The 270,782-nt window shown below is 40.3% G+C and overlaps 24 protein-coding genes, 2 long non-coding RNA genes and 2 pseudogenes across 34 annotated transcripts in view; 9 read left to right on the top strand and 19 right to left on the bottom strand.

Moving 5' to 3' along the window:
- Positions 1–9,945: 9,945 nt before the first annotated feature.
- Positions 9,946–23,419, bottom strand: agtrap (angiotensin II receptor-associated protein). Of its 2 annotated transcripts, none has more exons than XM_030421615.1 (5): positions 23,254–23,409; positions 21,726–21,760; positions 21,451–21,559; positions 17,404–17,614; positions 9,946–11,389 (listed from the first exon to the last, which is right to left on the bottom strand). In XM_030421615.1, the coding sequence occupies exons 1-5, from the start codon at positions 23,278–23,280 to the stop codon at positions 11,265–11,267; spliced, it is 507 nt and encodes a 168-aa protein (XP_030277475.1). In that variant the 5' UTR covers positions 23,281–23,409; the 3' UTR covers positions 9,946–11,264. The 2 variants fall into 2 exon arrangements, with proteins under 2 accessions (XP_030277475.1, XP_030277476.1); XM_030421616.1 differs by lacking the exon at positions 9,946–11,389 and adding an exon at positions 13,410–14,012 and having other exon boundaries at positions 23,254–23,419.
- Positions 23,420–31,164: 7,745 nt separating this feature from the next.
- draxina (dorsal inhibitory axon guidance protein a) lies at positions 31,165–55,315 on the bottom strand. 2 transcript variants are annotated; one of them, XM_030421291.1, is made up of 7 exons: positions 55,080–55,315; positions 42,971–43,479; positions 41,585–41,808; positions 35,833–35,953; positions 35,619–35,711; positions 34,871–34,960; positions 31,165–32,930 (listed from the first exon to the last, which is right to left on the bottom strand). In XM_030421291.1, the coding sequence occupies exons 2-7, from the start codon at positions 43,455–43,457 to the stop codon at positions 32,818–32,820; spliced, it is 1,128 nt and encodes a 375-aa protein (XP_030277151.1). In that variant the 5' UTR covers positions 43,458–43,479; positions 55,080–55,315; the 3' UTR covers positions 31,165–32,817. The 2 variants fall into 2 exon arrangements, with proteins under 2 accessions (XP_030277151.1, XP_030277150.1); XM_030421290.1 differs by having other exon boundaries at positions 42,971–43,482; positions 55,080–55,314.
- Positions 55,316–62,057: 6,742 nt separating this feature from the next.
- On the bottom strand, positions 62,058–74,594 carry pank4 (pantothenate kinase 4 (inactive)). 2 transcript variants are annotated; one of them, XM_030421408.1, is made up of 20 exons: positions 74,434–74,594; positions 73,884–73,966; positions 73,474–73,682; positions 72,670–72,853; positions 71,603–71,695; positions 71,332–71,485; positions 70,818–70,999; positions 70,578–70,659; positions 69,594–69,694; positions 69,273–69,278; positions 68,360–68,515; positions 67,147–67,259; positions 66,696–66,783; positions 66,256–66,407; positions 65,659–65,714; positions 64,912–64,961; positions 64,686–64,790; positions 64,503–64,603; positions 64,257–64,325; positions 62,058–63,802 (listed from the first exon to the last, which is right to left on the bottom strand). In XM_030421408.1, the coding sequence occupies exons 1-20, from the start codon at positions 74,555–74,557 to the stop codon at positions 63,553–63,555; spliced, it is 2,358 nt and encodes a 785-aa protein (XP_030277268.1). In that variant the 5' UTR covers positions 74,558–74,594; the 3' UTR covers positions 62,058–63,552. The 2 variants fall into 2 exon arrangements, with proteins under 2 accessions (XP_030277268.1, XP_030277269.1); XM_030421409.1 differs by lacking the exon at positions 69,273–69,278.
- Positions 74,595–76,256: 1,662 nt separating this feature from the next.
- Positions 76,257–77,787, bottom strand: LOC115583801 (protein hairy-like). The gene is made up of 2 exons (XM_030420993.1): positions 77,637–77,787; positions 76,257–77,521 (listed from the first exon to the last, which is right to left on the bottom strand). The coding sequence occupies exons 1-2, from the start codon at positions 77,757–77,759 to the stop codon at positions 77,189–77,191; spliced, it is 456 nt and encodes a 151-aa protein (XP_030276853.1). The 5' UTR covers positions 77,760–77,787; the 3' UTR covers positions 76,257–77,188.
- Positions 77,788–82,894: 5,107 nt separating this feature from the next.
- LOC115583797 (transcription factor HES-5-like) lies at positions 82,895–84,146 on the top strand. Its single transcript, XM_030420988.1, has 2 exons — positions 82,895–83,032; positions 83,148–84,146. Exons 1-2 carry the CDS (start codon positions 82,910–82,912, stop codon positions 83,562–83,564), a joined length of 540 nt encoding a protein of 179 aa, XP_030276848.1. The 5' UTR covers positions 82,895–82,909; the 3' UTR covers positions 83,565–84,146.
- Positions 84,147–89,392: 5,246 nt separating this feature from the next.
- On the bottom strand, positions 89,393–91,050 carry LOC115583800 (transcription factor HES-5-like). Its single transcript, XM_030420992.1, has 2 exons — positions 90,913–91,050; positions 89,393–90,799 (listed from the first exon to the last, which is right to left on the bottom strand). The coding sequence occupies exons 1-2, from the start codon at positions 91,033–91,035 to the stop codon at positions 90,467–90,469; spliced, it is 456 nt and encodes a 151-aa protein (XP_030276852.1). The 5' UTR covers positions 91,036–91,050; the 3' UTR covers positions 89,393–90,466.
- A 1,721-nt stretch (positions 91,051–92,771) lies between these two features.
- On the top strand, positions 92,772–167,364 carry LOC115583812 (uncharacterized). Of its 4 annotated transcripts, XR_003984427.1 has the most exons (6): positions 92,772–93,158; positions 93,263–93,370; positions 159,667–159,986; positions 160,960–161,022; positions 161,198–161,385; positions 167,214–167,364. It is a non-coding gene; the product is annotated as an uncharacterized LOC115583812 (long non-coding RNA). The 4 variants fall into 4 exon arrangements; XR_003984426.1 differs by lacking the exon at positions 159,667–159,986; XR_003984428.1 differs by lacking the exons at positions 159,667–159,986; positions 160,960–161,022.
- Positions 94,509–96,061, bottom strand: LOC115583803 (transcription factor HES-2-like). The gene is made up of 2 exons (XM_030420995.1): positions 95,934–96,061; positions 94,509–95,818 (listed from the first exon to the last, which is right to left on the bottom strand). The coding sequence occupies exons 1-2, from the start codon at positions 96,054–96,056 to the stop codon at positions 95,486–95,488; spliced, it is 456 nt and encodes a 151-aa protein (XP_030276855.1). The 5' UTR covers positions 96,057–96,061; the 3' UTR covers positions 94,509–95,485.
- LOC115583795 (transcription factor HES-5-like) lies at positions 98,611–100,749 on the bottom strand. The gene is made up of 2 exons (XM_030420987.1): positions 100,624–100,749; positions 98,611–100,510 (listed from the first exon to the last, which is right to left on the bottom strand). The coding sequence occupies exons 1-2, from the start codon at positions 100,744–100,746 to the stop codon at positions 100,094–100,096; spliced, it is 540 nt and encodes a 179-aa protein (XP_030276847.1). The 5' UTR covers positions 100,747–100,749; the 3' UTR covers positions 98,611–100,093.
- LOC115583804 (protein hairy-like) lies at positions 104,727–106,339 on the bottom strand. Its single transcript, XM_030420996.1, has 2 exons — positions 106,217–106,339; positions 104,727–106,103 (listed from the first exon to the last, which is right to left on the bottom strand). The coding sequence occupies exons 1-2, from the start codon at positions 106,337–106,339 to the stop codon at positions 105,771–105,773; spliced, it is 456 nt and encodes a 151-aa protein (XP_030276856.1). The 3' UTR covers positions 104,727–105,770.
- Positions 109,161–110,763, bottom strand: LOC115583799 (transcription factor HES-2-like). Its single transcript, XM_030420990.1, has 2 exons — positions 110,613–110,763; positions 109,161–110,505 (listed from the first exon to the last, which is right to left on the bottom strand). The coding sequence occupies exons 1-2, from the start codon at positions 110,733–110,735 to the stop codon at positions 110,173–110,175; spliced, it is 456 nt and encodes a 151-aa protein (XP_030276850.1). The 5' UTR covers positions 110,736–110,763; the 3' UTR covers positions 109,161–110,172.
- Positions 113,173–114,743, bottom strand: LOC115583811 (transcription factor HES-5-like; annotated as a pseudogene).
- LOC115583806 (protein hairy-like) lies at positions 117,316–118,953 on the bottom strand. The gene is made up of 2 exons (XM_030420997.1): positions 118,831–118,953; positions 117,316–118,716 (listed from the first exon to the last, which is right to left on the bottom strand). Exons 1-2 carry the CDS (start codon positions 118,951–118,953, stop codon positions 118,384–118,386), a joined length of 456 nt encoding a protein of 151 aa, XP_030276857.1. The 3' UTR covers positions 117,316–118,383.
- LOC115583809 (transcription factor HES-5-like) lies at positions 121,713–123,582 on the bottom strand. Its single transcript, XM_030420999.1, has 2 exons — positions 123,460–123,582; positions 121,713–123,346 (listed from the first exon to the last, which is right to left on the bottom strand). Exons 1-2 carry the CDS (start codon positions 123,580–123,582, stop codon positions 123,014–123,016), a joined length of 456 nt encoding a protein of 151 aa, XP_030276859.1. The 3' UTR covers positions 121,713–123,013.
- On the bottom strand, positions 126,411–128,278 carry LOC115583802 (transcription factor HES-2-like). Its single transcript, XM_030420994.1, has 2 exons — positions 128,156–128,278; positions 126,411–128,041 (listed from the first exon to the last, which is right to left on the bottom strand). Exons 1-2 carry the CDS (start codon positions 128,276–128,278, stop codon positions 127,709–127,711), a joined length of 456 nt encoding a protein of 151 aa, XP_030276854.1. The 3' UTR covers positions 126,411–127,708.
- On the bottom strand, positions 131,101–132,970 carry LOC115583805 (enhancer of split mbeta protein-like; annotated as a pseudogene).
- Positions 135,728–137,598, bottom strand: LOC115583808 (protein hairy-like). Its single transcript, XM_030420998.1, has 2 exons — positions 137,476–137,598; positions 135,728–137,361 (listed from the first exon to the last, which is right to left on the bottom strand). The coding sequence occupies exons 1-2, from the start codon at positions 137,596–137,598 to the stop codon at positions 137,029–137,031; spliced, it is 456 nt and encodes a 151-aa protein (XP_030276858.1). The 3' UTR covers positions 135,728–137,028.
- On the bottom strand, positions 140,369–142,014 carry LOC115583798 (transcription factor HES-5-like). Its single transcript, XM_030420989.1, has 2 exons — positions 141,877–142,014; positions 140,369–141,763 (listed from the first exon to the last, which is right to left on the bottom strand). Exons 1-2 carry the CDS (start codon positions 141,997–141,999, stop codon positions 141,431–141,433), a joined length of 456 nt encoding a protein of 151 aa, XP_030276849.1. The 5' UTR covers positions 142,000–142,014; the 3' UTR covers positions 140,369–141,430.
- On the bottom strand, positions 148,299–150,147 carry LOC115583810 (enhancer of split mbeta protein-like). The gene is made up of 2 exons (XM_030421000.1): positions 150,010–150,147; positions 148,299–149,896 (listed from the first exon to the last, which is right to left on the bottom strand). The coding sequence occupies exons 1-2, from the start codon at positions 150,130–150,132 to the stop codon at positions 149,564–149,566; spliced, it is 456 nt and encodes a 151-aa protein (XP_030276860.1). The 5' UTR covers positions 150,133–150,147; the 3' UTR covers positions 148,299–149,563.
- LOC115583794 (uncharacterized) lies at positions 152,625–171,261 on the bottom strand. 2 transcript variants are annotated; one of them, XM_030420985.1, is made up of 7 exons: positions 171,113–171,261; positions 163,527–164,269; positions 161,186–161,409; positions 160,763–160,865; positions 160,457–160,552; positions 159,446–159,957; positions 152,625–158,969 (listed from the first exon to the last, which is right to left on the bottom strand). In XM_030420985.1, exons 2-7 carry the CDS (start codon positions 163,566–163,568, stop codon positions 157,523–157,525), a joined length of 2,424 nt encoding a protein of 807 aa, XP_030276845.1. In that variant the 5' UTR covers positions 163,569–164,269; positions 171,113–171,261; the 3' UTR covers positions 152,625–157,522. The 2 variants fall into 2 exon arrangements, with proteins under 2 accessions (XP_030276845.1, XP_030276846.1); XM_030420986.1 differs by lacking the exon at positions 171,113–171,261 and having other exon boundaries at positions 163,527–164,419.
- Positions 168,368–172,923, top strand: LOC115583813 (uncharacterized). Its single transcript, XR_003984430.1, has 3 exons — positions 168,368–170,446; positions 172,123–172,255; positions 172,419–172,923. It is a non-coding gene; the product is annotated as an uncharacterized LOC115583813 (long non-coding RNA).
- Positions 172,924–173,224: 301 nt separating this feature from the next.
- On the top strand, positions 173,225–184,842 carry atrip (ATR interacting protein). Its single transcript, XM_030421002.1, has 17 exons — positions 173,225–173,485; positions 174,357–174,700; positions 175,965–176,047; positions 176,209–176,379; positions 176,474–176,586; positions 176,791–177,038; positions 177,200–177,305; positions 178,228–178,392; positions 178,974–179,232; positions 180,282–180,335; positions 180,484–180,662; positions 182,388–182,524; positions 182,731–182,822; positions 183,401–183,487; positions 183,575–183,653; positions 183,773–183,994; positions 184,543–184,842. Exons 2-17 carry the CDS (start codon positions 174,358–174,360, stop codon positions 184,614–184,616), a joined length of 2,412 nt encoding a protein of 803 aa, XP_030276862.1. The 5' UTR covers positions 173,225–173,485; position 174,357; the 3' UTR covers positions 184,617–184,842.
- A 680-nt stretch (positions 184,843–185,522) lies between these two features.
- trib3 (tribbles pseudokinase 3) lies at positions 185,523–191,613 on the bottom strand. The gene is made up of 4 exons (XM_030421003.1): positions 190,988–191,613; positions 187,726–188,004; positions 187,310–187,602; positions 185,523–187,197 (listed from the first exon to the last, which is right to left on the bottom strand). The coding sequence occupies exons 2-4, from the start codon at positions 188,002–188,004 to the stop codon at positions 186,708–186,710; spliced, it is 1,062 nt and encodes a 353-aa protein (XP_030276863.1). The 5' UTR covers positions 190,988–191,613; the 3' UTR covers positions 185,523–186,707.
- Positions 191,614–216,985: 25,372 nt separating this feature from the next.
- Positions 216,986–222,626, top strand: pnp4a (purine nucleoside phosphorylase 4a). Its single transcript, XM_030419015.1, has 7 exons — positions 216,986–217,085; positions 219,347–219,510; positions 219,851–219,954; positions 220,590–220,765; positions 221,020–221,210; positions 221,865–221,944; positions 222,067–222,626. The coding sequence occupies exons 1-7, from the start codon at positions 217,063–217,065 to the stop codon at positions 222,214–222,216; spliced, it is 888 nt and encodes a 295-aa protein (XP_030274875.1). The 5' UTR covers positions 216,986–217,062; the 3' UTR covers positions 222,217–222,626.
- A 1,948-nt stretch (positions 222,627–224,574) lies between these two features.
- On the top strand, positions 224,575–225,960 carry LOC115582809 (uncharacterized protein DDB_G0284459-like). 2 transcript variants are annotated; one of them, XM_030419016.1, is made up of 5 exons: positions 224,575–224,671; positions 224,789–224,939; positions 225,046–225,290; positions 225,486–225,545; positions 225,772–225,960. In XM_030419016.1, exons 2-5 carry the CDS (start codon positions 224,824–224,826, stop codon positions 225,918–225,920), a joined length of 570 nt encoding a protein of 189 aa, XP_030274876.1. In that variant the 5' UTR covers positions 224,575–224,671; positions 224,789–224,823; the 3' UTR covers positions 225,921–225,960. The 2 variants fall into 2 exon arrangements, with proteins under 2 accessions (XP_030274876.1, XP_030274878.1); XM_030419018.1 differs by lacking the exon at positions 224,575–224,671 and having other exon boundaries at positions 224,797–224,939; positions 225,023–225,290.
- A 1,559-nt stretch (positions 225,961–227,519) lies between these two features.
- rem1 (RAS (RAD and GEM)-like GTP-binding 1) lies at positions 227,520–235,355 on the top strand. The gene is made up of 6 exons (XM_030418854.1): positions 227,520–227,644; positions 228,708–228,824; positions 230,882–231,281; positions 234,001–234,083; positions 234,347–234,554; positions 234,642–235,355. The coding sequence occupies exons 3-6, from the start codon at positions 230,915–230,917 to the stop codon at positions 234,917–234,919; spliced, it is 936 nt and encodes a 311-aa protein (XP_030274714.1). The 5' UTR covers positions 227,520–227,644; positions 228,708–228,824; positions 230,882–230,914; the 3' UTR covers positions 234,920–235,355.
- An 8,329-nt stretch (positions 235,356–243,684) lies between these two features.
- On the top strand, positions 243,685–257,931 carry LOC115583952 (protein SSUH2 homolog). The gene is made up of 12 exons (XM_030421236.1): positions 243,685–243,791; positions 246,272–246,352; positions 246,432–246,507; positions 246,645–246,774; positions 249,736–249,796; positions 250,676–250,797; positions 251,647–251,712; positions 251,985–252,064; positions 252,743–252,835; positions 254,054–254,159; positions 254,272–254,379; positions 254,465–257,931. The coding sequence occupies exons 1-12, from the start codon at positions 243,779–243,781 to the stop codon at positions 254,603–254,605; spliced, it is 1,077 nt and encodes a 358-aa protein (XP_030277096.1). The 5' UTR covers positions 243,685–243,778; the 3' UTR covers positions 254,606–257,931.
- A 4,802-nt stretch (positions 257,932–262,733) lies between these two features.
- st3gal8 (ST3 beta-galactoside alpha-2,3-sialyltransferase 8) overlaps positions 262,734–270,782 on the top strand; it is a 23,680-nt gene continuing 15,631 nt past the window's right edge. The window contains exon 1 of the mRNA XM_030419234.1: positions 262,734–262,827. The gene's annotated coding sequence lies outside the window, so the exon portion shown is untranslated. The remainder of the gene's footprint in view (positions 262,828–270,782) is intronic.

Below are 270,782 nucleotides of genomic sequence, written 5' to 3'. Positions count from 1 at the left end.
TCTCCAAATCACTCCTGTTAAACTGATAAGAAGTGGAACATAAAGGTATTTACCCTTCAGCTGCGACGGTAGCGGGATCTAACCGAGCTGCCGTATATCACCTGGAATACATTTGAATTGGAAACGATTCCAGGAGATAGTGTCGCTGACTCTTAAGGCTTCTTTCGAAGGACTTTTCGCCCAGAAAAAACAACATGTTTGAGAGGAGCTCAGCACACAGTGGAGCAACTCAAGGTGAAACCTCCCCACCTGCTACCCGCACGGAGACGGGAGCGGCCCATATTCTTGGCACAGGTAGGGATGATAATGAGGAGTGAGACTGATGGCTCGAGCGCTCAGAAGGAGAAGGTTATTTACATTACCCAGTCAGAGCTAAAGTGGGTTTGTTCAGAACCGCTGCCGTACTGGAAATATTGGGGTCACGGCGGCCTTAAGGAACAGCCGCGCTCTGCAGAGGAGTCAGAGGTGCAGATTCATTAAAAATACATTTGTGACAGCAGAGTAACAAATGGCCGTGCCTCTGCTCTGGTCCTGTACTCCCTCCCCGCGGTCGTTCATCATCTGCACTCATCGAACTACCTGCTCCGTGTTCACTGTTCATTATTCTCCCTCAGTCTCCGTTGGGCTCCCTCACCTCCTGCACGAGGGGGGGAAGGAACCCGAAGGTTATTTCAGTCTGAGAAACCAAAAAAAAAAAAGATTGTAGAGGCATTCACGGAACATTTGGAGGTAAAAAATTCATAGAGAGCCAGTTTCTCATTTGTTGAACAATTAAGACAGGACACACCTTCGCTCCCTTCCCTTTACAGCCCACAGTGGGAACATTTAACAGAGGATGTGTTGCAGGAGGACGTCCGCCTCCGAGGCTTCGATTTCTGAATTCTTAAGTCTTAAACATACAGTTGAGGAAGAAACATTAAAGATGGAGGAGTAAAGATAAGATGAAAATGAAAGTTTAATTATCTCTATGGAAAATTGGGTCACCGAAGAAATGAAAGAGTGTGACATAAAGAAGAATACAATTAGAGCAAATAGAGCAGATTTAGAAACGGCAAATGGTTCTTTAATGAGTGTGGAAACACAGTCAGGAGTCTTAATTATGCTGCACCAAGAGCTGAGAACTGGTTCCACACAGATTCCACTGACCAAAGACAGATTTATAGGTGAATATATCTTTATAGATTATTAGGTTTGGTTTATGGATTTTATGGCTTTCAGATAAAATGAAAGCATAAGTGGGATTAGAGACGGGACGAGTGATGACTTCACTGGATTTGTGGAAGTGAAATTCGAATTATTTTGTGTTACGAGAAAAGAATATCCAAAGGTTTATAGGCCCAGACAGCAGATTACCTTGATATATAGGGCTAATAATAAATGTTTTATTCAACACCAATTAATCTGCCTATTATATTCACAGTTAATTAAATTGTTTGGTCTATTAGATATCAGAAAATTGTGAAAAAATGCTTATTACATCTTCAAATTCCAACTAACAGAACAAAACCCAAAGATTCTTCAAAATAATCTGTCAAAATAATTGCAGAATAACTACAAAAAAGTCTGATTATTTGTATTTCAACAGTAACACAAAAATAATAGACATATACATAGAATTACAAAAATAGACTGAATTTAAATATTCATGATATTCATATAAATATAAAATATAAAATCACATAAAACATCTGCATCGGTATAATTATAAAATTCCATTTTGTTTTACTGAAACGTATTACTTTTCCCCATAAAAATACTTTGACAGTTTCTTTTTTTATTGAAAATATTATATTTTAATTTGGATAATAAAATAGATTAAAGTTGTGATGATAAAAGAAGCATGGGAATTAAACATTTTCACAAAATAAACTAATAACAGTGCGCTTTTGACATTTTAAGCCTGATTATTGGTATCGTTGTTACAATTTGTGAAATGATGTGGACCCAGACGCAGAAACATGTGGGAGATAGGCAGGATTGGAAACTGACTACAAGCTTTATTAACCAAGAAGAGCAAACACCAAAACACAAAGTACCAACTAAGAAGAACAAAGTACAACTAAGTAAAAACAAGAGGAACAAAGGAGGAATACACAAAGAAGAGCACAGGACGAACTGACAAAGACAAGACACAACTGAGGAGGGGATGCGGTGCAGGTGGAGACAGGTGGAGCAACACAGGTGGAGACAGGTGGAGCAACACAGGTGAGGGGAATAAACGGAAAAAGCTGAAGACACTGGAAGAAGGGGAAAGAGGCTAAAGAGGGAGATGGAGAACAGGTGAGGACCTCAAGAAAAACAGTAGGGAAAATCACCCAATAGGAGGAAATGTAAAGCAACAGAGGAAACAACTTCAAAATAAAACAGGAAATCACAGAAGCACAACCAGAAATATGACAACTGTAACAGTTTTTCAACATATTTAAAGATGTTTTATATGTGTGAATGTCTTTTATCAAAAAGGTCAAACTGAAGCCAAAAAATATATATTTTTTTAATTATTTTTACATCATTTTCCAGCATTTTACTGTTTGTTTTTTTTTAACTTTTATTTTGACAGTGGGGGAAAGTTAGCGTGGCTGTCAGGACATAAGAAAATCCACTGACCAGCACCTCTAGATATCTATAAGTAACATTATAAACTGTTTAGTAGAACTTAAGAAAAGCTTTTCAAAGTCAGTCCGGCTCTTTCTCAGCCTCCTCACAGGGAAAAAAAAAAACCCTGGGAGAAAACAAGCAAAATTTTCTACAATGTTTACTTTCTTTTATTTAACATCAAATATAAAAAAAAAACACTCACTCCGTTTTCTTAATGGCGAGGGATTTGCTGACCCCCTTCCCTGCCGGCTGCTGTGGACTGGAGGGTAATTGGAATCAATTTTGATGCTGTTATCGGCGGTGACAGATGCACGAGGCCGAAGTGTGAAAAGGTCAAGGGGTTGGGAGAGCCCTGCCTGGGGGACTCGAGGTGCTCGAGGCATAAAAATGTCATCCCTGAATCAATTTCACATGCGAACGCTGGTGTAACCTTTGAGGCTGTTTTCTTGTAGCTCTGTCGACCGCCGAGCAGCTCCGGGCAGCAGGTGGAGGTTACGTGAGATGTTGATGATACGGAGGATGATTACTTCATCACTTTTTCTTTGTTGAGATCTTTATTATTTTTTCTGTACACCTAAACTCAATTTAGAGACACGTGAGTTAAAGCGTGTCAATATTCTTTATCGCTCACTGCCCCCAGGCTGTATAATTAACCCAGGAGTCAGAGCCACGGGTGTTTCACTTGACCCCGGCAGCTCCGAGGGGTCGTATCTTTTATCCCCGTCCTCTTGGCCCACATGTGGAAGTGTGTCAAGGAGAGAACATGCTGTTTGCATTTTTCCTTTATATTTGTTTTGCTAAAGGTGACTGAAAGACGCAGGAGGAGTCTAGTTGACGGTGAGTTCTTGTTTTCTGAGAATCAAAAATTGAAACCGAGAGGATCAGTGAGAGGGAACAAGAGAGAATATCAAAAATATAACATAATAGAGATATTTAAAGAAAGACTAATGAAACACAACTGTCCTGTCTTCTCTCTTGATACCATTAATGTTGCATTTTTGTTGATGTTTTTGAGAACTGGTTCTTACACTCTGACCGCTGCAGAAAATCCCACAGAACAAAGTACAACGCCATCTTTAAAGTCACAGTATGTGATTTCTGCTGCCTGGATAACAACAACAACAAATTTGGAGTGATGTAACCTAAAGTAAATGTAAAGATACATTACATACATACGTTTTGTGAAAGAAATTGACCTCTAGTTGTAAATATTCCATAACAATGAGTATTATAGTCCGTCTTTAATAAAAAATGGTTAACAAACTGATTATTTATTTTGAAGTTTGAACAGATAACAAAGTAAAACACGATAATAAACCTGCTGCAAACCTGCACAGTGTCGATGTAATTATCCTTGTTTACCTCAGGCCGCTCAGTCAGTTGTCATATGTTCAGAGTATTATTATTTTTTTCATATTACAGTAATAAAAGAGCAAAAGTTGTTATTTTCATAAACAACACGGATTCCTTTAAAAACAATCTCTTGGCCAATTTGATTTGAGAAGTATTGTTCACGTCGGGATACTGTGAATAAGACGTTTCTCGTTGTGTTGGAAGTCTGCAGTCCTGAAAACCACACATTCATTCTTTCAAAGCTCTCTCAGGGACTGTGGCTAATGTAATAACGGGGCTGACAAATCGAGTTCCTTTTATTGCATCGACCAACAATGGCGGCGCGCGGGCCCCGTCCTTGACTAGCAGGAATCACAGGTGTGAGCCTGAGGACGTGTCGAACCTGCGTGCATGCAGGACTCAGGAGAGGCCGCCCGGCAGCTCCTGATTAATCAACAGCTTGTTGGGCTGCTGGCCATACCTCCTCCTCCTCCTCCCCCCTCCTCCATCTTCACCTCCTCCCCCCGACGCCTTCCTCCTCCGCCCCCACCATCCTCTTCCTCCATCTATCCTCCTCCTCCTCCTCCTCCTTCACAGCCTCTCAGTCTGGTCAGGAGCTCAGCACAAATGAGCCATTAACACATGTTAGTCATTAATAAAGATGATGCTGTCATGAGAGGAAGGAAGGAAGGAAGGAAGGAAGGAAGGAAGGAAGAAAGAAAGAAAGAAAGAAAGAAACTAACTGTTTATTTTGATCATTTGAACGGAGAATTCAGTTACTTCGGGGATAATTTGGACAAACGACTCCAACATCTTGCCGATGGTTTGAATAACCAGATTAACTCGAAATTCCTGGCCGACGACCGCAACAGATAAACTAGTTTCTTTTGCAATCTGTGCTCCGTCTGATTCGCTTGCTTTTATGTTCGGCTATTGGCTGACACTCCTTTTGGCTGACCTGCAGTCTGGAGAAAAGAAATCAATACACTGCAGATGAAAAGACTGAGCTCTGATGTCCTTCTCTTTGGTTCAGTTTTGTTATCTTCAGAGAAACTTTGTATTTCTTTGATCCTTATGTAGTTTTTGAGAGTTTTCTGTCAGTTGGGTGATTCAGGACTCGATCAACAATCAATATCGTGTTTGTTTGTTCATAAGACAGCTGATTAATACAGTTATTTACCACGATGTTGAAATGCTACAGGTCCAAATAGTTTTCCAAAATAATATCCTAGTAAGTTTAATGGATAACCTGATGTAATATGCAGCTAATTATAGAGAAACCTGATGAAAATTGTTGATTGATGATGACTGATGATTGTTTTCAAGACTCTCTAAGTTCAGCTCCGATTTAATTGATTACAGCGCCTATATTCAGAACCACATCTTTAAAGGCCTCTTTATCGAAAAGTATGAGGAAAATAATCAGAAATTATCGACCGATGACATAAAACATTACATTTGATGAGGGAAAGACCAGATGACTGCCTGACTGATCAGTGGATCTTCAGCATTTTTCCATTTATCAAAATATGTGAAGTGTGATTGCTAATAAATTTAATTAATTAAAGAATGTGCTTCTTTGTTACAGTACTGCAACATTATCTGATGGGTAAATGCCTGTCATAGCTAAACAATCTACAATCCAAAGTTTTAAAAAAAAATGTTGTCGAGATAAAAAGGACAAAATTTGCCCTTACATTCATCAGAATGGAAAAATAAGGTAGCACAAATGAAAATACTCAAGTAAAGTACAAGTACCTCGAACCAGTATTTATTGGTTATTCTAAATTTTGACACAAAGATTTTTTACTTCAGATATATATCCAACCCAAACAGCAGAATAAATGTTAGCAATGTACATTTCCATAAAAGGTGATTATGTCAAAACTTTGCATTAGTTATGTTGCTGTTTTAAGTTTCTTTAAAAATCATGCTTTGGCTTGAAATCACTGCCCCGAACATGGTTGGAAATGTCCCGAGGTCTCATTGAAAACACTTGGTTTTGTCGCCACAACACACCTTGACATGTCCAGAGGTCTTTTAAAATGATAACCCGTCTTACGAATGTCGTCACACTGCGGTAACTCATCAAAAATATCCACCGGCTCCACTGAAATGTTGAAACGAAGTCTTGAACTCTGGTCACTGGCTTGGCTGCCTTCTTATCTGTAACATGACTCGTCCTGTTGAAATGTTAATGTGGTAAGTAGCCCAATCCTGTTGACTTGGCAGATATATCGGCTCCAAATATCTCTCATCCGTCTCCTTGATTACCAATAACAGGGATCTGTATCAGCCCTCGCCTTTTGCTCAAAGTATACCGAGTCAGTTATCTACACCACATACTCCTCTCCACTAAGAAATACATGAATATGCATTTTCTTTAGAATGATTACGGCAACATTTCATCACTCTCCCTCGAGGACGAGCCGACACTTGTTGCTTTAAGAGAAAATGGATGTTTTTTATGGAGCTACTTTTAGCGGTGACGTCGCTCCTCCTGTCTCTCAGCGCAACATGGCCGCTCTGGTGTTTGTTTATTTTGTTTTGGCTCCAGATGGACCGACATAGAAATGTTGTGTTTACTGCCTCACATTTAGAATTTATATTTTTTCTTTGTGAGGGCTGCGCTCTCCGCTCTGAGATGTTGCACCATGCAGCTGTCGGCGGCGGTTCGGGGGGGGGATGCTAGCGCGTGTTTTGTGCTTATGGATTCCGCCATCGCTGCAGCAGTAGTAGAATTTCCATTCATGCTTTCTTAGGAGTCACTGCGATATACAGACAGATGACTCTGAAGGATCTTCCCTCAAGGGCTCTCGTCCCCGTCGCCCACACACTTGAGGAGAATAGACCATTCAAGCTGAGTTCAGTTGCCGCCTCGCCGTAATGAAAGCCATCAGGGACAGAAGCCTTGACTACAACTTTACATCACTACTCGTGTAACGTATTGAGGAACACTAGTTTTCACCCGGAGTTGTGGGTGAAATATGAAAATCAGGTGTTTTTACATTCCAGGTGCATCCGAGCATTATCACCGTAATTACTCTTGTTGTGTTTGCAGTGCTAGAGGCAGCGCGCAGAAGGCAAACCTCTTTCACGCTCGCAAAGCTTTTTCCATATTTTCGATATGTCTGTGTAATTTTGAGTCAAGTGCCGCCATGCTGTGTGTTTTTATCTAGTGGTTGAGGTGAGTTTTAACTTTTTTTTATTTTTTTATTTTTGTTTTGGCTCTGGGAATATGCACACAAGCGATGAAACAGGAAGAGCAGGAAAGATAAATGTGTTGTCTGGTCGGATAAATAAAAGCAGGGCGATAAAGAGATCTCTGAGAGGAGGAGCAGGGAGAGTAAACACAGCAGTGTGGTGATAAAGAAGAAGAAGAAGAAGAAGAGGAAGAAGAAGAAGAAATACATGAGAGGAAAAAGAAACATCTGAAAGCTTGTGTGCTTCATGTTGCTGTGCATACAGATGAAAATGTAGCGTAAATGCTCAGTGCGTGCGGTTCATGCGTGATACAACCCATCATTCAACAGATGTCGACAGTGATTTTTCTTTATTCTTAAGAAAAAACACACAGCTCGCCACATCCAATTTCAAATCAGAGGAAACCTTGAAATAAAAAAATGGCCGGTCATAAAACGACCATTTGGAAAAAAAATCAGGGAAAAACATTCGAGCAGAGCTGCAGGATTCTCACGAAAACATTCATCTCACATGTTTCATCATAAAGAAAACTCTCAGTCTCACTAACAGTCCTCTTTAATCTCTAAAGTGATCGAGCCACGAGAGACGAGCTGAAGCAACCGCAGCCGCCTTACTTTAGAATACGCCCACCTTTTCAGCCTTGTCCTTAAATCGAACGAAACAGCACGAGATAAGATAATTGAATTTATTTAAACTCTGTGCAATTATCTTTCCGCCATAACATATGATTGGGGATGTGATAAATCATATTTAGCTTAATTAAAAACCTCTCAATTGCTGATTCATGCCTACAGTGTCCCTGAGGCAAAAAAAAAAAAATCCTTTTCATTATAAACAGAAAAAGTGTTGTTTGCTTTCTGCAGGTGTTTCAGTCCGTTACCATCTGCAAGCAGCGGGGAAAAACATGTTTATTGATTGTCTAACGTCAAAGACAAGTGCAACACAGTGCCGTTAGCGTCTGACCTCTTGTCCGTTGGGGTGATGTTCTGTCAGGTTAGCAGACAAAGCTGAACGTCATTGCAGTGATATTGATTCACTCTGGGGGGCTGAGGCTGGTGTGTTTCAGTCACTAAATTAAAGGATACGTTCACCCAAAAATGAAAATTCAGTCGTTATCTAGTCACCCGCATGCTGATGGAAAGGTGGTACGCTAAAGTTTTGTCGTCCAGTGTTGCAGCATTCTCTTCAGCTGAAGTCGATGAAAACAAACATAAAATGGCTCCACGCGGCTTGACTTGTGTTATCCAAGTTTCCAGAAGTCCTGAGATCCTCGAATGATTTGCAAAGACGTTATTTGCAATTTGCACCACCCTCGACTTAAAGGAGAACTTAGGTCAATTTAAACATGCAGCTTCATTGCTCAAGCTACCCTTGACTTGCCAGTACCGAAGACGCGAACAAATTTGGTCCAGCCATTACAGAGCTCCTTGAACGGAGACTTAGCATTGAACGCTAACAGCATGGGGTCAGAACTTTACACTGTGTTTTAAGCGTCTTAACATGCTCCACATCTCACACCAAAAGTTATGCAACATCAGCAGACACCTTAGCACACAGCACTGTAGCGTGTATGACTCAAACTGAATAAAAAAGTAGTTAAGACAGTGTGTTTGTGCAATCAGCTACTTACCTGTTTGTTGACATCCGTGTGTTCCGGTATCTAGACCAAACTAGCATATCCACCGAGTGTGCACTTAACAGGCTTAACAGGCTATTGTAAGGCTCATGGCTCATGACAGGCTGTAACATGGACATGTACATTATGAACATAAACACGAAAATGCTGGATTACGTTTCCGTCTCCGCCAGTGAGGGAGTAAGTGCATGCTCGACGGATTGACTAGTTTGGTCTAGCTACCGGAAGACGCCGATGTCAACAAACAGGTAAGTAGCTCCTTGCACAAACACACTATTTTAACTACTTTTTTATTCATTTTGAGTCATACACGCTACAGTGCTGTGTGCTAAGGTGTCTGCTGATGTTGCATAACTTTTGGTGTGAAATGTGGAGCATGTTAAGACGCTTAAAACACAGTGTAAAGTTCTGACCCCATGCTGTTAGCTGTCAAGGCTAAGTCTCCGTTCACGGAGCTCTGTAATGGCTGGACCAAATTTTTTGCGTCTTCGGTACTGGCAAGTCAAGGGTAGCTTGAGCAATGAAGCTGCATGTTTAAATCGACCGAAGTTCTCCTTTAAGAGTGGAGCTTGACGGGATGTGTGCCAACGCAAGATTTTCCCTTTCAAAAACAGTCTATATAACTTATTTTCAAATCAGTTTGGGATTTCAGGACTTGTGGAGACTTTGATTACACCAGATGAGCTGTACAGACATTTTATGTTTGTTTTGTTTTTTTTAAAAAAGGCCCAATCTTATCTAGAGAAATGTTTTGTGGACCGAACTTCACCTGACTTTCCATCAGCACGAGGGGGGAGTAGATCATTTCTGAGTTCTCATTTTTTGGTAGAACTGCACCTTTAAGGTATATTTACATGAGGTAAATAAACAAATCTCACGATCCAACTCAAGAGCCGCTGCAGCAGAGATTATTTGATATCTCCATGTGACCAACACGGTCACCACATCTCTGTTCCATCATGTGGGTCATCATTTCAAAACAGGAAGTCACAAACCTAAAATGCCTTCGAAAGAGAACTGACCATAAAAAGAAAAGTCCAAATGATGCAATCACACTCAGCGGTTATCACTGTTATTATGTAATCTGCACACTGAAGCTGTTAAATGTGACGGTTTTAAAACCCTTCATTCAACATGTGTGGTGTTAAAACACTCAACAGCGATCAGAGGCGGCACAGTTTGTGATCTGTGATTTATTCCAACGTGTTTTTATTACAAAAGTGTCTTCATGGCAGTCGACAGGCCGTTCACTCATACAACAAGAACTACACCGATAAAACACTTAAAATGGCTTCAAATGAGAACATTCTGGTCACGTTTTTATGTATTTTTCATAGCTACTTTGAAGACACGTTAGCGCTGTTCATGTTTTCTTGCACAGATCAAATGAACAGTGCTGATCTGTGTGCTGCACTGGGCGGTGAACAAGATGAGCAACGCCTTTAAATTCAGTCTGGTCGTCATGTCTGCAACTCAGTGTAAAAACATTCACAGCTCTTATTAGCTGATAAAGTACAAAAGTACAAAAGGCACAAGGTAGTTGAGCAACACAGTCGCCAGATTAATATTAGCAATGTGTGTTTCTGCACAACAAGGACGCTCAATTTTCTATTCTATGTTCTGCTCAGGCTCTGGTTGGGTTTAGGTGCAAAATTCACTTGGTTAGGGTTAGAAAGAGATTATGTTTTAGCTTAAAACACTTGTCTTTTTTTGTCGCCACAAATCTGTCTGAAAATATCCAGTAGTTCGACTCTTACAACTGTTGAAACGCAGCATGTAGGGTTGTCACTGGTTTGGCAATGTGACGCTCACAAATGCGAATGTTTCAGTGTTTTGCAGAAAAGTTACCGGCCGACGTTTTAACCTGGCGACTGAGCTGCATCGCACATCATCATCATCATCATTATCATCATCATCATCATCATCATCATTTGTGTCCCCTTGAGTAGAAAAAAAACAAAAAAAACAAAACAACAAAACTGTCCTGCGCTTCAAGAACCGCTGTACCTTACAACCAAAGGCTAATTGGAAAATAATTACTGCAGGCAAAGAAATGTAACAGTTTACAGAAAAATGACACACTTGGACAAAAAAGTAAACTTACAAAACTGCTGCAGACACAATAGTTCATTCAACACCTCTCTACTAAAAATAGCAGGCGTAGAAACAACAAGAAAACAACAGGAGCGCAGCGTGGAGGCGGCGGGCCTCCTCTGGATTTATTCAGCAGCGATGTGCCACCTCAGCAAATAACATCACCACCTTTGAAGAAAAAAATTAAAGTTGTTCTTTTTTTTTTTTTATTTGTGCCATTTTCCATCGTTAATGATTTACCAAAATAAAAGTATTCAATTTGTTCCAATAAAGACCAACTGTACAAAACATAAGAATACATTGTGAGAATCGCCCCTCAGCACCGAACTGCTGCATAGCATAATAAAAAATAAAAAAAACCCAGAGGAGAAACACCACGACTGTTCACCGCCTGGTCCGCTCAGTATGTGCGACCTGGTTGTTTGGCGTCCTGGGCCTGGTTGAACGGGTTCGCCGGGCTGGTCGACTCGTCCTGCTGGTCGATGGACTGGTAGGCTTCTCTGTTTCTTGATACGGAGGGGAAACCTGCAGGAAACAAGCCGCAAAGTCTTCAACACGCACACACACACGCGCTCGCACACAAAACCCCTGCTATGCAAATGTATTATTCATCATCATATCTGAAACACCGCGACTAATCAAGGACGTTGCAATATACATATTAACACTGTTTGCAGAAGGAAAGAAGCTTCTATGTGACTTATTTTGTCTTGGATCTTAAAGGTTCGGACTCATTTCTCCTCACACACACACACACAGATTCATGACACAGTCGGGCAGATTTGTTATCTTGACTTGAGCATCTGGCCCCCTCTGGATAAATATAGATTGTTGGAAACTGTGCCAACACACAGTATTTAAAGCACACATTGGCTCTGATGGACGCTGGGCCGAGAGAACAGCAAATTAGATTTAAAATAAAGTCGAGTGGTGACATGGACATGGAGAGTAGGGGCGCTGCATGCATTATAGAAACCTGCCATTGATTGATTGTCTACTTTTCTTGATCACAACACCTGATATTACTTAACTATTCCCTGGTTTATCATTCAGGGTGTATGAACTACACTGCAGACTAGAGCCTCTGTTGACAGTGACAAACGGGCAGACCCGTGTGATATTTGCTCCTCTCCTCTGTGAAGCAACAATGTTTTTCATGAAGGGGAAGAAATAAAGTCTTGTATAGCATTTGCCGAATTTACAAGAAGGTCCAAATAATTGAGAATTTGTCAGCATAGACAGCATTTGACAAGGTTTAAGTGTCTCCTGACTCAACAACTCACAGAATTGAGGGATTTTCAAAGGGAGCCTGGGGGGATTTCTCTTCTTCTTCCTCTGCGTGCTGCTGTAGACTCGGTCACTATGGCTGCATGACGTTATAATATGTCGATGTTCAGATTCGCTTAATGCTGTATTGCAAAACATTTTCAAATTGTTGTACATGTTTTATCAATAACTATTTGATACAAGCATTGATTGTCTTTTTACAGTTTTCAGCTGTGAATTCAGCGGTCTGTTTCTTTACTTGTAAATGATAGATAATATTAATTTAAGATAACAAAGATTGATTTTGAGCAACAAAAAAAAACAAAAAAAAAAAAACTTAAAAATGTCAAGCAGGCTGAAATATAGATTCTGTACCAAGTTCCCCAGCAGTAAATCTAATTTTGGACGTATTGTCACATTGCACCACAAACTTTGATCTTAACGCTAACTGAAAAAGACACGTGACTGTCCCACGTGTGCACAGGAAGGTGGAGATGTGTTAACGTTTTCATTCTTACAAGCAGCAACTCCAGTCATTTTAAATCTGAAGACAATCTGCAGAGCTGTCGTCATAATTCCCCGACGGCAGCCTTCGCCTGGGCCTCGATACGAGGCATCCTGGACATTTAAATTCATACAAAAAACATGAATGTCAGTATATTAATCCAAAACAATTGCTGCTGGTTTTAACCTGTTAATTCTACTTATCTCATTATAATTAATATGATCATTATTTTATAGGCTGACCTCTCAGCACTGAGTCCAGCGTCCCTGATACTACTTTCACTGAATTACTCACCTAATTACATCCACTAATCTGATCCGCTGCTTGTAATGTGGCTAAATGACGGTAAAGCCGGCAATGATCCGAGAATGACCCCTTAAAAATCTCCCACAATACGGAATCCACTCAAAACCTGGCTATGTGCTTTATATTTCATGTAAATATGCTTTACTGTTTGTTTTAATGAAGTCCATGAAGCCAGCACACAGGTATAATCCACCTGAGAAGTCTGATAGGAAGTCCCTGTGATGCTCGCAAACAAACATCCCCGACTCCGCTGCGTCCAGAATACCAACAACGTGTTTTTTTGGAAGTTCAAAGACCCGCACACTCTTACCTCTGCACCACCCCGAGTGTTATTACTGTGACAAACATGCACATATTAATGCTCATCAAACAAGCCATTACCTTCAGTGCCAAAAAAAAAAAACGTGACTTTATTATTTTTATTTTATTTAAAAGCATAAAAATACATTAATCATTCGAAAAACTGCTTCATGTCGCTCCGGTAACTTCAATAAAAACCCGTCTTGATCTTAACGTGCACTTCAAACGGGTCACATTCATCGTCTATTACGAGCGAACATTAATCTTGACTTTAATTAGGCCGGCTTGAGATTGTGCACCATCATGCGGCGCTGCTTTAAATGTATGCAAACAGAATACACTAACACAAATGAGGCGTCTGGAGAGTAGAAGTATGAATAAAACATAGATGCAAAGTTGCAGAATCATATGAGCCCGTATAAAAACAAAACAGGCGTGAATACAAACACACTTTACTGACGAATGCCGGGAGTCATGCAGGAATGGGAGAAGACAACAGACAGATAAATTAGATATAAAATAACTCGAAAGACAAAGATGGACACAAAACATCAACAAGGAAACAATATCAAGAGATGGTTCCTGCAGCCTGATTTGTATTCTTACTTCCTGTGTGGGAGAGGATGGAAGAGAGGATGATTGGAGAAGAGAGGTGGTAAAAAATAAAAATTTTAAAAAGGAAGGAAGAGGCCGGGAATCAATAGCGGCGGACAATAAAGGCACTGTCAGCACTGTCCGTGGTGCATCGGCTGTCCACAGAGGTCTCAAAGTCTGAGAGGTCAAAGGTCAGCAGTGGAGAAGAGAAGAGAAGAGAAGAGGACGAGACAAATGGTCAGATCATAACAGAGAAACACGAGACAACACAAGGTTTCACTTAGAAGATAAACGACATGAGTGTGACAGACAGCAAGGAGGACAGTGAGGATAGAAATGATGACATGCGGGAAAGGACAGGGGAATGTAGGCTGTGGCACACTAAGTAACTGTAATCACAGGATAGTTTGCTTCAGACGGGTAATTTGAAGTTGAGATACTCTTGGAACAACAGCAACACTGTGATATCAGGTACACCTCTGATGATACAAACCTGATAGCTGATCACGTGCCGTGTAATGATGCTCGACACTGCAGGGTAGCTAGCTAGCATTAAAGCTAAGTTTGATAGCGGGCAAAAACTTTGGATTGTTGTTTTGTTCCTACGCCGTTTGGAGGCTGATATGAAAACGCCAAAATTTGTGATTCGGGTAATTAGTTTGGCTGGGCTTAGGTTAGTGTGAACGCTAAATAAAATGGCTAACGTTACCCTAAACTCTAATGTAAAGAGTCACCAAACTCTTTATAACGACAACAAAATAATGTAGTTAGCTAATGACAAGCTAACTTGGTGGCAAACATCTCCACTGTAGGTAGCCTAGAAAGCTAACACGGTTTATCCATTCCTCTTAATTTTCGGTATTTTATTTTGAAAAGACTGAGAGGAAGACAACCCTAAAACAGATATACAAACTCAAATCCTAGCTCACAACTGATAGTAGTGCAACAGATCTGACTACATGCAGTTTGATGATTTGATGTTGATGAAGCGATGATTGGACAAAGATCAGGAGAGGTGTTGTTTAGCAAAACTGCATCACTGTATTGTAAAAATAAAACTAAATACACAACCCCGACCGCCAATCAGAATTCAGTGTGCTCCCCCTGTATGCCCGAATCAACAGTTCACTCACATGCACCTGAGGCCCGGTTCACCGAGGGGCTCTGTGCAGCGGGGAACCATGTTAATGCCAGCCACGCAATCAGACTGCAATTAAAACACACATTGTCTGAAACCAACATTTAGCTGCATTCATCAGTCAGGAACGCAGCCAATCACGGCCTAATGGATGTGCCTGCTGTGTGTGTGTGACGTTTAAGCGAAAAAAAAAAAAAAAAACCCACGGAGGGAGCAGATTCATCAGTATTCAATCATCCTCCTCCAAACAGTCGAATCAGGAGAGGTGATGTCAAGTGTTGGTGGCAACGTAGGAGAAGTCATTATTTTCCCTCAGTGTGCAGCGTAAAATATGACTGTTTTAGCTGCTGATGTTGGAGTTAATAATACATCACAGCCTCCTCCTCCCGGTTTATTTTTAACAGCAACAAAAAGCCATCGAACCATCAAACTCCGTCGCCAGTTTTGGTTAATCCAAACAGATGAAGCCATCAGTAACCACTTTTAAGAATTCAAGAGTGCAGCGGTCGTCGCGGCTCAGTGGGAAGTCCCAAAAAACAAACAAAAAAATCAATGGCCACACACGGTTAATCACAGAACACATCTCGAGGATCTCCTGAGCGGTCAATGGAAGAAGAGTACTTTTCATTTGTTGGCCCGCGAGGAGAGAGAGAGAGAGATACTCGACGGTCAATAACATCACAAAATCTTTCACATCAATCCCGCGCTATTTTTTTCTTACCGCGGCAGATTATTAGTTTTTTTTTTTTCAGCACACATGGGTTTAATATGTTCCTGCGTGCAGCCTAAAGCCGAGTCCAGGACGGCACACAACCGTTATAAACAACTCGTGGAGAAGTGATTTCCTTGCCAGGCCGAACCGCTGCTCAGATATTTTGCTGCATTTGAAACGTCTTGTGACTGTAACTAATGAGTTTGACTGCGGGATCATCTGCCAGCGGTTTAGCACGGAGTCTTCACAGTGTGCGCTCGACTTGGTGGGCCTTTCATGACAAACGGCATAAAACAACACAGGGAGGAATCTCAAAGCCTCCCTGGACACATGCATCACACTGTGCCCACAGCTTTGGTCACACTCAGGGCTCGGGAACTTTTTTTTTTTTTTTTTCGGTGGGAAGAAGGATACCTCGCATATTTAGGTCATTTCTCACTGGTTCTGAAATTATACTCGCTCACTGAAAACGTGTTTTGTTATGTGACGAGTCAATTTCTGTGTCATCTGCTTCTCAAAGGGAAATGATCTGATCGTACTGACTTGTGCATGGATTACATTGTGCTTGCAAACAGCATCGGTTTCCACAGTGGGAATTTAATTTTGCCAGTGGAGGTGAGGCAATTCCTCGATGTGGACAGTACAGATTCTGCTCAAGATGTGGTGACGAAGCGTAATCAGACGTTTGCAGCCTAGAGCGCCCCGGTAGCTCCGTTAGTTCAGTAGAGCTCGCACCCCATGCACCGAGGCTTTGTCGTCGCTGCAGCGGCCGAGGGTTCGAGTCCGACCTGCGGCCCTTCGCTGCATGTCACCCTCCTTCTCCTTCATCCCATCTCCTGTCATCTCTCCAGCCATCGTATCAAAAAAGCCATAAAAGGCCCAAAAAAAATAAAGTTTGTAGACTAAACAAAATCACAGCCTACTAAGTTTTTACGATTGCTAACTTTCCGACCTTGGCAGGACAATGCATTCGTTACATTTTATGATGAAATATCACTTACTTTCATTAAATTGCAGACAGATATTCGGCAAACGTTACTTTTATATGCTGAGAGGCAGGCCGGGCTTTGAAGCCAATCGGACATCGTGACCAAACTGCGTAATTGCAACGTTACGTGACGCACCAGCGCTCAAAAAGACCGTTTCAATTACCTACAAAAGACGGGGGATATTAAACTGTGGGAACAAATTTCTGAGCATCATAACCACTGAGAATTGAGTCATTTCACAGTCATAATTAAAAACTATACGGTCCAATAACTTTCAGAAAGTCTACAAGTTTGAATAATTTTACATCTACTCAAGTTAGCTGAGGACTAAAACTACTTTCCGCCTCGTCTGGGAAATTAAGTTGTAAAGTTTCCATGTTTACATTGAAACATCGCTCTCTCTCTGTTATTTAACTGTGCACACACTTCAGGCTAATGCTACTTTTATATGTGTGGCACGTGTCAGTCAGAGGATACAAGTGATAACCTACATTTGGACATATTTTCATGTATATATTTCATTAACTTACTAAAAAGCACAAACTTGACAAAACACACAGTGTTTGTAAAAACTGTTGCACGAAAATTAAACACCTGATTAACACAACACAACAAATTTGAGGAGAAGCGTCGAGAATCTTTGTGGAATCACACCTCACACATGATCGCTTCCTCACAAGTCTGTAAACTCCTCATGTTACCGTCCTCGACTCATCTTGAAGCACTTACCAAAGTTGACGTTGTAATCTCCTCCTCGCTCGCGGTACATTTGGTAGACAAAGAAGCAGGACACCGGCTTGAGCAGCAGGCTGAGGATGGCCATCCCCGCGCTGAAGCGAAACACGTCCCTCCGTGATTCTGTGGCGAAGTCATTTATCGGGTAATAGATCCCAAAATGGATAATGTCGGTCAATATCGTCACGACCATCCCCATCAGAAACTACCGGAGAAAAAACAACAACAGTCACACTTTTGTACTTTAACTGCATGTGTCAGCGAGGAAAAGTGCTTTTCACGCTCTTAATAGTACCAAAACATCTGATAATTATGCCGCGGGGAAACTTCTTCTTTGCGGCGAAAAACGCGTGTGGAAAACAAACTCATTCCCATTCTGAAAAGAGAGCTTTGTGAGGGGAAATGAGATAAAACTGTAAGTGGTGCCTGGAGGTCAGAACGAAAAAAAAAAGCAATCAGTTTAGTAGCAAATAAGTTAGAAAACACCAAATTAAGAAAACTCTCAAATGCCTGAAAGTTATCTGGGTCAGCCGAAGTCATATTTTGGGATGCAAAATAATTCTCCAGAAGCCAGAGTCGTAAAAAAAGTACAGTGAATTAACTTCAGACACCTCAGGGGAAGTACAGCTGACTTTAAATGTATCAAACAGTCTTGTATATTTGCACTTGTTGGGTCTTAATTGCAGCAAACATTTGATCTTTTGTCAAAATGAGTCAAGCCCTTCTGCGTAAACACCAACATTTCCAATGTAACGAATCTTTAAACCTTGTTTCTTTTCACTTTATACCGACACTGACGCATGATGCAGATTAACCCAACTCAACTCTAGATACCAAATTCCTCCATTAAACCCACCTCTGCACGGGACCACATACTTACCATTATATCTTTCTGCAATGCTCGAATTAGCAAAAAGATTATTTGTCCTACAAACAGTTTAAAAAGCTTGTAGAAAGCAGTAATTGTACGTGTAGACACCTGTAGAAACTCTGTTTTAATAAAAGATAAAGCACGTGAACAGGACAATCTCTGTGATCTTGTGACTTTGAAGATGTATGATGATTACACATATATCTATTTATTCTTTAAACTTTCTTGTTTGGTCACCTCCGTCTTTCCGGAGGGACTCTGGATCAGAGCAACAGTGACACAGAGTACAGAAGGTAGAAGGCTCCCCTGTGGTTACTTCACTGACAGTCTGAATCCATTACTGTCAAAACTGTCATTGAAAGAGACGCTGGACAGTTTTTTTTTATTTTTCTTGACGATTTTGTCCTTGACCCTCAACTTTGGGGCCACTTCCACAAAGACAGACGGACAGACTGTGGATTATTAGCTTAAACTGACAGTCAGACTTCTGACAGACGTCTAAATTAATTCATCCCATGAAGCCTGCCAGTTCTTAACTATGTGGAGTAGGACCTGTAGGAATCCTGGTTAAAATAAATCAAATATTCAAAATGAAGAGCAACATATTCTCCCTCTCACCTGTAGTGCTGTTAATCCATCTCCATCTTCTCTCAAATACATCTGAACTAGACGGTCAGAGGGCAAAAAATAGATCTGAAAAACTCCAGAGCCGTGTCTCTTTACAGAAATCATCACCAAGTTACTTGACAATCCTAAAACATTGTTGTGAGCAGACTGACCGGGAACTATTTTCTCAGTTCTATCAAAAGTACCCACAAGTCATATGAAGTGAAACTGTGTTAAAACATGACTTCAGTAAAAGTAAAAGTCGCCCGAAATCTACTGAAATGTACCAAAGTATGAAAAGTAAATCACACATACATATTTACATGTACGTATATATCATAGGTTGAATAAATATTGAGTCAGATATCCATTAATTTGTTGATTATCAGGTTTTTCGTTATCTGACATTTCCTTCTGTGCAGTGATTCGGTTCACAGGAGAGAAAATAGCTCCAACATGAAACTGCTCACAACAAGGTCAGTGGGTTATCTTGAGTAAACACTTCGTTATTCCTGGAAAGAGACATCCTATATATGTATTTTCTGACACCTTAAGCACCACAACCGGGTTCCATTACATTACAAGAGCAGGCTGATATCTCCAAAACTCGGCAACTCACAGCAGAACTATCTGATTGATAAACAGCACCACAGGTAAAAGGGGAAACATGTATGTGCAACATGTGTCTGTATAATAACTGTCCCAAGACGTTTGAAAAACCAGCCTTCACTCCACCTGCTTCTGCACATATTCCTCAGTTACACGGGAATGTTACTGGAAAACTTCTTTAAAAATTCCTGTAATTCCTTCCTGCATCACCAGCGTACAGACCTGCAGCAGAGCCGAGAGGCTGCGGCTTCCTGACGTGACGGAGCTCAGTGCTTCTGCTAACTCATCAGTCAGGCACAAAATGGACTGACTCACCGCTGTATGTTTTCCAACAGCTCACCACACTCTGTAAAAACTATTTTCTGTCTGATTGCTCGCCCCACAGCGCTGTCAGCAAACCATTTGTTGTAATTTGGTGCCAGTGATCAGCAGCTGACATCAGAGGGAGAAGCTTTCTGGGGACACATAAACATGTTCGACATGTTTATTCTGAACTTGATACTGACCATTAATTTAAAAACAGCAAAAAGAGAAGCGTTTTATTTGGTGTTGCCTTTAGTAAAATGGGGCCTGCGTCATGATGAAAATCTCTTTCCTGAAAACTGTATCAGTCATTCCTTTTGTACGCGCGGTCAAAAAGTCAAAAGTTCACAGCGGGAAGCAGCATGACCTGAGAAATGTGCTGATCGAAGTTGATTTGTAAATTATAGGTTAATTAGTTAAAGAGTAAATTATCTTGCCATGTCAGGACCTGCACATAAAAAGCTTTTGACCCGAATAATAATGTAATGACCATATTTTTTCTGCCAGCTCAGAGAGATGATCCCAGCCAGGCTGAAGAAGCGAACGATAGCCTATAAGCTAAAGTAGATGGAGCGTAACAAAGTACAAATACTTCTTTAAATTACTTGATTATTTATTTTTGACTTTCCCTCCCTACATTTGAACACAAATATCTGTACTTTCTTCTCCTTTCATTTTCCAAACAGGCTCGTTACCTCAGTTTCAATGCACTTGAGGGGAATTATGGATTTTCATTTTGCGTCACTGCTCGCCGCCTTCCCATCATCACAAGACTGATTTCAACATATCAGTGCATTTCACACGCTGCAGACATAACGCGATGGAAACAGACAGAGAAAAGGTGTGTTAGTGTGTCTTATCTGCAGAAAACCTGCAGCCCTCTGCCTGGATTTACCTGTTTTCTCCGTTTGTTGCTGCTCGAGACACTTTACAAACCCAGAATGTGGCTATCTGACGTCCTGGGAACGAGACTGGACAATAGACTATCTTTGTGGTGCGTTTAGGAACAGCTCGGACAAATCCTCCTGATTCTACCTTTAAGTTTAACACTCTTTGAATCATACTAAAATGATGTGAGCCTCAGTGAGCTTTGCACAGAAACGGCCGGTAGAAATAACCATCAGAGTGAGAACTTTTACTTTTATTCTCTGAGTACATTTCAGAGCCTGTACTATTACTTTTACTTGAGTTAAGAAGTTGAATCAGTTCTTCCACTACAAGTCTTTTATTTACACAAGTATCTGCACTTCTACTTGAGTAAAGAAGTGCTGGACTTTTGCCACCTCTGGAACGTTATGAGCGAGCATCAGTGAAGGAGCCGCCACCACCTCTGAGATAGAGGATGATGATAATGGTGAAGATACCCCTAAAAAATAAAGTGCATTATACTAATCTAAAAACCAAATTAAGTCTGGCGCCACAGACCAGTGTAAAAACACCTTTATGTAACCGGTCCTGCCTCGGCTACTGTACTCTGTGCTGAATGAAGGGAAGGCCTGCTTCTCAAAGGGACGCTCACAGATTGTCCTAGATTCCACAGACAAATAGGTTAGCACGGATACGCGTTGCTGTGCCTATAGTTAGACTCCTGTACGCGTCACATGATGTGGAGATCGCAGCCTGCATGAAGGAATCAAGGCAAAAACACTCACCATGAGCACGGCGTCGATGGAGTCCCTCTGCGCGATGGCCCAGACGCCGACAGCTAAAACACTGAAGTTCCCCCACGCGAAGGAGGAGGGCAGCCACGCCATGCTGCCCCTGTTCACACAAGACAGAGTCACATTGAAAGCATTAGGTTTGACTGTGCGAGCGCGGGATGTGGAGCTCAAAGCCTCGAACCGAGACTGCGAGACTGTTTGTGCGCCAGAAGAGGAGAGAAATTCCTCAGGTTTGTGAAAAGAGAAAAACCTGTGCTCGCACTCACCATATTGTAAACAGCCAGTGCACCAGGACGATGGCCTGCGAGAGAGGATAACAGACGAGTGTTGAGAGGGAGTACAGGAGTGTCAAAAAGGGGCAGTGCGCAGTTTTGGAGAAGAATTTCAAACCCAGACTTTTCATATTTACAATATTAATGAGGTAATGATACAAACTCAAGAGTATTTATTGCTTCTGTGACTGAATAAACAAGCTGCTCTCAGAGGAAAATAAGGTGCCGGAACACTGTTTGAAGCTAGGAAAGGTGGCAGGGTCCGCCACATATAAACAAAGTAAAACAGCATGAAATTGTGTTGTCCTTTAAAGTTCAGTTTGTTTGTTCAGTCATGAAAACAAAGACATTTCGTTTATTAAGTTTGTTCAGCCATAAAAGAAGAAGGAGAAAAAAAAAAAAAAAAAAAAAAAAAACAGGCAGCAAAGATCTTTCTCCTCCGATTAAAATGTCCTTCCCCGGAACTACCCAGTGCACTTTTAAGGATTATTTTAATACTTTCCCTGCGGTCTGCAGCTGGGAGGATTAGTCACTTGTAGGAAAAATAATCACCAACGATTTAGACAATCCATCAGTCATTTATCAGCCAAAATCCCCAAAACATCCAGAAGCACCAGCGTCCTTGGACAAATTTCACTATTTCCTAACATTTTCTAGACCAAAATATGCCTTGAATGACCAAAATTGATGCTGAAAATAACTTCTGGATGCTTTAATTCAATCTACGTGAGCTCAAGAGAATCAAAGCCAGAAACTCCAGAACCAAAATGTAAAACATGTGATGTGAAGCGGCAGCAGGATGATTGATTTCATGCCGCCACAGATAACTGGTCTGACATATTTGTTCCCAAATTATGAATCATGCTGCCTCCTCGCTCACTCGCAGTGTCACATGTTTTAGTCAAAGTTACTGAGCTTTGAATAAGAGCTGCGTCTGAACCTTCGTAACCTTTAAACAACAGCACAGAAGGGTGATTTAAATAAAACCTTCTTTTTTTTAAAGGTTATAACATGACACACAAATTACAGTTTACTTCAACTCCGACAGCTTCACTGCCAAAACCAATTAAACACAACAATTGAAGGATTCAGAAAATATGCAAGTGCAATTTTCTTCCCATTTATGGTGTTAAATTCACTGTTTATATTTTGCTGAAAGCTGCAGAAGCTGTGCACAAATCTATCTTTCACCACCATGTTTGTGTTTCTAACATACAATTATGCAATATGCTCCATCACTGAAAACATGGCAGTGCATCCTACGATCCTACATCTACTTTAACATATATTTGGAGGTCATACATCTTTAAAAACATTGAGCTTAATCCCCCAAAATTACCAACATTTCACTACTTCCCCGTGATCTGTGGCTCAAGCTGAGGCAGGTTGTTGCCTCACAGAGGATTTACCGAGGAGAATTGAGCAACCCAGTTGACATCATCACATAATTAAACACCAGTCTTTGTTAGGCACTGCACAAAAAGCACATTCAACATCGTAGTTAAGCAAACACTCAACTCACCTTTAGATTGATGGCAGGGATTTCCATGGCAGGCTGTTTGGTGCGAGCTGCTCTTCAACTTGTTGAGGGGGCCACATGAAAGAAGACTTCAAGTTTCCTCTTGCACAAACTTTTCACCAGAACTCCTCCTCCTCCAGTCAGCTCAGCCTGCAAACATGAACCATGTGACAGCAGCCTGACTGCTTCCCATGTGACTCTCCCCCTCCTCACCCATCCCTCCTCCCCCCCCCCTCCTGCCAGCCAGTGTTGTACAGGGGGAAGAAACCACATGAGCGTCAACACTGGTCACAGTTTTGTGATTATTTTAGTTCCACTTTTCAGTGAGCGTGGTGTCGCTTTAGTGGATCACTGTGAACTATCAGGAATGTGGCATGCCGGGACATTTAAGATATAAAAGTAAAACTGCCTGCTTGATTTTTCCTTCAGGCTTACAGACGAGAAATAAATATTTTGAGGGATTGTATTTATCTTGAAAAGCTTCAGCAGAAATGTATATTTGTGTATTTGTGTATTGTATATTGTACTCAACACGTAATTTCAGAGCCAGTGTGGTGGTTTTAGAGGGACAGATAGAAACTTTAACCAATAACATGTACCAATATTTTGAATTATTTATGTGTTTATCTATGCAGTCAAAATCTGGAGAGAAAAAAAAAAGTCAACCTTGTCGCTTTTCGTCATCTGAAATTTACATAAAAGTAAGAAAGAAAGATCAAGCCTTTGAAACTTCTAATTATCATGAAGATATGTTGCACGGAATGTTTTCTCTACAGCGACAGCTTTGATAAGGATAATGTGTGTTCAGACTACCAGTGATGAAGCATCAGGCCACAGGTCATTTTCAAACGAGGCCGTCGATATAAAGATACAAACTGATGCCCGACACTTGTCGCTGCGTGCTGTGCACATTGTCACAAATCCTGCTTCTTTTCTTGTAAAAGACCGGCCCTGCCTCTGATTGGCTGATCCTGAGATTCTTATGATAATTCAGTTTAGATGAGACCACCATGAAATTAAAGTAAATGTTCAATGTTTGAGTTAAAACACTAGGGAGAACGTACAGGCCAGGTTTTCTCGCAGGAAGAAGTCGGTGTGTTTACTGGGGAAACTACATCTCATGATCTGCTGCATCCGTAGCGACTCAGCTTGTTTTTGAGTTCTACAAACTAACCACAAGAAAAATATCAGTCACAACCAGAGTTACATATAAGACAGCCTCTGTGTTTGACTCAAACTTTTAACTAACAGTCATACCCAACCAATGAAGACACCACATTCGAGGCAAACAGTAGGACAACTTGATGACAATTTAGCTGCCCATGCTTTGCCATTTTTGTTTCTCGTAGAATGATTGTAATATAATATTCACTGACCGCCACCCAAGCGGTGAAATGCTAACTAGATAATGAACACAAAGATGTTTTCAACTTTACTTCCTGGTTATGCGACCTACTCAATATTTGTAGTAAACTGGCCCCAAGCGAGAGTTCCTGCTCGACCCATGGCCTTTACATTGTGATAATGTTACAGATTTTTTCTTTTATGGGCTCAAGGAAAGTTTTACAAACAAAAAACCTCCAGGCATCAAAAAGTAATCATACTATGAGTCATCATTAACCTTGTTTGCAGTTCTTGGTGTCCTGTCAATAGTTTTACAGACGTCTCTATGTGGGAATTCAGAGGATTCATGGTAGCACGCTACCTTTCTCAGATTCATATAATATTCACCATGTTCTCCATTTTTTGTTTAGTTTGAGGTTTCACCTGAGGCAGATGGAGTCTAATCAGTTGTTTGGGTCCAGGGTTTAAATTTTTACTTTATGTTCACATTAAATGCATAAAAGTAATTATCCTCTGGGGATCATGAATGTCTGTACTTAATGACAAGGCAATCCATCCACTACTTGATATATTTCAGTGGGCCACCTGACATATAAACATTTCAGCCATTAATCCGTGCTGCTAGCATGCTAAAGTAGATCCGTGTACGCTAATGATGCATGTAAGGTTTTGATGTTTGACCTCTGATATCAGAGTAGTTTGGGGTTTTTTTGCTTCTGTATTTTGCCTTTTAATCAAACAGAAGATAAACAACATTTCTTCAAAGTGGCCTCAACAGACATGAACTATAACCCTGTAAATAACACGAGTGTCAGTAAAAACTGGTGAAGTTCAGTCTCCCAACACAAAGTGTGTGACATGAATGATTAATGTTTAATGTAATCTGTCCCCTTCGGGCCACTGTTGTGAGTAAGAACACTCGCTCACTGTGTCTGGGGTATAAATGGTCACCTCTGAGCAGAAATAAGGTTAGTTCAGGTTAGAGTGAGTGAAGACGTTTATAACACAAACAGATTGAACAGGACTGATTCAGATTAAGCTCGCAGTTGATCCAATTAGACGTTGAGGTAGCCATTGTCAGCCCGACGCTCTGCAGTCCTGCTTGTATCTGTCAGCTCGTCTGCGGCATTTCAAAACGTAGATGGATGTTTGCCCATCCATCCTTCAAACGCTTTGTTCCGCTGAGGATACAGTATCCGTCTTTACAGCTGCTGCTCACTGCAGCATGAAATTAATATAGATTCATAGATTCATGATCCCCAGAGGATGACTGCTATTGATTTCAAGTGACCCCTCTGCTCTGACTTTTTTCTTCTGGTGCCAGAGTCAAGACAAAAATCAACATGTCAAACACAACAACATATTCTTGTTTCACCTTAAACCTTCAGCGTCCTCTGCGATCTTATCTTTTACTATCTCGTGGTCACGCATCTCTTCCTTATGGGAGACACACAAAACTGCAGCTGCACATCACCGACTGCAAGAAAGAGATCAGAGTTTGTGATAAATGCCGATTAAAGAATAAGTCCAATTTATGACCTCTTGGATCTCATTTTCCATACTCTCTATTGGTAAGGATAACATTTCACTCAGATAACGCTGAAGTCTGGAAACGCACCAACAACCCACAAATCATGTCCACATGGGCGAAACACACAAAGCAATTGGATGATCAGATAGATCTCAGGAGTTACTTGGTGAGCACAACGGAAAGCTTTACTGATAATAATGATGAATGAACGAGGAAAATAGGACCCAAAGTGTAGTAATGTATTATATCTGTAATCTTTTATTAAGCTGTGACCAGTTGTTTGGCTTGTTATCTCGTTGCTGCTCCCTGCTGCTGCTTCTGCTGATCCGCAGCGTTAAATTTCTGAGGATGTGCACAACTGAAGCTCCGACCGGTAGAAGGATATGCGAGGCAGCCATCGTGCCTCTGAGCACATTGTTGCAAGAAAGTTTATCTTCAGCCTCAGAGTTCATGACATCTGGCTAAAAGGCTGTGTGACAGTGGGAGTGGCCAGTACAAAAAAATAGCACATAACAGCACCTATTGTTGTTTTACACTGCAAAACCAGTGTTTCAAGATTTGTAAGTGTTACACCGCTGAAGATGTCGGGAGATATTTCAGCCGCATTTGTGACAACTAAAACAGGTATTTTGAGCAAAACGCGATCTTTTCCTCGCACTAACCGAGTGGTGTTTGTGCTCAAACCTGATGTGAGCATAAGCACAGTGTTGTGACCACCTGAAGTTGGCAATTTAACCCAAAGGAAAGTAAAGCTGCAACATGAAGAATTGTAACCAGGGTTTGTGGAAACGAAAATGTATTCCTGGAGATCAGGTTGGCAAATTTCCACACATTGATGAAGACCTTGCATTTTAAACCTTGAGTTATTTCCCAGATCAAGAATAGGGTTGTTCACTCATAGTCCTTTGTTCTTGTGCCCATGAATAATATATACAGTTTAACAGATAAACATATCTTCTTTTCACTTTTGGCCCTTCATCTCTTACTCTTCTAAATTCCACAAATCATGAAATATTTACGTTTGCCCTCCTGGCCGTTGCTTCTCTAAAATGACCTCAGTCTCTGGGTTTAAACGCACCGAACTCACTGTAAACACAGAGGACGAACACAGCGAGCCAAGTCTTTAAAATGCTAATGTGGGACGTCTTCTTTGTGATTTCTTTTCTGCAAGTCTGACTCATTCCTGCGCGCTTCTGTCCTCTTATACCTTGAAGGAGACGAGCCATTGTGTGCCTCAGGCACGGCAGATGGCCCCTGTGATCCCGCATCCAGTGTGAACCCCTGACCTCCTGGTGACCTCTGACCTCCGTGAATGCACACTGCACAAGATTTTTCTCCCTGATTGGAGTATTTATGCTTTCAAACACTTGAGAGCCAAATTTAGGAGTTTAATGCTCTGTGCCGAACGTGTTTTCTTTATGTATGTGCGTGTCAAAATGAGATTTCAGTGAGACAAATGTGTGACACGTTATTTAATTTGAGGGGTAATGCCTTTAACCATCAGAGGAAAAAAGCAATTACCGGTGCAGATAATGTGATTGCAAAGGAGAAGATCCCCCTTTTTATATCCTAACCTGCTGCGACAGACTTGACAGGTGGATGATGGAGTGAATAAATGTGATGCCAGAGCACAGATTGTGTTAAAGGATAAGTTCAACCCCCCCAAAACATTTAAATTCGATCATTATCTCAACCCTCATGTTATTGGAATGTCAGCGGAAGTTTCATCTTCAATAAACATTTCTGGGGCTTAACGGCGAAACTGTACTGCAGCATTTTTCCAAACAATTGAAGAAAAGAGGGGCCTGTTTTTTTTAAAACATGAAGAAATTGCTGGGAAGAGATAAAAGAGAATGGCTCCAAACAGGTCGTCTGGCTTAATCCAAGTCTGCAGAAGCTCTGAGATCCGAAATTGATTTAAAAAGATGTTATTTACACTCTTGACATGCTTTTTAAACATGGTTTTAAGTACATAAAACCACAGATAAGTTAGAACTTTCTTTATGTTGCAACGTTACGTTTCTTCAGGTTGAATTTTCTGTTTCTCTCTCCTCTCGTCACATTGTTGTGCTGAGCTTCAGGCACAAAAACCACTCGGTCAGATTTAGAAAAAATCATAGTTTGTCTTAAAATGCCTGTTTTGGTTGCAACGATCACGGTTGAAGATGATCCATCTTCCCGTGAAAAACACCTGGTTGTGACGGCACGACAACAGCTGGTAACTGCAGGTGTCCTTAAAAATATCCACTGCTGTGATGTTGACTTCTAAAAATGATATCCTGGCCACAAGGTTGCTCTGGACCTGCTTCAGACGTGATGTTCCTGAATGATTTTAGCTCAGCAGCTGCAGTGAAGAAGGTGGAAAAAAACGTCTTTTCACAGCGACACTCTTTTCCTGTGAAGCTGCAGAAATGTTTTGTGGGCTACGAAACTTCACTTTCAGTCAGCATGGGGGTGAGAAGATAATAACTACATTTTCAGTTGTGGGTGAACTTGTCCTTCGCTCCTCAGGCAAAAAATGTCAAACATTTGCCGGTTTTAGCCTCTTGAATTTTTAGAAATGTCGCTTTTCTTCTCCCTTACTGACAGTGAATAAAGAGTCTTTGGGTTTCGGACTGTTGGTTGGATAAAAGAAGCAATTTGAAGCAACACTTTGGACTCTTTAGCACAATTTTTCTGACATTTTATAGCCAATTGTTATTCAGTGACTCGTGCACATTATCATGAGATTAATCAGTGATGTATATGATGAGTATTTGCAGCCCTTCTTATTGTGAAGCACTTCATATTTCTGTTTTATTGTCTGTGACGCTGTGGAGAGACTCCTGCAGACTGTGTTTACTGCTATGTAAATTGCTCTCATTGTCGTAACTGTGTCCTTCTAAGAGTGCCCTGATCTTGGGAAACTTGGGTTCAGACGGAAACTTTGGTAATTAATTACCTGAAGAAAAGCCCTAAGAAAGGTAGAAGTGCCTTTGTGTTTGTGATGTGAAGCTGCAGCTCTGCCGGGATGTGGCTGCGTGTAATCTATCACTCGGCTGGCTGCTGGCCAGGTTTCAACAGGGCACTCCACCAGAGCACTCTGTCAGAGCTAAGTATTAAAAATACATCACTACTGCTTTTATTCCGCGGCCGTAAATCAGGATGGCACAATCACAGTCCGACCGAGCCGGTGGTTAGGAAAGAAAAATGAGTCTCACTTTCTCCATCTAATCAAATATTGATACGGATGGATTTCCGGCGGCCTTGTGTGTTCGGGACAGAGACGCGCTGAATGTTATTGCTTGTACTCGCTCTAATGTGTCGTAAGCTTTTGCATTAAAAGGTTCTGACACAGTTCAGGGCGGTTTGCAGATAATGAGCCTCAAAGATGGCAGATTTCATTTTATCCTATGGAGATAGATGGCGTTGTGTTACTGACTCCCCGAAATCCTCATTTTTCAAGAAACGATTACGTGTTAGGAATAAATTCAAGTGACGAAAGCATTTCTCAGAAAACTGCCACATGGGAGCTCATAAAAGCAAAGTGATGGTTTTTATTCCTCTGAGGCAAAAAAAACAAGACATTCAAGCAGCTGTGGGAAGTAACTTAAGTACATTTACTTAAATACTTTTCCTCAGAACATGTTTAAGGTTTTCATGGTGCATTTGACTTTTTCTATCTGATATCTTTACTTTAAATCTTGTACTTTTACTACATACTTTTATAGATTTACTTAAGATTTCCGAGGCACGTTTGACTCCACTACATTTATTTGACCACTTTAGTTACTAGTTACTTATCAGACTCAAGATTTAACACACAAAACATGAAGACAAGACGTCATGATTCTCATCTTTGGTGCGTGAAATGTACAAATCAGCTCCACATTTTGCAACTACAGCAGCAAAATGTTAATTTCACGGGAACAATAATGAAAAAAGTGAAACACTCTGAAGAGTAATTTCATGATGCCTACACTTACTTAGTAGATATTACTTTTACTTTAGTAATATTTTAAATGCAGACCTTTTACTGAGAGCAGAACACTTGATGCTTATTTACCTCCTGAGTCCAGCCACATGCTCTGATCCAGTGGTAGAGAGAAACCAATTACGGTTACTTCAGAGCTGTACCGACAAAATATAATGCTTCTTTATACTTCTACTCCACTACATTGCACGGGGAAATGTATTACTTTGTACTCAACTACATTAAGAGAGTAGTGTAGTGATGACCTGGAAGAAATCATCGCCCAGGTCCCCTCGACAAAAAGCCTGCAGGATTTATTAATTGGATTTTGGATTATCACTGAAAATAAACTCTGCCGGAAACACAAGTTTATGATAGTTACATGCTTTGGAGCAAAGTTGCATTGTGGGTGATGTAGTCCACTGTTCTAACATTGAACTATAACACTGTTGGACTAATTAAGGACAGATTAAAAACAAATCATCAAAATCAATACCGTAGAACCAGAAAAATCCCCTTTTTTATTCCACGGTCTTTGTTCTTTTTAAAACCTAGTGCCTACATTACCCACAATGCAATTCAGCCACCGAGTAGCTTCACTGGAGGCAATTTTTCAGATTACATGCAGCTTCCTCTGGAGCCACGAGAGCCACATAAAGCAGTACTCTCCAGCATCTGATGAGCAAAATTGATGGAGCGAACCTTTAAATGTACTTCAGGGAACTTTAAACTGTTTAAGAAACAGTCTCGAGACCATCAGTGGTGAGATCACTGAGTCTAGTTATGAATAGTTACTGTAGTTTTTCTTAATGTCGCAAGATTGGATTTCGACTTATCTGGATCGAATAAGTCATAGAATTAAGTTTTTTCAGGAGGGTGAGTTGCTCTGTAGTCTGGTGATACAGCATGAAAAAGGGAGTTTTACTTTGCTTCACCACTGTCGTCTTTTTTCTACAGGGGCCGCCAGAATCAACAAAAAAAATAAAAATGCAAGTTCCTGGCAGCAATTTCAAGCTGAGGATCTCTGAGCACTTTGTCCACCATCACTGTGTCCTGCATCCAATCCAATATGACAGCGGAGACAAAATCCTAGTAAGTGTTTAATCATGAAAACAAAAACAGAAAAACACAATATATAGACAAACGTGTTTTTAAGTACAGTATAAATAAAACATATATTAAGACATGTAACAGGGAGGTCAGACAAGCATCTCTGTTTATCACTCTACTGTTAAATACAAGAGAAGTGGTGTCAATTTAACAAAAAGTCGTTGGCAAAGTAAACACACTCATATTTACAATACAGGACAGCAGACTGGGTTCAAAAAGCATTTACAAATGATTTTTAGGAAGAAAATGTAACTCGCACAGAAACTATTTTAAAGTTCACGTGACTCATTTGTATGATCCTGAAGCCTCCCATCAGGGACGCAGAGCAGTGATTCAAAACTTAAAAATGATTTGTAAACATTGTTTGACTCAGATCGGCAGAGACGGAGACAATCAGATGCAGGAAAAAAAAAACTGTGAGAGACGTCAGAAAGAGGGTTTTTACACAACTCATTAAAAAATGAAACCAAATGTAAATGTAAAAACAATGAGAAGTTTAAAAATGTCACTCAGTCATTTGAGCTATGGAGGACTGAAACCGCCAAAATTAAAAAAGAAGAAAAAAAGGGTCAATAAATAAGCTAATATTGATGAATGCTCCAAAAAACTAACAAAAGTACTTTTTGACATTATTTAGAGTATAAAATGTGACATCAATTATTATCCTGTTTTAATTCAGCAGTGAGGTAAAAGTAAACAAATAAGGAAGCAACTAGAACCTCAGCCAAGGCTAAACAGTGCCCTTTTATATTCATAGATACCTGCCACTGAAATAAACCAGCTTATTCCCCAAGAAATTAGCAAAATGTTAAAAAAACATCCTGTCGCGCAATGTTAAAGACAGTGAGAACAACATCCCTGGATCCGTCCCTTTATCCAGATCCACAACAAAACTTTACGGGGTCTACTATCGGCCGAGACTCATCATCCATCCAAGTTTCTTGGAAATACATTCGGTAGTTTTTTCGAATCCTGCTCACAAACCAACCAACCAATAAACAAGCGAATGGAAGCGGGTGAAAGCATAATCTCCTTGGCGGGTTGAATCAAATAGAAATATAAATGTAGGTAACATTTTATAACTTAATTAATGCGTACATTTATTTTTAATATAGTGTTTGGTGCATTTGAGGGCATATTAATTTATTTACTGAATCTTAATTCATTATTTTTTGATTTTTTGATTTTGGCTCTTTCAGTCCTCCACAGTCGTCGACAAAGTGACAACAAAAAAGCTCTTTTTCTAGAAAATAGGGCATTGTGAACTGACCCCTCGTCATGTTTTCTTTAAAAACGATTCTGTAGTGATGCCGGAGTTACAAAAACGGAATTAAAACGGATGTATGGATTTTAACTGAACCTAGTAAGTGCTTAAAAGATGTTGAGTTGCTGGATTTTGACGATGTGGCTCATCCAACAATGCAACATTCAAACAAGTCACCTAGTAAGTCTGTTGTTTACATCATTGGATCGATTCTAAAACCAACAAGTCTCCACCTTTCAGCACCTGATCTGTTACTGGTGTCATGTGATGTCTTGGCTGATATTATCTACTCTGTCATGGGGTCATTTTTCCTGTTCGTCCTCCTCCATCTTGTCCTCCTCCTCCTCCTCCTCCTCTTCCTCCTTCTCAGATAGTGATGAAGCCTCCCTGGTCACTGCTGACTGACTCAGGTACCACGCAGCGACCCCTCCTCCTGGTCACACGTCGCTTCCGGTGGAATTTTGCGTAACACCGAAACCCTGAAACATCATAAAAACGACCTGTTATCAGAATAGATTCGACAGACAGGTGTGAATGTGCTGTAAGAAACAGGAAGTCGAATAACACAGATAACCTGCGAGTCTTTAGATTTTTACGTGCAGTTTGGATCACACAAACAGCGACATCTGCAGTGTTATAGACGGCAAGAGTAAAAAAAAAAATCAGCTCCAAACCCGTCTGAGGGATTTTTGCCACGTTTGGATATTTTAATAACAAACAGCCCTGAAGTGAAATCTGCCTCTGGAGCTCATGAACAATCTCTCAACTCAGCGTTTATTAACTCAAAACAATTTTACACGAAAATCAACATTTATTAACACTGGGACGTTTTCTGTTTACCACCGTGTCAGCCTGCCACTAATTGGCCGCTCCAGGGACCCTTACCCATCGCCAGTCAATGACTTTTTAAAAAACTTTAATTACAAACACAGAGACTTGTGGGAAATGTTTCTGAAACACGAGCGCAGATGAAAAGACGAACTGCTGCTGAACTCTTCGATGGATGCTGAAAGTGCCACCAAGTGGAGCGGGCGCTGCTTGAAAGGTGACGTTCTGGAGTCTGACGGAGAGTTGGATGAAAAGGTTGATAACACTCTCGTGGTTCAGCGTTAAATGCACTACGCGTGTAAGTAAAACAAGAGCTTAGAGGCTCAGAGGTTGGCTGTTTCTACAGTCATTCTAAATGTCTGGCAGCAGGTTTGAGTCCCTGCAACAATCAGCAAAAACAATTCAGGGTGTGCAAAAAGTTTTGCAGTGAGTAGCCAATTAAAAGGAAGCCAGAGGAGAAGATTTTTTTAAGCAAAGACTTTAACGAAGAACTAAATAAAACGGCTAAAAGGGACAGTGACAGAGCGCCAACAAAAATACAAGTCATCCTCGGTCAGTCATCCGATAAATGGAGAGAATTACTGGATCTGAAAATATTCAAACCCGATCATGAACTGACCGTCTTCCTCCTCGAGGTATTTTGCCTCCAAAACAAATACACGTGGTCACCAAGTCAAGAACCATTGTGCCGGCAATTGCGTGAGATGGGCGGAGTTGTCTATGACCCACAGCCGGGGAGTTTTAAAACCAGGAAACAGCTGATCACAGCAGTCAGTCCATCATTTCATCCACGGACGTCAAGATGAGCAACTGGACAGCTGCTGAGATCCAGGAGATGCTAGCGTCTCCTCGGTCTCTGTAGCTGTCTTCTTCGTTGTCTGCTTGTTGTTGTAGCGGCAAGCTAGGAACGGCCGCTACTTTCAAATTAAAAGCCCCCCGCTAAGAACCCAGTTCTAAACTCCAATGGGGTGTAATGTAAAGTTCTTATTTTGAAGACAAATTCGACCTGCTTCACTCTTCACGCCCATTTCGTGCTTCACGTCACATCACATGTTTACGCGGCCAAGTGGCGGCTTTTTGGAAAAGAGGGAATATTACACCTCCCTTTTAGAAAGACAAGGTGGCACATTGCAGCCTTTACCTTTGCTGCAAAGGTGCCAAGTTTTCTATCTAAAAGGGGCTATGGTCTTTACGACTTGAGGCGATGGAAACACTACCGCCTCTGTCCAGAGGGGGCGCCGAGATCAACTGAAAGTTTGTTGTAGCTACTTTAATATGAAGCTTAGCTCAAAAGCTGGAAACAGAGGGAAACAGCTAGTGTATCTTTGTCAAAAGGCAACAGACTTATTAGCAGCTCATCTTGCTTGTTTTATATATATATATATACATACATAAAACGACAGGGTAACAATGTTTGCTGCGGATAAGAGAGTGGTATCAGTGTGCTCATTTAACTCTCCACCTAAAAGAAAAGAAGTCTACTTTCCCAAATGTTGCACTCGTCCTTTACTTCGTGCCCTCCTGTCATGTGATACTGTGCTGTTAAAGTCGTGACACAGTTTCAACGCTGCAGCTCGGTGTCTTCACTCACCTTCCTCACACATGCAGTCATCGTAGCATTTGTTGTTGAGGCCTCTGTTGTGAGGTTTGCACTCGTGTTGTCTCAGATCACAACAGGAACCTTTAACAGAAGAAACACATGACGTTCACCAGATATTTACAATTAAGAAGATTTATATGAAATACTGAAAACTAGGACGAAAGTAGTAGAAGTGGTCATGTCGTGTCGAATGTCGTGCTCATTGTGATTTTAAAGGCTCTGAAAACTGGTGCTCTGAATCGTTTTTCAACAGTTTCTGGTTATTTCACGTTGAGTTTTTTTCTACTTCTGTCTTTACACTTTGATTTTGTGGGGTTGTTTGATTATGCAGCCTGATAATTCAAATCAAGTTTGATCAAATCAAAACCACAAGGTCCTGATGAAATTTTTTAAAAATCACATCACACTTTTCCATTAAATCACAAAGAGGACTACAAATCTACAATCCCAAGGACAACATGCACTGTTACAAGTCTTTCTGGCGTGTGAGTGTCAAGTGTGAAAACTTTTCTTTCAAACTTTTCTATAAAGAAGAATTAATTGATGCCACATTTTATGACTTCTGAAGCTCAAAGAAACATAGTTTAGTCACCTCGTCCTCCACGTCATCATGAATTATTTCGTTTTTTATTTATACTAATAGTTTCGTTATACAATCTTGCGTTGTGTAATGATAATTGAATCTTATGATGTAAATCTTTTGTATTTTTGCGCCTCACAGCGTCGCATTGTGACCGACCTGGGAGACAGTCCAGGTGGTGGTCGCACGGCTCGATAGCGTCGGCGTCCACGGTCACGTTTCCACTGCTGAGGTTCTTACTCCGCCTCTTGTCTGACGCAGCAGGAAATAAACATTCAAACACACAAAGAAACACATTCAGATGTTTTAATATGATAGGGGTAACTTAATATTAACATCCGTTACACATCAACAATTAAAGCTGATCACCTACCTTTCTTCCTGGACGACGGCCAGGTGTCCACTGGCTTCATGTCCTCGTAGTCTGTCCAATCAAAGAGCGCCATGTCCAACGTTGGCATCACCTCCCCTTGTCCCTTCCCTCTTCCAGACCTCTGAGAACGAAAAATAACATAATTGAAGTGAGTCTGTAGATTTTACGACTAACCCTACATCTTAGCGGGAGCATTTGCACGAGTCCCGTATGAGAAATCCTCACGGAGCAGCTCAAACATGCTGACGTGCAGATCTGTAAACACCTAATCCCGTCTTCAATTAGTCCCAGCACGCTGTGTAAGGTCTGCCTCCGCGATAATATGTGAGATATCTGCTTTATTTATGTATTCAAATACAACTGTGATCAGAATATGAAGCTGTGCATTAAAAACTAATCCTGGATTCGACTCAATCCGGCGTAGAAGCTGCTGTAGAGAGACCAATCCTGTCGCCTAAGACGAATGTTCAGTTACCGCAATTACAACTGCAGCTGCAGCGGGCGACTGTGGTCTGATTTGTCGACTGTGTTTTCTATATCGGTGTTGCGAGTAATCACGTTCAGGGGGTTTCACACGTCGGACTTGCAGAGCAGAGGCAGCGGCAGTCCGAGCTGCTTCATTGATTCATAAAACTGCCCTTGCAGAGTCGACAGAGATAGCAGCACAGCTTTAAAAAAAAGCCCATCGATCGGTGACAGAGAGCATGGCTGCCCGCGGTCTGGAATACAAATATTTGCCACAGCATTTGTCCTGTTAATGCAAACACAACGCACAGACGTATAGATTTAAACAGTTCATTACACACAACCGCAGGCTTTACTCCTCGCCAGTGAGGACGGAAAGCAACTAATACAGTGGACATTTCATTACTCCTGGACTGAATTTTAGTGAATTAATTTAATATATGCAATGTTTATTTCAAGTAAACCAGTGATTTTGATTAAACGTGTTAAATTATTCTAAGGCAGCCGTACTTTTCATATAAACTTCTTACTCTCTTCTGTTTCTGAGATCATTTCTGCCTTCTGTGTTTAATGCAGCACAGCAGTAATGTTTGTTAGCTGTGTTTTTGATCCTGATCAGACCAACAGGTGTTCATATGTGAGCAGCAACACGGCTGTTTGACTTCTAAAACAACGTGACTGTTACCAAAACACTTTGTGAAGCGACTTGTCATTTTCGTCTGATTTTGTTTGTGTTTTCTGTTTTTTTTTGTGGTGTCTTTCTCTCTCCTTTTCCATCCACACCTGCACACCTGCATCACCTTCATTGGCTCAGCCCTTTTGCCATAGCTCCTCCCCTTCTCACGACCCTCACCTGTGCCTCTCCACCTGTCTGTGTTGTGTTGTCCCCTTCCTGATCTTCTGTTCTGTTTATCTGAGTCTGCACCTGTGGTTTATTTTGAACAAACGCCTGCTTTCTCCTGTTTTTCCACCTTGTCTGCTCTCATTGTGACACAACTTAATGTGATTGATTAAAGCGGCCTTGTGTCGTTTTGGAGGAGAAATTCGAACTCAGAATTTTAATATTTGCAATATTAATGAGGTAATAATACAAACTCAGAATTGATTTCCTTCATAACTGAATAAATAAGCTGATCTCAGAGGATAATCAGGTCCACAGAACAGTTTGGAGCTAGAAAGGTGGCAGGGTCTGCCACATACAAACAAATTAAAATAATATGACACTGTCTTGTCCTTTAAAGCCCCTGTATGGAGTTTTTAACTGGATATGCAAAAGTCTCTGGTTTCTGCTGATGTGTCTCTGTTAACTACAACAGCAAATGAGCCCATCAGCGTGAAGATAAGCTTTTTCTAAGTAGTCTAATTCTATACCTCTGAAAGGCCTTGGTCGGGTCGGACCACTGACGAAACGATTTACGGCAGTCAGACCGGAACTGACGACATTCAGGATACGGCATAGCTGTTTTGTTGCTATGCTAGCCAGTGCTAACCGAGCTAAAACTTTTGTCATGGCTGATAATGAGACAAAGAAAAGAAAAAGAATTCGAACCGAAGACCAACGAAAGGCCGAGAGGGAATCCGGTCGAGCTAGGGCTAAAACACGGATAAACATTGGCGATTCCTTCGAGAGATGGAGAGAGTTGCGGGGCTTGAAGGGAGGGTCGGATCCAGAATTCGCCCGATTCCTCCCAGACAGGTTTGTAAATTTTATTTCATTTATGAAATGTAATGCGGGACGTAGTTTACAGCAATACATGAATTTATGTTGTTACAACAAAGCTGGCTAATGTTACCACTAGATTAGCTCTAGAGACTACACTCGTGAAAACGACAACAAACGTCTTAGATCACGCATCCATTTCAGCTGTGTGTATCAGCCCAGCCGACCTGCAACGATGCATCGGTAATATCCTCTGTCATTATAAATGATTCAGTTTCTTACTTAGAACAAAACATCCATCACAATCACTGTGACTTTGCTGTAATGCTAGCTCTGTAGCACCATGGGTAATATTGATAGCTGGGAAATTGCAGCGCAACAGCAGCATTACTTTGTTTCACCGGCGGCATATTATATTAAGTAGAAATACAAATAGACACATTACCTCGTCCATATGCACGCTGCAGATGGCTGCTAAAAAAAAAAAAAAAAAAAGTTTTCAAAGCAAGTCCCGTCGTCTTTCCGACGTTTCCAAAACAAATCTACACGCGCCGGCCAGACAAACATCTTCACAACAGTGGGCGCTAGAGCTCATGGGAAATGCAGTCTTCATTCCGGCAAAACACTACCGCTTTCGTCCAGCAGGGCCGCCAAAATCAACACTAAATGAAAAGTCTGTACAGGGGCTTTAAGGTCCGGTTGTTTTTCCAGTTTCTTCAGTCATGACATGACAAAGAGAGTTTGTTTATTTAGTTTGTAGTTAAAAAAAAAATCCATCAGTGTAGATCTTTCTCTTTTGTTTCAGATTTCATCCCCAAAACTACAGACTGCTCCTTTAATGTTCAACAGCATCTCATCACCTTCATCAGAAAATGTTGTATCTCTTACTTTCTTACTATTACGATACTACTTTGATTAATCGTGCAGCTCTAATGTAAAATCACCATCATCTTCAAATTGCTTCAAACAGTCCAAACCCGAAAGACTCTTTACTGCCATAAATCACAAAGGAAACCGATTCTTCCCTCGGCTGACTGATCAATTAATCAATAAATAGCCCACCTCTAAAACAATCAATGACTGCTGGTGGGATACAGGATGCAAACTGAAGGCTCTGATGTTTGTTCGGAGCCACGTGAGAACAGAGGAGCTTTCTCCTAAGAAATCTAAAACCAATAAAGACGTTTTTTTTGTTCCCTGGAGAATAAACATCTTCAGTTTTAGAAGCTCCTCGACCTTTTCCTGTTCAAACAGACCTTTTGCCAAATTGTCAGCAGCCCGCACTTGATATCACATAATCGAGAAAGCGTACTGTCAAGAGAATTAGCTGAGTACTTTCATGCTCCCAAAGAGATAATCCCCTCTAAACTTCACTGACACTATGATCCGCACTCTCGCACTTCCCTCGAGCATAAAAATGTGTTCTTTTCACCCTGTGGCAGCGATAATACGACTCTAAGAATAGAAAAAATGATCAGTACAGGAGATTGCTCTTTCTTTTTAACGCTTACAAACTGTGGGGTACAATGCACGGCGAGGCGGCTATTTTGAGGTTTAGACTTTAAGTCATTACAAATATATTGCATTGTGATTGCAAGAACTGACTCCTCCGACACTTCACCTCCAGCGCTGATGTGTAATGACTCCGCTTTGTTCGTAGTCGTCACGCTTTACTGTATATTTCCATATTTTCATGTCAGTGTAGTTCCCATAACAACAGCTGAGATGAAAATAAAAACCCGATGAGCAGTTTAAATCTCTGCAGCTCCCTTAACAGTTAAAGTAAGTACCTTTTGACTGATACATACATTCGTATAAAGGTATGAGTATCATGAGCTCAGATATTCCAGCTCAGTTAAATAACGTCTCTTAGATAAGTATGTGATGACACTGCTGTAAAACAAAACTCCCCCGTGGATTCCTCGCCGATAACTTTCCACAATGAAAAGCCATAAAAACGTTGCCACCGTCTCTTTTCCTCGCGCGGAGGAAACAAAACAGAAACGTTAGACGCTCTAATGAAGTCACCAGGACTTTGAAACGTCTCCTGAGGAATATTTGGTCCCTGAAAGACATCTATCAAAAAACTGAGAATCAACATCTTCATGGAAACAGATCCATACTTGCGCTTCCTTTCTCGCCCTCAGGAAACGAGCCAATATGGAAATATCAATCAGATTAATTGCAGGGGGGATACCTGCTCGTGCTCCGCTGCTCATTAAACCATCAGCAGAAGATCGAACATTAATTAAGAAGCCCTGCCACACGGTCGTGCCACTGAACCGAGGATCAGGGAGGGCTATCGCTTTTTTTTTTTTTTTCCTTCTGTGGTGCGATTATATCTGACTGCTCTCAAAGCAAAGACTCACGACTGCTGGACGCTCAGACGTCGACAGTCAGACATACTGACGGTCCAATCTGCATTCATCAAACACAGAGGCAGACCGGGGAAGACAAGAGCAAAGACAAGTTTAACATGTTGAACTGCTTTAATCCTGAACACTTTGTAACAACCTGCAGGGGCGGCTCCACTGGTTTCAAAAAGAAATCCAATTAAATGTAAGCTTATGAGAAAAAAACCCAACTTCTCAGTGGATTTATTCCCTCAGTAAACAGTTTCTTAATGAGTTTATGGTCTCGATTTCAAGTTTCAAGTCATCTTCATTACAACACGATGTTCATTTTGTCCAATTCAAGGTAAAATAGGCGATAAAGCAGCGTATGCTTTAGAGCGTGTTTACCTTGTGTCTGACAAGTCGCTACCGCAGCGTGTAATCAGGATTTCTTTCGAATCGCTTGATGAACCTTTTGAATGGTGTGTTTACAAGCAGCAACCGACAAATCCTGCAGGGACGTCTGTGCCGCGTTGTCTTGAGCTGCACTCCTTCGAACAAAACAACATGTCAGTCAAACAATGTGGGTGATCCCGTGACTTCGGCCTTTATTTCCCACCGACGCCCTACAAGCTGTCGGGTGTTTTGTAGCGGCAGCTGTGACAAAAACGCTCTTACAAAGCGGGCACCGGCTCAACGTCTCCTGATATCAGGTGCCAGTCTTGTCTTAAAGAGTCTCATTTGTAACGGCGCCAACATGAAAGGCGTTTGGGGGAAAACACGTGTGAGCGTCTTTTCTTTCGTGTAAATGCTGTTTATGCATACTGTCGAGGCGTCACGCTGGGGGAGTGTGACAGGTGGCGAGTGGTGCCTCGCGCACTCCTGCAGGTTTTTCGGTGTGTGCTGCCCACGAGCACAAAAAAAGACTCTCCAAGCTCGCATACGTTTTTGCCCTGCCGTGGTTTCTAATAAAGGAAGGCAGTTATAGAAAATGTGAACTGTGTGGTTCTGATCCCGGAGGCGTCGTTTTATTATACAGAACGCGGCCGTATTTATCACACGCACACTGTGACCGAGAGCCAGTGAGTCTGGCCTGCTGGAGGATATTTTTCACGAGCGGCACCTCCAGGTTCACGCCGCAGAGAGTGTCATTTCCAAGATGAGCTATGAGGTTTGTGGCGGCGTAACGGCAGTAATGGGGCCCATTTTCGCTCTACTTCCCCCGCACACTGGGATCACACTGTGCCACAACAGACGCAGCCTTTAATAAGCACTTGGGTTTCGTTGGGGTTACCTGGGGTTTGGTGGAGGCCGGGGGCAGCGTTGGGGGATGCTCGTTCATCACCGTGGTAACCATGGAGGAGCCGGAGCCAAAGACGGCAGCGATGGGGGAGGGGGCTTCACTGGGCGGGGTCACGCTGAAGGAGGGGGAGGCGGAGGAGGAGGAGGAGGAGGAGGGATCGTCGAACAGATCTCTGTCCCTAAACGCAGAGCTGAGCTCGGGTTCAGGAAGAAACCCTGGACAGACAGGACGGACAAAGAGAGAAAATATTATCCCTACGTCTGTGGGAGGCTTACAGACAATTTAACATATTTTCATTATCATATCTGTGTGCAAAAAGTTTGAAAAAACCAGAACAAATAATAATTAATCAGCACCCATGAGGCTTAATGACAACCATCTGTCATTTAGTTAGCTCTGATTCTCTCCAGATTGATTTTTACATTTCATTTGGCACAGGTGGCGCCCAAATTGACTTGGATGTGTTGTGACTACATAATGCACAATTCTCTAACAAACATGGGACCAGTTTATTGATCAAATTTTAACCAAAAACCCCTTTCAGTCTCAGTTTTTTTTTTGCTTTTTTCAACAACAATAACATATTTTCCCAATAAAAGTCTGGTTTATTCTGAATAATCAGCAGATCTCACTGTCAACAGGTGTCACACAGACTATTTATACTGTAAAGACTAGTTACAATTCAATTTAGTTACTCTTCTCACTGAGGATGGTAAATTATCTGCAGACACCAAGCAGGATGTTGTTTATGGATACAGATGTGACCGTGAAAAGTGCTCTGTGGAACTTCTGTGCTGCGCTGGAGGACACTCGTTAGCTTTATGTTACCGGACTCCATTTCTAAACTAATGTTAGCGACTGCTGCTCTCTGTTAGCGGAGCAAAGAGAGTCACATCCTTTGGACTCGCTTCTGTAGAGAGTTGCACGTGCACATTACCGATCGAGCGGCCAGCAATGATCGGTAACTGACAAAGAGGCCGGCGGCGATGTACGGGTGGTTATTTCAAACCCAATTCAGACTAAACGCTCATCGAGTGCTGTTTGAAAAGAGATGAATGTTGAAGTATTTTACACGCCTGCATCCGTAACTTCAATGCATGTCATGAGGGGAAGAGTGTCTCCATCACTGCCAGTCGGCGCTGACACCTGTGACTACTGCAGAGCCATTTGATCTTGGAGTGAATTAAAACTATACCCATTCCCACTGAAGACAAAGCAAGGTGTCTGTAGATCCAGTGTGAAAGGTTAACTGCTGTTATAACTCACAATGTCCTCTGTGAAAAATCCCTTTAGCTCCTTGTTGCTTGGAACAAACTGCAGTGGATAATTAGTAAGAACGAAGGTCTTTATTTTGAGTGTTTGTGTCACAGGACTCACCTTTTCCGTGCCGCCCCTTTTCGTGCCGACTCCCTTGTCTCCTGTGCTCGAAGTGGTGTCCGTGCCCGTTCCCGTGTCCGTGCCCCCTCCCTTTGCGTGTCCCCAGAAGGTCGTTGTCCCGGGCCTGCTGTGGACTTTTCATACTCATTCGAGGTCTGTCTCTGTCCCTGCCCGGGCCCATCTCCAGTCTCACCGGGCTCAAACTCTCCAGGCCCGTCCCGTCGTCCTCAGGCCTGGCCAGGGGGTGCAGGGGCCTGTGGGAGAGCAGCCCGGCTCCTCCTTTGGCGCCGCGGGCACCCTGACCTCCGCGCTCCCTGCTGTAGCGGTGGCCCTGGAGGCCCTGCAGAGGGTGCTGCAGGGTGTTGCCGCCACCTGCTGAGGTCTGCGCCTGTCTCCTCTTGCCGTGAGGGGCTCCGGGCTCGGCGCTGTGCGACAGGACCAGGGTGGCAAACAGGAACGCCAGCAGAAGACTCCAGGAGAGAGCCATTGTCTGTACAGCACAACTCCACCTGCTGGGAGGAGAAAATACATCTCAGTACCGCTCACATTCAGATTCAAATCACCGACGCTGAAACTTAATGTAGATTTAAGCGGCGCTCGTGATTGTTCGCACAGAACAGGCCGAACAATCCGGTGGTTTCGGAGGATTATATCGAGCACACATCATCATAATTGATCAGTCAACTGATGTAAAACCACGAGTCCTCCAGTTTTGTGACGTGTCTGTCCCGCTGTTTTCCTTCTTCCATCACCCGTCTTACGAATTCATGCGGCATCCCTCCTCGGCCTCTTCAGCGGGCCCGTTTGTCTGGACTCGGCGGGTTTGAGGAGGCGATAAAGAGACAGACAGACACTCGTGCTTCTTCTAAGAAATGACTTCCCAGCCTTCATTCCTGCGCCCCTTCAACGCCTCACTCAGTATGAGAAACCGCACCGCACACATCCTCCATCGCCGCCTATTCAGTGGTCTCGAGGGCCCTCCGACCGTACCTTTCATTACAAAAGTCAACATATCTGCGAGGTGTGACTGAACTGAAATATGAGGTTCTGTGTGTCGGCATTAAAGGCCCGGCAGGTTGTCCATACGTGAAGAAAATGCTTCACCTTTTTTTTATTCATATATTAAAGTTTGAAGTCGGGCAAAATTCAAATCGTGATTTAATGTCACTAAAAGTTTGTTTGCTCACTCTAATGACATTCAGCTGCACGTGTATGTTGAGGGATTATAAAGAAAAGGAAGCCACGAGGACATTTTCCTTGAGAACGTGCTATGATTTGATTCATGAGTGCATTTACAGTCTGAAACGAGTCCAGTTGCCTACGATGCAGCACCGAGAGTTACCATGACCCGGATGTTTCGTAGGCAGCTGGACTTGTTTCAGTGTCTTGAAGACATTTCGCCGCTCGTCCAAGAGGCTTCTTCAGTTCTAACTGACTGGAGGGGAGTCGCAGGCTTTTTAACCCTGTGTGGGAGTGTCCTTACAGAGTCGTTAAGGACACGTGTGAGCTCTGATTTGACCCAACCGGCTTCATTTGGGTTACTCGGAGAGCCTTGGTGTGAATGGTTATTCAGCTGTCTGGAGAAGGAACTCAGTGCTGCATTGTAGTTGGGTGATAAGTAATGTTGTAGGTCACCTCCTCTTCCTCTTCCTGACCCAGAAGAGGGCCGGTTGGGTCAACAATGAGGTCAGCAGCCCCCTTGTTTCAACGTTACTTGACGACGGCAATGAAAACAAGTCTAACACCCAAATAACTACATATATTAGATGTTGAAATCATTCACATAGAAATTCAAATATTCAGATTCTGTCCGACACTTGGGGGATTTTAGTGTTGGCAAAGGGAGAAATAGTAAGAAAACAAAGTAAGCAAACATCCAAATAGATACGATACTGTTCCACTTAACCTTTATATATGATACATAATCAATAATGTGTCGTCTTCATTCAGTGCACCACACACCAGATAAGTAAACGCCGGTTGTCCTCATGTCATGTCAGATGACTGGTCGTGCTGTTGCTTCTAAACACGATTTGGTTTTGTTTGGTCGTTCGCATTCAAACACTGCGACAAGCCACACACACACACACACACACACACACACACACACACATTATGGTGCTGTGGCAGGCGACTCCTTTGTGTTAAAAGACAAACGGCGGTGCAGAGCATACAGAAAATCAATGAGGGAGAAGTATTGAGCTGCTGGTGATGGTGTGTGTGTGTGTGTGTGTGTGTGTGTGTGTGTTGTGTTGTGTTTTGTTGAAGGGGGGGGGTTGATAAGATCTCTGCTCTTTCATCACGCTGACACACACCAAGTTTAAAACACACACCCTTGGGTTTACACTGGGTTATTTAGTTGTTTCTAAAAACAGGACCGGGGTTGTGTGTGTGTGTGTGTGTGTGTGCGGGGTGGAGAGGATGCTGCCGATGTCGGGGGAAATTTGCAGTGGGAGCGCAGGCAGCAGCCTCGGGGGATTTAGAGGCAGACTGCGTCGGCTGGCCTCTGGGAGTTCGACCAGCTGTGCAGTTTGCAAACAAGAGTGTGAGGCTGGCTGCTGAGGTGAGACCTTTATCTCCAAACAGGCCCTCAGAGTGTCGGGGGGGGGGGAGGAGGGAAGTCGGCCGTGTCACACACAAACTGTTTAGCTTGGATTACACTCGGTCTGCTTGACACATGAGGTGCTGCTGCTGCTGCAGAGTGGTCTGGACCTTGTACGACCAAAGGGGTCATTTAATAAGAAAACAATCCAAAGTGGACCGTGGGTGAGGCAGTGCAGAAAGAGGGTCACATCATGTCAGCCTTTGATAGATTTCTATTGAACGAACGGTTCAACATTTGGGAAAATACGCTCATTTTTTTTTTTTTTTTTTGCTTGCTTGCTTGCCGAGAGTTGGATAAGAACATTTATGCCACTCTAAAGTTTGTAGAGTAAACATGTCGCTACGGAATTGGTGTGACGGTTTATCAAAACATGGACTCAAATGCAACACGCACAGTGGCGGGTAGGTAAAAGAACAAGAGGTGAGCTTTATTAATAAGGTGTCCAAACGCAAAGGTCCAACTATCCATAATGCAGGCAAAGGAAAGTCCAAGAAAAAAACTAAAGAGTAAAACAAAACTGAGGACAAACCAGATAAACCATGGAGGACGATAAGGGAAGACAGAGGACATACGAGGGAACAGGAACAGGAACACAAGGATGGAAACAGACAAACCAACGCAGAGTAAAGGAAAAACAACAGACTTCAGTCCACAAGGGCTGATGAAGACATGAAACACAGGAGTACACAGAGAAAGGGCAGGGAAACAGACAAAGACAGGAAGTGGAAAGTAAAACACGACACGTGCAGATTAGCTATCAACATGAGACCGAAAACCCAAACCATCAAACTTGTCTTTGCAAAATGCATCACAAAAGACCCTTTACATGAAATTTGCAGACGTTTTGACTTGTCACATCAGGAAAAGCACAGTGTCCAAAATGTCCACCGTGACCAGGCTCTACAGGAGCAAACAGCGAGCCAAGCTCTGCCCTCAGCTCAGTAATAAACCGGGTATATCTCGTCTCTCTTATCTCCAGAAAACAAACAAAAACGAGACTGTGACAGCTTCAGAAAACCTCCTCACCACGACTTTCAGCGATCGTGCTCTGTAGCTTTCTGAAACAGACAAACCAACATTGTCACCCACATTATGCAGCGACGGATGAGGTGTGAGGAGGGGAGAGAGTACGCTGGGTTTGAACTTCCCTCCTCGCTCTCTCTTTGCCATTTGTTCCACGGTTATTTCTGTCACTTCTCATGTGAACAAGCGAGTGCGATGCTGCGAACGCCGTCTAGGAGAGACTGTCTGAGACATGAGCACCGTTATCCCCAAATTTAAACTAATTTGCACGTGTGTGTGTGTGTGTGTGTGCCTGTTATAAACACTTCTAATGCGGTAAGAAAAAAACAAAGTCCTGCACACAACCGACTGTGAAACCACAATGTGTCACTTTCATAGTTCTCGATCGTGTAGAAATTAAACAAACAAGATTAAATGTGTTCATTTGTGAGCTTTTGTTACCGTTGGACAGAGTGAGGCTAGCTGTTTCCACCTGTTTCCTGTCTTTGTGCTAAGCTAAGCTAAACCGCCTCCACCTGTTCTTCTCAACCGATTAGCAAGAAAGCTAATAATTATCCTGAAATCTTGAACTATTACTAATCGAGCTGCGACGATAAGATCAAAATAAAATTAATTAGCAACTATTTTGATACAAGATTAATTGATTTTAGACTGTTGGTTGAACATAAAGCGCAATCTGATGATGTCACTTTGGGCTCTGGTAAATTGTGATTTGCGATTTTTTTTTATTTTGGCATTTTATGACTAAAGGATTCATTGATTTGTGGTGAAAACAATCAGCAGTTTAACTACATTTTGATGATCAAATAGCGAGAAAGGATGTCGGTGGAATATTCCGTGAATGCGAACACGATCCCGAAGATTTTTCCTTTCGTCTCGGGAATCGAGCGATTAAAAAAAAAAAAAAAAAAACAGAGCCAACCAATTTCTTGTTTGTACCTGTTTGTCACAATTAGGATTAACACTCTGAATGTTTTCCGAAATAGAGCCAGAGAAGAATCAGCCGAGGCGGAGATAATAGCAGCAACAGCGCGTCGACGTGACCCTTTGAAAAATTAATTTTCCAGACATAAAAGAAAGATGTGACACCTCCACAGAAACAGAAGGCACCGCGCGTCAACCCCATCAAATCTAAAGCCTGAATAGACCTGTCATGAGAAAGAGGCGGCGGGCGGAGATGGAGGGCGAGCGAGTATCTCGGCACAGCAGTGCCCCGTTTTCCCCTTTTAGACTTTCATGTGCCGCTAACAGGTGGTCCTTTGAGGAGACGCAGGATGGGGACGATAATGGAGCACTCTGGGTGGCATTCCGGGTTTTAAGCACAGTCTCTTGTGTGTGATAAACAACCTCTGCGAACAACACAGCCTCCTGCCAGAGCTCGTATTATACATGGCTGTGTGTTGTCGGCGGGGCACAGCAGGGCGAGCATCTGCTACCGAGGCGATGGGAGGCCAAACAAGTGGCCTGGAACTGACGAGCTGGAGATAATGCAACATTTAAACAGTCACTGGTGCCGTACGGAAAAACAGACAGAAATCAGCCTTTGGACTTTAAGATTTCGTGGCTTTAAAAGAGTCCAAAATATGTTATTCGATCATCTACTTTCAAGGGGGCGTCTTCTACGTGAACATCTGCCAAAGTTCTGCTTGTTTCACTTTGTCAGCCTGTGATCTGCTCACCGTCGAAAACACGATGTCGCGTATTTTTGTGCATGAGTCAGAATTTAACAATATTTAAAATCACAATCTGATGACAGAAACGCGGAGCTGTTTCCACACAGTCCTAAAGAAGCAGCAGATCCGGAGACGTTCTGAATGTTGAACTCGTGATAAATAATCCTCAAGGATACTGAGCTCTAACTTTACATTTTGATTATTCAGTCATAAATATTTACCGTTGCAAAAAAAATAATAAAGATTTGAAACCCGAGCTTTCAAGCGGAGTCACTGTTGTGGCCTCGTAGAAGTAAATATAGAGCCTTTATATGAATGTTTCACTTCAAGGAGAGGGATTTATTATAATTGCAGAGGATTCGACCACGTGACGCACTAAATCGGTGGCTCCCAAAGCCCGGAGGGGGGGGGGCCGCGACCCCAAGGGAGGGTCTGGAGTTATATCAGGACGAGGCTAAATGAATCAAAGCATGGACGAGTTTGTGAAGGGACGACCAAATCAGAGACAAGAATAACATGAGGAGGAACATCTCACCCTCAGTGGTTTAGTGTATTTCTTGCAAAGAAAAATGTGGGAAGTGATTTTGAGAAAATCTTTTGAAAGCAGTGACACTGTAAAAAAAAAAAAGAAAAATAGAGAAGATCCACAGTTCCTTTTGATATCATCCACTATAGAAAAAAGTTTGGGAACCGCTGCACAAAACTATCAACCAACATGAGCTGAGAGTCTCCGGTCGACCCAGCAGATCCTTCAACTCGTGCACGTAGTGAAAAAATCTAGTCAAAAGAGATTGTTGTCGGGTTTCATCCGAGTAAAAACCTGAGAGACGACAAACTCGCATCCACATTAATGAAAAGGTTTTCTTCAATTTGACTACAGATGTATCTTTTTCAATCAATACGATGAAATGTCGATTAAATGTCGGTGTCATGTTTAAAATACTCATCTGATGATATTGTGTAAATAATTCAGCCTCCTAAATCGTTTCTGTTTCTTTCTCTGCTCACTCTGTCGCAGTACGTGGCGGTAAACCATCGGCCATAAGTCGGAAAGAAGTGGAAAAAGTCGCAGTAGCTGCCCGGCTAGCTCCTACCACAGAGTGCCACGACGCTCTGCTCTGATTTTATGGCCGTCTGAATACCATTTTGGCCTCTGGAGTTTGGGTAGCGAATATTCGAAGCCTCTGTTGGAAGGAGGAGGGAGCGCTGAGCATGACATGAGAAGAATCAGCCGGACTTTTCTCTGTCCTTGACTGAGATGGAAGGCAAAGAGTTGCAAAATGTGTCTTTCAGTTTATTAAAAGGCATTATTTTTTAAGGATTCTGCTTTTCTACGGTCTTGTTGTTTGTATTATTATTTGTTATTGAATAAAAGTACATTTCCCAAAAGGTTTGGTGCGTTTTTATGCTTGTTTGTGATCCTGAGTGTTTCGTTAAACAAGGTATTGATCGGCTGCACTTAGAAAACAGACAAACGAAAAAACCCCTTATCTGAATATCCCAAGAAAAAACACAAAACCGATTATCCACCAATCAAACAAATGCGTGAGCAGTGAAATAAACACATCCAGCCCGAGTTGATTTGCATTAAAATAGCACATTATCCCAGTTTATATGTTGTACATTAAAAAATCCATTCACAATTTTATCGCAGCATCAGTAGTCCAGTGACTTTACAGCCAATCAAACATCCTCACAGCCAACAGAGCAACAGCAACATGGAAGTGTTGGTAGAAATGTACACTATCGACAAAAACAACACTCGGTGTGTTATTGCAGTGACACACAACAGCACACACACTCTATGGGCTGCAAAAGGTGTGTGTCGTCTGAGGACATCCTCGGGATAATCGCGGTGTCAGGGGAAATTCACAGCGCCGACGTAATCGAGTGTAAAGCACCACATAAATAAATAAGCGTTTTTCTGAAAGGAACGCGACAGCTGTGGGACGACTTCACGTCTCACTCTGACCTCAAGACAGGATTTAAGATCCGACGCTCAGATCCTGAGGTGGCGATGTCGAGGTTTATTGATGTCTGAGCTCTGGGAAGAGTGCGAAGAGAAAATACGTGCCGCTATATAAACCATAGTGGAATCTCAAAAAAATCAATTCTGCATCTCCAGGAAAGCCTGTGCACGGGAACCACAGAGCAAACTGTTTTATCACCAGGGACACGTGAATCAGAGTGGAGAGAGGAAGTGAGAGCTAATCTTGCTAAAAAAAAAAGGGGGCACCGTTGGAAGCCTGGATGATTAAGCTGTGCTGAGATCGGAGACATCTCTCCAGTCTGCGATCAATCGGTCAGTCCCTAAAGCGTGGCGGCACTTCTGACACACGCGTTATGAAAAATATACTTTGAGAGAGCTGATGAGGAAGGTGAGGGAGGAAAGAGCAGCGAGGTGGAGCAGGAGGCGACCCTCCCCGGTATTAAATTGCTGTACGTGTGCATCTCTTTCTTAGCTTCACCTGCTGGGACACCAAAACCTCCAGGAGCCATCTGCTCCTGTTGTTTTATCTCTCATAGCAACCAGCGGGGCCAGAAGGAGCCAGCAAACAAAGACCCCACAAACAGGCTGTCGGAGCGGAGCTGTCAAGTCAGGCAGAGCAGAGGCCACCTTCAGGATTTCTTCTTTTCTTCTTCTTCCCCTTCTTCTTCTTCTTGGCCACATGCTGAGATTAAAGGTTTAAAGGAATAGTTCAGGGTTTGGGGGAATACGCTCTCTTTTCCAGAGTTCACGGGGTTTCAGCAGGAGAACAGTTCATATATAAAGTATTGAATTCTGACATATCAGCGTTAGAAGAAAATACATATTTTTTGTGTGAGATTATAATTAAGTCTCTTGTTTCGTTCATTGGTTTTCAAAAGCTGCATGTGTTAAATAATGAGCTATAGAAAGAGGCACTTAGCTTAGCTTAGCATAAACAATGAAAATCAAGGGAACTTGCTACAGAAAAGTAACAAAATCTAAAAATCAGCGTTTGAAAAAAAAGCTCAGTCGTCACTTTTAATCTTGTTTGTTTCATCCACACAAAAACAAAAACTGTCACAACAACGATTTGATTCTATGTGCCGACTTCCTCCAGGTGAAGTTTCTGCTCCCAGTTAAAAAAAAACAAAACAACCAGTATTCATGTTGATCTCTTCCCATCACATCCAGAGATTTGTTTAACTGGCTGTAAGTCTCACAGGAGAAAGAGCTCACAGTATTGATTACTGATCGTACAAGACATAGCAACCCTGCTCAGGATCATTTTAACACAACAGACTGATTGTTGATCGTCCTGTTTTGAGATATGATTCTTGGACTGACACGTTTCACCTTCTCTCTCGATGTTTTGTCTCATTTCGCTGATCTACTTTCTTTTCTTGTCACTGCAGACGTTGACCTTAAACTGGCAACAGACAAGCCGTTAGCTTCAATGTACCTTTATGAAGTCAATGTAGATCTCACAATGTGACGACTGTAGAATAATGAGAGTTTAGATTTGAGTTATTCTGCATAAACCTCGCTCTCACTGTGCTATTTTGTCGGCCATTGTCTGGCACGAAGTCTCCTGGGAAAATGTAGCCTGACTTCTGATGCAGACTGGCACCGTTTCTGCTTTCATGTCTCCGTCAGAGACTGAATTAATGAATAAACTCACGTTTTCACCTGTGCTGTTGGCGTGTTGAACTCTGAGAGAGAAACAGAAACACCACTTGGAAAAGCAAGGTGGGCAGAAAATGACTTTCCACTTTAACTTTGATTTGACTTTAACTTTGTACTGTCACGTGTTTGGTTTTGGGGGAAAAAGCCAAAGAAATTATCCAACTAAAAGGGAAAATACAGGATAAAGAAACCACCCGGCACACACAGAGGTCACAAGAACAAAACTAAATATCTCCTTTCAGCTTCTCGGCTCGGCGAGCAAACAGCTTAATTATCTCTTCTGTGACAGATAATGAGAAGAAAGTGCATGATTAAGTGTAATTGACTCTAATAAAAAAAAAGATGTGTCACCAACAAAACTCAGCTGAGCTCCAAACGGAGCCACGCCGAATATCCGATGCGCTAACAAACACTTTTATTTCTCCCGTTTCGGGTGGAAATACGTCCAGTTCGCGCCGACAAATCATCATAAATATCAGCTCAATAACGGGCGCCCAAATTACAGCTCCAGTCAACGCCGCCGCATAATAAACGCCTCTGCCAAGCTGCAGTTGACGCCATAAAACTTCATTTCCTAAAGGGCCAATAGCAGCGACTTCAGCAGTATAAAAGTGCTTTGTCTCCCCCGAAATCCTCCACAAACAATGTCAGGACTGGGATTCACACACGTTGACTGGGAGGGGAGGGGTTGATTTTGCAGCTTTTGAGGTGCGTATTGGATGGCAAAGGCCTCTGGAACCAACACAGGATGGTAAAAAAAACAAAAAAAACAAAAAACAAACAAGAGCCATAAGGAAGGTCCATCTGTCAGCGAGGGAGCCGGAGCAGGAGAGAGCAGAGAGACACCCGATGATTCACCGCTAATGTGGTTTGCAGGTAACGACAGATGTTGGGGCGAGACCAGAACATCGTCGCTGATGCACGGTAACATCCGGCGACGTGGCCCTTATCTCGTGTTCGAGCGCGCACACACATTCACACGTTCACACATTCACACACTACTTTCTCTCCGTGACAATCAGTGCATGCACACACACACACACACACACACACACACACACAGCGGGGGGAACCTCCTCCAGACACCCACATAGAGGCAGGTTCCAAAAATGCTGTGAGACACGAACAGCACCAGAAGCAGAGCAAGAGGCGTCCCACGGAGAGGAGAGAGAATGAGAGAGACAAAAGGGAGGAGGAGGAGGAGGAGGAGGAGGAGGAAGGGGGGAGAAACTGAGAGGAGAGGAGAAAATAAGATGTAACGCGGTGAGGGAGGAGAGAGAGGAGAGAGAGGAGAGAGAGACAGAGGGAGGATTTATTCCGTCTTAATTAGAACAAAGTGTCGGTGGCATCTTTCATTCGGTGGCAGATAAGGACACCAGCTGAATCCCTTCTAACACTCGCACAACAACAAAGCTTTGGCCTCCGAGACCAACAACACAACTTGTTAGATGTGGACACCTGGGTCTGTGTGTGTGTGTGTGTGTGGGAACAGTTTGACCAGTCGGCAGGGGGGAAACACTGGTGTTTAGAGATGATCAAGTGAAGCATGTAAACGCATTATATGAACCCAAAGTTTTCTCTGTCCTCGCTCCTCCGGTGGCAGCGAGCGGCGCAGACCGGCTGCCAGCGTTTGAAAGAGCCTCGATCAAACGGGTGCAGCCACGCTCGGCACTGACGTCCTACACCACCAGCACCACCAGCACCACCATGGTGGAGGAGAGCGGGCGGATGTTCGGTAATGTAGCTCAAACTCAGGACAACAGAAATTAAAAAAAGAAAGGTTTGTGTGTCGACCGAATAGATGGAAAATATGATCTTTAAAGGTGCAACATGTAGATCATTTTAATCAGATGAGAAAGAGCTCCATTAAGAATAAACAAACATCACGATATCATAGTTCACATGGCGGACCCTGCCACCTTTCCGGCCTCAAACAGTGTTCTTGTTTTCTTCTGAGAACAGTGTGCTTATCTGTTATCGCAAAAAAAAAAATAGATATCTATGTTTGTCTTATCAGCTCATTAATGCTGCAAATGTTCAAATTCTGACTTTGCTTTTACAGCGTGCTCCTTTAAAGGTCGTTTGACTCCAAGTCTGTCAGCCGAATTATGTAAAATGTGAATTTTGAGAGAGAGAGAATAAAAAAAAAAACTAAATTAATTTCCGCTCGAACATCAAACGTTAAGCGTCTCCTCTGGGTTATCTCTCCTTTATCAGGTATCAGCGCATCCGAGCCTCGTTGTGGCCCCGAGGTCGACTCGCTGTGGGGTCCCTGATCACGTCTGATGCCTCCCCGCTGATTGACTCGCAATTAATTAACATCAGCTCATTAACGAGAGCCCACAAATATTGGTGCTCTGCAGCATGTTCCACTTTTTAATTGCACGGTGTCACACTGAGACCCCCAACTTTAATCTCTCTCTTTCTCACCTCCCCTCCTCTTTCCTCCCCTCCTTTATCTGTCACACACACACACACACCCACCCACACACACACACACAGACAGACACACAGACACACACACAACTGTTAGTGTGTCTGTGTGTGTGTCTGTGTGTGTGTGTGTGTGCAGGAAGCAACAATGAGCTGTCAGGAAGAGATAATCGCTGCAATCATTTCTGATTCTCCTCACCGTTCATCCCGTGAATTCCTTTGTGATGCTGATCTGAGTTTTAACGCATGACAGCAGGAAACAGCAGCACAAGAGTTCAGCTGATGATCGCTTTAACTCTCACGTCTAATTTCTCCTGAATGCTCTCAGTCCATCTCGTGTTGATCGACTCTCTATGTCTGACAAGTCAAACTGCCTTTGATATGTAATAATCTGTGAAACTGGGAAGGGCAACAATTTGTGCGTTAAATTAAGTTATAAGAGGTGATGCCGGTGCGTTTTTACGCGCGCACGCAGCCCTAAATCATGCGTAATCGTAAATTCTGGTCAGTTATAGCCGCAGATCTGAGGTCTGTTTCACGAGGGGTCCAGAACACGATACACGAAATACCATAAATTAACATAAAGTCATTTGAGCATCAGATAAAAAAAAAAACACAAAACGATCCAAGACACAAAAGGAAAACGCCGCTGACGCCACTTTCGTTACAAAGCGCACTCACACCGGGAATCACGCAATTAGTGTTAAAAACATAATTCCTTACCCGCGTTTGTCGGTTTGTTTGTTTGTTGTTTGTTTGTTTGTTGTTGTTGTTGTTCCTCTGTGGTTGTTCACGGTTTGAACAGCAGCTCGGTCATCAGGCTGCAGGCTGACAGCGGACAGGACCGACACACCTCAGCAGTCCGCCCCGGGATGTGCCGAGCATCCGGACCGACTCCCGCTTCTTAAGAGGAGAGGAGCCACCACCGGCTCCGAGGGGCGCGCTCCCGAGTGCGCGTCCACGTCACGGGCTCGGGCTGACTTGGAGGGGCGCGTGAGAGACAGGAAGTGTGAGTCGGTGTGTGTGTGTGTGTGCGTGATGTCATTAGTCTTTCAGTATGAGTTTGAGGCTTTCAATACTTTATGTCACTTTTTTTTTTGAAGCGAGAGAAGAAGATAACAAAGGCTCAGTTAAAGCCTATCAAAAATTATTTTATTTTATTATTTTTTTTATGTGTGATCCATCATGATTTTATCACATCTGTCAAAACTGTTCCCATCACATCAGACAGCCGCCATGTCTGGATGCACAAAATGTTCTTAGCCAGTTGAGGATTACTTTAGAAAACTTTAGTTTAGACAAAATTATTGTGTGCATGATTCAAGATAATACAGAACCTGGAAGCCTACATTACCCACAATGCAAATCAATCACAGTCGAGGGATTCAGGGGAGGTATGCTAGTAGTGGCTCATGAGTGAGTTATGCTAGTAATGGCTAGTGAGTTAATTGGCTAATGATTTAGTGCTGTTGTGACCTAATGTGTGAGTTATGCTAGCAGCGGCTAATGAATAAGGTATGCTAATAGCGGCTAATGAGTGAGTAATGCTTGTAGCGGCTAGTGAGTTAATTATGCTAATAATGGCTAATGATTAAGTTGTGCTAGCAGCAGCTGATGAGTAAGTTATGCTAGTAGCGGCTAATGAATAAGGTATGCTAATAGCGGCTAATGAGTGAGTTAATTATGCTAATAGTGGCTAATGATTTAGTTGTGCTAGTATCACCTAAAGTGTGAGTTATGCAAGTAGCAGCTAATGAGTGAGTTACACTGATAGTGGCTAATTAGTTGTGCTAATAGCACGTAATGTGTGAGTTACAGTTTAGTAGCAGTAGCTAATAAGTGAGTTTAACTAGTATGAGCTAATGAGTGAGTTAATGGAAGGAATGAGTTACATACTATAAGCATCAGCTAAAGGGTAAATTATGCTAATAGCGGCTAATGAGTGAGTTAATTATGCTAATAGTGGCTAATGATTTAGTTGTGCTAGTATCACCTGAAGTGTGAGTTATGGAAGTAGCGGCTATTGAGTTAATTATGCTAATAGTGGCTAATGATTAAGTTGTGCTAGCAGCGGCTAATGAGTAAGTTATGCTAGTAGCGGCTAATGAATAAAGTATGCTAATAGCTGCTAATGAGTGAGTTCATTATGCTAATAGTGGCTAATGATTTAGTTGTGCTAGTATCACCTGAAGTGTGAGTTATGCAAGTAGCAGCTAATGAGTGAGTTTAGCTGGTAGTGGCTAATTAGTTAGTTGTGCTAATAGCACCTAATGTGTGAGTTACAGTATAGTAGCAGTAGTTAATGAGTGAGTTTAACCAGTATGAGGCAGTGAGTTAATGGAAGGAATGTGTTACATAATATAAGCAGCAGCTAAAGGGTACATTATGCCAGTAATGGCTAATGAATGGGTGCCAGTATGTTAGTAGCGACAAGTGATGCTAGTTATGCTAGTTGTGGCTAATGAGTGAGTTATATTAAGTTAATAAGCCACGTTTTGCTAGCATTAGCTAATGTAGCCGCGAGCCATAAACAGAGCTTAAGATCTACAGACTTTGATGTATAACCTGTAGTTTTTCTTTAATGCAACAGCACACAACTATGTTCTAGATGATATTGCGTTCAGACCTCGTGGTGGCAGTCTCACAATGCCACTTGACTTTTTGAACATGTTGAACAGCACACCTGCATGAGTTGTCCCTCTTAAGAGTGGAAGACATTGATTGGTCACCATAGAGCCCTGACAGTCCAACAAGCACGTTAGAAAGGATTATAGAAATGCTGAGGTCACAAGCTCATTCAGAAATTCAGAAATTCTGGACCGGAAACCAAAAAGAAGGTCACTGAATTACTGCAATGTTTTTATATTTTATAAATTAAGTTAGCTGTTAAGTTATTTCTTTCTGCTGATTTTTGTTTCCCAGCATGAAGGTCTGTGAGACTTCATGAAATAAAAATCAAAGAGCCTCAAACCTCAGAATTCAAATAGATAAATACCTCAGTGTCCTTTAGCAGTTGCTGTGTGTGACTTTAATTCCAATATCTGTGCTCTTGTGGCTGAATGGGAGCAAATCCCTGCAGCTGGCAGCCCAAATCTGGTGACTTTAAGAAAAATAAATGTGACACATTGTTTATTCCTCAGTGTAAACTAAAGAATATGGTTGCACCTGACATAAAACACACTCTCCTTAAAAAGTATACAGCCAGAGAAACCGTCAGAGCAACTTTGGTAGATATCCTCTGCAGTAACACTCTGCAACTCCATTTTTCATGGCCTGTTCTGTCTTGATCTTACAAAGTCAATTGACTGCAGAGCGCCGGCAAGATTAATTCTAAGTCTACACTATGAGCCTGTTGTGTGTGGACAGATTTAATGCTGTATATTTGCGGAGTGATTGTTTGTAAATAACTTGAGGGAATTGGTTGACATTTAGAGTTTTAGTCTTTTAGTGTGTGTGCGTCAGCCTTGAAAAATGGCTCGTTGGCGTTATTGAGACCAACGAACAAGCTTTAAAGTCATTTGGTGTGAATACAAACAATGCTGACAAGCCACTTAGTGAAGTGTGAGTGTTGCTCAGAGGGACCGAGTCTGCTGGAGGAAGATAACAGGCTGAAATTTTTAAAATGCCTTTAGAAAAATGTGTATTGAGCGCTCAGACATCTTCCATTTGAAAAGGGTCCAAGTTTGACTTTGGTGAATTTGTGCATGTTCAAACAAGCAAACTGTGTTGGAATAGTCACACACAGCATATAATACACACTGCATGCATCCATCGATAGCTTTCCCGCTTCGCTAATAAAGCACTTTTTTGGAGGGGGCTTCAATTCCAAGTCGAGATTTCCACATATTGCTTCATGATTACACACTCTGTCGGGCAAATCCGAGCAAGATATCAGCAGCTCTGTGAGGTACGAGATGGCATTTGAATGGGACCCCTGTTGCTCCCGTGTGCCTCCTGTGAGACTGTTGAGATCCTGATGGGGAGGAAGTGTCAGCTGGAATCAAAAACACTGTTTTAACTCACGTATTCTCTCAGGTTCTGGATTCTGCCGAGCTGGATTGAGCCGCGTTCTGCCAGCTGTGAACCGTCGCTGCAGGTAATCTGGTATTCTAGTAGCTGCAGATCAGTGAACTTTCACCCAGAGGTACGTGGAAACATTGTTGGAGTAGCTCAACTTATTAAAAAAAGAAATACTCCAGATTCTGAGTTGGTGAAAAAGTAGATATCCACATGCACACACCAACCATAGATTTCTTGCTACACAGACGAGGAGACACCATCGAACATCCTGTTACTGTTGTACATGTAGAAACATTTATTGGTTTCATCTTAAAGTGAAGATTTGCTGCTATGCTGTGAATTTGTTTGATTATTTTAACTAGAGTAGCATTCAGTAGAGCGCACACCTCCGCCAAGGCCCAACTGTTCGCTTTATCTGCATCGAATTGTACTCACTCACAGAGACCAGCCACCTACATACGCCTGAGGATCCGTCCATTATTCCCTGAAAAATCAAAATGCAATTTTAAAGAGAGTGAGAAATTCCTGGATCTTCCCCTTTTATCCAGATCCAAAAATTAATTGGGTCTATTCTGGGGCTGAGAACCGTCCTCGAGCCAAGTGTCGCGGAAACCCGTTCAGCAGTTTTTATGTAATCCTGCCGACCAGCCAACCGACCAATCAACAGACGCCTTGGTAACAATCTAAAACATTAAAATCCTAATGTGAAAATAATAATATGGTACTGTATGATAATCAAACAGTCATAGGTGACAATGAGGTTTAAAAATGTTCATATCATTTTGATATCATCCAAATAATCAGCAAAATATTCCTCTTCAAACATAGTAGAATCATATTACACTACATTTTATTATGAAACTAATATTTTTGTTGCATCACTGAAACAGCCAATCCAGAATAAATTAAGAAGTTAGCATAAGACTGTTTGACAGCTTTCTCGAGTCACTGATGTGAGGAATATTCACAATTATTCAAATAATGGAAAGTGACGATCAGCTTATTCTGAGAGGTTTTTATTGTGCTTGCAAAGAAATCTTACCAAATATATTCGTCCCATCCCTAATTTTACTTATAATAAGAGTATTTTTACACCTTGGTTTTAGTGCATTTAATAAAAGAAAGCAACTGAATACTTCCTCCAGTAACACCTGAACACCACCTGCTGAGAATGACACAAGAAAACTATTGAAAGCAGAATTAGTTTGCTAAAAGTTCTGGATAAATGGTTGGAACAAGGATGCAGACATGTCTGAACCGAGGACAACAAATCCAGGATCTGTGTGTCTTTTTCTTTTCAAGTTCATGTTGAAGAACAATCAGGTGTGCCAGATGAAAAAGGACGGTATCCGCTGCAATAGCTATTATAGTAAGAGCCAGAGGAATGTTGCTAATTTCAAGGTATTTAAGCCTTTTATGACATACCTGACATTATTTGAACATCCCAGTACTGTAAGCTCCAACCTTCTCACACATTAAGAAGTTTAAATCTCTTGTAAATAATGATGTCAGGATGAAGTTATGACAGATTCCCCCGGAGACACAAGAGGAATTTACTGTATTTACTTTAAAAAAAAAAGGTGTTGCACAATGCACCGTATTGTACATTTAAGGTCACATGTCCAATCAAATTGATGTTTATTGTCAGTCAGAATCCACAAAAGGTTCAGCTTCAGTGTGCTGAATTCAAGGCTGAAGAAAAAAACATCTTTTCAAATCAGTGTTTACTGTAAATACAGTAATTAGTGTTGTGCAAACAGTTGCAGTCAATGCTGCTCTGTTTTCTCAGGCTCTGTGTTATCAGCCCTGCCTGTAATTAGAAACTTAGACAGTGAAAAGCCAGGCGTTAGACGGTTCGTCCCGCTGCAGCTGCACAGACAAGTCTATTGAAACTGCAACTTTGTACGAGGTCCCGTGGTCGGTGCATTCAAGTGTCGGTGTGGTTCTGAAGTTCATGTGCAGCACCTGGGAGTTCTGGTTCGGCTGCACAAACATCACTGACGGACACACAAAACCATTTGCGCCAGGGTGGGTGGCCACTCAGGGTTTAAACATGTATTGACAGTATATTGTGATATAAAACTATTTAAGGGCTTAGATTTAGGATATTTATTAACTTTTGTACTGTTAATTTCTGAACTTACCATACTGTTCTGCCTACTCTAATACTTGTCTTTATCTACTTAGTCATCATATTGACATCAGTGATGATTAGTTATCCAAAATATCCGTGTTAATATTTTGTGAATGTACCAAAAGTCATCCCTACAGTATTGTCACAATATCAGTAGTGTGGCGTTTGGTCACAAATATTGTGATGTATACTTTCTCCACCAAGTCCTAACATTTGTGCAGTGCTTTAAAAATATCAAGACGTAGGCCCGGTCCATAGGTACACAGGTATTCCTAAAAAAGTAGATTTTTTTTATGCTTTTTGGCCTTTTGTAAACAGGTAAACAGAGTTTTGGGTCTCTGAAAAACAGCACTTTTGGAAAACTCCTTCCAGGGAGTGATGATATTCAGACACTCTTACTTTACATCTTAACAGGCAGAAACTTTTTTTTTTTTTTTTAAACAATGACACAAACACATACAGAATGTTTGTCAGTATTTGTAGCATCATTGACAAATGTGAACTCGGACTATGTTAGAATCTTGGAGTATTTGAGTTTGTACATTGACCGAATGGACATTAATAATACAATGATGGAAAAGGGACAAAAATGGCTGCTGGCAATGTTTACAAAGTTATCCAAGAAGATTCTGTGGAGTGCCAACGTGTTTTCCTTGACTTGTTCATAGTATCTTCTGTAACTAAGCAACCGAGTATACAATCTGCTGCCTGTTTACAAACGGCGTGGCGTGTGTCTACTGTACATGAATGGCCTTGTGTTATGTGTTCACGAGAGTGTTTGTATGGATGGAGATTATTTCTGTGCTTAAACGCTCCATAATTTCACTGAAGGTAACTGTGTGTTTCACCTGCTCACCTGTCGCTGTAACTCCTGGAGGACAGAATCAGGAGGGACGACAGCAAATGAGACTAAACATGATGAGAATCAAAGTTTCAAACAATTACTGCATGTGTGAAAATGTCTGCCCCGAGTCATGTCAGAAAGATTTCCATCAGCAATCTAACAATAAAGACAACAACTCCCGTGAGTCCACACTAATGATGTTTTTTAGTTTTGTTGTGATTGAGAGACCCGGCTAGCTGCAGGAATTACATACAGTCCTAAAACCTTTGTATTATAATCTGTCTATGAGTGCACAGATACTGGAGGAAAACAATCCTGCCGCACTGAAAATTATACAGTTAGAAAAAACACAAAGGCAAAACCAGGGCAGACCTTACGTACGTCACACATAGATGTCACGAAATCCACCAGGGTGTCTTGCAGAACGTGTGTGTGTGTGTGTGTGTGTGCGCGCATGTGTTTTGGCAGTCAGAGTGATGAGCGAGGGGGAAAGCAGGGGGACCCCCCGCCAGGCGTCCTCATGCATTATCAACCCGCAGCTCCCCAGCAGGCATCAACCAACCACATACCAGGGTGTCGAGCTTTTATACCGCCGCGGGCAGGTTCGGGTCTTTAATATGGGGCGACTTTCAACTTTCCTTATTCCTCTACGCGACTGCAAACCTGACCTGACACATGAAATGAACACACGCACACACAGAACGAGAATAAAATAAAAGGTTTTCACCATTTAATTAAAATTGATTGTCAGGATAATAATAATAATAATAACAATAATAATAATAATACACAAAAATTGTGCTTGGTGTGCTTAACTGAAGTGAGGCAAATGAAATATATATATATATATGTGTGTACACACATACACACACACACTCACACTTGTATATCACATGTATGTACAAACGACAATTACAATATTGCAATGTGAGTCCACATGTCAAGCAGCTGTAACTCTGGAGAACATTTTAGGCTTTTGAATTCACATCCTGCCTTAGATTCAGATATTACGATGAAGTCACCAATACAGTCAACCGCTTCACAATCACACAGTGTTTGATGTTCGTTACAACTACCTGCTGCAGTATTATTGCCTTCAAACAATTGCATGTATGATTTAGAGATGGATTACAGCTTGTACTTGAACATGCCGGTTAGTTACAATGAATCCCTGGACTGATGCCACGGCCAGCTCAGTGACAGCAAGTTCCAAGCGATGCTTTGATCAGAGACAGAATATTCAACCTGAAATATGCAGTGTTAATTTTGGACACCAAGCACCTTGGGAAAAGATTTTAAGATACCATGAAAAACTACGTCACAGTAGAAGACTGCCACCTTGTGGAGGAACACGACCAAATCTCTTTGTGATAAAGTGCTGCTTCTCTCACTGATCAGACGTTTTCCCTGACGCCACAGCTACACAAGTGACAGTGACAATGATTCATTTCTTAATCTCAGATCATTCACTGGCAGTAATGAAACGAAGGAGTTCCATAGATTCTCACAAGACTATGGCGTGAGGTTGCTGGGAAACAAAAGCAGATATTTGTGCGGTATGATTGCCTTAAATTAAAAGCAGTCTAAGTGAATGATGCTTTCATCACATCAGCCTCAAGGCACATTAAATACACTTCATGTGAAAAGTGTTACCGCTGAAAGCTGTAATTACTGCTGCAGCTCTTGCTCTCTAACACACAAACACACTCCAAACAATTTGCCCATATGGCTGCTCAGTGTTGTGTGTTGGCAGCATGTCAATGGCTGACACAAAATAAACTTTTGTTTTTCCATTCGTTTTTTTTTCTGCAAGCCGAGCGTCTCATCTGTCATAACAGTCTGTTCAAGTTTACTGAACACAGCCATGAAAACAAACTCCAGATGAGATCAATAGGCAGCGATGATGGAAGCAAACTAAGTGACTGAACAGGATGGTGAACAGAGACCTGCGAGAAAGCATTGTAAACCATGTTCATGAAATCAGCAATAAAATCAACAATGTGTCAAAATTAAACATACAGTCTCCCTGTTAATGATCACCTTAAAAAACCTGCCTTAATTTTACAGTCAGCTTTGCAACCAGTCTTTCACTCAGTGGCAGTATACAATCACCATCCTTACATTCAGAGCTCCAGCTGATCCTTCCTGGCTGCTCGACTTCGGCGTTCTGTCCTGCTCAAACTCGAGCTCTGTCGGGCTCACGAGGGCGTCACCGCCGCAGAGCCCTGACTGGGTTTTCCAGCCGGCACCTCGTACTTGAAGACCACGCTAAACAGCTTTCCTCCCAGTCTGTCTGCCAGCCACGAGTTCTTGATGACGGCCATCTTGAGGCTCTCGCAGCTGAGCATGGCGTAGTAGTTGGTGTGAATGGCTCGGCCCATTCCCTCGATGATCACCAGGTCGGTCTGTCGCTCCCGCACCACCTGCGCCAGCACTTTGTCCAGACGGCTAGGCAGAGAATATAACGTGATAACATCTTTTGCTACACTAGATGACAACAATTACAGTATGTCTGATAAATTCTCCATCAGGTTTTTAGAGTCCTGGCTTTTAAAAGTGTAAATGTCCAGCACAAACTTGACCCACCCACTAGGATATCATATATTGCATCTATCGAAAGGGTAAAAGTGTAAGTATCTACAATAAAACATAGAAAACTATAGAACTGAATGCTGGATGTTGAAAAGCTGACGCTAAACTGCATTGCTGGCTCCAAAAGTTGATTTACACCAATATATAAGATGTGGAATCTTTTAAGTTTTTTAAAATTGAAAATTTAACAAATTCAACTCTCCTACGAAGATATATTATCTACAATCAAATACAATATCCTCACTTCACATATTCTTTCTGTTAATCTGTCAAAGCAGATGTCCAGTGAAAAATTTGCCAAGTAACCAACCTCAGATCCAGACAGGGTGAACTGGAACCGCTCTGGACCAGCGTCAACCTGTCCTCCCTCAGACCAGCTCTACAAATCACACAGACCACAGTTCACTGAACATCATCTTCAGCTGTTTTTAAAAGCTTTTTTCAGTGTGAAAGCAGGAGGTCAGACACAGAAAATTATCTTAAAATGGAAAGATAATTATATAATAACGTGAAAAGGGCAGTAACTCCTCATCGGTCTGTTTTTAACATCACTCACTGAATCACTGGATCCATAGCAGCGATTCTTTCGGTCAATATTTGCAGTTCACCATTCGTTACGTCATTCAAAGCTGGACCAGAGTTGCTGGCCAACACAACCTAAAAGCCAGACAGACAGAAGAGTTAGATTAACATTTAACTAATATTCATTAATTGAGAGCGCGCTGTTACAGTTCCTTACCTCTGTTCCTCGAGAGAGAAGCTCTCTGACAAAAGGAATCACCCCTAGAATGATGTCTACTCCACTATTATCTACGAAAAACAAGGCACACTTATGAGGAGGACCCTGCAAGAGAAAACCAGGATGGGTTGTTTTCAAGCACTAATCATCACAAAGACATAACACAGAAACACTGTTGCAGCAAATAACTTGGTTTTGAAATGAAAGAGCAGAGAAAAAAACTGACCCTTAATCTCTCAAGCCACTGGTCATAGGAGTCGACAAGCCATGGTCGCTCTGAGGAGAAAAAAATAAATAAATAAATTAGTCCAAGGTGCCAAATCTGTGGACCTAAAGTCATTCTAAGAGTCTCTCAATATTTCATTTGTTTATTGCTGCTCAAAAAGATATTAAAGGTTCAATATAATGCTCATTTTCAGGTTCATACTTCTATTTTGGGCTTCTACTAGAAGATGTTTACTTGCTTCAGTGTCTCTGTCTGAAGGCTCTGTTTCAGCTCCCGTCTCTTTAACGCCTCGCTACCGTAAACCCACGTCTGCTCTGATTGGTCAGCTCTCACAGGCCTGAGCAGGGACGGCCCAGCGTGTTCCCACATTACCTTTGCCGTCATTTTTGCAACCGTGAGCGACCATTCCTGCATGTCTCGAGACAGCCAATCACCAGCACTATTAGATACTGGCACAACAAGCATGCTGCATGCTTTTTCCCTCAATGACGCTGATGAAATTGAAGTCTTAGGGTCTTGGAATTTGGTTTTGAATGAAGAGACATTTTTTAATACTGGAGAGTATCGCTGCAATTTGGTCAGTGCCATAAAAAGTATCGAAAGACGATACCTGGCCCTTCAACTAGAAGTGCTTTCCAATCGGAAAAGATATGCAACTGTCATTTCCAACAATATGGGACCTTTAAACAAAAAAGAAAAACTAACATGGAAATCTGAGAGAGAGAGAGAAGAGAAATACTTTGCTACCTTCCAGCTGCCGTTTAGCCTGCTCAAAGCCAAACTCAGGATCAGATTCCAGGACACTGCATGACATCAAAAAGAAAATATGCAAAAGTGAGACATTTGGATCACAGGATGAAAATCAAAACATCAAACTTACCAAATATTCAGACTGAAACCTACATTAATCTGCCTCTGCAGCACATCCTGTAATAGATAACGAGCATTTCACGCCATAGCTGACCTTTTAGGCCATCACAAGATAAGATCACTGTGATTCCCTGTCAACAGACTTACTCGAATCTTCAAATGGCAACAGAAACTTAAGATAATCTTAAAGAATCTTCGGGATGCTGTTCCATTCTTTTTTTCTTGATGAATGATAGGCATTCCTGAGGTTCTTTAACAGTTTTTTTTTATTTGGTTTACTTTGAATCCGTGCTGCCTCGTGGTCACTAACTTATCAAACCAATGTAACACTGCCAAACTGGTCACCACAGCAGTGAAATGAAAAACTCCCCAGTTCAAATCTGTTGCAGCACGAAACTACAATATACAACCAGAGCCTCTCCCACTGACCACAATCCGGCAGAGCAGGATACAAAATCCATTAACTCCACTCACTCTGACACGGCCTTGGCTCCCCAGTCGAACACATTTCCGGCCAGGACGCCCCTGACCAGGGCGAACTGTCTCTCTTCCCAGCTCAACTCCTCCAAGGACTTCACTGCCTTCTGGTAGTACTTGAGGGCGATGTCATTCTCATTCTGTTTGATCTAAAAGAGAGAAGTGATATGAAACAGCAAGTTTAAACAGAATTAAAAGACTGGTAATCTTCAGCTTTCAGAGATGTAAAACAAAAAGCTAAACACTGAAAATATGTCAAGAATAATGATTCTAGGTTGAAATCATGAGGTAGAAATAAATTGTCTGTGCAACAACATGAGCCTGTATGAAAACATAAAATTGTAAGAAGCTGGCAAATGTGATCAGTGAGGGCCGCACAGGCTGACACACAAAAGAAGACAAAAAAGACAGAGTAGGTTGATAGATTTCACTCAGACCTTAGAGTAGGGATCAGGAAAGTTGAACTCGTTTAAACAGTGTTCCCTCGTGTCTAACAGACTTCTGACAGTGAGGGATCCATAAGCACTAGGTGAGAAGAGAAGCACTCTACATTAGCCAGAGAGAAAACAGACACACAACGGGGCTGGGGGCAGTGGATGCATAGCACTTGTGGTGCTTGTATTGTGGCTTGACACAGTGTTATGTTTCGTCTAATTTTATCGACAGCTCCGTGTTTATCATTCTGATATCATCACAGTTTTTAAAAAAAAGATGGAAAGCCATAGACATTCAACATCAAGTCTTCGCTTTTTCATTGACAAACACTTTGGCAGTTACAGCAGGTACGAAGACATGAAACTAATGCAGATGTTGAAGAAAAGACTTGAAGTTTAGTCGACTTAAAGCAATCTTTGGGTCAGACAGAGTAAAAACAAGAACAGTCCTTACAAAGGCTGATGGCGGAGCGTCTGAAGCTTGTGTCTGTATTTCTGGCGGAACTTCTCGGCTCGCTCGGCTGCCTCCGGCATGTCGGGCTGGCTCGCGACGGCTCTCTTGACCACCTGCTCAGAGAAAACAAGAACAGTAATCAGCTATGTTCAAAACATCCACAGCATACAAGTACTGAGGGGGAAAAATAAACAAATAAAACCAATATTTACATTAATGCAGATAACAAGTTAAACACAGATGATGTGACATGATATCATACTGTGATTAGTGATGCACAGGTTAGGACTTTATTCAGCGGATACTGATTACCTGTTTCTCATGGCCGATTCTATGAAGATTATTGTTAATTTCACATTTTTGTATTTTAAAAAGAAGTTCCTAACTTGTAGTTTATGCACACCTGAGGGTAAGAACACGAAGATATAGAGAGCCAGATATAATGAGATATTACAGATTTGTTTCCTCCTCTCTCTCTCCCTTTGCAAAACATATATTGCAATCATCAATATCATGTTTCTTACTCTGAAACCATTTTTAATGGTGGATTGCAAACCAACTTTCAAGGTTCAAACTGCTTCCTACTGTAGCCGACGTAATAAATGCTTCAATGTGTTATATTATTGAACAATATAAATATTATCTATTTATCTGGCACGATTTCACTGATAAAAAGGAAGTACCTGCTCTGAACCGTTAGCTGATTGCAAAGCACAGTGTTTACTGCTATTCTACATATTCTGAGCCGTGATTACATTTCCTATTTGTTCAATTGACAAAAGAAAATAGCTGCTGAAAAGGAAATACAACCCCGAATCGCTGACATGTCTAATACTGTTTGGTGGCATGTGGTTGGTAATGTGTTGAAATGTTAATGTATACAAATCACAAACATGGCAGATTCACACAGGATTAAGATCACAGACGCCCCACGATTATTACGACTTAGTTGAGGTCCCCAGGTAATAGTAGTCTCTTGCGAATAAATCCTTAGATGAGCAATATTCTGGCTCTACATGCTGATTTCCCCCGCTGCTTCTCTGATGTCCCTGCTCTCACTCTTGCTCCTCTTTTGATATTTTCACATGTAACTCAGCGGAATAAATGTCTGTAATCCGGTTTTGCAGCTGCCAGCTGCAGCGCTCTCACTCAATGCTGCAGTTACCTGTTAATTTCAGACTCCAGATTCGAAAAGCATGAACTGACATCTTACCCCATCTAGGGCCTCTTCGAAGCAGTACAGCCAGTATTCACGGGCCAGAGCGTCCTCTGTGAGATCCATGGTGTCGGGGATGTAAGATGAAGGGTCCTGCAGCAGAGGCAGGTTCACCAGCTGCCTCTCCAGACGGTCCATCTCCAACATGTCAAACTAGACACAACAAAGACACAGAGAGGACACATGCTGTCTGTCTTTCCACAACTGCACAGTGCTTCTTTCAGCTCCTCAAAACATCAAAGCCAATCCAGCTCTCACTCAGATTATTCTCAAATATATTTAACAGTGTTTGCCTTTTCGCAGCAATACTGTGGTAGATTTCACACGGTTAGTAAGACAACACCGCAGACAGGAAGAAACATTCTTGCAAGATTTCATCCTAAAAGCCAGAGGAAGCAAACAGATTAATTAATTGCGGGACACAATCAATAGTCCATTAGAGGAAGTCAATTGAAGAATATACATCGATAGAGGGTTTCTTGAGTGCCAAGTCCCCAAAGATTAATTAATACTTCATTTGCAGTGCTGCATCACACAGTTTGCACTAATGAAAACTAGTTAATGAAAGCCAGGAAAGAAGCAGGAAATTCAGTGGTGAGAGTGGCAGCTAATGCTAACGGAGGCTAACAGCTCCTGATGCTCTACATTACCGAGGCCTGCCAGCTCAGAGTATCACACCAAAGACCCAAAAACATCAAACACTGTTTTTTTCCCCATCTTCACAGCAGGAACAAAACAGCAGTCAGATCTTCATCAAAATCAAAGCTGAGCTAAAAGGAAACTCTCAGGACTCTCTCATGCCTGACATGACTAAATACTTAATTGGTGCGCCGACATCTAAAGAACGAGGCACTGTGAGCTGCACGTCATCAAACCAGGGCACACAAGTGAAGCAGACTGAGGTACTTACGGGAAACTGAAGTAGAGAGTTAGGAAGACAAGAGGAATGTGTGGAGAGGAGATGAAAAAAAGATTTTCAGATATTAATGAATGTCTTATGGATGTTGAAGGCTTCAGTACGGACAGCAATGATCCCATAAAGGAGATTAGAAGACCACAGATAGATACAGAGTTTATATAGAGTCAAGAAACCAGAAAATATTCACATTTAAAAATTTTTACATCTTTACTCAAGTCGATTAATCAATTATGAAAATAGCTGATGATAATTTAAGAGGTGACAGCTCATCTATTAATCGTTTCAGATTTAAATGCGATCGCTCGGACTCACCGTCCCACTGCGTGCACGCTGCATGGGGTTCATATCTGGAGACACGCTCATCAGACCTGAGCTTCCTGCATAATTCTCCCCCCAACTGTACTGGTTTGGATCTAGAGGAGAAGAAGAAGGTGAATCATGATATGTGTATGTTGTAACATTTGCATTATAGTGCATTTTCTCATTTTTAAGACCAGTATTCATACTTCTTTTTATGTGGTTATTTGGCGTAATTTCAGTCTGTTATTAGTCTTCATGTCGGGGGTGTATGAGGTACAACAGTCAGCGTATTTCCAGTTGATTGTCTGTGTTTTAAAATGTTAGGATAAGGCAACTGGTTGGTGCTGCAGAAGAACAGCAACTCCTCAGTTCCATGAGGCAAAATTACCGTTTTTGCTAAAGGAGTCTGGTGACTTTAGAGAGATATAAAAGCATAGTCTCCCACTGGCATGATCTTTCTGACAGCAAGGTAAAGCAGTGAAAACATTACAGATACAGCGTAAATGTTCACTGATAATGTTTTTTAGGAGGGCCTTTTTAGAGGTGTCTGAGTACAGTTTGGTACGGCCCTCATCCACAGCCGTACATTGCTCTCGACCCTGGAAGCCGCCATCTACTGTAGGTGATATACTGACTTAGGAAAAGTATCTCATACATCTTCTTTTGGTAAAGGAGGTGGTTTCAAAACTGAAGACTGGAGATTTTATTCATACCTGACATTAGCGAAAACATACAGGAACCTGCTTCCTGTAAGACTACAAGTTTCCAGGGAGCTCAATGTGTGAGGGAGGAGTTGCCTAATGTGAGTGAAAGCTACAGCGAATAGTTCCACATAAAAGTCGCACTTTTACAAAAAGAGATATTTTCAAAATACTTTTCCTTTACACACTGTTGAATGACATTCATATGTTTCAGCCTAATATTCATCTATACATACAGTGGCCCTGTTGACATCAAATTGAGCAAAATAATTTGAATTTGTAGCTTTTTCCTTACTGTCCTCCTCTGCTCCTTTAAGAAATGCTCCAATGGCTCCCAGATAACCTTCATGTCTTAGAAACAAGGCCTGAACTTCACCCTGAAAAAACAAAGAACAAAATCTGTGTTGGAGGTCGAACACTGTCAAGTTCAGCACAAAAAACAAAGTTCAAGATTAAACTCAGATTTATTGGTGAGAATGAGAAAAAAACAGACAATTAGGGAGGCTTGTAGAGCACTAAGAGGATGTGTCCTTGCCTTGGTGAAGAAGTTGATGCTGTAGGTGATTGTGTGCATGGTGACGGGGTGTCCTCTGATGAAGAAGCCTCCAAAGTAAACTCTGGACAGGTTGTGGAGCTTCGCATACAGACAGGCCAGCTGTCCGATGTCGTTGCTGATCATATGGAGTAAGCTCTTGGCCATATCTTCTTTAGAGAACTCTGCAATTCGGAAGAGAGTTACAGAGACATGACGACAAAATATCGACATCACAAGATTGACATTTGAATATTTCAGTACTAATATATTGACAGTACAATGGCAGGGACTCTTCAGTAAAACTTCAAATTAGGAAGCTTATAACTTTTCCACCCACCTTTCAAGTACTAAGTAAGTAAGTAAAAAGAAGGGTGGAGGTTTAATGTATGAATTGGTCTGATAAAAAAAATGTAACTGCATATACATCCTACAATACCTAAAGTGTGTACAGTCTTTTATTGACCTGGATCGATAAATATATACAGTAACGGGGAAGTGTGTGTCCATGTGTCACCTTTGTCAGCAGTTGCAGACTTTCCAAAACTACTCGCAATAAGATCTCCAGTCAATCCCAAAGACCCGTAAGATCCTCCGTAGATATCTTTAACCAGCATGTCGACACTGGTGTGCTGCCCTTTTGAGGCCAACTGTAGCAACTCATCAAATCTCTACAGAAGAATAAAGGGTAGAGTTCAGGAGGCTTAAGGGAACAAAATATTACACTTAAAGGACATCTTTAATCGTAACAGCTGTTACAGTCTGACAGTAGAAGTTGTTTACGGTACCTTTGTTTTGGTGAGCAAGGCTCCGAGGCCCCAGAACGTCCCTCCACCTATCGAGCTTCCTCCTATTCGCTCAAATTTGTCCTCTGATTCAACCTGTTCAAGAGGGAGAGACCCTGGTTTATACAAATGCTAGACATCTGGAAAAAGCCACCACTGAACAGTAAACACAAGATGCAGTTTTACTATGTCAGTCATTTTAATAGCCTCTATCCTACACAGCAGCTAAAGACATAACCCTCAGTCAAAACTAGATCATTTCATTTAAAGGGTAAGCGCCTCAAGCCACTACCTACAAAATTAGGTCAAATTGTCTGGAGAGCCAAACTTGTACTGGATTTTTTGAGCAAAAAATATATACCGGAGCCAAGATACTGGAGGGTTAAACCATAAACATATTCTTAAAAGGTTACCACCACTCTTTGTTTCTGCCGACTCGTAGACTCTGTACTGAATGCACTGTTTACAAACTGATGTAACATTTTTGTCTAGAATTTGTAGTAGAATGTGGAGAGTCATCTATAAAATGTCAGAGGATTAAAAAAATATGGTCAAGGTGATGTCCTCAAATTACTATAGGGCTGCAACAAACGATTATTTTGATTATGGATTATTTAAACGATTACTAGATGAATGGTTTTCTTTGTACAATGTGAAAAAATAGCTCTTCCCGATTTCCCAGAGCCCAAAGTAACGTCTTAAAATTGCTCAATAAGTCCATCCAGCAGTTTAAAACCCAAAGACTTGTCGTTATCTACAATAAATGACAGAGAAAAGCAGCAAATGAATCAAAATATAATTTTGTCTTTCGATCAGTTAATCGAATAACTGACTAAACATTGTAGCTCTAGTTTAACATCATGTTAACATAAAAATAGCAACAATTTCTCACACCGGAGAGAATGAAACGAGAGAATTATAAGTGATTTTGCGTCATAATTGGCTTAAACAATGACAGATTTTTTAACTACTAACTAACTACAACTAATGCTCATTTAGTCAACCAAGCTCTACTTTAAATTCTTTATCAGGGAGACCTCCTTTCCTTACTTCAGGTTACCAGTTATTACCTTCACTATGGAGACCCCTGAGCCGATGTTTACGAGCAGGTAAGGGAAGATGTCTGGTTGAGTCGTCTGAAAGCGGAACTCTGAGTCGGCATGCTTGGCATAAACGAACGCCTCGTGGGGTATGTTCCTCAGCACGAAGTTACAGCCCTTGATGAGACAAGTCATCTCATCCTCTTTGTCCACTCTGCCACAATGAAAGAGTCAATTAAGTCTGGCCACAGATGATTTAAACTAAATCTTTTATCCTCATTAAGTTTCCTTTTTTTAAATCAGTATTACTTGATATTTACATTTTACTACAACAAGAAGCTGTGCGTGGAGAACCAACTAGACACGTTAATTCTAAAGAAATACGTAGGGAAATTTTCACTAATATGTTCCCCTTTCTCTGAGTTTAATCACCACCGGGGGATGCAGATGATATAAAGACAACCATTATACGAGTGCTCTGTTGCTTCACAATGTTTGGTTAGCCAGCAAAGTGGCTGCCGCAGTTTGAAAGCCAATAAAAAGTGGATGCTTTCCAGAGCGGTCTTCATAACAGAGTGAAATCAAATCAAATACAATAAGGTCGCCTCAAGGATCAAATTTGTTTTGTGTTTCAATCTGATTCGCAGGAAGAAGGCAGGATATTGCTTTGAGTGCAAAAACAGTTACAGGATGAGGAGAGGCCAATTGTTGTGACAACTTAGTCATCCATAATATGCCCGAAAAGTCCCTTCCTTTCTGTTTGTGTTGTTGCATGCAGCCTCTACGGTACAACAATGTGCAGCATCAGTCCCAAAGCAACAACAAAATACTCACTTGAGTCCCAGTTTCCTCTCAATGAGCTCTTTGAACTTGTGTGCCCCTCCACCTGTGGCTTTGATGACTTTGGTTTCTGTGTTGACCAGATGGTCTTTGATGAAGTCCAGACATGTTTCAATGTAGGCATTTTCAAACTTGATAAAGTGCAGGCGGGCAGTGACCTCTTCCTGCACGGAGATTTCATAGAGCTTGTCACTGGCAGCCTCCTGGGATGGAAACAGAGAATGAATCCTCCATGTAGTGTATGTTGGGTCATCTAGATAACAGCTGTTAGCTGTGGCGTGTTCACATACAGATAGTGCAGGTTAACAGGGGATGTGAGCTTTACCCTGTGCATGCAATTTGGACTGTGTGTGATGCAGGAAAGCTTAGCACAATGACATAACCGTTTTTACAGGAATATTTACCTTCGTAGCTTTGTCGAAAGACCGAACTTTGGCCACTTTGTGTTGTACAGTCGAGTAGTAGGCAAGCTTTGTGAGAGACCCACCTGTTAAAGCAAAACAACATGAAGAAACCAGTTAGATAACAAAATATACAAGGTAGATTAGGATCCAGGCTTCAACCTAACGCCCTGTGGACTGTGGAGCTGTACTGTTAGCTAAACAGTGACGAAAAACACATAAAACATGAGCTAGCTTAGCTAGCAGCTAACGTCAACGCTGCTGCACTTGTCAAAGTTGGCCAGGTTTGTTTGCCACACCTTCGCTTTATCAGGTAAAGATAATCCTGAAATCTCAGCAAGACGTCCGCCGTCACGCTGCACACGCTTGCTGTCAAACGAATCGCAATTAAACACGAATTTAAGCTGCTAACGTTAGCTTTGTCTTGTTTACTCTCACTAAAAAGTCATGTGTTGTCACAGTACAAGGCTGCGGCATAGCTGCTCCAAAAGATTAGCTTCGTTCGAGCGAAAGTGGCCGAAGCAATGAAGAAAACTTGTACATTCTCAGGTACCTATGTCTATCGCGAACCGCTTTGCGTTCTCCAAATTGCGGAATATTTCGTCAGGAGGCAGAGTAATGCTTTTGTCCATGGTATGTCTACTTGTGCTGCTGTCAAGTCGAACAAATTCCGCCATGGTCGACAATGATTTGACGCTCCGTGCGTAGCGTACGAGCGTGCCCCCTCCAGCCGTCCAATCAGCATGCACGTACAGCCTGAGAGGCGGATGTGGTCCGTGGGGTAGATTTGTAAACATTTAAATCAGAGCATGAACTCAGTAAACACCTGTGCCATAAAGACACACCGTCGTTTTATTGTGTTCCCTCTGTCTATATCCGAACACAAAAATATGTTATTGTATTACCTACTCTGACTAAAAGCTGACATGAATTAACTATCGTAGGCGGATTCATATTATTTGTGAAAAATCTGCATTTCTTGTCAATAGAATCCATGTCATGTGACCCATTGATTCAAAATCAGTGCCGAAGTGTCTTCCTACACTGGTTGAGTGAGACACATTTTTTTATATTTAATTCTAGTCTTCGTTATATTTTCTATCAATATTTTCATGAAAAATCATCTTCTCGCACTGGTAAAATGAGAGATACCTCTTTTAACTGGTTTTCAGTGCTTGTGATATTTTTCGTTAACGTTTTTTCTTGCATAAGAAACAGAAGAACCATTAAAATTTAATAAAAAAGAGGAATCTGTCATTTAATTTGAGTAAATGAGTCACATGTCCTTTTTTAAACATAAGGAGCACTAAAATCCAGTAAAAAGACGTGTGTCTCATTCAACCAGTGTAAGAGAACATTTTGGCATTGATTAAGCTTATTAAAAAAAACTTTTTTGCTTTTAAAATCCTTTATCAAGCAGCAGCTCATTGGCGGGTAAGAAAAAATATATACTGTGCAGACACACATTGTTCCAACCTACATAACTTAATTGTTTTAATGCTAGCTGAGATACAAAAGGTTCCAACAAAAAAAAAATATGTCAGTATGAATTCTGGGGGGAGATTTTAAAAAATGAAGCACAATACATGAAGAATATTTCCATCTTATGATGAAAAAAGGTGCAGCAAAAACCGTGGGATCTTGGGTTTTAATATTTCACCAAGTGATGACATCCTGAAGCACCACTGAAGGGTTGAAACAAGCTGCTATAGTTTATGTAAATATGAGATACTGTGGCACAGTGTGGAATAAGATGTTCTGAAGCTACTGAAAGGATCAAAGAGAAAAACTGTCTCAACAGTGTCAATGAGGTTGACAGCTCCATGTACTGTATTTCTTTGTGTTAAAGGGCATGTACATAAACTAACCACTAGATGGTGATGTCCAGCCATAACTGAATTGTTTTGTTGTATGCTTTTTCGAGAAGACTATTGACTGCAAAGGGCTGGAAAATGGTTGTACAAACATGATTTAAATATAATTAAATTTGTAATATGGCTAAGTATAATATCCACATTGTAGAACGTGCTATTTTTGATACAGGTCAAATGTATTGATGATTTACTTTGGTTTCCCAGAGTTAAGAAAACACTTGTCTACAGGCCCCAGGAAACGTCCTATCATAATGATTTTGATATACCTTGTCATGGAAAATGAAAATCTTGATGCAAAATTGACCATTCCCACTAATCATGAATCATTTTGCAATCTTAACAGCTGTCAGAATAATCTCAGTATGATTTTATAACCATATTGTGCAGCCATAGATGGAGACAATATACTATAGCAGCCATGCAAATTGATATAATCCAGTACAGAAGCCCTGTAAATAATGTAAATCTTACTGCATTCAGAATGAAACGACTCAGTTCAAGATTCAGTTGATGTTTTTTATTCAAGAAAGAATAAATTGGCCTCATAATTGAGACACTAGTGGTGATGATCCATCACAGTCAATGCTTGTAGTCCAAGACAATGTACTCAAGTAGAGTAAAGTGAACAACTTCAGTGTCTTTACAAAAGACAGGGAATCGTTTAGCACAACCTAAACAAGGTGAATCAACTCTCTTACATAGAGAAAATAATGTTCAAATATTAATTTGTACTGTTGACACAACAAAACATGTTGATGATCGAACAGAAGACTTCAAGACCCAACATGGATCAATAATCTTTTACAGAGTAAAAAGTTAATCAAGTCCACCAAAAAGGAAATGATGCTACCAGAAAGTAGCTAAGATTTGCAAATCCCTGTTACTGAATCAATCTTGATACAGAAAACGAACAGGACTTAAAGCTGGTCAGTATTGACCAATTTCTAATTCTATTGATAAATCAATAAATCGTGACATTAAGTAAAACTTTTAGAAAAAGTATAAACATTTGGATCTCACAACAGATCAGTTTTGATTAATCAGAGAGATTAAAGTTCATTATGACAATATGTCCATAAAAAGGACAGTTAAGGGTTATGATCAATATGATCAATAACAATCAAAAGATAACAAATGTTATCACAGCATAAACTACCAACACATGAAGTACAGTGAGGTATGATAATAATTGCAGATGCAATCAGATGTTGTTCATGCAACATGCATGACAAGATGTTCTCTTTCTCAACTTGAAAGATATTGTTGCTGTCATTTCCTCAGGAAATATCATCTTGAACAAACTCAATACACAATATACAGCCTTCTGTACATACAGAAGAACAAGTCCATCAAATTTCAAAGGATTCAGTCCAGTAATCTTTGACCAATGTGGTCATGTGAGTTTGTGTGGTAGTAACTCCAGTGAGTTGGTGTCTACCACGGCCTCCAGAGGGCGCTGTTGTCTGGACTCTTGTCTTTGGTGATGCTGGTCTGGACTGTGGAGCTCAGAGGAGAGAAGTCAGCCTCTGTCAGGTTGTTGTCAGAGGAGGACTGCAGCTTGTTGACGTGGTTCAGCAGTCTTCTCTGCTGGTGATGCTGCTGCTGCAGTCGTCTCAGGACACAAACTGTCATCTCCAGGATGTCTGCTTTCTCCAGCTTGGAGTCTGGCTGCTGTTTGAGGAAGTCTGGACCCAGGAGAGACTTGAGATGCTCAATGCTGCTGTTGATTCGCTCTCTGCGTAACTTCTCCACCAGAGGCTTTCTGAGCTGCAGAAAGAAAGAACAAAGTCATTAGACAACTTATTCTGGAGTCAAGTGTGATCATGAACAAAGACAACTTCTCATTAATGATATTTGAAATGTTGTTGGATCTTGAATTTACCTTGTGGGTCAGAGTGAGATGCTCCTGAGAATTGGTCATTGCTGCAGTGATTGTAGGTGCCATGGCTGGATCTCTGTGCTGTAGAGGTCTCTGTAGAGAGAATCTGATCTCTGCTGGCTTCATCCCTCCTATTTATAGTCCCACATCTCCATATGAATGTGTGGGTCTTGGTCTGAGTGGAGTTTCTCACAGTCTAAGCCAATCAGAGAGCTCGGTGACACAAAAAGGCATGTGGAGCAGCAGCACGCTGAATTGCTTCAGGGACAATGGTTAGGTCTCAGGGGAACAGGTGGAGGACTCTGTGTGAATCTGGGAAAGTGGTGACCCTGTAGAGAGAGCAGATCTGCTGCTTGATGCTGGGATCAATGACTTTGACTGAGCACACGCTCATCATCAGATCGCACACGTGGGAGAACGACTGGGCGATTGTCCTCAACATCAAAACACCCTCATTCCTCAGAGGTGCTGATGCATACATTTAAAAGTATCAGTCTGTGAGAAGTTGACCGTGTCTAAAAATGTAGTCATAGTTCAAATTTGCTCAACCTCAAACATGTAATATAACATGTATTTAATACTTGTACACTTTTCTGATAATACTTAAATATTTTAAGGTTTTCAGTGCAGTACTTTTATTTGTAGTTATGTGAGTATTTTCATAGTTTGGTGCTTTTGCTTAAGTAAAGAGTCTGAATAGTTCTTCCACCACGTCACCCGTAGAAACAGTGAAGTCAAACTCATTCAGCTGAAAGTCCTCCAGATGAGACAGATGTGCCTTCTGTCTTTTGACAAGTTGTTCCAGTGAGTAAAGCGTCAGTCAGAGTTTCCCACACTGAATCGTGGGAGCTGTGATCTGTGGACCACAAAAGGGGTTTGAATGCTTTATTGGCGAGTGCACGGAGCAAAGGGGCAGAAGCTGAAGGCGCGAACCATCTGGAGGGAAAAGGAGGGAAAGTTTGGCACGGGTTACTTATCAATTGTTCAAGGAAGACCAAATGACCTTTTCCTGAAAAAGTCCGCCAAAAATGTCTGCGCTCTCTTTTGTCTTTTAGCAGCAGTGAAAGAAGTATTCAGATCCTCTCCTTAAGTAAAAGTACCAATACCACACTGTGAAAATACTTCACTACAAGTAAAAGTCCTGCATTCAGAACTTTAATTAAGTATGTAAAGCAGCAAAATGTCTCTAAAGTACTTTAGTATTATATCCAATGTATTTAGGTTGATATACTACTACATTGATGTTCATGTCATATTTTGCTGCTGTAGATGTTTAACATGTTTATTTTTGCTTTATATGCTGTTGGGTATATTGATATACAGCTATGCTAACACGTGTTTATAGAGTTGTTCTCTAAAATTCTGCTTTTCATGACGTCAGAAAAAAACAGCCTGTTTCCAGCTTTGTGTCAGTGTTATTTCCAGGTATTCCAGGAGCCTTTTTAAAAAGTTTATTTCACCCTAAAATTCAGTGATGGAATGTCACTAAGTACATTTACTGATTGAAAGCGGTCATAATTTAAGATCGGACAAATGGCTTCAGTTCCAAGTGCTGATTGTCGGATCAGAGACTTAAACTTGAGATCCCTTTTTTAAATTCATTTAATGCAGAATAATGGAAAGTGACGCTGTCAGCTGCAGTTACTTCCCAATTGCCTTAAAACTGTTGCCTTGTCTATGCACTTTATTATTTAATGCATTTCTATACTAACTAACTACTAACTTGTTTTGATGTTTTTGTTGTTATTGTGGTTGTTGTCTCGACATGTCCTTCAGCACAGTTTTGATGGACTTCATTACTTTTTTTCCTGCTCTTTACTTTATACATTTTTTCAGCAACTGGATTTAAAAATAAACATGTCTCAGATAAGCTGGTTTATAACCGGTGTATCCATAGTGTACAATTAATAAATTAATATAGATATATATATATAATGTGCTCTAATAGAACTTTGTGCTCTAGTAGTACTTTGAGTAAATTTGATATCAGACACTTTACAAGACTTTCACTCAAGTATAGGTGACTTGAAGTATGTTTTAACACAATATCTTTACTTTTACTCAAGTTTGACTTTTAGGAACTTTTAACAACACTGTAGAAGTGGGAGCATTTACCCATTATCAAACACTTCATCCTGTTTTTTACTGGACAGGAAGGGAAGCTTTCAGACAAATCTAGTGGGGTAAAAAGTACATTATGACCTCTGAGATGTTTAGGAGTAGAAGTATATAGTTGTATTGAGGTAAACTACAAGTTCCTTAAATGTGTGCTTAACTACTGTACTTGAGTAAATGTGTTTAGTTACATTTCCCCCACTGTCTGTTCGCAAACATCAGTCAGCTGATTTAGATGTTTCTCAAACAGAAACAAGATGTAAAACAAAAGTCTTTGCAGCTCTCGTTGTAAGGTCGACATTTCAGTGACAATTTGGCACCCTCCAAAGAAAAAAAATATAAAGGCTCAGATCGAAATGATGACCAGAAAAACGAGAGGGGGAAATGAAGTTGGCAAAAAGTTAGAGAGTCTGGATCAGACGCCAGACAGACAGTGAAAGAAGACGAGAAGAAAGAGAGACAGAAATCTTCCTGTGAAGTGTGCCAACTCCCCTCGGAGAGCAGTCAGGTGCTGGTGGGGCTGAGGATGCTAATCACACTGAACTGTGACTCTGCCTCTCACGGCTTTCCCACACTCAGCGCTCCCACTCAACAATAGACTTGTGCCTTGTTAAATGCTAATTCCTCCCCACACAAGCAGCTCCCGGCGTTCCCCCGAGGGTACGTTTGTTGTTTAGACACTCTCCTCAATTAAGAGACAAGAGCCGGAGAAATAACCACAAATATTTTGACTGGGGATGAGAAACTAACAACTGCATAATTGTAATTATATGTTTTGAACTATTTACTTCTGGTACCACTTTACTTTTAGTCTTTATAAGCGGTATATAAACTACTTTAAAGTAGTTGTGAGCAGATTTATATGATTTTCTTTACCTGTTTGTTAATGTACGGTATTTGCAACAATACTGATTATCCTATGCAGACGAATTCTATGTTATTATAACTATGTTTTTACGTATGAAGGCCCACGGGAAGAGTTATAGTTCTGGTACAAGTACATTAATAAACATTTATATCTGCTATATTCGCCATTTATCAAATGTTTATTTACTTCGCTAAATAGGGCGATTCACGGAAAGTCTTACCATATTTTGTGTATTAAAAGGATCGAGGCCGATGCTTGATTTGTTTGACATCTTTCATCTTTCAAGAAATGTAAATTAAAGGGCTTCACAACACAGATGTTACATGCAGAAATTAAATTAATGAACAGGGACAGAAAATGAACTGGAGATTATATTGAATATAAAAACCCAATAAATACAATAAATGCATAAAAATAAGGTTTAAACTATCAGACAAAAACAAAATAAGAGACAAAATAGTAAAGATAAGATTAAGTAAGGGTGAAAATAGAATAAATCAAAACTTAACATGAAAAATAAAACACTTGAAACCATTAAATCAAAAGGAAATGTAAAAAACGATACTATAGACTACAACTTTAAAATAAAAAAATAGACACTGTAGTACTTTAAGTTAAATAACACACTCAGATTTGATAACTCAGCACAATTGTTTTTTGATGATGTTTAATGATTTTAATTTTCTTTAAACAGACTGCTCTTAATTTACATTTTCATTGAGCGCAAATCTCCAACTTTAAACGTTTAGGCAATAAAATAAAAAACATATCAGCTCTAAATATACAAACTGTCATGTTTAGGGAGTAAAAAATGCACTTTAAAATTCAGGAGTAAAGAATTCCTCCCCCCCTCCTCAGACGTCTTTGTCTCGTCCGCCTCTTTTGTCCCTCTGGGGCTCTGTGAGTGAGTTTTCCCTGCTTTCCCACACTCGGCCCATTCACCGCCTTTCAAGAACAAAAGAAGTGTGTCTGGTTGCACATCACATTAATTATGGAGTCAGTTTACGAGTTTTGTCTCACCGCCCCTGAATGGAAATTCCTGTCATCAAGGCTCGTCATTACCAGGCTTTTGTAAACTGTCTATGAGGAATGCAGACATGCTAAAGGATTAATGAACATTCAAAAGAACTTTTTTTTTTTTTTTTTTTATCTCCCTCCTTTACATTTAGACAGTTCCTCTGCATTCCACGCTGGTTATTTTGACGGGGACGGGGAGGCTATACTTGAATCGATTGGGTGTTGGTTATATGTGGTGCAGTGAGATGATGAATTTGAGGTTAAAGGGGCATTGCGTGGTTTTGGAGAAGAAATTTAAACTCAAGATTTTGATATTCGCAATATCAATGAGGTAATTATAATACAAATTCAGAAATATTAATGTTTTCCGTAAATGAATGAACAAACTGTGCTCAGAGGAAAATAAGGTGGCAGGGTCCGCCACAAATAACAGTACGGAATTGTGTTGTCCTTTAATGTCAATAAAGATCTTTCTCTTCTGTTTAAAATGTCTTCCCCCAAACTACACATTGCACCTTTAAAGCTTCAATGTCATTGCTGCATGAAACTTTATTTAAAGGTGCAGTATGTGACTTTTTAAGAAGCAGTTTTGTTTATATAGTCCTACATTCATGAATGGTGGGACCTCGGTGATGTTTTTGTGATATGTATTGTAACATTTAACTTTAAACTGCAATTTCTTGTATCAAGAGCTTTGATCCAGCTGTGGTAATGAGATTTGTACTAAAAAAAAAACCAATTAGACTGCACCCAGGATGGTGTTACTTTCTACTACAACTGCAGATTCAGCAAAATTACAACACCGCCTAGTTCAAAAATTAACCAGGCAAGCAAAAAGAAATACTTCTAATGTATGTGATAAGATTATACACACAGTAAGATTGATTAATATACACACATATATGCATGTTCAGTTTGAGAGAAATTCAAACGTAAGATGCGCTCATTATCAATTTCCCACGTGTGTGATGTGATAATCAGCGTGTGCTCAGTCAAAGTCATTGATCCCAGCATCAGGCAGCAGATCTGCTCTCTCTACAGGGTCACCACTTTCCCAGATTCACACAGAGCTCTGTGAGTCTCTCTCCATCACCCCCCCAGTCCTCCACCTGTTCCCCTGAGATTTAACCATTGTCCCCCCGGGCAATAACAGCATTCACGGTGCTGTATCTCCTTTTGTCTCGCCGAGCTCTCTGATTGGCTGAGACTGTGAGAAACTAGAGCCAGACCAAGACCCACACATTCATATGGAGATGTGGGACTATAAATAGGAGGGATGAAGCCAGCAGAGATCAGATTCTCTCTACAGAGACCTCTACAGCACAGAGATCCAGCCATGGCACCTACAATCACTGCAGCAACGACCAATTCTCAGGAGCATCTCACTCTGACCCACAAGGTAAATTCAAGATCCAACAACATTTCAAATATTGTTAATAAGAGGTTGTCTTTGTTTATGATCACACTTGACTCCAGAATAAGTTGTCTAATGACTTTGTTCTTTCTTTCTGCAGCTCAGAAAGCCTCTGGTGGAGAAGTTACGCAGAGAGCGAATCAACAGCAGCATTGAGCAGCTCAAGTCTCTCCTGGGTCCAGACTTCCTCAAACAGCAGCCAGACTCCAAGCTGGAGAAAGCAGACATCCTGGAGATGACAGTCTGTGTCCTGAGACGACTGCAGCAGCAGCACCGGGCTGTGGACTCAGCAGCTGTCAATCAGGGCTACTCCAGATGTGTCCAAGAGGTGACACACTTTTTGTCCAGAGAGCCGGTGAAGACACAGTCCCAGAGAAGTCTTCTGCAACACTTCTACAAGCTGCAGCCTTCGTCTCAAAACAACCTGAGAGAGGCTGACTTCTCTCCTCTGAGCTCCACAGTCCAGACCAGCAAAGACAAGAGTCCAGTCAGCAGCGCCGTCTGGAGGCCGTGGTAGACACCTGAGGACTCAGAAAGAGAAGCTCAGGAGTGAAATGAGCAGTTGTACTTTTATTCTCGGATTCCAGCTTCATCCTCTTGTTTGAGGTCTTGTTTGAAGAGTTGCATATGTTACTGCAGCCTTTCACCTGTGTTACCTTTTGTAGAGGTTCTGTGTTTCTGTGATATTTACAGACAACAGTTTGGCATTATTTCGTATTCTAAAGGTTCTCATCTCTGATTCAGATTTTACTCAGTGAAGTAAACATTACAATTCCCAGTGGAAATACCTATATATTGTCAGTGACACTGACAGTGATGTGTGTACCTTAGGAGACGGAGTTAATCATGTTGAACATGTTTCAGATTTCTATGTGATATTCACATATTCATTCTTTCTGATCTATCTTTAGATTTCTTATTTGTCTGCATTTTCAGCAGACTCGTTTTGTGTATGACAAAGTTGATCGAGACAAATGTGCTGCGTTGTAACTCTGTGAGTGACAGCACTCGTTCCTTCAGTGAAGGGGAAATGTGTCACAGTGAATGTATCTCTTCAAGCCAAGTGATGCGCATTAAAACAATCACTAAAACAAGAAAACAGTGTGTTTGTGTCATTCTTGTAAATCACTGAACGTTAAGTACAAATTCTAACTGGCATGTTTCGAAATGTGTTTTTTTAAACAGGTGATATCATGATGAATAGGTATCAACACAGATGCAGAATAAGGAGTATTTATTTATCAGTTCATTTGGCAGGATCAGCACACGTAGGCAACGTTGCATCTAAGTAAATTGCAACCAATGCAGTGCGTATACAGGACTTTTGAGCAATAAAGCACATGATACGACACATAAAAACTAACAATACAGTAGACATAGACAAGCAGCTACTACAGACAGTGACTGTATCAACGGTGACTAAGAACAATTAGGAACAGTGACAGAAAATAACGACTAAAAACAGACAGAAAAGTAAGAAAAAGATGATGAACACGTGATGGATGAGAAACCAGATGAGGTCGACAGTGAGACAGCTGCCTTTTAAACCCTCCGGCTGTGAGCCCAGTGTTTACATTACATCTCCAATCTGTGTGTCTCAGTAAAGCGCTGCCCCCGTCATGAACTAATAGAGCAGCCTAATTAGCTCCGTGTTACTATAATGGTGTAATGGACACCACTCTTCTGAGGGACGCTGCCCCGTCTTGTGTTTTGTTTTCTGACACTTCAGTCTCTCATGTTAAACTGGACTGAGATCATAGTCACCACTTAGTGAAGTGTCATACAAACATCTGGGTTCATTATGTTTCCTTCAGACTGGATCAGATTCAACTTCATTGTTTTTAATTACATGGAAATCTTAAAACAAATTTTATTACATAAGTTCACTGTGTAGTTTTTCTATCATGTTGAGTCAATGTACATACATTTAATAATTTATTTTGATTTGATTAAATTAATGCAGATGTCAAAATGAACTTTTTTTAGTCAGTGGTTAAATATAACATACATTATATACGTTATATATTATATATCAAGTATATCAATTAATATATTAGATATTTAAACTTATAGTAAGTGTTATGCCCAAAACGCTTTTCAAATTGGTTATTCTGTCTCCTGTTATAAATCACACATCATGTTATCTAATTTATAAGTGTTGACTCAACATGATGAAAAATGTAGCATTCAATTTGACACTTTTAATTCAACTTAATTAATAGAATAAGACTGTTAGAAAACACTTAACAGATTTAGTGGGTCAATGTTTTAGGTCAATTATTTCCCTAAGGGTCAAATAATCAGTTTTTATGATGTAATTATGATGAAAAATGATGAAAATCCCAAATCTTAATGATCTGTACTGAATGTTTCACCTTTCTTTACTCCCAACACACCCTCATACCCAAACGACTGAAGAGGTCAAGTTGCCGCTGAACTCCCAACTTGACATCTACGAGCGTTCCCATGAAAGCTGGAACATCTGACCTCTCGGAGAGAACTAAGCTGCTTTCACGTACGACCTTTGCAGCTGGCGACGCCGAATGGAGACGGAGGCTTCACTTTACTTTCAGTGAAACGTGAAGAGCTGTTTGTGATGTAATTCTCCCACGGTTGATTTGAAGAAGAGGACACGGAAAACACTCTTACTGTTAATCTCTTTCGCATTTATTTTTTCTCGAAAACTCCAAAAAAAACATGAAAACAAATCTCAATCCACTTTGGATGAATAAAAAGTAAAAGAGGGCGAAGGAAACAAAATAAGCATACATGGCATACACAATCAGTCGATCGATAACAAATCCCTTTTCAGAAGAAAGGCGTGGTGTTTAAGAATATTACACCTTGAAACAAGGCAGTCAGACACTGTATGCAAACTTAAATCACATAATATTATCATCCTATACAGAATTTAACAGGGACAATAGGTGCTCTGTTGGGCTTTAAACTTCAAGCAGGTTTTACTGCAGTTAATTAAAAACAATGTTGACACATTTCCTAAATAAGTTAAAGTCAGCAACTATTCCCTGCATAGTTAGCAGACCAGCTTCATCTTCTGTGGTCTACAACCCTGACAAATATACATCCCAAAAGTAGCAGCATCACATTTTTTAAAAACTTAGCCGCTGACTCTTCCTCTCTGTCAGCGACCTCTTCAAGAACTGAAAATGTTCTTCCTCTGTTGAAGCCAACGTAAATCACAGAGACAAAGCAGCTGGTTTCACTTAAATCTGTAAGTTCTCAAATCAACAAACTGCTATATCTGGTTTCAAGGCACTTTCATTGATTCCTTAAAGTCAATTTCTCCCTCCTCGTCCTGTCTTTAACAGCACAGTGGAGCCAGGTCTTCCTCTGCGTCAGGAAACAGGCGCAAGATGTCCCGTGAATATTTGGAGTAGCCGTTGTGTGACAGCAGGGCTTTTCTCAGCGTGAGGAAGGCCTTTGTTTTCTCCAGGAGGTCTGAGACGGGGATCCCGTTCTGCAGGTGCTCTCCAATCAGAGCCTTCAGCTTCTCCACCCCGGTGCAGCATTTCCTCTCCAACATGTGGAGTTTACACCTGAGAGAAGGAGAAAAGAAATCATGGCTGTTATTAAGATGTTCCTCAGGGATTGAGTGAGATTAAAAAGAAAACTCCTACAGGAATCAAACAATAAGGCACAAGAAATGTGGCTTCGTCTTACCTGAAGAGCTGTTCCTTCACGGTGTCCTGAAGAGCGAGGTCTGCGTAGAGAGACATTTTGAGGTTTTTCCGTCTTGCGCTGGAAGGTTCTGGTGGTGCCGGTGGAGGTTCAGAGGGCTTCTGTGTTGACATCTGCATCGCTGCCCTGCTTTTATGCTCCTCATCCGGCGCTCTCTTTTGCCTTTCAGCCAATCAGGAGGCTCAGACCTCGGGACAATGGACTTAATTTAATGCCTGTCACAGAGAACAGGTGGGATGCTTTATCTGTATGTCATAGATCAGCGGGGTCAGTGGGAAAATGTTTTTCCTGAGGTGGACACGGGAAGGTTTTTTGACGACTGTGACACGCAGCAAAGACACAGAGACTAGAAACTAGAGATGTGAAATTAAAGAAAAACACCAAATATTACACTTTTCCTGTTAAGTTAAACAATATTGTTTCAATGGCATCAGCAAAACTCTCGTGTGATGAAAATCAGAGGTTCAAAGTGGACAAATAGCCTTTTTTTTGCACTGAAAAGTCTGTGTTATTGTCTTTCCATTAAATGAATGAATGCACTCTCTTCTTTGTTTTTTCTAATTGCCTCTGCAAATAAAACATCCCTTTAACCCTGATAAAACTAAATATATTCTTCTACAAAAAGATCCCAGAAGCCGCTAATAAAGCTTTAAAGTTTTATTTTCTGAGTTGCAGCCCAGCCAGATGGCTCGTCTGTGAAGTGGCTCTCTGCCTGAGAACCGTCCTGAGGCTTTGTGAGAGCAGACACACTTCTATTGTGTGCGCAGCTGAGCAGGCTGCATACAGAAGTGTGGGAAGCCGTGTGTCGCCGCGGCTCCAAGCTCCGGAGAGAGAGGAGGGCGTGTGACCGGGGCACGTTCAGCCCTGTGCAGGGAGCTGTGGGAGCCCAGAGGAGGGACGCTGGGAAACCTGAGACCGCCACTCAGACAGACTGCAGATAGACACACAGACAGATGGAGGGGAGATAAGAAGGAAGGTGAACACACCTGGAGAGTGACGGACAGAAACGACAAGATGTTTACCACGAGTGATGGAAGAAGCATTTAGATACTTTTCTTGAGAAAGAGTACTGCTACTTTTAATTATCAAAACAATACAGATAATGGTAAATTGCATTAAAAACCTTACCTAGGTAAAAGTGTGTTAGTATCATCAGCTTAATTTACCTACAGTATGACAGATAAATGTACTGACGTGGCAAAATCGTCTCTGTAAGTGTTTTATTTCATATCAGATGTTTTTGGATTAATATCACTGCTGCATTAATGTGTGTAGCAGTTTTACAGCTGTTTCAAGTTCGAGCTCATTTAACTACAACTACAACCGCTTCATGTTGTTATGTGTTCGTAGTGTGGCTCTCATGTGAGAATCACATATCTCTAAAAAGGCACATTTTATTTCTTTGGCCGTTTTATGGCTTTATTGATTGTCCTATCAATCAGAGATGACAGGAAACAGGGTGAGAGGGGGTGGGGGGGGGGTGACATGCAGCAAGGTGCTGGCTGTCGAACTCCAACCCTGGGCCGCTGCAGGCCGCTGCACTTCAGCTTTTCATGGTGTCAGAAAAACAGCCAGTTCTAAGCTTTGTGACGATGTGTTTTCGAGATAATCCAAGAGGTTTTTTTTCTATTTAGTCTAGTTTTCTCAACCCATTGTTGAAGGGACACTTCATCCTTCATTGTACCAGAAACAAATCACAAACACCAAATTTGGAGATACATGGTTTCCACTTGTAGGAAAGGAAATGGGAAAACAGCAATCTGTGAAGTAACTAAAGTATCTTAAGATGTCAGATCTCAAATGCAGCAGGGTAAAAAGTGCAATATTTGCCTCTGAGATATGGATTAGAAGTATAAAGTTGCATGAATGGAAACACTAAAGTAAAGCAAGTTCCTCACATTCATAAAGTAGTAAAGTAAACATACATAATAACATAACAAAGAGGAATAAACTAAACTCCATAGGTGTCAAAGACATCATCGTCTTTGGCAAAAATTGATCACAATTCATCAGTCACAGACTTCATTTGTGTGTGTGTGTGTGTGTGTGTGTGCTAATTCTCTCAGACTCTCTTAATCCTGTCTCAGTGATCTCTCTCTCTCTCTCTCTCTCTCTCTCCCTCTCTCCCTCTCTCTGTCTGTCTCTCTCTCTGTCTGTCTCTCTTTCTCTCTCCCACTCTGGTAGTCGGTTAACACACTAATTAACTGGTTAATGGGGTTAGGGTTCGGGCTACTTCTCACTGAAGAGATGACCGAGATGATTGACTGGTATTAAAAGTATTAATCAGGTCAATTGTATCTTATTCAATAAATAACTACAATTTGAAATGCTTTTGCAATGTTTTCTACTATGTTTATGTTCCTATCTTTATGTAAATTAGACAGGGATGCTGAAAAAGATGTTAAAATCATCCTTCCTGTCTGTTTCATTGTATCGTTTTATCCTGAACAAGGTGTTGTGGAAAGAGGAGGCAGCTGATCTTATATGATAAGGGCTTTATTGTAATGGGGTCAGTGCAGCCATAGTAAGGTTCAGAGAGAAAATACTAATGTAATACTGATTACTGATTTGAAATATATCAAATGGGAGCTGAGATAAGGAAATCAAGCACTAAAAGTCTATGAGAAAAAGTGACATGAGATGACATATTTGCAAATTTCATTGTTTGTTTATTCAATAAGGCACAATGAGCCACATCCAGTTTGAAAAGCTCCGATTGGGGATGAACACACATCCCAACAGCTTTCAGATGTTCTCTGTACACAGAGTACTCAGTGAAGAAACAGCTGTCTTTATAAAAGACAAAAAACTTTCTTCATGAACAAAAGGACAGAGTAAAAACTGACCTTCAAACAGATCAGAGGGTTATTATCACAGAGTGATGACAGCAGGTTAACAACTGCTAATTACATGAATTTCATTAAGAGAACACGCAACAGTCACTGGAAAATTGTGACAGAGCGGTATTAACATACCTTTTAGAAAAAAAAAAGTATACACATTTGGATCTTACAACAGATCACTTTGAGTTTTGATCAAACAAACCTTTTACAGTAAAAAGATAAACATACTGATCTTAAAACAGATCATTTTTCAATAATCACATGAAGTGAGGTCAAGTCTAATATGACACAATGTCCATAAATAGGACAAATTAAGAACTTTGATCAATATGATCATAACTAATCAAGAGGTCAAAGATATCACCATTGTATTATATTTTAATAATACTTCTAGCTAATAGCGTCACAGGAAAATTGTGACAGCAAAATAACCTTTTTTAAAAAAGTATAAACATTTGGATCTGACAACAGATCAGTTTTGAGTAATCAAAGAGATTAAAGTTCATTATGACAATATGTCCATAAAAATGACAGTTAAAGTTTTCTGATCAATATGATCAATAACAAAAGATAAGAAATGTTATCACAGCATAAACTACCAACACATGAAGTACAGTGAGGTATGATAATAATTGCAGATGCAATCAGATGTTGTTCATGCAACATGCATGACAAGATGTTCTCTTTCTCAACTTGAAAGATATTGTTGCTGTCATTTCCTCAGGAAATGTCATCTTGAACAAACTCAATACACAAAATACAGCCTTCTGTACATACAGAAGAACAAGTCCATCAAATTTCAAAGGATTCAGTCAAGTAATCATTGACCAATGTGGTCATGTGAGTTTGTGTAGTAGTAACTCCAGTGAGTTGGTGTCTACCACGGCCTCCAGAGGGCGCTGTTGTCTGGACTCTTGTCTTTGGTGATGCTGGTCTGGACTGTGGAGCTCAGAGGAGAGAAGTCAGCCTCTGTCAGGTTGTTGTCAGAGGAAGACTGCGGCTTGTTGACATGGTTCAGCAGTCTTCTCTGCTGGTGATGCTGCTGCTGCAGTCGTCTCAGGACACAGACTGTCATCTCCAGGATGTCTGCTTTCTCCAGCTTGGAGTCTGGCTGCTGTTTGAGGAAGTCTGGACCCAGGAGAGACTTGAGCTGCTCAATGCTGCTGTTGATTCGCTCTCTGCGTAACTTCTCCACCAGAGGCTTTCTGAGCTGCAGAAAGAAAAACAAAGTCATTAGACAACTTATTCTGGAGTCAAGTGTGATCATAAACAAATACAACCTCTCATTAACAATATTTAAATGTTGTTGGATCTTGAATTTACCTTGTGGGTCAGAGTGAGATGCTCCTGAGAATTGGTCATTGCTGCAGTGATTGTAGGTGCCATGGCTGGATCTCTGTGCTGTAGAGGCCTCTGTAGAGAGAATCTGATCTCTTCTGGCTTCATCCCTCCTATTTATAGTCCCACATCTCCATATGAATGTGTGGGTCTTGGTCTGAGTAGAGGTTCTCACAGTCACAGCCAATCAGAGAGCTTGGTGAGACAATTAGGCATGTGGGGCGGCAGCATGTTAAATGCTGTTATAGCCCGGGGGACAATGGTTAACTCTCAGGGGAACAGGTGGAGGACTGGGGGGGGTGATGGAGAGATACTCACAGAGCTCTGTGTGAATCTGGGAAAGTGGTGACCCTGTAGAGAGAGCAGATCTGCTGCTTGATGCTGGGATCAATGACTTTGAGCACACGCTGATGATCACATCAGAGACATGGGAGTATAACATTAATGAGTTTACCAATGAAAATACACACATGATATTAAATAAATCCAACAACTTTATATAACTTTATTTACTTTTGAGCCAAAACCTAAAATAGCAGGTGAAGTCATTCTGCCTCGATTTGACAATTATGTTAGAAATCTAATTTTATTTTACAACTTATAACAAAAAGTGTTCTGTTCTGTTTGATCGGATATACAAGATTTTAGGGAACATTACTATAAGATACTAGAGGACAGTTTGTTGCCTCAAACTCAGCACAATAATCATGCAGCTGTCCAGATGCAGAGTCTTTTGACACGTGCCTTGTCGTCGGTGTGAGTAACAAGTAGACCTCAGTTTCCCACACTGACTCCCTGTATGGTCAATGAACCACAAAGGGACTTAAGTGACAGATGCTGGCTGTGTGTTGTTATAGAAACAGAGGCTGACATCACCAGCCATCTGGAGGGAAAGCACACCATTGGCTGACTATCACAGTTTGTAAAATTTGAAATTTCAGAGAAAAACACGTCATAAAGATTTTACAAAATCATCTCATGTTTTCGGTTTCCAATCATACTGATATATTTTGAAGCTCAAATAATAACCTCCCTCATTACTGACCATTAATTAGATGAAATTTCAGCCTTACACTTGAAGATGGGAGGTTTCCTGAGGGGCAGCTGTTTCCTGAAGTGTGCCAAATCCCTTTGGAGAATTAACTGACTGCTGGTGGGATGGATGCAACCCTGTCCTCCAGAGCTTTCCCACACTCCGTCCATTAGCAGTAAATAAGCATGTTGGCACATGTCTTCTAATGGACTTTTTGAGGATCCTGTGTACATGCAGCGTGCAGCACCGCCAAGGGGAAGAGGGTGGAGCCCCCCCTAAAAATAATCAGATCTCATAAGAGTGAACAATAGATACTGAAGTGATATGTGGAAATTAAAATAAATCACTTCACATTTTAGAAATACAAATAATTTGTGAATACTGTAAAATGCTAAAATCTCATGTTTGTTTACTAGGTCTGAATATGAAAGCGGAGTTTTGCCTCACAAATATACAAAATAAAGGATGTGTCATGTAAGCTTCTACATAAATACTATCTCGTAAAACATGTCCTTGGAAGGTTTAAGAATAAAAAAAATAATGTTACTTGTTGAATTTGTTCTGTTCTTGTCATCCTGAAACTGTTCCTCATTTATTTTCATTCATCAAGAATGTGAACTGTACTTACAATCTAAATACTGTACTTTTTATAAGCGCATTATATGTAATCTCTTTGTTTAACTTCTCTGATTTATTTATGTATAATGTCTTTATTATTTTATATTTCCTGTGTTTTAAATAAAAAAAATAAAGGCGGAACTTTCATTTGACCATTTTTTCCACTCAGGTCATAATTAATGTGACAGGAAGTACAACACTGCACGAGGGAAAATTAAAATAGCTAAGCTAACGAAAATCTGAAATTAGAATTTGAAGATGATATTTGAAAGTTTTTGTGACTCGAAGTTTACACTAGCAGTTCTGTCGGCCGTGCAACACCGTAGGAAATGTTGTGTGACAAGATAAATGTAATAATTTAAGATTTTTGGCGACGGTGGCAGTTGATCCAACATATCATAAGCTAACGTTGAATAGCTAACGGTTGATGTTGAGTAGCTAACGGTTAACGTTGATTAGCTAACGGTTAACGTTGATTAGCTGGCGGTTAACGTCTGTCCTGTAAAGACTGGACCTGTGGCTCTCTGTTGGGACTCCAAAGCTATTACCATGCAGTTAATTTTTGGGCCAACAAACACAAGTAAGTTTACCTCAAACTTCACCCTGTCTTTTTCTTATACAAATGGCTATATGTCCGCAATTAACGTTAATTGATTTAACAAAGATTTTTTCGTAACTAAACAGGCCTGGCAAGTACACATTGACCTCGCTTGCTTCTGCTAGAAACCAAACCAAGTGGACTGAATAGGAGATTACCCTGAGAAGATTCACTGACTTCTACTTTATCAAGTGGTGAGTAACTTTGATAAAGCTATTTATTTATTTTTTTTATTTACCACTATTTGTGACATGACTTATGTCAAAATGTCACTGTCCATGGTGATGAATAATGGACGCAGCTTAACTAATGTGTATTGTAATTTAAAGTACCCAAAATAAATGTAAACGTTAGCATAAAGTAAAAACTGATCAGATTTAAATATTACCGACACACCTACATCATCATTTTACCTACATATACATAAAAAGTACATGTGAGTATCAGAAATACAAGTAGTAGTAAATTACACATATATTTACATGCACTGTATGTATACTCTGTGTAAAGAGTAGTTATTTAGCAGTTTTGTATTTCATCTTAAAGCAGTGAATTATGAGTTTGTAACATTAGCATGAAGTAAAAATGTCACCAGATTTTTAAGTTTGAAGATGTAAAGCAGTGTAATTACTTAACAACTACTTAGAATAAAGTTAACTGACAAAACTTAGGGGAAATTACTTTGATAAAAGTGTCGCTGCTGATTGATGATTTATGTCATCAAGGAGCAGTTACAATCAAAAGCATGATTTACAACAAGTTCCAGTTTCGGGGGGCCCAAGCTCCTTTTTAAGCTGTCCCTTCAGGGCAAAGGTCTGGATCTATTGTCCCACAGGGCTCTGTGAGTGAGTTTCGTCTGGTTTCCCACAGTCCTTTCAAAGAGGGAACAATAGAAGTGTGTCGTATTATGCATCTCATTAGATGTCTGACCTCTTTAAGAGGAAAATGGTTAACTTAAAATGTTAAACATTAAAACACCTCAACTTGACTAACATCAAAATAATGATGCAGCAAAAATCTTTTTGAAATGTACCTTTTCTTCAGTTGGTTTGTTGACTCAACTTTCTGCATATATACAGAATGAATTGATATTAATAATCCCTCCCTGAATATATTGATTGAAATAGGTTACTATGCTTAGTTTTTTGCATGTTATGAATAACAACATATCAATCAAATCACGATTTTTTTCTACTTAGATTTACAGTAGACTGCTATCTGATGGATTGTCCTTTTTATCTTGATAGTAGTAATTCAGATGACTCTACCAAGAAAATCTACTTTTCATTATCATAATGAGGGCAGAAAAGAATTACTCAAATTCACATAACATTTTCAGCTTGCAGTGTTTGTTTATTCAACAAGGCACAATGAGCCACATGAAGTAAGAAAGCCCCATCTAGAGGTGATGATACATCACAGCAACAACTTGTAGATTTCTACAAGACACACTGTACTCAGAGAGAGTAAAGGAACAGTTGTCTTTATAAAAGACAATTTATAATATTTGGGGACACAGTCCTCACTGTCCTTTGAGAGTTTTTCTCAAATGGATCAAAACATTTGTAGTTTATAAACAAAAAATAAAACAGTAAAAACTGACCTCAAAAGAGATCACATCGTTGTTAATAAGCATTGAATTCAGTTCATTATCAAAATGTAACGATTATATTGTCACTGAAAACTGTGACAGTGTTACATTAAAAAAACTTTTACTGTAAAAGGATAAACATACCGATCTTAAAACAGATCATCTTTTCAATAGTTGCGTAGTTTGAGATTGATCAAAAATGGCCATCACCATTGCTTTATATTTTACCAATACAAGTGTCAAAGGAAAATTGTGACATTAAGCAAAACTTTTTTCAAAAAAGTATAAACATTTGGATCTAACAACAGATCAGTTTCAATTAATCAGAGAGATTAAAGTTCATTACGACAATATGTCCATAAAAGGGACAGTTAAGTTAAGTTTTCTGATCAAAATGATCAATAACAAAAGATAACAAATGTTATCATAGCATATACTACCAACATATGAAGTACAGTGAGGTATGATAATAATTGCTGATGCAGTCAGATGTTGTTCATGCAACATGCATGACAAGATCTTCTCTTTCTCAACTTGAAAGATATTGTTGCTGTCATTTCCTCAGGAAATGTCATCTTGAACAAACTCAACACAGTAAATACAGCCTTCTGTACATACAGAAGAACAAGTCCATCAAATTTCAAAGGATTCAGTCAAGTAATCTTTGACCAATGTGGTCATGTGAGTTTGTGTAGTAGTAACTCCAGCGAGTTGGTGTCTACCACGGCCTCCAGAGGGCGCTGTTGTCTGGACTCTTGTCTTTGGTGATGCTGGTCTGGACTGTGGAACTCAGAGGAGAGAAGTCAGCCTCTGTCAGGTTGTTGTCAGAGGAAGACTGCAGCTTGTTGACGTGATTCAGCAGTCTTCTCTGCTGTTGATGCTGCTGCTGCAGTCGTGTCAGGACACAGACTGTCATCTCCAGGATGTCTGCTTTCTCCAGCTTGGAGTCTGGCTGCTGTTTGAGGAAGTCTGGACCCAGGAGAGACTTGAGCTGCTCAATGCTGCTGTTGATTCGCTCTCTGCGTAACTTCTCCACCAGAGGCTTTCTGAGCTGCAGAAAAAAAAAACAAAGTCATTAGACAACTTATTCTGGAGTTAAATGTGAGCATAAACAAAGACAACCTCTTATTAACAATATTTGAAATGTTGTTGGATCTTGAATTTACCTTGTGGGTCAAAGTGAGATGCTCCTGAGTATTGGTCATTGCTGCAGTGATTGTAGGTGCCATGGCTGGATCTCTGTGCTGTAGAGGTCTCTGTAGAGAGAATCTGATCTCTTCTGGCTTCATCCCTCCTATTTATAGTCCCACATCTCCATATGAATGTGTGGGTCTTGGTCTGAGTGGACTTTCTCACAGTCTCAGCCAATCAGAGAGCTCGGTGAGACAATCAGGCATGTGGGGCGGCAGCATGTTAAATGCTGTTATAGCCCCGGGGGACAATGGTTAACTCTCAGGGGAACAGGTGGAGGACTGGGGGGGGGGTGATGGAGAGAGACTCACAGAGCTCTGTGTGGATCTGGGAAAGTGGTGACCCTGTAGAGAGAGCAGATCTGCTGCCTGATTCTGGGATCAATGACTTTGACTGAGCACACGCTCATCATCACATCACACACGTGGGTGTGAGATCGATATTTTACCGCATTGATGGACAAAACTCAATATCACTGAACCGTAACCAAATAAAGGAATCAGTGGAAATAGATTTTAGATGATTTTGTATAAATTGTACAACTGTATCGTAACATAAATCTAGCCATTGTATTTAATGCTATTTATCCTCAATTTTATCTTGAGAAGTTTGTTAGATCTTTCATTCATGCATTTTGTCCTTTTCCCTAAGTTTATTTTTTTAAAGAATTTTTTTAATGTTATTTCAGTTTAAACATTTATATGAGTGTGATGCTCAAGATGTAATTAAGTTATTTTAAAAACCCTGAGAACAAGAATCATCGTTCTGTCCAGATGTTTTACTGTCTTGTCTTCTGACTTATACCTTGTAGTCAGTGTGGGTAGAAAGTTGGTCTCAGTTTCCCACACTGACTCCCTGAATGCTGCGGTCAATGAACAACAAAAGGACTTTGAATGAAGCTTCTGTGACTGACACTAGACGTGTGTTGTAGTAGCAACCATCTGGAGGGAAAGAACACCATTGGCTAGTTCTGAAAGTTTATAAAGTTTCAAATTTTGAATATATTTTTCACATTAGAACCAGCTATATTGATTTTGAAAATGTACTTGTCAGTTTCCAATGCTTGCCATACAGTTTGATGATCCAATCATAGTTGTTCCTTTGTATCAGTAACCAGATAATATTTCAGCTCTGTAGATGAGGGTGGGAGGTTGGAGCAGCTGTTTCCTGAAGTGTGCCAAATCCCTTTAGAGAAAAGTCTGCTGCTGCTGGTGTGGTTTAGGATGCTAATCATGCTAAAGTCTGTTGTCCAGAGGGTTCCCACACTCCGTCCTGTGATAGATTTCAAGGAATGTACCTCAATCCAAATATACCCTTTGAGAACAGTCATTTTAACACATGGAGGTTATTCCATTCTTCTTAATATTTTTAGTGTACAGCTCAACAAATTTCAGTTAACAAATGTTAAGTCTACAATGTGAGAATCTAAAGCCAAGGAGACATCACATTTTTATTTGAATTTTGGAAAATCCTTTCATGTAAATACTATATGACCAGTATACTGTACTACAATGAGGTCATCCTGTGATAATTGGCTGTGCTCATTCTCAGTCCCCAGAAAACTGACCTGACTGGTTTAAATAGAAGACTCAAAATAAGTTGGGATATTGTTTGTTTTTTTAGCGTTTCACTTCAATGTTTATTTAGTGACATATTATGCGTTTTGTGAATATTTTTCATCCTGAAAAATAATGCGAAACATTTCATTTGACTTTTATTGCATAGTCATACACAGGTAAACATACAATAATCCTGACTAACTTTAGTAGTGTACTAAACAGTGACTTTTATTCATTTTCAAAAAATCATTGTGCTGTAATCCTGATATGTATATGAAATAAAACAAATCTGTTATTTAAACGTTTTAAATTGAAATTACCAATCTGCTTTTAAATTTCAGGTATCTGAGAGAGATTCATTAGTGATTTGCTGAGCTCAGTGGCAAAATATAAATAAAATTAATTAAGTTAATTTTTTACTTCAGAATAAATGTTGAAAGTGTATCCATGATTTAAATAGGTAGAGAGGTTTTTATTTTGGGAGCCAGGCTCCTTTTTCATCTCTGTCCCTTCAGGGCAAAGGTCTGGATCTATTGTCGCACAGGGCTCTGTGAGTGAGTTTCTTCTGGTTTCCCACACTCTGTCCTTTCACTGTTTTCACTGGAGGAACAATAGAAGTGTGTCATATTATGCATCTCATTAAACACAATGTCTGACATCTTTAAAGAGGTAAATTCTTATCTTCAAATGTTTTACAATAAAAAAACAAGAAATTGACAAATACACCTTGCAGCAAAGATCTCTTGATAATGTAATTTTTTTTTCTCACTTGTTTTAATGACTTCACTTACTGCATATCAACAGAGTGATTTAATATTTATAATTCTTGTTCTTAATTTTAATAGGTTACTAAGCTTAGTTTTACACATGTATGGATGACTACATATTTATCAAATCACAAGAAGTTTTGCTGTTCTAAGATCTGTAGTAAAGCATTTGTTTAGTATACACAAATAATGCAGGGGCTTAATTTTTATCTTGATAGCAGTCATTTATGGGTTCACCTGACTGGAGAACAAACATGGAGAATCTATTCGTCATCATTATGATAAGCACAGTTATAAAGAAATAATTATTCACCAACAAAAATATCTTCAGCTTGCAGTGTTTGTTTATTCAACAAGGCACAATGAGCCACATGGAGTGAGAAAGCTCCGTCTGTAGGTGATGATACATCACAACAACAACTTGTAGATTTCTACAAGACACACTGTACTCAGAGAGAGTAAAGGAACAGCTGTCTTTATAAAAGACAAACGATTTTCAATATTTGAGGAAACAGTCCTCACTGTCAAAACAAAAGATAATAAAAACTGACCTTACAACAGATTACACTGTTACTAGTGACTATTCAATTGAATGGGTTCTCAAAATGTAAAATTACATTTTCACAAGAAAAGTGTGACAGTGTGATATCATACCTTTTACAGTAAAAGATAAACATATTGATCTTAAAACAGATCATTTTTCAATAATCAAAGTGAGGGAAAGTCCAATATGACACAATGTCCATAAAAACGACCAAATCATAATCAAAATGATAATTTCTACTTAAGACTTATCACTAAGACTAAGACTGTTGTATATCATAACAGCATTATATTTGAACAATACATGACGTGCCGTGAATTATAACATTTTCACAGGAAAATCGTGACTTTAAGCAAAACGTTTAGAAAAAAAGGTATAAACATTTGGATCTTACAAAAGATCAGTTTTGAGTAATCAGCGATTAAAGTTCATTATGAAAATATATCCATAAAAAGGACAGTTTAAGTTCATTGTTAAAATGATCATTACTAATCAAGAGGTTAAAGATATCACCATTGTATTATATTTAAACAATACATGTCGTGAAGTGAATCATAAAAGTGTCACAAGAAAATTGTGACAGTAAAATAACCTTTTAGCAAAAAGTATAAACATTTGGATCTGACAACAGATCAGTTTTGATTAATCAGAGAGATTAAAGATAATTATGACAATTTGTCCATTAAAAGGACCAATTAAGAATTTTGATCAAAATGATCATTACTAATCAAAGTAAGTAGATATCATTCTTGCATTATGTATTAATAATGCCTTTCATGAGGTGAATCATTAAAAGTGTCCCAGAAAAATTGGGACATTCAGCAAAAGCAAAACACTCCTAGAAAAAGTATAAACATGTGGATCTTACAACAGATCAGTTTTGATTAATCTGAGAGATTAAAGTTCATTACGACAGGACAGTTCAAGTTTTCTAATCAAAATGATCAATAACAATCAAAAGATAACAAATGTTATAACAGCATATACTACCAATACATGAAGTACAGTGAGGTATGATAATAATTGCTGATGCAATCAGATGTTCATGCAACATGCATGACAAGATGTTCTCTTTCTCAACTTAAAAGATATTGTTGCTGTCATTTCCTCGGGAAATGTCATCTTGAACAAAGACAAACACACAAATACAGCCTTCTGTACATACAGAAGAACAAGTCCATCAAATTTCAAAGGATTCAGTCCAGTAATCTTTGACCAATGTGGTCATGTGAGTTTGTGTGGTAGTAACTCCAGTGAGTTAGTGTCTACCACGGCCTCCAGACGGCGCTGCTGACTGGACTCTTGTCTTTGCTGGTCTGGACTGTGGAGCTCAGAGGAGAGAAGTCAGCCTCTTTCAGGTTGTTTTGAGACGAAGGCTGCAGCTTGTAGAAGTGTTGCAGAAGACTTCTCTGGGACTGTGTCTTCACTGGCTCTCTGGACAGAAAGTGTGTCACTTCTTGGACACATCTGGAGTAGCCCTGATTAGCAGCTGTTGAGTCCACAGCTCGATGCTTTTGCTGCAGTCGTCTCAGGACACAGACTGTCATCTCCAGGATGTCTGCTTTCTCCAGCTTGGAGTCTGGCTGCTGTTTGAGGAAGTCTGGACCCAGGAGAGACTTGAGCTGCTCAATGCTGCTGTTGATTCGCTCTCTGCGTAACTTCTCCACCAGAGGCTTTCTGAGCTGCAGAAAGAAAAACAAAGTCATTAGACAACTTATTCTGGAGTCAAGTGTGATCATAAACAAATACAACCTCTCATTAACAATATTTAAATGTTGTTGGATCTTGAATTTACCTTGTGGGTCAGAGTGAGATGCTCCTGAGAATTGGTCATTGCTGCAGTGATTGTAGGTGCCATGGCTGGATCTCTGTGCTGTAGAGGTCTCTGTAGAGAGAATCTGATCTCTGCTGGCTTCATCCCTCCTATTTATAGTCCCACATCTCCATATGAATGTGTGAGTCTTGGTCTGGTTGAAGTTTCTCACAGTCTTAGCCAATCAGAGAGTTTGGTCACACAATAAAGGGTTACACACGCCAAATGGTTATATTGATGTGAGGACAAAAGTTATATCTCAGGGGAACAGGTGGAGGACTGGGGGGGTGATGGAGAGAGACTCACAGAGCTCTGTGTGGATCTGGGAAAGTGGTGACGCTGTAGAGAGAGCAGATCTGCTGCCCTGATGCTGGGATCAATGACTTTGACTGAGCACACGCTGATTATTACATCAAATGTGTGAGCAGATATCTTTTAATCATAAGTTAATGTAAAAGTTATTTAATCTGATAAAACATGAACATCAAAAGTCTGGATTTTTTTTTGGGCTGCATTTACTGAGCTTAAATGTTAAATGCAACACCCTAAACTCCCTGCACTTTTATTTGACATCATGAGATAATTATAAAAAATATTATCTTGATTAATATTTTGTGAAAAACAAACAAACAAGATTATTCGAGCAGTTCTTAAAAGTTTGCATACTGTTTGTTAAATGTGTGTTCAAGCACTTAAACTCAACCAATAATCATGCAGCCATCCAGATGCAGAGTCTCTTGACATGTGCCTTCCCGTTGGTCTGAGTAACAAGTAGAGCTCAGTTTCCCACACTGACTCCCTGTATGGTCAATGAACCACAAAGGGACTTAAGTGACAGATGCTGGCTTTGTGTTGTTATAGAAACAGAGGCTGACATCACCAGCCATCTGGAGGGAAAGCACACCATTGGCTGATTCTCACAGTTCTTAAATTTTGAAATTGTGATGAAAAATTAGTCATTAAGTTTCACCAAAATGTTTTATCATGTAATATTTCCAGTTTCCAATCATTGTGACATATTTTTAACCTCCTGTCATGATCATGTCTCATTACTGACCATCAACTGGATCAGAATTTCAGCTCTACACATGAGGGTGGGAGGTTTCCTGGGGGCAGCTGTTTCCTGAAGTGTGCCAAATCTCTTTGGAGAATTCCTGCACTGCTGGTGGGGTGAATGTCAGTCACACTGAATACTGCCTTCCAGAGCTTTCCCGCACTCCGTCCATTAGCAGATGAAAGGCATGTGCCCCTCTACAAATGGACTGTTTCAGTACTTGAAAGCACAAGCAGTTTGTGGCGCCAAGGGTAGAAGGTGTGGCCTGCGTAAAAAACTATTTGCTCATTGACGTGAGAAATGTGTACTTAAAATGAACATTGGACATTTAGAATTATCACTTCACAAATAAGCCACTGAAATATTTAATTGATGTAGTAAAATGCTAAAATCTCATGTTTGAGTTCTGTGTCTCAGTCTGAACATCAGCGCAGAATATCTCATTCTAACATTTTTTCCACTTAAATCATAATTAATGGGACAGGAATTAGATCCTGGATAACTACTCACATGCCAACATTAAGACATCTAGATAGGGTGAAAAATTGAACATTGAAAAATGTTCTTTTAAGAAATAAAGGGGGCAACAAAGTATATGCACTTTTCAAAGACAAGCACTCACACGTACTTAAATCATAGCACTTATGTACTTAAGGTATCCGTCATAAACAGCAGCTACAATGTTCAGATGAGGGTTTGAAAATTGTTTCTATTTTTCCTTCCTTACTTTATCGACTGTGATGTGATGTGGTTTCTTTCTTGTGACAACTGTACTTATTGTAGTCGCTTTGGACAAAACTGCCTGCATAATGCCCTAAATCTAAATATAATTGACTCAAAGTTCACCGCTGTAGTCAGGAGGTCGGATATTGCAGGACAACAAATTCACAAACAATTTTTCACTACATGTCTTATTGTCCATGTATCCTGTAACATTTTATTTTTTTTGCAACTGCATGCAAATGTCTCAGAGTTATGCAAAAATATGGTTGTCATTGTTTGGAATAACATTTTTTTTTAAAATAAGTAACATTGAAAATGACCATGAGCTGTGTCTTGTTTTCTGAAGTAGGTCGATTTGAAACTAGATTTTCTATCATGAGGTTGTAATTCTGGGAAACAAAAAGTGAAATTAAACCAAACTGTTATATCAGCAAGGGGCGAGCTTACTTTGTGTGACTGACAGTAAGTTTTTTTGAAACACTGTGATGAAAATATTGGTTCGCACTTGATCAAACTACTCAGAGATTAAAGTATAGCGTTACGTGACATTAGCCAAATCCACATGTTTAATTATGCCAAATAGGAGATTTTAAATTATGTAACTTGCAGAAACCTTTTCAAACACCAAATGCTGAAGTTGTTTCATTCTCACTAGATACAGTGACAGTATTTTAAGGAACTGAAATGATGATTCAAATCATTGAGGAGCAGTTACACAAACGGCCTGATTTAAAACCAATTCCATCTTTAAGAGCCACACTCCCCTTATAATCTGTCTCTTCATGGCAAAGGTCTGGATCTATTGTCCCACAGGGCGCTGTGAGTGAGTTCCCTGTGGTTTCCCACACTCTGTCCTTTCACCGCTTTCACTGGAGGAACAATAGAAGTGTGTATCATCTCATTAGATACAATGTGGGACTACTTTAAAGAGGAAAAGTTTGACCTCTAAATTTTTACCTTAAAACACCTGAAACCTGACAGTTACTAAGTCAGAGTCCTGCATGGGTGAAAAATAATGTACTGTGTCGGACACAGATGCGGATCGGGTTGGACGCCTGGAGAGGCGGGTCAGGTTTTACGATTGCCATTTTCAAGGCGTCACTTATCATCAGTCATTATTAGCGACACAAATTATATGCATTTATATTTCATATGAGCTCATTCATGCATGCTTGCGCCCTCCCAGAACTCCCATTCCCCACGCTGTCTTACTTTAACTTTTAAGAATTGCGTCCGTCCAATTTTCCTTCGGGCGTCGGTATCAATTTATAGCGGGTCGGCTCGGGTACGGGATGTAATTTGTGCTACTGTTGGAAAACGGGTCGGATGCGGTGACCCGTGCAGGACTCTGCTTTAAGTGACCATTTTAATCCTCTAGCTAATTATCAAGCTAAATATCCAACATGCTGGTTAACGTCAAAGACTGTGGTGGAAGACGACAGTAAAATATTTCCTTTCTCTAACACTGGATTTATTTATGCCTGAATTTTTAAGGTGTGGCAGCTTTTATTTTGCCGTGGTGGTGCGCCACAGTCAATTACATGTAGGGGAAACCCTGATGTTATATGTATCTTGAAGAAAACATGTATGTGACGCTGTGATCCTACCCTATCACTTAAGTGACGTGGAGCAGAAACAAGTGATAGGGTGCTGGATTGGCTGAAACAGAGAAATCATTCATCCTATTACAAGACACTATACAGGGTTCTCCCCAGACGGTGGAACAGCGGCGCTGCGCCGCTATACCGCTAGGTCAGCGCCGCTATACTTCGCGCGTGACGGTGACGTCCGTCCGTCCGTCCGTCCGTCTGTCTGTCTGTCTGTCTGTCTGTCTGTCCGTCCGTCTGCCCGTCCGTCCGTCCGTCCCCCGGTTGACGGCTAGGAGCTCTTGGCTGACGGAGTTGATGACCATCTGTCCGTCCGTGTCTCCCCCCCCCCCCGACTGACGCTGACGAGCGTTCGCCCCCCCGGACAGACGGTGCGCCGCTACACTAAAAATTTCTGGGGAGAACCCTGCTATACCGTCAAAATGATTTTGAAACTGTTATTTAAGGGTGAAAAAGTGACATAATATTACTTTAAAGGAATTTAAATGACTAAAATTAAAACTTTTGATTCTTACTTTTACTCTTCAAAGTTATGTTATGGATGAATAATTTCTTCATGTGCTGAATTTTATCTTGATTTTGTTAATCAGAGGTAACAACGGTGATGGAGGCCTCTGTCAATGAAGACAACATTTATAAAGTCTTTCATCATCACAAAGAAGACAACCATAACATACATAATAAGACAAAAACAAAAGAAGTTCAGCTTGCAGTGTTTGTTTATTAAACAAGGCACAATGAGCCACATGAAGTGAGAAAGCTCCATCTAGAGGTGATGATACATCACAACAACAACTTGTAGATTTCTACAAGACACACTGTACTCAGAGAGAGTAAAGGAACAGCTGTCTTTATAAAAGACAAACGATTTTCAGTATCTGAGGACACAGTCCTCACTGTCCTTTGAGAGATTTTCTCAAATGGATTAAAACATTTGTATTTTGTGAACAAAACATAAAATGGTAAAAACTGACCTTAAAACAGATCACATCGTTGTAAATAAACACTACATTTGTTTTTCTCAAATTGTTAAAATTTGAATTGTCACTGAAAACTGTGACAGTAAACAAATCTTTTACGGTAAAAACACAAACATATTAATCTTAAAACAGACCATTTATCAATAATCACAAAAAGTGTGGGAATGTTTATAATGAGGAAATGTCCATAAGAAGGACAATTTAAGAATTTTGATCAAAATGATCATTACTCATAAAGAGGTGAAAGATATCACCCTTGTTTGATAATACCTGTCATTAGGTGAATCATAAAATTGTCACGGGAAAACTGTGACATGAAGCAAAACTTTTAGAACAAAGTATAAACATTTGGATCTCAGAACAGATCAGTTATGATTAATCAGAGAGATTAATTATGACAATATGTCCATAAAATGGACAGTTAAAGTTTTCTGATCAAGATGATCAATAACAAAAGATAACAAATGTTATCATAGCATATACTACCAACACATGAAGTACAGTGAGGTATGATAATAATTGCTAATGCAATCAGATGTTGTTCATGCAACATGCATGACAAGATGTTCTCTTTCTCAACTTGAAAGATGTTGTTGCTGTCATTTCCCCAAGAAATGTCATCTTGAGCAAAGGCAAACACACAAAATACAGCCTTCTGTACAAACAGAAGAACAAGTCCATCAAATTTCAAAGGATTCAGTCCAGTAATCTTTGACCAATGTGGTCTTGTGAGTTTGTGTGGTAGTATCTCCAGTGAGTTGGTGTCTACCACGGCCTCCAGAGGGCGCTGTTGTCTGGATTCTTGTCTTTGGTGATGCTGGTCTGGACTGTGGAGCTCAGAGGAGAGAAGTCAGCCTCTGTCAGGTTGTTGTCAGAGGAAGACTGCAGCTTGTTGACATGGTTCAGCAGTCTTCTCTGCTGGTGATGCTGCTGCTGCAGTCGTCTCAGGACACAGACTGTCATCTCCAGGATGTCTGCTTTCTCCAGCTTGGAGTCTGGCTGCTGTTTGAGGAAGTCTGGACCCAGGAGAGACTTGAGCTGCTCAATGCTGCTGTTGATTCGCTCTCTGCGTAACTTCTCCACCAGAGGCTTTCTGAGCTGCAGAAAAAAGAACAAAGTCATTAGACAACTTATTCTGGAGTCAAGTGTGATCATAAACAAAGACAACCTGTCATTAACAATATTTAAATGTTGTTGGATCTTGAATTTACCTTGTGGGTCAGCGTGAGATGCTCCTGAGAATTGGTCATTGCTGCAGTGATTGTAGGTGCCATGGCTGGATCTCTGTGCTGTAAAGGTCTCTGTAGAGAGAATCTGATCTCTGCTGGCTTCATCCCTCCTATTTATAGTCCCACATCTCCATATGAATGTGTGGGTCTTGGTCTGAGTAGAGTTTCTCACAGTCTAAGCCAATCAGAGAGCTTGATGACACAACAAAGGACTACACACGCTGAATGCTGTTAATGCCTGAGGGACAATGGTCAGATTTCAGGGGAACAGGTGGAGGACTGGGGGGGTTGATGGAGAGAGACTCACAGAGCTCTGTGTGAATGTGGGAAAGTGGTGACCCTGTAGAGAGAGCAGATCTGCTGCCTGATGCTGGGATCAATGACTTTGACTGAGCACAAGCTCATCATCCCATCACACACGTGGGAGAATAATATTAATGGTGTCATGTTATTATTTAAGAAATATCAAAAGTGAGTGCTTATTTTGGGTCAAGGGCTTATTTTAGCCAAAACCTGTCATTTGGCAGTTACGTCTGTCTATTTTAATTTATATATAAAGATATTTTCATTCTATTTTTGAACTTGACAATGTGTCTTCAGTTATGCATAATCACAAATACAAAACTTTTTCAAAACAGTTCTATTAGGTGTTAGAAACCAGTCTTATAATCACCACAACACAATAATCATGCAGCTGTCCAGATGCAGAGTCTTTTGACACGTGCCTTGTCGTCGGTGTGAGTAACAAGTAGAGCTCAGTTTCCCACACTGACTCCCTGTATGGTCAATGAACCACAAAGAGACTTAAGTGACAGATGCTGGCTGTGTGTTGTTATAGAAACGGAGGCTGACATCACCAGCCATCTGGAGGGAAAGCACACCATTGGCTGACTCTCACAGTTCTTAAATTTTGAAATCTTGATGAAAAATTAGTCAATAAGTTTCACCAAAATGTTTTATGATGTCATATTTCCAGTTTCCAATCATTGTGACATTTTTAACCTCCTGTCATGATCATATTTCATTATTGACCATCAACTGGATCAGATTTTCAGCTCTACATATGAGGGTGGGAGGTTTCCTGGGGGGCAGCTGTTTCCCGAAGTGTGCCAAATCTTTTTGGAGAATTCTTGCGCTGCTGGCGGGATGAATGTCACTCACACTGAACACTGTCCTCTAAAGCTTTCCCACACTCTGTCCATTAGCAGAACAAAGGCATGTGCCCCTGTACAAATGGACTTTTGAATCCCTGACAACACGTGCAGTGTGTACCGCCAAGAGTAGAAGGTGTGGCCCCCTTAATGCAGTAATTACCCACTGATGTGAGAAATGTCTACATAAATTGAACATTAAACACTGAGAATTACCACTTCACGTTTTAACCACTGAAATATTGAATTATTATCGCAAAACGCTAAAATCACATGTTTGTGTTCTGTGTCTTAGTCTGAACATCAGGGCAGAATATCTCATTCTAACATTTTGTCCACTTAGTTCATAATTAATGTGACAGGAAGTAGATTCTGGAAAACAGATCACATGCCTACATTAAGACAGTTAAATAGGATGAAAAATTAACAACAGCAAATGTTATTTTAAATGCCTTATGACGCAAAGCTCACACCTGTAATTGGGGGGTCTGATTGCGCAACACAATAAATCCACAAACTACTTTCACTACATGTCTTATTGTCCTCCTATGCTGTAACATTTTACATTTTTTTGCCACTGCATGCAACTGTCTCAGATTTATGCCCAAATATTGTTGTCATGGTTTGGAATAATAAATGACAATAAGTGTCTTGTTTTCTGAAGTAGGTCGATTTGGGGCTAGATTTTCTATCATGAGGTTGTAATCCTGAGAAACAAGAAGTGAAGTTAAACGAAACTGATAGATCAACAAGGGGTGGACTTTCTTCTTGTAACTGACAAAAATTTTCAATAACTGTGATAAAAACATTAGCTTGCACTAGATCAGACTACTCACAGATTAACATAATGCGTTAAGTGACATTAGCCAAACCCACGTTAGTATTATGCCAAAAAGGAGAATTTATATTAGGTAACTAGCATAAACTTTTTCAAACACCAAATGCTGAAAATGTTTCATTCTCACTACATACAGTGATAGTATTCTTAGGAACTGAAATGATGTTTCAAGTCATCAAGGAGCAGTTACAGAAACGGCCTGATTTAAAACAAATTCCATCTTTAAGAGCCACACCCCCCTTTTAATCTGCCTCTTCAGGGCAAAGGTCTGGATCCATTGTCCCACAGGGCGCCGTGAGTGAGTTTCCTGTGGTTTCCCACACTCTGTCCTTTCACTGGAGGAGCAATAGAAGTGTGTCTTATTATGCATCTCATTAGATACAATGTCTGACCTCTTTAAAGAGGAAAAATTTGACCTCTAGATTTTTACCTTAAAACACCTGAAACTGACAGTTACACCATTTCTGAGTGCAACACCACTGTCTCTAATACAAATCGCAGGTCTGTAATAGTTTTTTAGATGTTATATAGGTGCTAACTACAAACAAAACTCATTACGTCATAACAGTGTTATGTGTATCTTGAAGATAACATGTATGTGACGCTTTGATCCTACCCTATCACTGAAGTGACCTGGTGCAGAAACAAGTGATAGGGTGCTGGATTGTATTGGACTGTATTTAATGGTAAAAAAGTTGTATAATATTACTTCAATGAAATTGAAATCACACAACATGTGTGATTCTTAGTTTTACTCTACACAGTTAGGTTATGGATAAATGTTTTCTGTATGTGCTGAATTTTATCTTGATTTTTTTAATCAAAGGTAGAAACGATGATGGAGGCCTCTGTCAATGAAGACAACATTTATAAAGTTTCTTTCATCATCATTAAGTGGACAAGCATAACATACATAATAAGACAAGAACAAAAGAAGTTCAGCTTGCAGTGTTTGTTTATTCAACAAGGCACAATGAGCCACATGAAGTAAGAAAGCTCTATCTAGAGGTGATGATACATCACAACAACTTGTAGATTTCTACAAGACACACTGTACTCATGGAGAGTAAAGAAACAGCTGTCTTTATAAAAGACAAATGATTTTCAGTATTTGAGGACACAGTCCTCACTGTCCTTTGAGAGATTTTCTCAAATGGATTAAAACATTTGTATTTTGTAAACAAAACATAAAATGGTTAAAACTGACCTTAAAACAGATCACATCGTTCTGAATAAACACTTCATTAAATGTTTTTCTCAAATTGTAAAAATTTGAATTGTCACTGAAAACTGTGACAGTAAAAACACAAACATATTAATCTTAAAACAGACCATTTTTCAATAATCACAAAAAGTGTGGGAAATGTCCATAAAAGACAAATTAAGAATTTTGATCAAAATTATCATTACTCATAAAGAGGTGAAAGATATCACCATTGTTTGATAATACCTGTCATTAGGTGAATCATAAAAGTGTCACGGGAAAACTGTGACATGAAGCAAAACTTTTCGCAAAAAGTACAGTTGGATCTGACAACAGATCAGTTTTGAATAATCAGAGAGATTAGAGTTCATTATGACAATATGTCCATAAAAAGGACAGTTAATAATTTCTGATCAAAATGATCAATAACAATCAAAAGATAACAAATGTTATCGCAGTATAAACTACCAACACATTAAGTACAGTGAGGTATGATAATAATTGCTGATGCAATCAGATGTTGTTCATGCAACATGCATGACAAGATGTTCTCTTTCTCAACTTGAAAGATATTGTTGCTGTCATTTCCTCAGGAAATGTCATCTTGAACAAACTCAATACACAAAATACAGCCTTCTGTACATACAGAAGAACAAGTCCATGAAATTTCAAGGGATCAGTCCAGTAATCATTGACCAATGTGGTCATGTGAGTTTGTGTGGTAGTAACTCCAGTGAGTTGGTGTCTACCATGGCCTCCAGAGGGCGCTGTTGTCTGGACTCTTGTCTTTGGTGATGCTGGTCTGGACTGTGGAACTCAGAGGAGAGAAGTCAGCCTCTGTCAGGTTGTTGTCAGAGGAAGACTGCAGCTTGTTGACATGGTTCAGCAGTCTTCTCTGCTGTTGATGCTGCTGCTGCAGTCGTGTCAGGACACAGACTGTCATCTCCAGGATGTCTGCTTTCTCCAGCTTGGAGTCTGGCTGCTGTTTGAGGAAGTCTGGACCCAGGAGAGACTTGAGCTGCTCAATGCTGCTGTTGATTCGCTCTCTGCGTAACTTCTCCACCAGAGGCTTTCTGAGCTGCAAAAAAAGGACAAAGTCATTAGACAACTTACTTTGGAGTCAAGTGTGATCAAAAGACAACCTTTCATTAACAATATTTAACTGTCGTTGGATCTTGAATTTACCTTGTGGGTCAGAGTGAGATGCTCCTGAGAATTGGTCATTGCTGCAGTGATTGTAGGTGCCATGGCTGGATCTCTGTGCTGTAGAGGTCTCTGTAGAGAGAATCTGATCTCTGCTGGCTTCATCCCTCCTATTTATAGTCCCACATCTCCATATGAATGTGTGAGTCTGAGTAGAGTTTCTCACAGTCTCAGCCAATCAGAGACCTTGGTGACACAACAAAGGACTACACACGCTGAATGCTGTTAATGCCTGAGGGACAATGGTCAAATTTCAGGGGAACAGGTGGAAGACGGGGGGGGGGTTGATGGACAGAGACCCACAGAGCTCTGTGTGAATGTGGGAAAGTGGTGACCCTGTAGAGAGAGCAGATCTGCTGCCTGATGCTGGGATCAATGACTTTGACTATGCACAAGCTCATCATCCGATCACATACGTGGGAGAATAACATTAACGGTGTAATGTTATGATTAAATAAATATAAAAAGTAAGTCCTTTTTTTTGGTAAAGGGCTTATTGGAACCAAGACCTGTCATGTAAAAATGTCTGTGAAAAAAATCAAAAATCAAAAAATTTGGATTGTATATATTGATACATTGTCGTTCTATTTTTAACCTGGTCAATGTATCTAATGTCCTGCACGATCACAAATACACAACTTTTTCAAAACAGTACTATAAGCTGTTAAAGACCAGTATTATAATCACCACAACACAATAATCATGCAGCTGTCCAGATGCAGAGTCTTTTGACACGTGCCTTGTCGTCGGTGTGAGTAACAAGTAGAGCTCAGTTTCCCACACTGACTCCCTGTATGGTCAGTGAACCACAAAGAGACTTAAGTGACAGATGCTGGCTGTGTGTTGTTATAGAAACGGAGGCTGACATCACCGGCCATCTGGAGGGAAAGCACACTATTGGCTGACTCTCACAGTTTGTAAAATTTGTAAAATTTGTAAAATTTGTAAAATTTGTAAAAAAAAAAAAAAAAAAAGTTTTAGTGTCCTATATTTCTAGTGTCCAACCATCATGACATACTTTGAACCTCTAGTCATGATCATGTGTAATTACCAACCATCAACTGGATCAGAATTTCAGCTCTACACATGAGGGTGGGAGGTTTCCTGGGGGCAGCTGTTTCCTGAAGTGTGCCAGATCTCTTTTGAGAATTCCTTCACTGCTGGTGGGATGAATGTCATTCACATTGAGTGCTGTTGTGTAGAGCTTTCCCACACTCCGTCCGTTAGCAGAAAATAGGTATGTTGGCACATGCCTTCTACTGATGGACATTTTGAGGATCCTCCTGGTTGACACAGCGATTTTGGGGTCCCCCTCATAAAAAACTATTTAAGGCAAAACATTTCACTTAAAAATACGGCACTTAACTGTTAGTCCAACATGTATATTGCTCCTTCCAAATTTTCGATACATAGATAATTCATTTATATTGTAAAATTGTGAAATATTATTTTGTGCAATGTTTTGGGGCGTGAACATCCAGGCAGATCATCTGAATATGTTTGTTTTTTTACCCAGGTAATAGTTAATTTAATATTACTGGAAGTAGCTTTTGGATACACAGATGTGAAAATATTTACTTTATTTGCTAATCTTAAAAATAATCTTAAAAATGGTTTTTAATTGTCCAGCAGTGTCACTTCTTGCTTGCTCCAAATGTTCCTCATAGCTTAGTGGTCAAGATATATCTCTTTATCAAACATCTTCTTAGCATACAAACTATGTGAGGTAGTGTTCTGTTTCAAGTTTTTACTGTTCAGCAACTGAATATGATGAGGTTGTAGTTCTAACCACCACTGCATTAATTGATATTTCCCACATTGTCATGTTTAGATATGTTAAAAAGGTGAACTGAATGCATTACTGGCAGGAACTTTTTCAAACACCAAAGGCTCAATACAAAACTCAATACAAAAAACAGTCTTCTAAAAAATGTAACTGCTGATTCATATCGGATAAAAAAAAGGTCCTTTGACAGACTGAAATCAAATTCCATCTTTAAGAGCTAGGCTTTTCTTTTTATCTGTCTCTTCAGGGCAAAGGTCTGGATCTATTGTCCCACAGGGCTCTGTGAGTGAGTTTCCTCTGGTTTCCCACACTCTGTCCTTTCACTGGAGGAACAATAGAAGTGTGTCGTATTATGCATGTCATTAGATACAATGTCTGACCTCTTTGAGGAGGTAAATGGTTAACTTTCAACTTTCTGCATTTAAACACCTGAACCTCACAGTTGTAACCAAAACAATGTTTCAGCAAAATTGTCATTGAATTTTTTTTCTTCTCTTATTTAGTTTGATGAATCAACTTACTCGATCATTTCTTCAAACACCTTGATTGAAAATTACTGATAATTTAATTAATTGAAAGTTATGGATCAATGATTGCTGTATATGTTAGATTTTACCTTGGTTTTGATAAACAAAGATGGGAACAATGATGGAGGCCTATATCAATTAAGTGAAAATGAAAAATGCATGAGCGTAGTCTTCTTTCAACATGATAAAGAGGGTAACCATGACACACAATGACATGAGAACAAAAACATTTCTGCTTGCAGTGTTTGTTTATTCAACAAGAGCCACATGAAGTGAGAAAGCTCCATCTAGAGGTGATGATACATCACAACAACAACTTGTAGATTTCTACAAGACACACTGTACTCAGAGAGAGTAAAGGAACAAATGTCTTTATAAAAGACAAATGATTTACAATATTTGAGGACACAGTCCTCACTGTCCTTTGACAGTTTTTTTCCTCTCAAATGGATCAAAACATTTGTACTTTGTGAAGAAACCAAAAGATAATACAAACTGACCTTACAACAGATCAGATTGTTCTTGATAACCATTGAAGTGAATTGATCCTCAAAATGTAAAAATTTAATTGTCACTGAAAACTGAACATGTGACATCAAACAAACAGTTTACACTAAAAAGATAAGCATATTGATCTTAAAACAGATCATTTTTCAATAATAACATGAAGTGAGGGAAAGTCCAATATGACAAAATGTCCATAAAAAGGACAAATTAAGAGTTTTGATCAAAATGATCATTACTAATCAAGAGGTTAAAGATATCACCATTGTATTTTACCAATACATATGGTGCGGTGAATCATAAAAAGCGTCACAGGAAAATTGTGACAGTAAAATAACCGTATAAAAAGTATAAACATTTGGATCTGACAACAGATCAGTTTTGAGTAATCAGAGAGATTAAAGTTCAGTATGACAGTATGTCCATAAAAAGGACAGTCAAAATTTTCTGATCAAAATGATCAATAACAATCAAAAGATAACAAATGTTATCACAGCATAAACTACCAACACATGAAGTATGGTGAGGTATGATAATAATTGCAGATGCAATCAGATGTTGTTCATGCGACATGCATGACAAGATGTTCTCTTTCTCAACTTGAAAGATATTGTTGCTGTCATTTCCTCAGGAAATGTCATCTTGAACAAACTCAAACATACAAAATACAGCCTTCTGTACATACAGAAGAACAAGTCCATCAAATTTCAAAGGATTCTGTCCAGTAATCTTTGACCATTGTGGTCATGTGAGTTTGTGTGGTAGTAACTCCAGCGAGTTGGTGTCTACCACGGCCTTCAGACGGCGCTGTTGTCTGGACTCTTGTCTTTGGTGATGCTGGTCTGGACTGTGGAGCTCAGAGGAGAGAAATCAGCCTCTGTCAGGTTGTTGTCAGAGGAAGACTGCAGCTTGTTGACATGGTTCAGCAGTCTTCTCTGCTGGTGATGCTGCTGCTGCAGTCGTCTCAGGACACAGACTGTCATCTCCAGGATGTCTGCTTTCTCCAGCTTGGAGTCTGGCTGCTGTTTGAGGAAGTCTGGACCCAGGAGAGACTTGAGCTGCTCAATGCTGCTGTTGATTCGCTCTCTGCGTAACTTCTCCACCAGAGGCTTTCTGAGCTGCAGAAAGAAAGAACAAAGTCATGAGACAACTTATTCTGGAGTCAAGTGTGATCATGAAAAAAAACAACCTCTCATTAACAATATTTGAAATGTTGTTGGATCTTGAATTTACCTTGTGGGTCAGAGTGAGATGCTCCTAAGAATTGGTCATTGCTGCAGTGATTGTAGGTGCCATGGCTGGATCTCTGTGCTGTAGAGGTCTCTGTAGAGAGAATCTGATCTCTGCTGGCTTCATCCCTCCTATTTATAGTCCCACATCTCCATATGAATGTGTGAGTCTTGGTCTGAGTGGAGTTTCTCACAGTCACAACCAATCGGAGAGCTTGGTGACACAATAAAAGGTCACACACGCCGAATGGTTATATTGATGTGAGGACAATAGTTATATCTCAGGGGAACAGGTGGAGGACTGGGGGGGGTGATGGAGAGAGACTCACAGAGCTCTGTGTGAATGTGGGAAAGTGGTGACCCTGTAGAGAGAGCAGATCTGCTGCCTGATGCTGGGATCAATGACTTTGACTGAGCACACACTGATTATTACATCACATGTGTGAGACGATGGCTTTTAATCATAAGTTAAAGTAAAAGTTATTTAATCTGATAAAATATGAGCATCAAAATCTGGATTTTTTTGTTGGATTCTTTTATTAAGCTTAAACCTAAAATGTAACACGTAAAACTCCCTGTATTTTTATTTGATATCATAAGCTAATTAGATTTTTCCTTGTCTTTATTAATGTTCCGTGATAAAAAAAAACAAGATCATTTGAGCAGTTCTAAAATATGTTAGCACACTGTTTGTTACATGTGTGTTAAGTGTTCAAGCACTTAAACTCAGCACAATAATCATGCAGCTGTCCAGATGCAGAGTCTTTTGACACGTGCCTTCTCGTCGGTGTGAGTAACAAGTAGAGCTCAGTTTCCCACACTGACTCCCTGTATGGTCAATGAACCACAAAGAGACTTAAGTGACAGATGCTGGCTGTGTGTTGTTATAGAAACAGAGACTGACATCACCAGCCATCTGGAGGGAAAGCACACCATTGGCTGACTCTCACAGTTCAAAATTTGAAATTGTGATGAAAAAGTTAGTCAGTCATTAAGTTATTAAGTTTCACCAAAATGTTTTATCATGTAATATTTCCAGTTTCTAACCACGTGACACATTTTGAAGCTCCAGTCATGATCATGTCTCATTACTGACCATCAACTGGATCAGAATTTCAGCTCTGCACATGAGGGTGGGAGGTTTCCTGGGGGGCAGCTGTTTCCTGAAGTGTGCCAGATCTTTTTGGAGAATTCCTGCACTGCTGGTGGGATGAATGTCATTCACACTGACCGCTGTTGTCTAGAGCTTTCCCACACTCTGTCCATTAGCAGAAAAAAGGCATGTTGGCACATGCCTTCTACTGATGGACTTACTTATGATCTACCTGTTGCACAAAAACATTGTTGGCACCCACAATGGCAACTGATTTCAGTCATGAAGTGGGCAGTAAGATATTAGGTTAACAATATTTTTTTCATTTTTCATTTTTTTTTTTTTTTGCTTTTGTGCACATTTTAGAGATATTGATACATCATAAATATTCTAAAAATAGAAAGATAAATCTGAGGTAGTGCAGTTGTTTGTGTTGTGAATTTATGGGCAGATCGTCAATATGTGCAACTTTATCCACTCAGTTAATATTTAAGGTGACAGGAAGCGGATCCATATTTGGGCAAATGTTTTTGTCTTGCTTATATAAAAAAAATTATCTTAAACATTGCCTTAAGTTATCCAGCAATGACGGTTCTAATTTGCTCTCACTATCTGTTATAGCATAGTGGTCAAGATATTTCTCTTTCTTGAACATTCTCTTAACATATGATCTATGAGAGGTAGTTTTCTATTTCAGGTTTTAATGTTTAAAGAATGATTATCACAGGATTGTCATTTTGATAAACATGGTGTTATAAGTGACATTTACCACATAACTATGTTTAGATATGTTAAAAAGGTGAATTGAAATGATGTCACTGGCAGAAACTTTTTCAAACACCACAGGCTAAAAATTTTTACTTTCACTAGACACAAAAACAGTCTTCTGAAAAATGTAAGTGTTGACTCATATTAAAGAACAGTTACACAAACGTCCTGACTCAAAACAAATTCCATCTTTAAGAGACACTATCCCTTTTAGTCTGTCTCTTCAGGGCAAAGGTCTGGATCTATTGTCCCACAGGGCGCTGTGAGTGAGTTTCCTCTGGTTTCTCACACTCTGTCCTTTCACTGCTTTCACTGGGGGAACAATAGAAGTGTGTCGTATAATGTATCTCATTAGATACGATGTTGGACCGCTTTAAAGAGGGCAGTGGTTAACTCAAAACGATTAAATTAAAACACTTCAACCTCTTCGTTGATACCAAAATGATGATTCAGCAAAAGTGTCTTTGAATTAAAATGTTTTTCTTATTCAGTTTGATGACTTGACTTGATCCAAAAGAACAGAAGGAAAACATTCATAATCACTCTTCATCAAACACCTTAATTGAAAATCCTTAAAAAATATGATTCTGAGTTTACATGTGAACATATAAGCTATGGATAAAAAAGTACTATATATGCTAGATTAACTTGATTTTGTCAATAAAATGTAGAAATAAAGATGTAGGCCTTTGTCAGTGAAGAAAAAATGTATAAAGTCTCTTTCATCATCATAAAGAGGATAACCTTAACATACACAATGAGGCGAGAACAAAAGAAGTTCAGCTTGCAGTGTTTGTTTATTCAACAAGGCACAATGAGCCACGTGAAGTGAGAAAGCCCCATCTAGAGGTGATGATACATCACAACAACAACTTGTAGATTTCTACAAGACACACTGTACTCAGAGAGAGTAAAGGAACAGCTGTCTTTATAAAAGACAAACGATTTACAATATTTGAGGACACAGTCCTCACTGTCCTTTGAGAGTTTTTCTCAAATGGATTAAAACATGTGTAGTTTGAAAGCAAAACATAATAGTAAAACCTGACCTTACAACAGATCACATCATTCTTAATGAACACTAAATTAAATGTTTTTTCTCAAATTGTTAAAATTTAAATTGTCACTGAAAACTGTGACAGTGTGAAAATAAACAAACCTTTTAAGGTAAAAAGATAAACATGTTGATCTTAGAACGGATCATTATTCAATAATCACATCAAGTGAGGTAAAGTCCAGTATGACACAATGTTCAAAAAAAGAACAAATTAAGAATTTTGATCAAAATGATCATTAACAATCAAGAGGTAAAGAGATCACCAGTGTATTATAGTTTAACAATACATGTGGTGAAGTGAATCATAAAAGCGTCACAGGAAACTTGTGACAGTAAAATAACCTTTTGAAAAAAGTATAAACATTTGGATCTGACAACAGATCAGTTTTAATTAATCAGAGAGATTAAAATTAATTATGACAATACGTCCATAAAAGGACAGTTAAGGTTTTCTGATCAATATGATCAATAACAATCAAAAGATAACAAATGTTATCATAGCATATACTACCAACACATGAAGTATAGTGAGGTATGATAATAATTGCTGATGCAATCAGATGTTGTTCATGCAACATGCATGACAAGATGTTCTCTTTCTCCACTTGAAAGATATTGTTGCTGTCATTTTCTCAGGAAATGTCATCTTGAACAAACTCAACACACAAAATACAGCCTTCTGTACATACAGAAGAACAAGTCCATCAAATTTCAAAGGATTCAGTCCAGTTATCTTTGACCAATGTGGTCATGTGAGTTTGTGTGGTAGTAACTCCAGCGAGTTGGTGTCTACCACGGCCTCCAGAGGGCGCTGTTGTCTGGACTCTTGTCTTTGGTGATGCTGGTCTGGACTGTGGAGCTCAGAGGAGAGAAGTCAGCCTCTGTCAGGTTGTTGTCAGAGGAAGACTGCAGCTTGTTGACATGGTTCAGCAGTCTTCTCTGCTGGTGATGCTGCTGCTGCAGTCGTCTCAGGACACAGACTGTCATCTCCAGGATGTCTGCTTTCTCCAGCTTGGAGTCTGGCTGCTGTTTGAGGAAGTCTGGACCCAGGAGAGACTTGAGATGCTCAATGCTGCTGTTGATTCGCTCTCTGCGTAACTTCTCCACCAGAGGCTTTCTGAGCTGCAGAAAAAAAGAACAAAGTCATTAGACAACTTATTCTGGAGTAAAATGTGAGCATAAACAAAGTCAACCTCTCATTGACAATATTTAAATGTTGTTGGATCTTGAATTTACCTTGTGGGTCAGAGTGAGATGCTCCTGAGAATTGGTCATTGCTGCAGTGATTGTAGGTGCCATTGCTGGATCTCTGTGCTGTAGAGGTCTCTGTAGAGAGAATCTGATCTCTGCTGGCTTCATCCCTCCTATTTATAGTCCCACATCTCCATATGAATATGTGGGTCTTGATCTGAGTAGAGTTTCTCACAGTCTCAGCCAATCAGAGACCTTGGTGACACAATGAAAGGGCACACACGTCAATTGGTTATGTTGATGTGAGGACAATAGTTGTATCTCAGGGGAACAGGTGGAGGACTGGGGGGGTGATGGAGAGAGACTCACAGAGCTCTGTGTGAATCTGGGAAAGTGGTGACCCTGTAGAGAGAGCAGATCTGCTGCCTGATGCTGGGATCAATGACTTTGACTGAGCACACGCTGATCATCACATCACACACGTGTGAGACAGACAGATAGTTGCATTTCGGCTAAAGTGTTTTTTCTTACTTAAATATTACCACTGGTAGGATGTAATTACGTACATGTCCTTTGGTCCTTTCCTTGAGTACAAATTTGGGTCACTTGTAATTTATATTTTCATGTATAGAAAATTATATGTACATATATTGCAATTTTTACTTCTATAGTTGACAGCTTTGGTCACGTGCTTATTTTTTAAAATGTTTTAAATATTTCTTTTTACATTTAATCGTTTCTTTGAAGTAATATAACTTTTTATTGATTATTCTCCCCAACATTTTATACCTGTTCAGCCAACATGATTACTAGATAAATTAATTGTTCTATTTACTCAAAATTAATTGACAATTATTTTTCATAACCATTCGAGTAATAAACAGTAAAAAGAATATTTTATAATTCCCACTCCAAAAGCTCTAATTTTGCTGTTTCTTTTCCCATTTTCTTTTTTTTCTTTTTTTTACTGTATTGTTAAATTGGAAGTTTTGAACAAATAGTTGGACAAATAGGACAAATGGATGTCTTCATATTAATGATTTTATTATGTCGTAATCGAAAACATAGCAAGTTTCATTCATGCCAATTATCATCTATTTCGTCTCGACGATTCAATTTTAGTGTTTGTTTAATACATGTGTAGGTTTTTTCCTTGAATTTAAAAACAAAAATATTACTATATTTTATAATGACAGTTCTACCACGTATTTAAAGAGTGGAGTCTTCAAGATATATTCTAAAGTCATTTGAAAAACAACCAAACCCTGAGAACAAGAATCATTGTGCTGTCCAGATGTTTCACTGTCTTGTCTTCTGACTTGTGCCTTGTAGTCAGTGTGGGTAGAAAGTTGGTCTCAGTTTCCCACACTGACTCCCTGAATGCTGTGGTCAATGAATAACAAAAGGACCTTGAATGGAGCTTTTGTGACTGATACTGGACGTGTGTTGTAGTAGAACCAGAGCCTGACGTCAGCAACCATCTGGTGGGAAAGAACACCATTGGCTGGTACTGAAAGTTTGTAACTTTGTAAATTAGAAAGCAAATTTCAGTATAAGAGTCACTTTAATTGATTTGGTAAATTATCAAGTCAATTTCTGATCGCTTTTGGTACGTTTTGAGCATTTTATCATAGTTGTTCCTTTATATCCGTAGCTGGATAATATTTCAGCTCTGTAGATGAGGGTGGGAGGTTGGAGCATTTGTTTCCTGAAGTGTGCCAAATCCCTTTAGAGAATAGTCTGCTGCTGCTGGTGGGGTTCAGGATACTTATCATACTAAACACTGTTCTCCACAGTTTTCCCACACGCTGCCCATTAAAAGAAAGTCGGGCACATGTCTACGTCTAATTATGACTTTTGAGAAAGGAATTTCTATCTTTTAGAGGCCATTGTGTTTTTTCTTTTTCTTTTTGAATTTTTAGCTCATCAAGATTCAATCAAGAAAATATATAGAGTAACATTAGGAGAAATTGAGACCAGCAGAGAAAAAACCTCTTTCATTTTAATACTTGGAAAATGTTTTTTGTAAAAGTAAACTTTATTCACTGAGTACAACATCAGTTACTTGGTTTTATTGATGTATTTCGACTCAACACTGACCTCTTTCAGCTCAATGTTACACCAGACATTTTTGTCTTTTCCAGTGTCAAATGCAAAATGTAGCTTAAAGTTTTAGTGAAAAGAACCGATCAGAATATCTTTAATTTGACATTTTACATAATAATCAATTTTTATAAATCACTGGAATGACATAAACACTTTCAGCGAGTGTGTTAACCCAAACTTCAGGGAATGGCAATACATGTAAAATTGGTAAAGGAGATTCTATCATAAAATAGATAAAATGTTGTATGTAATGTTTAACATATTCTGAAGATTCAGTTTTAGAGCCACACTCCTCTTTTAATCTGTCTCTTTAGGGCAAAGGTCTGGATCTATTGTCCCACAGGGCTCTGTGAGTGAGTTTCCTCTGGTTTCCCACACTCTGTCCTTTCACTGCTTTCACTGGACCAACAATAGAAGTGTGTCGTATTATGCATCTGATTAGACACAATGTCTGACATCTTTAAAGGGGGAAATTCTTAATTTTAAACCTCAACCATGAAACTTTCAATGACACTGAAACGGTGCGGCAGTTAAAATGACTAAGTATTGGAAGGGTTTTAGTTTTCTTTGATGACTTCACTTTAACCCCTCTTCATCAGAAAATGAAATTGGACCACATTTCTGTGCTCAGATTTTTTTTAAACAGGTATGCAATGTAAAAATCATTTATATAGGTGCTTAAATGTATCTAGATTTGTCAGTAAGATTTATTAAAAATGATGTAGACATCTATTAGCTGATTGAAGATGACAGTATAACTGTATAAAGTCGTGTCTTACATCATCATAAAGCGAGGCACACAATGACATGAGGAGACAACATTTTCAGCTTGCAGTGTTTGTTTATTCAACAAGAGCCACATGAAGTGAGAAAGCTCCATCTAGAGGTGACGATACATCACAACAACAACTTGTAGATTTCTACAAGACACACTGTACTCAGAGAGAGTAAAGGAACAGCTGTCCTTATAAAAGACAAATGATTTATAATATCTGAGGACACAGTCCTCACTGTCCTTTGAGAGTTTTTCCCAAATGGATTAAAACATTTGTAGTTTGTAAACAAAACATACAATAATAAAAACTGACCTTACAACAGATCACATCATTCTGAATGAACATTAAATTCAGTTGATTATCAAAATGTAAAACTTAGATTGTCACATGAATAATGTGACAGTGTGACATTGAACAATCCTTTTACAGTAAAAAGAAAAACATTTTGACCTTAAAACAGATCATTTTTCAATAATCATATAAATTGAAGTGAAGTCCAATGTGACAAAATGTCCATAAAAAGGACAAATTTAAGAGTTTTGATCCAAAATGATAATTGTTAATCAAGAAGTTAGTGACATCACCATTGTATTGTATTTTAACAATACATGTCGTGAAGTGAATCATAAAAGTGTCACAGGAAAATTGTGACAGTAAAACAACCTTTAAGCAAAAAGTATAAACATTTGGGTCCGACAACAGATCAGTTTTGATTAATCAGAGAGATTAAAGATAATTATGACAATTTGTCCATAAAAAGGACAAATTAAGAATTTTGATCAAAATGATCATTACTAATCAAAGTTAGTAGATAGCATTGTTGCATTATGTCTTAATAATACCTTTCATGAGGTGAATCATTAAAGTGTCACAGAAAAATAGTGACATTAAGCAAAACTTTTAGAACAAAGTAAAACATTTTGATCTGACAACAGATCGGTTTTGATTAATCAGAGAGATTAAAGTTCATTGTGACAATATGTCCATAAAAAGGACATTTAAAGATTTTTGATCAATATGATCAATAAGAATCAAAGGATAACAAATGTTATCACAGCATAAACTACCAACACATGAAGTACAGTGAGGTATGATAATAATTGCTGATGCAATCAGATGTTGTTCATGCAACATGCATGACAAGATGTTCTCTTTCTCAACTTGAAAGATATTGTTGCTGTCATTTCCTCAGGAAATATCATCTTGAACAAACTCAAACATACAAAATACAGCCTTCTGTACATACAGAAGAACAAGTCTATCAAATTTCAAAGGATTCAGTCCAGTAATCTTTGACCAATGTGGTCATGTGAGTTTGTGTGGTGGTAACTCCAGTGAGTTGGTTTCTACCATGGCCTCCAGAGGGCGCTGTTGTCTGGACTCTTGTCTTTGGTGATGCTGGTCTGGACTGTGGAGCTCAGAGGAGAGAAGTCAGCCTCTGTCAGGTTGTTGTCAGAGGAAGACTGCGGCTTGTTGACATGGTTCAGCAGTCTTCTCTGCAGGTGATGCTGCTGCTGCAGTCGTCTCAGGACACAGACTGTCATCTCCAGGATGTCTGCTTTCTCCAGCTTGGAGTCTGGCTGCTGTTTGAGGAAGTCTGGACCCACGAGAGACTTGAGCTGCTCAATGCTGCTGTTGATTCGCTCTCTGCGTAACTTCTCCACCAGAGGCTTTCTGAGCTGCAGAAAGAAGAACAAAGTCATTAGACAACTTATTCTGGAGTCAAGTGTGAGCATAAACAAAGACAACCTCTCATTTACAATATTTAAATGTTGTTGGATCTTGAATTTACCTTGTGGATCAGCGTGAGATTCTCCTGAGAACTGGTCATTGCTGCAGTGATTGTAGGTGCCATGGCTGGATCTCTGTGCTGTGGAGGTCTCTGTAGAGAGAATCTGATCTCTGCTGGCTTCATCCCTCCTATTTATAGTCCCACATCTCCATATGAATGTGTGAGTCTTGGTCTGAGTGGAGTTTCTCACAGTCTCAGCCAATCAGAGACTTTGGTGACACAATAAAAGGTCACACACGCCGAATGGTTATGTTGATGTGAGGACAATAGTTGTATCTCAGGGGAACAGGTGGAGGACTGGGGGGTGATGGAGAGAGGCTCACAGAGCTCTCTGTGAATCTGGGAAAGTGGTGACCCTGTAGAGAGAGCAGATCTGCTGCCTGATGCTGGGATCAATGACTTTGACTGAGCACACGCTCATCATCACATCACACACGTGTGAGACAGACAGTTAGTTGCTTTTCGGCCAAAGGGTTTTTTCTTACTTAAATATTACCAGTGGTGGGATTGCGTACATGTCCTTTGGTCCTTTTCTTTAGTACAAATTTGAGGCACTTGTAATTTTTTATATTAATTTGTAGTAAATTATGAGTACCTACAATTTATTGCAATTTTTATTTCAAATTTTCTAGATTTATATGTAGTTGATTATAAGTACCTACAATATATTGCAAGTTTTACTTTTTATATTGACCGCTTTGATTACTTGCAATTTTTTGAATATATATATATATATATATTTTTTTTTACATTGAATCATTTTTTGAACTATCTTAACTTTTTATTGATTATACTGCCCAACAATTTATACCTGTTCAGCCAAGATGATTACTACATTAATACATTTTTCTATTAACTGAAGATTAATTAAAAACGTTTTTCAAAACCATTTGAGCAGTTTTTAAATTAAAAATATTTTCTGATTCCCACTTCTGAAAGCTCTAATTTTGCTGCTTCTTTTCCCATTGTTTTAATGTATTCTTAGTTTGGAAGTTTTGGGCTGTTAGTTGGACAAAACAAACCCCTGTAAATTAGATAATCATTGGAATTAGAATTTTTCGTATAAATAATTTTATTATGTTATAGTCTAAAACATAGCAAGTGTCATTCATGCCAGTTATCATCTGTTTCATCTAGATGATTCAATTTCAATTTTTGTTTAATGCTTCCGTAGGTTTTTTCCTTGAATTTAAAAACAACAACATTACTGTTTTTTATAATGTCAGTTCTGTCAGGTATTTAAAGAATGTGGTCTTCAAGATATATTCTAATGTCATTTGATAAAACAACCAAACCCTGAGAACAAGAATCATCGTGCTGTCCAGATGTTTCACTGTCTTGTCTTCTGACTTGTGCCTTGTAGTCAGTGTGGGTAGAAAGTTGGTCTCAGTTTCCCACACTGACTCCCTGAATGCTGCGGTCAATGAACAACAAAAGGACTTTGAATGGAGCTTTTGTGACTGATACTGGACGTGTGTTGTAGTAGAACCAGAGCCTGACATCAGCAACCATCTGGAGGGAAAGAACACCATTGGCTGGTTCTCAAAGTTTGTAACTTTGTAAATTAGAAATCAAATTTCAGCATAAGAGTCACTCCAATTGATTTGGCAAATTATTAAGTGAATTTCTGATCGCTTTTGTACATTTCGACCATCTTATCATAGTTGGTCCATTGTATCAGTAACTGGATAATATTTCAGCTCTGTAGATGAGGGTGGGAGGTTGGAGCATCTGTTTCCTGAAGTGTGCCAAATCCCTTTAGAGAATAGTCTGCTGCTGCTGGTGGGGTTGAGGTTGCTAATCATACTAAACACTGTTCGCCACAGTTTTCCCACATGCTGTCTATTAAAATTAAGTCAGGCACGTGTCTACATCTAAATATGACTTCTGAGAGAGGAATTTCTCTCTTTTGGAGGCTATTGTGTTTTTTCTTTTTGAAATGTTTTGCTCATCAAGATTCATTCAAGAAAATATATAGAGTCACAGTAGGAGAAATTGAGACCAGCAGAGAAACAACCTCTTTCACTTTAATAATTGGAAAATTTACTTTGTAAAAGTAAACTTAATTCACTGAGTACAACATCAGTTACTTGGTTTTATTAATGTATTTCGACTCAACACTGACCCCTTTCAGCTTAATGTTGCACCAGACATTTTTATCTTTTCTAGTGTCAAATGCAAAATGTAATGAGGCTTAAAGTTTTTGTGAAATGAAACAATCAGAATAGCTTTAATTTTACATTTTACATAATAATCAGTTTTCATAAATCACTGGAATGACAGAAACACTTGCAGCGAGTGTGTAAACCCAAACTTAGGGAATGGAAATACATGTAAAATTGGTAAAGGAGATTCTATCATAAAATAGTTAAAATGTTGTATGTAATGTCTAACATATTCTGAAGATTCAGTTTTAGAGCCACACTCCTCTTTTAATCTGTCTCTTCAGGGCAAAGGTCTGGATCTATTGTCCCACAGGGCTCTGTGAGTGAGTTTCCTCTGGTTTCCCACACTCTGTCCTTTCACTGCTTTCACTGGACCAACAATAGAAGTGTGTCGTATTATGCATCTGATTAGACACAATGTCTGACATCTTTAAAGGGAGAAATACTTAATTTTAAACCTCAACCATAAAACTTTCAATGACACTGAAACGGTGCTGCAGTTAAAATGACCAAGTATTCGAAACGTTTTAGTTTGATGACTTCACTTTAACCCCTCTTCATCAGAAAGTGAAATTGAACCACATTTGTATGCTCAGGTTTTTTTTAAACAGGTATGTAATGTACAAATCATTTATATAGGTGCTTAAATGTATCTAGATTTGTCAGTAAGATGTAGTAAAAATGATGTAGACATCTATCAGCTGATAGAAGATGACAGTATAACTGTATAAAGTCGTGTCTTTCATCATCATAAAGCGAGGCACACGATGACCTGAGGAGACAACATTTTCAGCTTGCAGTGTTTGTTTATTCAACAAGAGCCACATGAAGTGAGAAAGCTCCATCTAGAGGTGACGATACATCACAACAACAACTTGTAGATTTCTACAAGACACACTGTACTCAGAGAGAATAAAGGAACAGCTGTCTTTATAAAAGACAAACGATTTATAATATCTGAGGACACAGTCCTCACTGTCCTTTGAGAGTTTTTCCCAAATGGATTAAAACATTTGTATTTTGTAAACAAAACATATAATAGTAAAAACTGACCTTACAACAGATCACATCATTCTGAATTAACATTAAATTCAGTTGATTATCAAAATGTAAAACTTAGATTGTCACATGAATAATGTGACAGTGTGACATTTAACAAACCTTTGACCGTAAAAACATAAACATATTGACCTTAAAACAAATCATTTTTCAATAATCATATAAAGTGAAGTAAAGTCCAATATGACAAAATGTCCATGAAAAGGACAAATCAAGAGTTTTGATCCAAAATGATCATTGTTAATCAAGAAGTTAGTAACATCACCATTGTATTGTATTTTAACGATATATGTCGTGACGTGAATCATAAAAGTGTCACAGGAAAATTGTGACAGTAAAATAACCTTTTAGCAAAAAGTATGAACATTTGGATCCAACAACAGATCAGTTTTGATTAATCAGAGAGATTAAAGATAATTATGACAATTTGTCCATAAAAAGGACAAATTAAGAATTTTGATCAAAATGATCATTACTAATCAAAGTTAGTAGATTTCATTATTGCATTATATCTTAATAATACCTTTCATGAGGTGAATCATTAAAGTGTCACAGAAAAATAGTGACATTAAGCAAAACTTTTAGAACAAAGTAAAACATTTTGATCTGACAACAGATCAGTTTTGATTAATCAGAGAGATTAAAGTTCATTGTGACAATATGTCCATAAAAAGGACATTTAAAGATTTTTGATCAATATGATCAATAACGATCAAAAGATAACAAATGTTATCACAGCATAAATACCAACACATGAAGTACAGTGAGGTATGATGATAATTGCTGATGCAATCAGATGTTGTTCATGCAACATGCATGACAAGATGTTCTCTTTCTCAACTTGAAAGATATTGTTGCTGTCATTTCCTCAGGAAATGTCATCTTGAACAAACTCAACACACAAAATACAGCCTTCTGTACATACAGAAGAACAAGTCCATCAAATTTCAAAGGATTCAGTCCAGTAATCTTTGACCAATGTGGTCATGTGAGTTTGTGTGGTAGTAACTCCAGTGAGTTGGTGTCTACCACGGCCTCCAGAGGGCACTGTTGTCTGGACTCTTGTCTTTGGTGATGCTGGTCTGGACTGTGGAGCTCAGAGGAGAGAAGTCAGCCTCTGTCAGGTTGTTGTCAGAGGAAGACTGCAGCTTGTTGACATGGTTCAGCAGTCTTCTCTGCTGTTGATGCTGCTGCTGCAGTCGTCTCAGGACACAGACTGTCATCTCCAGGATGTCTGCTTTCTCCAGCTTGGAGTCTGGCTGCTGTTTGAGGAAGTCTGGACCCAGGAGAGACTTGAGATGCTCAATGCTGCTGTTGATTCGCTCTCTGCGTAACTTCTCCACCAGAGGCTTTCTGAGCTGCAGAAAAAAAGAACAAAGTCATTAGACAACTTATTCTGGAGTAAAATGTGAGCATAAACAAAGACAACCTCTCATTAACAATATTTAAATGTTGTTGGATCTTGAATTTACCTTGTGGGTCAGAGTGAGATGCTCCTGAGAATTGGTCATTGCTGCAGTGATTGTAGGTGCCATGGCTGGATCTCTGTGTTGTAGAGGTCTCTGTAGAGAGAATCTGATCTCTGCTGGCTTCATCCCTCCTATTTATAGTCCCACATCTCCATATGAATGTGTGGGTCTTGGTCTGAGTGGAGTTTCTCACAGTCTCAGCCAATCAGAGACCTTGGTGACACAATAAAAGGTCACACACGCCGAATGGTTATGTTGATGTGAGGACAAAAGTTGTATCTCAGGGGAACAGGTGGAGGACTGGGGGGGTGATGGAGAGAGACTCACAGAGCTCTGTGTGAATCTGGGAAAGTGGTGACCCTGTAGAGAGAGCAGATCTGCTGCCTGATGCTGGGATCAATGACTTTGACTGAGCACACACTCATCATCACATCACACACGTGTGAGAAAGACAGTTAGTTGCTTTTCGGCCAAAGGGTTTTTTCTTACTTAAATATTACCAGTGGTGGGACTACGTACATGTCCTTTGGTCCTTTTCTTAAGTACAAATTTGAGGCACTTGTAATTTTCTATATTAATATGTAGTAAATTATGAGTACCTACAATTTATTGCAATTTTTACTTCTAATTTTCTAGATTTATATGTAGTTGATTATAAGTACCTACAATATATTGCAAGTTTTGCTTTTTATATTGACCGCTTTGATCACTTGCAAATTTTTGAATATATATATATATACATTTTTACCTTGAATCATTTTTTGAACTATGTTTACTTTTTATTGATTATACTGCCCAACAATTTATACCTGTTCATCCAAGATGATTACTACATTAATACATTTTTCTATTAACTGAAGATTAATAAAACGTTTTTCAAAACCATTTGAGCAGTTTTTAAGTTAAAAATATTTTCTGATTCCCACTTCTGAAAGCTCTAATTTTGCTGATTCTTTTCCCATTGTTTTAATGTATTCTTAGTTTGGAAGTTTTGGGCTGTTAGTTGGACGAAACAAACCCATGTAAATTAGATAATCATTGGAAATATTTTTTTTTTCGTATAAATGATTTTATTATGTTATAGTCTAAAACATAGCAAGTGTCATTCATGCCAGTTATCATCTGTTTCATCTAGATGATTCAGTTTCAATTTTTGTTTGATGTTTCTGTTGGTTTTTCCTTGAATTTAAAAACAAAAACATTACTGTTTTTTATAATGTCAGTTCTGTCAGGTATTTAAAGAATGTGGTCTTCAAGATATATTCTCATGTCATTTGATAAAACAACCAAACCCTGAGAACAAGAATCATCGTGCTGTCCAGATGTTTCACTGTCTTGTCTTCTGACTTGTGCCTTGTAGTCAGTGTGGGTAGAAAGTTGGTCTCAGTTTCCCACACTGACTCCCTGAATGCTGCGGTCAATGAACAACAAAAGGACTTTGAATGGAGCTTATGTGACTGATACTGGACGTGTGTTGTAGTAGAACCAGAGCCTGACGTCAGCAACCATCTGGAGGGAAAGAACACCATTGGCTGGTTCTGAAAGTTTGTAACTTTTGAAACTGGAAAGCAAATTTCGGTACAAGAGTCACTTCAATTGATTTGACAAATTATTAAGCAAATTTCTGATCGCTTTTGTACATTTTGACCATCTTATCATAGTTGGTCCATTGTATCAGTAACTGGATAATATTTCAGCTCTGTAGATGAGGGTGGGAGGTTGGAGCATCTGTTTCCTGAAGTGTGCCAAATCCCTTTAGAGAATAGTCTGCTGCTGCTGGTGGGGTTCAGGATGCTAATCATACTAGACACTGTTCTCCACAGTTTTCCCACACGCTGCCCATTAAAAGAAAGTCGGGCACATGTCTACATCTAAATATGACTTCTGAGAGAGGAAATTCTCTCTTTTGGAAGCTATTGTGTTTTTTCTTTTTGAAATGTTTTGCTCATCAAGATTCATTCAAGAAAATATATAGAGTCACATTAGGAGAAATTGAGACCAGCAGAGAAACAACCTCTTTCATTTTAATAATTGGAAAATTTACTTTGTAAAAGTAAACTTAATACACTGAGTACAACATCAGTTTCTTGATTTTATTAATGTATTTCGACTCAACACTGACCCCTTTCAGCTTAATGTTGCACCAGACATTTTTATCTTTTCCAGTGTCAAATGCAAAATGTAATGAGGCTTAAAGTTTTGTAAAAAGAAACAATCGGAATAGCTTTAATTTTACATTTTACATGATAAGCAGTTTTCATAAATCACTGGAATGACAGAAACACTTGGCAGCGAGTGTGTTAACCCAAAATTCAGGGAATGGAAATACATGTAAAATTGGTAAAGGAGATTCTATCATAAGATAGTTAAAATGTTGTATGTAATGTCTAACATATTCTGAAGATTCAGTTTTAGAGCCACACTCCTCTTTTAATCTGTCTCTTCAGGGCAAAGGTCTGGATCTATTGTCCCACAGGGCTCTGTGAGTGAGTTTCCTCTGGTTTCCCACACTCTGTCCTTTCACTGCTTTCACTGGACCAACAATAGAAGTGTGTCGTATTATGCATCTGATTAGACACAATGTCTGACATCTTTAAAGGGGGAAATTCTTAATTTTATACCTGAACCATTAGATTTTCAATAACACTGAAGCGGTGCGGCAGTTAAATTGCCTAAGTATTCGAAACGTTTAGTTTGATGACTTCACTTTAACCCCTCTTCATCAGAAAGTGAAATTGAACCACATTTGTATGCTCAGATTTTTTTTAAACAGGTATGTGATGTACAAATCATGTATATAGGTGCTTAAATGTATCTAGATTTGTCAGTAAGATGTAGTAAAAATTATGTAGACATCTATCAGCTGATTGAAGATGACAGTATAACTGTATAAAGTCGTGTCTTACATCATCATAAAGCGAGGCACACAATGACATGAGGAGACAACATTTTCAGCTTGCAGTGTTTGTTTATTCAACAAGAGCCACATGAAGTGAGAAAGCTCCATCTAGAGGTGATGATACATCACAACAACAACTTGTAGATTTCTACAAGACACACTGTACTCAGAGAGAGTAAAGGAACAGCTGTCTTTATAAAAGACAAACGATTTGTAATATCTGAGGACACAGTCCTCACTGTCCTTTGAGAGTTTTTCCCAAATGGATTAAAACATTTGTAGTTTGTAAACAAAACATAAAATGATAAAAACTGACCTTACAACAGATCACATCATTCTGAATTAACATTAAATTCAGTTGATTATCAAAATGTAAAACTAAGTTTGTCACATGAATAATGTGACAGTGTGACATTTAACAAACCTTTGACCGTAAAACATAAACATATTGATCTTAAAACAAATCATTTTTCAATAATCATATAAAGTGAAGTAAAGTCCAATATGACAAAATGATCATAAAAAGGACAAATCAAGAGTTTTGATCCAAAATGATCATTGTTAATCAAGAAGTTAGTAACATCACCATTGTATTGTATTTTAACAATACATGTTGTGAAGTGAATCATAAAAGTGTCACAGGAAAATTGTGACAGTAAAATAACCTTTAGGCAAAAAGTATAAACATTTGGATCCGACAACAGATCAGTTTTGATTAATCAGAGAGATTAAAGATAATTATGACAATTTGTCCATAAAAAGGACAAATTAAGAATTTTGATCAAAATGATCATTACTAATCAAAGTTAGTAGATTTCATTATTACATTATGTCTTAATAATACCTTTCATGAGGTGAATCATTGAAAGTGTCCCAGAAAAATTGGGACATTCAGCAAAACTTTTAGAACAAAGTAAAACATTTGGATCTGACAACAGATCAGTTTTGACTAATCAGAGAGATTGAAGTTCATTATGACAATATGTCCATAAAAAGGACAGTTAAAGTCTTCAGGTCAAAAAGATCAATAACGATCAAAAGATAACAAATGTTATTACAGCATATACTACCAACACATGAAGTACAGTGAGGTATGATAATAATTGCTGATGCAATCAGATGTTGTTCATGCAAGATGCATGACAAGATGTTCTCTTTCTCAACTTGAAAGATATTGTTGCTGTCATTTCCTCAGGAAATGTCATCTTGAACAAACTCAAACACACAAAATACAGCCTTCTGTACATACAGAAGAACAATTCCATCAAATTTCAAAGGATTCAGTCCAGTAATCTTTGACCAATGTGGTCATGTGAGTTTGTGTGGTAGTAACTCCAGTGAGTTGGTGTCTACCACGGCCTCCAGAGGGCGCTGTTGTCTGGACTCTTGTCTTTGGTGATGCTGGTCTGGACTGTGGAGCTCAGAGGAGAGAAGTCACCCTCTATCAGGTTGTTGTCAGAGGAAGACTGCGGCTTGTTGACATGGTTCAGCAGTCTTCTCTGCTGGTGATGCTGCTGCTGCAGTCGTCTCAGGACACAGACTGTCATCTACAGGATGTCTGCTTTCTCCAGCTTGGAGTCTGGCTGCTGTTTGAGGAAGTCTGGACCCAGGAGAGACTTGAGCTGCTCAATGCTGCTGTTGATTCGCTCTCTGCGTAACTTCTCCACCAGAGGCTTTCTGAGCTGCAGAAAGAAAAAACAAAGTCATTAGACAACTTATTCTGGAGTTAAATGTGAGCATAAACAAAGACAACCTCTTATTAACAATATTTAAATGTTGTTGGATCTTGAATTTACCTTGTGGGTCAGAGTGAGATGTTCCTGAGAATTGGTAATTGCTTCAGTGATTGTAGGTGCCATGGCTGGATCTCTGTGTTGTAGAGGTCTCTGTAGAGAGAATCTGATCTCTGCTGGCTTCATCCCTCCTATTTATAGTCCCACATCTCCATATGAATGTGTGAGTCTTGGTCTGAGTAGAGTTTCTCACAGTCTCAGCCAATCAGAGTCCTTGGTGACACAATAAAAGGTCACACATGCCAAATGGTTATATTGATGTGAGGACAATAGTTATATCTCAGGGGAACAGGTGGAGGACTGGGGGGGTGATGGAGAGAGACTCACAGAGCTCTGTGTGAATCTGGGAAAGTGGTGACCCTGTAGAGAGAGCAGATCTGCTGCCTGATGCTGGGATCAATGACTTTGACTGAGCATACGCTCATCATCACATCACACACGTGTGAGACAGACAGTTAGATTCTTTTCGGCTAAAGGATTTTTTCCTACTTAAATATTACCACTGGTGGGATTACGTACATGTCCTTTGGTCCTTTTCTTAATTACAAATTTGAGGCACTTGTAATTTTCTATATTTATATATAGTAAATTATGAGTGCCTACAATATATTGCAATATGTACTTCTAATATTGACAGCTTTGATTACTTGCACATTCTTGGATTTTTTATTTTTCTTCTTAGATTAAATCATTCTTTGAATTATGTTAACTTTTTATTGATTATGCTGCCCAACAATTTATATCTGTTCAGCCAAGATGATTACTAGATTAATACATTTTTCTATTAACTGAAGATTAATTAAAAACTTTTTTCAAAACCATTTGATCACTTTTTAAACGAAAAAGATTTTCTGAATCCCACTTCCAAAAGCTCTAATTTTTCTGCTTCTTTTACCATTGTTTTAAAGTATTCTTAATTTGGAAGTTTTGGGCTGTTGTTCGGACATATCAAATCCGTGGAAATTAAATAATCATTGGAATTAGATTTTTTTCGTGTAAATAATTGTATTATTTTGTAGTCTAAAACATTGCAAATGTCATTCATGCCAGTTATCATCTGTTTCATCTAGATGATTCAGTTTCAATTTTTGTTTGATGTTTCTGTTGGTTTTTCCTTGAATTTAAAAACAAAAACATTACTGTTTTTTATAATGTCAGTTCTGTCAGGTATTTAAAGTATGTGGTCTTCAAGATATATTCTAAACTCATTTGATAAAACAACCAAACCCTGAGAACAAGAATCATCGTGCTGTCCAGATGTTTCACTGTCTTGTCTTCTGACTTGTGCCTTGTAGTCAGTGTGGGTAGAAAGTTGGTCTCAGTTTCCCACACTGACTCCCTGAATGCTGCGGTCAATGAACAACAAAAGGACTTTGAATGGAGCTTTTGTGACTGATACTGGACGTGTTGTAGTAGAACCAGAGCCTGACGTCAGCAACCATCTGGAGGGAAAGAACACCATTGGCTGGTTCTGAAAGTTTGTAACTTTTGAAACTGGAAAGCAAGTTTCGGTACAAGAGTCACTTCAATTGATTTGACAAATTATTAAGCAAATTTCTGATCGCTTTTGTACATTTCGACCATCTTATCATAGTTGGTCCATTGTATCAGTAACTGGATAATATTTCAGCTCTGTAGATGAGGGTGGGAGGTTGGAGCATCTGTTTCCTGAAGTGTGCCAAATCCCTTTAGAGAATCGTCTGCTGCTGCTGGTGGGGTTTTAGGATGCTAATCATACTAAACACTGTTTGCCACAGTTTTCCCACACGCTGCCCATTAAAAGAAAGTCAGGCACGTGTCTACATTTGAATATGACTTCTGAAAGAGGAATTTCTCTCTTTTGGAGGCTATTGTGTTTTCTCCTTTTTTAAAATTTTTTGCTCATCAAGATTCATTAAAAAAATATATAGAGTAACATTAGGAGAAATTGAGACCAGCAGAGAAACAACCTCTTTCATTTTAAAAATTGGAAAATTTACGTTGTAAAAGTAAACTTAATTCACTGAGTACAACATCAGTTACTTGGTTTTAGGAATGTATTTCTATGCAACACTCTCCTCTTTCAGCTCAATGTTGCACCAGACATTTTTCTCTTTTACAGTGTTAAGTGCAAAATGTAATGAGGCTTAAAGTTTTAGTGAAAAGATACAATCAGAATATCTTTAATTTGACATTTTACATAATAATCAATTTTCATAAATCATTGGAATGACAGAAACACTTGCAGCGAGCGTGTTTATCCAAACTTCGGGAATGGCAATACATGTAAAATTGGTAAAGGAGATTCTATCATAAGATAGTTAAAATGTTGTATGTAATGTCTAACATATTCTGAAGATTCAGTTTTAGAGCCACACTCCTCTTCTAATCTGTCTCTTTAGGGCAAAGGTCTGGATCTATTGTCCCACAGGGCTCTGTGAGTGAGTTTCCTCTGGTTTCCCACACTCTGTCCTTTCACTGCTTTCACTGGACCAACAATAGAAGTGTGTCGTATTATGCATCTCATTAGACACAATGTCTGACATCTTTAAAGGGGGAAATACTTAATTTTAAACCTCAACCATGAAACTTTCAATGACACTGAAACGGTGCGGCAGTTAAAATGACCAAGTATTCGAAACGTTTTAGTTTGATGACTTCACTTTAGCCCCTCTTCATCAGAAAGTGAAATTGAACCACATTTGTATGCTCAGATTTTTTTTAAACAGGTATACGATGTACAAATCATTTATATAGGTGCTTAAATGTATCTAGATTTGTCAGTAAGATGTAGTAAAAATGATGTAGACATCTATTAGCTGATTGAAGATGACAGTATAACTGTATAAAGTTGTGTTTTTCATCATCATAAAGCGAGGCACACAATGACATGAGGAGACAACATTTTCAGCTTGCAGTGTTTGTTTATTCAACAAGAGCCACATGAAGTGAGAAAGCTCCATCTAGAGGTGATGATATATCACAACAACAACTTGTAGATTTCTACAAGACACACTGTACTCAGAGAGAGTAAAGGAACAGCTGTCTTTATAAAAGACAAACGATTTATAATATCTGAGGACACAGTCCTCACTGTCCTTTGAGAGTTTTTCCCAAATGGATTAAAACATTTGTAGTTTGTAAACAAAACATAAAATAATAAAAACTGACCTTACAACAGATCACATCAGTCTGAATTAACATTAAATTCAGTTGATTATCAAAATGTAAAACTTAGATTGTCACATGAATAATGTGACAGTGTGACATTTAACAAACCTTTGACCGTAAAAACATAAACATATTGATCTTAAAACAAATCATTTTTCAATAATCATATAAAGTGAAGTGAAGTCCAATATGACAAAATGTCCATAAAAAGGACCAATCAAGAGTTTTGATCCAAAATGATCATTGTTAATCAAGAAGTTAGTAACATCACCATTGTATTGTATTTTAACAATACATGTTGTGAAGTGAATCATAAAAGTGTCACAGGAAAATTGTGACAGTAAAATAACCTTTTAGCAAAAAGTATAAACATTTGGATCCGACAACAGATCAGTTTTGATTAATCAGAGAGATTAAAGATAATTATGACAATTTGTCCATAAAAAGGACAAATTAAGAATTTTGATCAAAATGATCATTACTAATCAAAGTTAGTAGATTTCATTATTACATTATGTATTGATAATGCCTTTCATGAGGTGAATCATTGAAAGTGTCCCAGAAAAATTGGGACATTCAGCAAAACTTTTAGAACAAAGTAAAACATTTGGATCTGACAACAAATCAGTTTTGACTAATCAGAGAGATTGAAGTTCATTATGACAATATGTCCATAAAAAGGACAGTTAAGGTCTTCTGCTCAAAATGATCAATAACGATCAAAAGATAACAAATGTTATTACAGCATATACTACCAACACATGAAGTACAGTGAGGTATGATAATAATTGCTAATGCAATCAGATGTTGTTCATGCAACATGCATGACAAGATGTTCTCTTTCTCAACTTGAAAGATATTGTTGCTGTCATTTCCTCAGGAAATGTCATCTTGAACAAACTCAAACACACAAAATACAGCCTTCTGTACATACAGAAGAACAAGTCCATCAAATTTCAAAGGATTCAGTTCAGTAATCTTTGACCAATGTGGTCTTGTGAGTTTGTGTGGTAGTAACTCCAGTGAGTTGGTGTCTACCACGGCCTCCAGAGGGCGCTGTTGTCTGGACTCTTGTCTTTGGTGACGCTGGTCTGGACTGTGGAGCTCAGAGGAGAGAAGTCAGCCTCTGTCAGGTTGTTGTCAGAGGAAGACTGCAGCTTGTTGATGTGATTCAGCAGTCTTCTCTGCTGGTGATGCTGCTGCTGCAGTCGTGTCAGGACACAGACTGTCATCTCCAGGATGTCTGCTTTCTCCAGCTTGGAGTCCGGCTGCTGTTTGAGGAAGTCTGGACCCAGGAGAGACTTGAGCTGCTCAATGTTGCTGTTGATTCGCTCTCTGCGTAACTTCTCCACCAGAGGCTTTCTGAGCTGCAGAAAGAAAAAACAAAGTCATTAGACAACTTATTCTGGAGTCAAGTGTGAGCATAAACAAAGACAACCTCTCATTTACAATATTTAAATGTTGTTGGATCTTGAATTTACCTTGTGGGTCAGAGTGAGATGCTCCTGAGAATTGGTAATTGCTTCAGTGATTGTAGGTGCCATGGCTGGATCTCTGTGCTGTAGAGGTCTCTGTAGAGAGAATCTGATCTCTGCTGGCTTCATCCCTCCTATTTATAGTCCCACATCTCCATATGAATGTGTGAGTCTTGGTCTGAGTAGAGTTTCTCACAGTCTCAGCCAATCAGAGTCCTTGGTGACACAATAAAAGGTCACACATGCCAAATGGTTATATTGATGTAAGGACAATGGTTGTATCTCAGGGGAACAGGTGGAGGACTGGGGGGGGTGATGGAGAGAGACTCACAGAGCTCTTGTAAATCTGGGAAAGTGGTGACCCTGTAGAGAGAGCAGATCTGCTGCCTGATGCTGGGATCAATGACTTTGACTGAGCACACGCTCATCATCACATCACACACGTGTGAGACAGACAGTTAGTTTCTTTTCGGCTAAAGGATTTTTTCCTACTTAAATATTACCACTGGTGGGATTACGTACATGTCCTTTGGTCCTTTTCTTAATTACAAATTTGAGGCACTTGTAATTTTCTATATTTAAATATAGTAAATTATGAGTGTCTACAATATATTGCAATATGTACTTCTAATATTGACAGCTTTGATTACTTGCACATTCTTGGATTTTTTCTTTTTCTTTTTAGATTAAATCATTCTTTGAATTATGTTAACTTTTTATTGATTATGCTGCCCAACAATTTATATCTGTTCAGCCAATATGATTACGAGATTAATACATTTTTCTATTAACTGAAGATTAATTAAAAACTTTTTTCAAAACCATTTGAGCAGTTTTTAAACTAAAAAGATTTTCTGAATCCCACTTCCAAAAGCTCTAATTTTTCTGCTTCTTTTCCCATTGTTTTAAAGTATTCTTAATTTGGAAGTTTTGGGCTGTTGTTCGGACATATCAAATCCTTGGAAATTAAATCGTCATTGGAATTAGATTTTTTTCGTGTAAATAATTTTATTATGTTATAGTCTAAAACATAGCAAGTGTCATTCATGCCAGTTATCATCTGTTTCATCTAGATGATTCAGTTTCAATTTTTGTTTGATGTTTCTGTTGGTTTTTCCTTGAATTTAAAAACAAAAACATTACTGTTTTTTATAATGTCAGTTCTGTCAGGTATTTAAAGAATGTGGTCTTCAAGATATATTCTAATGTCATTTGATAAAACAACCAAACCCTGAGAACAAGAATCATCGTGCTGTCCAGATGTTTCACTGTCTTGTCTTCTGACTTGTGCCTTGTAGTCAGTGTGGGTAGAAAGTTGGTCTCAGTTTCCCACACTGACTCCTTGAATGCTGCGGTCAATGAACAACAAAAGGACTTTGAATTGAGCTTTTGTGACTGATACTGGACGTGTGTTGTAGTAGAACCAGAGCCTGACGTCAGCAACCATCTGGAGGGAAAGAACACCATTGGCTGGTTCTGAAAGTTTGTAACTTTTGAAACTGGAAAGCAAGTTTCGGTACAAGAGTCACTTCAATTGATTTGACAAATTATTAAACAAATTTCTGATCGCTTTTGTACATTTCGACCATCTTATCATAGTTGGTCCATTGTATCAGTAACTGGATAATATTTCAGCTCTGTAGATGAGGGCGGGAAGTTGGAGCATCTGTTTCCTGATGTGTGCCAAATCCCTTTAGAGAATAGTCTGCTGCTGCTGGTGGGGTTCAGGATGCTAATCATACTAAACACTGTTCTCCACAGTTTTCCCACACGCTGCCCATTAAAAGAAAGTTGGGCACGTATCTACGTCTAATTATGACTTTTGAGAGAGGAATTTCTCTCTTTTGGAGGCTGTTGTCCTTTTTCTTTTTCTTTTTGAAATTTTTAGCTTATCGAGATTTAATCAAGAAAATATAAAGAGTCACATTAGGTGAAATTGAGACCAGCAGAGAAAAAACCTCTTTCATTTTAATACTTGGAAAATGTTTTGTGTAAAAGTAAACTTGTTACACTGAGTACAACATCAGTTACTTGGTTTTATTGATGTATTTCGACTCAACACTGACCCCTTTCATCCCAATGTTACACCAGACATTTTTCTCTTTTCCAGTGTCAAATGCAAAATCTAATGAGGTTTAAAATTTTTGTGAAATGAAACAATCGAAATATCTTTAATCTTACATTCTACATAACAATCAATTTTCATAAATCACTCGAGTGACAGAAACACTTTCAGCGAGCGTGTTTATCCAAACTTCAAGGAATGGCAATACATGTAAAATTGGTAAAGGAGATTTGGTCATAAAATAGTTCAAATGTTGTATGTCATGTTTAACATACTCTGAAGATTCAGTTTTAGAGCCACACTCCTCTTCTAATCTGTCTCTTTAGGGCAAAGGTCTGGATCTATTGTCCCACAGGGCTCTGTGAGTGAGTTTCCTCTGGTTTCCCACACTCTGTCCTTTCACTGCTTTCACTGGACAAACAATAGAAGTGTGTCGTATTGTGCATCTCATTAGACACAATGTCTGACATCTTTAAGGGGGGAAATTCTTAATTTTAAACCTCAACCATGAAACTTTCAATAACACTAAAATGGTGAGGCAGCTAAATTAACTAAGTATTGGAAGGGTTTTAGTTTTCTTTGATGACTTCACTTTAACCCCTCTTCATCAGAAAATGAAATTGAACCACATTTCCATGCTCAGATTTTCTTTTCAACAGGTATGTAATGTACAAATCATTTATATAGGTGCTTAAATATATCTAGATTTGTCAGTAAGATGTAGTAAAAATGATGTAGACATCTATTAGCTGATTGAAGATGACAGTATAAGTGTATAAAGTCGTGTCTTTCATCATCATAAAGCGAGGCACACAATGACCTGAGGAGACAACATTTTCAGCTTGCAGTGTTTGTTTATTCAACAAGAGCCACATGAAGTGAGAAAGCTCCATCTAGAGGTGATGATACATCACAACAACAACTTGTAGATTTCTACAAGACACACTGTACTCAGAGAGAGTAAAGGAACAGCTGTCTTTATAAAAGACAAATGATTTATAATATCTGAGGACACAGTCCTCACTGTCCTTTGAGAGTTTTTCCCAAATGGATTAAAACATTTGTAGTTTGTAAACAAAACATATAATAGTAAAAAATGACCTCAAAACAGATCACATCATTCTGAATTTAAATTCAGTTAATTCTCAAAATATAAAACTTAGATTGTCACATGAAATCTGTGACAGTGTGACATTTAACAAACCTTTGACACTAAGAAGATAAACATATTGATCTTAAAACAGATCATTCCTCAATGATCACATTAAGTGAGGTAAAGTCCAATATGACATAATGTCCATAAAAAGGACAAATTAAGAGTTTTGATAAAAAAAATATCATTATTAATTAAGGAATTAGTGATATCACCATTGTATTATGTTTTAACAATACATGTCGTGAAGTAAATCACAAAAGTGTCACAGGAAAATTGTGACAGTTAAATAGACTTTTAGCAAAAAGTATAAACATTTCGATCTGACAGCAGATCAGTTTTGAATAATCAGAGAGATTAAAGTTCATTATAACAATATGTCCATAAAAAGGACAGTTAAAGTTTTCTGATCAAAATGATCAATAACAATCAAAATACAACAAATGTTATCATAGCGTATACTACCAACACATGAAGTACAGTGAGGTATGATAACAATTGCAGATGCAATCAGATGTTGTTCATGCAACATGCATGACAAGATGTTCTCTTTCTCAACTTGAAAGATATTGTTGCTGTCATTTCCTCAGGAAATTTGATATTTAACAAACTCAATACACACAATACAGCCTTCTGTACATACAGAAGAACAAGTCCATCAAATTTCAAAGGATTCATTCCAGTAATCATTGACCAATGTGGTCATGTGAGTTTGTGTGGTAGTAACTCCAGTGAGTTGGTTTCTACCATGGCCTCCAGAGGGCGCAGTTGTCTGGACTCTTGTCTTTGGTGATGCTGGTCTGGACTGTGGAGCTCAGAGGAGAGAAGTCAGCCTCTGTCAGGTTGTTGTCAGAGGAAGACTGCAGCTTGTTGACATGGTTCAGCAGTCTTCTCTGCTGGTGATGCTGCTGCTGCAGTCGTCTCAGGACACAGACTGTCATCTCCAGGATGTCTGCTTTCTCCAGCTTGGAGTCTGGCTGCTGTTTGAGGAAGTCTGGACCCAGGAGAGACTTGAGCTGCTCAATGCTGCTGTTGATTCGCTCTCTGCGTAACTTCTCCACCAGAGGCTTTCTGAGCTGCAGAATAAAGAACAGAGTCATTAGACAACTTATTCTGGAGTCAAGTGTGATCATGAACATAGACAACCTCTCATTAACAATGTTTAACTGTTGTTGGATCTTGAATTTACCTTGTGGGTCAGAGTGAGATGCTCCTGAGAATTGGTCATTGCTGCAGTGATTGTAGGTGCCATGGCTGGATCTCTGTGCTGTAGAGGTCTCTGTAGAGAGAATCTGATCTCTGCTGGCTTCATCCCTCCTATTTATAGTCCCACATCTCCATATGAATGTGTGGGTCTTCGTCTGAGTAGAGTTTCTCACAGTCTCAGCCAATCAGAGATCTTGGAGACACAACAAGAGGTCACATATGTCAAATGGGGAACAGGTGGAGGACTGGGGGGGGTGATGGAGAGAGACTCACAGAGCTCTATGTGAATCTGGGAAAGTGGTGACCCTGTAGAGAGAGCAGATCTGCTGCCTGATGTTGGGATCAATGACTTTGACTGATCACACGCTCATTATAACAGCACACACATGGGAGACCCAACGTTAAGTGCATCTTTGCTCAAAATGTGATTATAACTTAAATAATACCAGCAGTGGGATGTAATTAAGTACATTTGCTCAGGTCCTGTCCTCAAGTACACATTTGCAGTGCTTGTACTCTACTTGAGTATCTTCTTTGCAACAACTGTTACTTCTACCTCACCAAACTTCAGAGGGAAGTATTGTACTTTTTTCTCTGCTATGACTTAAAAAGAAAATAGAAAAATTAAAACATCCCACAGTTTATATAAGTTCAGCCTTAGACAATCAGTGGAGGAAACAGTCGATTGATTGACAATGAAATGAAAACCATTTTTGATTCATGTACGTATTTCTAATCATTATTTTTAGTTTGAGCTGTTGGTTGGACAAAACAAACTGATTTGTCTATGCTATGACTGAAAACATAGCAGGTGCCGTGTTGTTGTTTCTTCGATCTTTAATGTTCAGTCAGATTTCTTGTTAAACTCAAATGTAGTTTTTCTTTGTTGTTTTAAAGTCATTTCTCTCAGCTATTAAAAAATAGCATGATGTGCTTAAGAGTTATTTTAAAAACCCTGAGAACAAGAATCATCGTGCTGTCCAGATGTTTCACTGTCTTGTCTTCTGACTTGTGCCTTGTAGTCAGTGTGGGTAGAAAGTTGGTCTCAGTTTCCCACACTGACTCCCTGAATGCTGCGGTCAATGAACAACAAAAGGACTTTGAATGGAGCTTTTGTGACTGATACTGGACGTGTGTTGTAGTAGAACCAGAGCCTGACGTCAGCAACCATCTGGAGGGAAAGAACACCATTGGCTGGTTCTGAAAGTTTATAAAGTTTTTAATTATTTTGAAAATGTAACTTTAAGAATCAGCTCAAATAATTTAGCAGACAAGTGTCCAATCCTTGTTAAACATTTAGATGATCCAATCATAGTTGTTCCTTTGTATCAGTAACTGGATAATATTTCAGCTCTGTAGATGAGGGTGGGAGGTTGGAGCATCTGTTTCCTTAAGTGTGCCAAATCCCTTTAGAGAATAGTCTGCTGCTGCTGGTGGGGTTCAGGATGCTAATCATACTAAACACTGTTCTCCACAGTTTTCCCACACGCTGCCCATTAAAAGAAAGTCGGGCACGTGTCCAAATATAACTCATGTGGATTCTGTCTTGTTCCCAGGGGTCATTATTATGTCTCTTCCTTCTTTTTCACTTTGCAACTTATCAATATTTATTTTCAGAACGATATTAGTCAAAAGTTGGATCAATGAAAAGCAGCAGAGAAATCACCCATTTCATTTAAATGCTTTTGTAAAAATAAACAATATTCACGGGACGTCTACATGTGACAATTGGTTTTATTCATATTTCTTTAACAAAGCACTGATCTCTGTTGTGTCAACGATGAACATTTTTTCTCTTTCCGTGTTTAGTTTTGAAAAGTAAAATTTTAGACGGCATGAAATGGAAGCCAGACAAACAAACAAAATATCATAGATTAGCAATTACAACTAATCATCCATCTCCCAAATTCATTGTATTGACAAATATTAATTTGAGTTTTTTCAGCTCTGATTTGAGGAATGGCAATATATGTCAAATTGGTGAAGGGAATTTTAACATTAGATAAAAATGTACATGATTTTTATGATTGGAAACAGATTCTGAAGATTCAGTTTTACAGCCACACTCCTCTTTTAATCTGTCCCTTCAGGGCAAAGGTCTAGATCTATTGTCCTATAGGGCTCTGTGAGTGCGTTTCCTGTGGTTTCCCACATTCTGTCCTTTCACTGGAGGAACAATAGAAGTGTGTCGTATTATACATCTCATTACATAGACTGTCTGACATCTTTAAAGAGGAAAATTCTTATCTTGGAATGTTTTACACGAAAACACGTAAAACTGACAATTACTTTAACATAATGATTTACATTATGATAGCGTACAATCTCTTTGAATTTTTCTCACTTGTTTTGATAACTTGACTTATCAAATGCCATCAGGATGGCTGGACATTTATAATCCCTATTTGTCAAATATCTTAATTAAACAAATTGCATTCTTTGTATTATACATGTTATGGATAGTGACGTATTAATGACATCAAATTAAGTGTCATTGTACTCAGAGGTGTAGCAAGCTTTTCAAAAGTGCAGGTGATGGATGTGGTGGGGGTTGGTGTTTTTTTAAAAACAATTTGCGGTGCTGGTATGTAATGCTGTTACTGTGATGATAAATGACACTTAAATATTGAATCTGTGTCTATAATAACCACACCCTGTGACATCTGTCTTGATTCATTTAATTTAACTTAAAATATGGACAACTGACTGCATAATATATGAATGAGAAACAGAAATGCTTTACAGCAGCTCCCATTCAAAGTCAAGAATATGCAGAAAAATAGTAATAATAATAATAATAATAATAATAATAATAATAATAAACTATATATATGCTGCATATTTATAAAAGAAGCCTACTGCAACTGTACTTTTTTTTACCATTAAATGTTATTTTATACATTATCATATTTTGTAATGTTCTGTCATGGAGTACATCACTTCACTGCTAACAGAAAAGAAAGCAGCTCACTGCCAGTTGCAGCTTCTTATCGTGATCTGCAGTCTTTGTTAATTTTTTGTCATGATTGTTATTATTAGTACCCATCAAAAATCACAGTTACATGTCAGGATGTGGGTATTATAGACATATTCAATATTTAACTGTCATGTATTATCAAAGTAACAGCGTTACATACATTAGCAGCTGTAAACACATAAAAACATTATAAAACACATCATGTGGTCCCCTTTAAACGCCGGGTGCAGGTGTATATTTTGGTAAATAACCACTGGTGTTGTATTGAGCTCAGTTTTCTCGTAGAGGTTTGCTTCCCCTGGTCCCGCCCCCATCCGAAATGCCCCGAAGGGCGAAGGAAGCGCATGTTCACAAAAAGCTCGCCTCCGAGCTGTTGTGCTCGTACCACAGAGGCACTGTGGAGAGAGCTAGGGTTCAAAACAGACTTTTTTTTAGCTAGTTTTATCTGAGGATGTTGTATTGTAGACGTGAAATCCAAATTTCAAGACTGTCAAGATATATTTTTAAACTGGGAGAACAGCACATATGTTTGTGTTTTTATGTCTTTATTAACACAACCAACTACTGTTATTTCTATTAATAAAGAAATATAATATTTGTGAGAGACTTTTCATTTAGAATATCATGAACTTCTGGAATAAAATGTGCTCATTCATTTATAGGCAAATATAAATAGCTTTTTTATCATATTTGTCTTAAATCCACTTCCATTATAGCAGGTAAAGCACATCCCGACACCTTGGAATATTACTGTCAGATACTGTTCCCCCTCTGTTCAGTATGAAGGGAGGCTCACACATCTTTCAAATTTATACTCCTGACTTCTTTCCCCACAACAGATAAGTCCTGTGATTTTCAGGCTGATATCATTAAATTTGACCATTTTCACAGGGGGAACGCATCCTGACAGCTTGGAATACTACTGTCAGATACTGTTCCCCCTCTGTTCAGTATGAAAGGAGGCTCACACATCTTTCAAATTCATACTCCTGACTTCTTTCCCCACAACAGATAAGTCCTGTGATTTTCAGGCTGCTATCATTAAACTTGACCATTTAAACAGGGGGAACGCATCCTGACAGCTTGGAATATTACTGTCAGATACTGTTCCCCCTCTGTTCAGTATGAAGGGAGGCTCACACATCTTTCAAATTCATACTCCTGACTTCTTTCCCCACCAACAGATAAGTCCTGTGATTTTCAGGCTGATATCATTAAATTTGACCATTTAAACAGGGGGAAGGCATCCTGACAGCTTGGAATACTACTGTCAGATACTGTTCCCCCTCTGTTCAGTATGAAAGGAGGCTCACACATCTTTCAAATTCATACTCCTGACTTCTTTCCCCACAACAGATAAGTCCTGTGATTTTCAGGCTGCTATCATTAAACTTGACCATTTAAACAGGGGGAACGCATCCTGACAGCTTGGAATATTACTGTCAGATACTGTTCCCCCTCTGTTCAGTATGAAGGGAGGCTCACACATCTTTCAAATTCATACTCCTGACTTCTTTCCCCACAACAGATAAGTCCTGTGATTTTCAGGCTGCTATCATTAAATTTGACCATTTAAACATGGGGAACGCATCCTGACAACTTGGACTATTACTGTCAGATACTGTTCCCCCTCTGTTCAGTATGAAAGGAGGCTCACACATCTTTCAAATTCATACTCCTGACTTCTTTCCCCACAACAGATAAGTCCTGTGATTTTAAGGCTGATATCATTAAATTTGACCATTTTCACAGGGGGAACGCATCCTGACAGCTTGGAATACTACTGTCAGATACTGTTCCCCCTCTGTTCAGAATGAAAGGAGGCTCACACATCTTTCAAATTCATACTCCTGGCTTCTTTCCCCACAACAGATAAGTCCTGTGATTTTCAGGCTGCTATCATTAAATTTGACCATTTAAACAGGGGGAACGCATCCTGACAGCTTGGAATATTACTGTCAGATACTGTTCCCCACAAGTAGCAAGTGCTGAAGCACTATCTTAAAAACACTATTATCCCCCAAGCTAATATTGGTGAAGGAATTAACATTGATGTTAAAATTATAACACAAATGTTAAAATGTTTTTGCACTACAGATATCCTGTGATGCCTGTGGACCGTGCATGTGTTGGAAGGCCAAAGATAGTATGTGCATGTATGTGCAGCATACTGAAGGAAAGGAACTTATAAGACCAAAATAAGAAATTGATGAATGTGGATGTTTTCTTTACAAAGCCTATATGAAAATCTTCATATTTATCATGTTTGAAAATTAGTTTGATGTTTTTGTTGATGTGTTAAATATTGCATGTTTTGCCATTTAATTTTTTATATTTATTGAATTTGAATAATAATTCTATGTTCTAAAAAGTAAGTATACACTATTTATTTTTTGTTTTATGTTATTAAAGTCTTTAATGCTTGTCTGAGCTTTCATACTGAACAGAGGGGGAACAGTATCTGACAGTAGTATTCCAAGCTGTCAGGATGCGTTCCCCCTGTTAAAATGGTCAAATTTAATGATATCAGCCTGCACAACAGCTCGGGGGCAAACTTTTTGTGAACGTGCGCTTCCTTCGCCCTTTGGGGCATTTCGGATGGGGGCGGGACCAGGGGAAACAAACCTCGACGAGGAAACTGAGCTCGATACAACACCTGTTCCAAATAAATGCTGAGTCTAATTTATTTTGAAAAAACATCAAGGAAGAAGACGTGACCACTGACACGGCACGTTTTTCTTCTTCGCCTTTTTCACGTGTTGTGCCCAGAAGGATGCCAGAGAATTCACAGAGAAGCTGGCGAAGTTTGTGACATTTTCATACCGGATTTTTGTGAGGAGGGAATTAAACGCCTGTCCCAAATAAACGCCTAGTCTGTTAAGTGATTGTAACAAATAAACGCCCGGCTATTATTTGGTATTTTACGGTAGTTCTCGCATCATCAGCACGAGCTGAACAATAAACCTAACACAGCAAGAGAGGTGGGACGTAAGGCAGGACAGCCAATCATCAGCCGGTCAGTCCCAAAGCCGGTGTCATGTTTGAAGCAGCAGCAGGAGAGGGAGGGGGAGAGGAGGCACAGCAGCGAGCGCAGGCTAGAACGGCCAGAGAAAATGAGCGACTGTAGTGAGGCGTTTGTACAAAACTGCGGATAAACGGCAGAAAAAGTGTGGGTGTTGAACCGCCTCACCGGGAAAAGTGTGGGTGTTAAAAACCCACCTCCCCCACGGGTGCGACGCCCACTTAGATTTACAGTAAACTGGTATCTTATGATAGACAAGTACTAAATGCGCTTAATTTAATCGTTATTCGAAGGTTTATTGAATGTAGAGAAATCTCCCAGTTAAGAGAGAAAAAGTCTACAAAAGACAAGTGTCTTTTTCATCATATTGAGGACACATATAAAGAAATATTTCAATGGCACACAGTTTTCAGCTTGCAGCATTTGTTTATTCAACATGGCACAATGAGCCACATGAAGTGAGAAAGCTCCATCTAGAGGTGATGATACATCACAACAACAACTTGTAGATTTCTACAAGACACACTGTACTCAGAGAGAGTAAAGGAACAGCTGTCTTTATAAAAGACAAACAATTTACAATATTTGAGGACACAGTCCTCACTGTCCTTTGAGAGTTTTTCCCAAATGGATTAAAACATTTGTAGAAAACAAAACATAATAGTAAAAACTGACCTTAAAACAGATCACATCATTCTCAAAATGTAAAACTTAGATTGTCACATGAAAACTGTGATAGTGTGACATTTAACAAACCTTTGACAGTGAAAACATAAACATATTGATCTTGAAACAGATCATTCTTCAAAAATCACATAAAGTGGGGTAAAGTCCAATATGACACAATGGAAAGGACAATGGGAGTTTTGATCGAAAACGATCATTATTAATAAAGAGGTTAAAGATATAACCATTGTACTATATTATAACAGTACATGTTGTGAAGTGAATCATAAAAGTGTCACAGGAAAGTTGTGACAGTAAAATAACCTTTTAGAAAAAAGTATAAACATTTGGATCCGACAACAGATCAGTTTTGATTAATCAGAGAGATTAAAGATAATTATGACAATTTGTCCATAAAAAGGACAAATAAAGAATTTTGATCAAAGTGATCATTACTAATCAAAGTTAGTAGATATCATTATTGCATTATGTCTTAATTATACTTAATTATAATACTGACATTAAGTGTCACAGAAAAATTGTGACATTCAGCAAAACTTTGAGAAAAAAGTATAGACATTTGGATCTCAGAACAGATCAGTTTTGAGTAATCAGAGAGATTAAAGTTCATTATGACAATATGTCCATAAAAGGACAGTTAAAGTTTTCTGATCAAAATGATCAATAACATTTAAAAGATAACAAATGTTATCATAGCATATACTACCAACACATGGAGTACAGTGAGGTATGATAATAATTGCTGATGCAATCAGATGTTGTTCATGCAACATGCATGACAAGATGTTCTCTTTCTCAACTTGAAAGATATTGTTGCTGTCATTTCCTCAGGAAATGTCATCTTGAACAAACTCAACACAGTAAATACAGCCTTCTGTACATACAGAAGAACAAGTCCATCAAATTTCAAAGGATTCAGTCCAGTAATCATTGACCAATGTGGTCATGTGAGTTTGTGTGGTAGTAACTCCAGTGAGTTGGTTTCTACCACGGCCTCCAGAGGGCGCTGTTGTCTGGACTCTTGTCTTTGGTGATGCTGGTCTGGACTGTAGAGCTCAGAGGAGAGAAGTCAGCCTCTGTCAGGTTGTTGTCAGAGGAAGACTGCAGCTTGTTGACGTGGTTCAGCAGTCTTCTCTGCTGGTGATGCTGCTGCTGCAGTCGTCTCAGGACACAGACTGTCATCTCCAGGATGTCTGCTTTCTCCAGCTTGGAGTCTGGCTGCTGTTTGAGGAAGTCTGGACCCAGGAGAGACTTGAGATGCTCAATGCTGCTGTTGATTCGCTCTCTGCGTAACTTCTCCACCAGAGGCTTTCTGAGCTGCAGAAAAAAGAACAAAGTCATTAGACAACTTATTCTGGAGTCAAGTGTGAGCATAAACAAAGACAACCTGTCATTTACAATATTTAAATGTTGTTGGATCTTGAATTTACCTTGTCTGTCAGAGTGAGATGCTCCTGAGAATTGGTCATTGCTGCAGTGATTGTAGGTGCCATGGCTGGATCTCTGTGCTGTAGAGGTCTCTGTAGAGAGAATCTGATCTCTGCTGGCTTCATCCCTCCTATTTATAGTCCCACATCTCCATATGAATGTGTGAGTCTTGGTCTGAGTGGAGTTTCTCACAGTTTGCAGCCAATCAGAGATCCAAATAAGACAAATTCATGTGCTCAGCTGCCATATGCTCAGCGGTCATAATGGATGTGGACAATGGTCAGATCTCAGGGGAACAGGTGGAGGACTGGGGGGGTGATGGAGAGAGACCTACAGAGCTCTGTGTGGATCTGGGAAAGTGGTGACCCTGTAGAGAGAGCAGATCTGCTGCTTGATGCTGGGATCAATGACTATGACTGAGCACACGCCCATGACTTTCACCCCTATTCACATCCTTTGCAAAGTAATCAGTCAGCTGTTTACAGCGTAGCTCTGTTTGTATTTTTCCAACCATTTTAATTTCATTTTGATATAAAAATGGTGCTTGCATGTAACATCAGGTCTTCATGGTATTTTACATTTATGTCAAAACTAAGACACAGTCATCCTGGTTTGCAGATGTAGCAGGTGCATCCTTTGCCCTGTGGCTGTTTGTTGCTATGAGTCAAAAGTTGCTCTGAGTTTCCCACAGTTGGCTTGCATTATGTGGTCAGTGCACAACAAAAGAGCTTTGAAAGGAACTTTTGTGATGGAACGTGGTCAAAGTCTGACGTCACCAACCATCTGGAGGGAAACTCCAAACCTCCATGGTTTGATTAAAGTTACAAAAATAAAATAAAGAAAAAATACATGTGTCAGCAATCATGTAGATTGAAACATTTTTAAACTCAGAAATATCCACTCAAAATAGAGCTGTTGTGCTATATACTGGATCAAATGTACCGTTCAGTCAGTGTGGGTGGTTGAGACAGATGTTTCCTGAAGTGTGCCAAATTCCTATGCACAATAGTCCTGACTGGTGGGGTCAAGGATGCTAATCCCACTGACCTGTGACTGTGACTTCTCTAGAGTTTTCCCACACTCTTCCTATATGTTAAAGTAGGATTGTCTCTGGCACAAGAAGACGCATTTATTTTTAAAATAATTTTCAATAAGTTTTTAGTCTGGAGCTCAAGATTTTAATTAGAAATTTTGTCAAATCTTACCATTATTCTTTCATAATTTTGCTAGCCAGACATGTTTTAAGATACATTATTGTATAGTACAAAGATTAGAACAGAAAATATACACTGAGATTATCTAGAATCACCACATGGTTCTGCCTCTGAAATTTAAACTAAACAAGCGTCAACTGTGATTCATTTGTTTCATAAGAATCAATATGTGCTAAAAAGAAAAAAATTGTGAATGTTGAGTTCATCTAATTTGTTCAGTAATCAACCTACATTTTGTGATTTTCTATCTTAAATTCTTTCAGCCTCATTAACCTCCGATGTTTTTAGAGCTGCTGGCACTGACTTGTTTTGTTAAACAGTACACTGCTGGGAGTTTGAATGTTCTCCCCATGCTTGCGTGTGTTTCCTCTGAGTTCATCAAAACATGTATAATGCGTTAATTCTCCGGTCAGCGCCCTTGACCAAGGCACTGGATCAGATCTCAAGTTGGCCCTCGGGCGCCGTTCATTAGCTGCCACATGTCCTCCAGGATGGGTTAAATGCAGAGAACCAGTTTCATCATGTTGTACATGGCATGATTGTCTGTGATAAAATGATAAAACGTTTCTTCTCTTGGGACAGAGTCATAATCTAATGTCCGATTGGCTCTCTGTGGGTGAGTTATCTGTCACTTCCCTGCTAAAATTATCTCATTATGCATCACATCATGCACTACCTGTATGTGTGGCCATCTCCTGTGAAAGAACAGTTTACTGTTGAGGAAGATTGCTCCTGTCACAGAGATGACTCTGTTATTATCATGTGACATAGTTTATTATTAAAATCATTGATTATAAGTAACCTCTTTTTTTCCCATTCAGTGAAGCACCATGTATCTGCTCATATAGTTCTTATTTTGTGAATAATCTGCATCCTTTACAGTGTAACCTAGACAGGTGGCCGGGGTCGCCACATATAAGTAAAACAGTATGAAATTGTGTTGTCCTTCAAGGTCAATTTGTTTACTCAGTTCATTCAGTCATGAAAACAAAGAGAGTTTGTTTATTTAGTTTGTTTAGGTATAAAACATCAATCAAGCAGGATCTTTCTCTTCTGATTAAAATTTAAGTGCTACTGTGCAGTGGATTTTTCCATTTACTTGATGAAAAGAGTCCATAACTTATTCATTTAATGGATAATAAATGATTGACCCAATATTAATTACTGTGTGTTAATGTATTATGCATGGGGGTACTGTATGTGTGTGGAACTGCAGAGTCGTTTGTTGACTACATGTATTGTGCAATTAAAAAATGGCCTAAATTGATAGTTTTTTACAGTAACACATAAATTCAGTCATGAATGGCTCAAACAGCTCAGAGTTGACTGCACATATCTGAACACCAAGACGTCCTAAAAACGTCAGAAATGTGTAACATCAATGAAAACACAAAACCACCATGTCATAGCTAATTAAAATCTCTTTATTACAATCACATGTACATCATCATATTCCAAAAAGCTTGCTGTAGTGAAAAGTACCCTTGCACAGACAGATGGAGGTGGTGTTGCAGGCTGGATGGCGGGATTGTCAGATGAAGTAAAACAAGCATCGAGTTCCCCAGCAGCAAGTGTCTCCGCTCCAGTGTGCTTTTAATTTCACATCACATGAGGACAGCAGCGCTATTTTCAGCTCTCTGTGTCCTTGTGTAACGTAAGCAAAGAGAGTGAAAGGAGGGGGGCGGGTGGGAAAGAAAAATTCTTTCTTCGTCATCCATTATTCAGACTGTTTGAGTCACAGCCGAGAGGGAGGGAAAACGTGGAAACAAACAGGGTGGCGGTTTGATTCCACATCTTCCAAATCTGATTCCAAGTGTTTTAAACAAACAAAGTAAATCCTTTTTTTCTGTCTTCTCTTGATTCAGATGAAAAGATGGGTATCAGTTTAATCTGTGTGTTGCTTAGCTTAGCACAAAGACTGAAAGCAGGGGCAAACTGCTAGCATAGCTCAATCAAAAGAGGGGGGAAAGAAATACCTTGCAGCAAGTCCAAAGCTCTCTGATTTAAACAAAAAAGGTTGCCTAGGCTTGTCAACCCCACTATGAGGGAAGACCTTTTATGTTTGTGCATCACTGCTCACATTAATGTTGTTCAGTGATTCAGATATATCTGGTGTTGTGCTGTTGTTGTGTCCCTGGTTTGGAAAACAACCAAGCCAATCAGAGTCTTGTTGAGGGGATAGCAAGAAAAATTACCACAAAAATGTTGCCAGGCAAGAATGAGATATTTGCAGCTGCACAACCATTTCACCGAACATTGATCGACCATTTATAGCTGAGCAACTGCTGACACTCTCAGCTGGTGTTTCTACATATGTTGAAGCGCTGAACACAGCACTATAGTACGACTCTGCTCAACAATTTGGTTTTTATTCTGCTGCGTTATTCCTTTCAGTCTCACTTTGGCTTTCTAAAGGTCTTTTTCACAGCAGACATCTTGACATGTCATAATAGGAAAAGCATAGATGTTGCTGACAATTAACAATCATGTGTTCCAGTAAGCCATGGCAGTAAGAAAATAAGCCAGTATGCTTGGTCCCTGAAACCAAAGCAGCCAAAAGGAGTTGGGCTACTTTTAATTTCATAATTTACACCTTTGCCACGCTATTATGACTTGTTAGAAAAAACTCTATTGTGAAAAAGATATTCCGTTTTGGCTGTTTTGAGAGGAAGAGTCTTAATCAGTCTTTCATTTTGGACCTTTTGGAGGCATCAAATTGTTTGATTTATAACAAGCTTGTAGCTGCAGGATACAACATGTAAATCAAACAGCTCTGGAGTGAAAGTGGGTTTTCAATTTTTGCCACACTTGCTACTAATAAATCTTCTTTAAATTTGCACCAATCAATTGCCAAAGGCTGATACACATGTGCAAGTGGCTGGTAGATCTGCTTCACTCATGAGCCAAAAAATAAACAAAACAATGGTAAATGATTGAGTGACTTTTAAAATGTAAACATTCACTAGCCATTTGTCCAGGGGACAATAAAGTTACTGTTGCAACTATAGTGAAACAAATCCTATACACCACAACTTATCGTCAATTAGTCAATTTGAAAGATCAAAGATTTAAATGTAACAGCTTTCGAGTTTTTGTGAGGTTTTTTTACTTTTGCACCCCTTTTTTGTGCTACGCCAGGCTAAACACGTCTTAGTTCAGAACTGATATCCATCCGAAACATCTGACTGCAGAACACTGAGAACAGGAGGATTTATCTAAAATGTGTTCCTTTAAGATTTACAGTGAAAGTGAATCTTACTTATAATTCATGGATGCCACATTAAACATTCAGAACAAACTGAACCCCTTCCAATGAATTTTAACAATATTGTGAGTGTTAAACGTTCTAATACTACAATGTTAATCTCTGTGCTGTATATACAGCCTCCAAAACACAGCTATAAACCTACAGAATCACATGAAAAACCATTGGAGGCAACTGATGACATCAGCATGTCCTCTTACTTACTCCAACCTCATCTGCACCATTCTGACAAAATCAATATATACATGTCATAATGACCAAAAAACAACAGTAAAATTCAATTTCGCCATTTAAAGAGACAATAATATTCACATTGTGTGTTCACTCTTTGAAAATGGTAAATAAAGGTTTCACCAGCTTTTAAGTAAATTAAGTTGATTTTAAAGATCATAAAAACTGTTCACATTGGTTTTGTAACCATCACAAGAAAAATATTGAAATATGTCCAACACAATGACAATAAACTGTTTTTTTTCCTCCATAAATCACTATGATAGTCTATAAAGAAAACATCAACACACACGGTCGCTCTATCTACAGTCGTTCCACTGGCCTCGGTCCCTGGTACAGAAAGGTAGGGAAACATTTTCGTATAAAAAATGATGTGCAAAAAGTTGTTTTCTTAGGTCCCTCTCATGGAAAACAATGTAAGAAGTAATGTAAATATCTACAATAACCTTTGCTCTTGCCGTTTTAGATTTGGGATTACTGTGCACTTGTGGTGACTCGTCACTTTTGTGCATCTATTTGATTTAAAACGAGTTACTGCATTAGATGGAACCCTGACAGGTAGCACACACAACACTGTCATTATCGTATTAAAACTAGCTTGAGGTATTATTGCACATTTTCCCAATCTGCAGACCTGCAATCAGTAGATTTCAGATTTACTCACACTTTTGTGGAATGTCAAAGATGCAGACTTGAGCTCTGTCTGTCCTGACTGTAAAGACGCTGCAGCAGTCTCGACAAACCGACGTAATGTTTACTTAAGTGCATCTTCTTTTCTTTAAAACACAGTTAACGCATCACTGTAGATTTCAGTAAACATGCATAAGCTGTTACCTGGGTAGGTAGGTCTGTAAACATCCTGCCAACAGTAAAGACAGCACAAAGAACAGGAGCAATGAGCCATGAAGAGCTAAAGCTCTTATACTGTATTTCAGCCATGTCAGCAACAGTAAAAAATGGGGAAAAACTCCTTTAATTCTGACTTTATAACATTCAGACATTATGAAGGTTTCAGACAGTGAGCTCCTACATCTGCTACTGCCACCAAGCAGTGTTGGTGTTCTGAATCTTGATTGGGCAGCAGCAGATCACTGTCACCTCCAATCAAGTTGCTGCCATCCGTCTAATTTAAAGTGATCGCATAAGAGGGCGTTTCAGTAACTAGTGTCAAAAACATGTTATGACGCTACATTGATATTAATGGTGGCAAAGAGGTGTCTAATTCATAGTACTTGTGCCCTTAAAATTAGATGTAGTTTTAATTGGTGGGATTTCTGTGGCGACTGTCATACAGTGAGCAATGAAGCACATTAAAAAAGATCAGTCAGCAGAACGTAGGACTGCTGCTGCATACATTGGCAGTAATGTGCTGTTTGAATCAAGTCTGTTGATGGCCTTAACCAGATAAATGGACATTAAGTCTAAATCAGCCTCATGACTCGGATACACTGTTTAGAATGTATTTTTATTTTTATCTGCATCAATTGTATCAGTAAAAGAGGCAAACTGGTTGCGAAGTCATTACCACCGGCAGTTACATCTAAATAAAATTCATTGTTTTATTGGTATTTATTTATTCATATTCACAAATTGGAACAAATTGTCAGATTTCTGATGTCTTCAGTAACAACTTAGAGTTGGACCGCATACGTATGGTCTGAATGACATGGCGGGAAAGTGGCATAAACTCCACCCCAAACACAGCAGCAGCTGATTATACAGATTAAAGCTGTGGTCGAAATCCTCTGCAAACCTCATGGCACATTGCTCCCCATTCTTGATTAACACAGTTTGACTAGTTTTGCACAAGCAAGTAAATCAGGCCGTCTTTTTAATCATTTTTAGTTATAAAAGCTCCCACCGTTGTATATTTTAGCTGTAAACAGAGTTTCTATAAAAACCACTCACGATTTGGTATCAAATCTCAGTTTTCATTGTCGTCATTGCTACAGTTGATGTGTTCTGTGGCCCTGATGTAAAAGTAGTTGTATGTTATCTATCGTGCACAGCCAGGTATATCACGCAGAACAGTATTGCTCCCGAAATCTCATGGTCTGTTTGAGGGTTGGAGTCCAAACCCCAATTTTTGTAATTTTGTCAAAGATTCTGTGAATAAGTGAAGCATAAGATGTAGCATGAAACACATGTTGCAAACATACACGCTCATCTGACTTAGTTCGGTTGTTTGTCATTATAAGCGTCATGCACTGACACACACATTTTGTCCGGAGTGCTGTACAGTGGTGACACACCCACACATAAAGCTATCAGTTGAGGTGATGTACAGCAATAACAGTGAGGTTCCCTTTCTCGCGCACATCCATTCGAGGAACAGTCCAACATTTCTGTAAATTCTGGTTTTCTCCTTCTTTCCCAGAGTCATATGAGATGATCCATACCAGTCTCATCTTTGTGCTTCATACATAGATAATCTCTAATATCCTCAAAAGAGCACACAGACAGCGACAAACTGTCGACAGTTCTACATTTTGTAGGTATGACGACCCCCCCACAAAGTTTGCCTAAAGCAGACAGTTATGCAATTGTTTGAAGGTTGATTTTTCTTCTTTTGATTAAGTTAGGCTAGCAGTGTACCCTTGCTTCCAGTCTTTGTGCTGAGCTAAGCTAAATACATCCTGGATCTATCTCTGTACTGGACTTACAAAGATGACGCTGATATTCATCTTCACATATGACTCTTGAAAGGGCAGAACAAGAGGATTTACTCAAATGTTGTATTGTTAGCTTGACGTCACACACACTCACAGGCGCGCAGAGTTACAGTTAGACGTGGTGTCCATGCAGTTAGACGGTGGTGACCGTCAGCAGGGAGCTGGGACACAGCATGTCGTCGTGGTTGTCCAGCCTGGTCCCATGAGTCAGCAGCTCCTCTACTGTTATCCAGTCATCCAGCAGCTTCCTATTCCTCAAACGACTCAGCTTTCTCTGACTCAGCTCAAGGACCGTGTTGCCCCGCCCATCTGCAAAAGCTCCGCGTCCTCTGCTTTCCAGCATACCTCCGTCTCCAACAGAGGCTCCTCCCGATCCCGCGATGGCCCCTCCCCTGCTTATAGCATCTCGTATAGGTACTCCTCTGGCCTGCAGCTGCTGCTGCCTCTGCTCACGGGCCAACAGGAAGTGTTCCCTCCTTTCGGTTCGGCTCCAGTAACGACCCAACAGCATGTCCGTATTGGTCTCCTCATCTGTGCTCATCCCACTGCGTTCATCTGCCAGTTGAGAAGCCCGGTCTCTCAGGAGCTGGTTCCTGGAGATCCGTGACGTTGCATTGGGTTTACAGCTCATATCAAGTTTTGGCTGAAAACCAGAACTGGGATTAGGGCTTAAACCAGCATTCATCTGTAATTTCTTTGCATCCCATCCAGCAGAGCAAGCCCCTGTGTGGCCCTCCAGGGTACTGTAGGGACCTCTGCCTCCTACGCCAACCTGGGACTGACGGATGGCCGGTTTTGGCCAGGTGTCATTGACGTCTCCACCCTGAGGAGGGTGGACTAAACTCTGGAGGTGCTGCTGCTCTCTGGCTCTGCTCCTGCTCAGCTCCTGCTGTCTCTCTCTGTCCATCTCCTCCTGAATCTGTGCCTCCATCTCCCTCTCCCTCTCCAGCTCTTTCTCTTTTTGCATTTGCCTTTTTTGTTCCATTTCCCTCTCCATCTCTCTGTCCATTTCTGTCACCATGGGGTCAGGCATCAAGTGTCTTTCCTGTGAGTGCCACCATTCATGGTGAGCGATCTGGCTGTTAGGGTTGTTGTCGTAGCATCTGTCATGGGTGTTGGCCCCTCTGATATGCCCCAAAGCGGCAGGGTGCTGTTGGGGTGAGAGGGCTAGGCCTGCTGGGTGAGAAGCCATCACACCTGCCAATAGCTCACCTTCCTCTGGCAGGCCAGGCGGTAGGACATTACATGGGGCTACTCCACTATAGTGGTGCAGGGTTGCTGCACAGTAGGAGGGAGAAGCTGGGTGGCTGGCCCGGCGACGATACTCCTGCGGAGGAGGGCGATGGTGCAGCGTTCGGCTTCTCCTCAGCATTCCCACTGAACTGGAGCCATGGTGGTGCTGCTGCATGGGTACTAGTGGTCTCCGGTGGCTGGAGGGGGTGCTGCAGGTGGAGAGGACCGGGGCAGGCATTCGTGAGACTCCAGCGTGGGCATGGGAGGGATTGAAGAGGGCTCCACTGCTGGAGCTGTGACGGTTCAGACAGGGGCGATCAGCTTTATGGAACTGGACTGATGAAACCCTGGAAATACAAACAGTAAAGTTAACAAACAAACTGTAACATTTGGTTATAACTAGCTTAATGAGATAGAGATAATGTTGACAGCTTTGAACAATTTATCAACTGATTAAAAATGGCTTCAATCATAAATGAACTACAGCAAAGATAATCTGGTTTTATCAGACTGGTATTCAATTGGTATTTGAACAAGTGGTGTTTTCTAACTGGCTGAATTCAGATTATCTGGTTATAGTTGGTTTTAAGGCAGGTTTAAAATCCTCAAGTCTAATTTCTTGCCCCAAACATTGGTACTAAACCACTGACTGAGCCTTATTGTCTTCTGCCTGTCGACTGGTGTCACTGATGGACATATGGTGTTGGTGGCTAACTTTTTAAGCAGTTAATTAGTCAAAATAAGCTTGTATTAGACTAGCCTAATAGCAAAATTGTGTCTTTTTACCAGTCGGGCAGGAGGCAATTGTTTTACCAGCTGTTACCTGAAAAGTCCTCGGGGTGGGGGGTCCATGACGGGCACGCCGTCCTCCTCCATCGTGAGCTGCAGGCGCTGACACTGCGGCTGCATGGTCAGGGCCTCAGGGATGGCCTCCAGTAGCTCACGGTGGCTCTTGGGGCAGCTGTCACGCCGCTCCCGCCGTTCGCACGATTCAGCCTGATGTTGCAGCCTGGCATTGTACAGCCGCATTCGTTTCTCCAACAGCCTCTGGAAGTGCCTGAACTCCCCGGTGCTCACGCTGTAGAAGCCAGAGTCACTGAGCTCTGAGGAGATAAAGGACTCAGAAGAAGGAGAGCCCCCTCCATAGCCCCCACAACCTCCTGGGGCGAGGGCCCCGTGTGAATGACACTCATCCAGGCCGCCCTCCTCGGTCTCCAGTCCTGAGAGATCCCCCTGGTGAAGGGAGCCGTCAGTCCATCCCAGACCGCTGTCCAGCTCATGGTGGAGGGGCAGGAAGCCCAGCGGCTTCTCCAGCATGAAGTCCTCGTCATCCGTCTACAACAAGTTGCATCCTTAGTCCCAAGGTCGTTACACAAGACACACATCGTAACACCATAAATAACTGCACATTTTTATGTTCTGTGTGGCGGACCTCAGTACCTTCTGAGTAGTGACTAAATATGTCTGAAGCAGTGAGAAAAATCAGCTACTGTAAGTAAATAATGAAGGAGGAAATAGTATATTTGTGTGGGACTATTTTCAGCTCAGGATTAATCCACATTTGGTGCTCTAGTATTTCCGGCACAGAATTTTATGTGTGAGACTGAGTCAAAATAAACTAGATTGTATGTGGTAAAGGTAATGAAGGACCAATCCGTATGACAAAGTTGCTCATTGATGTGTTTTTATTAATAGCTTTTGGACAACAATTGAATTCTATGACTCAGAGGAATATGATATATCACTTCCAGCTTCTGCATGTCCTTTCTACGCTGAAAAGAAAGTTATTTTTAAAATGTATTATTTTTGTATCTGAAGCTCAGGTTGTGGATACCTGACTGTGGCAGCCATTAGGTTCTTCTAGGTTTGAATTGCAACATCCCATCAGGCAGTTCTGTCCCTTTGGTCCACGGACAGTCAGTTCTGTATCCTGCAGGATTCATGATGTGAAACAAAGAAAATGAGACAACACAAAGCTTCTCTTTGTTTATGGGTTTTTCATTTACTACCAATTTTAGAGATTCTTAGTCCAAACTGGACCCAACTGACAAAGAGTCACCAAACCACATGACAAAGATCTACTGACTCTGTGTGTGTGTGTGTGTGTGTGTGTGTGTGTGTGTGTGTGTATGTGTGTCACCTGGTGGCCAATGTCCACAGTGTCCCGTGGGGAGCTTGACAGATAGCTGTACCGTCCTCCTTCACAGTGATCTTGTGGCACAGGCAGATGGCTGTAATAATGTCTGAGTCGGAAGACAAGAAATCAAATTTAGATTTTTTTTTATTCCCAGAACTACGAATGTACACCAAAACTGATAACATACTTTTTTTTTACAGTTGCAGTCAGTGCATACACTCAAGTAACAAGATGTATGCCACATTGAGCCTCTGCATACTCAGGTGTGATTATATTTTGAATTATCCATGAGTATACATTCAGGTAACTAATGCTGCAAACAACATAACCTTTTTAACTGAGAGAAACCACAGAACTTGAGACCATGTACAGATAAACGTTTAACTGGTCTATGCAACATCCATTTAGATTTTTGTATTTGTTTACCTGTCTTGGTAGGAGGGGCTGGATGCATTGCGCCCCGCCCCCATCATTGGGAGGGGCAGATTGAGGTGCTGCAGGTTGAGGGGGAGTGGCTCCCAGGATGCCCTGTCTACCTCGTTGCCACACCCCCTCTGACCCTTTATCTGCATGGTGATTGGACGCTGGCTGGCCGCCAGGATCCGCAGAGCATCACGTTGACTCAGGTGTGCTAGACTCCGCCCATTCACCTGAGGAGGCAAACAGAGGTAGAGAAGAGATGTGATGCAAGCAAACATGTGCCTGTTCCCACATCCAGCAGAAGCAGATGATGATGATCCCACGGAAGTCATGTATTCACTTTCATTTTAGATCAGGTTTAGTTTCCACCAACTCAAACAGCCAAAAATATCTGGCTCTATGGCTGATAGATATTCTAATGTCTTCATCAGATAGACGCTAACTTCGTCTACCATGCAGGGATTATGTTAACCAGCATATGCCGGCTATTGTGCAGCAATTTCTGCCTGAGAAGATTGGCCCTAAGCACAGCACTCATTTAAGAGCTGCATACTCCAGCAACAGTCTTGGGCTTTGGCTAGCCAACAGCAATTACAAGTTTGAAATGTCGAAGGTGAAGCAGACATTCCTGGGCCGGTTTGATAAAAAAAAAAAAAAAAAAAAAGTTCAAAGTTCAACTGGAAATCTGATCACGCAGACCTCTAGTAATTTATGATAACTTATAGGTAAAGCTTAGACAGCTTTTGAGTGGAAAATCAGCTGGATCATCTCACTTCACAACACGGAGACCGACTTGCAGAAAGAGCCAGCTCAAATCTAACAGAAACTCAACAGGCTCAAACAGTTATTAAGGGCCTTGAGGTCATCTCCAGGGATAATGTCATTACATTTTAGTAATATACTAACTTTGCATACACACTGCATGAAACAGATGTGGGAGATCATTTATGTATAACATGGGGCCATCTGGTAATTCTAGTCCCCTGAGAATAGCGTTTTATGACCTCAAGCGATGGTGTCTAATACCATCACTCCACCTTTTTTAGATACGTAGATCGGTTTTCTGGTCACTGTAAGCAGGATGACTCGTCTTCCTCAGCCTGTAAAATGTCTTCTGTGGCTCTGCAGGCACTTTCACTAAAAAAATAACCCTGATGATGTAATATTGATGTCAGCAGGGTTATGTCAGCTGAGCTTAAAGAGTACAAATATATAACGGAAAGCCTGTGATACAGACTGGAGGTGTGAAGTATTAAATAAGTGGTTGTTTACGAGAAACGGAGGATCTAATGGCGAAATGCTGTCCAATTGCATTATGGGAAATGTAGGATCCAGTGTTGTGGGAGTTTGACATGTACTAGGGTCCAAAAGTCAACATGTCAGCCTCTGCTGCACTACTCTCTTATTCGTCCAAAGTGACAGACTGAATCACAAGAGGAATTCTTCCTTCCTCCAGTGCATTGTGTGAAACAGCGTCAGTGATACTATAATCACATTTGAGTGTGCATGCTACCATTTTAATTGCACTTCATCAAATCTTTTTTTTTACAGTGTGAACACACTACAAACTGGAAACTCACTCATTATACAACTGGGTGACAAAGCACAACTCTTCCTGCAGACAGATGGTGGATTTATTCCAGTGTGACAAACCAACAGGCGATTTTAAATCAGATATGACGAATTGGGACATCATGTCCATGTTATCAGTAAAGGGTTAACACCTACGAGCCGACATAAACCTCATCCTGCTTCACACACACATGCACACACACACACACAAACACACACACATGCACACACACACACACACACACACACATACGCACATGCAGCTCAGCACCCATCGAATTAGACGCATGAACAGTATTGTTAACTCCAGCACATCACAACCATGAGTCACCCTTCGCTACATTCAACCAGAAACACACACACTTGTACACACACTCACACACACATACACAGCAGGAGCTGAGAAGCACAAAATGGCACCTGTGTGTGGAAACAGAGGACGGCAGCAGAACGTCTGTGAGCCCCTCAGCAGATGGAGATGATGAATATGAATCACACTCTTGCACGACACATGAAGTGTTCTACATATTTTAAGAAATTTGAGATAAACTGTTGGAGATTTGAACAGAAATAAATTAGGTTTATTAAACACACACACACGCAGAGCCCTGCAGAAATCATGAAATGATGCCATTTTGCATCTGCATCTATACACACACACACACAAACACACACACTCACGCACACCTTTGAGCTCAGTTCCATAGTCTTCAATAGAGATGACACAAAACACACAGGATCATTAAAACACTGAGGCATGTCTTTGGACGCTCACCATTTGGTCCCCCATCCAAGGTCCAGAGAGCCAGCAGCCCATCGTCACGGCAACAGTGGACAGCTGCCTTGGTTCCTATGAAAATCAATGATGCTGCTGCTTCCTCCAGCAGATCGTCTCTTCCTCCTCCTCCTCCTCCTCCTCCTCGCTCTCTCCGTCTCTCTCTCCTCACTGTGCCTTTCACTATCACTCTCTCCTCAGCATCTGTCCCCTCCTCGCTGTCCTCCTCCCCTCTTCTTCTCTTCTTTATATCCCTCTTTTATTATTTTCTCATCTGTTTCTTCAGAGTCTCTATCCTTGCCCCTCCCCCTCCTTCACAGCTCCAGATTGTAGCATCCTGCACACACTTACACACACACTCATGCATGCAGCGCTGCAAACATAAAAATATGCGCAGGCTGACAGAGAGTGTCCAGAGACGGAGAGGGAAACACACGCAGTCACACAGCGAGTATGGTGTCTGATTGGTGGCCTTTTAACAGTCAACAGCCAATCAGACGCAGCGGGCTCCCTCTGGATGTCTTCCTCTCTAACTGAAACCCCTCATGAAGCATCGTCATATGCAGGAGGAAGCCTGTACTGCAGCGATACACACAGTAACAGAGGAAACACACCATCCAACCATCCATCTTCTCGCTGCTAGTCCAGGAATCTCCAGTAGATGCTGCCCAAGGCATTCTGGGAATTGAAGTCCCTCTAGTGCTTTTTCTAGAAGACTTCTGTTCCAGATTGGGTCCAGCCTTCTGGGGAATATATTCTTATTTAGTTTGCACAAATTGATCGAAAAAGAAAAAGAAACCCAATCGGGGTAGACCTGAGGACACCTGATCCAATTTAAGGGTGCTTTCACACTGGCAATTTGGTTCAGACCCACTGCTTCCATCCCCAGGTGCGGCACAAGAAACTGCACCTGAGTTGCTGCAGCCTACACTAGGTGGTCTATACAGACGTAAGAAGTCAATGAAACTACAAATTACAATTTCTGTAATTGTAGGAATCAAGTGGTCGCAGATGTGTGTGAAGCATCTTGTTACAATATTATTGCACAATTGATATGATTATTATCATTTACAATGACAGACATCCTTAACAGAATGAAAACAGGCTTTCGAATTTACACTTTATTATAATTTCATGAAATGTTATGTCCTGACAACAATGAAACTTGATGTAAGCTTTGAAGTAGTATTCTTATATATATATATGTATACTAATATGATAGAATTACGTTATTTTGTATACAAGCAAATGTACACGGTAGGATAATCGTCAGCTTTCATAGTACGGTATACTTGAATACAGTATATCGCTGCAGCCCTAGTAAACATGCAGGTCACTGATAATGGAAGTATGTGAATGTTGAATGTATGTCGAAATGTTTCAGACATGCACCCTTTTTGTTATTCTTATGGCGATTTCATGTCTCAACACTTTTACCTAATAGTTGTACACCTTAACAGATCAGTGTGTCTTCTTGCAGGTGAATGAGGTCAAAAAACACCCTCCTACTGCCACAGTAATAATTTAAACCATCACTCAGCCCATGAGAGAACAGGGAACACTTATCGTGACATCATGAACTCACCACTGCTCCTGATCTCTGCTACAGGCACAGCTACGGCTATAAAGACGGGCAGGGCTTAACAAATGCTCTCAAGAGTTTGTGTGTGTGAAACTTGCTGAGTTTGAACTTGGTGACTCCCAGTTGAGAAAGGTTTATATCTGTCTATAGGGCCGTAACTATCATTGAGGACACTGAGGTCCACTGTATTTTTTTCTGGGACCTGTCATATCATAAACATTAGCAATTATATATAATAATAAATGGCAATTTTTTACTAAATCAAACTTTAGTGAATAGTTTTTTCACTGTTAAGTAGCAATGAGATGATTTATAAACCATTTATTAGCAACTGTTTGTTGGAAAGCTGCAATTGATGTTCATAATACGGTACTTTTAAATGGTTAATAAATACAGGGTAGTTCATTTGTAAACATTATTTAGATTGCCATTAGAGAGTTGCAACTGGTGTTTTCAACCTATACAATTGCTTAATAAATGTTTCATGAACCATTAAGTGAATTTACTTAACTGAATGTAATAAACTATACATTTGCCATTTATTAATGATGGGTATCATAAGATTTTCCCAATAAGTTCTTTTTTAGCAAAGAAATAAAGAAAAAATTGGCCATATTTGTTACTGATCTGCATCTTCTGTCGGAACTGGAGTCCGAAAATGTGCTGTCACTGTCACTGATATTATTTTGTAAGCGATTACTGGTCCAGAGAAATGGACAGATTTATTTTATAATTTAGTCAAATTTATAGTAGCTAAACTTTATCGATGGATTGATGGGGGTGGGGGGCAGGGCCTCAGTGTGTCTAACATCCTGTCTACAGCCCTGTCTGTCCATGAAGGACACCCCACAAAGGACATCCTTCCCAACTTAATGTGAACACAGTTCTCTCACTCCGATTGGACGGTAGAATGGCTCCCACCACAGACCGCCGTCCAATCAGTCCTGAGAGGACGGTCAGGGATGTCTCAGATCCATAATGGACAATCAGAAAATCTTCATATAAGAGTTACGGCAGCACCTCTGCATCAACACACATACACATGTACTGTATGTAGGCTTCATTTCATCTGATTCACTCAGTGACCCTGCTTTGACTGTTTGGTTGTTATGGTAACCCACTCGACAGCCGTGTGTGTGTGTGTGATTCACTGAATTATCTTTTAAAGACATGAAAAGCAGAATCTACAGAGGAGTCCTGCTACGATGCAGATTACTGGTGATACCGGTGAAAGTGTGGTGCTGCAGATGTTAGTGATGGTCGTGTGTGTGTGTGTGTGTGTGTGTGTGTGTCTTGATGATGATGATGATGATGGGTGCATCTGGATGCCTGTCGCTGAGCTCTGCCATTTCTGTGCTGAAGTATGTAGGCGGAGAGAAAGAGAGAGCATGTGTCAGAGTTACATACACGCACATACACTGTAGAGCCTCAGCTGCGACACACAGACCTGTCTGTATCTAAAAATGGAAAGCACACTTGCTGTTGCTGAGAAGCCACAAGAAGCTTCTATATGAAGAAGACGGTACATGCAGGCATTAATATTTACATCCACCAGCCTTTAAAATAAAACGTGAATAAAAACTGTGGCAGCTCATGTCAGATTACTGACATAGTGTGTGGCACAAAGGTGCAGTTTATTACATCTCTTCCTTTCTACAAAATATAAATTTTCAGTTTGACTTCCTCGCTAAAATCTCTATAAAATGAGCCGGGTGACTGTGCAGCTGCTAAAACCCAGGTGAGGGAAAAGAGGGGGCGATAAAATGTTAATACACTCTTCTGACTCATCTGATGTTATTACTATGAGCCCTGAGCAATTAAAGAGTAAGTACACCCTGACATTCCTGTAGGACCCTTTTATCCTGGGGGGGCAAAAAGGCAACAGAGGCTGTGGAGGTGGTTGTTTGTATGAGGTTTGACCCTGTGACTACGTCCTTATGTCAGCCAAATGATAAATAATGTGTTCATTGATGAACTTTAGTGATGCTGGTAAGCAGATTTCTGTCATTTGCATATGTTTTCTGTCTTTTTTTCTTTTTTAACATAAAAAATCTCATTACATTTATATTTTCTTGATAATTATCGCGTTGCCTGTCCTCTTCCAGGTCACCATGCTGGGATGGAGGTTGTTTGGCTTGGGCACCACTTGGCGATGCCTCAGCCTCATTTGTTCTCCTGGATCCACACTCTTCACAATAACATAAGTAATCTACCTGAATCTGACATTTTGGCATTTTAATCTGTATACTATAGTCTGTCCATCAGGGCTTTCCACTAAGACACAGACTAGCCAGCCATAATACATAAGTAGCCAGCCGGGGGGGGGGGGACGATACGATCTTATACACTGGTCTTAAATGAAATAATAATAATGTTACATTATTATTATTATTATTAGCCTAAGTGTGCCTGCAGAACAGGCAGCCTATATTAATTTCTCAGACATTTGCTCTATTATTATTATTATTATTATTATTAATATTAATATTGTTATTATTATCAGCATCAATATCTACTCTATATATTATATTATTATTATTACAAAATATCGCATCTTCTTTTATTCATTAGTGTAACTAAGTATGTCAGATGCTAATGCACCAATAAAAACTGTGATTTGCACACTGAAAATAATAAATAATAGGCTATACAAGCTCACATAATATTGCATCATGAGGCGTTCTGGGCTTGTAAATATCTTATTGTCGGTGCATGACACCTTCACAGTCTGCAGTGGTGGCTACACAATTAAACACTCAGTGAACGTTTCTCCCTTAGCAACTAATGAAAATACACTCTTAGAGTCCGTTTGGTTTCATTTGTACAACCGACAGTGTTTTTTGATGCCAGCACGTGTCGCAGGTATTGCTAAATGGACGCTGGAAGAGAAGAGTGGATTACCGGTGACAAAATAAGCGTATTATGGTGAGCCCTGCTTCTCGCCTCCGACGGCCGACACACTGACTCCGCTGAGTGCGCGCGCACACACACCGCGTGTCGGGGCCGCGGATGAGTTTCTCTCCCTTGTGATCAATGAAGTCGGCGATGATCGGAGTAATTTGTGATTATTATCAGTACAAGCACAGCGAATCACAATTTTAATGAGTGCGGTTCAGTTTGACATTATTGTCAGTCTGTTAGAAAAACATTTAACTTTATTAAAATCGAAAAATAATAGTCATTAAAGTAGCCGGCTGGAGTTAACTGTGTAGTCGGCTATATGGCCGGCAGCCGGCGCTTGTGGAAAGCACTGGTCCATGCAGGGAGAGTGATTCCCTTATGATTGAAAGGTGTTTTTCTTGTACTAGGAAGTTTTTTTTCTTTACTTAAATCGAAGGTCTCAGGAGAGGATGTCATTCACTGTACAGATTGTAAAGCCTGCTGAGGAAATGTGATTGTGATATTGTTCAATGTAAATAAAAGTGACTTGACCTAGTTCCCACTTGCTCAAGATCAGTTAGGGTGACCAGATCCCCACAAACCAAATGAGGGACAATTAGTACGTGTCTGTGGGTGGGACAATGTAGGACAGGTTGTCAGTCCTAGGGGAAGTCTAAAAGGTTGATATAATGCTTAAAAAAATAAGCATGCACCCATTTGCTATTAATGTGATGTGGTAGATTCAGTAGCATGCTGCTTTTGTATGACCAAATTAATTTGCTTCCAAACTCCCCGTGGAAAAATGACTACTGCAAACTTACTACAACAGTCTGCTGACTTGTATCACTGGGATTGTTGCACAGTGTGTTTAAATCTAGTAATTTCCACTGCTGTTACAATTATAGTCTCCATTATATTCCACCAAAGGTCATTAGACTGCCACCATGGGGCATCAAAATGTCATGTTTTCGGTTGTGTTATTATGAGGCTAAATATCTTTATAGATACAATTTTGGTTTTCACCTGACTAATTAAAATGCTAATCTGCAGCAGTTTCTCCATCTCAGCAGTGACATTACATTCTAATATGTGGTTCCTTCATAGTTGTGAAGTATAAAGTGTACAGAGTCATGCATACATTGGCTGTACGATATTCACGCTATTTAGTGAAAAGAGACAAGTTTTTGTTTGTTTTGATTTGATTTGGATTTTCTTTTAAATCTGAGTGAATTGGTTTTGATGGATTGTACGATTTATTGATTGATTCATGTGCAGTTGTTGTCTTTAGGTACAATCAGAGCGTTTACAGTGTCTCCTTGATGCCACCAGGGGGCACCAAAGTCTAACAAGTGTGAATCTGAAGCTCTTTACTCACCGCCCTCAGTTTGTTGATATGTGCGCACATAATACAGACAGACGCCTCGTTCGATTCACCAATCGGAACAAAACGGACAAATAATTATGTTAATATTAAAAAATAGTAATCATCATCACAATAATATCAATAATAAATCATCAGCATCATGACATTTGATGTTTCTGTGATAAAATGACATAAATAAGATCCAGAACTGCAGCAGATACAAGTCAGAATTTAAAAAGTGCACATCAGTCACGAGAATTCTTTTTAGGCCGTCTCAGCCAAAAGGAGGCCAATCACTTGAAAAGTAAAGCAATTTAAACCGAGAAAACTGTGTGGTGAGTAATGGTTAGTTGTGAGTTTGTATCGGGCAAAGTTATTGGGGGAAAAAAAAATTCGGCACCATGAGTGATACTCGGAGGACGCTAGAGGGCTTTAAATAGCTCAGGAACACTTTATTAACTTGAAGCGCGTTGATTCCACTAAAGTTCTCTCACGCAGGGCAGAGAGGGGGCTGACGTCACCCCACAGCTGGGTGACGTCGCCAAGAAGCTGCACAGGATGCTCCCAGTAGGGCAACCGATAAGTCAGATTCACCCTCCGAGGGCGCCAACGAGCCCGGCCATACTGACAAGTATGCCCGGGACACTGGCAACTGCCCTCACCTGCGAAGCATACCGGTGTCATCACGAGCGAAGGGACGCCTTCAAAGTGATGAGTGACAGCCGGGAGTTAAATATGCAGAGAGGCGGTGGGACAATAGAAACATTTAGCGATAGGTTTAATTTGTATGAGTGAAGTTTGACAGAAAAGTCATTTTTGAAGACAAAATTAGTTGTAAAAATCCGCATCGATCAGTTTTTATTTTGTCTGACTTTTCCCACATCCTGACCTTGAAATAATGTTAACCACTAATTCCTTCAGGTGAAAAAGAGCACAAGTCTTGCTCTGTAGGACCCGTTGTGTTCACTCTATGTGTAAACTATGATGTACACGGTTCAGAGGAGAGAATAACTTTCTGGGTCATTAGAAAAAAATTATGCATCTGGAGGGAGGAGGCGACAGGAGATCTTCTGCTCCTGAAATTAGAGCCTGCAGGTGAGTACCTTGTAAATGTGTCAGGTGGACATAACTTCATTAGATTGTGTTCTTGAACAATTGTGTCACTGAGTCATGTTTTGTCAATTGCCGGTTCCGCAGGTACATTAGGCATGTTTGAGAAGCTGACAAAAAATGCCTGTAGGAGAAACAGTAACAGATTTGTTCTTGTTTAAATAAAAAAAAGCCTGGAATATCTCCCTTCCTCTTCATTGTTATCTGTCCCTACAAATTAAGACCGCCTGGTTACACCTCAAGATTGTGTTAGGCAGAATCTTGAACTATTTGCCTCCATTCTCGTGCTGTAGCTTAGTTTAAAACCAACAACCAGTCGAGCTACTATAAAATTAAACTGGATCTTGTAGGCTTAATGTCAGCGCTAAATAACTTGGCTATAAATTAGACCTTCACAACAGCAAACAAGCTTCGCGGACATTGAGATCATCTCTGAGCAATTATTAAATTATCCTCATGTAGTGCTGAGTAGCTTCAGGCTAACGTTAGGTTACAGCCTTCCATAACGTTAACGGCTAACGTTACTGAGCGAGTGAGCTAACGGTTAGCATACTGCACAGTTGAACTAGTGGGGATAAAATCTCCTCTAAATGTGTATTGAAATCAATAGTTTAAAACAATTACTCTTCATGAAACGACTTTAAAACTTACTTCAGAATGTTTAATTTTAGCAGGTCCTGGTGGTCTCACTGAGTCCGTGTTTTGTCATTTGTCATTTCCTCATGAACGTGAGAGACGTTACAGACGTTGACGCTCGGAGCGCACCAGATGATGCCGCTTTATTTCACCCTCGGCAGGCCGTCATCCGCGACGGCCGAGCGGTTTAAGTAGATGTAACTTCGGATGTCCTCACTGCGCATTTTTCAAGATGGTTTCATCTTGTCTCTTGTGTATAGGTTAAAATTTCAATCCAAGGTTATCGGAGCACATAACAGTATCACATTCCTGACAAAGTTGTTTATTATGCATTACTCTGTTAAAATGATTCAACTTTAAGCTCTCTGACTTACTGCTGAGTGATCTTGTTAGGTGCTTGAGAGACTTAAACTGTTCTTAGTTTATTTTCAAGTTGAAGTTGAACTTACAGAGAGAGGAGAGCAGTGGTGCAATTGTTGCATGTTTTTAGACTCAACGTCAGCGTAGAGATATGACAGAAACAGCAGACGCTCTGACGCCCCTGGTGGTCAAATCAAAAACTGCTCAGAGTAACAACACACTTGACAATCAATTTCATGATGTGCAGCCATTGTTCAAACTAAGAGAACTATACAAATGTATCAATGGATACATGTGAGGGGTATGGTGGGTATCTTTCATGCTTCAACAGAAGACTGAGTTTTAAAATCCATCACAGCTGCTGCCTGTGACCGAACAGAAAAAAATCATCTTTTACATCATCACTTACTTTGACTTGTTCTCCAGCAGTGAGTCAGCTCACTGTGGAGCGTTGTTGTTATTTCTGTAGATGTCCTCTCATGTCTGAATGACACTGTCATGAACATTTAACTGAAAGCCACGTCTGAGTGACAAATATACAGTTTCCAACAGAGGATTCATCGTATAAGTCCATCCTCCTGTTTTTTGTCTGTCCCCTCTGCTTCACTGTTCTTCTTCTTCTCCTCCTCTTCCTCCTGTCTCATCCTCTCCTATTCCTTCTGCAGCTCTTCTTGTTCTTTGAGGTCAGCGTCTTTCAGTTTCTGCTCCACGTCTTCAGGAATCTCCAACTCCATCAGGTTCTCCATCCCCTGCTCGGCTCGTCTCCTATCAGCACCTGGAGGTGCACACAGTTTCCAGGTAATTAGGTCCACTAAGCTAAAACTAATCATGTCTAATCAAACAGTAACACCTGCCCACATGAGGGACACAATAATCAGCTTTTGTTTTAGACTGTTTTACTGAGGTGTTCATTTAATGATATGGTCACTTTGATGGATCTAGTCTTTTTCATTATTTGCAGGTTAAGCAGAAACGATTGTTGGCTGACTCCTACCTGGACCAGTTTCTCACAGGCGGCTGAAACGTGGACGTCTTTCTCCCCCTTGTGGAACTCTCTCAGGATATAATAACTGTTCTTGTCTTTTAGTGTCTGCCGGCCGGCTTTGGTCGCTGTCAGCTGCACAAGAGATGAAACAGTCAAGAACTCAACATGAAAACATCGCTGAGTGTGTTTGTTTGCAGTGTCGTATCAGGAAAAGTGTTTCCAGCAGCATCTTTCTGATGTCAGGGTCCTCTTCTCTCTTCTTGTCCTCTGGGAGGTACTGCAGGTCCACAGGCAGACCTGAACATCACATCAACTTCTGTTAGAGTCAGAACCAACATTACTTCATCTGGACATCTGAATTGTGCTCATTAAAAAAAAACATTTTGTCTCAACAAGAATCTGAGCAGAACCAACAACAGTTCCTACTGAGGACAAAAACTTTAATGAAGTTGTCAAAAATAAAAAGTTCATTTATAACAAACCTCAGTAATTTTCAGCTGTTTTTTCTGACAAATGTAAAGGAGTGTGTGTGGGATTGAGCCAAAACTAACTGCAGTGTGTATTTATGGTAATAAAGTAACATGTGCAACAGTGTGACTCACTGATGTGTTCAATAAGTATAAGGGATCAATAAGTGTTTCTGATTTCTGAATTGCTAAAATTAAAATTTAATTAATCATGTACATTACATCTGGGGAGAAGTTGGACTTGTGAAGAAGAAGAAGAAGAAGCACACTCCATAACAGTTGGTGGCGGTAATGCACCAAAATGTTTTTTGCTAACCGCCAAACAACGTCAAGACGAAGAAGAAGATGAAGCGGAAGAAAACGAAGAAGAAGAAGAAGTTGAATTAAACACTGAAGCGCGGTCTGTAGTTCCGTCATTATCAGACTCCTCTAACATCGTTTTCTTTTTGTATTTACTGACATTAAAATGCTGTTGTGACGGAGTGAGCTGTGTTAGCCTAGCAAGCTAACTTACACACGGCCAACAAGTTATCGAGCGTTATCTGTGTGGCTAACAGCTAACAGGAGCACCACAAGGTAAGTTAATGTGAGATAAGTAACAAGCTAGCGGTAAACACCTGCACTGATAACGAGCTTGTTAATAAGTTTAGCTAGAAACGAACAACCCACAGTCAGCTTGGCCCAAACAGAGCAGCTATACCTTTTACAACCATCCTAACAACAATGTTTTCATTCATATTCATGAGTAGTCAGTGAATTCAGCATCACCCTTCCTTCTGGGCAGTAGCCACTAGTTTTCAGTTTCAGCAACAACCAGTAGAATAACGTTCAGCAGCACATAAGTGGCACTAAAATGTGATTTATGGGTCAAACTGTTAGAAACAGAGAGCAGGAAAGAGGAGCTCATTTTAATGTGGCTCCCTTAGATTAGTTGCAACGTTATCGTAAAAGATAATCATAAAAAGTGGTATCAGTCTGTGGAGATATAATTAAAAGTGCTTAACTGTCCACCCATCCATGAATCATTTCTTTAAGGATTATTATGCTACTGCCAATATCATGATTGATATAATCTCAATGTGTCATTGCCGTGTTTAAAGTGAATGTCTGTTAATCTTATCCATGCAGATAACATATTTATGCATGCTACTACCATAATGGGCAAAATTATGTTGTTTTTTAAAAATCATTTTGATACAGTTAAGACAAAAATGTACTCATGAGTGGCTTTATAGACACAGACATGATGCATATCAAGCATCTTGGAGTAGAAAATCACAAATAGTGATGCAAATGTCGCAGAGTTTAATTTTTGGACATCTAGAACTGACATCATACTGTGAAACTGTTGATAGATAGGTACCCTGATGCCATACCCAAACATTTTAGATGAACAGTTTATGCTAGCTCGTTAATCTGCTTCTCTCTTTCCTCTTCTTCCCCGCAGGATGACCTGCCCCCCAACCAAGCGCCTCCGTGGCCTGAACGAGGGTATAGCGACTGCGATGGCCTTTGATGACCCATTTGGAGATGATGAAGATTTCACCCAGGATGACTTGGATGAGATGGACATCATCGCCTCCCAGGCCATCACCTCTGTCCCCGCCCCTGGGCTTGGGTCGAAACCAGGAACTAAACCTACAGAGATGGCCCGCGGGTCTGCCAGGCTGCCTTCTACAGGGCAGAGCAAATCTTTGAGCAGAGCCACAAGCAATCAGAGCAGAGAGAACACGTTTGGCTTCAGCAGCAACAACAGAGGGAATGCTGGAATGGTCAGCAGAGAGCCTCTCGGTGAGTTCAGAGCAGTGACTCCATCACACTCAATGATTAAGAGGCTCCAGCTTATTTTCTTTTTACTGTTGCAGACTACAGCAGCAATTAAATAAATCACAAGAATAGAATATTACTTAATTATTCCTGAAATGACTTCCATGTGCCAGATGGTCAGTCCAAGAGTTTGTAACTGTGAATTCCATCTCATTTGATCCTGTTAAATTTCCTCTTTATCGCATTAATTAAGTGCAACATTTTGGCTCATCGTCTGGAACAGACTGTCTGTTCCTCTGTTTGTGACCATGAGCCAATTTGGGTTTGGTGCAGACAACGGTCTCTGTGTCCTTTCAGAGATAGAAGTGATAAACACAGAGTTTTCCAATTTTGTGTAAAATTCAAAAAGCACAAAGAAAATTAGACATTTATCGAAATGGGCTTCCTGTTTTAATGAAGAAAATCTAAACCAGGATCGGCAGTTCGCCCAGTATTTTTTCTCTCTCTACCCACTCATGATTGCGCAAAGAGAGAGAAAAAAATAAACACTTCCACTACAACTTAGTTTGCCAGTAACCTACAGCTGCTCTTCCAGACACTAAACCTGTGTGCCAAGATGATCAGCTGACTAGTACTGGTGGTAACTCCGACAGTGTAGGAAAGAGTGTTTACTCTTGTGGGACGAACTGAACTGAACTGAAAAGAACTGATAACTTTGCCAGAGATCCTTTAATGGTTTTATTAGGGAAGACGGGTTACTGCAAGAAACTGAACTGTGTGACAAACTGAATATCTTATCTTTTGATGTTTATTATCTAGGTATTGTTGTATTTATGTAATATTCTTTTGCTATTGAATAATATTTGAACTTTCCTCACCATAACCTGCAAAAAGCCACCAGGATAAAGTCAAGCTGTTCTAAATCACCCCTTCACTCTTAAAGAAGAATTTGAAAATGAAAAGGACAGTTGTCAGGGCATTAAACCAATGATCTGTTGACCTTTACAAATACAGATATGATAGTCTAACAATGCATGTCAGTGCTGACCTCAAAATACAGACAGGATTTAGTAGGAGAGTTTGTAGAGAAACAAAAAAAACTGAGCAGAAATGTCCGGTGAATTTGTAAATCAGTTTTTTTAATCATTCACTGTGTGTCGTCACAGTAAACCCACATAGTGGAGGAAGGGAACTCTACCTACGACTCTACTCCTTTACTGTATTAAAGCCAACAGTGAGTACAGTTCATGTTTTCATGTGTGTTGTTTCTGTTGTTTTCTGTGATCAGGTAACAGGCAGCAGCATTTCGGGTCAGACAGAGAAGACTCCTACAGTGTGCTGGAGGCTCAGCATGCAGAGCTAAAGAGGAAGGTGAGCCTCAGTTCCACGGAGCATGTTTAGAGCAAATTAATAAAAGTCTCTTTTTAGCATGTTGTTATGAAAACATGTACCTGACAGTGTTCGACTTTACAGTCTACCAACTAAGAACAGACTCAAGATCAATATGTCTTGGCGAATGTGTATGTTTTTAGCTTAAGGAGGTGGAGGAGGAGATTGTGTTGAAGAGCGGGGAGATCCGGGTTCTGAGGGACTCTCTGAAAGGAGCCCAGCAGGAGAAGGAGGCCCAGAGGCAGAACCATGTCCTGCAGGAGACGCAGAGACAGAAAGAGCAGAGCGAGAGGGAGAAGGAGCTCAACAGGAAGGTGAGGAGCTGAAACACACACACACACACACACACATACAGTACATATGATCATCAGAATAACATGATGATGTTGTCATGTTGTCTGTGTTCAGGTTCAGTCTTTGCAGTCAGAGTTGCAGTTTAAAGAAGCAGAGATCAATGAGATAAAGACCAAACTGCACAGTTCGGACAAAAACAAGATGGCCTCTCCACTGCCTAGAAACAGGTCAGTCATCATCAGTATTATTAACAGACTATTAATGTAATGTACTGTTTTGTCATATTTAATCACAAATTGAATATCTTTGGTTGTTGAGCTAAAAAAGTTGAATAAAACCTAAAGGAAGTCTGGTATTAGTCAGGGGTTCAATGGAAAAATTGAAGCCTAGACTTATGATCACATTCTTTCTCTGTACCTCTCTCCTCTCAGTCCTAAAGTGCTAGGCAGTCTCGCCCAGTTACATCATGGGAGCGGCAGCAGCTCCTCCTCTCCAACAGCAAATGGTTTTATCACAAAGGAGACGTTCGGAGCCAACATCCCGTCCAGAACGACGCCGGTGAAGACAAGGAGAGATGGAGGGGGCAGAGGGTCGTCCGGAGGCAGATCTGGTGATGGACAGGAAGCGTCTCGCCCAGATCTCTTCCTGTCCGTCAGACCTGCACACCTGCAGCACCGAGGTCAGTCTGTCTGTCAGTCTGCAGTGATGAAACATTAAAGTGCAACCTGATTGAATAAACCATACGTATTATTAAACCAATCAACCAAAAAGTCAGAATATCTTGGACTCTCTCATCTTTTATTTATCTCATGTAAATTGTGTGTGCGTGTCGTCCTCCAGGTGGCGTTCTGCTCGGGTTGTTGCTGCAGCAGCCTTTGTCTCCCAGCAGCCTCGGCCTCTCTCACCTGCTGTCAGTGAGTCTGACCGACATCCCCCAGACAGCCAGGTAAACATCTCGCAGACCTGCATGCTTGCAGCAAAATGTAATGCTGTATAGTCAGGAGGAAAGTTTGTTGCATAAGTAACTTCAGACATAAACAGATATGAGTTCATTGTGTAGTGTTGCAGAAAACATCTGGGTCACAGAGTGAAAAAGCATCAATATTCCTCCTCATTAAGCGCCCTTGAGTTTGGCAATTAACCCCCAGCTACTCCAGTGAGGAGGCACAGTGGCTCATTAAAAGTCAACCTGGTTAGTCAAGTTGAGGAGTGTTCTGTGCTTAAAGAGGCAACATCTTTGAGTTTGTTTCGACACGACAGACAACTTCCTTTCAAATTCTTGCATTTAAGTCAACACATACTGTACATATAGGCCAGTAATGACATGCAAGAGTTTGAACCAAATGTTACGATGCTATGATCACTTTTGCGTCTCCTGTATTCTAAGTGTTGTGTTGAAGTAACTTACTGCAGCCACCTCAGTGACCACCTGGTGTCACCAAAGCCTTCCAAAACACACATTTGAATGTGGTGTTGTCTGTAATTTCATTTTAATTCTTTTGTAAGACAAATTTGAGCTGAGTGGTAGTTATCATAGTAGTTGAACAGTAGCAGCAGTAACTGTTGTTGTACAGCTAAGAGCAGCAATAGCAGCTCAACCACAAAGTAGCTTAACTGCCACATATGGGGGCGGCTGTGGCTCAAGGGCAGAGCCAGCGTCTTGCTATCTGAAGCTGGTTCGATTCCCCTGGTCTGCATGTCGAAGTGTCCTCAGGCAAGATACTGAAGCCCCAACTGCTCCTGATGTGCTTGTGAGCGCATGAATGTTATATGAATTACTGTAAGTCGCTTTGGACAAAAGTGTCTGCTGATTTCCATAAAATGTAAATATAAAACTTATGTTGTTGTTTGTCCTGTTTTGATCTCAGCAGGCTGTCGGCAGGTTTACTGCTCCACCCGCATGCTGCAGTCGGTGGTGGTGAAGGTGGAGCCCCCAGAGCTGCTCTGAGTCCGATCCAGAGTCTGGCTGTAACTGGACTCAACATGCTGAGTCAGAGCCGACCAGACACTGCAGCCAGCGGCAGAAACAAAAGGTAGACTGGCAGACTGAAGTAATACAGCTGCTCAGCTGAACCTGCACTAACTTGGATATGTGCTGCTCACTGAAGAATCCAGAACAACACAACACAGTAATAGATTAACAGTTCTGTGGCCAACAGAGCCCTCTTGTGGTCAAAGAATGTAACAGCAGCAGTGAAATAACCACAAGGACAAAATCACCAAAGATTTATTTAATTCCTGTAAACTTTGTGCTACATATGAGCTTGTACAGTCAACTCATGAGGCCTGTAAACCACAGAGAACTACTCTGAAAAAGTCTTTACACAGACCGAAGGAGCACCTTAAAAACAAATCGCACAAAGGAGATCATATGAACCATCGTTTCAGTGGAAGGAAAGGCAGACGATGCCACAACATGTGTTGAATTGTATTTTTACTCTGTTAAAACGGTGAACCACCTCTACATTAACTACAGTTTTATTTCACATTATTTCATACACATAAAAACTGAAGCATTAACCATCACACAACATCAACCCTTTAGATAAAGTGCCACTGATACGGACGTTATTGCACAATATTTTAAAACATCTGCATGCTTTTGTGTGTGTAGGTCGTGTCCCGGTGCTGTCCTCCTCCTCCCTCTGTTGGACCTTCACCTGTCTCGGCTCTGTCAGGCCCTCGACTCGCTCCGCTCCACCTCTGCTGGTGGTTCAAACTCTCCTGCTGCCAGCTCGCTCCCAGCTGGCCGTGCTGCTCCCACTGCTGGACTAGGGAGACTGGAGGAGGCTAGTTTGTCTGGTTTCAGTGTGAAGGATACTGGTTTGGCTGCCCTGAGGCTCCTCTACCTGCTGATGGCCCACAGTGACGAGGTGATGATGCAACAGTAACATAACTGACACCTGTAACACATAAAATATGTTATCACCTGTGTGTAGCTGTTATACTGTTTTGATTTAGACTTTATTGACAAATCCAAGCAGTCATATTTTCCTCAAACTTGCAGGTGGTCATTATTAACTTGCATACTTTGTTATTATTGTAACTATGAGTCTAACGGACGACTGTCTAGATAAGCAAGCGTTGAGCAGTTGTGAGTGTAGAAGGTAGAGCTCACACTCGGAGCTGAAATGTTTTTGTTTTTGTCTGTTTTTTGTACTGATATGTAAACGTAGCTCGTTTTCATGTTTTCTCCTTTTGAGATTAATTAATCCATCTCTCAGTCTTTTGCCTGTTTTTCTGTGCAGCCGTCACGTCTTCTTTCTCTTAAAAAAAGAACAAAACAAAACAACAAAAAACATTGAAGCATTTAAACATGGTTTTGGACGTAGATTAACACAGCAGAGGTAGAAGCTTTGAAGCCCTCGGGTCAGTACAGTACAAACGGGAGAATTTTAAGAATCCAAATGATCACATTCTCCAACATGTTTTTAGAGCCCAATAAGCCTCCTTACTGGTTGTTATGGGCCAAAATCCTGTTCGTAAATACACAAGTGTTACGCAAGTGAACGTGAGGATACTCATCTAACAAACATCACTCTGAAAAGCTCAAACATCCAACTGAAGTAAGAAGAAGAAGAAAACACAGGAAGATTTTACAAAAAAAATAATATTCAGTCATGTTGTTGTCACCAACATGCTGATTGAAAGTCTAGTGAACTTGGAAAACAACTGAAAAAATCCATCTACAAGCACGTTTTCATACTGATAAAAAGAAAAGATGAATGTTTGTTTGTTTCTTTAACTTAAGATGGCTGCAAGGAAAGTGTTTGGAAACTTCAGCCAGCCTTTGGCAAACATTCACGTCACACATTATAATTTAAATCCTTTAATTACTCTGCAAAGACACATCTGATGTAATCCAAGTCTCTAGAAGCCTTGAGATTCCCAAACTGACTTTTGACCTTTTTAATGCTTCCAGGTGGTGGAGGCCGTGTTGTCAAAGGAAAGTCAGAGCAGAGTCACAGACAGCAAGGTAAAGAAACACACATGCACTAACTCCACATTTAACTTGATTTTAAGTTGATTTGTCATTTCCTGATCTTGGACAGAGACATTTTTTTCGTTAAATTTCCCCTTAAAGAAAAACATTTCCCAACAAATCTTCCTTCCTCTGCTCGTAGGCTGACCGCTCTGCTGCGGGTGTTGATCTGTGCTCCCAGAATGCCTTGCTGCAGTCAGTGTTGCAGCTCTGCGAAGCAGGCCAAGGCAACGGGGGCTCACAGAGGGAGGAGCTCGTCCTTAATGCGCTGAAGACCGTGTGTGTCCTTATTGAGAGGACTCCAGACACACACACTGACAGGTAAACACACTCATTTAAAGATGTGACTACAAACTGAGAAATCAACATCCCGATCAGCACCAATTATCAGCAGTCAGGAGGTCAAAGGTCACAGTCGGTCTTACTGTGTCTCCCTATAATTGTGTCGTGACCAGATTTTAACTGAAGTATTATTGTTTATGCTGATAGATCTGATATATGTGACATTTGGTTGGGGATTCAATGTATGAACGTCAGCGTAAATGCCTTAATAAAAGTCAGACACATGTATATTTAGTTGGAGAATAAAAATCCTTCTGGTTAAAACATAAATCACGGGGTCTTGACTGAAGAACCACAGAAACTTTAAGATTTATATTTGTTTTTTCTCCACGAAGACATAAATAAAAATGATACAGATCAGCCGAAGACAAACTGACAGACTCGATGATAAGACATTCTCAAGTTTGCTACGTTTTCATACTGATGAAAATGAAATATGAATGTTTGTTTGTTTGATTCTTTAATTTAAGATGGCTGCAAGGAAAGTGCTTGGAAGCTTCTGCCAGCCTTTGGCAAACATTCACTGCTCACACATTCTAATTTCAATCCTCTAATTACTCTGCAAAGACACACACACACACACACACACACACACACACACACACACACTCGTATGATGAAACACTCACCTGGTAGGAATTCTGGCGGTAGAGGAGTGGCTGTGTGTGTAAGTCTTCACTGACTGTCAGATATTATGTAATATCTGACTGTAAACTAACTTTGGTGATTTACAGTCAGTGTGATGATGTAACAGAGAAATAACTGATGAAATATGAACCGCAGCTGAACTTTGAGAAGTTCATTTGAAGAAGTTTCGATAAATGACCTTTTGAACCTGATCGGCAAAGTGTGTGTCAGAAAACTCACCTCGTCTACCGAGAGTGAAAACTGTGTAGACGTTGTGTCTTAACTTCTTCTTTCGCTCTAAATTATGAAGTGATTGTTTTCTGTTGTCATGGCTACAGAATGAGGAGTAGCTGCTATTAGTTAATGCATGATGACTTTGATGGTGCTGATTTACCAACATGAGTTCAGCCACTGAGTCAGTATTACAGTTTCATTCATCATCCTCCAAATGTTTGCTCCAAACTCTCATTACAAGTTTCTCTCTTTACTTTCGTGTTGTTTGGTATAAATCACAAATTTCATCACGTTAAGAAACTCCATCAGTCCTTTGGACATCAATACAGTATTTGCCGATAATAAAAAGTCTGCCATAATAATAATAATAAGAGTTCGATTTGATTCAACTCAGGAGTCGTCAACCCATATGAGAAGATGTCACCGGCACATTTAACACAATCAGTTGCAGAAGGAGCTGTCACCACTTCCTTTTCTGCTTTTGGCCATAAAGAGAATAAGAACATGTGACGTTCAGTGAAGCTTACTGAGTTTAAACTGAGTCCACTAACAAACATTAAAACATGACTTAACTACAAGAGTTTTAAGAAACATAAAATATGGATCAATATTTCATCTCAAGGAGACGAAATAATTGCTTTTTGTTATTCACCTTTATTAGCTGATGTCTATGGCATGTTACATTGCATTATTAGCCTAGCAGCTAGCTGTGACACAAAGACATTCAGAGGAAAAAATGTCTTCAGGATACTTTTTAGTTTTAGACCGATATTTTGTTCAGGGTCATCTTGTAATTTATTCACACCGGTAACATCTGTCTGTCTCTCTCTCTCTCTCTTTCAGGTTGCAGTGTGTTTTGCAGGTGGTGTGTGTGTGTTTGTCAGCCGACAGCAGGTTGCAGACAGTTTCAGAGTGTGTGACCGTCCTCACGTCCATGTCCGACCACCAGAAACTGGCTCGGCGGCTCTGCTCTCAGCATGGTGAGGCTCCGTCCTCTGTTACAGCTCTGTTACTACAGTGACTCTAACTCCTCTGTGATTTCATGTCATTTATTTGTTTTTTAATCATTATTTTGCTTCAAACATTAACTTCATTGTTTGAGTTTCTGCTTTGAGTTTGAATAAAGAGAAAAGTGTCGCTGCAGCTGAACTTAAGCAGTGTTTGATTTTGTGTTTGTTCTCTTTAGATCCGTGTGTTTTCCTGAAGTTGTTCCAGTTCATCAGAAGCAGAGCTGACAACCAGGCAACACACACAGACTGGATTCAGCTGGACTTGCAGGTAACACACACACACACACACACACACACACACACACACACACACACACACACACTACAGACACATTCTGATTCTTGATTCTCCTGGAGATGCAGATGAATAGCAGCATGACTTAAGGCGGGTAGAACCAAACAAAACAGTTTCATTTAGTCGTCCGAAATGTTGTATTGTCTAATAAATGAAAAAACGCTTTAAGACGATCCAGCAATCACTTCTTTTAAAGCTCTGTGTATCGTAAGTTAATCTAGTTCACTTGTGCTCCCGGCTGTAACAGCTGGCCCGTGTGCCTCTGTCTCTTACTTCCGTTGTCATCCATCCACAGCATGTTTATGTACGCTTCGATGCATTGTTTCGATGGCTGATGTTGCAGATTCTTAATCTAGTTAATAATTTAAATTGGGTTTAATGTATCTCTTGCTTTGACTTTCTTCTTCTCATGTTGCATGAAGCATTTTTTTGACAAGGGCACTGAGTTGGTAAGAAGCTTCTGTTTTCTGATGTGTTTCTGTTCTAATCTGCTGGAAACTGAAAACTTACTTGTTGTTGTTGTTGTTGTTGTTGTTGTTGTTGTGTCTCAGGTGGTTCGTTTGCTGAGCAGACTGATGACTCAGAGAGCAGAGAGCTGGACCACCAACCAGCAAAGCACCTGCCAATGTTACACTGAGGTAAATCTCTTACCCTCTCTCACTCCAGACTTTGTGTTGCATTTTTCTACACAAACCTCTCTCTCTCTCTCTCTCTCTCTCTCTCAGCTGGTTCAGACAGTGGTGATTGTTTTCCATCGTCAGTGGTTGGATCTTCGTGGTTCTCAGGAGCTGACAGACTCAACAGGTCAGATTTAAAACTCCAGGCTGGAAATAGTCACCGCTCAGTCCAATAAACATTTTATGACAATAATCTGTCTCTGAAATCATCAACTACCACTCAGAGGTTTTGTGTTTTTCCTTCAGGCCTGGTCCCGCCCTCGCAGCCGTGCGCTGGACCCACGTTACCATGGTGGCGTGGCGTGGCGGCGTCTCTCCTCAGAGAGTGTCTGCTGCTGCTGCACTGGCTGCTGCTGCATCACGGCAGCTTCTCAGAGAGCTGCAGGCCGCTGCTGCACATGTACGACCAGGTGATCCCTGCTGTCCGAGACACGCTGAGGAAGACCCCCGAGCTGAGCGAGAGCGAAGGTACAAACAGACACACACACAGTGTTTTGTGAGGTGAAATGCTTAAAAAATTCAAACAAATTCAAACAGCAGCACTGCGCAGGCAGTTGGAAAATTACTTTTAAGATCAGAGAAGACAAACTATCTGCTGTCGAAAGTCTGCAGGGATTCATTTCAGCCAAACTTAACTTGAAAGCTTTTTCTTTTTATAAAAGTGAAACCTAAACCTCTTCTGATTACTCCGTTACGTCTCTTGTGTTAGTCAGATGTGATTACGAGTAGTTAGCATTGTTAGCATTGTTAAACTGTTAGTCTGTTTCTGTGGTAAAGACGTTGGGAGTCGCCTGTGACTCATTTAAGATTAATTTCCTCTAAGTATTTCCAACAACTAACACTTTTTGGTCTGACTGAAAATGGACTTACTAGCCTATCAGTATGAAGGCTATGTAGGTTTAGACTAGTCTTAAGATGAAATACAGTCCCATCTTTTTCCAAAATAATTTCTAGAAAAAGTGTATGTACTGTATAGTCGGACTCAAGTTTTTGGCTTCCTGTTTCCTGTCTGTCAGAGCTCGCGTTGGAGGAGATCTGCCGCTCGGAGGGCGACGACACTGACGACATGGACACTGATACTGGCTCCTGATTGGCTGCTGCCACTGCTACCGCCAGTGACCAATGAGCAGACATGAAGGGACAGTTTTACTGACAGGTGATTGGATATTTCAGACTGAGACAAAGACAGAACTGAGACTCTTGATGAAGTGGATGTTGGAGAGAAATGAAGATTAGACTCTGATGTGACTGACAGTCACAGGATTAATTCTGCTCTCTGATGGGATTTAATAATAAAACATGAAGGTGAGAAAAACTGCTGCTGTCAGAGTTCATCTTCTTTTATGTTGTTTACTTCCTTCTTCATTGATTACTGTGTGCGTGGTCTAACAGCCTGGAGGCCGTTGTTAAATCATAAAAAGGAATTGTTGAGCATTAATCTCTTTTTGGTGAGCAGTTGACAAAAGATCAATACCACCGTCCCATCAGTCCTATTAAATATGAAGCGAGCAGCCGGTTAACTTATCTTAAAGACTGTGAACAAGAGGAAACCTGAGCAGAGGCTTCTGGGATTGAACTTGAGCTGTTGTGTTAAGAACTCAGCCTGAATACATGTTAAACGTTCCACCTCGTCCTTAAATATTCACTTTTTACACTTCGTCACTGAAGCAGCTTGACTTCAGCTTGTTCTACAGGCGTTTAATTGCGTCTCCTCACTGGAAGGTTTTGTTGTTCTTGCGACAACAAGTGACGTCAGCTCTGAGGTGACATGGCTGCCATTCTGTCTTGAGATTAAAGTGATCATGTTATGAAGCCTTAAAACTGAATTGTGGAATGAAATATGAAGAATGACAGCGTTTTGTAATGTAATTTAAAAAATAATCAGCTGTGATGGATGTGACCGTATGTATACTGTTGGTAAAGGAGGTTCAGAACACAAATTATAAAACATTACACTTCATTAAAAATAAATAAAAACCAGTTCAGGACCAGAAAAGTTTGTGAAACCACTTTATTTATTCTCCTGCTGTAACTGAGTGACACGTACAGAAGAAGGCATCCTATTGGCTGGCTGCAGGTCTGTGAGTCATAGGAACAATTTCAGTCCGGCTATCTCAAGATTACAACTTCATTATTTTCTTAATATGATTCACCACATGATGCTTATCCTGGGTCATTTATCCTTAAGAGACTTAATGACATTGTTTTGTGATGAATCAGAAGTCGTTTTCTCAAGATCACAAATTTACGGTGCTATTGTGGGATGATGAGACAGATGTGTCCTTGGTCCGGCGATTTTTCTTTTTTACTGTGAATGTGTTTGTATTCCAGTATTCAACTATATTAGTCATTTTATATCTAAAAATATGAATCTGAGTAAATTCTTAACTTCAGGAAAACCTTTTATGAGCACCAAAAAAAAAAGATATTTGAGGAAATTGGTAAATGAAGTTGTGATCCTGAGACTACCGGCCTGAAACATTTTAAGCTGTCATACCAGCTCTATTCCATCGAGCTGGGATCATCAGAAAAGGATGCGACACTTTGACATTTGAAAGTCAAAGGAAAGTTAAACAGTTTGTATCATTTCTCAGATTATTTCTGTTTTTTTCAGAATGACTTCAGTCGCTGGTGATGTTCTTACACTCACCAATCCTTCTCTTATCATTCTTGGGAGCAACCAGAAAAGTGTAAACATGAAAGAAAGCAGCAGCATCCAGTGGTGTGTTCAGACATCCTTCATCAGCTTCTAAAAATCTGACATGATCATGACGTTGAAGCAGATCAAAAAAAGTTTAATGCTAGCATGTAACCGTTCTTTCTCCACTTGACGAGTTGTCGAAACACACCGTTTGGTCTGGTTTGTGTCAGACACTGGTGGAGTTCAGTTAAAGATTTGTGGAAGACGAGGAGCAGGTTCAGTCCTCCAGGTGAGGTCATCTTCACAGACCACGCCCCTTTCTAAGATGGCAGAGCTTGCATCGTGTCACAGCTACAGCAGGAGGAAGGCACCTGAGGGTCGGGGTCAAGTAATCCAGGATCAGTCTTTGTAGTGAGCGTGCTCTTGTACGGTTTGGGTTCAGTTTAGTGTCAGAGTTGGAGTTGTTGTGATGGTTGAGTCTAGGAGATGCATTATATCAGTGCAGGTCCTCACGAGTATAGAAGTCCGAGCGTGTGTGTGTTAGTGTTTTTCTGTCCACATCGGCACCACCTGGTCGTCGTCCTCTTGTTTACTCTGTAATGTTTTTGGTGAGCTGTGATGCGTCTTGTGCACGTTCTGATGTGGCGCGCAGGGATTGGTCAGCCACGGGTGCATCAGCAGCTCCGAAGCCTCCAGCCTCTCTGCGGGCGACTTCCTGAGCATGCAGCCAATCAGACACTTGGCTTGGGGGGACAGCCAATCAGGCAGGCTGAAGGCCCCACGGCGGATCTTGGCGAACAGCGCGGCGGGCTGCGTGTCCTGAAATGGGTATCGTCCAATCAGCATGGTGTACAGAGACACGCCCAGGCTCCAGATGTCTGCGGCGCGGCCCGAGTAAGAGCCTCTCCCGTTGGTCAGCAGCTCGGGGCTGACGTAGGCGGGGCAGCCGTGTCTGTCTGTCAGAGAGTCGTCGCCATGGTTACCCTGCAGGAGGACGCAGTCGTTGAGGCCGAGCAGAGCGAGACGAGTCCTGCAGGAAAACACACACAGTGTACTTACTGCATCTGTAGTACTCAGCCTCACATGTGTGTGTAAGTGTAGTATTGCAGTACTGCAGTAATAGTACTCAGTAATAGTCTCACCTGTGCTCGTCGGTGAAGACGAACCTGCGGAGCTTCAGGTCTCTCAGGACGACTCCGTGCTGATGACAGTGCGTCACGGCGTTCAGCACCTGAGCGAACAGAAGCTGCGCCTCCTCCTCGCCGAGACGCTTCCTGCTTCTCACGTACGCGTGCATGTCGCCGTGGTGACCGGGCAGGAAGACGTACACCCTGTCCTGGCCAATCACCACGTCCTGCAGGCCGCAGATGTTGTCGTGGTCACCGATGCGGATATAGGCAGCCAAGCGGTCCTGGTAACCACGGAGAGGAATCACCTGTAACCATAGCAACATGGAGGGATGGTTTGAGTAAATAATTTTTAGCAGTACTTTATGTAGTATTTATGGTATTTTAAGCATGTTCAGTATTTATAGTATAAGCAGTATTCGTTGCTTTACCTGGCAGGTGTATTGCTGTTTTGTTTGGGCGTGCTCCGCCCTGTAAGTCTCCTCCCCCTCGCAGCGTTCAAACAGGAAATACTGTCCAACTCTGGATGGGGATTGGCTCTGATTGGCCTCGGGGGCGGGGCTTCTGGGCTTGAGGCAGGCTGATAGGCCGGTGGCAGGAGGGTGCGGAGTCAGACGGGCTACTTTACATTTGGGTAAATTTTCCTGGGGCTTGTCCAACAGTCTCTTCAGACACACCTGAGACCTGGCTGTAGATACAGCTTTGTTCATCTGTGATTGGAGGAGACAAGTGACATCATCAGGTTAATAAATACAGTTGTTTAGTGTTTAAAACAGGAAGTGATGTCAGACTGGATCAAATATTTAACACAAGGCATTTTACAGTTTGACGACAAACTTTATTGTCCAACACGACATCAGAACACTAAAAGAAATGAGAATTAAGTAACTCCGAATCTTTTTCTGCATTATGTTGTGCCAAAATAAAACCCATTATACAATAACAGCGTAATAAAAGTTCTAGTAACAAAGTAGTAAACAACTCATGTGATTCCAACTGTTCTATCAACTCCGGGGTGTTGTAAAGTTCAAAAGGCAAAATGTATCAAAACAATGACAGATAAAATCATTTTCAAAATGCACGTTTTCTATCTCACTAAATATTCTGCTTAAGTTCGTATATGTTGATGTTAAGCCTTTTAAAAACTACATTTTCACTGCAGCCATGACACAGTTTGCTCTCTCTGTTGCACTCTGCATTAACTGGGCGATCGTCAGTGACAATCATATAATAAGTTCTGTGATTTTTACTCTTTCTATGGGCGATCTGAGGGGTGTTGGAGCAGATTAAAGGGTTGGGAATTGTAAAGCGGAGCCAGGCCGTGCAGGGAATGTAGAAACATGACAGTCAGCACAGCCCTACAACATGTCAACACAACAACTTCCTGCAGACGTCAGTCAGATCTGTCTCCCTTTTTTATCAGCAGCTGCCAGTGACGCCATGGTGGCAGTTTACCAGAACAGTAAGGCTGCAAACAGACGGCTAAACGATGAGTCGTTTGTCAGTTTCATGTGAGAATTTGGGAATATAACCTCATTTATATCCGAGACCGACTGTGTAAACTTTATCTCCTCTCTCGGTTTCCTTCCTGCACTGCAGCGCCCTCTAGTGGTGACACCACCGCCGAACCTCCCTCCCCCTCCTCCTCCTCCACTGAGCCCTCTTCAGTAATATGTTCTCATGCAGTCAGGAGAGTTATATTAGTATCGCGTCTCGCTGTGTTCTGTGTCTCTGCTGCTCACATGTTACACTGTTAACGTGTCTATAGGCTTCATGATGCAACTTCCTGTAAGCTGACAGACGCCTGGGCTTTCAGATCGTTGCATCAGAGCACAACAGTTTATAGTTTAAACAGGCTTTAAATACAGTCAACACCTACCACACACACACATATACACACATATACACACACACACGCACACACAGTGAAAGTATGTGCGTGATTGTCTACAAAGTTTTTCTGAGCCCGCGGTCTGCGTGGTGACACTGCGTGGAAACCTGCTGTTGGCAAACGCTGCTTTCACTCTGGTGAAACACCCTGAGTCACAGCGTCACCGCGGCAACGTCATCCCCTGACACACACACACACACACACACACACTGAATCTGTGCTGTTTGATGTCTCATCTCTTCTGCTCGCTGTGGAATATTTCTCAACCACGTTATGATCATCTGCAGTTTCATAATCAGAGATCAGATTCATAAACGACCGACACACATAATTAGATTTTACTGAGTCCCGCTGAACTGTTTCCAACCGACAGACGGTGACCTGGCTGGAAAGTTTCACCAGTGTCCTCATCGTAAATCGGCTCCCTGACATCTTCACAAACTCAACTCAAAACTTACACCAGCTCCAACTAGCTATTTATTGATTTAATTTTTGAATCTTTTGATCTGTAGAGTGTTTGAAAATGTCCACGGTGATGTTCTGTCATAACAACAGTCCAAAATGTGAAGATATTCAGTTTAAAATCATAGAAAACAAAGAAAACCACCAAATATTCACATGGAAGAAGCTGGAACCACTCTGTTTGTAGCGTTGTTGCCCAAAATCGCTCCTGAAAAATTATTCATTGACGTCTCAACACTGAAACTCCCTTATGCTTCAGATATTTTTTCCTTTCCCACTTAAATTATTTTAAATGATTGTAATTCATAGTTCACTTCATGTTCTCCGCTGCCATCTGTCTAATTTCTTTGTACCTTGTAAACAAACGACGGATTACTGATCGGACCAGCCGGGTCTCTGCATGAACCGACTCCCTTAATTTGAGCACCTGCCGTTACAGAGTGTGAGTCTCTGCTGCAGTACACATACAGTAAAGTTAGTCAGTCAACATGTTTGACAGCAGCCTTTGCTTTATAAATACAAATCAGAACATTTGGCAGAGGCTTCTGGTGGTTTCTCTGTTCATCACTGTGAGTCTCAAAGTCCATTTACTCTTTTATTTAATGCTTTTCAACTGTATCAATCAACCAGACTCAGTTTGTTTTCTAGAAAGCTCCAGTCGTTCCCATGAAACTCTGGAATCAACTCGTTGAAGACAGTTGCCCCCTCCAAGATTTGCATCAAACTTTACTCTCTTGTAAATATTTCTTTACAGTCACTTTAATTCAAGAAGTCCTAAAAAGGCAAAAATGTTTTAGCTGCTGAGGTCCAAAAGCTGATGGTCCTATCACCATGACAACCGGGCAAACTCCCTCTGCTGATGAAGAACAATGGGATACGACAGAAAGCACCAGAAAAAGCCAAAATAAGTCAACCTACTTTTAATATGGTCAAGAATCAACTTTGATGCCCTTCTGCCCTCAGACACTGTGAGTACATTTACTTAACTACAGTAACTATGAGGTACTTGTACTTTACTTGAGTATTTCCACGTCCTGCTACTTTACACATCTTTAGGACACTTCAGAGGTACATGTTGAACCTTTTACTGTGACTTTATAACTGTGACTTTATTACTGTTACTTTGCAGATCTAACACATAAAACATCTGAACTCAACAGATCGGACACTAACACGTTACTGCACCATCAGAAGTAATCTGATACAAATACTTCGACTCTGAAAGACGATATTCTGAATAATAAGTACAGTTTGCTTAATATACTCGACTTAATTAATTAACTGTACTTTGTACTTGAATATTTGTATAACTTGTAACTGCTCTCAGGTCAGTTTCCTACCTTGTGTTTTGAACAGACTGGTCCGGACTGCAGGTCAACAGGAAACCAGTAGATCCAGTAGAAACCCAGTAGCGTCTGTGTGGAGCTGGTGCTGTCTGTCTGTCTGTGCAGCAGAAGTTACTGTAGGTGTAAAAACTCGAGTGTGTTCTGCAGCAGTGTGCAGCCGGACTGGGAGCAGCAGGTCTGCTGTACTGGGACGACTGGAGCCGGATGACGTCTTTGTGTCCTTATTATCGTCCGCCGGTTGCGCAACGTGTCGTCACTCAGCTGTTGTCGAGCTTCTTCTTCACTTTGAATCAGATTCGGCTGTCGGTTCGAACCCGGACGCCAAACAAACGTGAACTATAGTTTAAATAATCATCATGAAACTTGTTTTTTCGTTGTGTTTCCGGAGCTGAAGCGAACAAAGCCGAGTCAGACCGAGTCCTGCTGCCTTCCTGTCCCGGTTCAAAGTGAGCTGAAGTCCGCGTGTCGGTGTGGTTGTAGATCCAGTCTGACCGCTCCGGACCTGGTTTGCTCTGACCCTGCTCGTGTCCACAACTTTGGACCCGGACTGAAGAGGGACTGTAGAGGACCGTGGAGGACTGAGGAGGACTCGGACTGACTCCTGTTCTGTTTGGTTACGTTGTTTCCTCCCGCGGTGTCGTCATCCAGCGGGGGGCGGAGCCACGATGTTGCAATCCTGAGCGATCATTCGTCAGAAAAACCGACACGAGACAGTTTCGATGTGTGTGTTACTGTAAATAACCAGGTGAATGAGAAGTACTCAGAGCAGGTACTGAAGTAAAAGTATCACAGTGTACAAATACTGCATAAAGTATGAAGATAAGAGTATTGACTAGTTAAAGTACCAACAGTAAAAGTACTCATGGTGCAAAAATACCCATCAAAAACATCTTAAAACTTAAAAGGGCCTCAACTTTTTAAATTGCTATTTATTAAATTAGTTTTGAATCTATTTTTCTTTACAGTGTTAGAAAAAATGTCCACAGTGTTGTGTCCAAACATCCTATTATACACGTATTATTAAGATATTCAGTTTAAAATCATAGAAAACAAAGAAAAACAGCAAATATTCACATATTTCAACATTCATAATTTTTCTTTGACCTATTAATTGACGGTTGTAGCACTAAAACTCACTTGTATACTATATATAATTTTATAGAGTTTTTTGTCTTATTTTAAATCATGATTTTTCAGCTATCACATAAATGTATTGGAGTAAAAAGTTCAATATTTGCTTCCTAAAGGCAGTAGAAAACGGAGATGAGTACAGTTCTTGAGTTAATGTAAATATTTAACAGAAAGATCCCCAGTTGTGTATTTTCTTAGACAGTATTTGGAGACACTTTAACTCTTTGAGAGCAGAGTTTTACCGGCACATTGCGTTCCAGTCTGTTACAAAGTGTTTGTGTCTTTCTGTTTCTGTTTGATACGAGACGGAGACGGTGATGATGTCAGCAGCTGCAACAGTCACTGTTTTAATTTTACACTTCAGCTGCTTCCTTTATACGGACCATCGTTACAGCAAATACTGACACACCGGGCAGGATTTAAAATGCCCAGAATAAAAAATACTACATGAGTTATTTGTTACATTTACTTTGCACATGTTAATCGTCTCTGTGTTTAAAATGTGATACAAAGTGTGAATAAAGTCTTAAACACGGAGGAGGAAAATATAAATCACTCACCGTCTCTGATACTGTAAACTTTACATTAACAGTAGTTCATTAATAACCCTTCTATTTTCTTTTTATAATGACACATATTAGTGTAGAACTCTTGCAGTGAAGTGATGTGACTGTAGTTTGATTATCTGTTCATGAAAGCCACGATCAGCTATCATCCTGATTATCAAATCAATCGTCCCGGCAACAAACCCTAAACGCCGTCAAGTGAAAACACGGACATATTGTGAATGACACCAGACAAACTGACCGCTGCTGCTGTTATGAAGCGCAATTTCAGACTGAAATCAATTCATTTTCACTGTTTCAAGCTATTTTGATGATATTTTACTGATTTATTTCAAGAAATTCTGTAAAACACGGACGTTGCAGCTTCTCACATGTGAGGATTTGCTTCTTTTCTGTGTTTTATGTCAAACTAAGTATTTTTTTTGTTTTTGCATCAACGTTAAAATAAACTGCAGATTAACCAGGTCTAAAAATAATCCTCACGTGCAGCCCGAGGGAGACTATATAATCCAGTATCCAACACACTAACACAGTGGATGGGAGGATTTCCCTCTGGCAGCCGGCGACCAATCACAGACTTGTTTGTGAACTTGTTCAGATGGACGGCCGACCTGCAGAGCAGAAACCACCTGCTGACCTTTGACCTTAATCCGTGTTCAATCTGTGGCTCAGCAGTCGTTCACCTGCTGCACATGTCATCTGTCCGTCTAAGTTTAACCCACATTCAGACACGTGTGACACATTTCTGATGTTAGTGAACTAAATCCATCCGGCTGGTTAATCAGTACAGCGCATGAATCAGCACAGAGTAGTTCAGGTGAAGCGCAGGTGCATTTTTGTCCATCACTGAAGAGTTCACTGTTTTTTATTTGTCAGCTGATCATAATTATTAAATTTGACTGTATTGAAAGAAGTGTCATTTTGGAAGTGGTTTCAGTTTGATGTCACTTATGAGGTGAGGTGAGGTGAGGTGAGGTGAGGTGGAATAACAAGAAGTGTTCCCTTAGCAAAAAGTAGTATACTTGAAGTTCATTTTATTAAGTATGCTTGAGTATAAGTATAAGTATAGCAAGTATACTATGGACCATGTACTTGTAGCATACTAGAAAGTATACTAATTTAATACTTCTTCGGACTAAACTGGAACATTTTAAGTTTATAAAAGTATACTTTAAGTATACTTTATAAGGTCATTTTAAGTTTACAAAAGTACACTTTCAAGTACACAACATGTACAATCATCTATATACTACTAGTGTACTAAGTATATACTTCTAGTCCACATTTTAGTTTATTAACATCTAAGTTTATAACAGGGCTAATACCTCAATGCAAATGTATGTAATGAAAAACATTTTTATTCAGCTAAATTAAATGTAACCACAACTCAGTGACTCAACCTTTTTCTGTACTTACATCAAGATATTGTAAGTATTAGCACTTATAATGTGGCAAGTTCTACCAAGAGATTCATCATTTATTACTATACATTCCCTCAGCTGAACAGACGGAAGTCTCTCCTGGAAAACACCCCTTCACTCACGGTGCAAACATTTTTATCATCTTTGTTAATTCGACACAATTTAACCACATAACAAGGATGTGAATTAACCTGCAACCGTCTTACACATCATCTTATTCACAAACACATTCACAAACCATAATTACACCAACAACAACAGAATACACAAGAGTCTTTGCGCCACAGTCCACAGTATACTAAAGTACAAGTATAAGCTTTAGTATTAAAGTATAAGTGTAAGTATTAATGTACTTAGTCTTAGACTATTCTTTATACTTTTCAGTATAAGCTAAGTATACTTCACTATACTTTTCTTAAGTATATAAAATTAAGTATATAAAAAGTACACTTCAAGTATACTGCCTCAGTTTTAGTATAAAATAAGTTTACTTGTAGTACACTTGAATAAACTACTTTTTGCTAAGGGTTGCATCGAATGGCCTCAATAACACACAGGTGTGACATCCAACAGGTGACTCACAGAGAAGCAATCCTTTGACTTTTCCTCTGGTGACTTTGGTGTTTTCCGTGAAATAAACCCCCCCCGACAGGAAGTGACATAATCAACCTGTTTTATGTCCCAGAACCTGAAAAACTATTTAAAGTCCCCTCACCTCAGCTCTTCTAGCACGCTAAACTGGGTTACCAACAGCTGCACAACATTAATGAGGGCGATGAAGATGTTATAGCACGTTGCTGTATAGATTATTAACAGTTCATGCTCCAGTTCATGCTCACACTAAACGTAGATAATGAAAGTGGAGCAATCATCGTACCTGCTAAACATCAGCATGTTGACGGAGTGAGTCATAATGAATCAACAAAGTCTGATTCAGTTATAATAACACTGACACTCCCCGGTCAAAGTGAACTGGAAATACTGACAGTGATGGTTTCAAGATCCAGTTCAAAAGTCCGAAAGTTGCACAAAAGCCCAGAGCAGTTCTGCCCTACAAAGACTGAATGTTTTTACACGTTTGGGGTTGTTTTCTGCTAAATTATTTAATTAACTCACTTTTCTCCTCTGTTGTTGTTATTCATCACTTTGAGGAAGATGGAAATGTTCCAGCTCATAAATAGAAACTAGAAATACAAAGAAAATATAATTCAAAATGTCTTTTTTTTCCTTCAGTTTAATGGAGACAAATATCTCAGATTTACTTCACTTCGTAGATCTTCATCCTGATTGTTAGATTGAGGATTATTGTTGCTGTTTTTGTAACGATAACAAATCTCCAGTGGTGGAAGAAATACTCAGATCTTGTACTTAAAGAAAGATGGCTCTTGCATAAAACTGGCTTGTCAATACAGTTTGAATTTGGTGTCATCTGACCAGAGCACAGAGAGAACAAGGCTGTCGTATTCCCTCTCGCTCAAATGGTAGAAAACCTACGACAACCAGAATGCATTGCGTCACAGCGGACCAATAAACAGTCCAGCTGATGTTTGATGTTCTGTGAGTGTTCTATGGTTACAGGACAGGATGCTAACTCTCTGTCTTAAAGCAATTGTCAATCATCTATGAAGATTTAGGTTAGCGACTTTATCGTATGAGCACTACTAACACTATTATTATCGCTAAGCTAACCTAGCTAACGCTTCTAAAGCCCTGGAATTGATGTAGGGCTGCTGAGGGGCCTGGAACACCCAACGAGGCTCTAACATAAGCTGAATTCGTCAGAAGACACAAATGATTAAAAATATATCAGACACAGAGCTTCACAAAGTTTATAAAGTTTCTCCTAACACGACAACTCACAAAATTTAGCGATTTTATCAGGGAGTCTGGGGAAATTCTCTCCCTCTTCATGTCCTTGCTGTTGCTGACTATAGTTGATGTGGCTCCAGTTGTTAACATGCACATGGATGTATAAAGTACACGTGGAGGCCGTTAGTGAGGGATCACCTCAGAGCGATCAGAAGGAAGAGATTAATTAATTCTACACATGTACACAAGGACACGTGTGTGAAGCTGTCGGTTAATCCTGCAGGAAGCCGAAACAAACAGCTGCTACTGACAGGAAATGAGGTCACAGCTTCGTTATATGTGTGACATGACCTGTGAACAGTGTGTGTGTGTGTGCTCTACTCTGATTTGACAGATTTAAAGCGGTAGGTAAAGAGCCTGAATGACCTGGTTACACACACATGCACGCACACACACACACACACACACACAGCAGGTTATCTCCACATGGTTAGTGTGTTTTTACGCCACATGATGAAATATTGAAGAAACAGAGGAGGAGGAACACTGTGTGTGTGTGTGTATGTGTGTGTACTGTGAGTGTGTGTGTGTGTGTGTGAGTGTGTGTGTGTGTGTGTGTGTGTGTGTGTGTGTGTGCGTGCGTGCGTTAAACTTTACTGTCTCTTTCATAACCGACGTGATGAAATCAGAGGCCAAGTGTCTGACTCAACTACGGCCTGCCTGAACACACACATACTGACAACAACACACACACACACACACTCACACACACAGACACACACACACACTCATAACGCACACACACACACTTGTTGTCTTCCACACTGGCCTGGTTCTCAGGATTATCACCTGTGTGACACCTGCCTGCGCTGCTGTGACAAGTTTTGATCTCTTGCTGGGCTGATGCTGCAGTGTGTGTGTGTGTGTGTGTGTGTGTGTGTGTGTGTGTGTGTGTGTGTGTGCAGTCTGGTCTCGTAGTTCCGGTGGTCTCTTAGTGCTTCAGGGCATCCTGATCTAACGAGCCTCGGGGAGCTCCTGCTGAGTTTAATATGCGGCTCACAGTGGGAGCGTTCAGAGAGGTTAAAGCCTCGGGGCGGCCGGACGACACAGAACGATCCGCTGCACTCGGTGGTCTGAGCGTAGATTTAATCAGATGACTGCAGATTTACTCCTGAAAAAAAAGTGTCTGTTGGTTTTATGTCTACTAGACTGCTTGTAAACCCATTACTGTACTCACCTGTTTATCCCTGAAGTCACCTCTAAGAGCAGTACTTTCTTTTCTTTATAACAAGATTGTATTCATATTTTTGCAATATACACAATCAAACTATTCACTAAAGGACACATATTTTGGAGTACTCATTTGAATTGAGGAGTTGTGAAAATAATACAGTACAATAATAATAACTGCAGAGCTTTTAACATTTGAAAGCTATTGTGTATTCCATCTTCAAAATAACAACATATCTTTTCTAGTGTAGCAGTGGAGGAGGGGACGTTTCTTAAAGACAGTAGCTACGGGTAAATAAAGACAATATGGATACATCGCTGTAATATGTAAATAAAGCTGGGACACTGTGTGAAGCATAAATAAAACAGAATGCAGCCATTTGCTAAATCGTTTTGACCTAAATGTACGTTCACATGAAAAGTTGTTCAGGCTGATTTTTCCTCATATTTGCTTATTTTGAATTTGATGGCAGCAGCACATTTCAAATCAGTTGGGATAGGAGCAACAAAAGACTGGGAACATTGTGGATGTTTGGCAAGGAGGGACTCAAACGCAAGACACAGGGGCAGGCAGGTGGAAAAACAAGAGGCAAGCTTTAATAAAATAAAGATGAAGTCCACAAAATCTGGCAACATATCAGGAATCCGAGATTGCAAAACACAGGACCGGAGAACAGAAATGTGGCCGAACCAACGAAGAACGGAGGAAAAAACAGAGATTTGGTTCCACAGAGAGGATAATTTACTAATGTGACACAGGTGAGCATTAAAACAAGACAGCAAGTGGGAAGAAAACATGAAATAACTTGACAGCAGAAGGCTCCAAAAACACCTGTGTGGTTAACAACAGGTGATCGTGACTGAGTTTGAAAGGGGCGTCCTCAAAAGTCTCGTTCACAGACGATGACTGGACGAGGTTCACCACTTCACGGGCTCAGGAACGCTTCGGAAAACCATTTTAGGCAAACACAAGTTTACAAATGATTGACGTGTGCTCACCTGTGGAGGCACAAACATCTGCTGCCGTCCAGCCGATATCGTTCTCAGGGACGTCTCAACCAGTGATGTGCACAAGGGGGGGGCAGGGGGGGCAGTGGCCCCCCTCGTGGCCCAATTGTTGAAAAACGCGCGCTAAAGTGCCCTCCTGAGAGCCAAAACGCGCGCTAAAGTGCCCTCCTGAGAGCCAAAAAAGAGTGCCAAAGTGCCCTCTTGGTTGGCAAAACACACTAAACTGCCCCCTTGGCTGGTTAGAACATGATAAACTGCCCTCTTGGGAGCCAAAACACGCGCTAAAGTGCCCTCTTGGGAGCCAAAAACGCGCGCTAAAGTGCCCTTCTTTTCGCCCCTGCCCTTCAAAAAGTCTGCGCACGCCACTGGTCTCGACTCATTCCAGCAGGACGATGCGAGGCCACATTCTGTTACCACAGTGTGACTTCACGGTGAACGAGTGGAGTACAACAAGCCCCGGACTGTTGAGCAACTGAAGTCGCACATCAAGCAAGAATGGGAAAGAATTTCACTTTCAAAACTTCAACAATTAGTGTCCTCAGTTCCCAAACACTTACTGAGTGTTGTTAAAAGAAAAGGTGATGTAACTGGGTGGTAAACATGCCCCTGTCCCGACTTATCTGCAACACGAAGCAGGCATCACATTCAGAGCGTGTTTACAAAACACAGTAAAGTTTCTCACGTCGTCAGATTCTTGTCTTTGTGTTGCGTTTGATTGAATGACGGCTGAGAAGGATTAGCAAATGATTTCATGCTGGTTTTATTTACGTTTTCACACAGAAACTCTTTTTTTTTCAAGTTTACAACTTGATGGATTTAAATTTAATTATCCACAGAATCTCATATAATAAATGTTACGAGTCAAAATAAACATTTTTCAATACTGAGTTCACTTTATCAAATGTCTCAACAGCAGTCAGGTTTCTTTGCTTTAACACCAAACACATTCAGAGACCACATCTCTCAATACTCTGTGTATTCAAAGGCAGTTTACACGTGTTTTTTTTATGTTGTTTTAAAATCTTTTGAGTTGGAATTTGCTATATTTTGCCAAAACTGGACCTCAAAGGAATATAAAAATAAAACCACAAACAACACAGAGAGTTTCATTTCAGTGGCCAATTCCGCCTGCAAGACGGTCGGTCGCAAGAAGAAACACAATCCTGTGACCTAATCAGGTTTTTGCCTGAACATGCATCTCCTGACAGATCAGGACACCTCATAGCAGAAACAAGGAACAATTTCCTCAGTAAAGGCAGTTCATAAAAACATGTCTGTGCTTTGGCATAATATACAAAATATGTGTCACTCTGAGAGTTTAATCAGTTGTGACAGCGATGCTTAAAGACTGAGTTCAACAATAAAGTCATGATCTACTCCTCATGCAGGTGAATGTTTGTACTCCACAAAACATTTCAGGAGCTTCACAGACGTAAAAAACAGTGAAAAAGAAACATAAACTGATTCCATCCAGGAGTCAAACTCTCCCGAAACCCCGAGATCCTCATATTGATTTGAAAAGATGTTATTTACACTCTCTCGAAAGCCAGAATTTTCTGTGCAGCTGCTACGCTAAAGGTTAGCACACACTTTGTCTGTAGTGGATGCACGAGCTCGACTGCACGTCAAGGGTGTAAATGAAGTCTTTTCAAATCAATGTGGAATCTTGGTGCATCCAGAGGCCTGAATTACGCTGGAGGAGCTTTATGGAGCCATTTCATGTTTATTTTGGTCGACTCAGTTGTTTCGGGGCTTTGCTGTAACAATGTTGTACTGTGAAGCTCCGGGAACGTTTTGTCGACTTCAGAACTTCATGGACTTTCTTCATGGAGGTGAAGTGACAATGACTGAACTTTAACCTTCACATGAGTTTTCCTGACCCTGATCCTGACCACGTTTTCATGAAAGGTGACTTAAATTTAGAGAAAGAGAAGATACATTTTATGTTTAAGATGCTAATTGGTAAAATGCTACCCTGCTAAACCAGTTGGTGAGAATAGTAACCGTTACGTTTCGGCATGTTTGCATTGTTATTAGCGTTCAGCTCCCAGCAATGCTCCGTCTAAGTATAGCCACAAAGAGCCTCTGGCATGACTGTAGACATCGAGAGTCGTTTTATTTATATTTAAATGAAAAGAATCAAATAACTAGAGGATTGTGAACAAAGTGCTGTGAAATGACTGAAGGTGACGCAGCTTCAAGTTATCAGCAACTTTACGTATGATTTTATTGTGTTTTTATTTTCTTTTGTGGCGCTTCTCGCATCTCGTGAAACCTGATCTTGTCTCAGCCTCTTCATTTCTGTCTCCTCTATAATCCCCCACTACACACACACACACACACACACACACACACACACACACACACACACGCACACACACACACACACACACACGCACACACACGCACACACACACACACAGAGGTCACTAGGGATGATGTAAAACTGAGATAAGAAGACACTTAAATACTGTATGTGTGTGTGTGTGTGTGTGTGTGTGTGTGTGTGTATGCGTGTGTGTGAGATCTCTATAAACACACACACATACACACACACACACACACACACACACACACACACTCACACACAAACACACATATACAGTGAGGCCAGCCTGGGATTGTCTCTGTGATGAAACCAGCAGTAATGTCTGCTGTTGGCATGACGACTCCATCCACTGTGACATGGATCTGCGTGTGTGTGTGTGTGTGTGTGTTGTGTGTGTTGAAATAATGTGTATTTTAAGGGTCTGACCTTTGACCTCCTTAAAGAAAGACCTGGATTTCGTCAGAGGGTGAAGGAAACATTATTAAACTAATAATAAAACAAATTCTAACAAACAGAAGAGTTTTTAAAAAAACAGCTGTTGAGGATTTTAACCTTCAAGTTTTAGTTTCAGTCGTTTTCTTCTCTCATCAAATGTACTGAAATCTGTTGAATGTGCTCAAACCTTTTTAGAGTTATCCTAAGTTCTACATTTTATAAAGCAAAAAAACCTCAGTTAAAGTTTTACAAAAAAAAACTCAATCTTAAATGATTCCAGAAATATCAAACATTTTGTGAGTTGGACTTCCTGTCAGTTGTATTTTGTTTGTCTTTTTTTTTCTTCTGAGCAGAAATAACATTTTCTGGTCGTAGCTTGAGTTTGTGGTTTGGTTATTTCCTGTTTTGTGCCGAAGTTCTGCCCTCATCTGTCCTGTTTTGCTTCCCCGTTTCCTGCCCGTCTCCTGTGGTCACCTGTGTCCTACTGGTGAATCAGCTCTTGTGTATAAAGTCTGTGCGCTCCCTGCCTTTCTTTGTCAGCTCGTCTGCTCAGCTTCCCGTCCTGTTCTGTTCCCGTCTCTCCCAGTTTCATCTCCCTTTTCTGGCTTTTGTGCCTCGTGCCATTCCTGCTTTGTACCGTTGCCTTTAGATATTGTGGTCTGCCTTTGTATTTCTATTTTGTATTTGATTCCAGCTATTGAAGTTCTCTTTTTGTTCCTCACCTGCCCGCTTGTGTTGCCATGCCGTGTAGCCTGACAGTCGTTAGAAATCTGTAAAATTAAAAGTATCACAGAAGTGAGTTTGAGTGTTCGGGAGGTGTTGAAACGTCCGTCTGAGCGATTCTGTCAGCTCGATAGCATCATAACGTGCACGATGCTGTGACAAGACTTAACAGGTGTGTTGAGCTCAAAGTGAAGACCTGCTTTGAAGAAAGGTGTGGCCCGACCCGAGTTCTGATGTAATAATGTAGCAATGATCTCTGACTGGTCACGGGTCAGAAAGTGGACGTGTTGGCTCGTGTGATCTCATCACAACGACGCCTCCAGAGTCATTTTATCTTCTTGTTAATGATGTTTTCTCGTTATCCTGTGTTGTGGAACTCTTTGTTTTTCATATGAGCCTTATAAACAAAATCATTGATTACCTTTCTGCTGTTTAATAGAAAATATTGTGTTATAAACTGTGTAGAATGCGTGCAAGCTGTCAAACTGTTCATCTTCCTCTCTGCTGTTTCGCCTTTAATGTTCGAGTCTCAGTGTGGAGCGAGCACAAGCATTGATTCTGCAGACGTCCATTGACAGCTGACTGTGGGAGTGACAGGCAGGCTTCAGTCAGAATAGAATAATATATTATTCATGCATGTTTTATGTCTTTGTGCGTACGCGGAGTTTCAGTTGTGACTCTCGACATTCCCCGGGATTTGATTCTACATTTTTCTGTCCATGTTTCAACCGCGCGACTCTCCTCAGTGCTGCTGAACACGAGCAACCAAAGAAAGAAGAAAGTCTCAAAGTCAAACCGCACTCTGGTTCTGTGCCTGAAACAATTTTCCAGAGAAAATGACGAAGAGCTCTGATGTGGAATTTCACAACTACTGTTGAACGTACGCCCACCTGAGAGCTGCGCCTGCTGCAGGTGAGGCTGAGGAAGTCTTCTTCCTGTGGTTTGTGACTCAGGGCCAGATAGATTTCCTCCTTGTCGGCCTCCTTGTAGTTTCAGTTTAGCCTGCCTGCTGTTTTCTCAGCACACTTGATTCATGAATCAAACAAAGAATCCAACAGACGACCCTCTCAGGATCGTCTCAGCGGCGTCTCTCAGGTGAGTTGCATCAGCAGCTAATTAGGCGCCGCACTCTTCCCCCCACGTGACCCTCTAATCTCTCCCTTATTTACCAAAATGAAACCCTCATCACAACAGTGGAGAGCGAGACTCGACGTTTGTTCTCATCGCTTTGATTAATATTCAGATCACTCTGTGTTTTCATCTCCATCAGCCTCGTTTATTAACCCTCTGCTGAGGGTTTATGTAATCAGACGGCTCTGCTGCAACTGAGCGTTCACATCACACGAGATGGAAGGTCGAGACGGGAAAGATTCCCACGTTGACCCCTTCACGTCACTTATACGTCATTGAGCTTTCATGAGTACAGAGTTGGTTTTGTGCATTTACACTAGAATTATACATACTTTAACTTTTCATTACACTGGAGGACGGTCTTTGGCTGATGCGAGACGTCTGTTTTGTTTTGTTTTCAGGCATTTTTTTCCTGGATGATGAAGCTCAGACTTGAATAAATCAGAGCTTTCAGAAAGAGTATCCCTGCGGTAATTATGAATCGGATGTCGAGCAGTGTTTACAAGTCCAAAAGACATGAACGCAGCAATAGCCTGAATCCAAATGTCCAGACTTGTGTGCGTTTGCAAACTTCAGTAAAGTTTAAAGGAAGTCTGAAAGTGTCCAACTTCAAGAGAGTCTGCTTTGCCAGATTTTGCACAAAGATTACCCAACGTTAACGACAATATGGGTTTGATGTGTGACGTCACCTGCTGGTTTGACAACTAGCATTTAGAAGCTTCAAGTTTGAACATAATGGCCATCGCCATCTTGGTCTCTTGTAACCAGAAGTGACCATATTTTGCTGGCCCGATTGGATCTGACTGAGGAACATTCTGAGATCGACAATTCTCGACTGGCAGGACGGCGGCTAGTGGAACAAGCTACTGCTAACGTGAGTTGTTCAAAAACCTTCTTTTTAGTAAACTCTGTGTACACAAACAATGTTCTCAATGCTCGTGTTCATGTGTAGAGACCCTGGTGATACTACGAGCAAAGTTTCATGTTGTGTCGAGCCTTCTTAGTGTTTTAAAAACAGAGATTTTGATGCTAACGTTCAAGTGCCCGTAGCACTCCCATTGAAGATGAGTTTGACCCGAAAACAAAAATACGGTAAATCTTAAAAGTGCCTCTTTCATCGTAATTATGCATTTACACGAAGGTTTGTCTCGTATACATTCACAATAAAAGCCTAGGTTGCATTTTGGCGAGAGTTTTGCTTTAAATGACCAAATAACGGGGGGCTTTTATTATGAAGAGAGTGTAGTAAATGAAAGTTGTTTGTAACTGAATTAGCGGAGTGACTTTGTTAGATGTGATTCTTGGATAGTGCTGCAGGGAAACTCACAAGCACGTTACTGACAAACGTTCAAGCAGGTGGTCCAGTTGTGGTGGGAATGCAAATTCCTGCCAAATTCCTGTAGATGTGATAGAAAAACAGCGTTATCGTAGAAATGTTGATCTGAAATGTGCTGTATGTAACGTATGAACGTATTTGTGGTCTGCAGAAATGTACGATGCCAACATTTTCCTCCGGGGACTCGGCTGTGACATAGTTTCCACACTGCACTTCACCCTGGGCTGAGAAAGTGATCACACTGGCACATTTCAAAATGTGCTCGCTCAGACTTTAGCCTTGGGCTTACAAGCCCGGCTTTCGAGCAGAGTTAGCCCCTGAGAGTAAGTTTTCCCAGGGGCAATTCTTAGGATGTGCCCCCCGGCTGAGAATATGCAGCGTGCGAAGCCTTTAAATAACATCATCCTTATAACATCCTTGTTCATCAACCTGTCATTTCTCACCCTACAGGCAGGGCTGCCAACAGGAACATTTAAACCCTGGCAAATTGTCCAGAATGTGGCAGCACATCAGCTACAGCAGAGCTCACATTACCCGCCTTTTACAGCTTGTCCTATAATCACTGAGAGGCAGGAAATCTCCCTCCGATCTCGTCTCCTGTGTCGTCTCTCAGAGCTGGAACGAGTTAACTGTGAATATGCGACCTCTTCAGTTCTGACGGACTGGTGTGGAGTTCCCGTGTATTCTCTGTGGGGTCGGACCGGATGAGATGAGATGAGAGAGAAAATGGACGTTTTATTGAGAAAGCTTCCACATTAGAAAAGAAAAACACCAACATGATTTAAATGATAATCAGTCTCAGCAGGATGTTGCACATTTGTTGGTACATAAATGATTCACAGGAGAACCTTGAGATTAAAGTTTAATCACTACATAAAATACATATTTGGTAAAATGTTTGAACTGTCAGATCGTTTGAGACGAGAGAAAAGTTTGAGCATCAAGACGAGAAATAAAAAAAAACATACTAGCTTACTTTATGAAAACCTGAACAATGTAAATATAAAAGAAACATCAAATATTCATGATTATTTTTAGCTCGCCAGTGTGTGTGTGTGTGTGTGTGTGTGTGTGTACGTGTGGCCGTGGTTTCATCGCTCTCCTGTGCAACCATCAAATGCAACTTGAGGCAATACCCTCACACACACACACACACACACACACACACACTCGCCCATCTCTGACTGAAACAAACAAAACAAACAAACACACACACTCCCTCCAACACCATCCGGCTGCTTTCTGCCGTAACGAGGTGCAATCAACACGCAATGCTGACCAACACACACAAAGACACACACAGACACACACACACACACACACACACACACAGAGGCTGGTTGAAGGATGAAGTCAGCCTCTGATTGCAGGAGAGTTACAGAGTGTTGACTTGTTCCTGTGTGTGTGTGTGTGTGTGTGTGTGTGTGTGTGTGTGTGTGTGCGCACGTGTATATGCATGTGTGTATTGACCTCATACTGCCATGATGTCACACAGTCATGTGAAAAAGTGCAGTGCAGGAAGTTGAGTCTACCTTTTAGATAGATATAGATTTGTATAAGTCTGATAAACGCTGATGTGATGTGTCACATTTACACATTACGACCTTTGTTACATATAATGTTTGCTTGTGTACATTATCCCACCTGTTTCCAACACTGTTGAATAATCCATATTTTACTAAAGGTAACGGTGTGTGCCATTTGATGCGTCAAAGAGTGAGGATGGAACAGGAATAAATGTCACTGTCAGTACCTCATCTGGGAATATTTTCATCGGCAACGGTGACTGTTGAAGACAACAAATCCAAAGATCCCAAACTAATTAATGAGATCATCAAACTGCAGCTGAGTCCAGATGTGCAGACTGAACCCCGGTAGACATCACCCACACTGTACTGTAACTATGTTGTCAGAAAATAACAATCAGGACATAAACTCCTGCAAACTGTTCACCTCAACTGCAATCAAGGATTAATTGAAATAATAACGATGTTTCAGGTTATCTCAGGTCTTTGCACTGAAACGCTGTTATCAAAATAAATCCTTGATTGCAGCTGAGGTGAACAGTGTGCAGGATGGTTAGGTCTTCTTCTACGCACCTGTCGATACACAGATGTGCAAACGTTTTTCTGTGAAAAATAAACGATAAGAAACGTACCTGGCAGCAGAAACACACCCATAATATAACTGTGTACATACTGTGCATTTAAGAAAATATCTAAATTTATTGGAGCTAAATCTTTCCACTTTTCAGGGGAGCATAAACGGAGAAGATTTCGATCTACTGCCAACTTGTCCGGTTCTGCAGCTGCAGCAAATTTACCCCGAGAACCGACCGTAAGACGCCAAAGGAAGAGAAGAGTGTTGTGGTGGGTCTACCATTTCAAAAGACGACGCACACATTTGACTTGTTCTGCAGGTGAGCCAGGAGAACAGCTCTGCAGGCAAGACCATCGATTATCTGGACCCTGATTTTCTAGACAGATGGGCCACAGATGGAGTTGTTGGAGACGTGTTAGGAGAAAACCAAAGTCTGCGTCCAACCAGAAGAACCTCGTACTCAGTGTAGAACATGGCAGGGCTGCTTCAGTGCCTCTGACCTGGTCATCAAATCATCAAATCATCAAATCAAAACATGTGTGTGGAGAACACGAGGCCATCTGCTCAGAAGTCACAACTGAAGATGTGAACTTTCCAACAGGATAATTATCCACAAAACAATGTCTGGAAAAGAAGAAACGTTCAGTCGTAGCTGAGATCTGAATCCTATCAAAATGCTGCTCGGAGTTGTGAAACTACACGCACGAAACTCCTCAAACAGAGCTCAGTTAAAAAGGTTCTGCATGGACGAGATGGAAAATGTTTCTCCCAGTTGCTGTCAGAGGCAATTAGAGGAAACATTTACATGAAGTCATTTCTGGCCAAAGGAGAAGAAACTAGTTACGGATGAACGTACGTTTTTTTTTTTTTTTTTTGGTTCTTCCAGAAGATGAAAATAACATGAATTTGAATAATTTAATTCTCGTCGTCTTTGTGTTCAGTTGCGTCACATTTCTTTCTACAAAGTTTGTACTTGTACTCGCTGTTTCACATGACAGCCGTCGTCGCAGCCAAACACAACTAAAACTCACAGGAAATCAAAGACGTTTTGTGTTTATCTTTTAATTTTCACGACTTGTAATTCCCGTAATGTTGTTTTGTTTGATTCGGTTTCCCAGCAAACACTCAAATCTATAAATTCTGCTCTGCAGTTTCCACCTGAGGTCCAGTCCTCTGGATATTTGTGTCGGTTTTTAATTAAAAGTTGATATTAAATCCTTCATTTAATGTTAAGCAGGTCAAGAAATGACAATTAAATCTACTCAATTCCAGTATTCTTTTGACTAAACCGTATTTAAAATTGTGCAACATTTAGGCAACCAAAAAACAAACAAATCTAGAAAATTTCAAATTTCAGTACAACTTTGAGGTGTTTGAAACAAGATCTAAACACTGTGGATCTCCAAGTAGTGTGTAGCAGTGTAACTCTAAAACTTAAAGTCAAAATTACCTGAAGCCTTTTTTTCTCTTAAACGAACATATTATACTGATTTGTGTGTAAAATAAACCCAACTTCATATTGTTGTTTCTTTCTTTAGTGCCACTTTTATATAATTTGTTCCTCTTTTTTACAATATCCGTGTTTAACATGTTCAGTGTGTGTAGCATATTGTTTAATGACAACAAAGCTGAACCTTTGAAATAAAACTTTGAGGGAATAGACAGTATAATTAATAATGATTAAAAAAATATTCAGCTGACATCCAGAGGTGTTCAACTTTACACTGGAACAGCTGGAGCACATCTGGTTGATCTGTAATAACCCATAAACAGAGAAAACCTCTGTGACAATCATTTCTGCATCCTGGTTACATTTTACAGTCATCTGTATAATCTGTTGTTGCTGTCAGCTGGTCAGATTACATGTCAGACGTTTCTTGTGTTATCATAAACAGAACAGTAGCACGTTATAGTAAACACTCGGAGAGACGACGGCATTTTGTTTCACAGTTGCATGAATCAGACTGCAGTCAGTGTATGAACCACTTTAAATGAAGGAGCTGATTATCAACACAAACACACTGAAGAGTTCCTGCAGCGTGAAAAAAGTTTCAGCAAGGTTTGTTGGAGGTTCAGTGTCGGAGGATGTTTGTCTCTGAATTATTGATGACAAACTAATTGACTTTTTCTTACAGTGTTTCTCTACCAGTCCAATTATCTCACATCTGCGTATGTGTGTGTATGTGTGTGAAATAGAGAGAGCTGCACAGAATGTCAGCATGATGCAACACACACACAATCGCCAATAACCCAGCACACACACACACACACACACACACACACACTGATCTCTTTGTTGATGAATGACAGTAAGGCGCTCCAGATGTGAAGGACTGCAGTCAGATCACACTGTTAACACACTCACAGCCTCTGTTTTAAACTCTGAAGTCGCAGCTCAGGTGATTCAGGTAAAACAGGTGAAATATGAACATCATGAACTCTGAGCTGCAGCTGCCTGATTAATGTTCACTGTTTGTTTCTGATACCAGAGAGATTCAATGAGATGTGACGAAGAGACGAGTACAGCCACCAGAGGGAGACAGAGTCCACCAGCTCACCAGGTCAGCTCTCTCTCTCTCACACACACACACACACACACACACACACACACACACACACACACACACGCGCACACACACACACACACACACACACACACACAGACTCCAAGCAGTTGGATGTGTGACTTTGACTTTACATGGTATACAATACTATTATATAAAATGTCCTCACTACGCAAAAATGTCCTCACTATAATAAAATGTCCTCACTTTGTTGCTCGTTGTTTGTCGTTGTCAAGTTTTAAGAAATCAGCTGCGTGTCATGGTTCATGATTCGATGTCTTTGTCTTGTGTCTTATGTTTTGATATTTTGTCCCTTCTTTGTGTCTCTTCAGTTTTCCCCTCTGTGCTCTTTCCTCCATGTTCTCCGCTCCGTCTTTTCGTCTTCCTCCTTGCATGTTTGTCTCCCTCTGTCTGTTTCCTTCATGCTTTTTGCTCAGTGTCTGTCCCTCATTATCTCACCTGTCCTCCTCCCTCCTCTCTCCCCACCTGTTCCTCGTCCCCTCATCAGTGTGTTCAGTGTATTCAAGCCTTTGTTCCCCGTTCACTCTTTGTCAGTTTGTTGTTTGTGTGACGTCTCCCTCGAGTTCCTTGTGTTTCCACTCTTGCTTTTTTCTTGGTTTGATTTAAACTTTGCCTTTTTGTTTGCACTTTGTCTAACTGTTTTATTTGCTGCTTTGTTTTTTCTGTCCCTGAATTCATTTTTGTTTGCTCGCCTTCTGCTCCTCCTCATCCTGCCTCTTGTGAGTCTGCATTTGGGTCCCCCTCCAATTTCCTCAATCTTGTGATACTGTGCTTCTCTTAAAAAACTATAATCACACACTAGATGGTCATTGTTACGTGTAGGGCCTGATTGACACTTGATATTTGGGGCTGATGGTGGTACAGATATGCTGGAGTGGAGCAATAAGAAAATGTAGTCCCTAAAATGTGGATATCAAAAGCTTATGACAAAGACGTTGTGACATTTGAAGGATATTTTACAGTTTAACAATCACATTACTGTCTCTAATGACGTCGGTGCTCTGAAATAGTGGCTGACAATTGCAAATTACCCCCCAAAATTCCCTCTTTTCCTTCATTATAATCTCCCCCAAGAAAAAGATGATGCAGATTATCTGTGACGGGCCAGGATCGTCTGATATCATCAGCTAACCTCTAATTAATTGTAGGAATAATTGTAGTGAAGGTAACCAGACAATGTGTGAATTGTTGAAGCTGGTTCACTGCAGGCGGTCAGAGACTAGCTGGCATCCAAACTTGTGACCGTGAGCTGATCGTCACAAGTCGTCTGCAGGAATAATCTGGGTTGTGAAGCTGCAGGCGTCTCTGTGACGGATGTTTTGTGTTTTCTTCAGGAAGGATGAAGGAGCGTGCAGCGCCTCACAATCCTGCAGGGTTTCCTCTTTGTTCCACAAAACATGTAGTCAGTAACCTTCATCGTGTGTAACAGTATTCATTGATAAAGAGTAAATGAACTGAGTTACTCCTCTGAAAAGTAACAGTACGTGTTCATTATTCTACTCTCAGCTTATTATTTTTCTCAGAACAGAGTCAGAAAGAGCAGTAAGTGTTTTAAAACTAGTTTGTCGTCCACATTCGACCACATTATTGATTATATTTTGATTAGATGTCGTGATGACGATTCAGCTTTTCATCCTTCTTATTCGACCCTCAGCAGGAGAGTGACTGATTTCACAAAATGTCGTAAAACTTGAAACCTCTAACTTTGTAACAGGAGGTTCAGTGTACTCTATTACTGTTGTTGAATACTTGTACTCTGCTTACTGCAGGAAGCTCGGGTACTTCTGTCTAATTAAAAGATCTAGATGTTCTGAATCTGTTCTCCTTTTTGAGAGTCTGTTCTGCGACACATCAACCTAAAAGCTCCACTCCTCCGCCTCTCTACATGTAAAGCTCACACGACGTCCCGACTCAAAGGACAAAAAAAAATCATAAACGGCACATTTCCTCCATCGGGTCTTAATCTCCAGGATGCTGTCTGGACCTCCCGTGTCCGCCGGCTCTCTGACCACATGGTCCGGCAGCAGCGTCCCTCTGATTAGAGGTCTGCTGCTCACATGACAAACACACAGATCCTGATCATCCGCGACCCGATCTGGACGGAATGGAAGCTTAATAGGCTAAATGTTGACCTTTTTGACCCCCTGTTTAATTCTGGGGGCTATTTAAATCAAATCAGCGGTATCCTGCTTCACATTAACAAAAACTCAAGAGAGGAATGTCGACGCACGTGAGCACATGTGAATGTTTAGTCACACAACACACAGATGGTCTTGACTTGTTTCTCATGGCGGCTAAATTTAGGGCACAAAAAGCATTTTCACTTCAAATATAGAAACAGATTTTGATCTGTAAAATAAGTTATTGTAGTAAAATGATCAACCTCGTCTTAACCTTCTCTCTCTGTGGTTCCTGCTGTGTCATTCAGACGTCACACAAACTGTTTTTATCACAAAGTTTCGCCTCGGAGTCAGACGCACAAAATAAAACCTTCCTTCATCGGTTTAAAAACATCCAGCAGACGGCCTGAGTCGCCACGCAGAGAATCTGAAGTATTCTCTGACGCGTTCAGCAGAGTTGTACACACTCACTTTGTTTTTATCGACGCACGTCAGTCCGACGGAAAACAATGTGGCCGCAAAGAGAAAGTAAAGATGTCACTCAGAGTATAAGTTGTGCTTTTGACTAAAGATTGTTGCGTAATAAAACATTTCAAGGGTTGAATTTTAGTTGCCTGTTAAAATGAGCACATGTTTAATACTCATCTGATAGAAGAAGACTTTTAAAGTTGTCACATCGCTGATACTGATTATTAGATATCAAGAAGACTGAAACATGTTTTATTCTGGACTGATATTCCTTTGCAGTAAATATGAAACTCTTTTTGTCAAAATATCAAACAACCAGTGATGAGATCAAAGTACAGTTTACTCAAGTACATTTTAAGGTACTTTGCGTGAGTGTTTCCATTTTCTGGCTACTTAATACGTCATCTCCAGTACTTTTATTCAATAGTTACTAGTTACTTTCGACAGGGGTTGCAAATTAGTCTTGACTAGAAACCTGTATGCATGGCATCTATTTTATATTTTATATGAAACAATGTACAATGTATTTGTCCCTGCTCAATAAACTTTGCAGATTCAGATTATTCAGTATTTGTAGGTTGTTGACTGTGACGTGTTACCACTAAGATGGTGTTTTAGGTTGGAACATCATGTGATTGGACGCTGCATCAGAGCCAAAGTAGCATCTTTTTAAATTAGTGTATTTCATCTGTAATCTCACAGAACAAATCCAGTATATGTTGAATATCAGCCCTGACAGTCGGAGAGGTTCGGTCCAGGTCGTTTGTGCGCGGATTTATGGATACAAAATACTTATTGTATCGTATTGTTGTTCAGAAAGGACGACACTGTTACAAATACTGAAACGCTCCATACACACAGATGCACGATGAGACCGGGCTGCGTGGTTGACAGCAGAGTAGAGCTCTGAACGCTCTCACGCCTCTCGATCCACTCAGCCTAATATTACACCGACTAGATATCCAGCAGACGTCGGCTCTCCGTCGGCGACCATCGTTCACAGGAAGGCATGTTGGCCTGCTTCTGATCTGTGGATTTTTGTTGGCGGACTTTAAAAACAGTCAGCAGCCACAAATCAGAGCTAAAATTCCCGTAGTGTCGACTTGGCACGTTAGGCAGGAGGATGTCTGGTAGCTCAACAGGGAAAGCACAGCTCCTGGGGCTACATGACGGGTCATTTTCTGGTTGATTTCACGCCTCATCAGCGTTAAACTGTGTTGGTATGAAACTACAATTACTGCTGACTGTTCAGAAACCGAGACACAGACTTTCACACTGACTGTTTGTGTTGTGTGAAGTAGGTTTTCTGGCCTCATCAAGCTGAGGCAGCAGGAATAAAACCTGAGCGAGACTCGACAGACTGCTCGTACATCACATACGTCCAAGAATGCTAAACATCTGAATGACATTTGAATGGAGGCAGTCACATTTTCCACATTTTGACTGAGGTGAAGGAACGCAGTAATGTCCAGCGTTCAGCTGAGCATTAAACACACAGAGACGCAGCAGCAGCAGCAGCATCCAGAACAGAGAGCAGCTGAGAACCACTGGAATACATCAGTATGTCAACATGTGACATACAACTTAAAGTCAAATTACACTAATTTATAGGTCAGCAGATGATCAGAATGTTGCAGGAAATGACTTTAAATATATATACAATATGTTGTATGTCAGTCTCCGCCCAATGCAGACTTTATTATTCAATATTAACATCGCCTGACTTCCTCCTTTGCGCCCGTCATCATGACTGCGGCCACCAGAGGGTTGTGTCACCTAAAAGTAAACACATACTGTCAGCATGCTTGCATTTACTGAGTTGCAATGTATAAGAGGTAGGGTTGGGTATGATGGGACAGCCCGGTGTGCATGATAATAATAACATAGTGACCGCAAACTACAGATACGCTTAGATTTGTAGGGGATGGTGGTGGCGTGACAGTTGGACAAGCTCCCGCTGCACGAGTCAGCGAATAAAAAGGTGAATTTAAACACAACAAAATGCAACTTTCTGAAAAATAAAATTGGATGGTTGACCGTGTTTGTCAGGTCATTGAATACAGACACTTACACCGATCCAAAGAAACTCAACAATCAACTTCTGACTTGACATCGGGACGTTTTTCAGACGGTTTGTACCGACCGATCTGCAGCCAGAGTGAAACCAGAACATGATCTTTTCTTAACCCAAAGTGGTTTTTGACCAACAGCAGAGCATTGTCACAACACAACACTTTCTCTCTGATGATTACGTTGGACGGAAAAGTCATCAATTTGACCTGCTGGTGGTGCAAGATGGAGGGTCAGCGGATCGATATCTCTTGATACCAGCTACCGGTCCTTCTCTTCGTCGGTGGGTCTCTAACCACCAGCTGTGCTCTGCTCATTAACCTGCTAACCAGCTTCCACGTGGCCTCTGTTAACACACACACACACACACACACACAAAGTGGCATGAGAAGAAAGTTAAAAGACATAAAGTTTTATCCATTTTATTTTCACGTGAAACCTTTTCTGATCGCGACCTCTGAGGTCCACTTTTGTAGTTTAAACAGATTTATGGATTTTGTGGTTTTCAACAAGTTTGAACTTTGATTTCATTTCCTGTCCCGACGATAAGAAATCCTTACGATCAGCTCTCTGCAGCAGGTGGACGTGGACTGAAGCTCAGTTTTGATGTTTCTGGTTTTCCGTTTGGTCAGCGAGGTCCCTCCAGTCGAAGTTCAGCTCTGGGTCCGGTCCGACTCTGGCCGGTCTCCATCAGACCCACATGAGCTTCATTAGCAGCAGCTGATCAGAGGGGCAGCAGAGGAACATGTGAGGTGTGTAAACGGTCATAAGACTCGATGTGTAGTTTCAATTGAAACAGAAGTGACCGACGAGCTGCTGCTCGTTAGACCATCAAATCTCGGCCCTGATTGGCTGAATGCATATTTGAGTCTGCGCCGGAACCTAATGAGGTTAACAAGGTTCAGGTAGTCAAATATAACTCAGATTTTAGGCCCGTGGCTGTATAATGTTTTATTGTGGCAGAATATTGCCGTGCGGGTTTTTACTGACATTAGATGGCGGCTAACTTAGAGTGGAGAGCTGCTTTTTGACATATTTACGTATTTCGTAATCAAGAAAAAGCAGCTAGGGTGCGACCTGTTGCAGTTATCTATTTATTGATATTTATTATCTATCGTTAACCCTCCATGTACTGGCATTCTCAGCGAACATGGCCGAACTGGAAGGGAATAACACAGCATCATAGAAGATGGGGGCCAGCTTGAAGAAGGGGAATAAAGTAAAGTAAAGAATAAACTGAGATGGTTTCCCAGCAGTGTTTAGTCATTGCATCCCAGAACTGAGTCAGCAAATCGGGATGAAACTAGTTTCACAGCTGACTGTTAAAATAATTCTGCGATAATTTAGAACTGGAGGAAGGAGATCGGAGTCAGCTCAAAGTTCAAACAAGGTTTTAATCTTGTACAAGAGAAGCATTCACAGAGCAACACGCAGGTCTGTTACACAGTGAAGACTTAATATCTGAAGAGAAAAGCATCGTATATCCCTCTCTGTGGGTGTGTTTTTCACTACAATAGTTCCTAATTTATGACCTGCACTTAAAGGAATAGTTCACAGAGAAGAAAGTGATAAGCTCGTGGTCACTCAATACCAGATATAGGTGATAAAACGGCCTAAAACAAGGTCACATGTTACAGGTCATGTTAAACAGTTACATTGAACATTCCTGTGTAAGACTTCAGTTCACATCTCTCTTTGAAGTACAAAAGTTTCATCACACTGACCAAACTAACTAATTCAGTGCAGTTCTTTTCGCAGCAGTTAGTAAGTGGTTACTTTAGCAACAAAACTACCGGTACCTGTCCATAAATCAGCTCAGTTCTGTGGCTGGCCTCTGTCGTTTGGCCAGCAGTAGCAGTAGTTAGCATGAAACCATCTGTCCAGCGTAGACAAGACATCAGAGGGAAAACCAGACAATGTTTTCTCATCATAACATAATTTACTTTCACCCAAATCATTGAAAAAAGTTATAAAATGCTGTTGTTTGGAGCCATCTCACCTCCAAAACTCTACCAGAACCACCAGCAAACATTGTCACTCGTAACACGCTGACCTACAAAGACTCACAACAGGGAGCAATATATAAACGATGAGCTATAGTATACGTAACAAGAGAGAATTAAAAAAAAAAAACTAACTTCTGAAATATGCAATATACATACTCATAAAGGACTGTGAGGATTGCAGTTCTCCATTTCTACTATAAAAACTGAACACAGGGAACCTCTGGAGGCTTTCAGCTGTGTTTGGAATGATTATCATTTCATCTATCATCATCTTATTATTTCATCTCTCTTCTCGAGCAATGTAAAAGACCACAAATACAGCCAAGGAGTTCAATGTAGAGACATTTCCTTCAAATTGATACAGACTCAGGATCAATCTCATGTCCAGCACAACCGAACGTTTCCAATATGAGGAGATTTCTCTTGCATGACAACATAATTCAGACAAATTATCCAAAAAATACAAAGAAAAACATAAATAAAATACATAGACAAAGACAAAATATACATACAGATGTATAAGAAAACATTAGACGTCATGAATTCAATAAAATCAGATGGAATAAATTTTATTTATATAGCCCGAAATCACAATCACGTTGCCTCAATGGGCTTAAAAACGACATCCTCCGTCCTCAGACCCTCGATTCAAGTGAGGAAGAAAAAAAACCTTTAAACAGAAAAAGAAGATGGAAGGAAACTTCAGGAAGAGCCACAGAGGACGGACGGACATGCAGTAAAAATTTGATGACAGTTTTGTTTATAGAATTTGAAAAGATGGTGAGCTCTTAAATACATTTATCACCCTGATATCAGACGGACTGCTGGCCGTGTTTCAGTGAAGGATGATGGTAGTGAACAAGGCAGGAACATATAATTATATCTAAACACATATCTGATGAATTTGTACGTCATATATTGAAAGAATGTTTTCTGGGCCTCAGTGCTGTGAAAATTAAAATCACCTGCTGGATTCGTAAAGGTGCAGAACTTTAATGTCGACTCAGTGAGCGAAGTGAAAAGCAGCCAATCAGGTTATTACTCCAGAACATTGTGATGTCAACGAGGACGCAGTGACGATCCATCAAAGACTGACAAAGTTTTACTGAATGGGTGTGTTCTTTAAGGTCACGATACAGCCACAGCTGACTGTGTGTGTGTGAGTGTGCGTGTGTGTGTGTGTGTGTGTGTGTGTGTGTGTGTGTGTGTGTGTGTGTGTGTGTGTGTGTGTGTGTGTGTGTAAAGCATCAGGATCACAGTCAGAGTGAGTTAACATTAAAGTAAAATCACGTTACTGTCAGCGGGGGTGTGACGCAAAAGTTGGATGCCTCTTACAAAACCCCAACACACAAACACACACACACACACACACACACATATACACACACACACATTCCTACAACACTGTAATCCCATTGGCTGCTGCGGATGAATGGGAGAGTTGTTGACCAATCAGGAGCATGTGACCAGTAAATATGTAGGCCGGTCGGCATCAGCTGGCCACACTCTGACTGTCACTCCATCAACACACACTTGTACACACACACACACACACACATCTGTCTGCTGTATTTTCATCATCATCATCGTTAGTCGTCATCATGCACAGCAAAGAACAGATCAGGTGAGTAAACATCTTTACTACATCTGTGTTGTGTCTCCTCTGAAGCACCTGTGTGTTTTATTGTGGTGTTGTTGTGTTATTAACATGTTTCTCTCAACATACTGGACCAGTGTTGACTGAATGTTTTGGCTTGTGACCCCTCGTCACTGCATATTTCTACTGTGAGCAGCTCGACCAACAAGCAACAGCTTTTTTTTCTGTTTTGTTTTGTTTGTTTTCAATCATTTTCCGAAGCCTGAAAAGATCAATTTCAAAAATCAGATAAGAAAAACTATAATGTTATTTCTTCCTGATCTCTTTGTTCTGCTGCTAACACTTTATTAGCAGCTGTTTTAAACGTTTACAGTCTAATTTCAGTCTGTGAATCAGCTGAAACTGAAACACTTACCGGTGCCAACTGGTACAAGATTATGGAGAACAGAGGAGTACACTTTGGAGGAGCTCTGAGTGCCCACAGGGATCAGCACTGGAGAAAATTATGTAACAACACTGATATTCTGCAGAACCTATTAAGTTGTTTTGGTCCAACACATGTCACAGTTGTGTTGTGAGGCGTACAGTAAGGAAATCTCTTTATAATCAAATGGAGGAAGTAACAACAGAAGTACTCACCTGCTGAGGTACTGAAATGTAGTTTGAGTCGGCAGCTTTCAAATATTGTAATAATGAAAAATTCATATATTATATTTATTTCACCTATTTCTTTTAACTGTTACTCTCTTGTTCCATCTCTTGTCTGTTTTGCTGGCGTTTTCAATCCTTTATTTCCATTATATAATTTTCTTTAAATAATATCTTCACACCGTCTCTACCTGTCAATGTAACAACCTCACATGTTTCTTTCTTACTTTTTAATTTCTTCATTTATTTGCTGACTTTACGCGCAAGTAATTTTGCAGATTGCCTTCTGCATCTGAGCCAAAGTGGTTCATTTGTAGATTTGTATACTGTATTTTATCAATGATTAGATAACAAAAGCTCTGATTCAATAATCAGAAGAATACTCATCGTACAGTGTGTACACGTAAATATATGTATAACAAAATGTTGCTCAGAAATCAGATACTTTTACTCAAGAAATATCCATATGGGTGACTTTAACTTTTAAAAAAGCAGCAGCCTAATCTAAAACGAAATCTTCACTTTTAGTCTAATATGACTTTTGAGTAATTTTACAACCCTGTAAATACAACAAACCCTTCGAGCCTCGGCTTCTGTTCTGAGGTGTGAAACAGAACAAATTTAAAACACTTCTGTCTTCAAAATATGGCGCCACAGTTGCTGAATTATATCTTCATCTTTAGCGTCCAACCAACACTAGCAGTGCATGTGGAAGAGTTTCAAGCTCCATGATTGGGCGCTTTTTGCCAAAATGCACCTTGGGAGTTGTAGTTAACTTTCGCCCAAAAACGTTTATGTCCCTGAATCTTTACCTTTTGACTTCAGAGACCCAGATAATTTCTTGATGCAGCTGTTTCTCGTTTGGACTGATGTTTAGAGAGTTTCATGATGATACAGAACATAGAACTGAGTCATGTAACACTGTTAAGGGAAAGAAATAATTTGACTTTTGCCAGGCAACCAGTGGAGCCTCCAGGAAGTTACTGGTTCCTGCAAAGAAGCAGTCAGGCACATGATTACCGATTAACGAGATATAAATTAGCGAGCTTTATAGGTGCTGGTAATAGGACTTTGTTAGCAAAGGTCAGCTAATCCCCCCTGTCTCCAGACTAATGCTAATTCAAGCTAAGCTAACCCAGCTGCTGCCTGAAGCTGCATATTTAAAGGTCAGATGTGAGAGAGGTATCAATCTTCTCATCAGAACGCCAAAATGTCAAATTATTCCATTTACATTTCACCAAGATACCTGAGAAAGGTAAACAATAATACCACATTTTGTTCATCAGCAGCGTCTTCACACTGAAATGTAAACATGGCCGCATCCTGAGGTCCAGCTGGACGGCAGCACGAGCTGTCAGGTGGTCAGACAACCCGCATTTTAACCAGATTATCTAAACCAAACTGAATTTTAAGGTCAATTACATACTGCAGAGCTCTACCTCCTGATTCAACTTAGACCTGATCATTCTTACGCAACAGTTCACACCCGCTGCCTGCCGCAAAAAAGACTCTTTTCTACAGTCATGATGATGATGATGATGCACCTCGAGATCAAATCTGTCTCAGTTGGCCGTTAAATGAATACATTCCTTCTAAAATAAATAAATAATCCCCCCGTCTTCTCTTCTTCCTGTTTGCAGTCATGACGAATACCAGAAGACAGCCGATTGGTTGATGTCTCAGACGAAGCACCGCCCCCAGGTGGCGATCATCTGTGGGTCTGGACTGGGCATGCTCGCCGACACCCTGAAGTGTCAAGACTCCTTCGCTTATTCTGACATACCGGGTTTCCCACAGAGCACAGGTACCCCAGATATTCAGTCAGAAATCCATTCAATCATGGATCAGATTACTGATCAATCAAGCTTTTATTCGTTAACCCCCCTCAAACAGAAATATATCATAAATCCTGTTTATGAAATGATTGTATGTGGACCAAAGATAGATTTAACGCAGGCTGCTTGAGAATTGGAAGTAAAATAACAAACCTTTCTGACTACAACATGTATGTGCAGTGACTGTCAGGACATGCTTAGCCTAGCTTAGCACAAAGACTGGAAACAGGGGGGAACTGCTAGCATCGCTCCACCAACAACTCCAGAATGTAGCTTCACATGTTCACTGTTTGTCCGTGTGTGTTTTAGTGCAGGGTCATGCTGGGCGGCTGGTTTTCGGGGAGCTGAAGGGGAAGACGTGTGTGTGCATGCAGGGTCGCTTCCACATGTATGAAGGACACTCACTCTGCAAGGTACACACACACACACACACACACACACACACACACACATTTGTGACATTTTTGGTATCTGTAACCAAAAAGGCCACGAGACAAAAGCACGAGCGCTGGCTTCAGGAAACGGATCACATTTTTCCAGAATTCACAGGAATTCAGTGTGTTCACCCAGTTTACATTACTGTGTTTACAGACAATAACTGCACACAAAACACTGGAAATACTGCGCACACACACAGACACACAAACGCTGTGTGAGCTGATTACAGCACCTCAGTCATGCAACCTTTATATAATACAAGTATGACTGTAATCGGCAGCGTGTGACTGAACCTGTAACATGAACTTTGTGCGTGTGTGTGTGCGCGCGTGTGTGCATGTGTGTGCATGTGTATGTGTGTGTGTGTGTGTGTGCATGTGTAAACTGGGCTCAGGTCATGCATGAGTTCGGTCACATGCAGCCTTTTAGCAGACCTTTGAATGCTGCTATTGTTTCCTTCCATATTACACACACACACACACACACACACACACACATACGCTGAGCATTTTTACACAGACCATGAGGAAGTTTTACCTAAAAGGCTGAACTCAGGGCTAAAACACAGGACTAATAATCAACCAAATGATTGGTTGTGTGTGTTCATCAGACCACGTTTCCAGTCCGTGTCTTCAAGCTAATGGGGGTGGAGACTCTGATCGTGACGAATGCTGCAGGTTCATTGGCTGATGGCCTCCAGCCTGGTGACATCATGGTCATCAAAGACCACGTCAACTTCCCCGGACTGGTCGGTCTGAACCCGCTGTGCGGACCCAACGACGACAAGTAACTCAGATATACATTTGGTTATGTGTTGTTTCTGTTTTTGCCATTTCATGTTTCCAAAGCTCGTTGTCTTCTATATTAGTTTTTTGTTGTTATTTGTTTGTTGTTTTCAAATTAATTGTTTCTTTTAGGCTATAACTTTTTTTCACACTAATGTTGTTTACTTCTTGTGTTAACTCAGTTGTCATAGCAACAAAGTATTGAAGATTGTTTACACTTTGTTTTAGGTTGTTTATTGTTGTTGTTGTTTACAGGTTCGGCCCTCGTTTCCCAGCCATGTCAGGTTGCTATGACAAAGGCCTGCGTTGCGTAGCGATGGAGATCGCCAAGCAACTGGGCGTGGCCAGCCTGGTACAGGAAGGAGTGTACGCCATGGTGGGTGGGCCTAACTTCGAAAGCATTGCTGAGGCCAGACTGCTGCATCGACTTGGGGTGGACGCTGTCGGTAAGACTCAAAAACACACACACACAGAAACCAAACTGTCAATTTAAACAAACAACATCCTCGAACATTATGACTAAACTTGATCAAACAGTCAGCAAAACTGTCAAATAACCCGTCACATTCATCCTCAAAACAAATGGGTGGCAACAGAATAACCGCTAACTGCTGCTAACTGTAGCTGCTAACTGTAGCTTCTAACTGTAGCTGTTTTAACTAGTTAGCCGTGCAGCTAGCAGTTTGGACTGGAGGCCCGGGGACCAGGGGACTGTTGTTGTTTACACTTGTAGCCCAGCAGCTTTGAACATAGCAAACATAGCATACAGATATCATGTCAAAACTGATGTTTATTTACATTATGTTGATACTTTAAGTTCATTTTTGAACTTTTTCAACTAGAAATTCTATGGATTTGCCCCTTAATCAACAATAAAGCATCTTTATGCACCTTTCATATGTTTTGTGTGTGAAAATCTTAATTTTTATAGTTAATAACAAAGCTGTCAAGTAAGAAAGAAGACAGTATTTGAGAATAAAGTGAAAAAGTAACATGGCAAGAAAAGAAAATACTTAATTAACGTACTGGTTCCTCATAATTGTAGTCAAGTACAGTACCTGTGTATATGTGCTGTTTTGACAGGTGTTGTGTGTTCACAGGTATGAGTACAGCTCCCGAGGTCGTCGTGGCGACTCACTGCGGTCTGAGAGTGTTTGGCCTCTCTCTGATCACCAACAAGGTAAACACACGATCAATACGTCAACATTTGATAAAATAAATAAATCCTGAGGTCAAGTTGGGAGCTGATTGATCGATTAATTGACTGATTGAGTGATTGATTGATTGACTGATCTGTGACAGGTGGTGAAGAGCTACGAGGACTCAGACAGTGTGAACCACGAGGGCGTGCTGGAGATCGGCCGGCTTCGTTCTCACACTGTGCAGCAGCTGGTGACTGAACTGGTCAGCAGGATGGAGATCAATAACAACAATACCAATAATGCTGTCTGAACACACACACACACACACACACAGGCACACACACAGACACACACACACACAAACACACTCTGTGTATATATTGATTGTTATATTTACAATATTTTTAGACCCCTCTTTGATTTTCTGTCATCATCCTTCTGTATTTTTTACTTCGTCTGTAATGAAACTGTATTTATGTCATCATGGTGCCTAATAAATCTTTATCAGGGTAAATTTGAATGTAAGTATTTATATACTTATTCTGACATTCATGATATTTTATGTTAATCCTACAGATTAATATAAAGATGAACACTGTGCTTGATGGTGCTTTAATATATTGAGACTTATGAGACTTTAAGATATGACACAAAGATTTTTCTATATGTTCTATTGTTGTACATTGTTCCTGTTGAATTATGGGATTTTATTTTGTAAGATAAAAAATATTCACTGGCTTCCTGTTCTGTATTAATCTAATTAAAACATGCTGACAAACCTCCTGTTTCCTGTTTGTGTTGATCCACCAGTCTACAGCCGAGTGTTGCAATCGGAGCTGAAGTGTTTTGAGATGTAGTTCCTCTAATCTCCACTGGATGCTGTTGTGGGAAAACCATGACTGCATTGAAGTGAACAGGAAAACCCCAAACTTTTTCATTACAGGACAGTAATGTTATTCAAATAGCCCATAATCACAATCACATTGTCTCAGTGGGCTTTAAAATCAGTGAACAGTGATCCTCTGTCTTTGACCGACTTGTCGAATGAAGAAAATGTTGCCACACTGTAAAAAAAACTCCTTTAACCAGCAAAAAACAGGGAAAAATGACAGTTAAAAACATTTAAAATCCACACCTAGCAAAGATTTACATATTCAAACAAGACTGTCTACAGCAATGCTAACGGATCAGTGAGGTTTCAGGCCTGCTTAGTGACGGCAGAGCTTTAAGCTAAATGCAAACATTAGCATGCTAAAATGCCCACAATGATCATGCAAAGTAAGTACAATGTTTACAATGCTTACCGTAATAGCTTAGTAAGAATGCGTGCTTACATATGTTTAAGTAACTTTGCGGAGGCAACCGTCTTCCGCTGCGCGTCGGACGGTTCTTAGGCCTCCGCGTCATCCATTAATTCCTGTTTATGGACACCTCGAAGGGCATTATCCCGCTTATACCATGGTCACTTGCCAAAGAAAAGAAATTAAGACCATTAATTTATATTTTCATGTGTTTTACAATCAAAATATAAAGTTTTTCACAAGCCATAACTAAGTTTCCCTGGTAACGCCTGAGGGTTTAACTAATACCTGGAACAATCATAACCCTTCTGTAAGGTTCTTATGCAACAAAGACGTTGTTCAGTCCTCCAGTAAATAGGACGGACCTTAGATACGACTTGGCAACGGGAGATATTGTAGTCCGCACAGCGATGAGCCAGAAAGCTAACGTTATGCTAGCAAGATTAAAGTCAATAACATTGCGTACGGTTGACAAACAGTAAATATAATTCGACAGTATGTTTAACAACAAGACTAGCTAGCTATCCAGTCATGTCATTGTCCCCAAATCAATATCAAGATTTTCACGAACAAATGACCGGCCGTGTGTAACGTTACTGTGGCCGCAGCCTGAAGCAGAGAGCTGAACAGCGAACGGGATGTGAGATTATTCACGTATCAGTAAATTTAGAAGGGACGTGAACTTTCTGCAGCTTGTGTGTTACAGTCGCCACCCTGTGGTGTTCAGAGGATAAGACACTGAAGGACTGACGGACTGAACTCAGTGTTGGAAATATAATATTCAGATCTGATTTGCCAGCTAGCGCATTAATTTACAGCGGTGAACAGTCAATTTGACTGGAACTACTTAGTAGGTGTCCATCAGGGGTTAATGGACACCCTGCAGCCAATCAGACTCGAGTATTCCCCCAGACCATAAAAGCACTTAACATACAGCTGAGGGTGATGGGAATGTCTGGTTGTAAAAAGTATTAGACAAATTTATTCAGTTTATATTCAAAACACCTCAGTGACATGGCTGGTTAGCTCGCTATATTATGTTTACTGTTTGTCAGCTACATGCAGTGTTAGCTGTGTGGCTAACAGCTGAGCTGAAATCTTTGCACTGTTGTTCTGGTTGCTAAGTTGTATCTAAGGTCGGTCCTATTTCCTGGAGTAGTGAACAACATTTCCATTACATAACAACCTTGTGAAAAACGTTATACTTTGATTGCAAAACACGTTAAAATATATGTTAATGGTCTAAATATGTTTGTCTTTTGCATGTGAACATGGTGAACGTAAGATAAATGGCCTCTACGCCAACATTAATCAACACCTTCAGGCTTTTGGCAGCTCTGATTGGTTCAGGAGATTCGAACAGAACGTTTTCTTTCAACTTTTTCAGAATGACACATTGTTTATCGTTTCTAAAAAAAACAACCTGATTTCCTTCAGACTGCAGGATACCAGCAGGACATACTGGTACAATTTTTAAATTATTGCTGAGCACTTACCCATCATCTTACTTTCTGGTTATTCCAAGATCAAGAATAAACTCTAAACTTTCATGTTAATCTACCTTTTTATCCCCCAAAACAGGTATGTAGTGTTGAGACTGCTGTTCAGGTGTTGGCATGACGGTGACGCAGAAACTGACCTCTGATATCTTGGCTGTGTGCCTGCTGGTTCTGCTGCTGGTTCTGCTGGTTGTACTGGTTCTCTGGTGGACCCTCAGACGCAGCAGAAGCAGGTAAGAACCCACAGCTGCCTCATACAGACATACAGCAGAACCTGCTACATGATATGTAATCACTAGAGCAACAATTTGTCTAGATCTGAATGTTTGTTCTCCTCAGAAACCTCACAGAGCTGAAGATCTCAGCAGGACAACCCACTCGCACCCTGACCATCAGAACTGAGCCGGACCATGCCGACCAGCTGCTGGACCGCCTTCTGGACCGAGTCTTTGTTCAGGTGGAAACTGAATCTGGGGACAAACTTGAAGATGAACCTGGAGAGGAAGTTGATGGACGACGTGGATCTCATTCCGGATCCGATCCAGAGGTTTCAACAGCAGCAGCAGCTTCTCTTCCCAGCAGAGGTAGAAGTCACTGAATATTGTTGAAGACCTAAAACAACATAATCTGTTTCGTGAAATTCAATTTAAAGCACCGAAGGAACTGTTATTGGCAGGTGAAATCTGTGAGAGTGCTCATAGCGATTGAAGAATCATCTCAAAAGTTCATGTTTCAAGTATCTTTACGGAGCTTGATGTAGATTTGTTTCCCTCCTGCAGCCGTGAACACTCTGCAGGACAAACTGTGGAAATGGATCTCTATTACAAGTCCTCCTTCTGGTGAGAAACAGAGCACCTTTAAGAGTCAATATGTATTAAAACTCACATTCATAGTGACATTTATCCAAAAATTAAATGCAAACAGAAATAAACAGAAGTCGTTGATATCAGGTGATGTGTTTAAAATGATTTCTTTAACAGTGTTTTCCCTGATAATTCATATAATTATCCTTATTGTTTGATTCATCTGGAATATTTCATTTTATATTTATGTTCTCCACTCCAGACACACCTCCACATACTCCTTCTCCTCCTCCTCCTCCTCCTCCTCCTCCAGCCAATCGGGATCAAACCGACCACGTCGACCTTCAGCAGTCAGATGGAGCCCAGCAGGCTCCTTCGTCGTCTAAAGATTCATCCGAGGACAAATATTAAATATCACAACTTAAGAAATAAAATAAAGGAATCAACTGTAGTTCCTGTCAGGATAAAGTTATTTTATTTATCTTATTTCTTAATGAAAAACTGAGGAGATATAAAACATCTTGAGTGTATCGAAATATATTAGAATAATTCTTAAACTGTAGCATGTAAAAGATGAAAGAATCAGCAGTTTGTATATGAATATAAAATGAACTGAACTGTGGCAGAGTTACATTTCCTCCAGTGACCATGTGGAGGCAGCAGAAGTCAATTCTCCACGTAATACATCTACTATCAGGAATGTTACAATACAGTCATCTGAATGCACAAAGTAGTTCTGTTCCAATACCTGAACCTTTTCTAATTATTTATTTAATATAGTACTTTTTACCCCAAAACACTCTTTTGAAAACAAGCAGAACAGAGGTACCAGTAACAACGGGTGTTAAAAAATAAGGCAAGCATGAACTTTGCAGTTAAAGCAGGAGGAGAATAAAAAACAGAAAATATGTTTTATCGTGTTTTGCTGTAACAGACATTGTTAGTCTATCATAAAAGGTTTCCACTTCAGTTGAGAAAATGTTGAACTTGTGTTGTTGTTTTTATTGTTGCTGTGGTGTTTCAATGAGAGTTAATCATTTTGTCCAATTAGGTGCTAAATCATTCAGAAGTTTAACAGCTGAACTGCTGGTAACTGAGCCGCTCACTGGGTTGGTGACGCGGTGACGATGAGGATGATGATGTGGGAGGAAACTCCTCTTAAAGTTTAAACTTTTAAACCGCAGGGGTGGATCAAATCTAAACATCTGTGATGTGTTGAGTTTTAGTGAGAGCACTCAGGGAGTCAAAGAGGAAATGGTGTGTGTTTCTGATTTTCCATGGCGGCTCGTGTAAACTGTGGAAACCCATTTCTGCCAGATATAAAGACAAATCCAAAAGAATATTGAAAATACTCTAAAGTACAATGATTATTCTAAATTGTATCATTGTATGTATGCAGATTTTTTGATTTTAACTTGACATCTTGGATATTTGAGATGCTATGTGTACCAGAACTTCTATAGTACAGATTCAGGAATAACTGAGCAAATAAGAATGTCACTTCCAAGTTGGAGGATTCACAAAAAACATATAAAAAAGGTCAAAAATCAGCAACATATTCTGACTTCAATCCACTCTGGGTCAAACTCACAGACTACAGATTAACTGATAAACTCCAACAGCTTTCAAACATTCGACCCTTAAAAAGTTTTCACTTATCAGCTCTTTCAACAAAATGCTCAAATAACCTAAATAGAACAATTATATAGATCTTTTTAATAAACAAATGGCCTTAGATACAGTGATGAGCAGGCAGACAACGAAACAAAGTCTGATATATGATGAGATAGGAATACATATTTTTAATTGTAGGCTTAGTAATATGAAGCAAAATAACATATACCTTCTATAATGTATCCTATAAAGACATGACAAGATAAAAATCTCTTAAAAGAACAACAATAAACGCTTCACTTCAGTCGGTAACATGGATTGTTACCTGTTACATGACTGAACTGTAGTATATATTACTGAAATATTATAGGTAACGTTCTATATTGCTCCATTACTGCCAAATAAAATGGATTACCCCAACATGTCCTCTGCTAGCGTATAGTTACTGAAATGTCTGGTTAGCTAACCAGTTGGTAAATCGGTGAATCGTCAACTAGCTTGTACACTTTAACAGCCTGCTGGTGAGTAAATGGGTGTTGACAGTCCTTCATCAGATAAACTGTTATTTTAATCAGCTTGCTAGTTGGTTAAACTGGCACTTCATCAGCTAGCTAGTCAGCAAACTGGTATCTTCAACAGTTAGCTAGTTCTGCCTAATAGTTGTATAGTAGTCAATTAATTACAAGGTAGTAAACTGGTATGTTTATCAGTTAGCTAGTTCTGCTTAATAGTTGTATAGTGGTCAGTTAATAAGCAAGTTAATAAACCAGTCCTACATCAGCTAGCTAGTCAGTAAACTGGTATCGTTAACAGTTAGCTAGTTCTGCCCAACAGTTAAAAAGCAAGTTAGTAAACTGGCACTTCATCAGCTAGCTAGTCAGTAAACGTGTGTTTTTGTTACTTAGTCTTTTAAAAGATAAACTTGTATTTCTATCAGTCAGCAATTCATCAGCTGTTGGTCAGTTAGTTAAAGTTAACCAGCCCTTTGTTAGCAAGCTAGCTCGTAAACTGTTTTCGTGCTAGAAAGCTAAGTAGTGAGCTGGTTAGCTAGTTCTTCTTTTGTATTACTGTGACTTTTTCTGATAGTAAACTGATAATTTGAGTATTTGTACTGCATCTGCTCGTCCTTCATTTACTGGGTAGTTATTTAACTTTTTCAAAGACTCTACGATGATTCGTTTTGACAAGTCGTAGAAACGTCTTTCGTCATTTAGCTCTCAGGTTAGTGAATTTACTAAATATTTAAAATCCGTATCCAGTGATGACGACCATTGTTTTATCATGTAAACTAGATCCTGACTGAAAAGTTTCATGGAGCAGAACCGAGTGTTACGGGACGAACAGGAAGTGACTGAGATGTTTCCTAAACCAACACACACACACACACACACACACACACACACACACACACACACACACAGTCCCTCCTCAGTTATCTGTTTCTCCTCTGCTGTCACTCTGACACACACACACTCACACTCACACACACACACACACACATACACACACACACAGAGGGAGGTAGATAACTCTGTGATTCCACTGCTGAATTTTTAACGCTGTTGTGGAACTTTTTTTTTCCAGGCGGGTTACTGTGGCACCGGGGTACTGTTACACCGCCAGAGACGCAGACACAGGGTCCAGTTCAGTTCTGTTGTTTACTGAGGCTGGACGGACACAGGACTGTTCATGGGATGTACGGTAAGGCTGCCTGTCTGCTGCTTGTTATCTGCTGCTGATGCTTATTTTTAATATCTATTCATTTTTTTCAGTTGTCACTTACAAATACTTTACTGTCACATATTTATTACAATCTCTGTCCAACAACAGAATTATATCAGGAGGTTATTTTAAGATATTTTACACATAAAAACATAAATTTTACATTCAATAGCACATGTGGAAAATATTTCACTGTTTAGTTAACATGTTGACGTGTCTTTTGATATATTACATGCGATAATATTCACATGGAAGTTGCAGGAATTTGGGGGGTTTATGACATTTTATGTGTAAAGTGTCATTTTGAAATGTGAAAACATGCATTTCTTGTGCTTTCTTTAATGTGAGTTTCTGGTTGATATCACTCAACTTAAATTTAATGATGTAGTTCTTTAACTCCTCTTCAACTCTGTCATTAACTTTGTATTTTACATGAGACCTGCAACAATTTAACCTCCTGAATGTCTGATGATTGTAGCTCTGCAGTGGATGAATTAACAAAAAAATACAATAACTTCTGTTAATGAAAAGTTATTGTGTAGGTTGTTGCCGAACTTAAGCTGTGAAATAAGTGAGAGTAAGTTGTTCACTAACTACTCTCAAAGGCAGGAGCTCTGTCCTGGTCGGACTCAACCTCACTATCACTGACTGTCGCACTTGGCACCTTTAAATACTTGAATTATTTATCGCAGGAGGTTTGTTTGTGTGTCTGTGCTCTCTTACGCATGCTCAGGGTCTTCATGGGTTTAAGTTTAGTATATAATAACCAGGATTAGACCGGGGGCTTGAGTTTGTTAGGTCCTAAATAATATTCAGTCAAAGTAATTTTTAAATTTTGTTTTTTTGTACATTTAAATACATTCTAGCTGATTGTGAAGTCAAAACAGTTTATTGTAAGAGACCTACAACAGACTGTTTTGAATTCTTGTCCAGTCCAAGAAACAGAAACTTAACACAGCAATACAAAGTGTGCTATGTGTTATCATAAATGTAAAGGGATGTAGTCGGTCACAGGAAATGTACTCCCTGTGTAAAGATAGGAAATGAATTCCTCTGGTTCTTTTATCATCAGACCCTCATGTCTGTCTGTCTCCAGACAAATCATAAAAGGGAGTGACCATCATTTGATCAGAAAGGTTTAATTTTAATCTTGTTGTAATCTTGTTGTAATATACTGAACTCTGCTCAGTGTATTTCAAACCTTTATCAAAGCTAGTTAGTTAGTTAGTTAGTTAGTTAGTTAGTTTCAACTGATTTCTCCATTTACACCAAATATTAAATGATAAAACATATTCACAGTAAACAGTAACTAATAACATATACTTATTTGTGATCTGTGGAGAAAGTCCCCAGACTCCCTTTAAAAAAACGTTAAGTTCTGTGACTTGTTGCGTTAGAAGACACTTTATAAACTTTCTGAAACACAGTCTAAGACAGATTGTTAAGTATTTGGGCCTACTTGTTAATTCGGCAAACATTATAAGTGATGAAATTTCTTTCTTTGTGTAAAAACAATGCATCCAGTGATGTAGGTGTTTATTTGCAAGAGGTCACTCGAGACACATGTCGAGATGCATTTGATGCCAGGTGTGAACTGACGGGCTTGAAGCGGTCCACTTGTGATTGGATCATTCAGAACGGATGGTAATACTGAGCGTGAACAGGCTCTGTGATGCTGCCATCGTCTGGTGGGAAGTGTCCGGTCTGTTGTACCAGAAACCAGCAGTGATGTCAGAGTGTGTTGACACGCCCTGGAGTACACTTCTTCATCACTGCAGCACGGTCACACGTTAAACTAAAGGTTTGATCTGTGTTTGTAATCGGTTGCTGACCGCTCTCTTAGAATATGGACAACGCAAAAAACAGGATCATGTTACAGCTTTAGTTAAACTGAGATTGGATTGGAAACGATGCTCTGTGATTGGTCGTTTTAAAATCAGTCAATCAATCAATTTAAAGACCTTTCCAAAACTCTGAAATACGATAGTGAACCAGACTTTATTCTTGAACCTGAACCCTCCTTGCGTGTCCCTCAGGCCCATCCATCCTGATGCCATTACCATAGCAACATGACCCTCAACACCCAGAGAGAGAAGGAGCCCCTGCGACGGCGAGCCAGCACGCCGATTCCTCCCGGCCACTTCTGCCATCACCCGTCCTGGCCCCGAGACACTCGGCTCTCCAGCAGCACCCTTCCCGACCCCGAGCAGCCCCGCGCCCAGCGCAGCCACCCTCCTCTGGGACAGTCGGCGTCGTACCACCCTGGAGACAAGTCGCTCCACTACCGCGCCCAGTGGAGTTCAGACTCGGAGGACGACTCGCAGAGCGACTCGGAGTGCATTTACAGAGTGGTGTTGCTAGGCGACCATGGCGTCGGAAAGACCAGCCTTGCGGGAATCTTTGCTGGAATCACAGAGAAAGACGAACAACCAGGAGGTGGGATGTTACGTTTGGTTATGTTATAATCTGATTGGTTTATCTAGTTTGACTGTTAATCCAATTATTTCTAAAGCTCAACACCTCAGGGATCTGCAGGTTTTTTTGGCGCCTTAGCTCGTGGTAGCTAATATCAGCTAACTTTATACGGATTCTGCTGTAAAACTGACGCAACATTACGGATACCGCTGCTTTTAACGATGAGCAGAATATTACGGATACCGCTGCTTTTTTTTTTTCTAAGACCCGCCCTCCTCACCTCTGATTTACTTAGCCTGATATTCCTGACCTCACTTTAACCAATCTCACTCTTCATGCCTAAATCTAATCAACCTCACCAATGAAGGCAACCAATCAGAGGCAGAGTAGGGGGGATCTTAGCAAAGAGAGCAGTGGTATCCATAATAACACATATCTGAAGTACTTAATCAGTTTATCAACTAATGCATTTGGTGTGATGTCTTTTAAAATGATCAGCAGGATGATCGATGTTGACTCAGCCAAAAGTACGAGCAAAGTTTGTCTTCAAAGGTGACAACTCTCAAGACAGAGGGTCCAATTTCTCCCTATTCATCATCTTTAAAGAATTTAGTAAAACCAGATTCTTCTGGGGGTTTTCTTTTGTCGTTTCTCTGCACAGCTCGCAGCAGTAACAGGTTCTTAATGTTCATTTTCCTACGCTGCTGACACAGCTGGAGCGTGCAGTGCGTGCTTGGCACCAGTGTTTACAGAACTCTATTGTCCATCCGTGTGGATCCTCACATTGTTATCTTTGTTATTGTTATAGTGATCGTTCTTGATGTGGATGGACCTTAACAACGGATCTTGTTTGCAGTTGTTAGTTTCCGGTCAACAGCTTTTTCCGATGTCTTTTTTGTAATGCTGGTCAATGGGAAGAACACTTTCTGGGCTTCTGAGGATGTTTTTAATCAGGAACTATGTTTATTTGCTTTCTTGCCAGGAATTCACTTTCTTCACAGTAGATATGCAGCTACAACAGGCAGCCAACTGACTAAGTTTACACATAAAGACTAAAAACAGGGAAACAGCTAGCCGACTCTGTCCAAAGGTAACAAAATCCTCCTCCCAGCACCTCTAAAGTACATGAATTAACAAATATCTGGCCTGATTTGTTGGTTTTACACTTTGGTTTTTGTACGAACTAAACAAACAAGACACGTGTTGATCAGTGAGCTTTAGAGATGCTATCAGGTGGATTCATATTTAGCTGCGGACGTGAGAGCGGTGTTTAGTCATTAATTCATTAAAGGTGCAATATGTAAGAATCTGACACCTGTGGAATTCATACAACATACAGCACATCAACAGAGTGCATTACTGTAGCTGCTGTAAGCTAATAAGCTCAGTGCAGCTAGCGGCCGTGCTACAGTAGCTGACTCTGCGGGAAAGAGGTGCAAACAGGCTAGGGGGCTAGCTGGTTAGCATGCTAACTTTAGTAGATTGCTCTGCAACAAAAAGATGTTTTTGATTTAATGTTGAAACTGTCATTTCTCCATGTTCCGTTGATGATTTGAGTTCATTTTTTAATGTTGTCAACTAAAATTGTTAGATAAATTAACCCTCCACTGACTGTCCACATGAGTTTATTGGTCATAGTTAGTGTTTCTTCTATTACAAGTCTTACTACTTGATGGAACTGACAGACTGTCAGACGTTTTTCCCCTTTAATGTTAACGTGTTTTATTGTGTTGTAGTTTTGTACTCCAGCTCCATCCTCTGCAGATCAGTGCTCAGTTTCTGTCCCTGACTTTGCTCTGGAATCACAACCTTGACTGACCCACCATCATTGATCAGCTCCTGTGTCACGTGACGATTGGCCTCGGGCCATGATTGACAGCCTGTATTGATCTGTGACAGTCTGACATGCTGTGAGGGGGCAGAGGCTGTCTGCTCTTAGTTTTCCAGCTGACTGGGCTTCGTGTCTGGTTACACTCTCTGCTTTAGTTTTACACGTTATTATTGTATCGTTTGTTCAGAGTCCTGATGTAGTTGTTTGTTAATGTTATTAACTGTGTTGTCTCTTTATGATCAGTGACATATTTTGTTGTTCTTGGATTGTTTCTTTCACTCTTGCTTGAGTCGTAGTTGGTCAATCCCTCCACCACTCGAGAAATATCTCAGCAATTATTCGACAGATGAATGTGTCCAGTACTTTGGTTTGAGACAAAATACCTGCAAAACTATTGACATTCCAGTCACCCTCACTTTGTGTTTAGACCTAATTGGTAAATGTTAGCATTCTAATTTGCTACACTGGATGAGGAACATTGTAAACATTGTACCTGCCAGACTTCTATATTTCGGCATGCTGATAATTTCAGATTTTGATCGATCTTGAAGGTGTCCCTAATTGACGAGTGGATCCGTGCTACGTGACCAAACAGATCCAGTTATGTAACCAACTAGATGCTACATGGATGAATTACTTTCACCCAACAATGTAATGGAAGTTTGAGCTTGTCAAATGGTGGATGCCGAAAATAACTCACTTAAATTCAATATTATATTAAACTGAGAAATTCTTTGGATTTCTCAAAACTTGAGATAACGATTTCGATAAGGATCATGGAACATTATTGTGATTTAATAGATTGTGATATTATGTTTTGTTTATCCTTAATGCTACATTAGCATTTAGCTTAACGTACTGCTGTGCCTCACAGAGGTTCTAAGTCATGTTGTTTATTGTTTGTTGCAGAGGACACGTACGAGCGCACACTGACAGTAGATGGAGAGGAAACCACACTCATCGTCATGGATACCTGGGAGAACGACAGACTGGTACAGTGTGTGTGTGTGTGTGTGTGTGTGTGTACACGCCTGATCACTGACCAAAAAAAGAAGCGTATTGAGTATCGATTAGATTACTATTCAGTAATTCTCTCTTATTAAAGGAAACTTCCTGTTGCTCCTTCACAATAAATGCCTCATCCTGGTTCACTCCAGATACACTTTTATTGTGAAACGGCATCAAAATCTGTATTTTCCAAATTGTCTCTTTGAATCTGGATTCAAACAAAAGTAAATCTGTCTCTCCCTGTCAGGAGGCGGAGGACGACTCCTCTCAGGTCGACTGTCTGAAGGTTGGGAGTGCTTACGTCATCGTGTACTCCGTCACGGACCGCTCCAGCTTCGATTCCGCCTCTGAGCTCCGTATCACGCTGCGACGCGCCCGCCAGGCCGAAAACCTTCCCATCATCCTCGTGGGCAACAAGAGCGACCTGGTCCGGTCTAGAGAAGTCGCTGTAGAAGGTGAGGGTCAGAGATCTGATGATGGCTAATGACTGACTGATGCTATCAGAGGAATTTATTCTCTTTCTGTTGGTGTTTTTTTCCCAGAGGGCCGAGCGTGTGCAGTGGTGTTTGACTGTAAATTCATTGAGACATCGGCGTCTCTGCAGCACAATGTGGCTGAGCTTTTCGAAGGCGTGGTCCGACAGATCCGCCTCCGTCGGGACGGCAGCGAGGCCGCCCAACGCCGACGCTCCATCTACAAACGCAAAGAGAGCCTTACCCAGAAGGCTCGGCGCTTCCTGGACCGACTGGTAGCACGCAACAACCAGCGCATGGCGGTCAAAGCGCGGTCTAAGAGCTGCCACGACCTGGCCGTCCTCTGAAGACACTTGTCCAACAGGAGGTTGGACTTTCTTTGACTTGTTGAAGTTCTCATTGGTATCGCGGACGATGGCGTCTACGAGCCGACAAGAATAGTGATCAGCAGCAAACAGCGGACAGATGATGTGCTGTACGTACGTCGCTGTGAGCACTGTGACAAACTCGTTTCCCTGTTTGAACATTTGGTCTCGTGATTTTTTGTGACTTTTTCCTCCAGATGAACTAAGTATTAAGAACAGACCGACTGTAAAAAGGATCGTCACTGTAGGGTTAAAGGTTGGATGAGTGTTTGTCAGTGTGTGTGTGTGTGTCTGTGTGTGGGTGTGTGCGACCAGATGTCTGTTCGGGATATCCTGTAGTTTCCGCTGTGTCCTCTGTTCTCCTGAGGTTTCTACTGTTTTCAGTTCAACACTGTGCAGAATAAAAGTCTTAAAGGAACAGTCCTCTCAAAATCATGTTTTACAGACATCAAATACAGCTGACTGCCTACGTGATATAAATATACGTACTTTTTGATCATTTGAATTCAGTTTTATTTATATTATTTCTTGTCTTTTGCTACCGTTTGCTGCTCAGTAAAGTCTTCCACGCATTTAAACAATCAGATCCAGGCGCAGCAGTTCCTCTAAGTTTTTGAGGCTTGTGTAATTTTTTCAGCCCGTTCCAAAGGAATAGATCAAACTTGTGCTTATCTGCTCTAAAGTAAGCTTCTAACATTAACATGTCCTGCTTACTAGCTGACCTCATGAAGCAGGAATCTAGAGTTACTTCCAAATAGACGACTCTTCGTTAGTCAGTCCTGGGTGATAATATATCAGAGCTCAGGCTGCAGATGCTGAGTTTTAACCAGTCAAAAGGAGCTTTGTTCTCTCTCAGTGTAAACTTTAAAAACCAGCAAGTCCCATTTGTCAATTCAGTAACGGTTGTTTTTCTGAACTTCTGACTGAAATCAAGCACCCATTGTTGATGGCATATCTTTTCAACGTAAACTTCACCGGAGTGCGACGATCAAAAGCTTGACATACGTAGCAACACTATGAGCGGCGGGACTGAGTCAGTAGTAAGTACTTCCTTCATCTTATCGCACATTTCCCTGTGTTTTTATCGTCATATTTTAAATCCAATTTAGATTATTTTGTCAATTCTGTTAAAATGAAAGGTCCAGTTTGTAAGAAAGTTGATTTTTGACTCTTTGCGATGGTGGCCAAGCAAACCTGCCGTCCCACAGCGTCACAATCAACTTTCCTACAAATTGGATCTCTAATATCAAATGATATCAAATCATCCACTTGTTTTTGTTGTAATCAATAATCATTGAAAGTTGTAATATCTTCTCTTCAGGAGCTGCAGGGATCAAACCGCTGTGTTCCTCTTCAACATAAACACACTCGCAGGTCGCCACATAGACCCCCGGGCCTCCGAGGTGTTTACTGCTGCCATGGTGACCTGTGGTCGGTTGAAAACAATGGAAGATGAAGCAGTTTACTGACCAGTCGTCATGACGACAGGGTTACATGCTGACACTTCTGTGGGGTTGACAGAAAACAGGCCGAGTGTTGGGCTGATGGATGGGACGGTGTCTTTCACTGGGACTGTTCTGCCCTGAGTTTAGCCCCTCAGGCTGAGTACAAACCCCGTCGGGAACCATACACGGCCTGGTTAGCTGTGTTATTATTATTACCCTCAGAGGAGACAATCCATCCATGATAACAACTCTGTGAGACCACGAGCTAAATACTAACATTAGCATACCAACAGGTTCAAAGCGATAATGCTAACACGCTAACGGTAAACAAGTAATGTTTACCGCGTCCGTCCATCTTAGTTCAGCGCATTCGCGTGCTGATGTTAGCCAGCTAAGAGTCGACACAAGGGCCGAGTTCAGACTGAAGGAAAATCTGATTTATTTATCAGATCAGATCTTTAACCTGTTAAGAACTAGCAGGGTCTATTTTGGGTCACAGCCCTCGAAAATTACATTTGTATCTCTGCAACTACAAGGTCTATTTGATTAATCGAGGTATCACGATAAAGGGAACACTTAAAAACACGTGTTCAGATGTGTACGTGTAAGTATGTATGTCACTGGGTCTGAGTAAATGAAGTTGGCACGCAGCATAAATGTTAGATTGTATTTCTGTCCTGATGAATGATGCAGCTCCAAATCTCTGGCCAACCGTAGCAAAACATCTCAACGTGACCTCCGTTGACTTTTACGCTAATAAAGTGAATCAGAGGCCATTTTGTCCACACTGATATTTGCAAGTGATTCGATTTTTGTCATGTCATCAACATATCTCAATGGATTTCTGTGGTAACGATGTAGGCGTCAGTTATTATGTACGCTGGTGAAACAGATTTTCAACATAAAAGCATGAGAAATGGAGCTCCATCATCTCACCATGCAAACAATCACGCTTTTAAATCTCAGAGCAGAGGATTTATTTCTCTCTGTCTCTGTGATGTCTGCAATGCTGATCCAGCAGCAGGGATGATTGTGTTGACTCTGGATTTGACATTGCTGTTGTGTGTGAGCGGGACAAGATTGTCCATATCTAATTTCATGGCAATCCATCCGATATTTGTTTTCACTCAAAGCCACGACTGTGAACCTGGTTGTGGCGCAGGAGGAAAAGTCAGGAGGTCCCCAAAGTCATCAAAGTTTTATTTTTAGAAAGCGAACAGAAATGAAGCCGAGCTGCTGTGAAATAACAACAATCTGCAGCCGTTTATCTGGAAACCACATCTGGCAGACTGGTTGTCCCAGTTTTTACTGATCAAATATCCTATCTGCTTATTGATCGGCCATTTTGGTGACAAACACACACACACACACACACACACTCCCACACACAGTGGTTGCAAAGGGACAGTAGATGGAGGAGGAGTGTTTAACATCGATTTGATGAGGGTAATGGAAAAAATGCATGACTCTGCTCAACCCGGATGACACACACACACACACACACACACACACACACACACACACACACACACACATACACACACACACACACACAGAGTGATGTGTAAACATCCTCTCAGTGGAGGAGGACCAGAGGCTCAAAGCTGTGAGTTCAGCTCCCTCCTGAATCTGTCAGAAATAGAAACATCAGAAAATTCTTCTCATTGTTTCCTCTGAAGTGTCAAAAGTTGAGAAGATTTGAATAAAGGCTGATGACACCAACTTTTACATGAACTGTTCAAATTGTTGGAGCTGCTTCTTGCTCTTCTTGTTTTGTTTAATGTCCAGCAGTGAAGACGAAGCTCCAGTATTTGCCTGATGGGCAGATATTTCTTTTTGAAAAATCAGCCATTTAGCAGCTTTGGGGTGAATGTGGGTCATGAGCTCAAGGCTAACTGGGACTCAGCGTGGACATGTGCAGATAAAAAAATCGACATCACTCCCCGCAGCCATGCTGATATGGAAAGTGCTATTTGTGTTTGAGTGTCTGTTCAAAGCTGTCCAAGCGTCAGACTGGCTGCCAACCTGACTGGTAGAGATGAAATGAAAATATCAACACTAAAGAGTTGATTCAACTCATTTAAAACAAGCTAAAGAAACTTCTTTTTTTGTATCTAGTATCTTTGGTTAGCTTTTTGTGACACTCTGTCCATGTACAGCAGCGGATGATGTAGGACAGAGGCCAAAATTGGTTTACCTGTTTGGTCATGATGTATCATGAGTATCAGTATCATGGAATCAAAAACAGGTTCTCCTTCAGTGGAAAAATGTCAGCTTACAGTCACAGTTTGGAGTTGCGTCAGAAAGACGTTGGCGTGGGCGAGGACTGCCAATGTCTTCCCAATGAGCAAACACATGTATAAGTACATTATATAAAATAAGTCAACTGACCAGTCCATTAACCTCGACCTCGTCCCTGTGCAGACATTGTCAATCTTTTTAGTCTGTTATGTGCTGCACCTTCATACAAACATCTAGGCCTACTACCTGCCCAGGTGAGGTAAAACATGAGATTGACATGGTACCCTCGATTGGATCGATGGGTCCAATACACATCTTAGGACTGTTCAGCAGTCATTGTCAGATGACCTTAGTTCAAGATTAACACAAGTCTTAGTTCATGGACGATTCAAGGCTCACAGGAGTTTCAGCTCAGGTAAATATATTGGAAGTTAAGTTTTCCCAACAAAACATAAAAACAACAAGAATTGACTTTTCTGACTCTCCTCCTCACAGTTACATCAGAAAACCGAGCTGTGGAGAAACCTGACGGCTTCAGACTGGAGAGAAAGTCTGTAGAGTATCTGTGTCTGAACACGCGTTTGCTAACCTGAACATTATTCTTAAGGACATTTCAAACATTTCAGGCCCCTTTGAGGTGCGTTTGATTTACAGAGCCAGAGCAGAGGACGCAGAGAATCAAACACCCCCCCCGTGTTTATTTAAACTGCACAGTTTCCTCTCTGTCTGTCTCTGGTTCAGTGTAAAAACCTCCTTACTGTATCTCTGCCTCTTAATGCACACACACACACACACACACACACACACACACACGCACACACGCACACACACACACACACACACACACACACACACACACAAACACACACACACACTGACACTGCCAAGAACTACAGGAATGTAAACTGAAGACGCTGCCAGCAGTGTGTTCGAGTGTGTAAGACTGTGGCTCCCCCTGCTGACTGGGTGATGTCTGTTAACATGATGAGATGGGATGATATGAGAAAACATGGGACTTTATTTATCCTGAGGGACATTCCTGTGCAACAGAAAGTTAAAAATGACTGAAACATAAGAAGAAAAAAAAGCACAAAACCACAGCAGACTAACTATAAAAAGTGTAAAAGGAGTAAATGCTGACCTCAGTGCAGAAGAGATAACAATACAGGTAAGATACGATAGATTTTGGAACATTAAACTACAATAAAATCTAGATAACTAGATAAGGAAGTATATACAATGATACTGAGAAATAATAAAAGGTAATATTGCCAGGATATCAGAAATATTACATCTGATATTGTAAAAAGAAGTACTGCAAATGATATTATAGATAGAAGAAAACATTTCAGAAATCTAAGTATCAATGAAATAAACAGCACAATAATTTAAGGGGTAAGCAAGTTTCAGTTATATTTGTGTTTTCCTTATAAAGTAAATAAAAGCAGTCTTCAGTTTAAACAATCCTTCAACAATGCATGCTGGGAAAAAATCTGCAAATATTATAATGGTGCCTCCTATAAAGGCACCATTATAATATTAGCAGATTTTTTATATTAGCAATATTAGCAGACGAACTTCAGAACTTTATAACTGTGTGTTTTTAAAACACAGTTATAAAGTTCTTAAGTTCGTCTCAACATAAAACAGAAAATGATCAAATATTCCACTAAATTCATGTCTGATGTTCTGTTCAGTGTGCAGTCGTGTGAACACTGTGAAATCTGACAGTCATTTCTATTCAGTAAACTATTAATTAACTTTTTCGCTTGTGCAACTTCAAGTTAATGCTCCTTATTATGATTATGATTCACTTGTTTTTAAGCCATTTTGATTGCTTGACTCTGTAATTGAATGAATGTATAATTACATATTTTTATGTTGATACCTGGTTGTACTGTTTGAAACTTGTTTCTTTGAATAAGTTAAAAGTAGAGTTAAATGCAGATGATTGCATCCTGAACTGATAACTCTGTTGAACTGACATATTCAGCGGCGTGTGTGCAAAACGTTGTGAAAATACCCTTCAAGAATGTAGATCTTGCCTGAGGAAGGTGGGTGCCTCCATGGACCTGCTGTAAAAGCTCACCTACAGACCTGACATAACATGCCTGACATTACAACCAGGCTTTGAAGCATGCAGTGTGAATCCCTCTCTGAATCCTCTCCAACACTGTGACCTTTAGGCAGGAGTTTGTCTCTCTCAAAGCGAACAGACACGAGGGTGTTTGTAAGTGAAGTAATTCTGTTTTTCTGCTGAAATGAGACACAACAGGCATTTGCCTCCAGGCTGCAGCCCGCATTTTGGATATCCGGCCTGTCCGCTCTCTCAGTTCAGTTCAGTTCAGTTCAGAAAACTTTATTTATCCCATATGGGCAATTCAGTTTACAGCTCCCAGTTATATCAAGTTAGAAAAGAAAGAGAGAAAAAAACAAAACAAAAAACAAAGCAAGACATACAACAATCATTCATGAGACATACAACTCTGACACACAACTCTCAGTTATCAGTAAATTAGTTCAACAGCGATGTCATGTACCTGTGCGATATACAAGTAAATAAATAAATAAATAACAACAAGCACAACCCTACTCATTAAAATTGGCATTCATCAACCTAATAACTGAAGGGATAAAAGAATTTGAGTAGCGATTTGTCTTCCTCAAGGGGGCATCAGAGTAAATTCACTGGACATGACATGGTCTCCCTGCTTCAGGATGCATTTTGCTTTCTGGACCACACGTTTTTTCCAGAGCACACTTACCCAAAGACTATCCGGTGGAGTATAACCCAAGAAGAAGAGCAGCAGCTAGCTGCTCAGGAGGGACTGCAACAGCCCAACAAGGCGGTGTGTTTACTAGGGAAACTACAGATCACAATCACAGATATTAGCACTGCTGTGAAGCACCTGAGAAGCCAGAAAATACGATTCTACCAACCAATCACAGTCGCTGCAGTGCACATTCCTGCGATGCATAGTTACATCTATGGGGAGGTGCATGTCAGGCTTAGTGTTAGTCATTCACCAGGAGGAAAACATCAAGCTTCATCCACTGAGTGACATCGCTGGAGGCAGTTAATTGAGTGCATGCAGCTTCTTTTGTAGTCACAAAAAGCTTTTACTACTTTTTTCACATGTGCAGGAGTAAAATCGATGGAATTCCCCTTTAAATGCAGAAAATACGTTACTTTCCTCCTCTGTGAGTCCACACAGTGTTGGACAGTGCTGAGAGACTAAAGACAGCTTCCTGATTAACATTTGTCTTGGTGCTTATGCCGTCTCTGGTTTCAGGGGTTGTGTGGGACGTGTGGAGAGTCCTTCCCTCGGGGAGGTGGGCACCTTCTGGGCCTCGTTCAAGAAATTCACCCACAGACCTGACACAACATGCCTGCCACTGCACCCAGGCTTCGAAGCATGCTGCCTCAATCCCTCTGTACAAACATGACCTTCAGAAGGGCTGCGAATATTGTTAGGGCAGTAGGACGCTATTTTTCTGTAGAGTTGATAGCAGGGTTTGGTTGCACCTAAATAAATAAAGCTATCATAAAGCAAATATGGAGCAGAAAGCAGAAGAGACAGGGGATTAACAGGAGCCCGCTGCTTTTTTCTCTCCCTGGGGCCTCCTAATAGGTTAATCCAGCCGTGTTCATATACTGTATCCTGTCCAAAAACACCTCAGTGAGGAGTGAGGAGGTCCTCCCACCATAGCTGCCTTCTGGAAAAGGAGGAGGGGGCTGACGTGAAATGACATCAGCTGCCAGGCCTGTCAGAGCAGCTGCTGCTTCCGGTTGACCTGAGAAATATTTACTTTCAGGAGTCCCAGACTGCCTCAACATGTCAGACATACAGTCATCAGCTCTGAGGAACTGGGTGACATTTCACACCAATATTTTATCCCCATCAGGAGCACACGGCTGATGAGACGCTTCTATAAAACCCCTCAGTGTCTGAGTGAATTCTTCAGTAAATCCTCTAATGTTCAGTTTGTGGGTGTTCCTGTTTTGTTGTCCGCCCCCTGCCTGGGTACTTCTCCTCATATAATCTACTCAACTCTGTAATCTATTCCAGATGGGGCGTGGTCCACATTCCTGCAGTAAAGGGAGTCAAGAGAGCCGAGGACAAATGACAGTCAAACCGGAAGTGATCCTTCAAAATAATAGCACATCGTACAGGCGAATCATTAGATCAGGGGTGCACAAATGTTTTCCCTTAGGCCAGAAGCAAACACTCTCTGTATTGTATTATTCTGATGGAAAATGGTACGAGGATCCCAACCTCCCTTATATAACCACTTTTTTATTTATGCACCAAAATGATCTGATGTAACCAAACAATTTAAAAAGACAAAGATATTCCTATAGAGTTATTTGGAGTGCAAATAAACACTGAGGCATACTGAGCTTTAGCTGAAACCAAAGACCAAATACACAATAAACAAAATAGATAAACTAATCTCTAACAGTTAAGTAATACTTGATCCGTCTGCAGAAAGGAATTATTTATTTATCCATATTTAGATTAATCAAATTGAATTGAGATAAACACCTGCAACAATAACTTGCCATTTTACATTGTTTACAAATCTTCTTGTATTTTCTACGTGTGACATAAAATGCTGTCTCTTAGCCTCAAGTGGAATGAGGAAAATTACACATATGATTAAATTGCATAAAATGCAACATATTTAATATATTGCAACATTTTTACGCAATATATTCATATGTTCATATTTCATGCAATATATTCATATGCATATACATATTTACAACTTAGATAATACTTATATTTCATCAAAGAAAATGAAAAAACGTGTTAATTGTCTTTTATGGGCAACAATGTGTGTTTTGGTCTACATAGAAAATGTAGGGACGTTCATACATTACGTGTATATAGGTAGAGATGTCAGTTTTTTCCCTTCCGGTGATTAAATATTAGTATTATCTAAGCTGTAAAAAGACAGATAGAGAGAGAGGGGAGTAAAATTCTGAAAAATGTCTCTCGTCAACTAGACCTTTATTTTGAACTGTTACCGGAAGTCGCGTGTTTTAATGTCGCCGTGTTGGTCGTCTGAGTAGCGGCGGTGTGAGAGAGCTGATATTAACGGTGAGCCTGTTAACATTCATCAACGCGGGATCCGATCGATCAGCAGCAGGATGAACAGCGCAGGTAAGAACTGAAACACACGACAGGACACAACATAACGCGGGTCACCAAACTGACCACAACACCGGCCAGCTGCTGCAGAGCGCTGCCAAAAAAAAACAAAAAAAAAAACACATGCTGCAGACAATCACAGACACAGAGAGGTTTCACACTGCTTCTGCTTCTGCACGCTTTAGATCCGGCTTAAGTCTCTCAGTGTGCTTTTAAATCCGGTGTGGGAGCAGCTGGTCCTCAGAAATAAGAAAAAAATTACATCAGAGCTGAGGCAGCTTTAAAACTGACTGAAGACTGTTGATGTAATTCAGAGACCCAGACAGTGAGAGACATCAGCGCTGATGAACAGAGCAGAGTCCACATGATGGCACCAGATCGATCAGGCCTGATCTCCACAATGAATGACTGAGACAGATAATGTGATATTCAGCTTGTTCTGATGATCTGATTCAGTGATGGTTCTGTTACAAAAAATGTGCACCTGTATTTTCCTTTTAGATGTTTTCCCCTTTTGATACTTTGCATATTTCAGTTTATGTAAATTATCATACAGGTGTAAGGATTGACTCTCTTTTATCTATCTATCCATCTATCTATCTATTTATTTATTCATCCATTTATTTATTTACCCAGATTGATTCCCACTTCGGGTCAGTTGATTACTTCTTCAAAGACCGGCGCTGTGTTTGAATTGTTAATGTTGTGGGCACTGTGAAGACAACTCTGTGCTTCTGTTTGGTTTACATTTTTTTTTACTTATGTAATCGGTAACACGTCACAATTAACAGCTTATAAGCACTAAAATAATGTGTACTCTGCAAAGTAACTAGTAGCTAAATGTGTCAATTAAATGTAGTGGAGAGGAAGTTTTAGGAAATACTCAAGTAAAGTACCTCAAAATTGTACTTCAGGACAGAACTTGAGTAAATTGTACTTTACATTTCAACACAAAGTTTGGTTTTTTGACTGCAAATGAATATCAGTCCCAAATATCTTTTTTCAGTCTGCTTGATTTCTAATTATCTGTATCAGCCCTGAAAAAGCCATATTGGTCGACCCTGACTGTGTAGTTCCATAGGCCTGTATTTAAATTAAAACATATATATACAGACGTTAAAATAAGAAAGAGGAACATGAAGCACACACTGATGTTTGGTGTGCGAAATAAAATCATCAACACGCCTCATTAGATACGGTCAGGCTTCATGGTGCCTTCACAGTCCAATGGACGACTGACAGCTCAGTGAAAAACTGCTCTGAAAGTCACAGAGTTAAAAGGAATTAAAAGGAACATTTTCTGTGAGGACGACTGTTGTCAGACCTGCACACAACATCCTGGAGGACCCGTCTCTCATCCCTTCACCCTGCCTCATGTTTGCTTTGTGGACTCTCACCTTCAGGCAGATACACAGAGCCGGCGATTGTCAAGAAGAAAAGCAGCCACTTCAAATATGTGTACTTATGTGTGGAAATTAGGCTGCATGTTACACAGAAACTATACATAGACGGAACAAAATGCACATATCCAAACATCCCTAACTCATTTTGTGCATTGTATATTAAAAGTCATGATATTGTAGCCAGCTTGGGGGTTTCTTATATTAAGAAATCAGGTAGAGATGAAACTCCAGGAAGTGCTTCTCTCAGGCACACCTTCAACTTAAGGAAATGCCTGACTGCACACAGGCGGGAGGTCACAAACCGTGTGAATGACTTGTGCAACAATGTCTTTTATCTATCCATCAATCTATCTAGTCTTTTTATTCTCCACCTCCTCTTGTTCCTTTTTCCGACCTCCTTCTTAAATTACTTTTCCCCTCCTACCTCCTCTTTTCCTTTCCCATACCCTTTCCTCGCTGTTCGCATGTTATATACCTCTTCCTGTCTTTTGCTTCTTCCTGTACTTCATCCTCAACACCCACATCCTCATCCCCTACTCCACCGCCACCTTTCATTTCCTATCTCCTCCCCCTCCTCCCATTATCTACTCATTATTTTCCCCATTCCTTCTCTTCTTCTGTAACGCCTTCCCTTTTCAACTATCCAACCTCTTCTTCTCCTTTGCTACCACCTCTGTTCTTTCTGTACCTCACCCTCTCCTTCACTAGCTCCTAGTTTCCTTCCAGACTTCTTTCACCCCTTCACCACCTCTTTATACTCTCCCTTTCTTTCTTACCTCCCCGCCTCCCTCTCTAACCAGGCTAGCGCTTTCCCCCTTGTTTTCAGTCTTTGTGCTAAGCTAAGCTTAGCTCCCGGCTCCAGCCTCTTACTTACCTACAGATATGAACGTGGTATCAGTTTTCTCATCGAACTCTTGGCAAAGAAAACCCTAGAAATGTTAAATGACCTTTTTAAAATGTCCTTTAAAGGTCCTGCACAATAGATACAAGTAGAAAATATGGTTGATGTTTTTCTTCAGCTTTTAATTAAACTCTGAAGTATTAAAACTGTAAACTCTGTGAACTGTGTCCTGTTGTATTTTTCTCCAGCTATGTATCCTCCTCCCTCCGCTCCTGCAGCCAACATGTTTGGCAACGTGCCGGGCTATGAAGGCACCATGGCCGGAGGAGGTAAGTGGACTCCAACGCACAACTTTCACATACTACTCATGTTGATGAAACTGCTTAAAGTTCATTGTTGTTGCTGCAGGAGGCTACCTGCCTCCTCCCATGCCCGCGGAGCCCGTAGCCCCGCCACAGCCTGGACCTGTACCTGACGACTGGAGGTGAGACCTGACACCACTTTTCTCACATGAGCCATAAACACTAAAGTCATCATGTTGCGCTTCTAGATGACGTGAAGGCCGCGTTGAGGGAATACTCTGAGTGAACTCATGATGTGATTCTCGTGTGTGTTTTGTAGCATCCCGTCTCTGTCGGAGGATGTGGCTCGTGATGCGTTCAAGAGCTTCGCGTCCTCTAATTGCTGCTGGAGTAAAGCTCCTGCCGAGGATGGAGTCATCACCAGCATGGAGCCATTCAACACCTACAGGGTGAGCTGATGTTCACGCTCCTTATCGTGCTGTTAGGAACTGCTGTCTCTGCCATGTTCGTTAATTAAAGATGTGTTTAATATGGCTGATATGATACAGATCGCTGATTGGTTCCAATTTATTGGGAGTTTAAAATGTACTGACTGGACAGAGCTTCAGGTCCTGAAAGCCTTACACCTGCATTCTTTCTAATGGCCAGCAGGGGGCAAATCTACTGGTTTAAAAAAGAAGTCCAGCTGCGTCGACTTGTTACGTATATCGTATAAACGACATGATAAAGCAGGGTTCACTTTAGGATGTGGCTAGCTTGTGATTGATCGCCACCAAAGTATGTCCTCAAGATCTCAGTCAGATCCAGTCAGGATCTCCTCCCCCCACTCCTGAAGGATGGTGGAGGCCATAACGCCAAACTTGAGGCTTCAAAACGTTAATCCATAAACCAACGGGACAGACATCACAGAGGATTTACTCCCGCTTAAGTTACTCGTTAAAAAAACACTTCTAAACACAAGAACCCACAAACCCGAATGGTACACAGCTGTTCATCAGTTTCAACTTGCAGCCAGCTCCTCTCTTGTCTGTTGTTCTGCGATCATTTTATCAACTTTTTCATTAATTGAGTGACTTCTGTAACAAATTTTACATTAACAGTCCATCTCGTTTCTGCTTCACAGACAAACAGCGTGACTTTATGTCAATCGGTCTACCACTTATCCGACTATTGGATCACATGCTATGAAATTTCATCCCTCAGTATGAATTGAAATAGCTTTAGTGATCCTTCAACTCTTCATCTCACATCATCATCAAAATTAGCGATTTCAATTTGTCTAAAACTTTCTTTTTTACTCCAAATTCAGCAAAACTAATGGCGCTCCCCTCTTTCTCGTCTGTGCTACAGACATGATAACGGCGCGCTAAGATGGTGACTATAAACACTATACCGCTAAACGCGCCTCACTGTGAGCGTGTTAGCATGCTGGTGTGAGCTTCAAAGAAAGGAGCCGCTGAGTTTAAGTATAAACCCCACAGAGCTGCGAGTGTCGCTGGCTCCTGGCTTTGTTATTCTTTGTTTAAGAAAGAGTAAATGTGACAAATCTGATCAACCGTGATCACGATGTTGCAGCCTGGAGGATGTGATCACTGCGTTTACACCGGCTTAAACGTGAGCATGTCCTGATCAGTGGGGGTTCTAGACCAGTTTTAATAGGGGGGCCAGGTTGGGGCCGGCTTTTTTGTTAGGGGGCACATACAACCCGTAAAAAAGGATAAATCCCTCATTCAGACAAAGCAATGTTTACAATTTCAGCAATTTTGATTGGGTAGTAAACTGCTGAGACACTTTATTTCTACCTTTCCCTTCAGAACAAAATCATAGCAAGAAATCTGTCATTGTATTATTAATGCAGACTCACTGTCAGGGGGGCCACAGGGGGGTCCAGACTCAGAGTTACGGGGGCACTGGCCCCTGTTGGCCCCCCCCTAGAACCGCCCCTGGTCCTGATCCAGATCACTTACGCAGGCACGGGTCATATGAACAAACCAGGGGGACCTCGTGATGACCCGCTTGGTGCCTCTGCATGTAAAGGACCTGATCTGAGGACAGTCTGAAGAAGAAGACTCTGACAGCATGACATCAGCTCACAGCACCAGTTTATAAACACTTTGATCATGTGACTCTGAGGACTCTCACATTACTGTCATGTGAACAAACCAGAGTGGTCGAAATGTCTCAAACTGAAGCTTCTCGATGCCTGGAACAGATCAGCCTTTTACTTTAATCCATCCGTCTGTGAACTAAAGCACAGTGTTAGCCTGCTCAAGTGTATTTTCTGATAGTTTACTGTCAGACCCACACCGCCCCCACTTTATTATTCTTCTGGGCTTCTACACTATTCATATTGTTTTCCCATGGAGGCAGTTAGTTAACTGTGGGCTTCAACTTGAGTTTAAAAAGGTTGTTTAGCAGTTGTAGTTTGCCGTGTACGCATAAATATACAGACAACTATCGCTGGAACAGTTTGATACTGAAGGAAACTTGAAAATATGATTCTTAGGCAAGGTTTTGTTTTCTAGGAAGCGTAGTTGTCTGTGATTTCTAAACAGATTTGTGTTGTTTGCGATGGACCTGTGTGATAATAAATTCTCCTGGAAGTGTGAGTCACACTGAAACAACAGCTTGGAAATCTTTGTTAGAAAGTCTCCGAGGTCAAACTGACGTCGCTTGTTTTTCTCATGAGTAAACATCGGGGTGAGTAGATGATCATCCGGGCTCTGACAGGCTGGTTTACATTCTGGACAAACAAAACCTTTTTGTTTACGCAGAAATAATCCCCAAAAGTCCCGTTCTCATCTAAAAACAGCGCTCTCTGTTAGCGTGTTGCGTGCTAACACAACTCCAAGTGCAGCTCGAGTTTGATTGTGTTCAGACTTGCAATTTATTCATCCGTCTTTATTCATCAACCATCTCACACTTTATGTCTCTGTTTGTTTTTTATATTATAGTCACTGTTTGTTTATTGTTAATTGTCTTCAATGTATGCACCAAGACAAATTCCTTGTTGGTGTAAAATCCTTCTTGGTAATAAATCTGTTTCTGATTCTGATTCTGGACTATGAGTTTGAATTAAGTCAACTGATTTACCTTGATTATCAGTCATATTGATCAGCAGAATGTTTAATCAGAGTCCAGGTAGTTGTGTTGAATGATGACTGTTTGGAGCATCTTTCTACTACTGATTCAGATTTTTACATTTTCTTGCTTCAGTGGGAGTTAAATTATTCAAAGTTCGGTTTACTGCTGTATATATTACTAGTTACTGGTTCTATTGTTATTCGCTTAATATGACTGTTATTTTCTCTAATTTAAACACTTGTGTCGCTCTCAGCTAAAATGTTATTGACGTTGCGCTTGAAATAATTGTTGTTATTGTGTGTTGTTTGTTTTTTCTTCTTCTATAGTACCGTCTGGAGACGTTCACTGAGTCCAGGTCCACTGAGTGGGCCCACAAACCTCATGAAGGTACACAAACACAGACATGTCTGAACTTAATTCTCCACTAAGTCTTTGCTATCACAGCTTCCTTGATGTTATTTAATTCATGTTCAGAAATGCATCATATCAGTTATGGAGATAAATGAAGGCTGATTTTCTTTATATAAAGGCAGCCAGTGTGTTGACTCTGTGGGTTGGACCTTTGGTTACACACACTGGTACAACATGAGGATGTTAAACTGCCTGTTTCATGAGGTCTTTAACCCAAAAACCAAGTCTGAACCTCTAACCAGCCGTTTGAAGGACTGAACAGCAGAGAAAATATACTGTGGGGGTCTGAAATGGGTTCTGCTGGAGAAAGACGTACAAGAGATTAAAGAGCAGAAACATGTTGTCACAGTAGGATGACTGATTTACCTGGAAACCTTATCTGAGTTCCATAGAAAGTGTTGCTCAGGAGGGTTAAACATACAATATACAGTGAAGCACTGAAGGGAAACAGTCTGTTATACATCACCGATTGTTCTTGAACTCACCGACAAAAGAAAAAAGTCTTAGTCACAATAAACCCGTCCTCCTCCAGTGACTCCAGTTCCATGAAAAAGTTGGACTTGTGAGAGTCAAATAAGAAATGAAAAATGATCAAAATATCCTGACCTGAAGTCGCTGATATGCCAAAAACACTGGTTCCTACATTTCCCATAATGCAGTTGGACAGTGTATTCCATCAGGCCCTCTCTGGTTGTTCAACAGCCATGTCTTTCAAATGTCACACCGCCAGCTTGTAATGCAGGTTTTCTGTGATGAACCTTGAGTCTCAAAGCCACCGTGGCAGCAGGCTTCAGGTGAATTCGGACAGGTGTTTGACTGACAGGTGATGTCACGTGTCTCTCATGTTCCTGACAGGTGAGCTGGCTGACTTCTACACCCAGACCGCCCCCCGTCCCTGGGAGGTCTCGGCCACGGCTCCCAGCCTCTTCACCAATCACAAGGAGGAGATCCGCGTGCCCTACACCTCCTCCATCAAGGTACGCCTTGTTGCTATGGTTACGGGCTGTGTAGATCACTCTTCAAATTATTGATCTGTACTATGCTTGATTTAAGAGCCAATCAGACAGCAGGATTCTGAATTGAATATTCTCGGGGGTCCCTGGGGAGGTTAGAGAGGTCCTTGAGAAAGTTCAAGACGTCACTGAGGATGTTCTGGTAATCCTTGAGAAGGTCCTTGAAGACGCGTGTTGGCTTTCCAGTGGTCCTTAAGAGGGTTTGAAGTGTGCTAGAAGAGGTTCCAGAAGCTCTAAATCATGTGCTAAATATCATAGAGGCTCCAGGAGTCCAGGAAATTGTTTCAGACACTCTTGAAGATGTTTCAAGGGTCTTTTAAATGATTCCTGAGGTCACCACCGCATTAAAGAGCTACCAGAGGTTCTTAAACAGGTTCCAAGGGTCCTTGACGGAGCTCCTTAAGTCCTGTTGAGGTCCTTGAGATGGTTTCAGAGGTGCTGGAAGATCGTCTTGAGGGTACTAGTTTCCTTTGAGGTGTTTCTCGGACTCCATGGAGAGCTTCCATGGAGTCCTTGAGGAGATGACTGTGGTTTTTGAGGATGGAGGATTTTGTAGCAGTCATCGAGGTCCTGAGTGAGTTAGCTGCTAGCATATGATATGTAGCGTCAGTTCTGTTGTCATGGTTCCCTGCAGTTAAATTAGCCTCGAGGTCTGATTTAGAACAGAAGTTAAACTGTGGAGCTCAACTATTTACCAGGTGGCTGTCAGCCAATCAGAGACCAGGATTCTGATGTGTGGTATTCTGACACCTTCAGCGTGTCAGTGTAACTCCAACAGACGGTAAAGTTATTTTTAACTGTGTGTGTTTGTAGGAGTGCCACAGCTGCCACGCCACAGGCATGATGCAGTGCGAGACATGCCATGGAAATGGATATGAGGTGAGAAGACTGTCTATTAGTCAACTAATCAATCAGTAATAATAAACTCCATTGTAATTGTGGTTTACATAAAACAGCAACTACGTCTAAGAAAGTAAACGTTTGATGGTACAAAGTGAAATATGTATTTTAATAAAGAGAACAGAACTAATTTAATATGGATTGACAATGAAATTCGCCATGTTAATACTTGTGTGTGTGTGTGTGTGTGTGTGTGCGTGTGTGTGTGTGTGTGTGTGTGTGTGTGTGTGTGTGTGTGTGTGTCTTTGTAGAAAGACTGCTGGGTGTGTAACGGCTCCGGGACGAAAGACAATGAGAGCTGCAATCGCTGTGATGCTAAAGGCAAAGAAAGGTCCTGAAGGGGGGCGGGGCAGCAGCTCACAACCTTTTTGACTTGTTGGACTTTTCATCCAACTCCAACAACGTCCTCGAGCGACGTTCCCTTTTTAGAGTCTTCTTTTTTAAAGAGATTTTAGAAGCATGAAAAGGTTGAACTATCCAGGTTTTCACAATTACAGGAGATTGACCTGTAAACAGTGAGTTTATTTTGTTTAACAGTGAAGACAATAACTCCCATGATCCCACACTACTTGTGTCTTTTGTTTTGTTTCAATTAAAGATGCCGTGCCTTTAAAACATACATTGAGTATGATGCGTTCAAGGACTGAGACTGTCAAGTGTCCCAAAGTTGAGTTCTGTTGTCAGAACTTCAAACTCCCTAAACACATTTTAATACTTTAAAGTCCAAACATTACTTAGTAGATCTCTAATTCAAGATGGAGTGAATCTATGACTGTTATCTAAAAATGTATCAATAACTTGAAAAAAGTACAACATGAAAAACAGCGTCAGTCAGTACATTTGTATCAGATCATACAGGAATGTGAGGCATGTGTGTCACATGTCTAACTCTAACTGTGTGTGTGTGTGTGTGTGTGTGTGTGTGTGTGTGTGTGTGTGTGTGTGTGTGTGTGTGTGTGTGTGTGTGTGTGTGCGTGTGTGTGTGTGTTTTGACTGTTTGTGTGTGTAGGTGTACAGACTGTAATGCCCAGGGATCGAAGGAGTGTGAAACCTGTAAAGGAAAACGACAACTGCTTACCTACATCAATCTCAAAGTGGAGTGGTGAGTACCATTACTAGAACTGCTCCCGGTCCTTGAAAAGGTCCCTGGACTCCTGGAAGTAATTTCAGTGGTCCTTGAAGAGGTTCTCTGGCGCCAATTGTGGATTAGTGGTTTCTAAAATCATTGATAATGTTCGATGGCTTAGTAATGATGTAAGTAAGGATAGTAATGATTCATATGGTTTTAGAGAGCTTAAGTATCTGGAGGTCATTTAGAAGATTGCCTGAGACCTTGAAAATATTACAGTGGTCCTTGAAGTGGTTTTAGATTTTCTTAAGGTAGATCTATGTGGTCTCAACGCGATTCAAGGGTTGATGTTGCTTCTTGATGATGTTACACTGGGTCACTGAATGACTTCCAAGGAGTCAGTGCTTGGGTTGTAACGGTCACTGAGGAAGTTTTTGAGGGCACTGAAAAGTTTCCAGGACCCTTTGTGAAGGTTTTTAAATGTCCTTCATGGGATTTGCTGAGACCTTGAAGGTGTTGGAGTGCTACTTCAAGAAGTTCACGTGGAGCCATAAAGAGCTACCAGGGGTCATTAGTGGTTCCAGAGATCCTCAAAAATCTTCTTGATAAGACTCTAAAGGGACCTTGGGCGTATCTAGGTGGGTTCCTGTTGGCCTAGGAGGTTCCTTGAGTCAATGGTATTCCAGTGGTTCTGGAAGATGATCAAAAAGCCCTTAAGATGGTTCCTAGTCCCATGAGAAGGTTCTTGAGGAGGGTCCAGAGGTCTTTCAAAATGTTCACTGAATTCTGAGAGATGTTTAAATGGTCCTGGCAGATTATTAGTGGTCCTTAAGGAACATTGGGAACATAAGGAACAAGGAACCCTGAGAAGGTCCCTTGCAGATGTTTTGGTGGTTCTTCTCAGTGGTCTTCGAAGATGGACCTTGAGAGCATTCTGAAACTGACATTGATTGAAATGTTTCTACAAATGAAAACTTATTACATCAAACTAATTATTTGATATATAGCTGAATCATGTTGAGCTTTGTCACATAGTGAGTGTGCAGTTCCTGTGGAGTTAGCGGGCAGTGATTGGTGACACTTTGGGGCCCTCTGGTGGCAGAAAGTTAAACCTGCATGATGTGAATTTAAATTGTTAAAAATATATACATACATATTGTGTGTGTGTGTGTGTGTGTGTGCATATGATTAGCCTGTATGTCTATATGTGTGTATAAACATGTTCATATTTGTTTACATCTGTGTGTTCAGGACTAACAATGTGGAGGACCACGTGGTGGAACAGAAATCTGGTCTGAAGATCGATGATCTCCGCTCAGTGAGCGGGAAGGAGCTGTTCAAGAACAACCAGTACCTGGTACGCATTACATGCACTTTCATTAATTTCCTTGAACTTACCCTAACCCTGACATTATAGTCAGATACACTGTCAGTATTGTGTTTTAGTCTTTCCTTGTGTCTCCTCTCAGCTCTACCCGCTGCTCGGGTTCCCAAACCCGGCCATCTCTGAGGCCTCAGAGCGTCTGGTCAGGGAGCACCAAAGCAAGTACGCCCAGAACTCCAGGATCCTGCAGCAAGTAGGTCGACTTCACATTGCAGCATTGTGTATCTGCCAAAAGGCTGAAAACATTTCTTTAACATCGCCATATCTCTTCCTCCCAGAGGCAGAGAGTCGAGTTGATCCCCATCACTAAGGTGAACTACAAGTGGAAGAGCAACTCTCATGTCTACTACGTCTTCGGCAACGAGAATCAAGTCAGCGCCGACGATTACCCTGCAACCTGCTGCTGTGTCATCATGTAGACACACACACACACACACACACACACACACACATACACCTGAACTCAACTGTCCCAAACTGTTAGCGTCAATATTGTTTCTTTTTAAATACTATCTCCTCCTGTCAGACACAAAAATGCTCCAACGGGAAGATGTTTTGTAGCCAATCAGACTTCAGATCAGTTCAGTGTTCACAAATTATTAATTAACACAAAATGCTCCACTCTAACGTAACGATGCTGGAGCGACTGTGTTTTTTCTGTTTGTCTTTATGTTTACAGAACTGTCTCCTCAGTTCAGACTGACATCCTGTCAGGACTCTGTGATGCTCCAGCAGCTGTCCTAATTAGAGAAAATAATTTACCTTAACTGGAGTCACTTTGATTGAATTTATCCTTCATTTCAAGAATTAAATTATATCTTGATTATAATGTTGGACATCAACAGTCAACGACTGAATTGTTGATATCCCCATTTGGACTTTATCCTTTTATATAAAGGAAAAAATATTCTAAGGTTAAACCAACCTGCTGTCTCCCTCCTCAGAGTCCATTATAGTCTCAGTGTGATGACCTCTTCAGACCACCATGTCTCTGATGCCATGACCACTTACCAAAGATATTTGTCTCTTACGATTTTACTGAACCGTTTACTTATATCCAGAGCCAGTATGTGCCATTTAATGTCCTCAATATTGCATGGAAGCATCCGAAAGTCCAAAATATTGCTGTTTCAGGAACAACCAGGAGCGAGTCCTCCTGGTATCTGACCTCAGTTTCAGCTGTAACTTGTCATGAATAACAGGGTTTTTTTTTTTATCCGAGGTTGATATTTGATATGTGCTGGATAATATTTTGTGTGTGTAATCAGATGTGAGGGAAAAGAGTAACAACCCTGTTCACCGGGTTTCTACCTGTGTTCTGTTCTTCTGTGTGGTTTAGCCTAGTACTGAAGGTAGAAACCACTTCAGTGTTTAAAATGCTAATACCCCTGCTGGAAAAACCAGCATAGACCAGCACCATACTGGTCACCAGCTAGACCAGCATATGTTGTGTCTTGGTGCTGGTCTATCCTGATTTTTCCAGCAGGGACCAGAGGTTTAACCACAAGCAGACGAAGGCTTACAGGAACAAAAGAGGCGATGATTTTAAACTATAGGCCCAGCCACATCTGAAAGTTTAAAATGATATGCATGCATGTCTTCATTAAATATTTGGGTCTAGAAGCCAACCTGCTAACTGCTAACAGATCTAACAGTAAGTGAACTATCCTAGCTGGCGAGCTAACAGCTAACATGCTAGTCTCTCAGCTTCTTTCCATTTTTCCCCTCCGACATTATGTTCTCAGGATCATACATCACTTCACTCCATAAAGAGCTACTGAACCTTGGTAGCCGGCTATTAGCCATCTGTCAGCTAACAGTTAATTAGCAAGCTAGTTAGCTCTGTCGCTAACAAAACAGTTTTTGCGTAGTTTATTTAAGAAGCATATTAGCATATTTGCTCCAATGGCTTTTCTACGTTTGTAACTACAGTTGTAATGATTTGAAAGAATATTAATCTGTAACCAGTTTGATAATTGATTAATTGTTTCAGCCATTTTTCAAGCAAAAATATTGAACATTTGCAGGTTCCAGCCTCTCAAATTAAAACAATTTGTAGACACCACTAAGATAAGATTTTTTGACGGACGATTAATCAATTAATTGTGAAAATAATTGTCAGATATATAGACATAGCTATATAGAACTTTACAGCTCTCCGTTCCATCAGAGGTCAGTACGCTAATGTCAAAGGTTGAATTTGACGCGTAAAACATTTTATTCGCCACTGACTGAATCCACCAATCACAGTTATTTCAATAAATTTAATAGATTTATTCAAAGATTCTTGCTCTTTTTGACTCTAGTGTGACTCGGGCCTGTAGTTTTGTTGTTGTACAGTTTAATGAAATCTTACAGGACAGGCAGAATGAAACAATAACCACAATAGCCTTATATATATGTCAGTGTAGAAACGTATCTCTAAGTGTTTTCTGCTCAAAACGAGCAGGGTTACATAATCCGCCTGATGTTTGTCACATTCAGCTGCACCATGACGACAAACAAGCCTCCTCACCACAGTGTCGAAAGACAATTCCTTAATGCTTCATATACCTCTGTTTTTTTAACAAAGAAATGATATCATCACTTTGTTATAATACATCTTATCGTCCATACTTGCTAAACTCTAAGTGTTTCCTATTTCCTGTCCTACAGACTTTAATGGGTGTAATTAAATCCTCTCTAACTGTGTTTCACTGTGACAGCAAACAGTCTGTAAGGCATTCTGGGTAGAAGGAAGGAAGGAAGAAAGAATGAACGGCTCTTCTGGTCTCAAGAATGTTAGTCACAGAATTGGTGAATGAGTCAATGAGCTTAAATACATTTTTAAGCCTCAGCTAAAGTCTTCCAAAGCTCTTTGAGGCCTAAACATTACATTTTTTTGTAACACATTGGAAGTTTTGAGGAAGATTGATTTAAGAAGTTGATTATTAATCTGGTCAAAGTCACTGAAATGTGGAGGAATCAGAGACCTGCTGAGGTCGAGTGATTTCTTCTAATTTCTCTGACGTCTTTAAAGTTCAGTTGGCTGCATTGATCATGTGTGAGGTTGAGAGTCCAGAAACGTCTGAAACGTCCTTTTTGGGACCGAAGGAAACTTTGGAAGAGTCGTTTCTTCTGTTTGAGATCACATCAGGACAAAAATATACAACCCGTCCCTTTAAACCGCCCTCCTGCAGTACAGCAGAGCTCCTGTAGAGGGCGCTCTGTGTTTGCCTCAGGTGTTTTACAGATTGCGCTGCACCTCTGCCTTGAATACAACCAGCTCATCTGTGACAAACAGGACGAAACCACTTCAGGTTTATAGTTTCTATGTTCATGTGTAAACGCAGTACACACAGTATGTTTCTAAATACATAGATATATCAGTTTATTCTGCATTTCATCATATCCTTGTTGCTTATTGTTTATCTTCAGGTGTTCATTACTAAATCCAAGTTTCGTTCCTCTATTTTCAGTGTAACACTTTTCAGCAGTCGCCTGTTAATACGTTCTTGAACAGACTAAACGTGATGTGACTTTGCTATGAAGCTGCCGGAATGTGATGAAACTTTATTGAGGGGAATGCACCTTTATCTGCAATATTAACGCATACAATAATATTCTTACTAACAAATGTATGTGCTACTAACCCGATGGACCTGGTGATGTTATTACTCTGTCAGTACTCACTCATACTCTGTTGTTACAGTAGATTATTGATCATATGTTACTTTCAAAACTGAAAATAAACTCTTGAGACCCACCTGCTTCCGTCACCTCTGTTCACAGCTGTGTGGAGCCCCGAAACCGTGAAGTGAAAGATTAAGCAAAAACATAAATAATATTCATAGTTAGATTATTTAAGTTGGTAAAATACAAGTTTTTGTTTTGAAGGGTTAAATTAAAGTGAAAGATAAACAGGAGGACTGTGTAGTCATGTAGTCGTGTGGTTTTATCTATTTCAACTGTTGTGATTATTATTATGATTATTTACCAGTATAAGTAAATGTATTAAGGTAAATATACTGTATGTGACATTTGTTGTGCGTATTACTGAAAAACATTCGTCAAACATACAGAATATTTTACAGCCCGGGTACTTTGACTATATGGCTGTACAAACACACAGACGGAGGTCATTGCTGCTGCAACACTCCAACGTTCCATCTGGTGTTCAATAAAAACTTTTTTTATCACATGCAAACAACGTAGGATAAGAAATACAGGGATGGTCTGATGTAAGGTGAGATGCTCGTGACTGACACAAAGATAAGAGGAGAGAGTTCCTCCCGGTGTGAACTTTCACACAAAGTGCACATCAACCACATGCTTGAGGCGCGAAGAGGCAACTTCAGATGTCAGCTGGTAATGAAAGAGGAAGTGGTTCATGACCAGAAGGAGGTGTATAAGTACTTTTGTTTCAAAATAGAATAGAATATTGTCAAAATAAGTGCAAGATTCTCTTTAGCCCAACCTGAGGTTCATTATAACATGAAAACACCGATTCAGGGTCACTCAATCTCAGGTCGAAACACAATATCCTGTTTTTGAAGAGGCACCAAAATGTGTTATCAGTCACAGCCCGGATAAAAAGCATACTCAGCGTGGGTGAATACATTTTGAAAAAGAAGACCTGATATTAAAGGGAGTCACAACAGCAGCACACTGCTCCACCAGGTCCAATATGCAGCTTACAGAAGAGTGATGTGAAAACCCTCAGTGGAAATACAAATGACTGGAATAATTCATCTATGTCTCTCAGATCTGTTGATTATTTCAAAGTGACATTATGTAACTTTTTTGTCCCTTGTTTCTGCACTGTCACAGCGTCACATACGTGTTTACTTCAAGTTCTCAACACCTCACATTGTTGTGACGTAATGAGTTTTGTTGCGTTACGTCTGACAAATTGTCACAGACCTGGGATTTGTGTTTACGACAGTGGTGTTGCACTCCGAACTTGTGGGGGGCACCAAATCGTACAGAATGTCAGTTTCTAAATAATGTTGCTTTAAAGGGATATTCCGGTGTAAATTTAATCCATGGTCTAAATCACCGTGAAAATGTGTTAGACTCCCTCTCGAGAGATCAAGTTAGCAGACCGCTAATTTACGGAGTTTTATCAACCTCAGAAACGACCGCACGACAACAATACACTGCAGTAAATGGATCCAAATATAAACCGCCACCAAAAAGCCACAAATAATGCTCAGAACAGCACCAAACTTCAGCAACAGTACAAATAGGGTCTCAGCACATAGTCCGGGGCATCTAACCTCCGCTAGCTTAGCTGGATTTCTGTTGGGAATCTACGAAACAGATTTCAACTCTCCTCCATCAGTCTCCGGGTCGGGGAAGTCCCGACGCGACGATTACCGAGTGCGGTTAGAAATGCTCAATTCCGTTCTTTTCCCTGTCCGCTCTCAATAATAACTGTTATAAACTGGCAGGTAAGACACATGTGAACTTTGATTGCTTTTCCATGGAGTCATAATCATACATTGTCATCCATGAGCCGCGGAACTCTACTGCACTCGGTAATCGACTTGTCGGGACTTCCCGTCAACAGGAAGCGGCTGCAGAAGAGTGGTAAATTTATGTCCCTTTAATGACTTCAGGACATTACTTTTTAACATCAAACATACTTGTATTTTCTTTAGCTAATGTAATTGTATTTGTATACACATTTTATGTAGTTATTCAGTTAGTTGTGTCTAGATAGTGCATGTAACAGTGATGTAGCTGATGTGGTTTAAAGTCGTGGTAGAGCCTTGTTTGTTTATGTTATTTTGAATTAATTATTTTGTTTGTGTTTCCTTTTTTTAAATATTTGCTGATGTCTGTGAGTACAATTTAGAAATGAAAGGTTGCAGGTGTTGCGTTCAAGATCTGCACTTTAAAGCTGGACTGATGCATACGAGGTATATTTAGGCCTTTACTGCTTTTCACGTAGATTAGATCACTCTGTAATGTAAAATTGTCTCTAATGGTTTGTTTGAGCGTATATATATATATATATATAATGTAATTATAGAAACTTCAGCTTGTTCTTGTCTCTCCTGGTCTGTTATCTCCTCTGTTACCGTCATGTTAATTCATTTAGACTAAAGTCTACCAATCACAACATCAGATCAACTCTGAGATGTCCTTTATGTCTAGAGACCAATCCCAGCATGCACTGCAGCACAGACACAAAACAACACACGTAGTTTGTTGGAGGGTAAACAACATGCAGCCCCTATTATATTCTATGCTCAAACTGATGTTACTTTTTTTCGTGTGATGTTATTTCCGGTGTGAACACTCATCTCGCTGGTGGAGACAAGTGAAGCTCACTTCCTGTCTGAGAGAAGATGTGTGTCGCCAAGCTGATCTCTGAGGCTTTTAACACGTTGTGATGTGTCAGATCAGAGCCATTTCCACAGGCAGACACATTAAGATGCTGACATTCACTGATCACTGGTAGATTTACTCACTCGTGTAGTCATTTGTAGTTATGACTTTTCGTGAGCAAAGTTACATCATTGAGATTTGTCTTTTGTCTTCTTATTTTATTGATGTTATCGACAGACAGGAAATGTGTTATACTGTATCTGAGGTTCCTCCTGCTATGAATATGTTTTGGGAAGTGAAGAGACCCAAAGTATCAGTTCTTGTCAGAATATTTCCTTTCTAATATTAAAGGTGACACAAACTGCAGCCAAAGATGCTGATGCTTAAATGAAAATAACAGTCACATTTGATACTTAGGCTGCATCCAACTTCTACGTTTTCACGTGGGACCTGTTAGCTTTAGCTTCTGGCAAAACATGTACGTACGATTTAATTAATATCGTATTTAAAAAGTCAGCTGGAAACATTATAATTCAGCAAGATTGCATTTTCATTTCATTATCGAATAGAGATAGCAATAGCTTAATTAGCTAGATGGCTAGGCTAGAGCTACTAGAGTCTGTTATCTCTCAATCAGAACCAACTTTATCGATTAAGCCGGTTTGAACACATACAAGGACTACAAGAATTGGACTCTGGTTTAATGTAGGCCCAATTATAACGACACACACAGCCTGCGAGGATAGTTAGTCAGTTGTGTGAGCGAGCTAATAAACAGGAGCAGCTGTACTCTGGTTTAATGTAGGCCCAATTATAACGACACACACAGCCTGCGAGGATAGTTAGTCAGTTGTGCGAGCGAGCTAATAAACAGGAGCAGCTGTACAATGTTTGAATTATGAGTGTTGGTGACCGTTCAGAGACTGTGTCAGTAACGACGCTGTTGGCTGTTAAGTTTATATTACTTCCCTTTCTCATAGAGTTGTCGGCCTTGTTGGTGTTGGTGATGTGTTTTATGCTAGCACACTGAGCGGTTTAGCTGGAATTTTATTTCAATCAGGAAAAATGCAATTTTTTCAACTTTATTTTCTTTTAATTTGATGAACATCATACGTGTAATTGGAAGGGACAAAAGAATTGACTTAAGCTCTTTCATTTCAGCAGGCTACTGTTTGTTAGCCACAAGTAGCTACTTCAAGAGGTGAATGTGGTTACTGCTATTTCTGATGTCTTTACCAACCAATAAATTCAAATGCTTCATATTACAAATGCAAAACTTTACTGCAGACCATAAAATAAATTACTTAATAACTCACAATAAAAGATCATGATATACAAAATAATTTACATTGGTGTCCCACAAGGAGACAGCTGTACTAAAGTCTCCACAACTGGGATTTGGTAGCATGTAGTGCTAAATCTTATGCTTGATAAAACCAGGGTGATTCCATTTTCAGACACATAAAAGCGATAAATAAATGTATACGTATGATTTCTTCAAACGGCTTGCAGCAACAAACATTTCACTCGCACTATTCCATCTAGGTCTCTTCAATAATATCATCATGGCATCTTTATAGGTTACAGGAAGTATTACTTTGCTGTGGTTTGAGCATAAGTGTGCCCTGCATGCGGTGTGCAGCATGCTCATGTTTGCTTGTGCTCTGATTAAATCTCCAACATATTCAATCTTAAAATGAAGATTATTATCAGACAATTTGAAGTCAGGGGAAATTTTTTTGGGTTTTGATATTTGTTCATGTTTGGTTCCACAGACGAAGACAGATAAATACTTGGTGGCATTGTATTTAATGTCATGTTGCAACACCCCATGCAGAACAATAACAAAGACATGCATAATAATATATAAATAAAAGTGGGCTGGAAATATGACAACCAAAAATAAAACAGTGGTCAGTGTGCTCCCAACATGACCACTGCTATAATTCATCATGAGGTTGATGATGACAAAAATATAAAATACATAATATTCTGATAAAATCCAGATTATTTTTAGTTGATTGACAGTTTTATGGGTCAAAAAATGAACTGCAGACGTTTAAAAAAAAAAGGTTTTTACATCCTGACGGTTATTTATTTTTCAAGTACACATCACACACACACCCACACCCACACCCACACTCTCACACACACACACACCCAAAAAGCCTGAAACGAAAGAAACTCCGCTCTCCCTCCCTCCCTCCCTCCCTCGCCCTCCTCAGTGGGCGGGGCCTCTCGCCGCTGCATCATCATGCCCTCAGCCCCGCTTCTTCACAAAGAGAAGAAGAGAAGAAGAAAAACCATCCGGCCGCCGCTGCTTCAAGTGAGTCCCTCCTCAGTTTGCTCTCAACTGAGATTTGCGTCATTTAACCGGTTTGTTCGCCGGTTCCGTGTGGGTCTGGACCTGGGTACACCTCCCCTGTGTGTGTGTTGAGCGACAGCATGGTAGAAAGTCCCAACTGGAAACTTCGGAAAGTTCCCACCAAACTTAATGCAGTTTTCTGGCGATTTAACGAGCGGGTTGTTCTCGGGGCTGCTTCAACCGTTGTTGGTGTTGGTGTCCTGGAGGATTTGGGTGTATGTGTGTGGAGGAGTTGAAGGGGAGTGTGTGTGGACGATAAGGAACAAGAGAGGCAGGGTGGAGGTAGAGGTGGGGGTGCCGACGGGGTACAAACTGTCTTCAGACTCGATCAGGTCCCGGTGACAGTTAACTGAGCTACTCGTGTGTTTACAGCTCCTCTGTTAGCTCGTGTTTTCTTCTGTGGTGTCTCCGTAATGTTTAAAAAGTCAGACCTCTCCACGACCACCGTGTGCCGAACTGCACTCCTGTAATGTGTCACGTCGGGTCTGACTTTTTCACCCATGACGTCTTGATAATTATCACAAAATGTAAAAGTTGGACAGCAGCCTGTAGTCATGTTATTGTAGGCTAACTTCATTATAGCGTCTCCTACAGTTATCTCGGGTCCCATTTCCCACAGTACCGTTATAACTTCCGCTTTTTACTATAATATATTTTACTGTAATATTGTGTAAAGTGTTCTTAAAGAATTTGTACAGAACCTCATAAAGTACACTTTTTTTTTACTAATTAAATAATAGATTGGAAAGATGGATTCAATATTATAGATCTAGAATTTTTAAATCTAGATATATTTCCATCAGAAAATTCAAATTAAATTAGAAAGCTGTCTGCTTTAGATGGATTAATAGATAAGAAACACAAATGCAAACACATAACAAAAGAGTATATAAAATAAAACATACAAGAATATAAGAGCGAATAGAATAATATATATATGTATAAGTTTCTTGACTGTCATGTTCTTCACTTCAGTATTTAATATTCTTACAGTGTTTTGTACAGAACATTTTGGTCTGACCGGGTACAAATACATTTTTCTTACTGTACTAAAGTTGATTATCAGATATCTAAACTTTACAGTTTTTTTATGTGTACCCTGTACATTTGAACACAAATCTGTACTTTCTGTACTGTAGGTTCAGGGCATTTGTGGAGACAAAACTACTTTCAGCCTATTGGTGCGTATCAGGCATGGCAGCTGTACCGAGGGTGGAACAGGCAGAAAGGGGGATTTGAACGGTGTGTTAGTGTCTCATATCTGCAGTGACCCTGCCGCCCTCTGCCTGGATTTTCTTACTTTCTCAGTTTGTTGCCGCTCCGGACGCTTTACCAACCTAACATGTTGGTATTTGACTACCTGGTAAGGTGACTCAACATTCAACTATCTTTGTGGTGAGTTTAGGAGGCACTCGCACAAGCCCTGCAGCTACGATCTTTGATAGTCTTTGAATGATATTAAAATGAAGTGAGCTTCAGTGAGATTTGCACAGAAATGGCCAGTAGAAATAACCTCCAGAGAGATACTTTTACTTTTATACTGCGAGCACAATTCAGTGCTTGTACTTTTTTACCTTTGCACCCATAAACACAAGAGTCTTTTTTACACAATTATCTGTATCTGTGTACTTTTGCCACCTCTGTTCTGCTGTATTATTATCGCTCATAATATCTCTGCAATATTCATCTGCAGAAGCCGGTAGTTATCTTGTTTATTATAACACCTACAGGTCAGGTATTGATTTTATTGCAGACTGTCAAAAAACTGTACTTCTCGTTATCCCTGGATGAGGGAAGTGTGCAATAAAACTTAACTGACCCTCGGAAGATAATTGCAGCAGCACAGCAACAAACGGCAGAGAAAGAGATTCTTGCATTATGTTTATAATGATTCTTGATGGAGTCTGTCTGCTGTACTCACTTTGTCTGTTTTAACTTTACTGTGCTTCGCTTTGTTTTATTCCCCTAGGTCACCTCATTGTATATGCTCGGTTAGCTCTGTGAATCATATTCCTATTATTAAACGAATTAGATTTAATTGACTTTTATCTCCTGGGGCGTTCCTGCTTCATCTTGATTATGTTCGTGTAGAGCCACAACTTGTACTCACACTATATTTCCACTAAGTGTCTGCTGTTTTTATATTACTGTACCGTTCTATAACTCTGAGCAATGATCATAACCACCCAGTTCCAATTCGCCTACGCCTTCTTCAAGATTAAAGTGTACAGTTTAGATGTACCTTTTTATTGCGACCAGTCCAAAGGACAACAGTGAATGAATCCTGCTGTTCCGTATATCAGGTCTTGATATGCCACACAAAACAGGTGGAAGGATTATCTTGGCCAAGGCGGAAATCACTGACTGATTTAGATTTTAACGCTTATCTGCTCAAAAGTTGAGAGGAAAAAGACTTTTGTGTGCACAGAAACATTCTTTCGATCTTTTATTTAAACAAAAGTGTTGCATTTATATATTTGCTGAGCCTGTAGCTATTTTATTGTAGGCTTTCTTCTTCATGCAGCATCACCTACAGTTTTCTGTTGTGTTGATTTTATTGTAAGTTACTGTAATTTAATCTCCTACACTTCACAGAATAAATACTTACAGTACGTCTGTAATGGTATGTCTGTCGTTCTCTATTTGGACATTATGGTGCTTTACTGTATTATTATCTCTTGCAGTATTCCTATAATTTGCCGTAGTTAGCTGGTGGTCTGTAGTTAACTGATTGTAGGTTAAGTTCATAATGATATCTACAGTTTTTCTGCGGTATTTCAGTTTGTCAGTTGCTCTTTGCTGAATTCTAGTACTCCCACAGTATGACTTGGTCATCCAGTGGTTTCTACTGTAATCGTATTATATTTAAATAGGGAAGTAATGTACAATGTGTGACAGTTATACATTTGAATTCAACATTTTACTATACAGTTACAGTACTGCCTTCATTTTGATATCCCTCAATGTATTAGGCCATTGTAGGAAACATTGATGAGGACTGATTCCTGGCAGTTCTTAAAAAATGATTCCTGCATCAGTGTGATGAAACATCCACGTTGTCAGGTATTTGATATGCTTGATTAACCAATTCAAATAGACATACCTGTCTGCTAAATTTGTTTATAAACTGTTGTTCATTTCAGTTTGTCACGATAAATGTAGTTTTTGTTATGTAAGTTTAGATTGTTTAGGGCTGGGCAGTATATAAGATATATATTGTTCTCGTGATAAGAAAGCAAGCGTTTTAGATTTGTTATATCATGATACGCCATAAGTGTTGTCTTTTCTTCCTTTTAAAGTCTGTATTTTATTTTTTCACAGTATTGAAATGTGACATTTTTTTGCCTAAATGTTGTGGTATTTGAGCTCTGTGATGTGTCTATGGTTCTCTGATTGGTCTGACATTACTGTACTCCACTGTGTTATTATCTCTCATAGTATGATGTTATCCGTTAGCTAGTATCGTTATCTCACTGTAAACATTAATTGTGATGGCTCCTACTGTTTCCCCATATATTTACATGTCAGCCTACTCTGTCAGATGACTTCTGGATTAAACATGAAATGTCACTTAGCAGAAAATAACCATCACGTTCAACTTGTCCTCGTCAAATGTCTTGTTTCTACCAATCAAAAGTTCAAGACCCAAAGATTTTCACTTTACAGTGATACAGCAATTTATGCAGAAATGTTGAGTGTATGTCTGGTACTCAGGGAGAAGTTTAATGTTTTATATTTTGCTCAGGGTCTGCAATGTTTTATATATCGCTTTGGTCTGTATGTTGGTGTTTAAAACCATGTTTGATGTGACATCTGAAACACGCAACATAATAACAGATAGAGAGACAGGTTGTGTAGTCTGTGAGTCAGTCCTCCTTCTCTGCATTTGGACAGATGTAATTATAGAGGCCCACTTCTAAATCTGAACCAGAAGCAGATTGTTACAGACCTGACTGACTGTCTGTCTCAAGCAGTTTAGTTCCTCAGAGATCTTTTCAGCCGATTCAGTGTGTGACACCTTTTATCCTTAAAGTGGTCCATGGAAAGATGGAGAGGAAATAAGTGTCATCTTTATACAGCAGACAGGTGGACCTCGAGGACAATAATTATGTGGAGACAAAAATATAATATTATGTTACAGAGTTTAAGTGTCTGGCTGTCTGTGAGTCAGCACTGTAACAGGAAGTCCATTGTGTTCCTGACCACTGTTATTCTTTCTGAGCCGCTGCCGAAGTCACCATTCAAAGAGAGTGTGTGTGTGTGTGTGTGTGTGTGTGTGTGTGTGTCTGTGTGTGTGTGTGTGTGTGTGTGTGTGTGTGTGTGTGTGTGTGTGTGTGTGTGTGTGTTGAACTTTTTCCTCTGGGCTCTTTAAAACCTTTTCTCAGAGCTTCAGCTCCACATTTTTTCCATCCTGTCTCTGGTCAGTAGCACTTAAAGGAAATAATGATGTCCTGTTTCTGCCGTTGTCATGGAAACCAAGACTTGGATTTGTGTCCAGGAACCTGCAAAAACTAATGACGTTCAGCCTCAGCTGTGCTTTAGTGTTAATTAGCTAATGTTTGAATGCTAACACACTGAGCATGGGAAACCTCATACCTGCTGAACACCAGAATGTTAGCATTGTTGTTATGCGCATGCTAATGTTAGCATTTAGCTCAAAGCACCACAATGACTTCGCCTCACTGAGCTGCTAACATTAGTCTTGTTAAATTTTTTGTTGTTGTTGATGTTCATTTGTCGGTAACAATTTGGATGTGTTGTTATGGTACCTTGTAACTTTAAATTTTACATTTCAAAAGCTGTTTCAAACCCTGGACTGGAAACAAATCTGCATTCAGTAACATCAGCTTGTGACTAAATGAGGCACCTTAGGCATCATGAATGAATGGAAAAGGCTAGATTAAGCCAGTGGATGCACAATAAATTATGACTGCATGAATATGGATTTCCCCCCCAATTTACCTGTTATTCATTTGCTTTATACGTTGTAGAGTACGTAAAAAAAATATAAAAAATGCCCATTTTGAACATAATCTGAAGCCCTTTTTAGATAGAAAAGGCGGCACATTTGCTGTCTTTCTAAAATGGAGGCGTGATATTCCTCCTTTTCCAAAAGCCGCCACCGGGGTAGGCGTAAACATGTGACGTGACGTGAAGCATGAAGTTGGGCTGTGAACAGTGACAACGAATTTGTCTTCAAAATAAGAGCTTTACATTGCACCCCATTGGAGTTTAGAACTGGGTTCTTAGCGGGGGCTTTTAATTTGAAAGTAGCGGCCGTTCCTAGCTTGCCGCTACAGCAACAAGCGGACACAACCGAACAGCTACAGAGACTGAGGAGACGCTAGCATCTCCTGGATCTCAGCAGCTGTCCAGTTGCTCATCTTAATGTCCGCGGATGATATGATGGACTGACTGCTGTGATCAGCTGTTTCTTGGTTTTAAAACTCCCTGGCTGTGGGTCGCACAACAGTGCAGGTCATCGACACCTCCGCCCATCTTATGCAGGGGCCGGCACATTGACGCCTCGGATTTAGATAGCAGGTCAGGGGGAAATAAGTGTACCCTCTGAGGCGGAGCTTGGAAGCTGGAACCTGTAAATATTTGGCAGTTTGCTTGAAAAATGGCTAACAATCAATCAATTATCAAAGTAGTTGTAATTTTGTCAAATTGTCTCAGTTCTACAAGACAGTAGTGTGTTCTGGGTTGAGTGTGGGGCGAATGTTTTTACACTCAGTGCAGTCACACTTCCCTATTTCTGTACTGCTATCATTTCCCCTGCAGTTCTGTTAACAAGGATAAAAAAACACATGTCCTGAACTGGAAGTAGGTCCCTGCCTTTCCCTCAAGCCGACTGAAGAGAAGAAGCCATATCAAAAGTTACCACAACCACAATGTTTTTTCACTATAGGTCATGATGGTTTATACAAACTCGAGTTATCTCGAATATGTTCCAATGTCAACTTTTGAGAAAGTTACGTTCCAACTGTAATGAAGTGCTAAAAATTAACATTCCTGTCTACTTATTTTATTGGCAAACAATTTATCAAGAAGCCCAAAGAAAATTTGGGCTGGTTTGTTTGCAGGCACACAATAGTTTTTGTACATTCTAATTAAGTACGGTGTAATGTTTACCACAACATACAGCAGCTTCTTTACAATCTGTTGAGCATGTTTATTGGTGGAAGTGGTTAGAAAATGAAATTTTTTCTAGAGGGTGAAATTGTTTTGAGAATCCTGTGGGTCACCTCAGTTTCCTGTGGGTTTCATACAGGAAGGGAGACAATTTAACTATGTATCATGTGACTGTGAAGGATATGTTTAAATAAGACGATCAATCAAACTTTATTTGTATAGCACTTTTCATACAACAGCAAGAAACACAAAGGGCTTCACTCAATGAAAAAAAGGAGGAACTGAGGAAGCGCTATCTCTATCAAAACGCATAAATCATTAGATTGATAAAATTTAGGGATGAAACACTGTCATTAATCAAATACTGAAAAAAACAAAACAAAAAACGAACGCTTTAATGTCCTGAGCGCCACTCCACCTTCTCCACCACAAACAACAACACAAGCCCAACAGTTGGAGTGAAAAGCTGAATCCCAGGAAAATGCACAGTTCTGATATGAACACACACTATTTTCTTTATTTTGAATTCAGGTTGTCACCAGGATTTTAAATATGCGATAAATATTCGATAAAGCAGGGTGTGGGAGTCAGGTATGTTTACAGCCTATTTGCTGGAGGCGTTGTTTTGTACAAACTTACTTCTGCTTGCTGGGATATAATTTGATACTCGCTGGATTAGATCGTTCATTATCGGGAGGTGTGTTTGTGGGTGACTACAAAAAACTTCCTGCCAACAGAGAAAGCAGATAACATCGCTGGTAGAGAAAGGAGAAACAGAAGGGTACCAGAGGTGTGGTCAACTTCAGTCACTTTTTTCATGATCTGCATCTTGACTTCACAGAAAATGGATTGCTTATTTACGAACTGAATGTGAGCCAGGCAACCTCCGGGTATTGTCAGCCAGATCTGATAACAGTCCGATAACAATGCATTAACTTGTCCCAATATAGATCGCTTTTTGGTAAAGTGTAAATAGGCTGCAAGTGACTCAACTTGACATTACAACCTGTGACTTGACTTGTCTCGACCAAGCAACAATGACTTTGGACTTCTTCGAGACTTGACTTTGACCAAATGACTTGTGTCACAATTCTGATTTGTACTTTCTTCGATATAGCGTTGTTTCTTTCCCCCCATTTTCTGTTTCTGTATTGTTCAACACTTCTTTAAATCTAACTCTAACTTGTTTCAAATAGTCTCTTTCAACACTTGGTTGTAAAACAGCCCTCTTTGGTTAGTAATTCCCCTTTTTTTTTAACAGATGCATTCGAGTTTGTGTGTGTGGTTTCTCTCTTTCACATGTTTCACACTCTGTTTTCTACGTGTCAGCATCAGAGCCTGTATTTACAACCCCAGTTCCAAAACAGTTGGGACGCTGTGCAGAACAAATGAAATAGATGAAAATGATAATTGGCTGATCCTTTTTGACACACTCGGCTGAAAACAGTACAAGGACAGTATATTGGATATTTTACCTCATCAACTTCATTCTTTTCTTTAATTATATGTTTATTCTGAATTTGTTGCCAGCAACATTTTTCAAACCAGTTGGGAGGGGAACAACAAAAGATTGGGACAGTTGTGAAAAACTAAAGGAAACTCGCCTGTTTGGATCATTCCACGGGTATCGGATGATGGGATCATGATTGGGTATGAAAGGGTTCAGTCTTTCACAAGCAAGGATGGGGCGTGGTTCACCTGTTCATGAAAGTTATGGTTATGTGAGCTCCTTAAATTGTTTTTTGCAAATGATTTATATTTCACACAGCGTCCCAACTCTT

The sequence above is a fragment of the Sparus aurata genome, chromosome 6 (assembly GCF_900880675.1).
Source record: "Sparus aurata chromosome 6, fSpaAur1.1, whole genome shotgun sequence".
NCBI classification, from domain to species: Eukaryota; Metazoa; Chordata; class Actinopteri; order Spariformes; family Sparidae; genus Sparus; species Sparus aurata.
Note: the sequence above shows the minus strand (reverse complement) of the source record. Positions and strands in the feature narration are given on the sequence as shown.

Excerpts from the sequence above, each read along its gene's own strand:
- agtrap (XM_030421615.1), bottom strand. The coding sequence starts at position 23,280 with ATGGAAATCCCTGCCATCAATCTAAAG. Across the intron at positions 21,761-23,253 it reads TCCCTGCCATCAATCTAAAG|GCCATCGTCCTGGTGCACTG; the intron begins GTGAGTTGAGTG and ends CCTCTCTCGCAG. Across the intron at positions 17,615-21,450 it reads CCATCGACGCCGTGCTCATG|TTTCTGATGGGGATGGTCGT; the intron begins GTGAGTGTTTTT and ends TTTCTCCGGTAG.
- draxina (XM_030421291.1), bottom strand. The coding sequence starts at position 43,457 with ATGGCTCTCTCCTGGAGTCTTCTGCTGGCGTTCCTGTTTGCCACCCTG. Across the intron at positions 35,954-41,584 it reads CGGCCTCCACCAAACCCCAG|AGGTCTGGAAGAGGGAAGGG; the intron begins GTAACCCCAACG and ends TTTCGTTCTCAG. Across the intron at positions 34,961-35,618 it reads CCACCTGGACTGTCTCCCAG|GTTCCTGTTGTGATCTGAGA; the intron begins GTCGGTCACAAT and ends CTTCTGTTAAAG.
- pank4 (XM_030421408.1), bottom strand. The coding sequence starts at position 74,557 with ATGGCGGAATTTGTTCGACTTGACAGCAGCACAAGTAGACATACCATG. Across the intron at positions 66,408-66,695 it reads TTCCTGATCCCTACTCTAAG|ATCAAACAGAATGAGAATGA; the intron begins GTCTGAGTGAAA and ends TCTCTCTTTTAG. Across the intron at positions 64,326-64,502 it reads GCTATGGATCCAGTGATTCA|AGCTGGTCTGAGGGAGGACA; the intron begins GTGAGTGATGTT and ends TGTGATTTGTAG.
- LOC115583801 (XM_030420993.1), bottom strand. The coding sequence starts at position 77,759 with ATGAAGCCAGCAGAGATCAGATTCTCTCTACAGAGACCTCTACAGCAC. Across the intron at positions 77,522-77,636 it reads ATCTCACTCTGACCCACAAG|CTCAGAAAGCCTCTGGTGGA; the intron begins GTAAATTCAAGA and ends TTCTTTCTGCAG.
- LOC115583797 (XM_030420988.1), top strand. The coding sequence starts at position 82,910 with ATGAAGCCAGCAGAGATCAGATTCTCTCTACAGAGACCTCTACAGCAC. Across the intron at positions 83,033-83,147 it reads ATCTCACTCTGACCCACAAG|CTCAGAAAGCCTCTGGTGGA; the intron begins GTAAATTCAAGA and ends TTCTTTCTGCAG.
- LOC115583800 (XM_030420992.1), bottom strand. The coding sequence starts at position 91,035 with ATGAAGCCAGAAGAGATCAGATTCTCTCTACAGAGGCCTCTACAGCAC. Across the intron at positions 90,800-90,912 it reads ATCTCACTCTGACCCACAAG|CTCAGAAAGCCTCTGGTGGA; the intron begins GTAAATTCAAGA and ends TTCTTTCTGCAG.
- LOC115583803 (XM_030420995.1), bottom strand. The coding sequence starts at position 96,056 with ATGAAGCCAGAAGAGATCAGATTCTCTCTACAGAGACCTCTACAGCAC. Across the intron at positions 95,819-95,933 it reads ATCTCACTTTGACCCACAAG|CTCAGAAAGCCTCTGGTGGA; the intron begins GTAAATTCAAGA and ends TTTTTTCTGCAG.
- LOC115583795 (XM_030420987.1), bottom strand. The coding sequence starts at position 100,746 with ATGAAGCCAGCAGAGATCAGATTCTCTCTACAGAGACCTCTACAGCAC. Across the intron at positions 100,511-100,623 it reads ATCTCACTCTGACCCACAAG|CTCAGAAAGCCTCTGGTGGA; the intron begins GTAAATTCAAGA and ends TTCTTTCTGCAG.
- LOC115583804 (XM_030420996.1), bottom strand. The coding sequence starts at position 106,339 with ATGAAGCCAGCAGAGATCAGATTCTCTCTACAGAGACCTTTACAGCAC. Across the intron at positions 106,104-106,216 it reads ATCTCACGCTGACCCACAAG|CTCAGAAAGCCTCTGGTGGA; the intron begins GTAAATTCAAGA and ends TTTTTTCTGCAG.
- LOC115583799 (XM_030420990.1), bottom strand. The coding sequence starts at position 110,735 with ATGAAGCCAGCAGAGATCAGATTCTCTCTACAGAGACCTCTACAGCAC. Across the intron at positions 110,506-110,612 it reads ATCTCACTCTGACCCACAAG|CTCAGAAAGCCTCTGGTGGA; the intron begins GTAAATTCAAGA and ends CTTTTTTTGCAG.
- LOC115583806 (XM_030420997.1), bottom strand. The coding sequence starts at position 118,953 with ATGAAGCCAGCAGAGATCAGATTCTCTCTACAGAGACCTCTACAGCAC. Across the intron at positions 118,717-118,830 it reads ATCTCACTCTGACCCACAAG|CTCAGAAAGCCTCTGGTGGA; the intron begins GTAAATTCAAGA and ends TTTTTTCTGCAG.
- LOC115583809 (XM_030420999.1), bottom strand. The coding sequence starts at position 123,582 with ATGAAGCCAGCAGAGATCAGATTCTCTCTACAGAGACCTCCACAGCAC. Across the intron at positions 123,347-123,459 it reads ATCTCACGCTGATCCACAAG|CTCAGAAAGCCTCTGGTGGA; the intron begins GTAAATTCAAGA and ends TTCTTTCTGCAG.
- LOC115583802 (XM_030420994.1), bottom strand. The coding sequence starts at position 128,278 with ATGAAGCCAGCAGAGATCAGATTCTCTCTACAGAGACCTCTACAACAC. Across the intron at positions 128,042-128,155 it reads ATCTCACTCTGACCCACAAG|CTCAGAAAGCCTCTGGTGGA; the intron begins GTAAATTCAAGA and ends TTTTTTCTGCAG.
- LOC115583808 (XM_030420998.1), bottom strand. The coding sequence starts at position 137,598 with ATGAAGCCAGCAGAGATCAGATTCTCTCTACAGAGACCTCTACAGCAC. Across the intron at positions 137,362-137,475 it reads ATCTCACTCTGACCCACAAG|CTCAGAAAGCCTCTGGTGGA; the intron begins GTAAATTCAAGA and ends TTCTTTCTGCAG.
- LOC115583798 (XM_030420989.1), bottom strand. The coding sequence starts at position 141,999 with ATGAAGCCAGCAGAGATCAGATTCTCTCTACAGAGACCTCTACAGCAC. Across the intron at positions 141,764-141,876 it reads ATCTCACTCTGACCCACAAG|CTCAGAAAGCCTCTGGTGGA; the intron begins GTAAATTCAAGA and ends TTTATTCTGCAG.
- LOC115583810 (XM_030421000.1), bottom strand. The coding sequence starts at position 150,132 with ATGAAGCCAGCAGAGATCAGATTCTCTCTACAGAGACCTCTACAGCAC. Across the intron at positions 149,897-150,009 it reads ATCTCACTCTGACAGACAAG|CTCAGAAAGCCTCTGGTGGA; the intron begins GTAAATTCAAGA and ends TTTTTTCTGCAG.
- LOC115583794 (XM_030420985.1), bottom strand. The coding sequence starts at position 163,568 with ATGGGCTGCTGGCTCTCTGGACCTTGGATGGGGGACCAAATG. Across the intron at positions 160,553-160,762 it reads CTGTGGACATTGGCCACCAG|GATACAGAACTGACTGTCCG; the intron begins GTGACACACATA and ends TGAATCCTGCAG. Across the intron at positions 158,970-159,445 it reads CCACCCCGAGGACTTTTCAG|GGTTTCATCAGTCCAGTTCC; the intron begins GTAACAGCTGGT and ends TTGTATTTCCAG.
- atrip (XM_030421002.1), top strand. The coding sequence starts at position 174,358 with ATGACCTGCCCCCCAACCAAGCGCCTCCGTGGCCTGAACGAGGGTATA. Across the intron at positions 180,663-182,387 it reads CCAGACACACACACTGACAG|GTTGCAGTGTGTTTTGCAGG; the intron begins GTAAACACACTC and ends TCTCTCTTTCAG. Across the intron at positions 182,525-182,730 it reads GCGGCTCTGCTCTCAGCATG|ATCCGTGTGTTTTCCTGAAG; the intron begins GTGAGGCTCCGT and ends TGTTCTCTTTAG.
- trib3 (XM_030421003.1), bottom strand. The coding sequence starts at position 188,004 with ATGAACAAAGCTGTATCTACAGCCAGGTCTCAGGTGTGTCTGAAGAGA. Across the intron at positions 187,603-187,725 it reads AACAGCAATACACCTGCCAG|GTGATTCCTCTCCGTGGTTA; the intron begins GTAAAGCAACGA and ends CTATGGTTACAG. Across the intron at positions 187,198-187,309 it reads GTCTTCACCGACGAGCACAG|GACTCGTCTCGCTCTGCTCG; the intron begins GTGAGACTATTA and ends GTTTTCCTGCAG.
- pnp4a (XM_030419015.1), top strand. The coding sequence starts at position 217,063 with ATGCACAGCAAAGAACAGATCAG. Across the intron at positions 220,766-221,019 it reads TGCGGACCCAACGACGACAA|GTTCGGCCCTCGTTTCCCAG; the intron begins GTAACTCAGATA and ends TGTTGTTTACAG. Across the intron at positions 221,211-221,864 it reads ACTTGGGGTGGACGCTGTCG|GTATGAGTACAGCTCCCGAG; the intron begins GTAAGACTCAAA and ends GTGTGTTCACAG.
- LOC115582809 (XM_030419016.1), top strand. The coding sequence starts at position 224,824 with ATGACGGTGACGCAGAAACTGACCTCTGATATCTTGGCTGTGTGCCTG. Across the intron at positions 224,940-225,045 it reads CTCAGACGCAGCAGAAGCAG|AAACCTCACAGAGCTGAAGA; the intron begins GTAAGAACCCAC and ends TGTTCTCCTCAG. Across the intron at positions 225,291-225,485 it reads AGCTTCTCTTCCCAGCAGAG|CCGTGAACACTCTGCAGGAC; the intron begins GTAGAAGTCACT and ends TCCCTCCTGCAG.
- rem1 (XM_030418854.1), top strand. The coding sequence starts at position 230,915 with ATGACCCTCAACACCCAGAGAGAGAAGGAGCCCCTGCGACGGCGAGCC. Across the intron at positions 234,084-234,346 it reads CCTGGGAGAACGACAGACTG|GAGGCGGAGGACGACTCCTC; the intron begins GTACAGTGTGTG and ends TCTCCCTGTCAG. Across the intron at positions 234,555-234,641 it reads TAGAGAAGTCGCTGTAGAAG|AGGGCCGAGCGTGTGCAGTG; the intron begins GTGAGGGTCAGA and ends TTTTTTTCCCAG.
- LOC115583952 (XM_030421236.1), top strand. Across the intron at positions 246,353-246,431 it reads AGGCACCATGGCCGGAGGAG|GAGGCTACCTGCCTCCTCCC; the intron begins GTAAGTGGACTC and ends TTGTTGCTGCAG. Across the intron at positions 249,797-250,675 it reads GGCCCACAAACCTCATGAAG|GTGAGCTGGCTGACTTCTAC; the intron begins GTACACAAACAC and ends TGTTCCTGACAG.